The sequence below is a fragment of the Orcinus orca genome, chromosome 20 (genome assembly GCF_937001465.1).
Source record: "Orcinus orca chromosome 20, mOrcOrc1.1, whole genome shotgun sequence".
In the NCBI taxonomy this organism is placed as follows: Eukaryota; Metazoa; Chordata; class Mammalia; order Artiodactyla; family Delphinidae; genus Orcinus; species Orcinus orca.
The window spans coordinates 21038190-21326547 of record NC_064578.1 but is presented as its reverse complement, the minus strand read 5'-3'; the positions used below and the strand labels follow the sequence as shown (position 1 = coordinate 21326547).

At 41.1% G+C, this 288358-nt stretch overlaps 1 protein-coding gene and 1 non-coding gene across 7 annotated transcripts; both read right to left on the bottom strand.

Moving 5' to 3' along the window:
• Positions 1 to 31962: 31962 nt before the first annotated feature.
• On the bottom strand, positions 31963 to 32112 carry LOC117197013 (small nucleolar RNA SNORA62/SNORA6 family). The gene has a single exon (XR_004477480.1). It is a non-coding gene; the product is annotated as a small nucleolar RNA SNORA62/SNORA6 family (small nucleolar RNA).
• A 106905-nt stretch (positions 32113 to 139017) lies between these two features.
• On the bottom strand, positions 139018 to 284085 carry CDH11 (cadherin 11). Of its 6 annotated transcripts, XM_049702886.1 has the most exons (15): positions 283324 to 284085; positions 222497 to 222624; positions 195525 to 195610; positions 195348 to 195404; positions 185397 to 185794; positions 180589 to 180883; positions 177239 to 177358; positions 175217 to 175384; positions 171997 to 172184; positions 165245 to 165498; positions 158829 to 158965; positions 157857 to 157990; positions 157511 to 157628; positions 142698 to 142949; positions 139018 to 140340 (listed from the first exon to the last, which is right to left on the bottom strand). In XM_049702886.1, exons 5-15 carry the CDS (start codon positions 185622 to 185624, stop codon positions 139844 to 139846), a joined length of 2391 nt encoding a protein of 796 aa, XP_049558843.1. In that variant the 5' UTR covers positions 185625 to 185794; positions 195348 to 195404; positions 195525 to 195610; positions 222497 to 222624; positions 283324 to 284085; the 3' UTR covers positions 139018 to 139843. The 6 variants fall into 6 exon arrangements, with proteins under 6 accessions (XP_049558843.1, XP_049558844.1, XP_004280948.1 ...); XM_049702887.1 differs by lacking the exon at positions 195348 to 195404; XM_004280900.2 differs by lacking the exons at positions 195348 to 195404; positions 195525 to 195610.
• Positions 284086 to 288358: the final 4273 nt, after the last annotated feature.

The window sequence follows — 288358 nt, the reverse complement described above, 5'->3', positions numbered from 1 at the left end:
TATCAACCATCTCCCTTTGCCATTTAAATAACCTGACCCTCTAACCTTGTACTCCTCCCATGGTGTCCTAACTATATCATCTGTAAGTAGTTCTACACTGTAAAAGATCTTCACATCAATTGCTACACAGTGCTGTGCTTTTAGTGCTTTTTGACAGGAACTTGTGAGGAGTTGATAAGAATCTTGTTTGTTTAGCTTTTAGTGAAGGTCAGACCAAAATTTACTGTCCTCACGAGAGAACTGGAATTAATATTCAGATCTTCTCTCCAATATCAAAGGCTCCTTGTTAAGGGCTCTTCCACGGGCCATCAATGGCAGCTTTGTTTACTGCCTGAAGAATCTCTTCAAGAAATTTACCGATACCTACTTAATACATAAGACTCATTGGTGGCAAGTGACAGAAAACTAGTCTCAAACTGGTTTAATCAGAGAGAAGAACTATTTTTTCAAGTAAATTAAGCATAAGGAGGAGGGCTGGTTAGGTTCAGGCTGGGATCTAAATGGACACAAATGATATAATCAAGATGGGATGTCTTTCCCTTGGTGTTTCAGCTCTGGTTCTCCGGTATTGAATCCATGCAAGAAGATGATCTCCCCTATTAGTTACAAGAGAATTACCATCACATCCCATGTTAAGGCATGAGAATCTTTGATTCTCTCTGGGAATCACTGACGTTGGCTGAGTGACTGCTTATTCCTGAATCAATCACATAATCACTGTAACTATGCAACGTGATATGCGGAGTAATGGAACCCGACATAAAGACATTGGAGTGAACCAAGGGTGGATTCCCATCCTCACCTCAAAGGAATGAGTTGAAGTAGTTTCAAAGCTAAATGGATCCTAGGTATCAAAAGTTCAGGCCTTGCACCATATTTGACAAACTCACAGCCGACATCGTCCTCAATGGTGAAAAACTGAAGCCATTTCCACTAAGATCAGGAACAAGACAAGGCTGCCCACTCTCACCACTATTATTCAGCATAGTTTTGGAAGTTTTAGCCACAGCAATCAGAGAAGAAAAAGAAATAAAAGGAATCCAAATCAGAAAAGAAGAAGTGAAGCTGTCACTGTTTGCAGATGACATGATACTATACATAGAGAATCCTAAAGATGCTACCAGAAAACTACTAGAGCTAATCAATGAATTTGGTAAAGTAGCAGGATGTAAAGTTAATGCACAGAAATCTCTTGCATTCCTATACACTAATGATGAAAAATCTGAAAGAGAAATTAAAGAAACACTCCCATTTACCATTGCAACAAAAAGAATAAATAAACCTACCTAAGGAGACAAAAGACCTGTATGCAGAAAATTATAAGACACCGATGAAAGAAATTAAAGATGATACAAATAGGTGGAAAGATATACCATGTTCTTGGATTGGAAGAATCAACATTGTGAAAATGACTCTACTACCCAAAGCAATCTACAGATTCAAAGCAATCCCTATCAAACTACCACTGGCATTTTTCACAGAACTAGAACAAAGAATGTCACAATTTGTATGGAAACACAAAAGACCCCGAATAGCCAAAGCAATGTTGAGAAAGAAAAACGGAGCTGGAGGAATCAGGCTCCCTGACTTCAGACTATACTACAAAGCTACAGTAATCAAGACAGTATGGAACTGGCACAAAAACAGAAATATAGATCAATGGAACAGGATAGAAAGCCCAGAGATAAATCCACGCACATATGGTCACCTTATCTTTAATAAAGGAGGCAAGAATATACAATGGAGAAAAGACAGCCTCTTCAATAAGTGGTGCTGGGAAAACTGGACAGCTACATTTAAAAGAATGAAATTAGAACACTCCCTAACACCATCCACAAAAATAAACTCAAAATGGATTAAAGACCTAAATGTAAGGCCAGACACTATCAAATTCTTAGAGGAAAACATAGGCAGAACACTCTATGACATAAATCACAGCAAGATCCTTTTTGACCCACCTCCTAGAGTAATGGAAATAAAAACAAAAATAAACCAATGGGACCTAATGAAACGTAAAAGCTTTTGCACAGCAAAGGAAACCATAAACAAGACGAAAAGACAACTCTCAGAATGGGAGAAAATATTTGCAAATGAAGCAACTGACAAAGGATTAATCTCCAAAATATACAAGCAGCTCATGCAGCTCAATATCAAAAAAACAAACAAACAAATCGAAAAATGGGCAGAAGACCTAAATAGACATTTCTCCAGAGAAGATATACAGATTGCCAACAAACCCATGAAAGAATGCTCAACATCATTAATCATTAGAGAAATGCAAATCAAAACTACAATGAGATATCATCTCACACCGGTCAGAATGGCCATCATCAAAAAGTCTACAAACAACGAATGCTGGAGAGGGTGTGGAGAAAAGGGAACCCTCTTGCACTGTTGGTGGGAATGTAAATTGATACAGCCACTATGGAGAACAGTATGGAGGTTCCTTAAAAAACTAAAAATAGAACTACCATACGACCCAGCAATCCCACTAGTGGGCATATACCCTGAGAAAACCGTAATTCAAAATGAGTCATGTACCAAAATGTTCACTGCAGCTCTATTTACAATAGCCAGGTCATGGAAGCAACCTAAGTGTCCATCAATGGATGAATGGATAAAGAAGATGTGGCACATATATACAATGGAATATTACTCAGCCACAAAAAGAAACAAAATTGAGTTATTTGTAGTGAGGTGGATGAACCTAGAGTCTGTCATACAGAGTGAAGTAAGTCAGAAAGAGAAAAACAAATACCGTATGCTGACACATATATATGGAATCTAAAAAAAAAAAAATGGTCATGAAGAACCTAGGGGCAAGACGGGAGTAAAGACACAGACCTACTAGAGAATGGACCTGAGGACACGGGGAGGGGGAAAGGTAAGCTGGGACAAAGTGAGCGAGCGGCATGGGCATATATACACTACCAAATGTAAAATAGATAGCTAGTGGGAAGCAACTGCATAGCACAGGGAGATCAGCTCCGTGCTTTGTGACCACCTAGAGGGGTGGGATAGGGAGGGTGGGAGGGAGGGAGACACAAGAGGGAAGAGATATGGGGACATATGTATATGTATAACTGATTCACTTTGTTATAAAGCAGAAACTAACACACCATTGTAAAGCAATTATACTCCAATAAAGATGTTTAAAAAAACAAAAAAGGAAACCCTATAACCATTAGCAGCCACTCCCCATCCCGCACTTCCTTCTACCACTTGGCAAATACCCATTACTTTCTGTCAGTAAATTTGCTTATTCTGGACGTTTCCTATAAAAAAAAAAAAAAAAAAAAAAGTTCAGGTCTTTTGCTAGGAGCTCTGGAACAGGAACCTTTGCTCTTAAAGAGCTTACAGTCATGGATTCAATCATTCAGGGATGTGTGTGTGTGTCCAATGTGTACTTTCAGGTGCTGAGCAACATGATAGATCTCTGGAGAAATGGCAGGCATTCTTCATAAGAGAACTTGTAGTCTAACAAGAAAGAAAAACATGCACATCATTAATATCTTTAAGGATGAAAAATGATAAAGTATCATTCATTCTGCTATTTGAGGGAAGTGTAGAAGGCGGAACATACAAAGTTCCAGCCAAGCCATTAGCCCAGGTAGGATTTATATATTATGGGAAGACATATCTACATCAATTGAACAAGTCTGGTGAGTGGAGGGGGGAACAGGAGGCTGTGATATTTGGTACATGCAGGTAAGGAAGAAGGAAGACTGGATAAGGGAGGGGCCAGAGTACAGAATGCCAGGTTTTGTGTTTAGGTTTTGGAACCATTGTGAAGTAAGTCAAGCTTTACAAGAAGGGACACACCAGCTCTGTATTACAGAAGCCACCCTGACAGTAGTGATAATGAGGGTCTCGAGGGGAGAACATTGACAGTAGGGGGTATTATTAATTCATACTAGAGATTATATGAGCATGAATTTAATAGCTGTGACAGACATTAAAACGGGAAATGGTTACAAATGTGACAGCAGAGAAAGATGTACTAAGCACCTTGCAATCCTTTAGATCTTTTATGATGTTAAAAACTTGTCTGACTGGGTCTGAGTGGTATCCTCTCAAGGGGATGGCATTTGGGAATAAACACTTCTTGGTTTATAACCAGTTTTCCCAGTTTGCTTGAGATTGATTTCCAGTCATGGAGGAAGGCAGGAGGGAATTTCCAGGCATCACTGAAGAACTGTTATATATGCATGTCAATGCTTTGGATTGGAAAGTTTATGAAATTTAGAGCCATTGAGACCCAAGTTCAATCCTAATTCTTTTGAGCCCGTCATCTAATATCAGTTTCCTTTCTTGAAAATGGGTTTCATAAAACCAATATCCTCGTATTATTGTGAGGTTTGAATGATAAATGTGTAAGCAATTCCCACTCTTTAAATATTAGCTCAGTATTATTTAATTCTTTGAGCAATACCAAAATGAGGCATTAACAGTATCTTCATTTTGTAATACATAAGGAGACCAGTGAGAGGATGAGAAAAAGAGAATGAGACTTATTCAAAATCTTTGCAGCTGGCAAGTATCAAAACTAGGGTTCAAACAACCCATGTGGATCTGAGACAAAGTCTGAGTTCTTTCTGTTGCTCTCTCGTTTGGAGTCCTGACTTCTTAAATTTTATAGTGAAATATTTTACAAATGACTGTAAATTGTCACTTAAATATTAACATATGACATCAGTGTTATGGTCAGTGAATTATGTATTCTACATATCTCTTAGGCTGTTCACAGTTTTTTTTTTAACATGACATAGTCATTAGCAATATTACTTGATTACCTTGGTAGATGTATTATTGGAATAGCAAGTCTTTCAGTAGACGTCAATTAATGTCTTTGTTACACAGATGTTCCAGGATTGAAGAATAAATATACTGATTAATACCTCCCTCAAATCCTGGGATAGAGATGAAAGTATATTATCCACTTGCTGGCCAGCACAATAAATTAGATTAAAGAAGGAATGAGAAGCCATCCCTCTAGGCTTAATGAAATATGGGTTTAGCAGAGGAAGCTGGTTAGAGTTGAGCCTCCTCATACAGACATCTGTCACCAAAAAATGGTTTTGTTTTGTTTTGTCTTCTTCTTATTATTATTAACCTTGATGGTGACCCAGCATTTTTGCTGCTGCCTTTGGGTTCTAAAGATGTAAAACAACCAGTAAAAAGTAGATGTGATCCCAATGGCTAAACTGTGAGAAGAGAGAGGAAAAGAAGTTGAGCCAAATTGTGGATAAGGGTATGAAATAGCTGCAGTCTCTTAGTGCCGTAGGGGAGCGTGACGAGAACACCTATAACCTGGGGGACATTGGCAGTACATAGTACAACCACTCTCCTGTGAGACAGGAGGTTGGGAGGCTTCCTGCTGGCTTACAAGTGGCTGAAGATTTCTCTGCAAAGAGAGTTCACAGCCTACTAGGACTTGCAAGACATTCTTGGGTGTTGGTGTTAAAAATGCAATCTTTTATCTGCTACAAATATGTGTAATAAATGCAGTTTTAAGCATCTCCTGTGTATTTCGTCTAAAACCTGTTCTTATTTAACAGGGTAATATTATTCCCTCACTAAGTAAAATCCAATCAACAATCCTTTTTGATGGTCCATAAGGCCCTGAGTAGTCTGGCCTCAGCCTGCTTTTTTCTACTAATGTTGCCCCACTTTCTTGTTCATTTACTCTCCCTCAGCAATACTGACCTCCTTTCACTTCCTTTCACTGCAGGGCCTTTGTACAGGCTGTTCCCTGTGTCTGAAGGTTCCTTTCCCCCATTGTTTGCCTGACTCAAAGACATCTTCCTTAACCATCTTCTCTAGATCACCTTTCTCCCAGCCCCCAGCCCCCACCCCATGGACAATTATTCTCTACCACACAAGCCTGTGCATCTCCTCTGTATAATTATCACTAGGTATGCTTAACTAATCTGTTTGCTTTTAAAACTAGCTAAAATTAACCAATTATGTGTCAGCCAATTTCTATATATTTACAGTTCTCATAAACTTTGATCTTTATCACACCGACATGAAGTAGGTGGCATAATTAACCCCCCTTTCTTAGGTCAAGAAACTGAAATTTACTGAAGTTGGTTTACTTACCAATGCTTCAAAACTAAGCAGAGGGTCAGGATTTAGACCCAGAAAGCCTTGATCCAGAGTCCATGCTCTTAATTACAATCCTTTATGCCTCCCAGCCCTCCCATATCATTTATCTCTCACAATTGAAAATAAAAATTTCAGGGATTATTGTACCCGCATGCATCATTTTATTGTTTGTTTGTTTGTTTATTTATGTTGGCTGCACTGCATGGCTTGCAGGATCTTAGTTCCCTGACCAGGATCGAACCTGCGTCCTTGACAGTGAAAGCGCCAAGTCCTAACCACTGGACCACTAGGGAAGTCCCTCATTGTATCCTTATTTAAAACACATACAATGATTCACAAACTTGGCTTTTCCCAATAACTAAAATATAGCTAGCTAGCTATAGATAGATAGACACACATATACACATAACTAAATATATGTTTATATAAAACATACCTATATATCAGGCACAGTTCTGTTCACATTAATATTCATAATCTAGAACTCAAAGTTATGTTAAAAAAACAAAGAAAAGGAACAGAATTCACTAAGAAGCTACAAATGACTATAAACCCATAAGTAAATGTTCAGCCTTACTATTTATTAATGAAATAAGATACCATTTCCTACTCTCTAATTAGCAAGGATTAAAAATAAATATCCACTGTTGGCAGGAGTACAGGGAAAGGACTTTGTCATACGTTGGTGGTGGGAGGGAAGAAATGGTTTACAGCTTCAGGGCAATACAAATTTGGCAACATGTATCAAAGGACTGCAAGTTTACCTTAGACTTGGATCGAAAAAAAATCCAGTATTAGTTAATTAACTTAAAAAAAAGTAGAGTCAGACTAAGATTGGGGTTGAGAAATTTTCACTAGAGTTGTGTGTGTATATAAGCAAAAATAAAATGATGATAATGTAAATATCAACTATGTCAGTCAGCAAATGTTTACTGGGTACCTACTGTGTGCAAGAGCCTGGGTGAGGTGCTGGGGATATGATGGTGAATGAGTAGATGAGGGTGTTGTCCTTACCTTCTTAGAATGCTGTGCCTCATGGGACTGATTAAGGACATACTGTTAAATCCACACTAGGGGATGTTAATTAAATACAGTAATAACATAATAATGAGGACATCTGAAAGCATGATTTTGGAGAATATTTAAATAATGATGATTAAAGACCTGTGAACAAGAATGGTGGTAAAGTTAGATAGCAAATGAGTCTGATTTTGTATAAAGCAGATGGCTTGTAGTGTATATCGATATGTGAACAAATGTGTATAGAAGGAAAACCATAGATAAAAAAAAATCACCAGAATGTTATTGGTGGCTATTACTAGGAAGTGGAATTAAGAAATGTTTCATTATTTTCCATACAAATATTTTATTGAGGGAAATAATATTAATACCAAATGTTCCAGTATAAAAACGTGGTTACAATTCTGTAATTATGTATGGTGACAGTTGTTAACTAGACTTGTTTCTTCCCTTGCTCATTGGCTGGCCACTCATCCCTGTCTGAATGTCACAAAAAGAACCTCTTCCTAAAACCACACCAGAGCCCCACTTCCCAGATACAATGAGATCATCTCACCTGTCTGCTCCCTAGCATCACAGTATTTATAGTGTCATGTCTCGACTTGAGTCAGTTTATTCTTTTTTAAAAAAAAAATTTATTTATTTATTTTTGGCTGCGTCGGTTCTTCATTGCTGCGTGCAGGCTTTCTCTGGTTGCAGCGAGCCGGGGCTGCTCTTCGTTGTGGTGTGCGGGCTTCTCATTGTGGTGGCTTCTCTTGCTGCGGAGCTTGGGCCTTAGGCACGTGGACTTCAGTAGTTGTGGCACATGGGCTCTAGAGCGCAGATTTTTAACTTCTAAGTTGATTCTTTGGTACCATTTGATAGATTTTTTTAAGTCTGTTTCTCTGAAAGTCAGTGTTCTAGATTGACTTTCAAACTGCAAAAGAGCAAACTTGATTTCAGAAGAAGTGTGTGTGTGTGTGTGTGTGTGTGTGTGTGTGTGTAATTTCATTTGTTTATACCACAGACTTTATTGTCAAAAAATATTCGGCTGGAACCAGGCTCCTTTGTTTATAGACAAGGAAACAGAGGGAGAAGGAATAATATAGAAAATTTACTTTTAATTACAAAACAGTGTTACAGACACTCTACTAGGCACTTTACATACAGTATTTAAATTCTTGCAGCAATCTCACATGGAATGCATTGTCCTTCCTCATTTTCTGCATAAGGGAAAATCCTGAAAGCTTGGCGAGGCTCAGAAGCATGGCCAAGGTTCTGAATTAGCCAATATTAGCTGGATTCAAATTCAGGTCTGAGTCAAAAATCAATGTTGAGAGAAGTGAAGTGAGCTTTGATCTACATGTCCTAACTTACAAGCTTCTGCTGGTCCTGGGCCTCCTTTACATACCTTTGCAGCAGAGAAAAGAGTAGCCTGTGACCCCACTCTCCACCCATCTACTAACAATCCTGTTTGGAGACATCACTTCCATCTGTAACTCACTGTGAAGGCATGTCATTAATGAGACCCTGAGAACAAACGGGAACCGTGCTTCTTCTTTTGGCTCTGCCACAAGCTGCCTAATTGGGATTTATGGGTGCCCGTGATAAGATCTCTGCATAGCAAAACCCTGAGATTTCTCTTGAACTCTTAAATAATGGCCAACCAAAGCCTTAATGACTGAAGTGATAGGTCAAATATACCTCTACATTGCAGATGTCTGTGTGTGTGTGTGTGTGTGTGTGCGTGTGTGTGTGTGTGTGTGAGCTCACGCATGCATATGTGTATAGGGGGCAAGAAAGGCAGGTGGTTTACACAAATTAGGCTAATATGAAAGTCTACAGCTTCAAGCAATGTCTGCTTTTTATTAATTCAGACCTGAAGTGGATTAAGTTCGAGCTATCCTCCCAGTATCATTGAAGAGCCATTCACAGTGTGCAGAGCTTGGTGATTTGTTTCTCTAGGTGCCATCCTCATTCTGGCTGCTGAGTCCGATGTATTGCTTTCGGATCCCAGCAAAAATGGCACAATCCCAGTTGAATGCCATCACTCTCTCCTCTTTGGTGAGAATGTTCAATAACAATGATGATAGCTACAACGATGCCAGCAGCAACCCACCGTCTTTGACTAGTGCTAAATAGGTATGAAAAAGGCTTGTATTAATTAGCTCTAATATCATCCAACCACCCAATAAGGTAGCTAGAATGACCTCATTTTGTAGCTGAGAGAAGAAATGCTCAGAGAATGGGAGTTACTCACCCCAGGTCAGAGAGCTAATGCATGGCAGAGCCAGGATGTGACATGACACAGTTGTTTTCTATAACAAGTCTTTCACCATTACTTAAAGTTTTTAACCACATGCATTTATTAAGATTTTTTTAAAAATTAAATATAGACAGAAACATCATGAACTATTAAATGGAGAATCTAGAAGACCACAAAGAAAGAGAAAGCATGTGAGCATGGCCTAGATTGCCAAGGAGAATTTAAGTGGTGGTGTGGGCAATGGTGGAAGTGATGATTGAAGGCAAGAAGGTCCAGGACATAAGTAGAAAGGCCTGTGTTGATGAGCTTGTAATTATTATTGACATCCCTCTCCCCAAACCACCCTCCTTGGTCCATGAATGTCACAATACTCTACCCAGTCACTCAGACCAAAACCACAAGAGTCATGTTTAATTCCTCATTTCCTTTCCAGCCCATATCTAAGCCATCACCACCCACCACTAACACACTGGCTAGTCCACAATCATTCCTGACCTCCAAGACTACACAGCCTCCTGACCGGTCTCCCCATCTCCATGTCTGCCCTCTTGCCTCACACTCTGCCCTCCACAGGATTCCAAGGTGAGATTCCTAACAGCTAAACCAGACAAACTTATTCTCCTGCTTAAAAATCCTTCAATATATTTAATGGTATTATACAATTTTTCTTCCTTTTAGGTATAATAATGGCATTAATATTATGCCTAAAAAGGAGTTGTTGTTTTTATAATATTTAAAATAGGATGATTTAGAGATGACATTTTCTTATGCCTGGGGTTTGCTTCAAAGTAATCTGGGGGTGAAGACAGTGGCTGGAGATATTCATAGACAAGATTGGCCTTGAAAAGCTGGGTGATTAATTACATTAACACAGGGTAACTTTTAACAACTTAACTTTGAAAGTGTCACAAAAAATGTTAAAAAAAAAAAAGAAAAAAACTACCGATGGATTGCCATTGACACCAGAATTACATAACAGTACCCACCCATAGCCTACAATGTCATGTTTGATCTGACCCTGACTTGCTTCTCATGCCTCCTTATGCTCCTTTCTCCTTATTGTTCACTCTGCTCCAGATCAACTGACCTTTCTGGCCTTTGAAAACGCCAAGCCCTCCCTGTCTCAAAGGGCTTTGAACTTGCTCATCCTTCTGCTTGGGATTTTTTTTTCCTTAACCTTGAGGTGGCTACTCCCTTTCAACATTATGTCTCAACTCAGTACAACCTCCAAAGAGATGTCTTTTCTGATCCCTCCAGAAAAGGTATATACTTTACCTCTTGCCTTGCCACCATATTATCCTGTTTTTTCTTCTACAGCATTTTGAACTGCTAAACTAAAAGTGTTTTTTTATACATTCTTTTTCTTAATGTATCACATTACCATGTAACTCCCTTCAAGGCAGGTACTCTTATCCACTCAAATTGTCCAGTATTACGAGACTTCCTGGTGCTTAGTAGTTGTTCAAAACATACTGGTTGAATATTTACATATTGCTTACAGTGATGCTCTAACTTAACATTCCCTGGGGGTTTTATTTATCGTTGTCACAATAAATGGGCAATGCCACTGGTATTTAGGACCAAAGGAGTCAAGGATGTGAAAAGTCTTGCAACGCATAGGGCAATGTCCTGTCCAATGAGGAACTTCCTGCCCCAAATTGCACTGATGCTCTCATTCAAAAAGCCTGGGCTAGAGAGAGGCCATCAGAGGTGGTGATATTGGGGGAAGTTTGACATTGCAGAGAGTAGTATGGAATGAAGGGCTAGAGGAAAACCAGGACTAGACTAGGACAGGCCTAGTATTGGTTGGCCAAAAAGTTCATTTGGGTTTTTTGTAAGATGTTACTAAAAACCCAAATGAACTTTTTGGCCAGCCCAAATAATTTAAATGCTATTATATTTTTAGAAGTTGTATTAGTTTTCCATTGGAGCAATAACAAATTATCTCAAACTTAGTGGGTTAGAACAACTCACATTTATCATCCCACAGTTCTGTAGGTCAGAAGTCCATGTGGGCTCAGTTAGGTCCTCTGCTTAGGGTTTTGCATGGCCAAAACAAGGTGCCACCTGGGCTGGGTTCTTACTGGAAGGCTCTGGAGAGTGATCTATTTCCAAGCTCCTTCAGGTTATTGGCTGGATCCAATTCTTTGTGGTTGTAGTACTGAGATCCCTGTTTCCTTGGTGCTGTCAGCTGGGGGCTTGTCTCTGCTCCTCGATGATGCCAGCCTGTTTTCTCCTTCCTTCCAAGTGACCATCTCCAGCAACAGAGGGTCGAGTCCCTCCCAGACTTTGAATCACTCTGGTTTCTCCTTCAGGTACAACCCTCTAGCTCTACCTGGAGAAAGTTCTCTGCTTTTAAAGACTTATGTAATTAGGTTGGGGCCACCGGGCTAATCCAGGTTACCTCACTGTTTTAAAGTCTGTAATCTTAATTATATCAGCAAAGTCCTTTTGTAAGGGAAGTCCAAAGTAACATATTCACAGGTTCCAGAGATTAGGTCATGGACACCTTTGGTAAGCCATTCTGCCTACCACAGGAATTATTGAACATTTCTAAAGATGCAAATTAAATTACCCAAACCTGTTTAAATAAGCATTCCTTTCTCTGTGGCTATTTTTTTAGCAATAGGCTTTCTTCTCCTCCAGGAACTATGGCAGAGACACCTGCAGGGATTCTTCTGGGAAAGCCATTATAAGCCAGTAGATGCATGTCAAACTAAGTGCTGTGGCCCCAGCTCCAAACAGATAAAGCAGAGAGGAAGGGAGTGTGCCTTCTTCCACAAATGGTGAGGCTCAGCTGCATCTCCATTTCTGGGAGAATTTATGAGTGGAGCACATGCCAGGGAGCATGGAGAGCTTCTCTCCCAGAAGCAGATGCTGCTGATCCCTACACAGAAGCCACCTCACTCTCCAGCACTCCCAGACATTGCCCGCCAGATGGCCACAGCTGAATCCACAGCTGAAAAGACATTTACTGTTGGCACCAAATACACCTCTGTGGGACTGGTTAAGGACCAGAGGTGGTATAGCAGGGCATCAAATACACACAAACAGTATAAATGCTTACGATGTGCCAGGGACTGTGCTAAGCACTTGGCAGATGTTAACCTACACAACATTCTCAGGTGGATGGTGTGATTCTTATACCTATTTTATACAAGGAGAAACCAAGGCTCAGAGAGGTTGGGTAGTATGCCAAAGATAATAGAATGTGTAACCAGCAGAGATGGAATTTAAATGGAGGCAAATAGTATGTGATCACAGAGTCTATGATCTTAGACACTGCACTAGCTGTATCTGATATCCACAGCTCTTTAGCCGTCTGCCCCAGACTCCACAGCATCCAACCTCACTTTGCTCCAGCTCAGATATGCCCAAATCCTAGCAGTTTCAATCTGATGAACCACCCTCATTTATAGGTCAATGGCCCAGAATATTTGCCTCCTGTGGAATAGTGTGTAAAGCTGGGGAGAGGAAAATTGAAGCTAACACCAAAAAGGATAACTGTCGCCATAAAAGCTTAGAAAACTGGGCCTTCCCTGGTGGCGCGGTGGTTGAGAGTCCGCCTGCCAATGCAGGGGACACGGGTTCGTGCACCGGTCTGGGAAGATCCCACATGCTGCAGAGCGGCTGGGCCTGTGACCCATGGCCGCTGAGCCTGCGTGTCCGGAGCCTGTGCTCCGCAACGGGAGAGGCCACAACAGTGAGAGGCCCGCGTATTGCAAAAAAAAACAAAAAACCTTAGAAAACTGAAGCCAAGTATAGGAATAACACCAGAAGAGGGGTGAAAAATGGGAGAAAGTGATGTCTGACTCAAGACTCACCTTTGGAATACTGAGTAGCCTGTGTGAAGTTACACATGAAGTGCATCATCCTGAACATGTATTGAGTGCTTAATATAGACTAGGAATTAAATTATACGCATTGCACGATGATCTCATTTAATTCTTATACCGCCTTTATGGGAAAAGTTATTACCCATGCAAGGGATGCAAGGATTCTTCAATTTATGCAAATCAATCAATGTGATACACCATATTAACAAATTGAAGAAGAAAAACCATATGATCATCTCAATAGATGCAGAAAAAGCTTTTGACTAAATTCAACACCCGTTTATGATAAATGCTCTCCAGAAAGTGGGCATATAGGGACACTACCTCAACACAACAAAGGCCATATATGACAAACCCACAGGAAACATCATTCTCAATGGTGAAAAACTGAAAACATTTCCTCTAAGATCAGGAACAAGACAAGGATGTCCACTCTCACCACTCTTATTCAACATAGTTTTGGAAGTCCTAGCCACGGCAATCAGAGAAGGAAAAGAAATAAAAGGAATACAAATTGGAAAAGAAGAAGTAAAACTGTCACTGTTTGCAGATGACATGATACTCTACATAGAGAATCCTAAAGATGCCACCAGAAAACTACTAGAGCTAATTATGAATTAGGTAAAGTTTCAGGATGCAAAATTAATGCACAGAAATCTCTTGCATTCCTATACACTAACAACAAAAGATCAGAAGGAGAAATTAAGGAAACAGTCCCATTCACCATTGCAACAAAAAGAGTAAAATACCTAGGAATAAAAGTACCTAAGGAGGTAAAAGACCGTTACTCAGAAAACTATAAGACACTAATGAAAGAAATCGAAGATGACACAAACAGATGGAAAGATATACCATGTTCTTGGATTGGAAGAATCAGTATTGTGAAAATAATTGTACTACCCAAAGCAATCTACAGATTCAATGCAATCCCTATCAAATTACCAGTGGCATTTTTTACAGAACTAGAAAAAAAAAATCTTAAAATTTGTATGGAGACACAAAAGACCCCAAATAGCCAAAGCAATCTTAAGGGGAAGAAAATGGAGCTGAAGGAATCAGACTCCCTGTCTTCAGACTATACTACAAAGCTACAGTAATCAAGACTATGCTACTGGCACAAAACAGAAATATAGATCAATGGAACAGGATAGAAAGCCCAGAGATAAACCCACACACCTATGGTCAACTAATCTGTGACAGAGGAGGCAAGGATATACAGTGGAGAAAAGACAGTCTCTTCAATAAGTGGTGCTGGGAAAACTGGACAGCTGCACGTAAAATGATGAAATTAGAACATTCCCTAACACCATACACAAAAGTAAACTCAAAATGGATTAAAGACTAAATGTAAGACCAGACAGTATCAAACTCTTAGAGGAAAACAGGAAGAACACTCTGACATAAATCACAGCAAAATCTTTTCTGACCCACCTCCTAGAGTAATGAAAATAAAAACAAAAATAAACAAATGGGACCTAATGAATCTTAAACGCTTTTACACAGCAAAGGAGACCATAAACAAGACAAAAAGACAACCCTCAGAATGGGAGAAAATATTTGCAAATGAATCAACAGACAAAGGATTAATCTCCAAAATATATAAACAGCTCATGCAGCTCAGTATTAAAAAAAGAAACAACCCAATTCAAAACTGGGCAGAAAGCCTGAATAGACACTTCTCCAAAGAAGACATACAGACGGCCAAGAGGCACATGAAATGCTGCTCAACATCACTAATTATTAGAGAAATGCAAATCAAAATGACAATGAGGTATCACCTCACACTGGTTCGAATGGCCATCATCAGAAAATCTACAAACGACAAATGCTGGAGAGGGTGTGGAGAAAAGGGAACCCTCTTGCACTGTTGGTGGGAAGATAAATTGATACAGCCACTACAGAGAACAGTATGCAAGTTCCTTAAAAAACTAAAAATAGAATTACCATATGACCCAGCAATCCCACTACTGGGCATATACCCAGAGAAAACCATAATTCAAAAAGATACATGCACCTCAATGTTCATTGCAGCACTATTTACAATAGCCAGGTCATGGAAGCAACCTAAATGCCCATCGACAGATAAATGGATAAAGAAGATGTGGTGCATATATACAATGGAATATTAGTCAGCCATAAGAAGGAACGAAATTGGGTCATTTGTTGAGATGTGGATGGATCTAGAGACTGTTATACAGACTGAAGTAAGTCAGAAAGAGAAAAACAAATATCGTATATTAATGCATATATGTGGAATCTAGAAAAATGGTACAGATGAACTAGTTTACAAGGCAGAAATAAAGACACAGATGTAGAGAACAAACGTATGGACCCCAAGGGGGGAAAGCGGTGGGGAGTGGGGCGGGTGATGGTGGTGGGATGAATTGGGAGATTGGGATTAACACATATACACTAATATGTATAAAATAGATAAGTAATAAGAACCTGCTGTATAAGTAATTAAATAAATAAATAAAATTAAAAAGAAAAAATTCCATGTTTCCTGTTCCAACTTGTCACAGGACATTTTTAAAGTTAGTTTTTTGGGTGTTGGGTTGACTCAGTCTGTCTTAGCACCACACTGCAACTGGCATAAATCAGGTGAGCATAACCTTCACAGAATTATGCCCACAGTTTGAGATGTTCTACTTTCTACCAATGCACCAGACATAGGATGCATTTCATAAACGATTATTGAATGAATGAGTTGAGTCAAACTGAAAGAGTAAAAGTATGGGAGAGGTATTCTATTGTGGGATTGCCAAATCAGGAAGAGGAAGTCATGGTAAGCATATGGAACATAATCCAGAGGGAAAGGTGAAGTTATATATTGAGATTAAGTTTTTAATCAGATCCAAGATATTATTTGGTGGTACCATGCAGGCATGAAATATGGCTGTAACTTGGATCACTTTTTCCATGTGCTATTAAGTGTATACTGCAGATGCCAGCATGGTACCAACTCTGGCTGGACCCTATGATCATCATCTCTCAGGTTGGGTCAGGACATGTTCAGGAAGTTAAAAAGAAGAGAAACCTAGTGACTACTATAATGTGCAGATTACAGAGACACATCCGACCAGGATACGTAACAATTATTGCCAACTGAATGGGAATTTTTAAGAAATCCACCATTTGTATAAATGGCCAAGGAACATGGGCTTTCTCCTTATATATATATTGGGCACTAAACTTCTACCAAGACTGGCAAATTAAGGGCATGTGTTTAAAATTTCTTACGTGAAAAATGAAGATAATGCGCTATCTCTATAGAGTTGTGATAGTTAAATAAAATACACTTAGAAACATGCCTGACAAGAAGGAAGTAGTACATATATAATTTGAATGAGTTAATAAAGCACAGGTATCTTCAAAAGAACATGATAGGGATGCATTAAAAATTTATTTTCCTCTCTCCCTTTTCCTTTTTAAATTATCACCTGTTCTAGTTACTATGGCTACTTTGTAAAACTAAGGGGCATAAAGCAACCATTTATCATACTCATAGATAAGTGTTTCACAGACTAGGATAGGTCACAGCTGGATAGGTTGTTTCTACTAAACAACCAGAATCTCAAAGTCTAGGGCTGGAATCCTCTAAAGGCTTCATCACATATCTAGCTGATATGATATCTATATCACATATGATATCCAGGACTGTATAATGCCTATATCACATATACTAGTGATATAATGCCTATATCACATATACTAGTGATATACTAGTACTATATAACAGTACTGACTGTGGCTGAGACTTTAGATGAAACCATCAAAACAATCAGCCAGAACATCTACACATCGACTCTTCATGTGTCCTGGGCTTCCTCAGAGTATGGTGGTTGGGTTCCATGGTCAAGCACCCCGAGAGAAAGATAGGTTGAAGCTGTACTCTGCTGGTGAGAACAGTCTGTTCTCACTCAGATTCAACAGAAAAGGAAATTGTCTCAGGCTCTTCAAAGGGAATGTCAAGGCTCTATAAGAATATGCAGAACTGTAAATATTGCCATGGCCATTTTTGGAAAACATCATCTACCATGCCCTCTGACATCTACACCCCCATTGAGTGTCATCCATCTGATTTATTATAAAAAGGATTTTTAGGAAAAGAACTTTTTTATTGAAGAATAGTTGATTTACAATATTATGTTAGTTTCAGGTATACATACAAAATATTCAGTATAGTTCTCTGTGCTATACAGTAGGTCCTTGTTAGTTATCTATTTTATATATAGTAATGTGTATATGTTAAATCCCAAACTCCTAATTTATCAGGAACTTTTTTTGCATTAACCTCATGTTGACATTCCAGCACATCTAAATCTTGACAAAATTATGTTCTGAAATTCTAAAGAGAGTTTGGCTTAGGAATATGTCTTTATTGCTTTCCATTTCAATGTCATATACATGTCCAACCTTAAAAACTAAAAGCATAGAGTTTTATTAAGCAAGCACAATAAATCCTCAATGAATCAGTAATGTTTTCACATGATATGCATTTTCTCATGCTCCCATTGTTTGGATATTCACAGCTATATATTTCTTTTTAATTTAAACATAACATTTAAGGAAAATTTATAACTGGACCTTTCTTTGGTTCAATTCCCTCATCTGTCAGATGGGAAAGAATGGGGTACATAAACAGTTCACAAAGTACACTTATTGGCATTATAATTTTGACAACATTGAAAGGGTACTATAATCAAGCAGTTTAAACAGAGTGGGACGTGATATTTGTTGTAAGATTTCTCAGAGCCTTTAGTATTTTCCTCAAACCCTTTTTTGACCATGGACTTTATTTTGCAAGATCACCTTAAAGGGCCAGAGGTCCCTGGACTATACTATGAGGAATGCCGAGATGGGCCAATACTTCTTAATTTGTGTTTCCAGGGAACACAGTGTAACAGAGACAAGTAGTCTTTTCCCAAAAAAACAGAGGACAAACAAAGAATATGTTACATGTCAGTCTCCTTATTTATTTCTAACCATTTTGGCATCTATTACATCTTCCTCTTCTAAGATATATTTTGAGAAGTCATCTTCCCAGTCTTGCTTTTTAATAGTAACAATTTACCATTTATTAAGCTCATATCATGGGTTAGTCCCAGGTCAAATACTTTGCATGAATGGCTTCATTTAATTCTCTAAATGACCCTAAAAAGTCAAACTGTTACTATACCTATTTTCCAAATGATCAAACTGAGGCTCAAAATTTAAACAAACTCATCCAAAGTCATAGGTAAGGAGCAGAGGCAGGTTTTAAAACAAGGTCTTGAGAAGTCCAGTGAACTATATTAATACCCAGCAGTCTGGCATTTTTACTTCATAGCCATCTCTATAAAAATAATGCGTGAGACTTCACACCCACAGATTACTCATTAATTAATTAATGAGTGATTAATCTCATGTTCCAGCTCATCCTGCACACCAATTCCTGACCCATTTTCCACCTTCTTATTGTGGGCCTTAAAACTGGATGATGATGAAACTGATGATGTTTGTGCTGCTGCTGCTGATGATGATAATGTTGAGAGTTTATTTATTCTTTTATTGTTATTTATTTGTTCATATTATTTTATCATTGGCTATAGAACCTGACTTTTGACATTTTTTTCTAGCTTCAGTTATGGCTTTCTTCCTCATCTAAAATTCAAACTCATTCTCTTGTTCTGTGACTTTTGGCAGTTCTGGGATAATACCTCATATGATCCATCACAGCCCCAGGATATTTCCTCTCAGTGTTGGTTCTATACTGTGGTGTCATTGGTGTTCAGATACAACTTAGCATATGTGCACTGTTTTGGTTCAAGTCCCCACGGGGTGACTGCAGGGTGGTTCCACAAACAGTACCATGGCATCAAGGTACACTCCCTTGAAAACAAGGTTGAGTGTTGGTGCCAAGTGATGGACTTAACAAGTATTTATTGAGACCTCCTATGGGGTGAATGCTGTTCTGGGGGTACATTGGTGAGCAAGAACAGGACCAGTCTCTGCCCTCATGAAATTGGCCATCCAGTGGGGGAGACAGATACTAGTGCCATATTCATGCAAGTGGATTTATAAAAAGAAACTGAGGTATGTCATCTGAAGTAAAGGAACAGGGGTCCAGGAGCCAGTAAACCAAACAAACCTAATTTTCCTTAGGGAGTCACAGAAATTGCATTTGAGAGAGTGATCCTGTAGTTGATATCTGAGGGACAAGTAGGGTAAATGAGGTGGAAGTGTGAGATATCCCAAAAAAGGGAGGAGGCAGCGTGTGCAAGGACCCAGGGGGCAATGAAGCATGGACTTTGAGGTCTGACCTGTACCTCCTTTTGCATTTAGAGCCTTGTAGGCTAAGAAAAGGATTTAATTGTCAGAGCAGTGAGATGCCACTGAAATTCCCAAGCAGGAAACTGAAATTAACTTATTTGCATTTTTCCAAAATCACATTGACTGCAACCACAAGAGAGAATGGGGCGGGGTGGAGGTGGGGCATCCCGGCTGTATTTAGGGAGACCAGTGAGGAGACTGTAGTCCAACAGGTTGTTGACAGCTGATCTCTAAGGGCTTATTCTGCTCTTAAATTAGATGATTTTATGTTTATCCAGCAGAAATTATAGACATTACTGGCCTACATTTATTTGAAACAAATACTAAATTTTATTGAATTTTTACACTATTCTTTAAGCGATATATCTTATTTTAAATTGGACTGCCTACACTGTCAGATTGTCTCTACAGGTAGGGGACACTTCATTGATTATGAGTGTTAAAAAAGCAGCCTAGGGGCTTTCCCTGGTGGCACAGTGGTTGAGAGTCCTCCTGCCGATGCAGGGGACACGGGTTTGTGCCCCGGTCCGGGAAGATCCCACATGCCACGGAGTGGCTAGGCCCGTGAGCCATGGCCGCTGGGCCTGCATGTCCGGAGCCTGTGCTCCTCAATGGGAGAAGCCACAACAGTGAGAGGCCTGCGTACGTAAAAAAAAAAAAAAAAAGCAGCCTAACTAATCAAGTTTTTAAAATGTCAAACTATCTGTTGTGTGTGTGTGTGTGTGTTCTAGTTAACGAAAAGAAATGTCCTTAAGGAGAGAGATACATTTTTGGAGCCAGTGTCATCTACTCCTGCACTGAATAACTATTTATTGAAAGTATTTATTGAGCCCTTAGTATATGCTCAAAACTGTTCTATCCCCTATGATGAAGTAGAATGAAACAAACCAGAACTCTCTCTCTCTGCCTCCTTAATTCTATTTGAAAAAATGCAGGGTTTCTGACTTTTGATTGCAGCCCCACAGCTGTGTGTCTTGAACTAGTCACCTTTCTGACATTGATTTCCCTTCCCTCTAATTCAAGTAGAATAATATCGAAGGATTTTAAGAATAATATCTAAGGATTTTCTAAGGATTGAGATAATATATTTCAATCACCTAACACAGTATCTGGCACATATTTTCAAGATCAACCTAAGTTTCCCAAATTAAGATCTACCCATAACTGCTTTTGACACTCATGTTCGTGTTTGGCAATAATTTTAATGACCTTACCAAAACACTATACCTACCAGTTTGGGATGTTTTATGACTTTAAAAAGTCCCATAGCTGGGAAAATTTCAACTTATGATTCCAAGTTATGATGCAAAATGCCTTAAATTACACCAATATTGGGCACTTTCCCTCTTTGTAATCTTAAAGACTATAATCTAAAGTATATGCGTATGAATACATATGCAAACATACAGACAAATGTATATATATATATATATATATACACACACACACACACACACACACACACACACATCAGGGTGGGGGACACCTTTGATATATGCAGTGGTTTACATTTTGAATGTATTATCAAAGTACTGAAATAATTTCTGAAGTTTTGAAACAGTGGTGCTGCTGGCAGCTTAATTCCCCTTTATCTACTACTTCTGTCCCAGGTTGTGAAAACAACAGTATTGTTCATGGGTAATTTCTCACTCTTTCCTGCTGCTAACAAAATGGATACTTTCTTTAAGATAGGAAACACACAGTCTGGCATTGCTCACTTCAATTGGCCATGGGTTCCACGTGATCAAAGTCACAGCCTGTGGACAAACAGCTCCCATCTCTTTGAAAAAAGACTCAGTAGTCTCTAATTCACAGGCTTATATCTACTGAGGTTTCAATACATTTAATTTCACTAGAGTAGGGGTAGCAAATACAGTATATGCCCAAATATAAGTCGACCTTCTGTTTTCCCACAGTGCAAATCCAAAAAGATGTCAAGCATCAACCTAAGTTATTGAATTATTAATTAGGTTAAGATTACTTTATCATTCAAATGAAACCTCAAACTCTCCACATCCTTCTTCAAGGTCAGTGTCTGTGTGTCATTTAACATGGATCTTTACAGCACATAATTTTCATTTCCATCAGTCATCTAAATGTCAGAGATTTTGAGCTCCTGTAGGATGATGTCACTTGCTCCCAGTAACCACTCCTATAGTATGCTCTTGTGTTGCTTGTGCTTTTCTATTCTTCCTGTTAGCAAGAATTTCTGACCTCCATAAAGTAACTACTTACTCTATTTCTTTTTTAAAAGTCATCTTTAAGAGGCTTGTTTACAATAGCACGTAAGCTTGTAATTGTGAGGAAAGAGCTCCAGAAATAACTGCTAAATTGTGTTAAATTCCCTTGCCTTTTTTTCTAATTTTTAACTGATTCTGCCAGTGACCTCTTTAAGCAATCCAAACTAGTATTGACTGAGATCCTTTCTGGCTAGTGTGCAGTATTTTGTTCAAGCTACAGTAATTGAGAAAGTGCTCTGTGATGTGAGATGTTTTATTAGGATGCAAATATGAATCCTCCAGTGAGGTGATGGTGATGTTTCTTGAGGGGAAAGAAAACCTTGCCTCATAAGTTAACATTGTTTTCATTGCATAAATGCCAGTACACCCCCTCCCCCTTTGCCTTTGAAGAAGAAAAAAAGTTTTTGATGTTTCATGCCATTCTTTTCCTTTGAGGTTGGCCTTTATCTTTCTCAACACTCTTCTATAGACAGCTCATTTTGTAAGCCACTCTTAAGACTTACTCTACTGTGTATATTTATCTGTTTAGCATTTACTCTATGGTAAGCACTGGGATAAATGTTTTTCATTTATTTTTCAAATCTTACTATGTAGGTGCTCACAACAAACTATGAAGCAGGTATTTCTGTTCTCTCCATTTTGCAGAAGAGAAAAACTGAGGCTTAGAAAAATTAAGAAACTTGCCAAATATCACACCTAATCAGTGGCAGAGTTGAGCCTCAAATTCAAAATTTTGTGCTTGTATTGAATATAGTATACATAGGCAGTCCTATCACATGTCTACAGAAGAAGTAGTTTTAAACATCGCTAGGAAAGAGAAAGATTGTTTAGGAAAGATAGTTAGGAAAGGTATAATTTAAAGACCCCTCGTTTCTGTATTTCAAAAATCAAAGGATGACCCTGCAATTTCACTCCTAGGTATTTAAATAAGAGAAGTACAAACATACATTGACACAAAAACTTATACATAAATGCTCATAACAGCTTCATTCATAATAGCCTCAAACTGGAAATCACCCAAATATCTGCAAATATCCACTAGTGGGTGAATTATTTAGCAAATTGTGTTATAATTCAATGGAGTACTATTCAGAAATAAAAAGGAGAGAACTACTGAAACATGTAACAGCATAGATGAATCTGAGAAACATATTGAACACAAGAAGCAAAGCACAAGAGTATACAATTAATGATTGATTCCTTTTATATGAAGTTCAAGCATAGGCAAAACTCACCTATAAGAACAGAAACCAGAGCAGTCATTACCTTGGCTAGAGGTTAGGGTTGACTGCAAAGGGGCCCTAAGGGAACTTCTCAGGATGTTGGGAATATTCTATATATTTTTTGACATCTTCCTAAATTTTTTTTTTAATTGGGGTATAGTTGCTTAAGAATGCTGTGTTAGTTTCTGCTGCCCAACGAAGTGAATCAGGTATATGTATACATATATCCCCTCCCTCTTGGACCTTGCTTCCAACCCCGTCCCCCATCCCACCTATCTAGGTCACCACAGAGCTCCCTGCACTATACAGAAGCTTCCCACTAGCTGTCTGTTTTACACATGGAAGTGCACATATATCAGTCCCAATCTCCCAGTTCATCCCTCCCCCTGCCCATGTCCACACATCTATTCTCTACATCTGTGTCTCTATTCCATCCCTGCAAATAGGTTCATCTGTACCATTTTTCTAGATTCCACATATATGCATTAATATACAATATTTGTTTTTCTCTTTCTGACTTACTTCACCCTGTATGACAGTCTCTAGGTCCATCCAGACCTCTACAAATGACTCAATTTCGTTCATTTTTATAGCTGAGTAATAGTCCATTGTATATATGTACCACATCTTCTTTGTCCATTCATCTATCAATGGACATTTAAGTTGCTTCCATGTACTCGCTTGTGTAAATAGTGCTGCAATGAATATTGGAGTGCATGTGCCTTTTTGAACTATGGGTTTTCTCTGGGTATATGCCCAGTAGTGGGATTGCTAGGTCATATGGTAGTTCTATTTTTAGTTTTTTAAGGAACCTCCATACTGTTCTCCATAGTGGCTGTATCAATTTACATTCCCACCAGCAGTGCAAGAGGGTTCCCTTTTCTCCACACCCTCTCCAGCATTTATTGTTTGTAGATTTTTTGATAATGGCCATTGTGACTGGTGTGAGGTGATACCTCATTGCAGTTTTGATCTGCATTTCTCTAATAGTGATGCTGAACATCTTTTCATGTGCCTCTTGGCCATCTGTATGTCTTCTTTGGAGAAATGTCTATTTAGGTCTTCCACCCATTTTTTGATTGGTTTGTTTGTTTTTTTGATATTGAGCTGCATCAGCTGTTTGTATATTTTAGAGATTAATCCCTTGTCAGTTGCTTCATTTGCAAATATTTTCTCCCATTCTGAGAGTTGTTTTCATCTCATTTATGGTTTCCTTTGCTGTGCAAAAGCTTTTAAGTTTCATTAGGTCCCATTTGTTTATTTTTGCTAACTGTAACATACATTTAAATGAGAAACTTTTATGTAAAATATGTCTCAATAAAGTTGATTAAAAATTAAAGAAGGGGGTTTATGATTAAAACTAGGAACATTTGGTCATTAAAAAATAAAGACTGGCTAATTTGAGGACAAAAGTGTTGAGAATTGGAAGTCAATTAACAAAGGCAATAATGAAGAAATGAGAGACATTTGACCTTGAAAATAGATGATTCAAGGGAAGAGGTGGACAGCCTTCAAATATTAGTCACAAGGTTATTTGTAAGAGGCAAGAGGTTTGAACAAGCATTAAACATGGCAGGAGTTGGAGATCTTGGTTCACCATGAGGAAACCTTTGTAACAGTTATATTTGTCCAGTGAAATAGGGTGTCCTATGTGGTGGCAAATTCCAATAGAAGTGCTCAATAGAATTTGGTAAACAATTATAAACAATGATGTTCAGAGATCCTTAAAATGGATGAAAGGGCAAATTAGAAACCTTTAAATAAATATTCCACCTATAAGATGAAAACCAATTTATTTCCAGGTGTCTGAAAGTCCAGTTCAATTTAAAAAGCACATGTGAGCACAACTAATTGGGGGGCAGCTGTCCATGTGCCAACATTTGGAATGGTTCATTAAGTTAAAATGCATGGAAAATTGGCCTTAATTCTAAGAAGGCATTTGGGCCTCCTTATAAATGAAATATGTTTATTTCTTTCTCCCCCCCTTCTATGAAATGCTTCATTTCATCACATTTTATGAAGTTCCTATTAAAGGATGAGAGATGTGTTCCAAGTCATGGGAATACACATATATATACACAAGAATATCAGTGCTAACTTAATTGTAGGGGAGAGGACCACACATATTACAACTACAGCAAGTATGTACCCAAGGATGTCACACACAAATTGCTCTGGAGGGTCAAAGGCCTGCAAGAACCTAGCTATACATATACTCTGCCCATTGGCTATCTCTACCAAGATATAACAGGGGCCCCTCAAAATCAACATAGTGAACCCCAACTGAATAGCTGCTCCAATCAGCCTTCTCTTCTTGGAGATCTTTAAGGATGGCACTAATCTCTGTGATCTATCGTAGCCCCTCCTTGTCAAAAAATACTTTGATTTGATTTCATACCCTGGCTGGATCAAGTGCTATTTCAGTCTTTCACTTGAAATTCTACACTATGATAGCTCTTATCTGACAGGCTGAGGCCATGATGTGTGGGTTGCGGAAACTTGCAAGAATGTCACTCTCATTATACATTAGAGAACTGGGAAAATGACCACAGGGTGGGTCAAAAATCAATGGGCCCACTGCCTACTGTAAGCCACACTTTGGACAAGACTCCATTTGTTACTCGATCCCCAAGTGACCTCACTTTTAAAAGAAGAAGCTATGGGAGAGATTGGTTCAAGATGGCAGAGTAGAAGGACGTGCGCTCACTCCCTCTTGCAAGAGCACCGGAATCACAACCAACTGCTGAACAATCATTGACAGGAAGACACTGGAACTCACCAAAAAAGATACCCCACATCCAAAGACAAAGGAGAAGCCACAATGAGACAGTAGGAGGGGTGCAATCACAATAAAATCAAATCCCATAACTGCTGGGTGAGTGACTCACAAACTGGAGAACACTTATACCACAGAAGTCCACCCACTGGAGTGAAGGTTCTGAGCCCCACATCAGTCTTCCCAACCTGTGGGTCTGGCAACGGGAGGAGGAATTCCTAGGAAATCAGACTTTGAAGGCTAGCAGGATTTGATTGCAGGACTTTGACAGGACTAGGGGAAACAGAGACTCCACTCTTGGAGGGCACACACAAAGTAGTGTGCACATCAGGACCCAGGGGAAGGAGCAGTGACCCCATAGGAGACTGAACCAGACCTACTTGCTAGTGTTGGACGGTCTCCTGCACAGACAGAGGGTGGCTGTGGCTCACCGTGAGGACAAGGACACTGGCAGCAGAAGTTCTGGGAAGTACTCCTTGGCATGAGCCCTCCCAGAGTCTGCCATTAGCCCCATCAAAGAGCTGGGTAGGCTCCAGTGTTGGGTCGCCTCAGACCAAACAACCAACAGGGAGGGAACCCAGCCCCACACATCAGCAGAGAAGTGGATTAAAGTTTTATTGAGCTCTGCCCAGCAGAGCAACACCCAGTTCTACCCACCACCAGTCCCTCCTATCAGGAAACTTTCACAAGTCTCTTGGATAGCCTCATCCACCAGAGGGCAGATAGCGATAGCAGAAGCAAGAAAAACTACAATCCTGCAGCCTCTGAAACAAAAACCACATTCACAGAAAGATAGACAAGATGAAAAGGCAGAGGGCTATGTACAGATGAAGGAATAAGATAAAACCCCAGAAACACAACTAAACGAAGCAGAGATAAGCAACCTTCCAGAAAAAGAATTTGGAATAATGATAGTGAAGATGATCCAGGATCTCGGAAATAGAATGGAGGCAAGGATCCAGAAGATGCAAGAAATGTTTAACAAAGACCTAGAAGAATTAAAGAACAAACATCTAGAAGAATTAAAGAACAAACAAACAGAGATGAACGATACAATAACTGAAATGAAAAATACACTAGAAAGAATCAATAGCAGAATAACCGAAGCAGAAGAATGGATAAGTGACCTGGAAGACAGAATGGTGGAATTCACTGCTGTGGAACAGAATAAAGAAAAAAGAATGAAAAGAAATGAAGACAGCCTAAGAGACTTCTAGGACAACATTAAATGCAACAACATTCACATTATAGGGATCCCAGTAGGAGAAGACAGAGAGAAATGACCCGACAAAATATTTGAAGAGATTATAGTCTAAAACTTTCCTAACATGGGAAAGGAAATAGCCACCCAAGTCAAGGAAGAGCAGAGAGTCCCAGGCACGATAAACCCAAGGAGAAACACAAGAGGCATATATAATCAAACTGACAAAAATTAAAGACAAAGAAAAATTATTGAAAGCAACAAGGGGAAAACAACAAATAATATACAAGGGAACTCCCATAAGGTTAACAGCTGATTCCTCAGCAGAAACTCTACAAGCCAGGAGGGAGTGACATGATATACTTAAAGTGATGAACGGGAAGAACCTACAACCAAGATTACTCTACCTGTCAATGATCTCATTCAGAATTGATGGATAAATCAAAAGCTTTACAGACAAGCAAAAGCTAAGAGAATTCAGCACCACCAAACCATCTCTACAACAAATACTAAAGGAACTTCTCTAAGTGGGAAACACAAGACAAGAAAAGGACCTACAAAAACAAACCCATAACAATTAAGAAAATGGTAATAGGAACATACATATCGATAAGTACCTTAAATGTGAATGGATTAAATGCTTCAAGCAAAAGACACAGGCTTGCTGAATGGATAGAAAAACAAGACCCATATATATGCTGTCTACAAGAGACCCACTTCAGTCCTAGGGATGCATACAGACTGAAAGTGAAGGTATGGAAAAAGATATTCCATGCAAATGGAAATCAAAAGAAAGCTGGAGTAGCAATACTCATATCAGATAAAATAGACTTTAAAATACAGAATGTTACAAGAGACAAGGAAGAACACTATTTAATGATCAAGGGGTGAAACCAAGAAGAAGATATAACAATTATAAATATATATGCACCCAACATAGGAGCACCTCAATACATAAGGCAACTGCTAACAACTATAAAAGAGGAAATCGACAGTAACACAATAATAGTTGGGGACTTTAACACCTCACTTACACCAATGGACAGATCATCTAAACAGAAGATTAATAAGGAAATACAGCTTTAAATGGCACAATAGAGCAGATAGATTTAACTGATATTTATAGGATATTCCATCCAAAAACAGCAGATTACACCTTCTTCTCAAGTGCGCATGGAACATTCTCCAGGATAGATCACATCTTGTGTCACAAATCAACCCTCAGTAGATTTAAGAAAATTGAAATCATATCAAGCGTCTTTTCTGACCACAGCGCTATGAGATTAGAAATCAATTACAGGGAAAAAAATGTAAAAAACACAAACACATGGAGGCTAAACAATACGTTACTAAATAACAAAGAGATCACTGAAGAAATCAAAGAGGAAATCAAAAAATACCTAGAGAGAAATGACAATGAATTCAAAAATTCAAAAAAAGGGCTTCCCTGGTGGTGCAGTGGTTGAGAGTCCACCTGCCGATGCAGGGGACGCGGGTTCGTGCCCCGGTCCGGGAGGATCCCACATGCTGAGGATCGGCTGGGCCCATGAGCCATGGCCGCTGAGCCTGCATGGAGCCTGTGCTCCGCAACGGGAGAGGCCACAACAGTGAGAGGCCTGCGTACTGCAAAAAAAAAAAAAAAAAATTCAAAAAAAACCCCAACATGGCACATGAGAAGTCCTCACTAAATGATTGTTATTATTTGTATCTAGGAAAAAAAATAAAAGAAGAAGCTATGATCATTCTTTGGTCATAGGTTTCTTTGGAAAGTCTTTAGACCTAGAACCCGTTGATTGAAGAAATGACCAGGTCTCCAGAAGGAAGTACCCTGTAAGGTGACAAGTATATACTGTAATAATGTCCCCCAAAGAAGCCAATGAGCATTTACTCAAGTGACAGTAGAATGAGGGAAAGGGACTGCCCAGACATTTCAAGGACAGATGAGCAAAGGCTCTAAATTGATAATGATACCCGCTTCTATCCACTTCATGGAAAGAGATTCCTAATTCATCCCCAGTCTTCAGCACCTCCTTCTGTACTGCTTCTTCTAAAATACAAGGCAAACAAAAATGTTTCTCCTTCATCTGTGTTCAATTCTCAAACCACAATATTGAAATTACTGATATGTGAATTTTCATACTGAAAGGCAAGTTCCTCATCCCAGGGAGATCAGTTCATTCTTTCCTCATCCTGAACACCCTTCTTGAATGAATCAAATTGTGAAAAACCTGGCAGTCTCCAGAGAAAGTAGAACTGAAAAAAGGATTTTGAAACAAAAGGCAAGTAAAAATGACTTTAATTCCAACATAATATATTTTAACCAATTTTTACCCAAAATAGCAATATACTACATAGGTTATACTATATAGTTTTAAATGACAGTGCATGATCCTGCTACCCTTGATATAAGACCGTGGATAAGTAGCTTAAGTTCTCCATGAAATTGTTTCCTCATCTGCTAAAAAAAAAAGAAGAGGGGGAAGGGTAGACAGACTCAATTACATGAAAGTTCCCTCCCTCCTCCAAAACACACAACTCTATTTCTCTAAGATGTTAAAGGACTTTCTTGTGAAATGTTCAAAACTTTGTGAAGTCTCCAAAGCGGTGTGATTTTAATGAGTTTTCTTGCACATGGTGTACATCTATATACTTTATTCCCTTATACTTACATGGTGCAGTGAATTTTGTATTACTTTTGAATCTCTTCATATTTGAAACAACCTCTGTGTGAAATCTTGGCTTTTTCAAGTTATCTTGCCATGATGATTCAAAGCAAAGTAATTTTCCTGCCAAGATTTCTCTCTTTGTTATCTCATCTTTTCATCAGAGGCTCCATTCAGTCTGTTATAGAACTGGGGCAGTGCTTAGGGTTACCCCCTTGCAAGGAGTATGAAATCATTGGCCATCTTTTCCAACATATTTGCTCACAAAGGCTTGGTATAAAGGTTAAGAATCCATATTGATATTATCACTTGGGTATTCAAAGAAATAATTACAAAAATGCTCTTGGAAGACAGGCAGCATGATTCAGCCTTGGAAAAGCAATTTATTTGTCTTTCTTATTTAAAAGAAAAAAGCAGATTTGGCATGGGTCCATGATTAATTTAACATTTACTCAACATAGCAATGAAAGGGGGCCTCTTTTATTATACACAAGTTATTACAATCAAGTTGAGAAATGATTGCATATTTAAACATGTGATTATATCATAGTTCATATGCTGACTGTATGAATTACTAATTAAGAGAACTCTAATGCTTAGGGCGTAGCAAATACACTCCAGTAATATCTTTTTGTTTCAAATCCTTCAGATGACTTGCTTCCCACTAAATCATAAATCCACAAAATCATTGTACTGGAAGGAAGCACTCCAGCAATTTTCAAAGTGTGCTCTCTGGAACCGTAGGGTTCCCTAAGAATGACTCAAGGGGGCCACAGGAAGGAAAAATAAGGCCAAGTAAGTGAAGTTTCAAGGCGTTTGACCTGCTTCCACTTAAGTAGTTCCTTTTTTTAGAGTTTGAAAGCTAGGTGTGCTACTAAAGGAGCTCTATTTGTTTCATTTAGTTGTCTAAATATAAATTCTTGTGTCACATTCCTTCCACATGATTATCTCATCTCTGCATGAATCATTCAAGTGGTAGGACTCCCTCTACTTTTGAGGCTATCAATTCTATTTTCAGACAGGTCTCAGGAGGTCTTTTCTGATTTGATCAATGATATGTATCCCTACAGTGTATGTTCTGTACTTGAGTGAGTTGTTTGGAGATGTACATTGTGTGTAACAGGTTGTGTTATCTAAGGAAGTTGCTCAGAGATGGAGGTTAGTATGCAGGATGTTTATTAGGGTATGTCCTTGGAATTAACACCTATGGAAGAGTGGGAGAGAATAGGGAAGAGGGAGAAATCAAGGTGGGATGCAGGTACAAAACTCACCTTACAAAGAGCTCTGGAGCTAAGGTGAACAACCTCTTTGATCAAGCAAACTCAGAATCCAATTCTACACGTTCTACCCCAACAGTTGCTATTATTCCATGCTTGAAGTTTTTTTAGGGAATGGTCTTTTGCTTCTCTTAGCTTCAGCACATCTAAAGCTGTGCTATGATGCAACTTAACCCTAGTTACAGGTCTAGTGTCAAGGAGGAGATTGAAGAAACATCCTGAAGGACAGTTGTCTTTTGGAGGTGAGGTCTCTGAATTGCCTTCAAGGAAGGGGAATGTGCTATCTTTTAAATAGGGAGAGATGTGTCACTTTTGCAGGCTCAGATGGTTCAGGGAAATGTAGGAAGTCAAGATTTTCAGATTCTTCAACTTAGATGTCTCCATCTGATTTCTTTTTCCAACTAGGGGTCTGACCTGCACATAGCAGATTTGCCTTGTATTTTTTTCAAAGAATTTATATATTTTAGAGCAGTTTTAGTTTCACAGAAAAATTAAGAGGAAGGTACAGAGATTTTCCACATACCTCTTACCCCAAGGCATGCATATTTCCTCCCCATCAACATTTCCCACCAGAGTGGTGCATTTGTTACAACTGATGAAGCTATATTGACACATCATTATCACCCTAAGTCCATTGCTTACATTAGGGTTCATCTTGGTACTGTACATTCTATGGGTTTGGAGGTGTACAGTGACATGTATCCCTCATTATAGTATTGTACACAATAATTTCACTGTCTTAAAAATCCTCTGTGCCCTGCCTATTTATCTCTCCTTATCCCTGGCCCCTGGCAACCACTGATCTTTTTACCATCTCCATAGTTTTGCACCAACCAATTAATGAGAGTTCTGTTGCTCCACATCCCTGTCAGCATATAGTATCGACAGTGTTTGTTTTATACTATTGGCCATTCTAATAGATGTGTAGTAGTATCTCTTTGTTTTAATTTTCAATTTCTTAATATATATGATGTGGAGCATTTTTTCATATCTTCTTTGGTGAGGTATCTGTTAAGGGATCTTTGGCCCTTTTTTTTTTTTTTTTTTTTTTTTTTTTTTACATTTGTAGCAAGTATTACTATGAAACTCCACTCATTGGGCCAGAGACCCTTGTGATGTTAGTGAAAAACTTGCCCCTCATGTAGCACACTACCTACACTTGTGAGTTCATCGGCCAGTGGCCTCAACTCCAAGCTCTAACAATGTGCAGTTTGGCCCATTTTTTAATCAGGTTATTTGTTTTCTTATTGTTGAGTTTTTTGGGTATATTTTGGATAGCAGTCCTTTATCACATGTATTTTCTGCAAAAACATTTTCTCTAATCTGTGTCTTATCTTCTCATTTTCTTGACATTGGCATTTGCAGAGCAGAAAATTTTATTTTAATGAAGTTCAGCTTATCAACTCTTTCAAGGATCATGTATTTATATTGTATCTAAAAAAATCAACACCATTCCCAAGGTCATCTAGGTTTTCTCTTCTAGGAGTTTTACCATTTTGTATCTTACATTTAGGTCTATGATTCATTTTGAGTTAATTTTTATGAAGGGTGTGAGTTCTGTGTCTAAATTCTTTTTTTTTTTTTGCATGTGGATGTCCAGTTGTTCCAGCACTGTTGAAAGACTGTCTTTGCTTCATTGGGCTGATTTTAAGTAAACCTGCTGAATAAATCCTGGTCCCCTTATGTGTTGCTTAGCTCTGCTGTTTTACTATAGGAGATGAAGACCTCTTTGTACGTTGCCAAGGATGCCTTCTGGCTTCCAAACAGACTTTCAGTTACCCATTAATCACTCTCAGCCTTTGCTGTATTTGTTTACAAAGAGAAAGGATCCTACCTTCTTCTATTGTCCTTGTAGTTATTATATCCCCCATTTTAATCAAAGGGCCAACACACTGCAGGAGCTAATGCATTCTTTTCTACCAGTATACAATCCCAATTCACCATTTGTAGAAGTTTAACAATTGGTCCATCACTTTGTGCCAGGTGCTGTGTTCTGCTTACTACCAGTAAGTGCTTATTGCCAAACAGGCAGCTAAGGCTCTACATCCAAAATACCACCTTATCAACTGCTATCTCAGACCACCACTGGCACCAGCTTTGCAGGTTTGCTTCTCTGGGAAGCTGATTTGTGTTCAGGAGTGCTCTTGGCATCAACACCTGTGAAAGGGAGGGGAAGGAAACAGGATTGGGCAGAGGGAGAAGTCAAGCTGAAATGCCAGCCCAATGACAAACTTGACCAATCTTATTAGATTTTCTGTAGTTAAAATGGCCCATCAGAGGGCTTCCCTGGTGGCGCAGTGGTTGAGAGTCCGCCTGCCGATGCAGGGGACGTGGGTTCGTGCCCCGGTCCGGGAGGATCCCACATGCCGTGGAGCGGTTGGGCCCGTGAGCCATGGCCGCTGAGCCTGCGTGTGCGGAGCTCCGCAACGGGAGAGGCCACAGCAGTGAGAGGCCCACGTACCACAAAAAAAAAAAAAAGAAAGAAAATGGCCCATCAGAGTTGTCCCACATTGGTCTGAAATAGGCTAGCCTTTATAGTCCCACTTCAGTGAGTCTTTGGTTGTGAGCCACCCCAGGACCATGGGCAAAGTAGCTCTCAGTGGACATTATGTTTGTTGCTTCATCTCATTTAGTCCTCACATTAAGAGTAAAAACCAATGCTGGATGGAGCAGAGCAGAAAGGGCTTTGTATGATGTAGCAAAATGACTGGGCATTTTTCTCTTTAAAAGTAGTGGAAAGCCTTTGAAGTATTTCAAACAAGAAAGTAAAATAATTAGGAGTTTATTTGTTTTATAGTGACTGTTTCCTTTCTAAATTTTATTTATTTGTTTGTTTATTTATTTATTTATGGCTGCGTTGGGTCTTCGTTGCTGCATGCAGGCTTTCTCTAGTTGCGTCAAGCAGGGGCTACTCTTTGTTGCGGTGCATGGGCTTCTCATTGTAGTGGCTTCTCATTGTGGAGCACAGGCTCTAGGCACACGGGCTTCAGTAGTTGTGGCACATGGGCTCATTAGTTGTGGCTCATGGGCTCTAGAGCGCAGGCTCAGTAGTTGTGCCTCATAGGCTTAGTTGCTCCACGGCATGTGGGATCTTCTCGGACCAGGGATTGAACCCATGTCCCCTGCACTGGCAGGCAAATTCTTAACCACTGCACCACCAGGGAAGTCCCTAGAAGTTTGTTTTGAAAAGATAAGCTAATAGCGCATATCGAAGATGGACTAAGGGAATGAAACACAGGAGGCAAGAAGGATAGATAGAGGTGTTGCAATAACACAGCTGAGAGAAGCTAAAAACCAGAAAAAGAGGACCAGCAGCAGAGACAGGAGGAGACAATCAGAGTGCAAAGTGGTCAGAGCTTGAGAGGTACTTAGAGTGACATAATTGGACGCCCTTTAAGTAATTGAATGATTTGTATAAAAGATGAGTAAGAGGGATTTCCAGGATCCTGGATAGCACAGATGAGAGGATGTGGGCACCATTCATTAAGATAACCAATAAAGGAAAAGAAACAAATTACAGAGCAAGATGCTTTCTATTGGGGATGTATTGAGTTGAATGTACCAGCTTTTCCTGCAAGTGAGATATTTTGGAAAGAAGTTAATCAGACAGTTGAAGTTATAGAACTGAAATTCAGGAGATAGATCAAAGCTGGGCATATAGATATTGGGAGTCAGCTTAGAATGACAATTGAAATACTAAGGAGAGGCTTGGTTATGTCAATATTCAGGTAGAAGTAGCAGGTCACTTATTCAAAATTGACAAGAAGCTGTTGAAGTTTGGAGTGTAGTTGGCTCACCTTTTGACCTTTCCAGGTTATTACCAGTAGAGAAAAGATACAAGGAGCCATCTGGGGATCAACATTATTTATGTCCCAATAAAGCTCAAAACAACTTCTCCTAAGAAAAGTTGGGTTTTCCTAAACCCCTACCAGTGAATGTATCTTGCAAGCTATATTGCCCATGCTACCATGCTAATGGACTTCAGGTTGTATTTGGTCAATGGATAATACTGGTGGAAGATTGAGGGGGTGGGATGAAAGAAAGAAGCAGAATTTTCTTCCTCCTTCTCTATGCTTGGGGGAATTTTAAGATAATGCTGAGTATCCTCAATGGTCTAGCTCATGAGTAGCCCTTTTTCCATGGAGTGAAGCAGCCCTCTCTCTGATTCTAGCTCGCACCAAATAGGCACAGCTCCTGGGTTCCATTAACACTTTTCTGCTCTTCCATCACTGTGTAACCCACTAAGTCTGTATGTATTAAGCTATATTAAATTTTGAATTACCTAGAGTAGTTTTCTTAACTTGATGTGATGCTGACTCATATGTTTGAAAAACGTATCTGCAAACTAAAGACAAAAATGTAAAGGCCTCCTGCCATCCCTCTGTCTCAGACAGTAATCCCCAAATAACAAAGGGGCACATTTTGACTATCTTGCAGCCCTGATCCGTCATACGTCTCAGTAGAAAAGTGAGAAACTGGGAGAAGGCTGTGGAGAGAACAGGTCTATTTCCCACCTGAAGACTAGGGGCTTAAGTTGAGTCAATCATATCTGTGGGCAGAGAAAGAAAGACACAAACTTTCATTTTTTTGAATTTTATTTTATTTATTTATTTATACAGCAGGTTCTTATTAGTCATTAATTTTATACACATCAGTGTATACATGTCAATCCCAATCACCCATTTCATCACACCACCACCCCCACTACCCTGCGGCTTTCCCCCCTTGGTGTCCACACGTTTGTTCTCTACATCTGTGTCTCATCTTCTGCCCTGCAAATTGGTTCATCTGTACCATTTTTCTAGGTTCCACATACATGTGTTAATATACGATATTTGCTTTTCTCTTTCTGACTTACTTCACTCCGTATGACAGTCCCTAGATCCACCCACGTCTCAACAAATGACCCAATTTCGTTCCTTTTTATGGCTGAGTAATATTCCATTGTATATATGTACCACATCTTCTCTATCCATTCATCTGTCAATAGGCATTTAGGTTGCTTCCATGACCTGGCTATTGTAAATAGTGCTGCAATGAACATTGAGGTGTATGTGTCTTTTTGAATTATGGTTTTCTCAGGGTATATGCCCACTAGTGGGATTGCTGGATCATATGGTAATTCTAGTTTTAGTTTTTTAAGGAACCTCCATACTGTTCTCCGTAGTGGCTGTATCAATTTACATTCCCACCAGCAGTGCGAGAGGGTTCCCTTTTCTCCACACCCTCTCCAGCATTTGTTGTTTGTAGATTTTCTGATGATGCCCATTCTAACTGGTGTGAGGTGATACCTCACTGTCATTTTGATTTGCATTTCTCTAATAATTAGTGATGTTGAGCAGCTTTTCGTGTGCTTCTTGCCCATCTGTATGTCTTCTTTGGAGAAATCTCTATTTTAGTCTTTGGCCCATTTTGATTGGGTTGTTTGTTTTTTTAATATTGAGCTGCATGAGCTTTTATATATTTTGGAGATTCATCCTTTGTCCGCTAATTCGTTTGCAAATATTTTCTCCCATTCTGAGCGTTGTCTTTTCATCTTGTTTATGGTTTCCTTTGCTATGCAAAAGCTTTGAAGTTTCATTAGGTCACATTTGTTTATTTTTGTTTTTATTTCCATTACTCTAGGAGGTGGATCAAAAAAGATCTTGCTGTGATTTATGCCAAAGAGTGTTCTTCCTATGTTTTCCTCTAAGAGTTTCATACTGCCTGGTCTTACATTTAGGTCTCTAATCAATTTTGAGTTTATTTTGGGGTATGGTGTTAGGGAGTGTTCTAATTTCATTCTTTTACATGTAGCTGTCCAGTTTTCCCAGCACCACGTATGGAAGAGACTATCTTTTCTCCATTGTATATCCTTGCCTTCTTTCTCATAGATTAGTTGACCATAGGTGCGTGGCTTTATCTCTGGGCTTTCTATCTTGTTCCGTTGATCTATGTTTCTGTTTCTGTGCCAGTACCATATTGTCTTGATTACTATAACTTTGTATTATAGTCTGAAGTCAGGTAGTCTGATTCCTCTAACTCCATTTTTTTCCCTCAAGACTGCTTTGACTATTTGGGTTCTTTTGTGTCTCCAGACAAATTTTTTTTTTTTTTTTTTTGCGGTACGCGGGCCTCTCACTGTTGCGACCTCTCCTGTTGTGGAGCACAGGCTCCGGACGTGCAGGCTCAGTGGCCATGGCTCACGGGCCCAGCCGCTCTGCAGCATGTGGGATCTTCCCGGACCGGGGCACGAACCTGTGTCCCCTGCATCGGCAGGCGGACTCTCAACCACTGCGCCACCAGGGAAGCCCCTCCAGACAAATTTTAAGATTTTTTTGTTCTAGTTCCGTAAAAAATGCCATTGGTAATTTAATAAGTATTGCATTGAATCTGTAGATTGCTTTGGGTAGTATAGTCATTTTCATAGTATTGATTCTTCAATCCAAGAACATGTTATACCTCTCCATCTGCTGCTATCATCTTTAATTTATTTCATGAGTGTCTTATAGTTTTCTGCAAACAGGTCTTTTGGCTCCCTAGGTAGGTTTATTCCTAGGTATTTTATTCTTTTTGTTGCAATGGTGAATGGGATTGTTTCCTTAATTTCTCATTCAGATTTTTCATCATTAGTGTATAGGAATGCAAGAGATTTCTGTGCATTAATTTTGTATCCTGCAACTTTACCAAATTCATTGATTAGCTCTAGTAGTTTTCTAGTGGCATCTTTAGGATTCTCTATGTATAGTATCATGTCATCTGCAAACAGTGACAGTTTTACTTCTTCTTTTCCAAACTGAATTCCTTTTATTTCTTTTTATTCTCTGATTGCCGTGGCTAGGAATTCCAAAACTATGTTGAATAAGAGTAGTGAGAGTGGACATCCTTGTCTTGTTCTTGATCTTAGAGGAAATGCTTTCAGTTTTTCACCATGGAGAATGATGTTTGCTTGGGTTTGTCATATACGGCCTTTATTATGTTGAGGTGGGTTCCCTCTATGCCCACTTTCTGGAGATTTTTTTGTTTGTTTGTTTTGTTTTTTTGCAGTACGCGGCCTCTCACTGCTGTGGTCTCTCCCGCTGCGGAGCACAGGCTCCGGACGCGCAGGCCCAGCGGCCATGGCTCACGGGCCCAGCCGCTCCGCGGCATGTGGGATCCTCCCGGACCGGGGCACGAACACGTGTCCCCTGCATCGGCAGGCGGACTCTCAACCACGGCGCCACCAGGGAAGCCCTCTGGAGATTTTTTATCATAAATTGGTGTTGAATTTTGTCAAAAGCTTTTTCTGCATCAATTGAGATGATCATATGTTTTTTTTCCTTCAATTTGTTAATATGGTGTATCACATTGATAGATTTGCATAAATTGAAGAATCCTTGCATCCTTGGGATACATCCTACTTGATCATGGTGTATGAGCCTTTTAATGTGTTGTTGGATTCTGTTTGCTAGTATATTGTTGAGGATTTTTGCATCTATATTCATCAGTGATATTTGTCTGTAATTTTCTTTTTTTGTAATATCTTGTTCTGGTTTTGGTATCAGGGTGATGGTGGCCTCATAGAATGAGTTTGGGATGTTCCTTCCTCTGCAATTTTTTGGAAGAGTTTGAGAAGGATGGGTGTTAGCTCTTCTCTAAATGTTTGTTAGAATTCACCTGTGAAGCCATCTGCTCCTGGACTTCTGTTTGTTGGAAGATTTTTTTTTTTTTTTCCTGTACATGGGCCTCTCACTGTTGTGGCCTCTCCCGTTGTGGAGCACAGGCTCCGGAGGCGCAGGCTCAGCAGCCATGGCTCACGGGCCAAGCCGCTCCATGGCATGTGGGATCTTCCCAGACTAGGGCATGAACCTATGTCCCCTGCATTGGCAGGCGGACTCTCAACCACTGCGCCACCAGGGAATCCCCTGTTGGAAGATTTTTAATCACAGTTTCAATTTCATGATTGTTCTGTTCATATTTTCTGTTTCTTCCTGGTTCAATCTTGGAAGGTTATACCTTTGTAAGAATTTGTCCATTTCTTCCAGGTTGTCCATTTTATTGGCATAGAGTTGCTTGTAGTAGTCTCTTAGGATGCTTTGTATTTCTGCGGTGTCTGTTGTAACTTCTCCTTTTTCGTTTCTAATTTTATTGATTTGAGTCCTCTCCCTCTTTTTCTTGATGAGTCTGGCTAATGGTTTATCATTTTGTTTATCTTCTCAAAGAACCAGCTTTTAGTTTTATTAATCTTTGCTATTGTTTTCTTTGTTTCTGTTTCATTTATTTCTGCTCTGATCTTTATGATTTCTTTCCTTCTGCTAACTTTGGGTTTTGTTTGTTCTTCTTTCCCTAGTTCCTTTAGGTGTAAGTTTAGATTGTTCATTTGAGATTTTTCTTGTTTCTTGAGGTATTCTTATATAGCTATAAACTTCCCTCTTGGAACTGCTTTTGCTACATCCCATAGGTTATGGATTGTCGTGTTTTCATTGTCATTTCTCTCTAGGTATTTTTTGATTTCCTCTTTGATTTCTTCAGTGATCTCTTTGTTATTTAGTAACGTATTGTTTAGCCTCCATGTGTTTGTGTTTTTTACATTTTTTTCCCTGTAATTGATTTCTAATCTCATAGCACTGTGGTCAGAAAAGATGCTTGATATGATTTCAATTTTCTTAAATCTACTGAGGGTTGATTTGTGACCCAAGATGCGATCTATCCTGGAGAATGTTCCGTGCACACTTGAGAAAAGTGTAATCTGCTGGTTTTGGATGGAATGTCCTATAAATATCAATTAAATCTATCTGGTCTGTTGTATCATTTAAACCTTCTGTTTCCTTATTTATTTTCTGTTTAGATGATCTGTCCATTGGTGTAAGTGAGGTGTTAAAGTCCCCAACTATTATTGTGTTACTGTCAATTTCCCCTTTTATAGCTGTTAACAGTTGCCTTATGTATTGAGGTGCTCCTATGTTGGGTGCATATATATTTATAATTGTTATATCTTCTTCTTGGTTTCATCCCTTGATCATTAAGTAGTGTTCTTCCTTGTCTCTTGTAACATGCTGTATTTTAAAGTCTATTTTATCTGATATGAGTATTGCTACTCCAGCTTTCTTTTGATTTCCATTTGCATGGAATATCTTTTTCCATTCCCTCACTGTTTGCGTCCCTAGGTCTGAAGTGGGTCTCTTGTAGACAGCATATATATGAGTTTTGTTTTAGTATCCATTCAGCCAGTCTGTGTCTTTTGGTTGGAACATTAAATCCATTTACATTTAAGGTACTTATCTATGTGTATGTTCCTATTACCATTTTCTTAATTGTTTTGGGTTTGTTATTTTAGGTCTTTTCCTTCTCTTGTGTTTCCTGCCTGGAGAAGTTCCTTTAGCATTTGTTGTAAAGCTGTTTTGGTGGTGCTGAATTCTCTTAGCTTTTGCTTGTCTGTAAAGCTTTTGATTTCTCCATCGAAGCTGAATGAGATCCTTACCGGGTAGAGTAATCTTGGTTGTAGGTTCTTCCCTTTTATCACTTTAAGTATATCCTGCCACTCCCTTCTGGCTTGTAGAGTTTCTGCTGAGAAATAAGCTGTTAACCTTATGGGAGTTCCCTTGTATGTTATTTGTCGTTTCTCCCTTGCTGCTTTCAATAATTTTTCTTTGTCTTTAATTTTTGCCAATTTGATTACTGTGTGTCTCGGCGTGTTTCTCCTTGGGTTTATCCTGCCTGGGACTCACTGCACTTCCTGTACTTGGGTGGCCATTTCCTTTCCCATGTTAGGGAAGTTTTCGACTATAATCTCTTCAAATATCTTCTCGGGTACTTTCTCTCTCTCTTCTCCTTCTGGGACCCCTATAATGCAAATGTTGTTGCATTTAATATTGTCCCAGAGGTCCCTTAGGCTGTCTTCATTTCTTTTCATTCTTTTTTCTTTATTCTGTTCCACAGCAGTGAATTCCATCAATCTGTCTTCCAGGTCACTTATCTGTTCTTTTGCCTCAGTTATTCTGCTATTCATTCCTTCTAGTGTATTTTTCATTTCAGTTATTGTATTGTTCATCTCTGTTTGTTTGTTCTTTAATTCTTCTAGGTCTGTGTTAAACACTTCTTGCATCTTTTCGATTTTTGCCTCCATTTTTTTTTCGAGGTCCTGGATCATCTTCACTATCATTATTCTGAAATCTTTTTCTGGAAGGTTGCCCATCTCCACTTCATTTAGTTGTTTTTCTGGGGTTTTATATTGTTCCTTCACCTGGTACATAGCCCTTTGCCTTTTCATTTTGTCTATCTTTCTGTGAATGTGGTTTTTGTTCCACAGGCTGCAGGATTGTAGTTCTTCTTGCTTCTTCTGTCTGCCCTCTGGTGGTCCACAAAATTTTTATAGGCCGAGAAATTACCCTCTGGTAAACAAAATCCAGTGTCTCAGCCATCTCACCAATCAGATAAGGCAACCCCAATGTAAGTAGATTAGTGTGGTGGACTGAATCATAGGGAAAGGGGAGCACTTGTATGCTCACTCTCACCACACCATCTTTGAAGTAATAGAGGGGCTAACACCTTCCCTCTATTGAAAGGTGTGGTCTGGAAAATTAATTCCTTCCTGCAAGTAACCAGGGAGCCAGGAAAACTGGTGTGGTTGAGTCCAAAGAAAAAGTAAACTTCAATAAGAGGGAAAGATCAATAAGATTAAATGTTCCAGAAACCTCAAATTAAGATAGCAATTGAAAATTAATTATTAGATTCACCAACTAGGAGGGCTTTGATGAGTTTTAATGAGCAGCTTCAGCGATATAATGGAGGCATTGACCAGACTTCAGTGACTTGGGGATTGAGTAGTGAGGAAGTGATGCCAATGTGACTGGACAGTTCTTTCAAGAAGTTTAACAGGGAGGGTATACAAGGGTGAAAAAACGAATGGAAAGACGAATAGTTTTTTTTTTTTTTAATTAAAAGTACTTGTATGTGTTTATATGCTGATAAGAAAGAGCCCACAAAGAGAAAAAGACTGAAAATAGAGGAAAAAGAGAAGTTATTAATGAAGCAAGATCACTCAAGGGCCAAGAGAAAATAGATGGAAAATATAGTGGATAGATGAATCATGGAAGAAAGAAACTTCTTTCTTGTCTTGAAACGATACAATGAGAATTAGAGATAAGTATAGATGCACATAAATTTGTTGAATTCATTTAAACATCTTAATCATTTTCCTTTTAAAATTAATTCAGTACATATTATTGCTAGTCAAAGATCTTGATTAGTATACAAAATCAAAATAAAAAACTAAAAGGTACCATTAATAATGTTTTCTCACTAATTTGACATAATTACAGCCAAAGGACAAATATTCCCAATGTCCTCTGGTGGATGAAGCCATGTCCCGTTATTGCTTCCCTTACCTTGCATGTCTCCATCCTTTCTGCCAATGATGGTTGTCCTCTAACAATGTAGAACAAAGAAATTGTTTCATTGGCACATATATTAAACCAGCAATTTCCATGATATGCATATTATGGAATTACATGAAAATACTATTTCATGAGATAAACAATATTAAATATTTTACTGCAAAATACATTGCATTTCTTATTATTGATTGTTTCAGGTGCAATGTTCTCCACCACTACCACTGCACTGTAGAAGAGTCTTATTAGTGGCAATCACACAGGACAGGAAGCATGTCTCTGTAGTGAATTCATGCACATTGTCCCACTTCTACCTTCTGCAGTCTTTCTATGTGAAAACAATCCCAGTGATGTGAGCAACCCCAGCTGTATTCCACTGGGTCTTAAACTCATTTCTAGGGATGCTGTAAAAGTGCTCACATGTAATGACTCTGGTCATTTGGTCCAGTCTTGTCAACCACCAAATTGGAAGGGATGACCTGAGCATAAAGGTTCTGCACCCATTATCAGAACCCCTTCTCTTCCCTACACTCTATTTCCTGTATATCTATAAAGCTATTTATTAAATGGAAAACATCCCAAGAAGAATGACACTCTTGGAAACAGCAAACACTGAAGCTGTGACAATGTATTTTCATGCTAACTTCTTCTGTCAAAAATCTTAGTGAAGATACTGTCATAACTTTATGACTAGCTTGATCTGCTAGTTGGCCACATGGCTTTAAAATATCAACATTGAAAGACTCCTTTTTATAACATTTCTCAAAAGATGGTCCACAAACCCACTTAAGTTAGAATAACTTAGGTAATTTATTTTAAAATAAGCCCTTCCCTGGTCCTAAGAGTAATGTTCTCTGGAAATAGAGCCCTGAAATCTGTTGTTTTAGCAAAGTCCCCAGGATTATTTTTGTAATTAGTTTATTTATTAGGCTTTAGTAATTTTTTAATCAGTTTATTTTTTAGGCTTTAGTAGACTAATAAATGTTGTCTCAGAAATTCTCTACTCTGACACCCTCATTTGGTTTTTCAAATTTTATTAAGAAATAAAATATACAGAAAAGATCACAAATTCATGAATTTTTAAAAAATGAATTTTTTAAAAAGTGAATACATCTGCATAGCCAGTGTTTATATCAGGAAGCAGTAACAGAACCCCAGAACCCCAGAAGGCCCCATGTACCCCTTTCTAGCCACCCCCATAGAAGATAACCACTCTCCTAACTTGTCACATCATCAATTTGTTTCACCTATTTTTGAGCTCTATGTAAATGAAATCAAATAATGTGTATTTTGGGGTGACTGGCTTCTTTCACTCCACATTGTTTGGTGAGGTTCATTCATACTATTGTGTTTCACTGTAATTTGTTCCTGATCTTTGCTGTGCAATGTTCTATTGCATGAATATACAACTTAACTATCTTTTCTATTGTACGTAAACATTTGGGCTGGTTTGGGCTATTCCAAATACTGCTTCTATGAACATTTTCGTATATGTCTTTTAGCCCACATATGTACACATTCCTATAAGCCTAGGGATAAAAATTGATAAATCATAAGCCTTTTTTTTTTTTTAGCTTTAGAGTTATTTTTGTTGGGGTTTTTTGGTTTCTCTTTTGTTTGTTTGTTTGTTTTGCATTTCTTTCAAAATGATTGCACCAAGTTAAACACCAACCAGCAGGATACAAGTTTCCAGTTACTCCACATCCTTCAGCCCCTCACTTGGTGCCATGTGTCTTTTTCATTTTACCCATTGTTGTTGGGTGTACCAATATTACATCGTGGTTTTAACTGGACTTCCCTAATGATAGTTAAGCACTGTTTCCTATGTTCATTGGCTATTTCGATGTCCACTTTTATGAAGTGCTTGTTCAAATCTTTTACCCGTTTTTAAAATTGGGTCATCATCTGCCTTTTGCTTATGGTAACAGTGATTTCTAAATTCTGGATTCAAGTCCATTGTTGGATATATGTATCGTTAATATAGTCTCCAATCCTGTGGATTGTTTCCTCAATCTCTAAAGGGTTATTTTTTTAACAAAAATTCCTAATTTTAATGTGGACCAATTTATCACTTATCATTTTCTATGTTTTTTCTAAGAATTATTTGCCTTCCTCAAATTCATGAAGATATCCTCCTGCATTTTTTTTCCAAAAGCTGTATTGTTTAATTGTTTAGTCTTTTACATTCAGATGGGCTATCTGAATAGAAATGATTTTTTTCTTTGGTGTGGTATGCCGTAGGTATCTCCCTCTATAGATAGATAGATAGATAGATAGATAAATATAAAATGAAGCCTGAAGAAAGACGAAGATGGCCCCAAGATTGCCCATCTAGTACAAAAGCAGCCAAATATAGTGTTAAAACCCACTTTGCTACCTGCTTCCTTTTATTGGTATGATTATAGTTCTCAGCACTGATTTCTCCAAGCAAAACAGCCTCACCAACTTATGGTTTCATTTAAGGTCTTATTTCCTGACCACTGTTCTGATCTAAACCACTTCCAATTACCCTAGTCTTTAACCTTCTTATCGCATTCAGGGCAAAACAGAGATGTCAAAAGAAGCTCAGTCCCCTAACCGCAGACCACCTATCTGGTACCTGTAGTACCATTTCTCCAAGTCATGATCCCCAAATACCCTGGTTCCATGCTAGTCATTGTCATTATTTAATTATCTAGAAGTTCACCATCTGTAAAATGGAGTAGGATGACTACATTCGTTGGCTCCAAATTTCCTTTATTTCTATTAAGGAAAAAAAACAGTGATCCCATTACTTTATTTTATGTTCAAAATAGCCAGTCTCTCTGTAATTATGGCAATGTATGACACATTTTCTCCTTAATCATTCACTGCAAAATAAGAATGTCTGGATATTATTAAAACTTAAGGGCATTCTGTGAAAGCAACTCAAAGTATTTAAATTCTTGCAGTCCATAAAAAGCATCTTATCTCCTTATTGCAGTTTGCCAAAGGATTTCCATTTTAAAACACAACTTCAGTCTGACACCTTCATTAAACACGCAGATGTGTTGTTTGATGTGTTATTCCCTTCTAAAAAATCCTGGTTTCCAACCAGGCAGGAAAGACAGATTGAGAATGAGACCAAAGAATGAGTTTTATTAATGATTGCTGCCTGTTTTTGTGTACATATCTCAGTTCATATCCTGAGAAATTCTTTTTCACTCAATCCATTTCTATTACAGTCCTGCATTGTGTTACCACCTCATTATCTGTCTGAGAGACTGATTCAAAGTGAGGTTTAGCATGCTGAGCATTTGGACAGCAAAGGGCAAGAATTTTTTTTTTTTTTTTTTCTAGCAGGAAATTCCTGGGAGGTCTCTGGCCACTTTCTTTGTATCGCTGACAAGTTGGTTTTGATATTTGAGAATGTAGAGATCAATACTGACTTAGCTGTCAAAATGACTTGATAGGAAAAACTCTCTAATACTCTGCCAGGAATGATACCTCATATCTTTGAGACTCATGCTATAAACTTTGCAACAATTTCCGAGTACCTCCACAGCGGGTTCCCCTGGAGTAACTTCAAAGGAGTTAAGAAAAGTATTTTTACCTAGTTCTAGACCAGACCCACTCATAACCCTCAAACCTGAGTCTAGACGTCATTGAAGGTAGTATTAAGGATCCATGAGATACTTCCTTTATTTTAAAAGGCCTGAAGAAGACTGATACTTATGGGCAATCAGGCTGTACAAGGGAATTAAAATTCTACGTCTCTTTACTCTTGGATAATTTTTATCAAATTATTTTAATTACACTGGATCTCTCACCCAGATCAGAAGCTGTGATTGGAAGATAAGTACTAGAAATAAAATAAAATAAGGAATGAATTAAATATCACTGAACAAATAGAGTTAGTTTAAAAATGGGTCCTCACATAAATCACAGCAAGATCTTTTTTGATCCACCTCCTAGAGTAATGGAAATAAAAACAAAAATAAACAAATGGGACCTAAAAGCTTTTGTGCAGCAAAGGAAACAAGACGAAACGACAACCCTCAGAATGGGAGAAAATATTTCCAAATGAAGCAACAGACAAAGGATTAATCTCCAAATTATACAAACAGCTCATGCAGCTCAATATAAAAAAGAAAAATGAACAACCCAATCAAATAATGGGTGGAAGACCTAAATAGGCATTTCTCCAAAGAAGACATAAGATGGCCAAGAGGCACATGAAAGGATGCTCGGCATCACTAATTATTAGAGAAATGTAAATCAAAACGACTATGAGGTATCACCTCACACCAGTTAGAATGGGCATCATCAGAAAATCTACAAACAAAAAATGCTGGAGAGGATATGGAGAAAAAGGAACCCTCTTGCACTGTTGGTGGGAATGTAAATTGATACAGCCACTACGGAGAACAGTATGCAATTCCTTAAAAAACTAAAAATAGAATTACCATATGACCCACCAATCCCACTACTGAGCATATACCCTGAGAAAACCATAGTTCAAAAAGACACATGAACCCCAAAGTTCATTGCAGCACTATTTACAATAGCCAGGTCATGGAAGCAACCTAAATGCCCATCTACAGATGAATGGATAAAGAAGATGTGGTACATATATACAATGGAATATTACTCAGCCATAAAAAGGAACGAAATTGGGTCATTCATACAGATGTGAATGGACCTAGAGACTGTCATACAGAGTGAAGTAAGTCAGAAAGAGGAAAACAAATATCGTATATTAACACATGTATGTGGAATCTAGAAAAACGGTACAGATGAACCAGTTTGCAAGGCAGAAATAGAGACACAGATGTAGAGAACAAACACATGGATGCCAAGGGGGGAAAGGGGAGGTGGGATGAATTGGGAGATTGGGACTAACATATATACACTAATATATATATAAAATAGATAACTAATGAGAACCTACTGTATAACACAGGGAACTCCACTTCACTTCGCTGTATGGTGGAAACTAACACAACATTGTAAAGCAACTATACATGCCCCCCCCAAAAAAATGAGTCCTCAGTGTTCTATTCTGATGGTGATAGAAGTTACATGTATCTGTGCATTTGTAAAAGCACATTGAGCTGTACATCCAAAAGAGTCCATTTTACTATACATAAATGTAAAAATATATTTTTAAGTGAGTCCTTTCAAAACAAAGCAGGGGTAAGGAATCATTCTCTTAGATGGAAGATAGAGTGTTTTCTTCTAAGGTGACATGGTGGGGAGAGAGAATGTCTTGATTGGGACTCAGGGAGCCAAGGGCCTTGATGGAGAGAGATGCACAGATGTATTAGGGTCACCACACTGGGGAGATACATTGACCATCATCAGTCCTTGGGGAAGCCAAGGGAGACAGATAAGAAGCCAGGAAGCAGAGATGGAAACCTGAAGTGTCACAGCTGATCCTTCAAGCAAAGGGGGTGGGGTAGAGATGGCACAGGACAGCATGGGCACCAAGAACAAACAGAGTCAGGTGGAAGCAGGAGACCTAAGATGTAGAACCTAGAGCTAAGCTCATAATGGGAAGCTAGGGCAGATTTTATTTTATTCTATTTTTTTTAACAACTTATTCAAGTCAAGAAGTTTTAGCCTCCGGCTCTCCACTAATAGCAGTATGAACTAGTTCCTTCCCTCTGGACTTCAGGTTTCTCACTCACTGCCAAAATGGTAAGACTGAGATGGGTCATCCTCCTGGTCCTTTCTTCCTGAGAACATCATGTGAATGAAAAGTTTAAGTCGGGGTCTCTCTTCTGTAAGCTTTGTCTCATATGTACATGACACACAAATACTGTTAATACAGGCATAAAAGTCTCCTTTGTGATAAAAATAATAGCTCTCCACTTGGTTTTCACCCTTTGGCCCCTTTAATTTCTCTCTTTGAATCAAGTATAGAGTGTAGAAAACTAGGTAGGTTTAACACAAATCAGTTGTGATTAGTTCTCAGCCTTTCACCCACGCCATTTTACTTGGTTAATCTTGGAAGTGGTGGATAAGAATTATGGACTCAGATGAGCTTTAGATATGTTGGACCAAGCTGACTATGCATTTATTAGAATTAGGCAGTGGTGTGGTCAGCTGCACAAACAGATATATGTAGAAACCAACTAACTGAGAAGGAAGGAAGCAATTGGTTGAGCAGCTGCTTCTGTTGGTCATTGTCCCAAGGATCTTCATACACCAGCTATTTATTCAATTCTCATAGATGCTCTTTGGGGTAGGTAGCATCAGTGTGATTGTACAAACAAGGAAGTGGGAGCTCAGAGTCTTGAAGTTATTACTTCAAAATCTCTCTGTGTCCAGTACAACTAATAGTGGGTTCAGGACACGTGAGAAGGATGTAGAGGTTCTCCTCGGAAGGCCCGTAGACAGGAGGTGAGTCTAAATGGTTCAAAACAAGAATCCCCATACTGGTCCTCAAACTTTCATGTTTTTAAGAATCACAGGCGAGCTTGTGAACTATGCAAATTCAAAGGCCTCTCTCAGGATATTTGGGGAAGTAAGAATGGAGTGAAGCCCAGGTTTCTGCATAATTCTAATGTGAGATTTACTGTTTCTCATGAGAATGAAGAGGCCATTCCTCCAGGTCACTGGTAATAACTGTGGCTCATTGAAGAAAATGATAAGGTAGTCATTCAAAGTCACAGTGGATGACACCAAGAGAAAACTTTGGGTAGAAAATTCAGACTGCTACACACCTATCAAATCAGTAAAATCCAAAACACTGGTAACACCAAATACTGCGAGAATGTGCAGCAAAGGGAGCTCTCATTCATTGCTGGTGGGGATGCAAAATGGTACATAGACTTTGGAAGATAGTTTGGCAGTTTCGAATAAAACTAAACATAGCCTCACCATATGATTCAACCATCGTGCTCCCCAGTATTTACTCAAATGAGATGAAAACGTATATCAACACAAAAGCCTGTGTATGAATGTTTACAACTTCCTTCGTAATTTCCGAAATGTAGAAGCAACCAAGATGTCCTTCAATAGGTGAATGGATAAACAAACTGTGGCACAATCTGAAAGCCAGTCTGAAAAGGCTACAAACTACTTTATTTCTACTAGATGGCATTTTGGAAAAGACAAAACTAGGGCAACAGTAAAAAAAAAAAAAATCAGTGTTTGCCACGGGCTTTGGGGGAAGGAGGAAAGGATGAATACATGGAACACAGAGGATTTTTAGGGCAGTGAAACTCTTTTCTATGATACTGTAAAAGTAGATACATGTCATTAGATATGTATATATATATATCTCCAAACCCATAGAATATACAACAAAAAGAGTGAACCCTAATGTAAACTATGGACTTTAGTTAATAATATTGTATCTTTATTGGCTCATTGATACTGTGAAATGAACCACATGATGCAAGAGGTTAATAAGACGGGAAACTGGGTGGGAGGGTCTGCAGTGGTATACGGGCACTTGCTCTACTTTCCTCTGAATTTTTCTGTAAACTTAAAACTGTACTAAAAAATAAAGGCTATTAATTTAAAAACTTAAAATATGCACTTATAAAGATTACAAAGAAAAAAGTCTCAGGCTTTCTTTGAGCACTCCCTAGGCACACCCTCCTCTTCTAGGGGCCCAGCCCAGGAGTGCTATTTGATTTTGTTGGAGCAGAAGTGTTTCTCAAAGGATGTCAAATTGTTGAAGCTCTGAGATCCTCAGGTACCATGGATATGGTTGGCCCATAGATAGGGTTGCCTCACCCAGGACACTGAGCTTTCTCATTGGTTAGTGGACGTGTGCTAAATGTAATATCTCTCCAGTACCCTCTTTTTTTTTTTTTTCTTTTCTTTTTTGCGGTCCGCGGGCCTCTCACTGTTGTGGCCTCTCCCGTTGCGAGCACAGGCTCTGGATGCGCAGGCCCAGCGGCCATGGCCCACAGGCCCAGCCGCTCCGCGGCATGTGGGATCCTCCCCGACCAGGGCATGAACCCGTGTCCCCTGCATCGGCAGGCAGACTCTCAACCACTGCGCCACCAGGGAAGCCCTAGCCATATATTCTTTACTGTATCATTGCAGGGTAGAGGAAGATAAGTAGGTGGTCAGAAAATGGTATCCCCTGTTTATGGCCCTCAGTCTCATGAGGTAGATAGAATCACCCTGGGCATATTACCTCTTGAACAACTCCTACTCTTTCCCTCAAGTTGTATCCCCTTCTATATCCATGCCTACAATGAGCTCTTGCATATTCAATAAGGGATTGAAGATACACAAGAAGAAGAGGAACATACAGACTGTCCCTTCTCTGAGGAATGTAAGATCTATTGGGGAAGACAACAGTGGACAAACAATTGCAGTAGGACATAATTGTGCAAGGATGGAAGCACGATCAGGAGCTGGGGAACACAGGTGCAAGTGACTCACACTTCCTGGGGGCTTCAGGAAAGATTTCATAAAGGAAGTTCTATCTGAGATGGGCCTTGAAGACACATGGAGAAAAGGGGAACTCTTACAGACTTACAGTGTTAAAGATCTTTTTTGGTTAACCTCTCTGTGGTGGGCAACTATTTTTTTGTTTGTCCAACCTACCATATCCCTCTCTCTCTCTCTCTCTCTCTCTCTCTCTCTCTCTCTCTCTCTCTCTCTCTCTCACACACACACACACACACACACACACACACACATTCCTATTTTAATAAAAATTCCCCTTTAGAAAACCACCCCTCTTCTTCTTTCAGTCCAGAGGTTTTATTTGTCATTGACCTCTGCCTAGTAAATCAGAGTTAAGACATTGATTCATTTAGAGATTGATGCGTGACCTACATTTGACCAAGTAAGAATCACACCCATAATTTTTGCATTCATTAGTTGTCAGAACATAAGGATTTTCTCAGGGCTTGTTATTTAGGAGGGTGTAAGTCTACAGGGACCATTGCTCATGTGTACCACCATGTGGGGAGGGCTTGCCTGAGAATGAAGTCAGTTAGAGCAGACACAGAAGGAAGTGTTTTGATGACGTTTTAAGTACCCATGTCTACCTATGCCTGAAGCCAGTAACACCTCTATATGCCATAGGTAAATTACCCAATAAAATTCAAACTTGATAGATACTTCACACTAATACAGTAAATGCTACTTAAGTAACATTTGCATATTACCTGGGACCTTCTAGAGGCATCTTCTTATGCATATTAATGGTGGGAGGTTTCTACACACAGCAACCATTCAAAAAGCACTTGTAAATCAACTATACTCCAATAAAAATTTTTTTAAAGGCGCAAAAAGCATTTGTCAATCACATCATCAATCATCAGCTATGGGCCTGCTCTGTATGAAATACTGCTCTTGGCCTGGGGATATAGATAAATAACAGAGCCCTTCAAGAAGTCCAGTGGTAAAGACAGGCACAAAGCAATCAATTACAATGTCACATGATAAGATAATATGAAGTTTAGTCACAGTTTTTTTTTTTTTTCTTTAGACAAAGAAAGGAGAGATAATATTTCTGGGGGAGGAGAAGGAAAGCTTCCTGGAAGAGACCATATCTCTAACAATGGAAAATGAAGCAAGAGTTCACAAGACAGGAAAATAGTGTTAGAGCTTTCCAAAGACAGAATCAGCTTGTTCTTTAGGCAAGGCATAACTAATAGTGTGTTCAAGGAAGAGCAGGTTTTTCTGTAGTAGAAAAGCAAAGCATGGATGGCAAGATTGGTCTGAAATTCATCTGAGAACCATACTGAGATTCAATGATAAATGTGTTTAGCTGTACCAATCAGTTTTGCCCTGTGAAAAATAGGAGGCCAGAAAAAGAAAACATTTTTTAAAAAGAACCAAATTGCTCAGGTTTGAATTTTGGAAGATGCATCTGGTTGTAAGAGGGGATATTTGATATTGTTTGGGGCAGAAATAGAATAGAGATAGGGATGGAAACATGAATGTTACTATAATAGACTAAGAGAGATGGTAGGGCAGACCAAAGGCAGTTGTAGTTGGGATGAGAGGAAGGGGTAAGAGAAGGAAGAAGAGGGATAAGAAAAGATGACACAATGCTTGATGAACAACTGGGGAGACGTAATTTTACCTTCTTAACTCTCATTGCAAATGCAGATCACTGTGCTAGGAAGTAGAGGATGTCTAGGTGAACTTGACCCAGATACATCCAAGTGGTAGAAACTTCAGTGGCAGGCATTACTTTTGGAATCACCTACATTTTGGGGATCCCGCATCCATTGTAAGCAGAAGTCTTTCCAGCAAGCACTGGCCAGCTACATTTCTTTCACTGAAATAACATACCCAGAGCACATCTAGCAGCCAGACTCCACTGAGGTTTTCAGAATGCAATTAACATCATCCTCAGTCAACATACACCTGTTACGTGCAAAATACTGGATCAGACTGGCCTCCTAAGCATTTTGGAGTTCTTACAACTATCCTATGAGATGGGCAGTTATCATTATCTCCATTTTCCAAATGAGGAAAATAAGGCTTGGAATAAGTGCACATTCTGTTGTTTTTTGTTTTCTTCTGTTTAAATCATCTTGCATGTATACATTAGACTCATTTTTTAAAAATCTTGAATATGTTTCCACACCCTTATATAATATTTGTAACAGGATTATCAGGCTCAAATAATATTCAGTCAAATGTCTGTAACATCATTTATTCTGGAGATATTTAAGTCACTCCTTTTTTTTTTTTTCTGGTATTGTGAATATTGCTATGATAAACATCCTTATTTACAGAAGAACAGATCTCTGGTTATCTTCTGCAATGAATTCCTAGAATTAGATTTACTAGCATGAACATTCTTAGTCATAACGTCTTTTTCCAAATTTTGGAAAGGGTTTCTAAAAATAGTGATATTGTGGATTATCAGAGTTTTAAAACAAGGTTTGGAGGAAGAGTTGCTTGATTAATGAAGGAAAAGCTAGTAATACAGTCAATTACATTTCTTACTAATTCAATTGGCCTTTTCTCCCCATCATCACCTAATCATAATGCTGTCTTAGACAAGCGAATCCTATTCAAGAAACAGAAAAATCCAAGGCCATAAATCACTTATTACTGATTTATCACTTACTCTTTTTTTCTTATGCAGTGAATATTTATTTTAATGTATTTTACTTACTGACAATATATGTTTTAACTGTGAATGTTTGATAGATTTGTAAATCATTTTTAGCAAGAAAATCACATAGCAATAGAAACAATCTCAAAATGTTCTCTCCATAGCATAAGCTACTTTCAAAAATGTTAATTCTATTTCTTCATGAATAGATTATATACTTAGAATGAGGTATATCACAGATTTAAGGGATGATGATTTGTCTTTAAAATCATTTTCTTAAAAAGTTGAACTCACAGAAACAGAGTAAAAAAGTGGTTGCCAGGGGTTAGGGGTGGAGGAAATAGAGAGAGGTTGGTAAAAGGGTACATTTCATTTGTAAGAAGAATAAGGTCTGAGTCTGATGTATAGCATAGTGACTTTGTTTATAATACTATATTGTATAATTGACACTTGAAATTTGCTAAGAGGGTAGAGCGTAAATGTTCTCACACACACAAAATAGTAAATATGTGAGATGATGGATGTGTTAATTTGATGGGGGGAAGTTCTTTCACATTGTGTAAGTATATCAAGTCACCATGTTGTGCACTTTAAATATCTTATAAAATACAATTATAATTGTATTGGTCAACTTGATAAAGCTGGAAAAAATAAAGTAAATCTAAAGTATTTTGTCAAAGATATCTATGAGTATATAATGAAGATCTTTAACAGAAGAAAAAAATTAGTAAAAATGTACAAATTAAATAAATAAATAAAATCCTAGTCTTTTTTTTTTTTTTTTTTTTTTTTTTTTGCGGTACACGGGCCTCTCACCGCTGCGGCCCCTCCCGCTGCAGAGCACAGGCTCCGGACGCACAGGCCCAGCGGCCATGGCTCACACACCCAGCCGCTCCGCCGCATGTGGGATTCTCCCGGACCGGGGCATGAACACGCGCCCCCCGCATCGGCAGGCGGACTCCCAACCACTGCGCCACCAGGGAAGCCCCAATCCTAGTCTTTAGTTACAACTTCAAATGTCTTTATAGTTAATTGGCATTTTTTCTCATTTCCAGGCTTTTAAATTTATTTTATAATTACTCTTCATCACTTCACCTTGAGTTGTTTTAATAAGGTTTCTATTTGGAATGATTTGAATTTACAGAAAATTTGCAGAGGTAGTACAGACTCTTCATGTCATATCCTTTACCCAGTTTCTCTTAATGTTAATTGTGTGTACAACCATTTATCAAAACTAAGAAATTAACATTGATACAATACTCTTAATCAAGCTATACACTTTATTTGGATTTCACCAGTTTTTCCACTGAAATCCTTTTTTCTGTTTCAGAATTCAATTACTATAGAATCCAAATACTACATTGCATTTAGTCTATCTTTTGGTTTGTCAAATTCTTCATTGATCTGACTAGAGTGTTATTATGCTAATTTGAAATGTGGCTGATGAAGGCTTATCCTCAGAGTAGCAGTTTCTTCTCTTGTCCTAAAATCTACTTCTGGTTGTCTTATTAGTATTATCTTCAATCAATATTCTCTTTTCAGGAATTTTAAAAATCCACTTCTTTTTAAATGGGTTAATTTAGTCAAACCCAGGTTAAATAATCCATAAATCTACTTAACTCAGCCATGCTAAACTTCAGGACTTCACAACACAATGGCAGTAGAATAATTGCCAATCTTGTTAAGTTATGGAATTCTCACTCTTTCACAGGATACATTGAACATTGTTCAGGACTTGGGACCCTCTGAAAGATGGAGAAACTAATAGCACCAGCTTCAATCAATGTGTGAGTATCAGGAAAAAAATTTTTTCTCACTTTTTGATAAATGGATATAAATTCTATTTAAATACAAGCATACCTTGGAGATATTGCGGGTTCAGTTCCAGACCAGTGCAATAAAGCAAATATCACAGTAAAAGGAGGCATACAAACTCTTTTGGTTTCTCAGTATATATAAAAGTTATGTTTACACTATACTGTTATGTTTACACTATGTATAGTGTAAGTGTGCAGTAGCATTTTGTCTAAAAAATCCTAATCATCATCTGAGCAAGTTGTAGCAGGAACATCAAAGATCACTGATCACAAATCACTGTCACAAATACAATAATAATAATGAAAAATTTGAAATATTGTGAGAACTTCTAGAATGTGACACAGAGAAACGAAGTGAGCAGATGCTATTGGAAAAATGGTGCTGATGATAGACTTGCTCAATGCAAGGTTGCCACAAAACTTCAATTTGTAAAAAGCACAGTATTTGCAACACGCAATAAAGTGAAATGCAATAAAACGAGGTATGCCTGTATATGAATATTAAAATAGGTTTCAGTATTTTCTTCCCATATGGCCATAGATATGCTTGGCCCACTGAAGGGATTCTGCCCCCATAGGAGGCTTCCCAGCTTCTGCAGGCTTTAACAATGCTGGGAGGAAGTAATAGTGCCACTGGGGCTGGTACAGCCCCACCCATAGCCTTTCTTTCTAGTCCTCACTGCTCAGGAATGCATCCTTATTAAACCAGGCTCAGAAGCTCAATGTGTCTGCTCTGAGTCACTGAAAACGCTCCTGAAATATGACATCTGCAGTGTTAGGGAGAGCAGAACTTTGTTGTGTGGCATTTAAACTTTCAGCAGGATCACAGAATGTCTGTTATTTCAAGTTGGACTTGATTATTTTTTTTTAACCGCCAGACTTTCAGACCATACAATACCAGCTTTCTTCAAATGTAACTCTTAAGTTCCTTTTATGGTAAAGTTTAATACTGTGAACATATGGAAGGTTTGAACGTCTGCCAAATGTTTTAAAAGACAAGGTTATAAATACCCCGGCAGCAAGCTTTGTTCCTTAATGTATGGCTCTGTTACTCGGAGTCAACGTGGAAGATAAATCAGAACATAGAGCTGGCTTGGGCATTAACTTGATATTTCTGGCAAGTATTCATAGTATCTCATTCGAGAGAGAGAAAGAGAAGTGGTTGTTCTGAGGTAACATTAACAGAATGCAAAAAAAAAAAAGAACGGAATTACAGCTTAACTAAAACATCTAAAATGTGAATACACAGTCCAATTCTCTCACCAGAAAGTTGAAGCATGAAAAGTCATCATAAAGCCCATGGGACTGGAGATTATACTCTTTGCCTCATTCCTCTAGATTTGGAAGAGATACCTCTTAATTTCCTGGGTAATGGATCTCCCCATCCCACCTCAAGCTCAGTTCTTCACTAATCCCTAGGGCACTATTCTCAAGTGTCCCTCTGCCCAAAGTTAGGCTCGTTCCCGCCTGATTCAGCTCAGGTCACGATCATTTCTCTGATTCTGCTCTTTCCCTAGAAACAGGGATTGGCTGACCTGCCCTTGCTCTCCACAGCTTCTGACCCAGCTGGAGCCATTTGTGGCTGGGCTGATAGTCAAAAGGGACTTCCTCAACATAGGATGCACTGTTTCAAGGCTGGGCCTAACACGTCTTTGAGATGAGGCTTCTTGGCTGAATAAACCTCAGCATGGCATAAGGAAGGCTCTTTGCCTGAACTTTTCAGGTCACTAGGATAATGTTTACTGACTCATGTCCTCCTCACAGTAAGTGCACTTAGTATCCTGAATGGCTTAATGTAGCTTCCAGTGATTCCAGAAATGGCCTGGACTGAGCTCATTTATGTGGCAGGATGTGATTAAGGGCAGAAAGCTAAAAAAGATATCAAGAGAACTAAGACTAAGAACTAGGACTATTTTTTCCACTTCCTGGATAAGAATTTTTTGTTCTTTTTCACATACCATCTAAACCTGAACTTCCACATCTCTAAAATGGGAATAATAGCAAACCTGACTTACTTAGAATATTGATGAGACACATATGACATAGGGCATGAGGAAGCTCATAAGAGCCTGAAAAGTGCTTTTGCTTTTTTTATTGATGAGTTGGGGTTTGCTGGTATAACAAAGAACCTTCAACTCAAAATGGATTACAAACACAATTTGAACTCTCACACATGATACATGTTGTCTGTGGGTTTCTTGCCACTCTGCTCCACTTGGACACTTTCTGCTTCACTCCAGGATTCAGGGTAACCCCCTATCTGGGGATTGTTTTCGGTAGTGTAGGGGAAAAGCGATAGTAGAACCCTATGGTGGTTCTGGAACCTTCTGCTCCAATGTGTCATGTGTCAAACCTGCTCATATTTCATTAGCCAAAGCAAGTCATATTAATAGTCCTGACCTCAGTTGGTGGAAAAGTATACATATCTCATGGGAAAACAAAACAAAACCTGTCAAAGTTCTCTCTTCTCTGCCTTACTTGTAGCCCTTGGACAACTATTATGAAGTAGCCTAGAAAGAAGGAACTCATCTGAAATTAAATAGACAGGGAGGGAATAGAGGATGAAAGATTTTATGGAGACAGTTAGAGGGGGGAAAAAGGCAATAAGGAAGGAAAAGCGAAAAAAAAAAGAACAAAACATCATACACAACACTTCTGTCCCAGAATTTGTGAAGGAGATGTTGTAACTCATAGTGCAAGATTAGAGCTGAATTCTTAGTGAAAACCAGGGTTCACACACACTGTCACGTCAATGACAGTGACAACTTACATTAGACTCTGGGTCTCAGAGCCTTGGTTACTTGGCTATAAAATGAGAAGAATGAAGGCAAGTGCATCTCATAAGTTTCAATGAGATAAATAGATATGAAAGTGTAAGTCATAGAACTATCAGGCAGAAATAAATAAAGCAACATTTTGGGGGAGGTTGTCTATTTGCTTTTGCTTACTCTAACAATAATCATGATAGAAGGACCCAGTAACAATTAATCACTCTCTCCTTCCACCTACCTAGCCATCAGCCACCAAGTCATCCACACATATATCCAACCTATATTTCCCTACATCAACGATTTAGAAAATTTAGCCTTCCATAAAGAAAACGAAAGTGTTTGCTGAAGATAGCTGGAAAGTCCCATAGTCATATGCCTAATTACATACATCTAATTGTGAACAATATTCAATATATGCTCATTTCCATCTGCAGAGTTGATGAGAGGAGGAAAACTCAGAAAACTGGTTGCACAAAGCTTGGAGTGGTCCCTTTCCCTGAATACACTCCCTGTTTGGTATGCCCGAGGCCTTACTCAGGACTCATGTCTGTTCCCTCTGCCTGGAAAACTCCTCCTCTGTGGGTCAGCACAACCAGCTTCCCACATCCTTCAGATCTCTGCTCGGGAGTTACCTCATTAGAGATGCTTTCTTGACCATTTTTTACAAAATAACAATCCGGCAGCATGAGAGAGAGAGAGAGTCTTACAAAAGGACAGAGACATTTTGTTGTTGTTGTTCACTGATCTAACTCTTAGTGTACATAGTGTCCGGCACAGAGGAGGCACATATGAAAATGCTTTGAATGAAGCCAGTTGTGTTTTGTGCAGTCTCTGGTTCCAGTCAACCCAGATAACCAGCTCAGTTAATTAAGACTGAACCTTCAGGATCACCTTAAGCCATACAGTCATTCATCTCTACCTGGTTTCCCTTAACTTTCCACTAGGATATTGGGCAGCTATCAAAACTTTCTTTTATAGGCCATTTGGTACATGAAATCACCAAATTTACATCCGTAAAAAAATGCACTGCAGGAGTGTCCAAGCAATAAACCTGACCAAGGAGGTGAAAGACTTAGATGCTGAGAACTATAAAACATTAATAAAGGAAATTAAAGAAGATTCAAAGAAATGGAAAAATATCCCATGCTCTTGGATTGGAAGAATTATTATTGTTAAAATGGCAATACTACCCAAAGCAATTTACAGACTTAATGCAATCCCTATCAAATTACCCATGACATTTTTCACAAAACTAGAGCAAATAATCCATAAATTTATATGGAACCATAAAAGACCCAGAATTGCCAAAGCAATCCTGAGGGGGGAAAAAAAATGAAGCAGGAAGCATAACTCTCCCAGACTTCAGACAATACTACAAAGTTACAGTAATCAAAACAGTGTGGTGTGGCCTTTCCTGGTGGCGCAGTGGTTGAGAGTCCGCCTGCCGATGCAGGGGATACGGGTTTGTGCCCCGGTACGGGAAGATCCCACATGCCGCGGAGCGGTTGGGCTCGTGAGCCATCGCCGCTGAGCCTGCGTGTCCGGAGCCTGTGCTCTGCAATGGGAGAGGCCACAACAGTGAGAGGCCCGCGTACCGCAAAAAATAAACAAAAACAAAAACAGTGTGGTGTTGGTACAAAAACAGACATACAGATCAATGGAACAGAATAGAGAGCCCAGAAATAAATCCACACACCTATGGTCAATTAATCTTTAACAAAGGAGGCAAGAATATAAAGTGGGAAAAAGTCTCTTCAGCAGGTGGTGCTGGGAAAGTTGGACAGCTGCACATAAGTCAATGAAGTTAGAACACACACCATGCACAAAAATAAACTCAGAATGGCTTAAAGACTTAAACGTAAGACATGGCACCATAAAACTCCTAAAGAGAGCATAGGCAAAACGTTCTCTGACATAAATTGAACAAGGTTTTCTTAGGTCAGTGTCCCAAGTCAATAGAAATAAAAACAAAAATAAACAAATGGGGGGACTTAATCAAACTTACAAGCTTTTGCACAGCAAAGGAAACCATTAAAAAAAAAAAAAGACAACCTATGGAATGGGAGAAAATATTTGCAAACGATGTGACTGACAAGGGCTTAATCTCCAAAATATACAAACAGTTCATACAATCAACAACAAGAAAAAACAAACAACCCAATCAAAAAATGAGCAGATCTTAACAGAAATTTCTCCAAAGAAGACATACAGATGGCCAATAGGCACAAGAAAAGATTCTCAACACCACTAATTATTAGAAAAATGCAAATCGAAACTACAATGAGGTGCCACCTCACACTGGTCAGAATGGCCATCATTAAAAAGTCTACAAATGACAAATGCTGGAGAGGGTGTGGAGAAAAGGGAACTCTACTACACTGTTGATGGGAATGTAAGTTGATGCAGCCATTATAGAAAACAGTATGTAGGCTCCTCAGAAAACTAAAAATAGAATTACCATATGATCCAGCAATCCCACTCCTGGGTATATACCTGGACAAAACTATAATTCAAAAGATACATGTACCCCTATGTTCATAGCAGCACAATAGCCAAAACATGTAAACAACCTGAATGTCCATTGACAGATGACTGGATAAAGAAGATGTGCTATATATATACAATAGAATACTACTCAGCCATTAAAAAGAACTAAATAATGCCATTTGCAGCAACATGGATGCAACTAGAGATTATCATACTAAGTGAAGTAAGTCAGAAAGAGAAAGACAAATACCATATGATATCATTTATATGTGGAATCTAAAATATGACACAAATGAACCTCTCTACAGAAACAGAAACAGCCTCACAGACATAGAGATCAGACGTGTGGTTGCCAAGGGGGAGGGGAGGAGAAGGATGGGCTTACCAGTCTGGGGTTGGCAGGTGCAAACTATTGCATTCAGCATGGATAAACAACAGGTCCTACTGCATAACACAGGGAACTATATCCAATCTCCTGAAATAAACCATAATGGAAAAGAATATTTTAAAAAAAGAATGTCTCTATGTGTATAACTGAGTCACTTTGCTGTACAGCAGAGATTGGCACAGCATTGTAAATCAACTACACTTCAATAAAAAATAAAATAAGATAAAATGCGAAGCAATCCCTCCCCAAACACAAATTCTATTTGAATAAAATTCTAGCATAAGAAAACCGGAGTTTGGGAATATAAAAGTGTAGAAAATTAGAAAATTCAATGAATTTTAGCTTTGAAAGCCTCAGTGGGAGATAAAAAGGGAAAGTGATGTGATATCAGAACTCCATCAGCTGGCACATAAAGCCAGGAATGAATTAATGTTTGAATGGAGAACCATATCCCAAAATGCTTTTTAGTGGATATATTACCTGTGACAACACAAAATATATTTAGGTATATTTAATTGGGGCCAAGGAGAAAGAAGATCTTAAAAGTCTTCAATGAGCATAGGACAGAAGAAAGAAATTTATAGTATAGCATTAAATGTTATTATTAATCCAATGTTTGTAAAATGTATATATAATGTATTTATTTAAACCATTTCACCTCAACTTAGTTTATTTGGTTTTCCTATTATGTTTTAAGTTCTGAGACTTATTCTCTCAGAGTTGTGAAGAGCCTCTTGACTGGGGTGTTACTGCTATAAGTCAAAGTTGCAGGAGCACAGACCAGCACTCGGGTTTTGCTTACCCACGTGAGCTCAAGTTCTGACAATCTATTGCTTGATATCTGAATGCTTCTCAACAAGTCATTTCACCATTCTGTGCCTCTGCTTTCTCATCTACAACATGGTGATGACAGTAAATGGTTCTAATGCATGTGATAATGAAATAATTAAATGAACTAAACTTAGTTGCTTAGTACCTGGCACTGAGTTTGGTATTATTTTTTATTAATAATAGTAGTATATAGTAATGCTTTTTCTATTGAAAATCATTGAAGTCTGTATTAATTGGGATTTTTGGTTGTAAGCAATGGAAACAGAAGTTAAGCTTAAACAAGAGAGGTGGTTATTGGCTTCCATAATCGGGGAAGGTTGTAGGTATATATGAATTGAGTCACAGGAGATGCAAAGATGCTGTCATGCTCATCATGATCTTCATCACTCTCACCATCCTCTCATGGTATTTTCCTCTCCCTCCTTTTCTCTCTCTCCCACTCCTTCTTCTCCCTCTCTTCCCTCCCAATTCCCTTCCTGCATTACTTTTCTCTCTGTATCTCCACTTCTATTTACCTATCAGTCTGATTCTCTCCTGTTTCACGTATGGTTTCTTCCTAGAGCTGGGAAAGTGGTTCTTGCTAGCCATGAAACCATATCCTCAAGTTTATAATGCAGAAGGAAAAGAAACCCTTGTATCCCCATAGAGGTTCCTAATTTCATGAAAGAAGCTGCCTGAGTCCAATGTTCACCATTTGTATACAACTCTGTGGACAGGCAAATGATGTAAGACAACGGGCTTCTGAGAAGCAACATGCAAGGTAATCCCTGGACAAACAAATGGGGTGATCAGGCACAGCTCTCAATGGAACGGGACAGACACAACAACAGAAACCCCCTGAAAGCGCCTACTATATGCAGCTGTTGTTACTACTATGCTCCCTATGACCAATAAGAATGTCTACCCCTCACAATCTTTAATGACTTAGGAGCAGCAACTGTCCACCTCTCCTACACTAATCAATTAATATGAGCCTCCCACCCCAAATCCTCAGATATCTCAGGCTTTGAAGAACCCCAGATAACATTTGTCACCACAAAGTTAGGAAGAGCCTGGGATACACTTTGTACTGCTGTTTCATTGTCGGCATGACCCCTATAGAGCATTACTCCTTAAGACTAATAGAATATAGAATATCACTTCAGTTTTGATTTTTTTTTTTCATTTCCCTCTGCCTTGGCCACCACTGGAATTTCAAAAACTTAACTATTACAATTTTCTATCTACATTAAAAAATTAAATGCAAAGTAAGTTAGGTTAGAGTACAAGTGTTATGGTGAGAATGTTATTTTTAAAATGCATCAGTGGCTCCCACACAGTGGGGCCTTAATAAATGTTTAATAATGGCTATATTAGTTTGCTTCCTATAATTGTTTCTGCCATTAAAATGCACTTCTATCTTCTGGAGGAAAATGGCAAGTGAGAAGTGTTAAAACAACATACCATTAAGATGGTAAAAAGGACATTTTTTTTCTAGCCAGAACAAATAGCTCAGGGATTTGTACTTTTTATTTTCTTATTTAATCACACATAAGTTGCGTATGTAGAGACTGAAGGATTCATCCAGTGGCATCCAACACTTCTATATCTCCTAGTGTTGCGATTTTGGAATAATCCATGAGGAAATCAGTTCACCAAGCACTTTCAGAGTGCCCCCAGTGAACAAATAAAGGTGTCAGGCGATGTGGGCAACACAGAGATGAAAGTGTTGAAAGTTCCTGAGAGTCGGGAAGGAAAGATTTTTGTTGAATGTAAAGCAGGTTATAAAATTTTCTGATGTGATTATTGTGTGTGTGTGTGTGTGTGTGTGTGTTGCTTTTATAAAGACTCACATTCATACAACATACATAAACCATGTTTTTAGAGACACACTAGCAAGCATCCATTCAAATTAATTAATGCTCCATTCTAAACTTGATCACTTGATAAGAACAACAAATTCTTATACAATGTATTAGATAACCCATTAAATTCCTCATTCCAAAATATCGTGTCACTGTACGTGATACTGTACTTTTGTACTAACCTGCATAGACAAGTAGTCAGCTAGCTTCTCTTTTTCTGGTTCCTATTTTTTTAAATAGCAACATAACTGACATTCTGAAAAACAGTAAGCACTAGGAATTACGAATGACCAAAGAAACAAGGAAAACAGGACAGATCTATCACATCATATCAAGCATTATTTACTACCACCTGTTCTTGCAGGTTTGTTTGTTTCCGCCCCCCCACCCACTAATCACAGATATGTGATGTACCCTTCTGTTTCATTTTATTTTATTGCAATCCCTAGAGTAACACACTCCTCACTTTACTGGCAATTAAACTTTCTGAGATACTATGCAGAAGATATGAAAACAGACCTGATCTTCCAATAGGGAAGATCCTTTGTTTGAAATATTTCATGTGTTTGAAGAACCCTAAATAGTTCTTTGTATCTGGTCACATAGATGTATATGTAGATATCTGAGGCAAGAATGACAGATAGCAGCTGGGGTCAGGGTTTTTCCACACATCATTTCATAATGTTAGCTATAGGTAAACAATGGAAGGTTCTAAGCATTGATCTGATCCAATATGTGTCTTAGAAATATCACTCTGGTGATTAACCAGTGGACAAGATGGATTAGATAAGATTGCTTACAGGGTAGAAAGAATGAACGTAGAAAGCTCAGTATAGAGAAATTTTGCAAAAACCCACACCAGACAGTAGTAGAGAAGACAGGGGATTTGAAATTTATCAAGGAGCAAACACTATTGGGAAGCTCATTGAAACCACAGTGTTCATAGGAAACCAGGCCACCCTCATTCTTATTAATGGCAAAAGATGCGACCTGACCATAGGTTAAAAAAAAAAAAAGGAAGGGATGAAGATTCTGCCTTATTGTTCAAAAAATATTTGATTATTGGCCTAAATAGAACTACCACTTTAGGCTGGGGGTTGTGTAAGTTACCTATATATTACACTTATAGTCAAAAAGCCAGAACTTAATTTTGAGCAATAGTTATGATGCTATAGCCAAAACTTTAGGTGGTATAACTGTTATAGTGTTTTACATGGGTTTACATGTTTAATCTTTGCAACAAGTTTTTGAGGTGAATACTATTATTATCATTAATATTAGGGATAAAACCAACTAATTTCACATAAAAAATCTTGCATCAGAAAAGTAGTTGTGAAGGGATAATTTATCATTGTAAACTCAGACTTAGGGTATGACTGAAAATGAGTTTGCTAACCTTAGGAGATGTGAGAGTAGAGGGGAAAAAAAGTGAGGAAGGGTGGGTGTTAATTTTATTTCTACTTCAAACTTCCAATTTGAAAATAGTGATTCAAGAATTTGGGACCTTGGGTTTCTGATATGAGAAATTAAGAAATTATGCAAAATACTCTTTAAGATCATTTTTATTTTAACAATCCTATTCATTTTTTTCTTCCAAATAACAAGTTATTTATGGAATAGTTTCTTGTTATTAATATTTATAATAATTGATCAATGATTCTTTAGTTTATAAACACCATATAAAACATTTGGGAGGACTAAATGCTACATTTAATTGAATAAGTTTTCATGAAGAGCTGTTTTTACATATTATTTAGATCTTATATCCATAATATATGGGATCATTGAAAGCTGGTTGTTTACAAAACCATACAAAGAGCATAGCAAACTCAAGAGACAAAAGGGTGAAGACTATAATTTAACGAAATGCTATTTGCTAACACAGGCTAGTCATTTGTGAAGCTCCGCACGTCTCTATTAATTTCACACCGCCCTGATTCTGTGCAGCACTTTGTTCCACTGAACCAAAATTTAGCCTCAGGATTCTTCTCAACACAAGGCTTTAGTAGCCATTACTAACGAGGTAGAGGTTTGCCACATAAGATGAAACTTCATTTCCATCTAATGGGTACAATATCTATCCCGTTGAAAATGAAACAAACATGCTTCCATACAGGTGTCTCACTTAGGTACATCTGAAACTGTAAATGTTTCTGCAAACTTTTAAGAAGAACAGCTGCCCCACACTATGAAGAAGTGCTTAGAAAATTGAGTATTTTCTTCAATTCTCTCTCCACATATAACTCTCTTAAGAGCCTTTATCCTGACTCTGTTAAAAGATAAAAACCTGAGAAAACTCTCTGCTGAGAACATCTCATTCAGAGGCTGAATATCTATTTATAGGCTGGGGGAAATAATAATAATGTTACCTAGGCAGTAAGTGTTAGATTAAAAAAGGAAGCCAGTGTTCGCTTGTGTTAATGGGTCAACAGACAGACTTTAGGACCCACCACCTGGCACATCTGGGCCTGCTGCTTCTCACACAGGCCCCATGACGCATTGGAAAGTCAGGAAAAGAGGCATCACACCTTTATTTGTCTCTGAGCTCAGAGGAGGTGGTGTTGGGCCTGAAAAGAGCTTGGAAAGTACAGCCAAGTAAATAAGGACTCATAAATTAGTTACGATGTTTGTTACTAGCTCTTGGGGATTATATAGAGGTGCTCCCCAAGCCAGCAAATAAATTAAATGAGCTGGTGTTCTAAGAAGGAAGCTAAACATGCCTCTCTGAAGGGATCATGGTGTCCTGAAGCTCCCTGGACACCATGACTTGATAGTAAAGTTGATAGGAATAACTTATCCAGAGTCGGAATACGTCCATCCAAAAGGTGGGAGGAAGTGGTCTGCCATGGAGACCTAGTAAAGGAGAGTCACAGAAACACATGCTGGCAATGTGTAAAAATGTCTGTGTAAAGGCATCTAGATGAGGAGGAGCCTTAATTGGTGACTGTTTTTTTAAGATAGGAGAGACGGGGGGGTGGAACAGCAATTCTAGAATTCAGTGGCCTTCTTCAAATACATTCAGATAACATCTTTCAAGGAAATGGGAATGTCCCTACATCACTAAACTATCTTTTTTCTTAAAGTCCAACCTTTACATTTCAAAGCAGGAACTTTGAAACTAAAACATCTAATCATGAATAAAAGGCTACGTCTCGAAGAATTGCCCCGACTGGATTGCTCTAGCAGTAAGAACAAATTCTTTTCATCAATACTGCTGTCTAAAAGCCAGCATTTTATGCTGAGGAGGGCAGGAGCACTTTAAATCCCAGGAGAAACTTTTCTGATTTTAATTTTTAATTAAATCGTTTCTTTCCAGCAACAAAGTAGTTTAGGGAAAGGTCATCCACAAAAAAAAAAAAAAAAAAAAAAAAAATCATGATTTTAAGTGGAGCCAAGAGAATGAGAATAGAAAGTGTTTAAAATCTTCTCTAATCTCCCACAATACTTTTAGAGACTGAGGCAATGTTTAGTTGAAGGGAATCAGCATTTATCAAGTGCCTACTGTGTCCCAAACTCTGTGCCAGGGGTTTAACTGGCTACTGTCTCAGAACACCCATGAGGTTTGATGAGGTTTGATCCTAACTATCCTGATTTTTCAGGTGAGGGAACTAAATTTGGGTGGCTTTAAATAATGTGCCCCTGATTGTAGACCTGAACATGGGAAGATCTAAGACTTAAACCTCAGGTTTCAGAATTCAGTACCCACTTTCTTAGGCATAATCCTTCTCAGTGAAGGAACACACAAAAGAAACTTGAACACAAACACTTAGTAATATGCACAGCCAGAATCTGATAGAAAGAAACTCAATTCCCTAAACAATTTCCTATAAAATATAACAATCGGTCCTGCCTCTTTTCTTAAATAGGAAACTACAATCCATTGGATTAATAATATTCTTCTTTTACTGATGCTTGAGGTATCTTTTTCTCAGTAAATTTATTATGTTTGAGCATGTATGCATATGTGGGTGTATAATGTTTGCTCCTAAAACAAGAGGGCCTGATATTCTTCTTCTTAGATGCCCGTTTAAATTAGCCATGGGGGAAAAATTATGAAGTGATAAATTCATGCATTCATGCATACATTCTTTTAATGTCAATAGTAGTGTGATCAGTTAACAAGGTAACACTGGTAAAATGTTTGTTTTGATGTGAAACAGAATTACATCTCACTATTCTTTCGAAATGCAGAGAAACTTCACATTCCTATGGATGCCATTTTTAGGTTTCTAAGTACGTGACAGCCAATCATCCATTTATAAAGGAAATTATTTTTTCTCTGGGGCAGAACTTTATTGTACACTAGAAACTTATCAATGAAATTCCAAAAGAAATTAAAATACTTATGGAACTTGGTCTGGATCATACTATGATCTTACGGATCATCATTGTCTACTCCAACAGGGTGCTCTGTGTGAATGGCTCTTATAAGCCAATCAGGATCACACTTATCCTTAGGAAATAGTAGCAATGCCTGTGATGCCTATAGTGTGTTCATATTTCTAGGAGTCCACTGTTTCATTAGTCTTCACAAAAACCCCAGGAACAGTGATAATTTTTCCTCTCCAGAGAAGAAAACAGAGGACCAGAGACTTACACTGACTGCCTAATTTGACTCTGATAGTCAGTGGAAGAGCTTTGACTTATGACATGCTCATCTTCTAAGTCTAGAGCCGCAACTTCATACCACAACTACCCACAAAGAGCTCCAGCAGTTTGATCACTTGACCTACTGCTGGATGACATTGCTGTATATCGCTTATTCATTTAATGAGCAAACGCGTAAGTGTCTGCTCTGTGCCCAGGACAGTGCCGGGCACTGGGAATACTGTATTTAGCAAGCACTGTCACAATCTGAAGGGGCAGGTGAATATTAAGCAACACGAAGCCTGATTAAAGAAATATGGTCAGGTGAGAAGCTGACCAAAAGTTCGGAGAAGACATGTCTAAGGAATAAATAAATACAATTTAGTGGGAATCTGAAGAATGAATAGGCATTAACTAGACAATGTATATATACTGTGTATGGATCAGCATGTTCTAGTCCAAAGAGGCAGAAGGAGCAAAGGCTCTGTGATATGAGTAATATGAGCTAAGGATGGAGAAGTGGGTGGGGGTCAGACTATAACAGGTCCTCTAAGCCATTGGGATTTACCATATCTCTAAAAAATCAGTGGGACGTGTCTAAAGGGTTATAACAGCTTGGGCAGAGAAAGGGTGATGTAACTACATGGTAGACTGGCAACCTCAAGAAGACTTTACCTAGTTGGGATCTTCTGAAGGTAGCAAATGATATCTCCACTTTATCCTCAACTAAAATAAGCAATATCAGATCAAAAAAATCAAGCTTTTTTTTTTTTCTAACAAGGACTTAGTCTCATGTTACAAAAAGGCTGGGTAAGGCTGCAATACTTATTATCAGTCCCCAAATATTCAGGATATAAAAGATTGCATGTAATTTCAGGAGTGGAAATAATCTGAGAAAAGCTTGAGTCATAGCCCTTCCCCTTACTGGCAAGGAAACCAAGGGTCAGGGAGTGAGTTATCAGAATTCATGGAGCAAGTGAGAGTCTCTGGCTGCCTTAGCATTTTCCATTTCTAGGAAGATGTGAGCAAATTTCCAGGGGGATTAATCTCCCCTCTTCATTCTGCAGTATATGCAACCAAGATGATATGGTACCTTTAGATAACAAAGAGTAACAGCTCTCAGTTGACTGTCAAATATCCATTTCAGAAGCAGTGGATAAATTAAATGTAGGAGGCACGTACACATTTATGTATTTTCCATATCAGAAAATGACCTTGTTAACTGTCATCTTCCCATTGAGGCATCTCCCTCAGCATAACATATATTAAATTTATGGATACAAGGTATAAATATAGTCACTAGCCATTCATCCAGCCAGCATGTATTAATCACTAGTGTACACAGCACCATAATTCAATTAAATTCCGTTCATTTTTATAAGTATTTGAAAGGCAGCGAGAGGAAAGAACACCAGATGCAGTTTTGAATCATGGTTTCAGTACTTCCTGAGTGTAATGTTAGGTGAAACATATAACTTCTGCAAGTCTCAGTTTCCTCATCACGAAAAGGAGGATAATAACTAATGACCTCATTGTGTACAGAAACTAGTAAATGAAGTCATACTGCACCTAGTCCCTGGCACATAGTACTTAATACATGTTTCCTAAGTGCAGAGTGACTTAAAAACACTCTGGGATTTTTCACTTTTCTTTTGGTGATTCTCTGTTTCTGCACAGATGTTTTGGTATTTCTCTACTTGCGGACCTGCTTAAAACAGAACCCATCTATTCCTTGGGTGCAGCAAAATGAACCCATTACTATAAAACCGCCTCAAGGATTATGAAGTGGAATTGGAAGGCTGGGCTCTGTTTTGCCCGGTGTTGGAACACCATCCCAAGCAGGGAGGAAATACCACTCCTTTCTCGGGCACTGGAAGATTCTTCTAGACCCATTATATTTCCACCATAAAATGAAATTGACTAGAAGCCTTTACTGAATTCTTTCCTTCCACACTGTGGTTTGGCCCATGAGTGAACTGCTAACTGGCCGCTCAGTGCCCTGGACTGTTCTGCGAACCCAGAATTCAGCTCAGCTGGGGAAGCAGCAATTTCTAATTACGTTACTCTTGAGTGCCAAGGACAGAGTGGCAGAATTCATGAACTGCTGGGAGAACCATTTGTGTATCATATTTCTTTGACTATGTAGCTGTTTTCCCTATGTGTCAATTTCTAGTTAGAGTTTGGGATGTGCCTGACAGTGCTCACCTTCGAAATGGGGGAGATGGCTCATATTTGAAAACTGTGCTTGCCATTTGATCAAATAGACAACCTCTTTATGTGTTTAAATGTGAAGAATTCTACTGCATCGTGGTACACACACACACACAAATATAAGTGTGCTGTCTACTTATACTGCACGTTTTAAAATATACAGATGGATATAAATAAAAAGACAAGGGGTTCAGAATCAGTTGAATTTGGAATTGATCCTAAACTCAATCTGTTGCCAGCTCCATGACTTTGAGCAAGTTACTTCACCTCTCTGAGCAGGGCCAGGATGAAGGTGGTGTCAAAGAGGCACCTAGGGTGTAAAATTTAAGGAGGCACACATGACCCTGAGAATCTACTTAAATTTTGCACCCCAGGAGTCTTGCTTGTCTCACCATCATGCTGACCCTGTCTTGGAGCTTCAGAGTCTTAAGAATCAAGACATTTAAAGCACCTACTGCACTACTCAGCACAGACAGCAAGTAAATGGTGACCTTTAACCAGAAACATTCACATATATGGGAGCGAGTGTGCCAGTTGCAGCCAAAACCACATGCAGATATTACGCGTGTCTCCCTTCCACGCTGGGGCAGGGTGGGTGTCCGTGACCACCCAGGGGTCCACCAGGAAGCAGCTACTGATGACATGGCAGGGATGTCGAGATCCAGATTAAATAGCAACATGTGGGGTTTCTGGAGCAGTCCTGGTAACCCAGGCCATGCACACTCCTCAGGGAGCCACCAAACGAAAGCAAAGGAATACCAGCGTAACATTAGGAATACTTTTCCTGCTCATTTGAGTTAATTTTAGGGAACAAATAAAATAAAACAAAACCAACATTCTGCAACAGAGCCACTGTTCATTTCTGAGGTAGTTTTTTCCTCTATAATGCACACTTGTACATACTTTGGGTTGTGTTTCATATAAAGATTTCTTTTTTGTTTCACTTAAGATTGTGTCACGACTATTACTCCATGTCATTAAATGTTTTTACACTGTAATGGTTAATGCCTGAAAAGAAGGCCATTTCATAGATGTAGCATGACTAACGAATTTTATGTTGTTGGGTTTTGAACTTAGGTTTGGAATACCTAATATTTTGATGAATATCTTGTCCTTATTTATCAGTCCACTTTTGTTTATGTATTAATATTTGTCAATGGAATTACTCATCAAATGTTATGAACATTTTTAAGGCTTCTGATGCATATTGGCAAATGTCTTTCCAAGAAAGTTGTACCAATTTACATTACCCACAGCTGGTGCTACAGTGTGTCACAAGAGGACATTTTCACTGTTCCATGCTTGGCAGTTGAGGGAACAGACCAGGTCTTAAGCTGTTTAACCAGGGACAAACCTTCTCCTACCTGTGATGGCTCTTCTCCACTCAGCTACCAGCCTGTTTTCTTAGCCACTCTACTTGTGTTCCATATCCATGGCTATAATGCCCATGGATCTGACCGAAAAGCAGGGCGTTCTTCATAGCTTTGCTTCCCCACTCTTCTGTAAAAGCAAACAACGGTATCAAAGAGTGAGTAGGCTGTGCTGGGCACAAAACAAGGGGAAAAGCACTGCATAAAATTGACCTTATGTGCAAAGGTACAGCTGGATAAAAGGACAAAAAGTTTCCAGGAATTAGTTAAATACGTAAACAAACATTCAGCATCTCAAAGAGTGATGAGAAAAATGGCTGGAAAGGTTGATCTGAGTCCTTTATTTAAATTACTCTTTACTAAGCACAATGTATTTTACTTTTTAAATTCTTGTTGAAGTCTTATGGGCAAGTGTTATTATTCTCATATTAGATGAGAAAATATGTTCTAAGAAGTTTGGAGAAATTCAATTCCGGCTCCCCCAGAACAATCAACTAGTGAACCACTAAGCTTGGATTCAAACCAACCTGACCTCTATGATCATCCTCTTTGTCTCACAATGTACTTTGGCACCAGGCAAACTAATTTGGATAGTTGGACTTAGCAAGTCAATATTTTTAATCCTTCTGATCTCGACATTGTTTTGAAGTGGTTTAGCTGGTCCAACTCTCTCTGAAAACAATAACTGGTAACACAGTATTTATGCTCTTCCAGGCATTTTTCCAAGAACATTACTTCTAAGAAGTCATTTAAACCTCGAACATCCCCACAAGGTAGGTACCATTATTAGTCTCATCTTACAGTGAGGAGGCAGAGGCCCAAAAAGGTTAAGAAATTGGTCTGTAGCTGTGAAGTAATTGCATGCGGTAATTGAGTTTATCACCCAGATCTTCATAATTATGTCCTGCTTCAGAGGTGTTCCTGGCAACACCTTACATCCCGTTGCGGACACAGTGGTGGAATCCACGAGCCACCTGGACTGCACTGGTAGCATAAAAGCAATAGGTGAAACACCATAGGCCGGTTGTTTTAGACCTCGGACTTATCAAAGGTTATCAAATAAGAGTAAAAAGTCAGCTGCCTCTATATCACTTGCAACTAAAATATACTCGAAGTTACTGATCTTGGTGGTGCCTTACCATCTTTCCTGTGCTGGATTTCACAAGTCTGACCTTTAGACATATAACACTGCCTGCATCCCCATGCCCTACACCTGGCCCCTATTAGAGTGAGCACATGCTCAACATTAATTGCCTGAATAACTCCGACCGAAGAATGGCAGATGAATTTAAGCAGCGAACCATCCAACAAAGAAATTTTCATTAATATTCACAGAACTCAGAGTGCAGTAGAGCAAAGATTCAAACTGATGTTGGTTTTAACCTGGTGGTGAATACATTCCTACACTTCCTGGTGGGGTGCGGGGACAGATGGGGACAATTCTTTCATGCAACCAAAATATAGTGATTTCCCATGCTCTGGTGTGGACACAGCCAAGTTCCATCTGCAACATGACCTTCAGATTCAGGTAAAAAGGTTTTAACTCCTTTAGAGACCTGGGTATATCCACATGCTGCTGCAACATTTGAGTGGAAAGTAAAAAATATGGTGCTTGTTCCAGATATTTTTTTCCTTACTGAGCATATAGATGTTTCAATGTCTTCAAGTATTGGGCAGCAAATAGCAAAAGAAAAATCCAGGTGATAGATTACATTTTTCCCTTTACATCTACACATTTTTGTGGGGCATATGAAATGGTGTGCTGCAGGGATCTATTTCTGGTTTGAATGAATAAACTAACCCATGAGTGTTTTTCTATTTTCTCCAGCAAAATAGAAAATAGCCACACACCACACAATCTCAGGGCTTGATATTTTATCTCACCTTGCCATGAAAAAGCTAGGTATATTATTTGGCAGAAAGAATAGAGGTTATTTGTAGGGTGGGGAAGGGGAGGGACAGTGTTGTTTCTTCATGATATGTAGAAGATCTTTGGAAATATTTGAGAAAAGGAATAGATCATTTGGAAAGAACAAGGCTGAGGAGTCACACTGATCTTCCATTTACTAGCTATGTGATGTTGAGAAAATTGCAAAACCTCTCTGATCTTTGATTGGAGGTCAGAGAGAGCAAAATTCTCTCAATTGCTGTAAGGACTAATGAGATGGCATTTGTAAAGTCCCTAGGTAGCTTATATTGACACCTCATTTCATAACACTGTTCTAACCTCTTTATATAAATCAATTCGCTTTAGCCACAAAGTAACCCTATGAGATAGGAACTGTCATTTTACAAATGAGGAAACAGAGCCTCAAAGAGGTCAAGATAGTTGTTTTGTAAATGACAGAACTGGAATTTGATCCCAGGCAACTTTACCTTGAAATCAATGTTTTTAACCATTATACCGTACCACTTCTAATATATCATAAATGATTTATAAATGCCTGCCATTTTAGGATTATCTGTTGCAGAGTTAGCCAAGTTCTCTGAACAAGTTCTTCACAATCAGAATACTCATAGGCGTAATCCCTAATAGTGGCCCAAGAGGTTTCAGACTTGTGTTCCAAACATTTGATGTACCTCAAGCATGATTCACCTGAACATGAGGGAGAATACAGTATAGAAGTAGAGAACGTGGGCTTTGGAGTCTGACTGTATTTAGGTCTAAAGCCCATTTTGCCACCTAGTAGATGAGTGGCCCAAGCTAAGCTAAGTAATGTAAGACATTGGACCTTGGATACTCAACCAAGAGAGCACCACAGAGTGTGTGTTTTAATGATGATGGGGATGGTGGGGGGCAATACTGGTATTTGAATGGGTGGGGGTCAGGGATGCAACACAACTGTCCTGTACAATGAAAAATTATCGTGCATTCTATATGACTTTTGAAAGTCCACCAGGTAGTTAGGTAGATTAAAACCTCTTTATAATTATATGTACCTAGATTCAAGTCCATTTTACATATAAACATGTGGCTTTTATCTCATTGCTTTAAAATGCACTGAATTTTTCAGAAATACACCTTCTCTGTAAATTGGGGAAGACAGATTTTTAAAATCTTACCAAGTCAATTATACTTCAGTTAAAATAAAAATATTACAAAGGGTTATTAGTTACAGAAATACCCCCTACTGGTGTGTTTTTTTGTTTTTTGGGGTTTTTTTGGCTGCATTTGGTCTTCGTTGCTGCGCGCGGGCTTTCTCTAGTGTGGCGAGCGGGGGCTGCTCTTCATTGAGGTGCGCGGGCTTCTCTCATTGCGGTGGCTTCTCGTTGCGGAGCATGGGCTCTAGGCACGTGGGCTCAGTAGTTGTGTCTCTCAGGCTCCAGAGCGCAGACTCAGTAGTTGTAGCACACGGGCTTAGTTGCTCTGCAGCATGTGGGATCTTCCCAGACCAGGGGTCGTACCCATGTCTGCTGCATTGGCAGGTGGATTCTTAACCACTGTGCCACCAGGGAAGTCCCCCTACTGGTGTTTATACTGCCAGTAAAATATATCTGTTTCAGCCTGTATTTTTGGCTGTTCCATTTATGGTGATTTTATGTATGGATATAAGTATCTTACTACTTCATTATATCTTCTTGTAACGTCATGTCAGACATTATAACTTAATTATGGGGAATAGTTATTACTATTATCACAGTAGTACTTAACTTGTGCATAATAGTTATTACTTTATTGTAATCTATTATCTTTAATTTCTCTTCTGTATCACGATTAGGGCATTGCACTGATTTTATAAAAATTATGTATATAGATAATTTAGATTATTTATGAATTTCATTTCAGGATGATAAAGGGAATATTATAAAATATGTGTTATAAAAAGAGGCATTGGATCAATAGGATTTAGAATAACTACTGTCATCGGTGCTCCTGGGATTAGAAAGTCTACAGTGGATAATGGGTTGAATGTTGGACCCTAGAATTGAATCCAAGGTCACAGAGCAAGAATTAGAATGTTTGTATTGTAGAAATGTTGACTGCATTAGAACTCTGACCCTGAGCAGGGTTTCCCCACACTGTTTTTTCTGGTAACCCATGAGCACATATAAAGAGCCTTTGGGTTTGGGAAGGAAAGCTGAGGTTAACATGCAAAGTTTGAGTACCCTAATATGTCACTTCTATTGGTGGTTTTGTTTGTTCATAGCCCTAAATTAATTTCTTAAGTTTGTTCATTCAGCTTGGAGCTCTATGAAGGAAGAAGATAAAACACAGTAATTAGCTTATTGCCCTGTCATTATTGAAAGCCTGTGATGGCAGTCCCTAGAGGTATCTTCCCTTTGTGTAACACTCTTGGAAGAAAATGTTACTTTATACATAGCTTAATTTTGCTTGTTTTATGGAATGCCACATGATTCTGCCACCAAACTGTGGGTTAGGACAGGCAGCGGCACCCTCCCCTTAGCTTTAGATGAGTGAATTGAGTCTCTTAGCTTCACCACGATCCCCATGGTTCAGAAAAATATCTCAGTAAATTTAAGCCATTGATTGACAAAGCAAATTCCATCAAAATCTGCAATGATCCTCCAACACATAGATGATAAAATTCAGATTCTCTAGAATGGCGCTTGAGCCCTGTCCTATGATTCCCCCATTGATTCAGCCTCATCTCCCATCCCATCTCCTCCAGGTCCAATCCAGCCACACAAACTATAGGAGATGCATTACCCAACATGACCTCCCATCTAAACTGTTTCCAACACTGGGTTTCCTAGACTACTCAATATTAAATTTACCCTCAATATTACCCTCAATATTAAAGACCCAGCTCAAATGAGAAGCATTCCTATTTCATCACCTTTCTTACCTTTCCCCTCCATATTCCAATGTCTCCCCACCATATCACTTATTACTTTAGAGTGTCATTAGTGATGAGCCTATTTCTGTGGACCCGACCCAATCAAGTAGTTTTTCAAAGGAAAATACTTTTCATACTTATCTTGTATTTCTAGAGTCAAGAACAGAGTTTGGGACATTGCAGCTTGGTCCTATTCAGTGAAGAGAGTAACTGATGACTACCCACTACAGAGTGTTTCGCCTCCTTATATTTTAGAGTAAGGAGAGAGAAGTGATATTGAAGAACTGGGAGCAGTTAATCAGAGTTACTGGTAGAATCCTGTAGAAAGTGGTATTTCCTTTAAAAATATAGGCTGGTAAGTCAACCTGGGTTGGGGTAACAGTTTTTGAGTCTTGGGCAGAAGGCTTGAGTTGAGACTTCTGGTGAGGCCATTGGTCTTTTACCAGTGGCTATGGTGCTAGAATGGCCCTCCCTCTTCCTGCTGAAGGCAACAAGGCAGCCAGAAGCGCTAAGAGGAGAGGAACTCTCTAATGCACAGCTGGCAAGAGAAGAAGTTGGTGCAAACTTTCTAGGGAGGAACTTGTACGTCTGTGTGTAGAAAATTTTATTAATAAAGATATTAGCATATTCCTTCTAGAATTATTGATATGAGAAACTACTGAAGAAATTAAATGTTTAAAAGTAGGGACTAATTCTAGTAAATTATGTAATATCTACATGATGAAATATTGTGAACCATTAAACACTTATTCCAAATAATAATAATACCAACTGCATAGCTAGACAATTTTTCAACATTAGCTATTTTCATCCTATTATCAAGTTTAAGATATAGTCATTATCATCCCCAGTTTACAGACAGACAATCTACACTTAAAAAAAAAAAAAAAATGTAGTCTTGCTTAACATTACGTGATTAGGTAAAGCTGGGATTCAAACCAGATGTGCCAAATGAAAAAGTCCATATTCTTCCCACTTTACTGAATTGCTTGTAATACTTTCAGTGACATGGGAAAGACGTTCAGGCTACAGTGCTACATGACAAAGATGATTATAGATACAGGTGCTATGTTAAGACCATGAAGGAAAAATAGAAGAAAAAAAAAAGAGGGAAATAATAAATTTGTGGTTTGGTTACACACCTTTTCTTTTCCTTGTATTTTTGTGTTCTTCCTAGTTGTTCTATAATGAGCAGGCATTACTTACATAATGCAAATATTAAAATAATATAGGTCAAGGAAATATTCCAGTTTTATTGTAGATATCAAATAAGATGACATTCACTTATTTTCAGGCAGATCCTAGTGTTCCCACTGAGCAAAACTAGGCAAGAAAGAGACTTCACTACTGCTTGTTCCCAGCAAGTCCTGCTGCATTTATAACAGCATCACAGAACTAAATAAAGCAGCGTGGGTCAGGAGGGACAGGGTGGTCAAGGTGACAAATGATCCAATCTGGTTGAAGGTAGTAGCAACCAAGAAAAGCCATTAGGGGCTTCCCTGGTGGCACGGTGGTTGAGAGTCCGCCTGCCGATGCAGGGGACACGGGTTCGTGCCCCGGTCCGGGAAGATCCCACATGCCGCGGAGCAGCTGGGCCCGTGAGCCATGGCCGCTGAGCCTGCGCGTCCGGAGCCTGTGCTCCGCAACGGGAGAGGCCACAGAGGTGAGAGGCCCGCGTACCACACACAAAAAAGAAAAGCCATTAGATTTGGTGATTAGAAGGATATTGGCAGCACATGCCAAAGTCGGTGGGGTATCAGGTCCAGAGCCAGACCACAGGGTGTGAAATAAGACAGAGAAATGAGGACAATGTCAGCAGGTATATACCACTTTCAATCAATGGGGGAGCAATAGCATATCAATTGAAGTGTGCCCAAGTTTATATGAAGGTTGCCCATTGTGACTCAACAATCATTTTGAATTCTCAACCACAAATATTCATACACATTTGACAGGAGGTAGAAATTGGTGTCAGTTGTTTCTAAAGAAAGGTCTAAGACTGAGCCATTTTTGGATTGCCGTCTTAGTACTCTGCTAATATCTGGAATACAGTGAATTTTTCAGTCTTTCAATGACCTCATCTTGAAAATGGGGTTGTCAATGCAATAGGAGACTTGGTGTGGATCAACTACTGATTTAAATCCTTGTGAACTAAACATTCTTGCTCCATGTAGCTTTCTAAGAAAAGAATACTACAGGAAGAGCAATTGCCATTAGCTCAGCCTGCCCTGGGAGAATTTAATGAAAAGAAGGAACCTGGAGAGAAAACAGCACTTTTTAGATACAACCGGATACCTCATTTCCACGGGCTTCCCATCCTAATATGTTAAAGCAGGATCCCTTTTTCTCCTGAGCCCAGCAAGGTTTGCCAATCTGCCTTCCCTTCTTTAAGTGGCCGCCTCCAATTTAACATATTTATTGGCATCCTCAAGTGAGCCTTCAACAGAACTGAGCCATTTAAGGGTTTGCCCTCATCTTATTATAAATTAGTTTTGAATATCTCTCAGTATGCACAACATTCCTCAGCTACCCAAGTTAGAACTCCTTATTAGACTAGGAAGAATTTGCGTTTTAATTAGTTTTACCTCTGGTGTACAAAGCCCACTGAGATTACTACACTTAGTAAAATTTAATTAACTTGACAAAAGATCCTAATTGTTTTCGTACCACTGGTCCTTTGCAGGGCTAAAATTAATGCCCTCCAAATTAGGTGGCCACAACAAAGCTTCATTCTGACGGCCCTATATTGAAAAAAAAATTGCAAATTATAATTCACAGGAAGTTTTTCTTCCTCAGACACCAGGATTGGGGTGCATAGGCAGAGATTTACAAACCCCTTAGGAAGAGCTATCCAGGGGCAGGGATGGGAAGAGAGCAGGGATGAGCCCCCTACCCCCAGCACACACACTATCTCTCTCTCAACTTCATTCTTCTGGAAAGCTTTGTGGAAATGAGATGTGGAACATATTGATTTGTTCAAATCCTCAAAGACCCAAGCAGACATAATATATCATGCGAATTAATAATGAAGGTTTATAAGTAAAAATACTGAATGAATAAATATTCATTCATTCTTTCATTTATCTTTCATTTACTCCTTTAATGTGCATTTCCCAAGTACCTTTGGGGTCAGGTGTTCACAATGGAATATCTGATCTTTAAGAACCCTGAGCCTTTGCAATGTCATTCCCAATGTGCAGCTTTCCTTTTCGTCTGCTCGCTCCATCTAATATTCTGTAGCCTTCAAGACCAGCAGCATTTTTGTGCTCACTCCTTTGTGTTCCGGAAGCATTTTGTCTTCCTATTCTAGTAATGCTAACTGCGTTGGAAAGATATGTCCTGACATCGTGTGCCCCTGCTGCTGGCTTTTGTTTCTTTGTGGCAAAGTAGGTTTTAACCTGGTCACTCTTGGACCTTGTACAAGAAAATCTTTGTATTTTGGTCTTCTCTTCAGAAGTGGTAATAGCTTCTTGGTGGAAGTTCTGAAGGACTGAATGAGAGCTTCATATAAAAAGAAATGGATGAGGTTGGGCATAGAGCTGATGCTCAGTATTTTATTTTATTTTTATTTTTTTATCTTTTATTTTTATTTTAAGAACCAAGTCAGTTCCCTCACCCCTGATCCTATCAGGCCTAATTTCCATCTCCTTCCACAGACCACCATGTAGTTTGAGAATGCACAGCTCTTATGATTAAGCCCATCTGACTTATGGTATATTTTTGACCTGAGACTATCATCATCATCATCAATATTACTATTTATGTAATGAACACAAGACTATGCCTGTTGCAAAAGCTGTATCCATCCATTAAGTATGACTGAAATTTTAAAAAGAGTTAACATTGAGTATGGGCTGCAACATTTCAAAGAGGTCCTAGTTTCTTTGTTGCAGAATCAGGCCACTCTGCCACATACTGGAATATTGTGGCTATGCCCGGAGCTTTGCTTTCTTTGCTCTGTTTCTAACCAACTACCCTTACCAAACTAGTGAGGACTCTGAAAAAGTTTTTTACTTCACCAGTCAGTGCGGTCAACTGCCTAAAAAAGTCTTTCCTCCATTTCTGAAATGTCAGGTTCCTTCTCTTGTGTTTAATAACAGCCTCCCACTCCAGGCATCCCTCTTGGAACATGTTGTTCTTCTGCTTTGGCTGCCAATCACAGTATCCCATCCTCCTGAGTGTGCACATCTGACCCAGGTCTGGACACTCAGGGTGCCCCATCCCAATGGCCACAGTGACTACACGATGACGAGTCTGTTACCAGCCTGGATTGCATATAGATGAAGTAAGCTCTCCATTTCCTTCAGGTTCAGAAAACTAAGCAGGTGGAAGCCTGGAGCTGGGTTTGCCTGTGTCTCTTTTTTCCAGGATAATTGACTATGGGATGGAGGGCAACTTACTGAGAGAATTAAAGCTAAGACATGTAGAAATGGAGAGGAAAAAGGAGAAGAGACCTGGAGGGGAAGAGAGAGAGATGACAATATTCCTGCAGTCACTGGAGACATTTGGCTCCAACCTCAGACTTTCTCATTATGTGAGAAAGTAAATACTCCCCGCCCCTCCCCTCCCATCCTCCTCCTTCCCGACCCCTCACCCCTTGCCCTAGGTTAGTTTGAGTCAGATTTCTCTTATTTGCTACTGAAAAAATTTTTTTCCATTCCTTTGTACCTTCAGCCCCTTTATCATGCCTTCTTTCAAGTTCTTTTCTTCAACAAGGACATGACCAGCTCCAAAGATGGTGCTGCCACCAGTGCACAGTTTTAAGGGAATGTAGGTCAAATGCTGAGTGCCCGTGAGGGTGCCGCCCTTCACCCTGCCTCCAGGCTGTGTACCTCCTGAGCACCCCAGACGGGGTATGGGTTCAGGGGCTTGTTCCGTGCTCACTGATGAATTCTGATGGGGTCAGCCTTAGAGAATCTCAGCCTCTTTCAGCACCAGGCCTTTACAAATTTGAAGGACAGCCAGAAATAAAAGAAGACTCTTCCAAACCACTGCGCTTCAAACCACACATCAGACTTACAGCTCAGAAAGGGGCTTTTTCCTGATGAAGCAGATAGACCTTGACAATTTCCCCTCTACAATGAAAAATCGAACTTTGGACCACATTTTAAATGAAATGAAGTAATCTTTCTTTTTCAAATACTATATATTTCTAAGGTCAACAATTAGCACAATAATTTGTGAACTTTGACAAGCACACATTTTAGCACAGGAGGAGAAATGTATATGTGATTGATATCCATAGTTATATCTATATCTATATATATGATTATATATATATATAATCATATCTATATCCATTAGCCATAGCCATTACCTATATCTCCCTTCTTGCTCTAAATTTCCCAGGGATCAGATCTATAACATTTATGTTATTATAAAAAAAAATAATTGTCACCAACCGTTTTTTAGTCTATCCACAACTACTCTTACTCAACAAAACTTTTTTTTTCCAATTTATTTATTTTAAAATCTTTATTGGAGTATAATTACTTCACAATACTGTGTTTGTTTCTGTTGTACACCAAAGTGAATCAGCCATGTGCATACATATGTCCCTATATCCCTTCCCTCTTGAGCCTCCCTCCCAGCCTCCCTATCCTACCCCTGTAGGTCATCGCAAAGCACAGAGCTGATCTCCCTGTGCTATGCTGTCGCTTCCCACTAGCTAACTCTTTTATATTCCGTAATGTATATATTTCCTTTCCCATATTAGGTAAGTTTTCAACTATAATCTCTTCAAATATTTTCTCAGTCCCTTTCTTTTTCTCCTTTTCTTCTGGAACCCCTATAATTCGAATGTTGGTGCATTTAATGTTGTCCCAGAGGTCTGTGAGACTGTCCTCAGTTCTTTTCATTCTTTTTTCTTTATTCTGCTCTGCAGTAGTTACTTCCACTATTTTATCTTCCAGGTCACTTATCCGTTCTTCTGCCTCAGTTATTCTGCTATTGATCCCATCTAGAGTATTTTTAGTTTCATTTATTGTGTTGTTCATCATTGCTTGTTTCATCTTTAGTTCTTCTAGGTCCTTGTTAAATGTTTCTTCCATTTTGTCTATTCTACTTCCAAGATTTTGAATCATCTTTACTATCATTATTCTGAATTCTTTTTCAGGTAGACTGCCTATTTCCTCTTCATTTGTTAGGTCTGGTGGGTTTTTATCTTGCTCCTTCATCTGCGGTGTGTTTTTCTGCCTTCTCATTTTGCTTATCTTACTGTGTTTGGAGTCTCCTTTTTGCAGTCTGCAGGTTCGTAGTTCCCGTTGTTTTTGGTGTCTGTCCTCAGTGGCTAAGGTTGGTTCAGTGGGTTGTGTAGGCTTCCTGGTGCAGGGGACTAGTGCCTGTGTTCTGGTGGATGAGGCTGGATTTTGTCTTTCTGGTGGACAGGTCCACATCTGGTGGTGTGTTTTGGGGTGTCTGTGGACTTATTATGATTTTCAGCAGCCTCTCTGCTAATGGGTGGGGTTGTGTTCCTGTCTTGGTAGTTGTTTGGCATAGGGTGTCCAGCACTGCAGATTGCTGGTCGTTGAGTGAAGCTGGGTGCTGGTGTTAAGATGGAGGTCTCTGGGAGATTTTCGCCATTTGATATTATGTGGAGCTGGGAGGTCTCTTGTGGACCAGTGTCCTGAAGTTGGCTCTCCCACCTCAGAGGCACAGCACTGACTCCTGGCTGCAGCACCAAGAGCCTTTCATCCACACGGCTCAGAAGAAAAGGGAGAAAAAGAAGAAAGAAAGAAAGAAGGAAAGAAAGAAAGAAAGAAAGAAAAGAGGGAGGAAGGAAGGAAGGAGGGAAGGAAGGAAAGAAAGAAAGTAAGAAGATAAAATAAAAGTTATTAAAATAAAAAATAATTATTAAGAAAAAATTTTTTAAAGGAAAAACAAACCAAAAAAGGACGGATAGAACCCTAGGACAAATGGTGGAAGCAAAGCTATACAGACAAAATCTCACACAGAAGTATACACATACATACACACTCACAAAAAGAGGAAAAGGGGAAAAAATCATAAATCTTGCTCTCAAAGTCCACCTCCTCAATTTGGGATGATTCGTTGTCTATTCATGTATTCCATAGATGCAGGGTACATCAAGTTGATTGTGGAGATTTAATCCGCTGCGCCTGAGGCTGCTGGGAGAGATTTCCCTTTCTCTTCTTTGTTCTCACAGCTCCCGGGGCTCAGCTTTGGATTTGGCCCCGCCTCTGCGTGTAGGTCACCAGAGGGCGTCTGTTCTTTGCTCAGACAGGACGGGGTTAAAGGAGCCGCTGATTCGGGGGCTCTGCCTCACTCAGGCCGGGGGGGAGGGAGGGGTACGGATGCAGGGCGAGCCTGCGGCGGCAGAGGCCACCATGACGTTGCACCAGCCTGAGGCGCGCCGTGCGTTCTCCCGGGGAAGTTGTCCCTGGATCCGGGGACCCTGGCAGTGGCGGGCTGCACAGGCTTCCCGGAAGGAGGGTGTGGATAGTGACCTGTGCTCGCACACAGGCTTCTTGGTGGTGGCAGCAGCAACCTTAGCGTCTCATGCCCATCTCTGGGGTCCGCGCTTTTAGCTGCAGCTCATGCTTGTCTCTGGAGCTCCTTTAAGCAGTGCTCTTAATCCCCTCTCCTCGCGCACCAGGAAACAAAGAGGGAAGAAAAAGTCTCCTGCCTCATCGGCAGGTCCAGACTTTTCCCCGGACTCCCTCCCGGCTAGCCGTGGTGCACTAACCCCCTGCAGGCTGTGTTCACGCAGCCAACTCCAGTCCTCTCCCTGCACTCCAACCGAAGCCCGAGCCTCAGCTCCCAGCCCCCGCCCGCCCTGGCGGGTGAGCAGACAAGCCTCTCGGGCTGGTGAGTGCTGGTCGGCACCGATCCTCTGTGTGGGAATCTCCCCGCTTTGCCCTCCTTACCCCTGTTGCTGTGCTCTCCTCCGCGGCTCCGAAGCTTCTTCCCCCCTCCACCACCCACAGTTTCTGCCTGCGAAGGGGCTTCCTAGTGTGTGGAAACCTTTCCTCCTTCACAGCTCCCTCCCACTGGTTCAGGTCCCATCCCTATCCTTTTGTCTCTGTTTTTTCTTTTTTCTTTTGCCCTTCCCAGGTACCTGGGCACTTTCTTGCCTTTTGGGGGGTCTGAGGTCTTCTGCCAGCGTTCAGTAGGTGTTCTGTAGGAGTTGTTCCACGTGTAAATGTATTTCTGGTGTCTCAACAAAACTTTAATGAGCACCTACATGCTGCTGAAAGGTGCCAGGAAATGAAGATAAGGGAGAAAAGTCCCTGCTCTCAGTTTATACTGAACCTCATCTACCCACTATTTCATAGTCACATTTTGCACTTATGCTTTTTCTTCTCTCTTCAATACCTTCTGCTTCCTGATGTGCATTTGTCCATGTTCTTCCCAAACGTTACAATCTATGAAGTCGTCTCTGATATAGCCAACGTGGAAATGGTTTCTTTTGTAGATTTTCATAGTTTATTTGCTGTCTCTCCCTTTGGACATATATTTCGTCATTTAGTAGTTATTTATGTGCATGTCATCTCTGCAAATCAGAGATTCTATCATACAAGTATAGATATATATTCATACATATGTGTGCATATGCACATAATATACATAAGTGTGTATGCGTGTGTGTACATCCTAGGTAGCACCGATTATAGTTACTGTGGTTAGTACTGAGTCTGACACATCATAGGTGGTTAAAGTAATAAAAGAATGTTCAGTGACCATACAAATGACTGACTCAAATTCCCCGTTGAGTGTAGAATCCTTCCCACTAAGAAATGCTCTTTATAGAAAGTGATTCCCTGAGACTGTTGTATTTCCCAACAAAAATGCTGAGGTGTGTTTGCACTGGGCAGAATGAATTGCTTCCCTGTGACTCAAGCATCCATTTGAGGGGTGACATTACAAGTTCCTGTAATGACCACCAAAAAGGATGGTATTGATCTCTGAAATTGGCAGGTACATGTCCTGCAGATGGAATATTCATTTAAGAAAATTACAAGGATCAATAGGTCAAGGGTCATCAAGAGAGATGACAGGTTCTAATTTCAACATATGGCCTGCCACAAGCTAAGGAAAAGGGAAAGGGCCCATTTGTCACATCTGGGTGATAAATCTTCCATGTGCCTCTTTATTAAACATAAAGTCATGCAAGCTCTCGGCAGCTGTGACCTGGGCATCCTAATCTGAGAAATGGGGTAAGGTTTACTTTATCAAAAGTACTGTCCAAAGGGAAAGAAGTGAAAGCAACATTTGTTAAAAGCATGAAGCACGTGCCAAGCTTGGCAAGACACACTTTCACAAATGCAATCAAACCTCATACTCCCAAAAGCCTCATGGGGCAGACAATGTCATTTCTGCTTTTCAGATGGAAAAACTGAAGTCCCCAGGGCTGGCAGAGCTTAGCACACTCTCACATCTAATTGAGTCTGGGACCCAGAATCTTAGCGCCAAGCCTTATGGAGTGAAGACTCCTGAGGAGAGCAGTTGTCACATGGACTGAATTTCAGAAAGATCATCTTGATCCCTAGCTGGATTTACCACTTTCCTTCTGGCTGACATTTGTTCTCTCAGCCTTGGTTCCCTCATCTATGAGTGGGAATAAGATGTGTTAGAAAGGTATTTAAACACTGGAGGATTCTTGAAGCTTCTGCACATCACACTTTTAAATGTCAGAGCATTTTATTTTTTATTTGTTCAGATACGGGAATATTTTTACCATAAAGGTGAGGGTAATGCCACATATAGGAGAGAGGGCTTTTAAATTTTTTTAGTTTGTTATTCACCTATCTAATTCATTTATGATCCAGTCCATTAACTTTAACACCAGCACTGGGAATATTACCCTTCCTCCACCTCATGGAGATAGCAGAATTCATTTTGGATTCTTGGTTTCCCCCAAAATCCATGCTTAGTGTCCCTTCCCTTCCACGCATGGAATATACAGGCAAATCCCAGATCTGATTCTTGGGAAGTTTAGAACAAGAAAGAGAGATGGTATAAATATAGATATAGGCATAGTTATAGAGATAAATATGAATATTAATCACATACGCATTTCTCCCCCGTGCTAAATTGTGTGCTTGTCAAAGTTCATAAGGGCACAGAGCTACATGCCTCCTGCATCAAAACCCTTAAGATTTAGGCTAAAGAAACCAATCTCCCTCCCCAAGGGCGTGTTGATGGCACCGACAAATTGTCTGGGGCTGTAGAACATTAAAAAGTTGGCAGACAAGAGGTAAGATACTGGGAGCTGCTTTGGAGGAAGGGGAGAAGAAAGAAGTAACACACTGGGTCCTTGCTTTGTGGCAGGCGCTGTGCCAAGCATGTCGCACGCAGTGCACGTTTGATGTGTCCAGACAACATGAGGCAGGCCTATGGTTTTGCAAATGAGGCCACTGAAACACAGGGGGAGTATGGTCTTCTCCAAGTGCATGCCTGGGAGGATGGGAACCCAGGCTGTCTGACATCACCGATGTGCTTCTTGGGGCTGCAGATTCCTTCTTGGGGAGGGGATGCCCTTGAACTCCAGGACTTGGCCCAAGCAGACTGCACTGGTTTTGTTTTGTTTTGTTTTTTGGCTGCGTTGGGTCTTTGTTGCTGCACGCAGGCTTTTCTCTTGTTGCAGTGAGCAGGGGCTACTCTTCGTTGTGGTGCGCAGGCTTCTCATTGCACTGGCTTCTCTTGTTGGGGAGCATGCGCTCTAGGCAGGCAGTCTTCAGTAGTTGCAGCATGCGGGCTTAGTAGTTGCGCCACGTAGGCCCTAGAGCATTCAGGCCTCAGTAGTTGCAGCATGCAGGCTCTAGGGTGTGCGGGCTTCAGTAGTTGTGGCATACGGACTTAATTGCTCCATGGCATGTGGGATCTTCTGAGACCAGGGCTCGAACCCGTGTCCCCTGCATTGGCAGGCGGATTCTTAACCACTGTGCCACCAGGGAAGTCCTGCACTGGTTTTTAATTCCTTGGAGATTTGGGAAGTGACCAGAGACAATAACCAGCCACACTGGGTTCTGCTGATAAGACAAGATGTGGGTGTGGGGCATAGCCTGAGGTCCTTGGGTGTGCATTTCTGGGCAGAGAGCCTGGAAGGAGGAGGGGCAGTGAGAGGCTAAGGCAGCCTTGCCGCAGTCTAGGAGGGGAAATGGGCTCTGCATCAGGCCTTGCACTATAGCTCCTGCCTCCTGGGGCCAATGCCACAGACAGTGCTCTAGGAGCAGGGCAATGCCAAAAAAAGGCCTTCTCTGACCTCCTCTGTTATTTCTGGATCCTCCACCACTTTTGATCTCTCTGGCCAGACTGGGAAGTCCCTCTCCAATAGCAGCCTACGAAGGTTATTGCTCATCTTCCCTTCCCTGTCTTTGCCCTCTCTGTTAGCCCTCCTGCACTTTAAAGATATTAAAGTATTGTATGTCACAGCATTTTCTTTAAATAATAAATTTACTGCAGCAAAATTGGAACAGCTTTCGAAGCACATTCTTTGAGATGAACCTTGATGTGATGTATTACAACATTTAAAGCAGGAATTCCATACACAAAGGACTCATTGGGACCTGAAATGATTAGATACATATGAAAAAGAGCAGTAATGGGAAAGGCAGGCCCCTCTCTGACCTTAGCTTCCCACAGTCAATACTAATCGTGTTCTTTTTTAATGACACCCACAGCTCTTGCCTAATGAAAATTTTCCCACTATGAGCTTCTGTCAGGAGAAGAACGCACCAGAATGATGCACGTGTCCACATCTGGGTACATACAGGGGTGTATTAGCAAATCTGAAAGAAGGACAAGCCTTCATAATAGCACATGCTTCTTTTCAAAAAGCTGATGGTAGCTATTCCCAATTTGTGTTTATCTCAAGGGCAGTAAAAATTCTGGCAAGTTGGCATAAAGAATATGATTCTTGGGCCCTGATTTAATAATATGGGGGCAACTTCAGAGACATATTTCTAAACTTCCCTTTTAATTTATTTTAATACATTAGTCAGACATGGGAAGGGAGTGGACATAATTACCATACTTTTTAGGAGATCATACACTGTTTGCCAGCTAACACTTCAAAATACAGGTGGCCCTCTTGAGCAAATTATGGTCTCTTAATTTTGTCACCTTTGAGATTTTGTAATAACCTATAATTGATTGTTTTAGTGAATTGCATCTTAATTGAAAAGTATAATGTCTAAAAGCTGTTTTAATTAGCAGTTATACCAGCATTTTGCTGCTGTAGACCCAAAGAATATAAAGAAATGAGTAAATAAGTACATAAATGATTTGCCAGCTCTGTCTCATGGCAGTGTTCTGTTTCAGAACACAGAGCTGTGAACTGGGGATCCGAGGGTAGTTATAGAAAGACTGAAATCGGCACCTCTTAAATGACTTAAATTTCAGTCCAGGAAAAAGTAGCTGATTTTTCACCCTAGTCATCATACCCCATTGAATTTCCTTCCATCACTTACCCAACTGCTGTTTCAAAAATCAGGTCTTCTGGACAAGGCTAGTTTTAGATTTAGAATCATGGATTCTTTACAAAGAATTAAAAGAGTATGCTTCACAAGGGATTTTTCCTATATCATTCAGGGGTGGGGGGCATGAAAACCTATAAAACTAATGCCTCAAAGTATACTTTTTTCTTATTTTATTTATTTATTTTTGGCTGCATTGGGTCTTCATTGCTGCACACAGACTTTCTCTGGTTGTGGCGAGTGGGGGCTACTCTTCGTTGTGGTGCGCAGACTTCTCATTGCGGTGGCTTCTCTTGTTGTGGAGCATGGGCTCTAGGCACACAGGCTTCAGTAGTTGTCGCACATGGGTTTAGTTGCTCCGCGGCATGTGGGATATTACCAGGCCGGGCCTTGAACCCCTGTCCCCTGCATTGGCAGGCGGAGTCTTAACCACTGCACTACCAGGGAAGTCCCTCAAGTCTGCTTTTTAAAAATCTGATTTCCTTCAATATAGCAGTATTGAGTGGTCAAAAGTCACTCAGCTCTACATTAAAATGTGTGTATTTACTATATGTAAATTATGCTGCAATTTAAAATACACAAGTATTAGGAATATAAAAGCCCAGTTTACCTAGATTCCTGGCCTGCTTGGCTAATTTAATGTGGCATCTACTGATTAAGAGAGCCACTCATTGCTAGTGAGGCAACAAGACTTAAGGTTTTGTGCCACTGCATGTTCACAAAGATGATTATCATATAGTACCTTCTATATTCGTGGCGTGCATTTTTTAATGAACCAAACAAAAATGTTTCAAATTTTTAGAAAAAAATGGTAAATCTTTGCAAAGCCAAGGGACATGAAATTGTATAACTTTAAGCCTTGGCAGAACAAAAAAGAAAGAAAGTAAAAAGAGAGAGGGGTGGGAGTATAAGCTGAACCTGTTTATAATATATTTAACTGGCCAATTACACTGTTAGCCCACAATGGCAAATTTCTCTCCAAGTACTGCTTAGCTATTCCTCATTCGTGGCACTGATTTTCTTCCAATTTGCCACTGTTTCACAAAGTTTTGTCAATCATAAGCATTTTTTTAGAAGATTGAAATGGCAAGTTAATGGTTTACTCTAAAAGAGACAAAAACCGGGGGAAAAAACAGCTGCAGCATTAAACATCGATGGAGAACTTCAATGTAATGAAGGAGCTAGCATGCAATTAAAAGGAAGGAAGTGCTCGCGGAATGAAATTCTAATGTGGGGAGTTCTCTAATTTGTAAATCTATTGAGGATTGTTTAAACATGTTCCCTTTGATCAGTAAAAATCCTGGTGGCCATTTGCATTCCCTCAGAATGTCCCTAAACTGGTGTCTGCAAGCTTAGCAAAGTTGGAACACAAATGAAGTCAAGGCAAACCCAGAACATCCATGTGTGTGCCATTCCTGCAAAGTTTTGAACTCAAGAGCAAAAATGGTGTGAACCTTAATAATGGTGAATTGAAAAGATAAAAGAAAGTTAAAAGTGTCTTAGAAGTGGGCTTCCCTGGTGGCGCAGTGGTTGAGAGTACGCCTGCCGATGCAGGGGACACGGGTTCGTGCTCTGGTCCAGGAGGATCCCATATGCAGTGGAGCGGCTGGGCCCGTGAGCCATGGCTGCTGGGCCTGTGCGTCCGGAGCCTGTGCTCCGCAACGGGAGAGGCCACAACAGTAAGAAGCCCGCCTACCGCAAAAAAAAAAAAAAAAAAAAAAAAAAAGTGTCTTAGAAGGAGAATATATATGTATTTTAGAAGAATTCTAGTCCAGAATTTCCACATTGTCTTCTTTTTCTTTCTTTGAAATCTAAAGAAGGATAGAGTGGGGTATGAAAGCTGATCATCAATATTTAAGTCTCTGCATTAGGAAGCTTGTCATATCTGAAATAGATTTAGGGAGAAGGGTGTGTCTGCCACAAAGCATTTGCCACAAAAGGCTTTCCTTGCACTTAACTCTTTTTGCTTATTCCAAATGCTTTAAGTTATCAAGTCTGTCACTGACAGCATCAAATAAAAGACCTCCTCTGGTACATGCTGCATATTTTTGTTTTAAATGACTTATCTTTGCTTAACCCACACAACATTTTCAAACCTTTCTCATTCTTCCCATCATTTGATGGTGTGTGTGTGTGTGTGTGTGTGTGTGTGTGTGTGTGTGTGTGTTTTCTTACTAACAATTTTCTTCTTAAATTTGCTATATTCTGCTATGACCTCTTGCTGCACTTTTGGTCTACGATTCAAATCCCACTGAGTTCCACTGTCATTAGCTGCCCTGGGTAAAAAAAACCCTGCCCTTGTTTTGCTCCTACCTTCACACGTCTCTTTGAAGGGACTTTTCCTGGTTTTGTTAATCAGATAATAAATTTGCCCAAATACTAGTTACAATAATGTCCATTCACTTCCTCTTTGGAAGTGGGAGATGGATTAAATGAGTGGGTAAGGAAGAGCATTATCAGACAGCTAGGAAAAGGTTCAGTTGGGCAAGACCAAGACCGCTATAAATGCTGAAACTTGATGACGTGGGGCTCCAGTGACACTCTCATCACAAGTGGGAAGCAAAGGGAAAACGTGGTACCCTTTGCCCCAGAGAGCTGGGACCTCCAGCTCTGTCCTCTGTGTTGGAGCAATAGCAAAGCTTATTCTCTGTGATGGGGAGTAGATGGGAACTCAGGACTATGGATAATTTGTTTATTTGTTTTAAGAAGAAACTTCAAAAGTAAAAGATTATCAGATGCGCAAAAGTTTCCTACCAACTACAGACTAGTGAATGAAAAACTTTTATCTGGCATTTTACAGCTGGGAAAACTGAGGAGAGATGCATCTAAACTACTAGGTTTCTACTACACATAACATTGTATATGCACACATCCATTATTAACACAAACAAAACCTTTTCCTTTTGAAAATACACCCTATGCCAGTCCCTGTACTAAGTGCTGGGATAAAGTGATAGAAAGACATGACCATGGCCCTCATGGAGTTTACAGGTTAGTAGAGGAGACAGTCATTAGAAACTAATATAATGGGGAATTTGGTTTTGTTTTGGCCAGTGTGGGGAAAGGAGTTTATTTTGATTTTCAAATTTAAATAGTTAAATTATTTTTTCTGATTATGGAAAAAACGTGTGCTCATTCATAAACATGGCATCACACCATGCGTGCTGCTCCCTACACTGCTTGTATCACTCAGTAACTCAAAACATGCAGAGCACGTTTTCCAACATCAAAATAGGCTTCGTCTTTTTTTTTTGAATGGCTGCATGGTACTTCATTGCCTGAATGAACCGTTTCCCCTAGTTTTCAATTCTTTCTCTTTGAATCATAATATTCCTGTTTATATCAGACTTTAAATATGGTTCTTTGTGATTTTGCTATATGCTTTGGAAGCATGTTAGACAAAATGTTTGAAAGCATTTTATAAATAATGAGCACAATGCAAACTTATTTTTCTGTTTCTTTTCTATTTCAAGAATAGGTTAGTATTTTGCTTCACATAAATGGTGATCAAATCCCGGTTCTACCAACCAAAAGGGATTTTTGTCTTGTTTTGTTTTTTCTCTTTCTGAAACATAGACTCCTCATTTTCAAAATAGGGATACCTACATCTCAGGGTCTCCCAAGGACTAAGGGTGTCAATTCAGATAAAATGCTTGGTTCTGTACCTGGAATGTAAAACTGCCAAAACATGTTAGGCGTTTTCATTGTTGTCACTGCTCCACTCTGAACTCTCGTTACCTCTATTACAATTTACTCCTACCTGACCTCTCTGTATCCAGTCAGCCTCTTCGTACTGTAGATAGGCTTGAAATGCTCATAAGTACCTTGTGTGCATGAATTCAACTAGTCTTCCAACAACCCATAGATGGGTACCATGATCACTGCCACCTTACAGGCAAGGAGGCTCAGAGAAGTTAAGTAAATTGTCTAAGATCGTTCTGTCTATAGGTACTTCTCTAGGGTGGTATACAAACTAGGAGAAGGGAAAAGTTATAGTTGACACTGAAGAGATAGGCAAAAGCCATATGATATAAAGCACTTTGTCCATTGCAATATAGAACATGAGTTCAAAGAGCTCAGCTCCACTACAACAGCCGATAATAGGATCCAAGTAGAAGAAATCATCTCTGAGGGGCCAGCATGTAAGACAGGACTAGTATGGAGTGCCTGAGACTTGTGGTCATGTCACCAAGACATGGTCTGACAACAGTGATAGTATCACTTATAACTTATTAAACATATTATATACAAGTCATTGTTAGGATTGGAGGTAGAGTCAAGATCAAATACCAGGACTGATCAGGACTGCAAAGCTTTCTGAATTATCCCTGCATTAATAGGACCACATTTGTGATTCTATAACAGAAATGTCCAATGTGGTCTATTTGATTAGACACTCCAGCAAGAGAAGAGAAGAAACCAAACTCCTGGTCATTCCTGTTACCCACATTTGAATTCAGAGACGTTTTCCAAAAAAGAGTAAAAGTATTTCTCTTCCAAATGTATCCTTTGTCTCAGAACTCTTTAAGAAAGACAAAGGCTGATATAATGCAGTCATATGTATCTGAGTAGCTTGATATGTAGTAGAGGAAAGACTATATATTATGACAGACAGCAGCATGTGGAGGAAAATTCCATTGCCACGTGATAACTTCTGCTTCGATAATACATTAAAACTCAATAAGCAATCTCTAAGGAGTGTGGTTTGATGGGTTGGGATAGAGGAAAGCCCAGCATAAATAGCCATTTATGTATGAGATCACACATCAAAGAGCTATTTTCGCTAAGCCTGAAATAGCTAACTAGGAGCCCATCTGACAGCAGGATGGAGTAGACCCTCCATAATGCATGTGTGTGAATAGGGCTGATCTCTCAAGGGGACCCCCATAATAACGATGATGATGTAGTTTCCGAGAAGGGTGATACTACTCTATCCTGGAGAAAGCCTGAGTTACAGAAACCCAGTTTTCCCACTTCACCCACACTCATTATCATCAAGAAATGCCTTCATGTTTGATTGCTTTGAAAATGACTGGTTAGTGCTGGAATGAAAATTTTATAAATTATTCTGATTTCTTTTATGATTTATACAAGTTGGCAGAAAAGCATTCCATTAATCTGAAATTGCTTCCTTAAAAGAAGATTCTAAAACAAAACAAAAGGATCATCTCACCCTGGGGTGGAATGGTGGACCTTGTAATCCTGTTATTCTTCACCCAGTACTACCTATGCCTGACACTAAAGATCATCTTCGCTGAGACAATCCAAAAAAAAAAGTTAAAATTCAATTATAAATTCATCCATTCAACAATTTGAATACATCCTCTGTATAACAACTATGCTAAGAGCTGGGGATACAAAGATGATTGAGACCTTGTTTGTACTCTCAGGAAATGGAAAGACTCATAAATCGACAGTTACAATGCAATGTGATTAGTTCTATAGTGTGTGTGTTTGTGCACATAATCTGATAAGAATGATGAAGTCTATCTTAAAATGCAAAGGATAAAAGGAGATAAAGATCACTCACAGACTATGGAGTCACTGAGGCTTTGGCTAGAATGAACCAAACTTCAGTAGATCAAGGCAAGGATACTCAATGGAAGCATTTTAGGGCAGATAAAGCATGGCACATGTCACAAAACAGCTAGCAATTTTGAGAACATTCTTTGCTCTAAAATATGATGCTTCCTGAAAATAGAAAAAGCTTCACAAAAATAGCATCTGCTTCTCAAGTTGTGGTAAAGGTACAAGGAAACACATGTAAGACCCAAGCAGAGTGCCTAGTGTATAGTGTATGACCACTATGACTTTCTTCACCTACTTGCCCAGGATCCCTCAACCTATTAGGCCATCTGGCCACATCATGAAACTAAGCCCATAAGAGTAAATCTTTATCCAGAGAGAGCTAAGCTCTTTAGTGTCCTCAAACCCCTCTGACATTTTAAATATGTAAAAATCAAATTCTACCAGCAAGAATCCCTTTCAACCTTGTAGTTTAGACCTAATTATGTCACCAGCTCACCATGTCCACCACTGAGAATTACTGGGTTTCAAAACTGCTCTACCTAAACATGTGACTCCTTTCTACTTCTTCTCTATATATGTCAGTTCCATAAGTTCAGTTCCTATGAAATAGCTCACCCCTCTATCAAATTTATAAAACCAATGGACCGTTTAGTTGAAAAAAAAATATCATCTGTGGTTTTTGTCTTATGATAGTTATTATCTTAATAATTAATAATAAATCAGTACTTATAGTCTGCTAATAAGTTTTAATTCTGGTTTGACCTCTATAGCTCTGAATCTGAATTAATGAATACCTCATTAATAAAATGGAATTAATAATACCTATTGCTTCCAACAGGTCAATACTGATAAATACCGGTAGATCCTACAATAATTTCAATAGATCCTTGAGACAGGATCTATTGGTATTTATCTAACAGACTTCAAATCCTGCGCTCAAGCATCGTGTTGCTCCAAATCCAAAATGCTTCCCCAATAACTTGCCTGTTCTCTGATTGGCTCCTCCCATAGTATCCTGGGCTGTACAAGGTACTCACGACATCTGCACTTGTATCATATATTCAGGGGAATGGTACAGTTTAACAGAGAGAAAGAGAGATAGACAGACTGACAGAAACAGTGAGAAAAAGAGGTAGAGGATAGGGGCACCTGGGGATCTGAAGGTATCCTCACTCTCTACCAGTATACTAAGAACGCTGGCATTTCATTAGAAAAGTTCTTCTCACACTTAAGAACTCTCCAATCATAAAAAGTAGGTAACTTACTTCTCTACTTAGAACAATGCAGCTATTTAAGTTTGCAGGTAACTTTTCTAAACCACTTTAGAAGCATGAAGAATTAGGTATCTGATCCCATAGACCTATTTGGGGACTTCATCTGAGGAATGGAAGCAAAAACAAGTGTTCTACATTACGGAATAATTGTGTCCATTGGTCAAGATTCTATGAAGAAAACATGTGCCGTCATTGTAAGAGATTTGAGCCTAAAATATAGAATATTGATTCTAAAATATTATGGGGAGAAAGCTGGGAAGTGTGAAAAGTGCAGAAGAAACTCCTAGCGTCTTAGATTTTGAAGAGCCCTTCAAAGCACATGGCTCCGTACCATAACCTTGACTCCTCCACTGTTGTTAAGACAGCTGTCTAACATTTTCTGAAAACCTCCAAATACAGGAAATCCCATTACCTGCCAAGACAGTGCATTTGATTTGTTTCTGACATTGTTCGAAGTTCTTGCCCCTATTTTGATGAATCTTGCTTCTCCATTTCCAACCTCACCCAGCATGAGTGTGGCCCCTTTTGATCACGACACATACTCAATAAGACAAAGGGGATATCATCCTCCCTCCCCTAACCCCCAGAGTATTCTCTGAAGTGTGGTGGCTGGGTCTCAACTATTTCTGGGAGTAGAGATTCATTGCAGAGTTGGGGTGGGAGAAGTTGTCAGGAAACAAACTGTAAAGGATAGTACTTGAACACATCTTAAAGGAAGAGAAAGAGATCCCAGGTCTTTTGCAATTCTTTGGATGGAGAAGCAGCTCAATTTCCTAATATGATTTGACAAAGCAGGACTGATGTTACATTGGGGTGATTTTCCTTACAGGTGAGTAAACATGAGAGGAAATGGGCGTTATTCAGAGAAACCACCGTGCTGATACGGATAATGTTCCTCCAGGACGCACGTGCACTTAAACGCCTTTCTTTCTGTGCCTTTCTGGTCTTCCACACATAGGTGTTTAATTCTCCATTTTGCCATCAATCAGCTCACTGCTCTGGGAAGGGTCTGTGGATAAAAGCTGCTGGGTGAGGTCTGCCTAGACCTCCAGATGCCCTCAAGGCACCAAGAGCTTCTAAAGAGCTGATGTCAGATGGGGCCCTTGATTAATGATTCCTTGGGACATTCTGACTCCCCTCCAGGGACAGGAAAGATAAGAGCCTAGACAAGGCTGCCAGAAAGCCCTGCTTCAGAGGAGTGAGGTCAAGGTCAAGAATATCGGCAGGTCTACTGCAAAGCCCAAGGCCAGAGTTTCCTCTGGGGCAGTGTGTTTGCCTGCAAAGGCCAGAAGAGAGCAAAATATCATCCTATGGTACTCAGAGGCAAACAACAGACAAGACAGATGGAGTTAAAGGGGAGAGCAGAGACAAGAGGAAAACTCCACAGATAAGTGAGGCAGAAGGCGCCTGGGGATTTGTTCCGGAATGCATGATTCCATTTGTCAGAGGAAGGACTGTTTTGTGTCACCAGCCTTTGGGTCTTCTTACTTGGGGCAGGAGGAGGAGGGGTCATCTGCTCAATGCAGGAACACCTCAAATTCTGGGACTTTTTGATAAATTGCAGCTCTAAGTTTTCAAGAGCTGGAAACAATATTCTCCCTGGTATGTGTCCTCACCAAGGAAGGCCCTTCTGGTCTTTCACTTAAAAAGAACATCTCAGGGGGCTTCCCTGGTGGCGCAGTGGTTGAGAGTCCACCTGCCGATGCAGGGGACACGGGTTCGTGCCCTGGTCCAGGAAGATCCCACATGCCGCGGAGCAGCTGTGCCCGTGTGCCATGGCCGCTGAGCCTGCACGTCCAGAGCCTGTGCTCCGCAATGGGAGAGGCCACAGCAGTGAGAGGCCTGCGTACCGCAAAAAAAAAAAAGAACATCTCAGGCCAGGAACAGTGCTACCACAGACAAACTCAAGGCACGATCCACTCTCAGAAGAGGAGGAACAAGAATGTTGTCTCCTTGGTTTTATCTCCTGAATAGTCACCCCCTGCTGGCTGCACCCCAATCAGAGCCCTTCTCTCCATGCCGCCTGAGCCTAGGGCTTTGTCCCTGTCAGCTTGGATTATCACAATGGGCCTCTGGTTGGCTCCATGGCATCTGTCCTAGTATCTTCAAGCTAGTCTCTCAAATCAGTGATCCTCAGAAGTTTGTCAGTGTGTGTGTGTGGGGGGGGGGTGCGAGGGGTGTGGAAGGTTAGCATCCAGTGAGTATTCTTTAAAAGTGAGCCAGTTTAGGGCTTCCCTGGTGGCGCAGTGGTTAGGAATCCACCCATCAATGCAGGGGACACGGGTTTGAGCCCTGGTCCAGGAGGATCCCACATGTCGCGGAGCAGCTAAGCCCGTGTGCCACAACTACTGAGCCTGAGCTCTTGAGCCACAACTACTGAGCCTGCGTGCCGGAACTACTGAAGCCCATACACCTAGAGCCTGTGCTCCACAACAAGAGAGGCCACCACAATGAGAAGCCCAACGCACCGCAATGAGGAGTGGCCCCCGCTCGCCGCAGCTAGAGAGAGCCCGTGTGCAGCAATGAAGACCCAACACAGCCAAAAATGAAAATAAAATAAAATAAATAAATTTATTTAAAAAAAAGTGAGCCAGTTTAAAAAAATATATTTTTGTATGTGTGTGTATACATATATATATGTGCACATGAACACACAGATATGTATAAACAGGTATGTTTAGATTTATAGACATGTGTGTTGATACAGGTATATAGAGCATAGTATCTATCCATCTAGCTGCCTAACTATTGCTTGAATGCACCCTGTGACTTTAGACTATTTTTGTCATAATCTTAGACATCTAGGGAAAAACAATGTCTGGATCATAGGATTTCTTAAAGGTCCCTCCTTAGCTATAAATTTCTCCGATATTTTGTCTGAGTTTACATATTTGTCAGAGGGAGAAAAAGCTGACCCTTAACTTTATTGCTAGAGGACTGGAACTCAAAGCAATATCTAAGCATTCATTCATTCACTCATTCATCATTCAGTAATTATTTATGTACAGATTGGGCACTGCATGGGAAGCTGGAGTTACAATGATCAAAACAATTTAGTGTCTGCCGGAGAGGTTCAAAGTTTATTGGAAGAGACAGGCAAGTAGAGGGGCAGATTTTAATACAATGGGATAATTTTGGTAGCAGAAAGGAACTCAGAATACTTATTATCCACCCCCCAAAAAACAGAACATACTCTCTTGTATATGCCATATAAGATACGGAAAAGCAGAGATTGATATTAGGATGTGGTTTTGCTCAAAGAAAACAGGCACTTGACAAATTATAGTAGCAGATAGTTTAAACCAAACAACTAAATGTGTCTTGATCTTGTTTTTGAATAATTCTTTTATTTTTGGCTGAGTGGTCACCATCCCAGCTGACCCTCCCTTAGTGCTAGACAACCTTGTGAAGGTAGCAAAGTTAGCTGCATTTTGAGTGTTCTGAGCTCCCTGATCAAAGACCAAGAGACAGCAAGAAAACTTCTTAAGAAGACGCAAGGGGTGATATAAAAGCTTAAGGGAACAAGTGTATAATTTTTTACTGTACCATCAAGCCCCACTGCACAGGAAGGTAGTGAGCGTACTTCTGATACATCCTCTGGGAGAAATGGCACAGACCACAGCCAAGCCATCCTGTGATCCTGCTGCTTCTGGCTTGAGAATAACCCCTGGCTCCTGCCCCCATGGGCTGAAAGCATGGGTAGGGAGGCAGGTGCTATCTCACACACAAGAGGAAGATGCCAGTGAATTCCACATAGGACTCTAAATCTGCTAGGATTTGGAGAGAAAAGATGGTCAAAAGCCAGATGGAACCAGAATCATGATAAGAAGAAATAGCTGAAACTGAAGGCTTAGTTTCATGATCTATAATCGGTGACTATAATACACACCTCTTGCCAACCAGGTACAAAGGCAAAATGATGACATTTATAAAGCCCAGCATCACCTACTTGGTAGCCCAGCATCCTCTCTGTAAGCATGCTGTCTTAGCCCATCTGTCTTGAATGGTCTTGACGACTTTCTCCCCCATTCACCCTCGATGAGTGCTGGAGGCTCAGACTCATTCCTTCTGATGCACCTTGTCTGACCAAAGCAGAAGGCACCCCCATTCTTCCCATCCCAGCCTCTCCTCCCCTAAAAGTGGTAGCCAGCTAAGAAAGGAGGAGCCCTGATCCTTGGGGAGTTCTGCAGGGAGCTGAGCCAACACCCACACAGCTGCCAGACAGGAAGCACAGCAGACAAGCTTTCTCTTCCCAGGGGACTGCGGCTTACCAGCAAAAGGGATTCCAAGGCTGGAAATGCAAAGCCACGAATCAGACACTTGGCTACCTCAGGCATCCTTACTGCCTTGCAGTATACTTAGATACTTGTCACTCCTTCCAAAGGTACAACTGAGAGCCTTCTGCTGTTGTTGTCATTATGAATACAGAGTCTGAAGATTCTGGTGGCAACACAGCAATGGAAATGAGAAATTAAGATTTTGAAAAGCAACATGGTATGGTTAGGAGAAACACAGATACTCTGAACATAAAAGAAAAAAACACATTGTCCAATAAGCCTGTAAATTAGTCTCAGGTTCCCTGCAATCAAATGCATGAAAATTTGCGATATATAATTTGACTATCAGTTTGGCAAATATGAATGAATGAATGAATGAATAAGAGACATAATACCCAGTGCCAGTAAGAGTTTTGGAAACTGGAACCCTCATGTACTATATAGGAACAAAACCTAGCACCACCTTACTCGTTAATGACATGTTTGAAAAATTTTTAACCATGCTCTGTGCCTATCACCCTTAGGAATTTATACTAAATGAATCATTGGATAAATATCCTGAAGAAGAAAGAACTTTGTTTCTTCTTTACTCTCACATTCTACTTCCAGAACATTTCTGACCCTGCTGGTCACTAAATGTGTGTGGGATGCCCCACACCAAGTAATTCTCAGACGTCAGCAGGGTGTCCTACACTTTTACGCAAATTGGACGCTCTCTACCTAGAGGTAGCATCCGATCCCACAGGTCAAGGGCTCAGTTCCACAAGACTGACCCCACTGCAGATGCCAGTTGCAAGTCCAGGTGGTAACCTGTTCTTCTGACCCACTGGCTATTAATCCGAGTTTCCCACAACCCCCTTTTAGGGTTTGATAGTTTGCTAGCATAGCTCACAGCATTCAGGAAGACAGTTTACTTACTAAGTTATGGGTTCATTATAAAAGGATACAACTCAGGAACAGCCTGAGGATTAGATGCATAGGGCAAGGTATGTGGGAAGGATCACAGAGCTCCCATGCTGTCATCCTCCAAATACTTCCATGTGTTCACCAACCTTAAAGCTCTCTGAATCTGTACATAAGGGACTTACATGGAGGCTTCATTTTGTATTGTACATATGATTTAAGTACCATTGGCCATTGGTGATTGAATCAGTCTCCAGCCCCTCTCCCCTCTCAGAAGGTCCAGACTGGACTAAAAGTTCCAACCCTTTAATCACCTGGTTGGTTCCCCTGGCAACCAGCTCCCATCCTGTAGTTATCTAGGGGCTTTCCAAAAATCACCTTATTAACATAAACTCAGGTATAGTTGAAGGGGGATTGTTATGAATAACACAAAACACCCATTTCACCTTTCTGGATCTGAAGTTATTTTAGGAACCCAGGACTAAAACCAAATAATAGAACAAAAGATGCCCTATCACTCTAATCACCTATTTACCTGCTACTAAATGACAGAGATTATGCTAAGGAATTTACATGCTTCATCTCATTTGAGCCTCACAACTTCTCCGAGGGCAGATATGATTAAATATTGTTATTATAATTCATATGGAACCATATACAAGCCAGGCAACTTCATTATCCCTCCTCACACAATTAAATTTTTTCTAATTAAAAATATCTAGGGACTTCCCTGGTGGTCCAGTACATAAGACTCCTCGCTCCCAATGCAGAGGGCCTGGGTTCAATCCATGGTCGGAAAACTAGATCCTGCATGCATGTCGCAACTAAAAGTCTGCATGCCACAACTCAGAGGTCCGCCTGCCACAACTAAATATCCCACATGCCACAACTAAGAACCGGTGCAGCAGAAGGAAGGAAGGAAAGAAAGAAAAAAAAGAGAGAGAGAGAAAGAAAAAGAAAGAAAGAAAGAAAGAAAGAAAGAAAGAAAGAAAGAAAGAAAGAAAGAAAGAAAGAAAGAAAGAAAGAAAGAAAAAGAAAGAAAGGAAGAAAGAAAGGAAAGAAAGAAAGGAAGGAAGGAAGAAAGAAGGAAAGAAAAAGAAAATCTAGCAAGCAAATAATTAGAAACAATTCAAATGATATCCTGAGATTTTTTTATTAATATGGGAAAAACAAAAATACAGGACTTGATAGGAAAACATACCATTAAAACTTTATACATAGTATAATCTTAACTGTAAAAAATTCATACAAACTCATGCATAAGGAGAGTGGGGAAAAAAATCCAGCAAAAAACTTGTAGTTGTTTCTTTGAGCTGTAAATTAAGGTGGTATTGAGTTTTATGTTCATGTTCCTTTAAAATTTCAATATGAACCTGAATTAATTTTATAATGAGAACATTTTATAACCATAAGTCATATACTCAGATAAAATATTAATTTTAAAAGAGTGTAAACATGTAAGTATGTAAATAAATACATTAAATACATAAGTAAACAGTAGTAAATATTTTCTCTTACTCAATTTTACTGAGGCCTGAGGTAGTCTGGCTTTGTCTCTATGCTTGTTTAGGATAGAAACAGAAAAAAAAAGAAAAGGAAAGAAACAGAAAACTATGTATTCCTGGAATGCTATAAGAGAGCTGATGTTAAAATGCTTTTTTGACATAAGGATCTTAATCTTGTCTCCACATTATAATGACTTGGTGAACTTTAAAGGTAACAGAAACCTGGTCTTCAACTCCAAGAAATTCTGACTTAATTGGTGGGGTGTTGGACCCAGGAGTCAGTATTTGTTTTTTTAAACTTTCCTAGTTGCTACTGCTGTGTAGCCATGGCTGAAAATCATTAGACTGTATCCTTTAATTCCAAAGACTCTTTCCAAAAATTGTGGCAAGCATTTCAGAGTGTCGGTGATGGAAATGCTTCCCCTCACACCCTCCCCCCATACACATATACTCAGTGGCTTGACCTAAGCCTACTTCTAAACTGGACACTATTGTAAATTTTCTTCTATCGTCTCCCTCATTTTTCTTTTCAAGCTTCAGACAATGCTCCAAAGGATATCTTGAGATTTAAAAAAAGTTTTTATCCTTTACAACATACTCTTTTTTATTTTATTTTATTGAGATATAATTGACACATAACATTGTGTAAGTTTAAGGTTTGCAGTGTGTTGATTTGATACATTTATATATTGTAATATGATTAGCACAGTAGCCTTAGCTAGTTAGCTAACACCTCTGTCATGGCATAATTATCATTGCATTTTGTGTTGAAAACATTTAAGATCTAGTCTTTTAGCAACTTTGAAGTATATAATACAGTATTGTTGACCATAATCGCAATGCTCTGCATTATATCTAGAGAACTTATTCATTTCTAATGGTATTTTTATACCCTTTGGTCAACATCTCCCCAATTCCCCCACCCCCAGCCTCTGGAAACCACCATTCTACTTTCTGTTTCTGCAAGCTTAGCTTTTTTAGATTCCGAATATAAGTGATACAGTATTTGTCTTTTTCTGTCTGACTTATCTCACTTAGCATAGTGTCCTCAAGGTCTATCCATTTTGTTATAAATGGCAGGATTTCTGTCTTTCTCATGGTTGAATAATATCCTATTGCATACGTGTGTGTGTGTGTGTGTGTGTGTGTATTTCACATCTTCTTTGTTCATTCAGCCATCGACAAACATTTAGGTAGTTTCCATATCTTGGCTATTATGAATAATGCTGTAATAAACATGGGGCGAAAACAGATTTTTGATATCCTGTTTCTATTACCTTTGGGATTACTGGATTATGTAGTAATTCTACTTTTAACTTTGGGGGGAACCTCCATACTGTTTTTCATAGTGTCTGAACTGATTTACATTCCCACCAACAGTGCACAAGGGTTCTCTTTTCTTCACATCCTCAGCAGCACTACTTATTATCTCATGTCTTCTTGATGATAGCCATTCTGACAGGTGTGAGGTTATAGATCATTGGGGTTTTGACTTGCATTTCCTTGATGATTAGTGATGTTGAACATCTTTTCATATTCCTGTTGGCCATTTATATGTCTTCTTTGGAGAAATGTCTATTCAGTTTCTCTGCCCATTTTTTAATCAGATTGTTTGTTTTTTGTTATTGAGTTGTATGAGTTCTTTATATACTTTGGATATTAACCCTTTATCAGACAGATGGTTTGCCATTGAATAACTTCCCTAATATTAATTCTTTGGTTAGCGCTTTCAAATGGCTTGAATATTTTCATGATTCTGGATGTTTTTATGTTAATGTCCAAAAGGTTTCTATCAATCTTCATTGCCCCCCGACATAGCATAACAATTTGCTAGTTCACCACAAAAGTAAAATGCCAAATTAGTCCATTTTTCTGTTTTTGATTATACAGCAGATGAAAACATTCCATCTGTATCCTCATTTCTGATTACAATTTGTTCTTCCTTACTTGAGAATTTTTCTGTACTAATATATATTATAATCTGGAATTGTTTTATTATCAATATGTGTAAATTCAACAGGTATTTTAGATATCATCATCACTGCTGATGATTTTAGCCTTTTTTTCTAAATCTGACTTAAATTTGTTTGTTTTACTTTACTGTAGAGAACATTTTCATTTTATGGGAGAAAAAACTGTTGGATTTTTCCTTTAAGATTATATTACTTCAAAATGTATAAGTATTTTCTCATAAAGGGTTGATTTTATTTTCATTTTCTGTGCTTAGATTATATGTAAGTCCTTTATCCATTGGGAATTTATACTAGTATATAGGTGCAAAGGATTTGTTGAAATTTTCATTCCCTCAAAAATTAGCTAATTTTACAAACATCATTTATAAAATGGTCCCTTCTTTCCAATTATATAATGCTACAATTTTACAAGTTATATGGGTACCTACACATATAGGTTTTCCCTTCTGTCTCATTGATCCATTTGTCTGATTTTGTACAAGCACCATGCTGTGTTATTTTTGCTGCTGTATGATATAGTTTTATACCCAAAAGAGCTAGCATCTGCTAATTCATTAAGCCATTACTTGACATGTATATGCCCAAATATATTTTATAATAATTTTACTTTGTTGCAGAGAATTTCCTTTTGATGTTTTATTTCGGACTAGATTAAATATGTACATTAACTTATGGACTAAAGACATGTTAAGCAAATGGCTTTTTTGAACACTTAGTGAAATTTCCTAACACTCACAGCCGCCCATTAGGAATCAAAGAAAAAAAGGTGATTACCTTGTGTCTCTACTGAGGACGTAATTTTGATACTGCTCCTTTTAGACTGAGTTTCTTACCTCCCAGAGGTCTGGGTATGAGTGTTTTCGAGAAAAATCACGAGATTTTCATTTCCACTTTCTGACAGCGACATTAAACAAGCAGGGCAATAGCAAATCAATGAGTGGCATTGGATTTAGATTTCACCTGCAAACAAAGCGTGCAGTGCCACACTGAGCTTGGGTGCATAATCATGCCTCATAACAAGAAAAGGGTCGAGGCAATTACGCAAGGCAGTCACGTTGGGGTGCCAGCCTTTTTCCTTGCTCAGTTCAAATATTATTGCTTTTAAATGTCAGCATATCACCATTGTAAGCATGTGTACTTATTAAAACTTCTTCTTCCTGAGACATTGCAGATGGACACCTTGGAGCATGATACGTATTTAAAATGTTAATCACAACTCCAGGAACAGTGAAGCTTGGGTTGGAGCTGAATTATCTAGGAGAGAACCGAATTTAATTAAGGTCCTGCCATAGGTGTGCAGTGTTAGGCATGTTCAATTCTCATGAGCTCTCTATGAGGGTGGGATATTTCTAAATTCCCACTTTACAGGTGATAAAATGAAGTTTCAGACTCTGGGGATCAAAATGAGCCTTAAAGGACACCCAAGACACTGCCCCATCCATTCCTTGCTCACAGGCATCTTTAATATCTTGCCAACATTGCAGAGAAGTCTTTCTGAATACACATGTCTGGACACCTCTGAGGATATGAGCTCATGCCTCTTCCTCCAAAGGGAGCTCAGTCCATTCTGGTCTGACCGTTTAAAAGCAAACAAACAAAACAACACTCTTGAGATCTAACTACCTCCAGTTTCCTGACCCTTTCTGACCTTAGGCTCTATTTGTGTCTTCTAAAGTCAAGGAGGAAAGTTCTTATCTCTCTGTTCAGATATGACTCAAAGGCATCACAGGGACCAGTCTTTCCCACTGAGTGACAAACTCAGCATTTATGAGACAGAGAAACTGGCACCTGTTCTGATATCCTCATTGTTAGGAACTCAAAGTGCACTGTCTCTTTTTCAAAAGACCACATCCTTCATCCTAAGGGTATTGAGGAAAACTGGTTTCCCCCAAAATGTCAAGGCTTTCACTGAAAAATCCCTGGACCTCACCTTGAGCCCAAGGAAAACTGTGTCCTCAGCATCCTTTTCTAAGATCTCTGTCTTCCAGGAACATATCACCTTTCCTCTTCCTAGAAAGTGGAGGGAAGCCAGAATTTTACATTACTGTTCTTTTCTCCTTTGAAACCTTTCAGGTGATAGCTTTTCAATGTCTTGTTTGATCCACCCTGGAGTCCCTCGGAGAATGTATGGGTGGCTTGTCCCTTGGCCAGTCTTCCTGAAATCTCGTTTCTCTTGGCTCTGCTTCAGAGAGGAGCTGGAGACCAGACCATTCCATGTTATGCCCTCTAATGAGGGCCTAGAGTAACAGCATCAGGGTAGGGGATTTGATGTCAGGAATGATCAACATCCAATCACTGCGAAATTATTTTCTGACTCCAGCTGACCACGCACTTTTCTTTGCAGCTGCAACTTCATTAAATGGAGGAGTGAGTTTCCAGCAAGAAAAGGTCAACATTTCCATTCGGGCATTCAAACATCTCCAAGATGGGTTTGAGGCTTTAGTGTTCTATTGATTCAGCCATCCCCATGCTGAGCACAGAACTTTGCCCAGAATAGATGGGCTGTGTCAATCAAAGCTCACCAGTGGGGCTATTTATTTTCCCTTTGATTCATGGGGCTATCAAATATTGAAGTTGAAGGGAGACTGAGGTAATTCTACTTTGGTATAAATGCGCAAATGGGACTTTACTTTCACAACTGTTATATTACTGAAACTAAAATTCATAAAGAACGCTGAAATGACAAGGTTTTCTCCTGCATGCATTTAGCAAATATCCACTAAACGTGAAAACTCCAAAGTAGGGATCTCTAGAGGAGGCACTAAATCTGTCTAAAAGAAGCTATCATAATTAAGTGACATAGAAATATAAAGCACTGTTGATCAGGGAAGAGGCAGTCTTTGATTTGGAGTATAACAGAGATTGGTGGCATTTGTACATGCAGAGATGAAGGCTGCTCTCCTGATGGAAGGATTTGTAGTAGTTTACCTAAATGATGCTAATAATGATAGCAACTTCTCTAATTTTATACATTTTGTGTACGTTTATGGCATTTAGTTGCATCCTGTAATGTTTTTTATTTAAAAAAGCTATTTTTACATTACACATGTAAGTTTCTTCTCTCAATAGTGTAAACTATACGATAGATGTTGTTTATCAAAATTTTTATGAACTCTGTATTTTGGGAGCTTTGTTTTTTTCAGGTTTTCTCCTTCTAATCTCCCTAAGGTGGGATTTTCACTCTGAGTGGATAACCTCCACTCCCCACACACACACACTCACACTTAAAAGATTCAGTTTTTCTGGTACCTTGGAAATTCTTTGTTCTCCAAGTTTGCCTTTGTCTTTCCATTCCTAGCTAACCCGCTTTAATTTCAAACATATTTAAGTAGCAGTGAATGTATCAAATCAACACTAAAGAAAATGATTCAATCACTTGTAATCATATCCCCATACCCAAAGGCTATTTATAAACCTTCTAATAAAATGCCTGCCCTTTACTTTGTAAGTATGTTTGGATCTCCAGTATCTTTACATCTCCAACACCTTGGCTAACTGATTTCATAGGTTTTATGTTTTACTTTTTTTTGGTAAAGAAAAGGATCAATTTCTCCCTCTTTAACCTTTTTATTCTTTTTTCCTTTGAACTTTTCTTTATAGATGTCCAGATTCTGACTTTCCTGAACCAGAATTTAATACCTATGTTTAATATAAATTATATATATCATCTCTTGAAAAATGTATGAATAACCATTGACTATATAGGGTGACTGAGAAATTACTGAGTCTACATATGTGTAAGTTCTGTAGCAGGAGGAGAAGAAAAACCCGAGCAGAGGAAGTCATCTTGTCCCTGTTGTGTTGCTGTGTGACATGAGTTAGAATGGACATAGCTCCTTCCACCCTTTGTGTTTGGAAACTGGCTGTGCAGAATGCAATCATGAGCTCATCTTGACTGGTCCCCAAGGTGATGCTTCAGGTGTGCTTAGGATCAGGTCCTCTGATCTTTTCTGCACCTCCTCATTTAGCTGACCTCAGCTCACTCTCTGGCAGTGACCCTTAAGAAGTCCCCATTTGCCTGGGAAAAGCTGTGCATTGGATGGTGACTCTATGCATGCCGCCACTCTGTGTTCTTCTACCTTCCTGTCCTCTGGTCCTAGGATAAGCCCCTTCCCTGAAATCCACAAAGGGCTGCATAGACATGGCCAGCAAGTGCATGAAGGTTGCGTTGAAGATCTGATTATAGCAGAAAGAAGTACAGTCTATTCGTCCCCTCCTTTGGACACAGGCCACACTGAACGCCTCTACAGAAATGAGATTTTCTCACCCTGGTTCTTTCCTACTCAAGATGACTTCCTCCAAGGGCAATTGAGATAGCTGGAGTCCCCATTCCCTTTAAGAACCGCTCTCCCCACCTCCATCCCTAACACTCCCTACAGGAGACCCCCATGAGACCCTATCACAGTACACAGACATCAGCACATTTCTCAAGATATGAATTACTCAATCTCTTATATCCCCACATGTGGGATGATCTCAGTCTATACCAGTTCTCTGCTCTCCTCCCCAAAGGCTTCAGAAAATCCTGATGCCAGTAGTTTCCTCATCATGACCAAAGAGAAAGCCAACCTTGCACAATAAACTGATTCATTAACTTCATCCTGTCTCTCCATAGTTATGTGCAGCTCATCTTTCTTCTTGATTCCATTCTTTTCATATTCCCGTGGACTTTGGACATAGAAATTAAATTCAGCAAACATTTTCTGAGTCCCTGTGATGAACCTGAACTTGAGTCAGCACTGTGGTTAGGACTAATTTTAAGAAGAGAGGTCAGAGGAAAGGTTCTGAAGGAATATCTGCAAGGAGAAGAGTAACGTAGTTTGGCTGGAGTAAGTAGGAGGATGTCATGGAGGTAGTATCATAGAAATTGGCTCTTGAATAAAGGTGATTATCCAAGAACAAGCACGCACTTATTACTCAGGTATATGCCAGGAATATTCTCTATTTGTAAATGATTGATGTGATGATATTTCCTTTCATCTCTTGGGTGATACCCAGCAGCTCATTCCATTAATTCCTACCTAGAGACTCTGGCATACATACTCTCTCTGTGTCTTAATATTTATCTTTCTAAGAACTCCCATACACTGCATGGAAATGTAAATTGATGTGGAAGTCTTGTAAAGCAATTTGACATTAATGGATCAAGAGTCTTAAAAATGTTCATACATCACACCGCCAGGTTCCACATATATGCGTTAATATACGATATTTGTTTTTCTCTTTCTGACTTGCTTCACTCTGTATGACAGTCTCTAGATCCATCCACATCTCTACAAATGACCCAATTTTGTTCCTTTTTATGGCTGAGTAATATTCCATTGTATATATGTACCACATCTTCTTTATCCATTCATCTGTTGATGGGCATTTAGGTTGCTTCCATGACCTGGCTATTGTAAATAGTCCTGCAATGAACACTGGGGTGCATGTGTCTTCTGGAATTATGGTTTTCTCAGGGTATATGCCCAGTAGTGGGATTGTGGGTCATATGGTAATTCTATTTTTAGTCTTTTAAGGCACCTCCATACTGTTCTCCATAGTGGCTGTATCAATACATTCCCACCAACAGTGTGAGAGGGTTCCCTTTTCTTCACACCCTCTCCAGCATTTGTTGTTTGTAGATTTTCTGATGATGCCCATTCTAACGCATGTGAGGTGATACCTCATTGAAGTTTTGATTTGCATTTGTCTAATAATTAGTGATGTTGAGCAGCTTTTCATGTCCCTCTTGGCCATCTGTATGTCTTCTTTGGAGAAATGTCTATTTAGGTCTTCTGCCCATTTTTGGATTGGGTTTTTTGTTTCTTTAATATTGAGCTGCATGAGCTGTTTATATATTTGAGAGACTAATCCTTTGTCTGTTGATTCGTTTGCAAATATTTTCTCCCATTCTGAGGGTTCTCTTTTGGTCTTGTTTATGGTTTCCTTTGCTGTGCAAAAGCCTTTAAGTTTCATTAGGTCCCATTTGTTTATTTTTGTTTTTATTTCCATTACTCTAGGAGGTGGATCAAAAAAAGATATTGCTGTGATTTATGTCAAAAAGTGTTTTTCCTATGTTTTCCTCTAAGAGTTTAATAGTGTCCGGTCTTACATTTAGGTCTGTAATCCATTTTGAGTTTATTTTTGTGTATGGTGTTAGGGAGTGTTCTAATTTCATTCTTTTACATGTAGCTGTCCAGTTTTCCCAGCACCACTTTTTTTTTTTTTTTTTTTTTTTTGAGGTACGTGGGCCTCTCACTGCCGTGGCCTCTCCCGTTGCTGAGCACAGGCTCCGGACGCACAGGCCCAGCGGCCATGGCCCACAGGCCCAGCTGCTCCGCGGCATGTGGGATCCTCCTGGACCAGGGCACGAACCCATGTCCCCTGCATCGGCAGGCGGACTCTCAACCACTGTGCCACCAGGGAAGCCCCAGCACCACTTATTGAAGAGACTGTCTTTTCTCCATTGTATATCATTGCCTCCTTTGTCATAGATTAGTTGACCATAGGTGCGTGGGTTTGTCTCTGGGCTTTCTATCTGGTTCCACTGATCTATATTTCTATTTTTGTGCCAGTACCATATTTTCTTGATTACTGTAGCTTTGTAGAATAGTCTGAAGTCAGGGAGTCTGATTACTCCAGCTCCGTTTTTTTACCTCAAGACTGCTTTGGCTATTCAGGGTCTTTTTTGTCTCCATACAAATTTTAAGATTTTTTATTCTAGTTCTGTAACAAATGCCACTGGTAATTTGATAGTGATTGCATTGAATCTGTAGATTGCTTTGGGTAGTATAGTCATTTTCACAATATTTATTCTTCCAATCCAAGAACATGGTATACAGGCTTCTTTTTTTTAATGTGTAATATTTGCAGTCAATTTTTAAAAGGCACCTTTTTATCAAAAAGTTTTTCTTGTCCTTGCCAGGGCGATGTTTTGTGCACACACGCTGAGCCCATATGTCTCCATTTGCCTCCCTTCATTATCAGACTCGGGTGCTCATAAATTTCACATTTGAGGCTTCTCAGCCCCCACACACAACATCAGACACAGAGGCCAACTCGCTCCCTCTCTGGTCAGGGTCATTTCTACCCAGCCCACCCACAGAGCACAGAGAGTCTGGCTACTTTAATATACAATAAACATACATATTTCTGTGACTTGTCTGGTGTTCCTGAACCCTGCATTGTGCTAAAGAGAAAATTCCAACTTGTTTGATGCAAACTTTGGTCTTGATTCAGCTGTTACTCTTACACCTCTCTCATTTGGCATGAGTTTGGTGTCCCACAAATGTCAATATCAACTCCTTTTGGAAGGTCTCTGCACCTGGCACTGCCAGCCTTCTGTTATCTTAGCAAAGTTTTGCCGCAAGATTTCCATAAACACCTGGACTTCATGTTTAGCAACGCCAGTGCATTCTTCCCACATTGGATGGACTCTTTCTCACATTTTGTGATGACATGCTCATTGTTGCCCCAGGTTTTCCACTGCCTACAGCTCTCATGTACCCATGATCATCCAGCCTGAGTTTTAGTCCAGGTAAGGAAGCGAGACTGCTAGTAGCCTCCTCCACAGTTTGGTCTGCTATGAAACATACATAATCTGATTCTGGTCATTGTCTTGTCACTTTCTCTCTACCTTTCGTTTTTCCAGAAGAGCTCCAGCATGGGCAATTTTGCTGAGTATAATTAATCAATAAACAGACATGTATTGAGTGTCTGCCACTTGAAAAGTATAGTGCCAACTTCATAGGAAAGTTAGGGAAAGAAAAATGGGCATCCTTACCCTCAGAGACTGAATAGTCTAGTGAGGGAGATAAGATAGGTTTGGTCAGCATCTAAACCTAAGGCATAGCAGGTAAGTGATGCAGAGGAAGGAAGGAAGGAAGGAAGGGATGAAGGGAGGAAGGAAACTAATATTTATTAAGCCCCTTCCATATGCTAAGCACATACAAATGTGGTACAGAGAAATAAAGTCAGTGATTTGAAAGAAGTCAATAAATACTCACAATTGTATTTATTTTCATAGAAAGAACAGAAAGATAAATGAAAACTCAGTGCGTGGGGAGAGGGGTGAATTTGGAGCAGAATTTCAAAAATCCAGGCTTAAGCGATATAAGTTTGTATAGATAAAATTAAAGTGACAGGGTAAGCAAATAGAGATCATGTGTGGACAAAACATCACTCATTCTCTGGTTTGGTATACTATACACTTGTTGTGGGAAGAAAATAATTCCAAGACTTCTAAAATGGTGGAGTAAGGAGGGTGGTGGACCCTTTCCCTACCAAAAAAAATATTTTATTGGTGGAAATTATAAAAAAATAAAACAAAACAAAAAAGGATTACTTAAGGTATCTGGAAATGGTTTCAAGGACACACTCAAATGAAGAAATATGTATTCAAGAAAATTTACTAAATTTCAATATGAAAAGCAAGAATCTGTGGCATCTGAGCCAGGACCCACTCCATTTCCCTGCTAGCTCCACGTTACAAAAAACTCTACCCTGGGCACTCTACTCTGGACCCAAGAAGAGAGAGGCTCCCCCTTCCTCAGCTCACAGTGTGGGGTTACTGGTCCACCTGGGAGAGGCAGGCTGTTTGCGGGGGTTTTTATCCCCCACCCCTATGTCACAGAGTCTCTATTCTCTATTTCAGTCAATAGGCTAAAAGGTGAGGCTGTTTTCCCTTCATCCATCCCTCCCTCCTAGGGGAAGAGAATGCTTCCAGCCCCACCCCTCCATCAACTCCTCCCCATCACCTCCACCCCAGTTCATTCATAGAGAGGAGGTTCTATTCTGCAAGAGGCAAATTGAGAAGACCATGGACTTCTGCTTCCACACAATGTCCAATAATGGAGCATTGGTGTCACTCTTGGAAAACTGGGTCCCATCCCCAGTTCTATGCAGTGCCCAGGGGAAAGGCAGGTCATAAAGACAAGAGCTCCACACTCTTCTTCCTTACCTATGAGTGCTATGGTCTGAATGTTTGTGTTTCCCCCAAATTCATATGTTAAAGTTCTTACCCTCAAAGATGATGGTTTTAGTAGGTGGGGCCTTTGGGAGGTACTTGTCAGCAGGGTATAAAAGAGGCTCCAGAAAGATGCCTACCCCCTTCCACCATGTGAGAACACAGTGAGAAGGTGCTGGCTGTGAAACAGGAAGATGATCTTCATCCAACCATGCCGGCACCCAGATCTTAGACTTTCAGCCTCCAGAACTGTGAAAAATAAATGTTGTTGATAAGATAATGAGTCTGTTTTGTTATAGCTGCCCAAAAGGACTAAGACAATAGATGTTGTGGAGAATAAATGAGATCTTGGTGGAGAGCAATTAAGAGGAGGCTGGTAGGGCTGCCCTGGTGGCGCAGTGGTTGAGAGTCCGCCTGCCGATGCAGGGGACGCCGGTTCGTGCCCCGGTCCGGGAAGATCCCACATGCCGCAGAGCGGCTGGGCCCGTGAGCCATGGCCGCTGAGCCTGCGCGTCCGGAGCCTGTGCTCCGTGGCGGGAGAGGTCACAACAGTGAGAGGCCCGCGTACCGCAAAAAAAAAAAAAAAAGAGGAGGCTGGTAAATCCATTGTAGAAACAAAATGGCAGAGCCAACAGAAGTTCAATAGAGAGAACCATGTAAACAGACAGAAAAGAACATAGGTAAAACATTCTCTGACATAAATCGTGGCAGTGTTTTCTTAGGTCAGTCTCCCAAGGCAATAGAAAGAAAAGCAAAAATAAACAAATGGGACTAATCAAGCTTAGAAGCTTTTGCACAGCAAAGGAAATCATAAACGACACAAAAAAATCTACAGAATAAGGGAAAATATTTGCAAATGATGCGACCAACAGGGATTGATTTCCAAAATATACAGACAGTTCATACAGCTCAATATCAAAAAAAACAACCCAATCAAAAATGATGGGCAGAAGATCTAAATAGACGTTTCTGCAAAGAAGACATATAGATGGCCAACAGGCATGTGAAAAGATGCTCAACAGTGCTGATTATTAGAGAAATGCAAATCAAAACTGCAGTGAGGCACTACCTCACACCAGTCAGAATGGCCATCATTAAAAAGTCTACAAATAAATGCTGGAGAGGGTGTGTGGAGAAAAGGGAACCCTCCTACCCTGTTGGTGAAAATGTATATAGGTGCAGCCACTATGGAGAACGGTATGGAGTTTCCTTAAAAAACTCAGCAAAGAGTTACCATATGATCCAACGATCCCACTCCTGGGAATATATCCGGAGAAAACTCTAATTGAAAAAGATACATGCACTGCAATGTTCATAGCAGCACTGTTTACAATAGCCAAGACATGGAAGCAACCTAGGACCGAATCTATTTACCTGTGGTAATCACTTCAATTGTTTGTTTCATCACACAGGTTTTTGGACTTCAGACTTCAGCTGTATCCTCTCCCCTGGAACTATTCTGTATTGATAAGGCTCTAAAAATCCTTCTCTGGTCACAAAGTAAAGTACCCAGCCCTACCAGAAAAATTTATTTTCTTAAAGTTAAGTAAAGTAGCAACTAAGATGTGAGAGTTTAGGCACAGATTGGAAAACCTTCCTTTCTGCCCACATCAGGAATGAGCAGGACTGCTTGGGGCAGGTCTGCTAGCCTGGAGTGGAAGTGCACAAACAGATGATGGAAATGTACTCATACAGCTGTGTGAACAGATGCAGTGAACTTTCTGTACCCCCACAAATGCCAGATGGGCCTAAAAGTGATGAATATGAACGTATCAAGAAAATGTCCCTTCTCACACTCAAACTGAAGGAGGTCTCCCTAATCACCAGAGGTTGGGCAACAACATATTCAGCTGCCCAATTCCCCTATTCGAGCATTTAAGTGAATTCCTCTCCAAGAAGTGTTGGCCTATCATTGCTTAGACTACGAAGCAGATGGAGTGTAGTTTATATTTCAATCAGGAATCCAAATTAAAGTCATTGGCTTGTTCTTAATGGGATTAATGGGAGTTGATGAATACATCCTGGCAGCTTGAGAAGCTGCCTGGTTTTGGCATTAAGCCCACCCTATGTTAAGTACACATAGGTATGCCAAGTGGCTAGGTCCCCACCTTCTGGAATTTCAGATCTGGACCAGGAAGCCTTCTGGGAGGATGGCACAGGATGAAGATGCTCTTGTTTATTAAGGCCTCAAAGTTTTGTATCCTAATACTTTTTTTTTCCATTTCTTTTATTGAGATGTAAGTTATATGCAGTAAAATTCACACTTTTAAGAGCAGAGTTCTGCCAGTCTTGACAAATATAGACAGTTACATAACTACCACCATAATTAAGATATAGAAGAAAATTCCCCCATCTCTCTTTGTAGTTGACTTCCCCCCTCCCCCCAGCTCTTGGCAAACACTGGTCTGCTTACTGTTCCTGTAGTTTCCTTTTTGTAAAAGGGTCGCAGAAATGGAAGCATGCAGTATGCAGCCTTTGAAGCTGGATTCTTTCACTGAGCATAAATGCTTTTGAAACTTATCCATGGTGTTAACTGTATGAATAGTTCATTCTTTTTATTGGATGTACCACAGTTTTTCCATTCCCAGTTGTTTTTATTTCACTTGGTTAAATACCTCAGAGTAGGTACGCCTCACTTTATGAAAAATTGCTGAAAGGTTTTCCAAATCGGTTGTAATATTTTGCACACAACCAGAAACATATGAGAATTCCAGTTGGTCCATGTTCTCGCCAACACTTGGTATTTTTGTTGTTGTTTTTATTTATTTGTTTGATGTTACCGATTCTGAGAGGTGTCTAGTGGTGGTTTTCATTGTGGCTTCAATTTGCATTTCCTTAATGACTAATATGTTAACCACCTTTTCATGTGTTTATTTGCCATCCATACATCTTCTTTAGTTTTTTAAAAAAAAGCTAGATTTTCTTAAAATGGGGCTGTGTCAAAATATTCATTGTGACATTGAGAAGTATAGGTGTTTAGACCTATAATACCCACACCCAACCCTAACATTCCTGGGTTTGGTAAGAGTATTTAGAAATTGAAAAAAAATAAATAAATGAAGGACCCTTAGATTGTAGATTTAAATCCCCGACAATCAATGTATAAGCAATACCCCTGATCAGTGAATCTATAATATCTCCTTAAATACCACCAGTAATGGGGAGCTTATTATTTTCCAAAGCATAAATTCCATAGTCCTTCCTTACACTGAGAATAATTTTTTAAATTATTATTCCCACCCACTATACTACCTGGAGGAAGCCTAACCCCATCCCACAGGATAATCCTTGGGATTATTGTCAGTCCTAAACACATCCAGAAAGGTCTATTTTCTAGACTACCAGGACTGTACCTTTGGCCTTTATCCTTGTGAAGTGGTTTCAAGATCCTTTATCATTTAAATGTCAGTTTTTTAGGGCTTTTTGACAACTGGGGTTTTCATATCTAGAAACGATTCTATAGTTGTGATGTGACTAGGACAGACAGACATATATTATCTTCCCCTTTATTATGTTGAACAAATAAAGGAATGTACCTGGAAAATAAAATGATTATTTAGAGAAGGTATTAATGCCATACTGAAAGCTCTGAGCGGGTTGGCTAGGATAATGCCTGCAGTAAACTCTAGTCAGAACTTCTGTCTGCTCAAGATGGCTAACTTGTCCTCCTTCCTCTTGTATCTCTTTTCTCCAAGAAATCTATTTCATATGGTACAACTGAGGCTGCTCTCTTCCTACCCACTCCTGTGTAACAACATGTCATAAGCATTTACCATGTCACCATGTTACTTAGTCATTTTTGAATCATCACTTTTGATAACTACATATTAATCCATTGAGAGACTGTGCCATAATACCTTAGCTCACATCACATTGCTGGACATTTAATTTGCTTCTGATACCACTGACCACTCTGATGAATATACACATGCATGTATTTTTCTGTATTTGGGTGACATCCCTGGATAGATTCTCAGTAGTAGAATGACTGCTGCTGTGACATTTTGGCTTATGATACAGATTACCAAATTGATATTCCAAAGTAGTATACCAATTTACATTTCTGCCATCAGAACACTAATGTGTTTGCTTCTATGCATTCTTGCCAGGACAAGCATTATAATTTTAGCTGTTTTTATTTGTTTTTCTCTTGGTTTCATTGAAATACAGCAGTTTAAATGCTACTTTAGTTTAGTATATATTTGATTACTAGTCGGTGACGATATATACTTGATTTTTCTGGGCTGTTGCTAGTCAGTGCAGTTACTCTTCTGCAGTCTGTTCATAATCTTTACTCATCTGTCTATTAGTACTCTATTGACTTATTTGAGCTATCTAGTTTTTAAAAGATAGGATCCCTTTACCTGCTGTATTTCACATACGTATTTTCACATCTCTCTCTTTGCCTTTCTGGTTCAGTTGTCTTTGCTTTAGCTGTTCCCACTGCTTGAAATACTCTTACACCAGATGTCTGTGTGATTAGCTACTCCTCCCCTTCAGGGCTGTACTCAAATACCAGCTTCTCACTGAGGACTTCTCTGGCCAGACGATATAAAATTTGAGTAACTTCTCCTCCACTTGACAATTCTTTTCCACTTTCATTTTTTTTCTCCTTACCACTTTTCACTGTACAACTATATATAACTTCAACTTTAATTATAACTGTATATACTGTATTATCTATGACTGATTTGTTGTGCTTACTGTCTGTCCTCTCCCATCACCAGAATGAAATAGCAGAATACTTTTGCTAAATATTAATCAAACCTGATTCTTCTTATATTCTCTACCCGACTCTATTCTATTAAAAAAAAAAAAAAAGCTGCCAAAACGTTCTGAGCTTCTAGCCTCAAGGATATTTGCCCTGGAGAAAGCAGACATAGCCTGAAGTCAAATAGCTTTTCCAACTGTTTTGTAAAACATGAAACCCAATGAAGAAATAATAGCAGTGAGAGGGGAGACATTTAAGTTTCCACCTTCACCCTCAACTGAGGCAAAAAGGTGTGATGTCCATCTTACTGGGCTGCCCCACAAGACCCACAAGGTGTCTGCTGAGACTGCACTGAGGTGGAGATTAAAGGTCTTTCCTCCATTTTCCAGAAGGTTCCCGGATTCCAGTGCAACCCTGAATAGGAAATTGAGGGGCAATAAAGGCTGGGGTGCAATTCTTCCAGTTTGGCAGAATGAACATGCCCCTGGAGATTAAATAGACTTAATAAGAAAAAGGACAGTGGTATTCTTTGCAGTACAGTGTTGCTGTCTGAGGTACAAAATCTATACAATTTCGCTAGTCAGAGAGCTCTTAGTCACAGCCTGACCCACCTTGAGCTGAACTCATCAAACCAAAGCAACAGAATTTGGTACCTACTCCAGGTAGGAGGTTTTGCCCACTGACAGCTGAGCTGAGAGGGACTTTTTCATCCAAATGTGGCAGGCTTGACTGGGGACCTGAAGGACATATTTTAATGGGATATAAAGTAAGATAAGCAGCCAATGGTGATTTCCAAGAAATTGTGTTTGGGGGTTTCTTCTGGGAGAATCAAGGTCATGCCCTGGTCAACATTAATGGCTAGAGGAGTCTCAGACCTATTGCTACTTGTTTTTCAAATCTCCATTTACTTAAGGGGGAGTCCTGTGGGTTATGAAATGATTCACCTCAGATGGTTCTGTCACTGTCAGTCACATTCTGCAGCACATGGATCCCCATCCAGTCTATCTTGACTCCACGTGGACAGGGGACTGTTTGCAGTGGGATAGCATTCACTTTGGTTCCATGTACATATGAGGAATGTTTTACCTCATACCTTTCAGATTAGCTCAGAACTTTGTTCTGTAGACCAGAAGCATCAGCATCACTTAGGAACTTGTTAAAAATGTATAATCCCAGGCTCCATTCCAGACCTGCTGAGTCAGTTTTCAACAAGATCCCAAACTGGTTCACATGCACGTTCAATTTTGAGATGTGTTGGCCTAGACTAGTCACTGGAGAAGGCTTCTCAGCCCTCACTGTACATGCATTAGAATCCCAGGGAGGGGCTTCCCAGGTGGTGCAGTGGTTGAGAGTCCGCCTGCTGATGCAGGGAACACGGGTTCGTGCCCCGGTCCGGGAAGATCCCACATGCCGCGGAGCGGCTGTGCCCGTGAGCCATGGCCGCTGAGCCTGCGCGTCCAGAGCCTGTGCTCTGCAACGGGAGAGGCCACAAACCAAAAACAAAACAAAACAAAAAAAAGAATCCCAAGGGGGAGGAATTGCCCCTGAGGCACTGGCCTTGGCTGCAAAGTACAAGGGAGCTCTGAAAATTCTATTATCAAGGCAAACAAAATTTAATGCAAACTTTTTTTGAAAGTCAGAATTAATGCAAAAAATACATGATGAAGAAAATATCGACTCTTTAAATAAAGGCAGAATTAGTATTACTAATTTTTCCTTTTTTTTTCTGGCTCCAATATTTCTAGATAAGGCACTGCTTAGAAAAATACAGATGTGTTAAGTACCATCTCATTCTGAATCAATCAGTCTGGGATGAGGGCAAGACATTGTTGTGGAGGAAGAATATTTCCTTTACCCTTCTAGGTTCTTCTGGCTGGTCTGACTTAAATTGACATGAGACAAATTAACAGGAGAAAATCAAACAAAATTTAATAACATGTATATGTGGTAGAGACCCAGGAAAACTGAGTAACTTGCCAAAATGAATGAAATCCTCAACCTCAAATAGTATCTTTAGCTAAAGACAAAAGAGGATGTTGGGGCTAGTGGTGTGGTCCTTCAGTGGGGAGGATGAATATTCACATGGAGCTGGAAAACCAAATGTTTGCTGGGCCCTGCAGAGACAGTGGGGCACACAGAGGAATTTTAACAAACGGACCTTGCTAGGTTCCTCCTGTCTACACACCTGGTTCATACCTTAGTTATCTATGGTGATGGCTCCCTTCTTTTAAGTGGTTAAGAAGAAGGCCAAAGGTTCTTTCTGAGTCTTTTGGGCCTTAAAAATAATCAGCCTAAATTGATTTTTATGCCAACGAGACATATTTGGGGATGGCAAATTTTGCTCCCCTACATTATCAAGAACAGCAACAACAGTAAAGCCACTTGAACATTTTCTTTATTTTTTATTATGGAAAATGTAAAACAAAAGTAGAAAAAAGAGTAGACTGAGCCCACCTGTAGCCATCACATAGCTTCAGCAGCTACCGACACATGGACCATCTTATTTCACCCATATACCTTACTATTCCCCACCTCATCCCCAGTCCCAATTTATATGAAGTAAATTTTACACATCATAATATATGTATTCTGGTATGTATTGTAAAAAGAAAAAAACTCTTTAAAAAAATGAATCACACTAGCAATAACATAATGACAAATTATTATCAAATATTAAATAATATCAAATATCCAATCAGTGTCCCAGTGTCCAAGTTTTCTTTTTCTTTTTCTTTTTTTTTTTTTTTTTAGCATTTTGTTTGTTAGAATAAAGATCTAAGTAAGACTGAATAAGGATCCAAGATATTTTTTTGGTTGCTATATCCCCTAAGTCTTAATCTCTAGGTTTCTCCTCCATCTGAACAGCCCCAGCAGGCACTTGGTCTATTTTGCTATTGTTTTCCCTGGGCAGTGATGAGTGTCCAGCTTATAATTAGGTGTTTAATAAATATTTGCTAATTTAATGAAAACATAAGTGGGGATTCATCCACACTATATAATACTATTTAAGTAATGTAATATAATTTAAGTAAGGGTTAAAAAAAACTTTTTTGATATTGAATACTGCTCTTATGTTAAGTGAAGCATACAGAACATCAAACTGTATAAACAATATAAACCCAATATTCTTTTTTTTTTTATTTTCAGTTATTTCTGTATCCTGGGGAAGAGGATTAAGGTTGCTTTTTAAAAATCAGTCTTAAAATTTAAGCCTGCAAAGATGGGAAAATTTTATGTGAAGTATTGCTTTAAGATTAATGAGACTGAGTCTCAGGTCTCTTTCCTTTTCTTTCCTTCCTGCGGTAGGCTGATCACCTTTCTGCAGTTGTGGGAAAAGTCTCTATGAGCCACTGAAAACCTATTATGCTGTCAACATACTGTGGGATAAAATTATTGGTAGGATGACCATATAAATTATTATCCATAATGGGCCATTTTGGAGAATGAAAGGGGCACTCTTAAAAAAATTGCTCTAGAACCACAAGCAAAAACTGGGACTGTCTCAGGGAGAACTAGCATACCCATAAGAAGAACTCTGTCCCTACTTGTTTCTAATAAACAAACAAACAAACAAAAATTATGGCTATGGGATACTTGGATCTTTGGGACTTCAATCATCCTGCTGGAGAGTTAAAAAAAAAAAATCCCACACAGTGAGTGGTATCTAGAATATATTCTATTTCATTTGGAGTTTTACCCATAATGCTGAACAATTGAAAGGGAAGGACTATGAATATTAAATGGGTCTAATTTCTAGAACAGAGCAGGCTGCCATTAAATTGTCCATTTGATTTTTGAGCCTGGGAATCACGTTCATGTTGCACTCATTACAGGTAAGATGTAAGAGCAGGTGTTTAACATTAGCAGAATGACTAACAACTACTTTAGTTCCTTTTCTACCACCCTGTCTGGGTATAATAATGCATCATAGTTTAAACAAAAATGTATCTCATTAACTAGAAACTCACTTCATAGCAAAGCTTTCTACATCCTTGTGGGTCCTTAAAATGGGATTTTGAAGCTTTCTTTTTTTTTAAATTTATTTTATTTATTTATTTATTTATAGTTTTGGCTGCGTTGGGTACTTGTTGCTGAGTGTGGGCTTTCTCTAGTTGCAGCGAGCAGGGGCTACTCTTTGTTGCAGTGCTCAGGCTTCTCATTGCGGTGGTTTCTCTTGTTGTGGAGCACGGGCTCTAGGCGCATGGGCTTCATTAGTTGCGGCACTCAGGCTCAGTAGTTGTGGCACACAGGCTTAGTTGCTCCACGGCATGTGGGATCTTCCCAGACCAGGGCTCGAACCTGGGTCCCCTGCATTGGCATGCGAACTCTTAACGACTGTGCCACCAGGGAAGCCCCTTGAAGCTTTCTTTCACTTAAACATTGGGAACCCTCAAAAGAGGATCCTCAGAAGAGCTCATCTGGCCTCAAAAATGGCCAGATGAGCTCTTAGTGCACTCACGTAGGGCTGTATTCACTTCATCTAGAGTCGCTTCTTTAGCACTGGGGATGCCAAGCTGTTCAGTGCTGTAACTTTTTGGATGCTGGAAAAGCTAGAGGGAAAACCCCAATAAGGGGTTAACAATTGCTGATCAATCACTGCTCTGAGTATCTGAAATGCGTGTATTCAAGGAGTGAATGCAGTTACACTGTCTTCTCTAATCCTCAGTTGGTTGACAACATCATTGCTATTAATAATTGGAACTGAAAGAAGAAGTTGAATGAAGTCTCACTCGATTAAAACTATACATTAAAAAGCTAGGGTTGATAATGCTTATTGTTATGCATTCATTAGTTCAACAATTATTTATTGAGCTCTTTTATATGTCAGGCACTGTTCTAAATTCTGTGTGTACAGAGATGAACAACACAAAACCATTGTTTTCATGGAATTTTCATCCTGGTGGGATGGGGGACACAAATAATAAACAATACATAGATATCAATTATAATGTCAAGTAGTGCTAATTGCAGTGAAAGAAAAACTGAGATAAGGGGCTTGGAAAGGGACTCAGAGAGAAGGGATATCATTTTACATAATGTGGTCAATGGAGGCCTTTCTGAGGAGGTGACATTTAAGTGGAGCAATGGTGGATATAAGGAGAAAGTCAATGTATCTGGGCAGGAAAAAAACACCTGGCAGTAAAAAAGTGACTCAATGGCTGGTAACTCTGGAGTTCAGGTTTCTTAGAACTGAGAGTAAGGTCATAAGCAGAAGATCCATATTTTCTTTTCAGATCCTCTTCTTGGTCCTCTGATTCTTGAAGCAAGGTAACAACTTCTAGGACCTCAGTTCTTTTATCCATAAATGGACTGGTTGGACATCATCAGTGTTGCCCAAACCCTCAGGATACCGCTGAATTCAACATCACCCTTCTCCCCCGACCCTCTTCCCAGTCAACGCATTTGAATAACTGTCTAAATAATATACATTTATCTTTAAATAGCTCATTTTTTATCTAAACAGATGTATTTTTAAAGGTTTCAGCACCCAATTCCAGTGGAGGGTGGAATTTCCCCACCAACAAGCAATCACTGGACACAAACTGGATATCCTACAAGTCAATTCAATTTTGAAACTATTCTGGAGATGGTGTTGTTACCGAACCACAGGTTGAAGGCTCAGGCCTACAAGACTATTGCCCCTCACCCTGACCTATTTCAGATGCCAATCACAAGTTCAAGTTGTCACCTGTGCTTCTCACTGATTGGCTATAAATTGGTGGTTCCAACAACCCCTTTCTTGGGTTTGATTAATTTGATAGAGCAGCTCAGGGAACTCAGAGAAACATTTTACTTACTAGGTAACTGCTTAATTATAAAAGGATATAACTCAGGAACAACCATATGGAAGAGGTGCATAGGGCAAGGGAAGGGGAAGGGGCATGGAGCTTCTAAGCTCTCCAGGTACACCACTCTCCCCAAATTTAACATATTCACCGACCTGGAAGCTCTCAGAACCCTCTGCTTTTGGGTTTATGGGAGACTTCATTACATAGGTATGGTTGACTAAATCATTGGCAATTAAATCATTGGTGGTTAGATTCAAACTCCAGCCTCTCTCGCCTCCCCGGATGGTCAGCAACCAGCCCGCATATCCTTAGGTGTGTTCAAAAGGTCACCTAATTAACATAACAAAAGATACCTCTCTCTACTTAGGGAATTTTTTCTTAAATACATCCTTATTGGAGTATAATTGCTTCACAATGCTGTGTTAGTTTCTGTTGTACAACAAAGTGACTCATCCATATGCATACATATATCCCCATATCCCCTCCCTCTTGAGCCTCCCTCCCACTCTCCCTATCCCACCCCTCTATGTCGTCTCAAAGCACAGTGCTGATCTCCCTGTGCTATGCAGCTGCTTCCCACTAGCTATCTATTTTACATTCGGTAGTGTATATATGTCAATGCTACTCTCACTTTGCCCCAGCTTCCCCCTCCCCACCCCCTGTCCTCAAGTCCATTCTCTATCTCTACGTCTGTATTGCTGCCCTGCCACTAGGTTCATCAGTAGCATTTTTTTTTTTTTTAGATTTCATATATATATAAGGAATATATATATTATATTAGCATGTGTTAGCATGCGGTATTTGTTTTTCTCTTTCTGACTTACATCACTCTGTATGATAGACTCTAAGATCATCCACCTCACTACAGAGCTCTGTGCCAGAAATGGGAGGGAGACCAAATATATATTTCTTATTATAAATCACAATGTCACAATTTTAAAAGAAAATGTTGTATTATTGCTGAGTGGAAAACTCTCCATGGTATGGAAGGTAACTGCACAAATATATGCATGGAAAGAAAACCATGTTATTAAATTCTATCTTGACATTTGACACTGAGGACTTTAGGCTTGAGGTTTTATCTCCTTTTCTAAAACGGGATTTGCAGTGGTTAGACATACAGCCCCAAACTAGGCCTTACCCCGTCAGAAGGAGCAATGTAAGTTTTACCAACACACCTAAAGGGCCAACAATTGTTTATTGAACATCTACAATACAGCAGGCTCTGGTCTAGGATTGGAGATACATGGAGAAAAATATGAAGTCTTTGTTTCCCAAAAGGCTTACAGTCTAGACAGTAAATAGATTTACTGAAAATAAACAAAGCAATGAAAAGAGAAAAAAAATTAAAAAGTGATACATGTATTCTTGTTAAAGAAAAAATTATCCATGATATCTCTTAAAGACTGTAAGGCACGCTTTCTTCAAGTTGGGCTACTATGTGAGGTCTTGTAGTAGGGGAGAGAGATCAAACTCAGTTCCAGTAGGACAAGTGGAGATGTGTATCCAAGGAGCAGGTCAGTGGATAGAACATTACTAAGAGGAAACCTCAAAGGTAAGGGGGATTCTCGGTAGACCAACCCAACAGAATTCTTGCTGAGGACAGGCCATGGTGATTAAGACATGGAGGGTGGAGAATTTTCCTTCAGGAGATTTAGCAAGATTCTTGCTCAAACTGGATTCTACAAAGACAAAGAAGGCAAAGTTTGGGCCTAATCCAGCAGCTGGGTCAGAGGAGACTGATTAAAGTTCAGTCAAAGGAGAGAGTCTTTGTCATTCTGCAAAGAATGACAGGAGAGCAATAGGTAATAGGTGATAGGTAATAGGAAATAGAAGGAAACTTTAGACTGGGAAAGAACCAGCTAAGGAGGAAGTGGATTCCAATCAGAGGGAGAATTGTGTGTGTATTATCACTTTAGTAATTTAAAAGAGGACACTATTCTCTCTTTAGTATTGTTAATGCCATGTAAACCTTTTCTTCCAACCACCAGAGATGCAGAAATGCACATTCCAAACTTGGAAAACAATGGACTAGAAGGATCAAAGTTCCTCATAGCATAGACCTAAAAATCACTATAGTTGACCCTCCACATAGGTGGGTTCTATGTCCACAGATTCAACCAAACACGGATGGGAAAAATTTTTTTTTTAATTCCAGAAAGCTCCGAAAAGTAAAAGTTGAATTTGCTGCAGGCCAGCAACTATTTACATAACATTTACATTGTATTTACAACTATTTACATAACATTGACTTTGTATTGGGTATTATAAGTAATCAGGAGATGATTTTTTTTTCGAATTTTATTTTATTTTTTTATACAGCACGTTCTTATTAGTCATCAGTTTTATACACATTAGTGTATACATGTCAATCTCACTTGCCCACTTCATCACACCACCATCACCATCCCCGTTGCTTTCCCCCCTTGGTGTCCATACATTTGTTCTCTACATCTGTGTCTCAAATTCTGCCCTGCAAACTGGTTCACGTGTACCATTTTCCTAGGTTCCACATATATGCATTAATATATGATATTTGTTTTTCTCTTTCTGACTTACTTCACTCTGTATGAGTCTCTAGATCCATCCACATCTCTACAAATGACTCAATTTCGTTCCTTTTTATGGCTGAGTAATATTCCATTGTATATATGTACCATTTCTTTATCCATTTGTCTGACGATGGCCATTTAGGTTGCTTCCATGACCTGGCTATTGTAAATAGTGCTGCAATGAACACTGAGGTGCATGTGTCTTTTTGAATTATGGTTTTCTCAGGGTATATGCCCACTAGTGGGATTGCTGGATCATATGGTAATTCTATTTTTAGTTTTTTAAGGAACCTCCATACTGTTCTCCATAGTGGCTGTATCAATTTACATTCCCACCAGCAGTGCAAGAGGGTTCCCTTTTCTCCACACCCTCTCCAGCATTTGTTGTTTGTAGATTTTCTGATGATGCCCATTCTAACTCGTGTGATGTGATACCTCATTGTAGTTTTGATTTGCATTTCTCTAATAATTAGTGATGTTGAGCAGTTTTCCATGTGCCTCTTGGCCATCTGTATGTCTTCTTTGGAGAACTGTCTATTTAGGGTTTCTGCCCATTTTTGGATTGGGTTGTTTCTTTTTTTAATATTGAGCTGCATGAACTGTTTATATATTTTGGAGATTAATCCTTTATCCGTTGATTCATTTGAAAATATTTTCTCCCATACTGAGGGTTCTCTTTTCATCTTGTTTATGGTTTCCTTTGCTGTGCAAAAGTTGTGAAGTTTCATTAGGTCCCATTTGTTTATTTTTGTTTTTATTTCCATTATTCTAGGAGGTGGATCACAAAATATCTTGCTGTGATTTATGTCAAAGAGTGTTCTTCCTTTGTTTTCCTCTAAGAGTTTTATAGTGACCGGTCTTACATTTAGGTCTCTAAACCATTTTGAGTTTATTTCTGTGTATGGTGTTAGGGAGTGTTCTAATTTCATTATTTTGCATGTAGCTGTCCAGTTGTCCCAGCACCACTTGTTGAAGAGACTGTCTTTTCTCCATTGTATATCCTTGCCTCCTTTGTCATACATTAGAAGACGATAGGTGCATGGGTTTATCTTTGGGCTTTCTATCATGTTCCATTGATCTATATTTCTGTTTTTGTGCCAGTACCATATTGTCTTGATTACTGTAGCTTTGTAGTATAGTCTGAAGACAGGGAGTCTGATTCCTTCATCTCCAATTTTTTCCCCTCAAGATTGCTTTGGCTATTCGGGGTCTTTTGTGTCTCCATAAAAATTACAAGATTTTTTTTTCTAGTTCTGTAAAAAATGCCATTGGTAATTTGATAGGGATTGCATTGAATCTGTAGATTGCTTTGGGTAGTACAATTATTTTCACAATATTGATTCTTCAATCCGAGAACATGGTATAGCTCTCCATCTGTTGGTATCATCTTTAATTTCTTTCATCAGTGTCTTATAGTTTTCTGCATACAGGTCTTTTGTCTCCCTAGGTAGGTTTATTCCTAGGTATTTTATTCTTTTTGTTGCAGTGATAAATGGGAGTGTTTCCTGAATTTCTCTTTAAGATTTTTCATCATTAGTATATAGGAATGCAAGAGATTTCTGTGCATTAATTTTGTATCCTGCAACTTTACCAAATTCATTGTTTAGCTCTAGTAGTTTTCTGGTTGCATCTTTAGGATTCTCTATGTGTAGTATCATGTCATCCACAAAGAGTGACAGTTTTACTTCTTCTTTTCCAATTTGTATTCCTCTTATTTCTTTTTCTTCTCTGATTGCCGTGGCTAGGACTTCCAAAACTATGTTGAATAAGAGTGGTGAGAGTGGACATCCTTGTCTTGTTCCTGATCTTAGAGGAAATGCTTTCAGTTTTTCACCATTGAAAATGATGTTTGCTGTGGGTTTGTCATATATGGCCTTTATTATGTTGAGGTAGGTTCCCTCTATGCCCACTTTCTGGAGAGTTTTTATCATAAGTGGGTGTTGAATTTAGTCAAAGCTTTTTCTGCATCTATTGAGATGATCATATGTGTTTTCTTCTTCAATTTGTTAATATGGTGTATCACGTTGATTGATTTGCGTAAATTGAAGAATCCTTGAATCCCTGGGATAAATCCCACTTGATCATGGTGTATGATCCTTTTAATGTGTTGTTGGATTCTGTTTGCTAGTATTTTGTTGAGGATTTTTGCATCTATATTCATCAGTGATATTGGTCTGTAATTTTCTTTTTTTGTAGTATGTTTGTCTGGTTTTGATATCAGGGTGATGGTGGCCTCATAGAATGAGTTTGGGAGTGTTCCTTCCTCTGCAATTTTTTGGAAGAGTTTGGGAAGGATGGGTGTTAACTCTTCTCTAAATGTTTGATAGAATTCACCTGTGAAATCATCTGGTCCTGGACTTTTGTTTGTTGGAAGATTTTTAATCACAGTTTCAATTTCATTACATGAGATTGGTCTGTTCATATTTTCTGTTTCTTCCTGGTTCAGTCTTGGAAAGTTATACGTTTCTAAGAATTTGTCCATTTCTTCCAGGTTGTCCATCTTACTGGCATAGAGTTGCTTGTAGTAGTCTCTTAGGATGCTTTGTATTTCTGAGGTATCTGTTGTAACTTCTTTTTCATACCTAATTGTATTGATTTGAGTCCTCTCCCTCTTTTTCTTGATGAGACTGGCTAATGGTTTATCAATTTTGTTTATCTTCTCAAAGAACCAGCTTTTAGTTTTATTGATCTTTACTATTCTTTGTTTCTGTTTCATTTATTTCTGCTCTGATCTTTATGATTTCTTTCCTTCTGCTCACTTTGAGTTTTGTTTGTTCTTCTTTCTCTAGTTCCTTTAGGTGTAAGGTTAGATTGTTTATTTGAGATGTTTGTTGTTTCTTGAGGTAGGCTTGTATAGCTATAAACTTCCCTCTTGGAACTGCTTTTGCTGCATCCCATAGGTTTTGGATCGTTGTGTTTTCATTTTAATTTGTCTCTAAGTATTTTTTATTTCCTCTTTGATTTCATCAATGATCTATTTGTTATTTAGTAACATATTGTTTAGCCTCCATGTGTTTGTGTTTTTTACATTTTTTTCCCTGTAATTGATTTCTAATTTCATAGCATTGTGGTCAGAAAAGATGCTTGATATGATTTCAATTTTCTTAAATTTACTGAGGCTTGATTTGTGACCTAAGATATGATCTATACTGGAGCATGTTCTGTGTGCACTTGAGAAGAAAGTGTAATCTGCTGTTTTTGGATGGAATGTCCTATAAATATCAATTAAATCTATCTGGTCTATTGTGTCAATTAAAGCTTGTGTTTCCTTATTAATTTTCTGTCTGGATGATCTGTCCATTGGTATAAGTGAGGTGTTAAAGTCCCCCACTATTATTGTGTTACTGTTGAGTTCCACTTTTATAGCTGTTAGCAGTTGCCTTATGTATTGAGGTGATCCTATGTTGGGTGCATATATATTTATAATTGTTATATCTTCTTCTTGGATTGATCCCTTGATCATTATGTAGTGTCCTTCCTGGTCTGTTGTAGCATTCTGTATTTTAAAGTCTTTTTTTTTTTTTGCGGTATGTGGGCCTCTCACTGTTGTGGCCTCTCTTGTTGCGGAGCACAGGCTCTGGACGGGCAGGCCCAGCGGCCATGGCTCACAGGCCCAGCCGCTCCGCAGCACATGGGATCTTCCCGGACCAGGACACGAACTCGTGTCCCCTGCATTGGCAAGCGGACTCTCAACCACTGCGCCACCAGGGAAGCCCTTAAGTCTATTTTATCTGATATGAGTATTGCTACTCCAACTTTCTTTTGATTTCCATTTGCATGGAATATCTTTTTCCATCCCCTTACTTTCAGTCTGTATGTGTCCCTAGGTCTGAACTGGGTCTCTTGTAGCAGCATATATATGGGTCTCGTTTTTGTATCCATTCAGCAAGCCTGTGTCTTTTGGCTGGAGCATTTAATCCATTCATGTTTAAGGTAATTATCAATATGTATGTTCCTATGACCATTTTCTTAATCGTTTTGGGTTTGTTTTTGTAGGTCCTTTTCTTGTCTTGTGTTTCCCACTTAAAGAAGTACCTTTAGTATTTGTTGTAGAGTTGGTTTGGTGGTGCTGAATTCTCTTAGCTTTTGCTTGTCTGTAAAGCTTTTGATTTCTCCATCAAATCTGAATGAGATCTTTGACAGGTAGAGTAATCTTGGTTGTAGGTTCTTCCCTTTCATCACTTTAAGTATATCATGCCACTCCCTTCTGTCTTGTAGAGTTTCTGCTGAGAAATCAGCTGTTAACCTTATGGGAGTTCCCTTGTATGTTATTTGTCAGTTTTCCCTTGCTGCTTTCAATAATTTTTCTTTGTCTTTAATTTTTGCCAATTTGATTACTATGTGTCTCAGCATATTTCTCCTTGTGTTTATCCTGCCTGGGACTCGCTGAACTTCCTGTACTTGGATGGCTATTTCCTTTCCCATGTTAGGGAAGTTTTCTACCAGAATCTCTTTAAATATTTTCTCAGGTCCTTTCTCTTTCTCTTCTCTTTCTGGGACCCCTATAATGAGAATGTTGTTGCATTTAATGTTGTCCCAGAGGTCTCTTAGTCTGTCTTCATTTCTTTTCATTCTTTTTTCTTTATTCTGTTCTGCAGCAGTGAATTCCACCATTCTGTCTTCCAGATCACTTATCCGTTCTTTTGCCTCAGTTATTCTGCTATTGATTCCTTCTAGTGTAGTTTTCGTTTCAGTTATTGTATTGTTCATCTCTGTTTGTTTGTTCTTCTAGGTCTTTCTTAAACATTTCTTGCATCTTCTCCGTCTTTGTCTCCATTCTTTTTCCGAGTTCATGGATCATCTTCACTATCATTATTCTGATTTCTTTTTGTGGAATTTTGCCTATTTCCACTTCATTTAGTTGCTTTTCTGGGGTTGTATCTTGTTCCTTCATCTGGTACATAGCCATCTGCCTTTTCATCTTGTCTGTCTTTCTGTGAATGTGGATTTTGTTCCACAGGCTGCAGGATTGTAATTCTTCTTGCTTTAGCTGTCTGCTCTCTTGTAGATGAGGCTATCTAAGAGGCTTGTGCATATTTCCTGATGGCAGTGACGGGTGGTGGGTAGAGCTGACTGTTGCTCTGCGGAGGCAGAGCTCAGTAAAACTTTAATCCACTTGTCTGCTGATGGGTGGGGCTAGATTCCCTCCCTGTTGGTTGTTTGGCCTGAGGCAACCCAATACTGGAGCCTATCCGGGCTCTTTGCTGGGGCTAATGGCGGACTTTGGGAGGGCTCATGCCAAGGAGTACTTCCCAGAGCTTCTGCTGCCAGTGTCCTTGTCCTCATGGTGAGACAGAGCCACCCCCCACCTCTGCAGGAGACCCTCCAACACTAGCAGATAGGTTTGGTTCAGTCTCCCCTGGGGTCACTGCTCCTTCCCCTGGGTCCTGATGTGCACACTACTTTGTGTGTGCCCTCCAAGAGTGGAGTCTCGGTTTCCCCCAGCCCTGTCGAAGTCCTGCAATCAAATCCTGCTAGCCTTCAAAGTCTGATTCTCTAGGAATTCCTCCTCCCATTGCCAGACCCCCAGGTTGGGAAGCCTGATGTGGGGCTCAGAACCTTCTCTCCAGTGGGTGGACTTCTGTGGTATAAGTGTTCTCCAGTTTGTGAGTCACCCACCCAGCAGTTATTGGATTTGATTTTATTGTGATTGCACCCCTCCTACCATCTCACTGTGGCTTCTCCTTTGTCTTTGGATGTGGGGTATCTTTTTTGGTGAGTTCCAGTGTCTTCCTGTCGATGATTGTTCAGCAGTTAGTTGTGATTCTGGTGTTCTCGCAAGAGGGAGTGAGAGCACGTCCTTCTACTCCGCCATCTTGAACCAATCCCCCAGGAAATGATTTAAAGTAGACAGGAGGTTGTGCTTAGGTTATAAGCAAATACTATGCCATTTTATATAAGGGACTTGAGTATTTGCAGCAAAGTTGAGAGGCGTCTGGGAGAACCCCTGGGGCCACAGTCCTTACATGGCAAAATGCAATAGCCATCTCTTCTAAGCATTTTAAAGCCTGCTCTGACGCAATTGGATCAAAGTCTTCAAAAGAGAAGCCTAATCTCCCTTGTCTTCACTTTTGGATCTGAAGTTATCTCTTGCAGATGCTAGAAATACCTGGTTTATGGTAGGAAACAGCCCAAATAACAGCAAAAACAACAATAAAGTCATTCATTTGTGCTACAATTATACATTTAATTATTTTCCTATTCTAGGTCCATCTTTCCTAGAGTTCTTAGAGGAATGCCAGACAGAGATTAGATATCTCCACTGTATAAAGGCCATGAGACCCACAGACACTAAGTGAACTTTCCAGGGCTAGTAAGTCACATAGATTATCAGATGGCACTTCACCGATCTGCTCAGTGCATCCAGGCCCAATTTGATCTATGTGTTGGGTGAATATCCAGTCATGGCAAATCTAAATCCAAAGCGTTATAATGGTACTATCAAAACATGGGGGCGGGGAGTGAGGGAAGATACCCAGAGGAATTCTCACATATACCTTTCCAGTAGTTTTAAAATGCTATAATACCTAGACCATAAAATGAAGGATTTATTTTCCTTTACCCATTCATCCCTATATTTCTGCCCCAAATATTTACTCAGAACCTATTCTGTGCTAGTAATCCAAAGAGAAAAAAAAGAAAAGGTGGGTGCCCCACTGATCTAGTTTGCTAGGTCACCATCATCAAAGTGAACACCTCTTTACTGATTTATAAGAGAAAGTAATTTGAAAATTATGTTTCCAAGCACTACTGTTTCATTCACATCCCAGTTAGTGTTTGGGAAGAAAAAGAGGAAGAAAATTACTGTAGCATAAAATAATTTCCAATTTCCTGAGTGCTAAATGAAGTAAAAATTGTGGTTAAACTAAACTCATCAGGATGGTTATTTTTAAAAAAAGTATGCTAATGAAATTATATGTCTTCAAATCTAAATATTTTCAGAGTTATGTCTATTAAAAAGGAGTCCCATTTTTTGAACAAATGGGCAAAAATATATCAAATATGAAATTCCCCGTATTAAATGTAAGTTTGTGCAGTTCTTGACAAGCTCATCCAAATTCCATGTATCACTTGATACACAGTTTCTACCCAATTAAATATAATTCATAATCATGTGAATTTATTTATTGTCTTCTAATGGAACATTTAAAACCTATTTTACCTGGCGCTTTGCCAATATCATTGCTATCCATTGTAGTCAAACAGGCGAATTCGTTCATCAGGTAATTAGCCTTATTTAAAAAAAATTTTTTTTTTTTTTTGCTGGTAGGAAACTTAATCAGTTCTATGCCTGTCCTAAACTATGGTGTGCCAAGCTATGTTCTATTGTTGGCTCAGGACAGAGAGATGAGAGAGTGAATTGATTTTGAAGAGGAAAAGGGAGGCATAAGGAAATGAAATTCTTCCCTTACATTGTTCTGCAACCTGGGATTGGGAAAAGGATATTGACACTAATAGTATAATTACTACCTTATTTTAAGGGTTTGCCCTGTTCTAGGAACTGTTAGTGGCTCTAGAAACATGAGCTCATTTATTCTTTACCACCACTGGCCATGTTAGTTGCATTGCATGTTTGTGGAAAATGAAGTTCAGAGAGGTCAAGGTACCTGGCCAAAGTCACACAGCTAGTAAGTGTTGGAGCCAGGCTTTACACACGGTGATGCAATGAATGCCACACCCAACAAGGGGTAGTATATTGCTTTTACTCTTGAGCTGAAGATTTGAGGTTCATGAGGTTTGAGCCTTAGACTAGTGTTGCCTCTGTGAGCCTGTGACAGATGACCATGTGCCGGCGATCAGCTGATTAAAGTGGCAAGAGCTATAAAATCACATGTAAAAATGTATTAAAACACCTTGAATGAAGAAGGCCCTTTTATGAAGACAGTAGGCCCTTTTATGATCATAAAAATCATTAGCTGAGTTAGATTGCAAGATGAAAATTCAGTTCTTACTCCCAGTCTACTGGGGCCTGACAAAGTCTCCAGACTGACATTTTTCCCCTCACACAATTTTAGTGCAATGAAGAGGATGGAATATCAAACTTCTCTGTGAGACATATTATAAAGAGCTATGACATGCCTAACCAGTTTCTTTTATATTTGATTTGCAACATACTATAGAAAGACTGCAAACCCCAGCAAAAAGAATTCACAGTCCTGCCTCATCTATCACTTTGGACTTGGAAGGCAGGCTGGGCATTCAGAGGTGTGACTAGATCCTATTGTCCAGCTCTGTGGTGAATGGCAGCTTGAAGGAGCGTCCATCCCAAGTTCTTACTGCCAAGCTTGAGCTAAGTCACTGATTATGAGGAATAGTCATCGCGGTTAGCTCTTCAAGCTTAAAGGATAAAACCCTTGATCAAGGTGGGAGAAACGAGATCTATTCCCATCCAGCTTTGACAATCACCTCCTGTGTATGTGTTGGAGAGACACTTAGCCTCTCTGGTCTAGTAAGATGGGGATTGTAGCACATACTTTGTCTTCTCATAGGAATGAGGTCAGTGTCGTATCTAGTACATGTTCTCCCACACAGTACAGGCTCAAAAAAAGCCTCATTAATTGAAGAAAAGAATTAGTGCATTAATTAATACTCCCTTCTTATTTTTCAAAGCGTTTGACATATAAGGATAAGGTTTATGCTTACTAATTATCCTTATTAATAAAACTAAAGTCAGCATTACTCTTCAACACCAGAGGGACTTACTTTACCATCAAAGTACTCCTTTAAAGTTGGGAGAGAGCAGTGAAACCCAGTTAGAAATAGTCACTCCTGAGACTTCACCACCTGACGACCCTTACTCCACATGCCCAGCCCTACTTCTGTAGTGAGCTAAGTGGCAAATCCATGTTTCTGATTACTTAGTTCCACCTAGCTGCCACACAAGCATCTCTAATTTACAACTCCAACCCAAACTTAATTCAACTTCTTTCCCCCTAAACCACTTTTCCTTTTGGATTTACAATCCCAGATACCAAAAGCACAATCCACTCAATTTCTCAAGTAAGGAAGCTTAGTGTCTCACTGGCATTCTCTAATCAGTCATCAAATCTTGATCAGTCTGCCTTATCAGTGTACCGTCATTCATTCAAGTATTTTTAAAAAATATTTATTTATTTTCCTTATTTATTTTGGGTGCATTGGGTCTTAGTTGCGGCATGGGGTATCTTCGTTGAGGAACACGGGATCTTTTGTTGCAGCACGTGGGCTTCTCTCCAGTTGTAGCATGCAGCTTTTCTTTCTCTAGTTGTGGCACGCAGGCTCCACAGCTTGTGGGCTCTGTAGTTTGCGACATGCGGGCTCTCTTATAGAGGCGTGCGAGCTCAATAGTTGTGGCATGTGGGCTTAGTTGCCCTGTGGCGTGTGGGATCTTAGTTCCCTGACCAGGGATCGAACCCGCGTCCCCTGCATTGGAAGGCAGATTCTTTACCACTGGACCACCTGGGAAGCCCCTCATTCAAGTATTGACTGATATGTTTCAGACAAAATGCAAAGAACTGGGAATACAAGAAGACAAGATCCCTCCCCTCTTGGGGCTTGCATTCTGGTGGGGTGGTCAGACTCACAGATACAGGAAAAGCCAGTAAGTAAAATAAGTTTACAGAGTTGTAACTGATACAAAGGAAACCAACAGAGAGTGAGCTACTTTAGATGGAAAAGGGGGCACATTTTGTCTGTATGAGGAACTAAAAGGTGGCCAAGGTGGTTGGATCACAGTGCACTGATAGGAGAATGGAGTAAGATGAAGTTGGAGAGATTTGCAGGGTGCTGATCATGTAAAGCAATAAAGTAAGGGAACTGACATATATTTAAGATTTTGGGAAGCCAGTGAAGAGGTTTAAGTTATGGAGTCATGTGGTCTGAGTTGGGAGTTCATATCCCTCTGGCTTCTTTGTGGAGAAGTTGGGAGCAGGAGATCAGCTAAGAGGCTGTGTTCGTCCTTCAGGTCAGAGATGATGATGGGTTAGACCAGGCTGGTGGCAGTGGAGAAACAGCAAAGCCTTGCCTCTTTTCCATCACCAATTTACTGAATTATTTTTGGATACTTCTATCACATTTTGACATTCATAATAACCCTCCTGACATGCCTCTAGGTTTATATGCTCCTAATCTGTCCGCCACACTGCCTGGCAGCTAGATTTGTCCACTCTTCTGCTCAGAGGTCCCAACTCACCCCCCATTGTCCTACAGAGGCTCTCAAAAAGAGGTGAAGGATGTTGCATAATTACCCAGGAGCAATTTCAAATACTATTGACCAGGTGTCACCCTATACACAGGGTTATACTCTCTGGGCAACTTGAATGTGTACTTTTTAATGAGTTCTCCAAGTGATATAGATAATCTGCTCTCTTATTTTCTCCATCATGCCAGGAACAGTGGCATATAAAATGCAGCTTAGCTAAACACAAGATCTGTCCAGAAAAGCCATGATTGGCGTACCCTCCATTCACAGTTAACATCTCACCATATCCTATTATGTCTTTTATTTATTTTCTTCCCTCAACTCTGAAGGAGAGGAAATAGCCTGATGCATTGTCTGGGGAGGTGGGTGGGCATAGAGGTAAATAGCTGATTACAAGGCAAAAGGATAGATATTTTGGAAAGGGTTGGAAAGCCTGAAACACATCAGGAAGCAAGATTCATTCTGCAAGCTTGAGAAACTAGCACAGGGTCTACAAAATAAGATTTTGATGAGTGAATGAATGATGATTGAAACAATACCTACTACTGAAGGACAAGAATAACAAAGCAGAGTCCTTTCTTTAGCTGAATCCATGTCATAAAGCAGTGATTACTTTATATTGAAATAAGGAAGGACCACTTAAACTAAGATTGCTTTTAAGGTAATATGTTCCAAATGAAAAAAGGACTCCACTAGTTGGGAAAGACGTTTTATTCCCAAGCTTCTAAGAGGGTTCTTCTACAAACAATAGAGGCTTAAAGTAAAAAAGAGAAGATAAAAAGAAAAACAAGTATTTTTAACTATTGAAAAGTAGACAGCCTTTTTTTTTAAAAAAAAAATTAAACATAAAAAATGTGAAACTGTAGTTGTCAAATCTAATCCAAATACATTCCTAGAAAAAAGGATCATCCACGGTGACAGGTTTACTTACAGCTGTATACTTGTTTAAGTGCTATTCATTTTCTTTTTTTAATTAATTTATTTTTGGCTGCGTTGGGTCTTCGTTGCTTCATGCGGGCTTTCTCTAGCTGCGGCGAGCGGGGGCTACTCTTACTTGCGGTGTGCGGGCTTCTCATTGTGGTGGCCTCTCTTGTTGCGGAGCACGGGCTCTAGGCGCGCAGGCTTCAGTAATTGTGGCTCACAGGCTTAGTTGCTCCACAGCATGTGGGATCTTCCCGGACCAGGGCTTGAACCTGTGTCCCTTGCATTGGCAGGCAGATTCTTAGTCACTGCGCCACCAGAGAAGGCCCAGTGCTATTCATTTTCCTTTTGAGTTATTTCTTCACTTCAAATTCAACTGGAGATCTGTGCAAATCTAGCAAAATATTCTTTGGATTACAAAAAACATATAAAAAATGAACAAAACCTGCAATTACGGAAGTCTTGAGAGTGTGCAATCCTTCACTGAAATGAAAGATTCCAAGGTGACATTGTCCACAGAATTTATTCCGTTGAAGTGTTCAGACAATTTGATTTAAATGCAAAGGAATATGGAAGTGAGCACTTCATCAAAACATTTCTCTTTGTATGCATTTTGACTGAGTCATAAAAATAGGATGTAGCAGGATATCAAGAAATTGCTTGAAACAAACTCCCACAATAAAGTTAAAAAAAAAAAGAAGATAATCTAAAAATTATTTGCAATCATAGAGAAAGCGTGTGCCCTCTGTCTAAGGGAAAGAGGAAAAGCACTTACAGCATAGCATAACCTGTGTGTCCTCTCCCCGAGTATTGCTGTGTTTTGACCTTTGGCCCTACGGAGCAGGTGAAGTGTCCTTCACAGAAGTCCCAACCCCCAGGCAGCAAGATGGGACTGCAGGAGACTGCAGGCATACTCACAGATCAAATGGCATTGACCCTCAGAAGCCACCATGGTCCCTGTCCTCATTCTGAGCTTATGGCCCAAAGCATATTTTAAAACAAGGTTTGGAAATGAATTGCTCTTTCTTTGATCAAACTTTAGAATGCCACATTGTTTTAAGAGGAGTTAAAATTATAAAAGGAAAAATAAGCAGTTTCAGCTGGCAGGGTCATTATGATAGCCTGGCAAGATCAAAGTAAGGAAGAATAGAATAACATTGGAGGTCTGATCTGATAACTACACGTGGCAAATGTATATTTTTGACTCTTCACCCCGCCAACCCTCAGATGCTCGGTATGGGGCATAAAATCTCCATCTTGAACTTCAGAGTTCTGATAGTTTCATTCCCTCATGGACTCGTTTCTCATAACCATCAAATTACTGATACACAAGATAAACGCATATTATATAACAAGTATTGCAAAATCATAGACTGACCTAGATCTTTAGCATCCTTCTTTTATAGAAGATGCGTGTGAAGCGAAGTCAGGAAGCTAACACCGAGAATGTACAAAAGAGCTTTAAACAATGCTACAGAATCTTGTCTGAAAAAACATTTGTAAAACATATTTGATTTTAAATAAACAATAAAAGCAGCAGACTACAACAGATCATAAATAGAGTTATTAAAAGATCACAAATATCTTAAATTAGAATTATAAATGGGTCATTAGAAATAATTTTTTTCAATGTTAAGAATCAAACCCAGAATTAAAAAAGAATCGTTTTTTTATTTCAAAGTTGCTTCTTATATTGAAGCTCATATTAAAGCAACAGTACAATGTTCATAAAATATAAGTGTGATGCCGTAACATTTCTTACATGTCAGAATACTGATATTTGTATGTATACTAAAATAAGAACTTTAAAATTGTACAAATAGATACATTAAAAATGACATAGAAATAGGGCGCCTCTCACTGAAACAAGACAGTTATATCTGGCACGTATTAGTTTAAGATGAAAGTAGAAGCAAAAAGATTTACAAGAATCAGCAGTAACAAGATTGATACTCAAGAGACATAATTGTACATTGTATTGTACATACATTGTATGGGTTTAAGCTGGCTGAATATTATATATTTCAAGTTTAAAAATGCACTACATATAGAGTGTCCATAGTTTAAGGCGAAATTACAGCTCAGAACTGTTGTCCTTTCTAATTTTGTGGAAGCTTCTTTGACAAATTTAAAAAAAAAAGAAGAAAAAAGGACTTAGATGTTCATAACACATAAACAATTTCCCTTCATTGTGAGTTCACCGTTAGACTTCCCCTTCTCTTAAATATTTTGTATGCCAAGTGGTTTTCCTCTAGCCAAGTTGATAAACTTCAATATTTGCCTTTTTGTGAGAAAAGGTACTTCACAGTATTTACCACTTTGATGTCCTTGCAGTTTCATTAAATGTATCCTCTCTGTAAAACTTTGCTTGTTTTAAATGAGCCTTTCCTTGTTTTAAAAAAATACCTGTTTACATATCTTCTAGATTCTTCAGAACACCAGACACAGTTCTTAAGGCCAAATTTGTATCGTTTTCGTTAAGAGTCGTCATCAAAAGTGTCTTTGGAACCGTACAAGTCCGCTAGTTTCTTAAATCGAGGTCCCCAGTTCTGCAGGTAGTCATAGTCCAAGTCTGAATCTGTGGTGGCCGACTCTAAGGAACTCAGGGACCCGGCCACAGAGCCCCTGCCTTCGTAACCATAGATCTGGATGGAGTCATAAGGAGGGGCGGTTGGGTCATTATCCGCCTCCTGTATTCTCGTGTTGATGAAGTCATCCACATCCACACTGTTGGGTGCTGGCCGGAGCCCAGGTCTAGGCATGTACTGATATTCAGGTTTTATGTCTTTGCGAGGGATAAATCCATTGATACCATCAGGGTTCTGGAGGGTGGCAATATCAAAGGCTTCTGTGTCTTCTTCCCCACCCCCCTCATCATCATAGGTAATGATGTTCTCACGGACATCTTCTTCCTCGAAGACAATGAGTGGTTCTTTCTTTTGCCTTCTCAGTGTCACAAACAACACTACGATGACTACAGGGGGAAAAAAAGAAAAAGAAAGGAAGCATAGGTTAAGCCCAGTCTTCTGGGTTCTTTTCCCAGGGAAACTCTGCTTACCTTAAAGCATGGTGTACACATGCTTCAGAACTGGGACCAGTCTATGAAATGAGAGCTTTACCTGGAATCCCCAAAGATGTGCAAAGTTGCCCTACACCTGGCTCTTCATCTGCAAAATGCTTCCAGGAAAATATTATATCCAAACAAACTGGCAAGTTGGAACTATTTTGAGTTTTTACAAATGAATCCAACATTATTTAGAAGTCATCTTCAGAAGAATTAGGAAGATTCTAAATGTGTCCGTCTGCAGCCTCTTAAAAGTGGGTTATGCCTGTTTCTTTTTGCAAAGGAAGACAGCTGCCTCTCCAAAGTTTACAAATGAGGACATTCAGAGACTTGAGGTCCTAACTTTCTACAGGAGGTGCTGAGCCCCTGCCCAGAGTTCTGAGGTGGGGTCAGCATTGACCTTACTCTACCTTTATAAGAAATCTTATCATAAGCATGGCTAGACTCTCTTCAGACCACTGTATAGAAGAGGGGTAGTTTATAAAGACCCCCAAGAGACAAATGACAAATCTTCTCTATCTGAATACAGGGAAACAGCATCAGCTGAAACTCCAGATGAAACCACTGTAACTGTCTCTTCCCTGGGAGAGGGGATTCCACTAAACTCAGGGCATCTAGGATGAATAAGCAGAGTTGCTTATAAGGAAAGCTCTGACACTGTTTCATTCCCTATCAACCCCCCCACCTCCCCACAATGTTCCATTGGAACACTCGCCCACACACTCAGCAAGATTGAAGAAAGTGTTTGTGGCTGAATTTGGCAAGTGACTTGAGAGCCCCTCTGGGTCCACCATCACTCTGAGATGCAGGGATGAGGGTCTGCACTGGACCAGACTGTGAACGGCTTCCAGTGCTCAGCAGGCAGTGTCTTTCCCCTGTGCCTTCTGTAACAGCACCCTCACCAGGCTCATTCTTTTTCACTTTCTTTTCTTGGCTGACTCTTTATCTTTCATCACAAAAATCCTTCCTGATATGCCATTCTGATACCAGACAGGGCTATTGGTATCCACTCTATGTACCCACCTGGCCATCACCGTGACACGTGTCACACTGTTCACACATCTGCCTCCACCACTAGATTATGAACTTAGAGCTTTTCTGTTTTCTGCTCCCTCTGCTAGGACTATCGATCCATCCCAGCCCCTTTCCCCAGCTGGAAAGCTCTTTCAGCATCTGATAAGTATGTTACATCCTCCAGGAAGTTGTCTCTGACCTTCCCAGTCAATGTCAGGTACTTTCTACTCTTGTGCTCCCACTGCCTTAGGTTCGTGTCTCTATCATGGTGCTCACCATGTGCCTCTGCAATTTTTCTGCTCATGCCTATTTTCCTCAATAGACTATGAACTTTTTGATCACTGAGATCTTGTATGATTCTTCTCTTTATCCCCCAGGGCTGAACACAGGGCCTGGTACCCAGAAAATACTCATGAACTATTGGTTGAACTAAACTTGCTGGCTCTTCCCTATGTATCAGGGACACATTAATTCATTCAGTGAAGAACTAACCATCATGGAACAAGTATAAATTTGATGTCAGACATACTTAGATTTGAATCCTGACTTTTTTGTCATACACAAGTTCTGAGACTTTGGGACGACTGATCTAATCTTCCTGAGGCCCGGCACTGGTAGATGCTACCTGCATCAGCACATTCCTGCTGTTACAGAGTAAACCACAGGTGGGACTATGTGCAGAAGAGGGGCACCTAACTCAGCAGGCAAGTGCAGGAAAAGCTGCTCTGGGCTCCCCATGAGCTGATGCATGCACCCAGATATTACATATGACATCTAGAGGAGGAGCCCAGATCCAGCTTCAGCCAGGCCAGTCTTCATCCAGTTCCTTGAGTCCTTCATAGACCGTCTTTGACATCACGATTATTCTTTCTACCTCTAACTCTTCTCATTCCTCTTGTAAGGCTCACCATTGTTCATATACTAGGTCTTTGCCTAAATTCCTCTCCTGAAAAATCTCTGATGTTCAACCCCGTCCCCTGCTGATGCCCCCAGATGTCTTCTGTTATGCAGTCCTGTGATGCCTGGCATTTGCTCATCACAACCACCCCCAACTCGGCTCTAATGCTTGTTAAGTTGCCTGTTCCCCCACCATACCCTAAAATACATGAGCAGGCAAGCATCCCCTCTTTTTTGTCTCAAATTGCCTCCACGGCATATAGCACAATTCCCGGTAACTTGAGAAATATATGTGTTTCAAGGATGGGCATCTGGTTGAAAGGCCCTTCCTACAGGTAACCTGGGAGGTCCCTTACCCAGGAGAATGACGATGCAGGCAAGGATGGCGATCAGCGCCCCAGTGCTCAGGCCGGCGTTCAGGATGTAGGCCTCTGCGTTGCAGGACAGCAGTGCCCCGTTCACATCACACCCACAGACCTTGATGGTGAGGGTGTTGGTGCTACTCATGGGAGGGATTCCACCATCACTGATCACAATGGGCAGGAGGTACAAATCCTGCTTCTGCCGACTGAACCCTCCGCGCCGGGCGTACACCCCTGCGGTGTTATCTGTTGGAAGAGGGGAGACAAGGTGTACTCGCAGAGCAAGACCACGGAATCACAGACTTCACATCTTTGCATTCAGCTTGGCTGATCTGAATGTGCTCTTCTCACCCCAGGGCTACAATCTGAATCCTCCCCACTTGTTCTTTAATCTAGACATCTATAGAAGCCACAGTCATTTGGCATGAAAAGGATCCCTGAGTTTTGGCCCATCTCAAAATTAAACGCAGGAATCAGCTCTTTTTTATTTCGTTGATATGAATGCCTTCAGTGGCCGGGTAACCACAGCATTTTCTGTTTGGGTGTTGTCCCTTTCCTCAAATACAAGGAAGTATGGGCTTCAATTCCACACTCTATGTTAATATACGATAAAATAAAATATATAGGCGAGTGTGAGAAAAAACACACAAAACCCTTCTTTTTTCAAGTTTGTACTTTCCCTACTTCGTGACAAGCCTTTGGCCAGTTTTTGTTACTTTTTTGAGAGATTTCTAATCTACCCTCAAATTTTGCCCAAACTATGAACCCACTTATAAGTCCTAAAGGAAAATATTGTCTTTAAAGTGGAAATATTTTATAAACCCAGCAGCAGGTTTACAGTTTCTCTGAAATTCAGCCACCCAGTTAAACCTGTCATTCCTGCTTAAAAAGATGACGTTTTCTCTGCTGCTCACACAACACAGCCCACATCTACATGGTGGATCACCAGATAGTTCTCTGATCTAGATTTTACCTTGCCTTCTAGGCTCATGCCCGCCCCTTCCCACACGCCCCAGTTCAGCCTGCTGTGCAGAACTCGTGTCTGTTCCCCAGCACACTACACTCTTTGTACACCTTGGCTTTGACCCTTTGCTTTAATGCCCCCAAAAGCCGTTCCTTTGATCATTACAAGTCAGCTTCTCAAGCCTCAAAACTGAATCCAAAAGTCACTTTCTGGGAGCCGTTTCTAGACCTCTCCCCTCTTCTCCTTTGTGACCAATCCCACTGTACATTCCTACAGAAATCAGCCTCCCACTCTTCTGTCATTATTTGGTGGCATAACTACTTGGGTCTCTCCTAGACTGTGAACTTCTAGACAATAGGGGCTTTTATCTGATTCATCTCAGTCTCTCCAGTGCTGGACACACAACAGACATTCAATAAATATTTGTTGAACAAATGTCGTAACATTGTTCTGGGAAAAGTTTCACCCAAGTTCCAGATGTTGGTTTTCATGTATTTCCCAATTGTTTGTAACCTATTCCTCCAAATGCTTCCTCATCGTGTTTTCTGCATATCTCTACCAGCCATAAAGAATTTTTCTAGGCCATATGCTCTGCATTTGGAAAACATCGCTATTATAAAACTGTGGAAGTTTTGAATATACTCCATCAAATTATACACACACACATCCACACACACACATCCTCAATATGGCACACATGTTTTTGTGTGAGTTAGGAATCAGTAATTTATAGCAATAAGAATGTTATGACCAACATGATGGCCCAATAGCCAGCATGCTTTAAATGGATTGACAGGACCATGAATTAGCTCTTGTGGTAGGAAAAATTATCTTAGAATCTAAAAATTGAATTCATATATTTTAGGTTAAAGGAAATGTAATATATTCTGTGTGAGATAAAAAATACATACAAATGGCAGATTCAGTCTCATTTAGGACTGAGCAGATATTCTGAGTATTGCAGAAGGTAAGGTGTGTGTACCTGCTGGCTTTTGGCAAGACTTATTAATGACGGATCCTCTGCCCTTTGCTGCCAATCTCTCAATAAAAACAGGGCAGAACAGCTAGCCCTCATTTCTGTATTTTCTGAAGTTTGTGTGATTGGTGTATATTGCTCTTACCACTGGAGGAAAATTATATGTACTATGAAAAATCATGAAAAAATAATAATAAGCTGGTCAAATAGAATGTTAATATTCAGTTTCCTGACTGTTCTTTCCTATTCTAGGCTATAACATTGTTGTATGCTTAACAAATACAAAAAATTTACATATCTACATAATTAATTCAAATGTTATTTTTTCCATCTCATAAATTTCTTTTGAATTCAAGTAAGACTTTCACAAATGAAATGTTAAAATATCGGGGCTTCCCTGGTGGCGCAGTGGTTGAGAGTCCGCCTGCCGATGCAGGGGACACGGGCTCGTGCCCCGGTCCGGGAAGATCCCACATGCTGCAGAGCGGCTAGGCCCGTGAGCCATGGCCACTGAGCCTGCACGTCCGGAGCCTGTGCTCCGCAGCGGGAGAGGCCACAACAGTGAGAGGCCTGCGTACCGCAAAAAAAAAAAAAAAAAAGTTAAAATATCTACCACATTTTAATGCTCTGAAATGTCACAAATGCCATCGTAAATAAAAATGAATATGAAAAATTTACGAAGAAAAGCAAATTAATTGCTCAGTCAAATATACCTCTCTGATACAAATGACATCCCCAAGAGGGCATTCACTTAGTTTATCTATTGGGTTCCACCCTGTTACCCATGGTGTAGTTTGGAGGGAATGTGACCTGAGTGTTTTTATTTTTTTAAACCCGTGGAAGCCATAATTTAAAATCTATTTTTCAATGTGCCATCCATGCAAGACTGGCTTACACATGAAGGTAATTGAAAATCACACACTAATGGAAAACATGTTTCTGAACAGGACACCAGCCTGCGAATTCAAGATGTTTCACATTCTGAACAGCTGAGTCCTCTCAGACACACTAACTATGAAATGAAAGCTCATCAAAGTACCCTGCTGACTGAACCATTTACTGTCGCTGAGTGATTCATCAGTAGAATCTCGAGAACTTTTAAAAAGTGTCTTCTAGTCAAACATGTTTCACATATGGATTTTAAGATTAGTTTGAGAGGTGGAAAATAAATGGAGTGAGGGTCTCTTTCTGGGCATATTCTAAACCCATGCTTTAGAATGAGTCACTTGTCCTGTCAGAGCCTCACTTATTCATCTTTAAAATGAGGACGCTGGTTGATATGAAGCATGCCTCATGGGGTTGCTATTGGAACCAAATAATATAATAAAAGCCCATGGTTGTCCTCTGGGCTGTGCTTCCAGAGGGCTCAGGAATCATTCTACCAGAAAACCTAGCACTACTATTGAGATCCTCCAGGGATGGTGAACTGGTGAAGGGTAGATATGGTTAGACAAGAAGCATGTCTAACCAGACTAGTTTGGCACTTAGGTGGTTACTGTGGTACGTAGGTAGTTGCTGTGGCATGAATGCATAAAATATCCCCCCTCTAGATCTAAGTGGCCCCAGCACCAATGCAGGGATGAGTTTTTCTGGGGGAGGGTCATATCAGAGGAGACAGTGCCATATTCTCTGATAGTCTTTCTTGTGGTCCACTCTGATCACTGATCTTTTACTAACAAAAAGAGCCACTATGGGCAGGGACTCCATGAAAATCAACTCTAGAAAAACAAATGGAAAAAGAAACACACAGTAATTAAAAAAACCCTCTAGGAAATCAATTTTGCATCTTATGTTTGGCTACAGATTCTCTCATCTAAATTATTTTAATTAGCCAGCTACTCCCTATCTGTCTTTGAGAGGGTCCCCTTACTTTGGACATACACATTTCTGAGGTTTATCGGTGACCCAAGAAAAAAATAAGAGCTTCTGTGAGGACACGTTTTCAGGGAAGTGTCAAATTGGCTCCATGGTTAATAAGATGAGGCAGAAAACGACAAATGTTGTATGAATTTTTAAATTTCCATCAAGAGATTTCTCAGACCCTTCTCCTTTATAAAGCTTGCAAAGAGCAAATCTCTCAGTATTTGGGGTCAGACAGACCTGGTTTGAATCTCGACTCTTCTACATATCAATTGCCTGACTTTTAGACATGTTAGGTAAGTGTCTTGATTTGCTGTATTCTCATCCAGAAAGCTAATAATTTTTAGGGTTAAATTTGATTCCATTCATAAAGGTACTTAGCATAGTGCCAGGCTGTTGGAGATGCTCAGTAAATATTAATTCTATTCTGGAAGCTCTCCTCTTGGTGCAGTAGACTAATGAGGAAGAGAAACATATTGACAAAGAGAGGAAAGTGAATTCTTGGAAATGTCATCGCAGTTTTGAATGCAGTTGCCTACATAGAAGGGCTCATCATCCAGAGGTAGGAGATAGTTCATGCTCTTCAATCCTGGGTGATATATTTCCCATGGTAAGAAAATGTTTTTCTTTTTTTTTTCTTTTTTTTTTTTGCGGTACGCGGGCCTCTCACTGTTGTGGCCTCTCCCGCTGCGGAGCACAGGCTCCGGACACGCAGGCTCAGCGGCCATGGCTCACGGGCCCAGCCGCTCTGCGGCACGTGGGATCTTCCCAGACCAGGGCACGAACCCGTGTCCCCTGCATCGGCAGGCGGACTCTCAACCACTGCGCCACCAGGGAAGCCCAAGAAAATGTTTTTCAAGCACCTCGGTGTTTCATCCTGACACCCAATGTTCTCCTCCCTGGCCACAAACATGGAAGCAGTTAGCAGTTCCTTTTTCTTACCCCTACTTAGGCAAAAACTTGTAAATGAGGCTATAAATTACTAGTATATGTGATGTACAAATTGTAGTATTTCTATTAATGGAAAATAAATTCAGGTTTCAAATTTTTATGGCTACAACCTGGACTCCTAACCGTATGCTGTTTTTATCTGCACACTTTGTCATTACACTAACAAAATGTAAAAGTTCCTGATAATGATGTCTCCATGGTGCCAGTTTAGAGATGCAAATGTATGGGCTATGATGATGATGTCACCCAAGGGAGGAATATATACAACTGATATTAAAAGAGAAAATTATGATAGGGGAGCAGCCTTTGATACACAGACTGCACAGAGTGCCAACCTTGTATTAGGTAAAAAAATAATGGGAACAGGGCAAAATGGGCAGTATATGGGCATAGCCCCTGCATATTAACAACCTGAAAAGAGGAATCACTGAAGCAAAGGATTAGTACTTTCTACTCTCACCATGATGTCAGGAGAGAGGCTTGGCCTAAGGTGAGAGAATGTTGCCCCAGTAGCTTTCCTAAAGAGCATCTTAAGATGCTCTTCCTTACCACTTCTTTTCCTCTGTCCCTCTCTGTTCCAAAGCTAAAAATTCCCCCACTGATCAACTTGATCAGAGATGCTTCAGCCTGTGAAGATAGGCGCTGTCTGCATCAGACTGGAGCCCATCTCTTGAGACTGTTAAAGAAAAAAAAAAAATATATGGAGAATCTAGGCCAAGCCTTAAGCCTTGCTCTTATTTAATTCACTTCTGACCTAAATCTACCCACTCTACCCTTTCCGCTCAAACCTCAGCGACAAGGTAGATCTATCTACCACATTAAAAGCTTCCACACACTTGAAGACAGTTATGCAGTCACTAGTAGAATAATCATTATTTGATTACTTTCTTCTGGGTCCTCTCTACTTTCCTTAGAAATGTGGCAATAGCTGTATAAGAATAATGAAAAAAAATACATATATATATATACATATATACATACATATATATATATATATATATAGTGTGTCCCAAAAGTCTCAGTGGAGTTTCAAGTTTAATAATTTCAGAAGTACACATGCTATACAATTACAAAAGACATCATTGAAAAGTGTAATTATTTAGGTTTTTAATACTCATTTAGAGATGTGATTTTTGAAAAATTAATTTCAATTTTTGACGCCAGTATTTGCCACCTTGAATCTGAGGGAGGGACTGAAATAATAGAAATTTCAAATAACATTTTTAAAGTTTGTAGCATTAATTTTCTGATATGACTAATGCTTAAAGGTGAACTTAATAGCTTGCATATATATCTTTTCTTGTCTTTCTGAACACCGTACGAGCCGTCTATCTACCCATAGTCACTGCTCATATTTCATTTCACAGTCTACGGTAACTGTTTGAATGTCTGTCCTCTCCATCAGACAGTAACCTCCCTGAAGGCAAGAACCTTGCTCACTCATCACTGTTCGGTTAGCAGTATTTTGTGTGTTAGAGGAATAAACAGTTGAAGGATGTTTCTTTCACTATATCTCAGCATCCATCTGGCTTTCCCACACAGTCAGATTTTACTGATTAGCTTGCCATCAATTTCCAGACTCCATCTTCTCCCACTTTGTACGTTTCAACCCAACTCCATCAGCGCTGCTTGTATCAATATTATGGATCTTGTTCCCAGTAAATATCATCTCTTTGTCTCATTATTCTTTTCTCATTATTTAGGGTGAGTCAGATCCAACTAAGTAACATTTATCGAGCTGCTAATATGTGCAAACCTTATTCCTTGTTACTTCCGCCTACCTTATCCCAAAGAATTTTTAAATTATGTGCAGAAAGTATAATTACCTTTATTTTATATGAAAAGAAATGGAGGAAGCAATTGATCACAATAACATGGAAAATGCAAACGAAACTAGGATTCAAACTCCTCTAGGTTTCACTATATTTTTCCCAGTGCACAGCAGACCCTAGAATCCTGATATTATTGCATGCCAATTACATTGGTTCTTTTTTTTTTTTAACCAAATTTCCCCAACATGGTTAGTTAATTAGATGGACACCATCACCGCCTATAGCTAAATCCAGATAGACTCAGGTCCCAGATAAAAGAGCTGCTCTTGGAAACCTAAGATGTTTATGTCAGAGAGACCTACAAAGAATTAAGGGCACTCATTCAACACCTCTCTTCCCATAGCACTTCCAGAAACACACACATGCCTTCAGAAACAAGCCAACATGCAAGGGGCAAAAAGAAATCTATTATTTTCTCAATATTTTGGAATAAAGGAAATGCTACAATGAGGTAAATTCTATGAGACTAGCCTTAAAATATTAATGCAGAAAATTGTTTGATCCAAGACTCTGATGGCTGTAATGTTTCCCCTCTAAATCAAGGAGCTACATACTACAGAGGAAGGGGGAGGATCATGATCTTTTACTTAACACCTTTGACACTGAGGGATCGGCAAAATACAAAATGCAACAAATAACACTGTGGAATAATTGCCTATGTGCATTTGTGTATGAGGCATCTAAGTGTGCCCTGTTCGTGGTATCAATAGACTTTTCATTGTTATAAATTATCACATCCCTTAGAATCAACTCTCCCTGCACTTTTGTTAGAGGACAATTTTCTCCTTGGTGATAGGGAGGGAGAAAGGAATATATTTCTTGGTTTAAGACAAGGAAAACTACCAAGGAATTCAGCGGGATATAAACATTTAGGGTCTTTTAGTGAGTTGAGAAATCCCAAGAGTAGTTAAGTCAGTGACCAGAGGGAACCTTGAAAGAAGAATCTGTCTGATCCACCAAGAAGACCTATTTCTCTTTCTCTTGAATTGAGGAGGGGGTGGGTTTCCAGATAAATTGTATTCTGTGTTGGACAAGCTGCAGCATGAATTTCAGGCAGAAAAGAGAACATAATTATTTATACAGTGAAAATGGCAGGGCATTAAAAGCCATCTGCCATTTTGATCTGCCAACAGAGCATCTTCCATATTGAAGCAATTAAGGGGGGAAAAAGTTCCACAGAAATCTGTTTGGCTATCTTTGAATTATAAAAGTGAAAAACCAGAAGCATATTTAGATGATTTTTGGTGATGCTCATCAAAAAAAGAACTGTCCTTAGTTTAGACCAAAAAGTGGGGGTTGCGGGGGAGGGGGAAGAGGAAAGAAAGAAAGATGTTTGCCAATTGGTCTAATCAGGGTCAATCTGTCTTGGCTATCTTTCCTTACATAGCCAAGCCTGCTTTCCATACAAACTCTTCTTTGTTCTCTTTGTTTTTTGTTTTTTTTTTATTTTTTAGCAGTTCAAACTTAACTCTGAATGTATCAGGTATCAGAGCTCATTTGATCTATAACTTGGCCCATATTAGATAATACACTTGCAAAATAAATACATTTGAAAGTCACTTCTTCCTGGATCCAAACCTTAGATGTCCAATATAACTTTGTGGAATAATAAATAATGAAAGGATGGATGGATGGATGATGTGGTATTGGCTCCTACAGAACATTCCAACACCAAAAGATGGGTTGTCTTTTTCAGCCTGAAGCTTATCTCATAACATAAGCATTTTTCCACAGTAATAACTAATCCCTGAAATGTCTGAAGCACATTACATGTCTTTCCATCTACTCTTTCACTTTAATTCCTGCATTCAGTTAACCCATTTTTCTTAAGTTTTGGGGTACTGCCCCCACAGAGCTCATATTCTAATGGGAGACAGACAGGGAAATGTATGCTTAGAACGCAGAGTGATAAGAAAAATACTAGAGGTTAGTGCAGTGTTCCTGGTGCACAGAGGACGTAGCATCCAAATGGGCTAGGGATGTCCAGCAAAGCTTCCCCTAAGAGACTTCATCTATGGTGAGACTTGAAAGAGGTGGTATAATAGGCAGTGGGGGTACATTTTCCACAGACATGTGAGAGCATGGCATATTTGGGAAACTAAAGGTGGTTTGAAGTTTCTGGAGCCTACGTTTTAAGGTAGCAAGAGAAAGGAGATAATAGATGCAACGTTTATGGGAGGTAGGTCATATCATTTCTTGCTCACTAGGCTATAAAGTTTCAGTTAAATCCACCAGAAATGGAGACCCATAGAATAATTTTAAGAAGAAAGACATTATCAGTAAGGGCTGAGTTAATGGGGGGCAAGACTAGAGTCAGACAGCCTGTTTGGAGGCCATCATGATAGCTACAGCTCCTCTGCAGGTAGGTCATGAAATAGTCACTATCAAAATTAGCTGTGCTTTCACAATATAACTAACTTTGCTGCATGTGCTTTTGGGAATTTCCTGACATCTGGGACTATCTGCTAAAGCCAATATTTGATCTTTAGCTCTTGCTCTTTTCTCTATATTTTATCATTGTTTAGAATAAGAGGTTTGGAACTTTAAAATATGAGGTTCAGTATCAGGATATGTCAATTTAATTTATTGAGTCATTAGGTCAAGGGTCAAAATCATACTATCTCTTTGTTAGAATCCAAAAATCGTGATTAAAAATTGAACATCCATTTTTAAAAATAAAATGCTAATGGAAAGGAAACTTCCTAAAATACACACACACCCTAACACAAATCTTAATTTTAATCTTCTTAATTTTAATCTAACAACCAATATTATGCTTAATGATGAAACTCTAGAAGTAATATCCCCATTAAAGTAACAAGTAAAGCCATTATTATTGCTATTATTTAACATATAAAATGCAAATCTATGCAATTTGTAAAAAAACCCAAATATTAAAAAAAGAATGAAGCAAATTATTATTATTTAATTTTTATGTAGCTGTCTCCCTAGAAAACCTAAGAAAATAAGCTTAGAAGTTATATCACTTTAGAACAATGTCCAATAATAAATGAACTAACTAAAAGAGCTATAGTTTATACTAAAAATTGTCACTTAGAAAATATACATAATTTAAAAATCTACCTCATAATAGTATCTAAAATATAAAGTAGCTAGCCATAAACTTAGTAAGAAATGCATAGAACAAAAATGAAGAAAACTATAAAACATTCCTGATGGTAATAAAAAGAGAACTGAATCAGTGGAAAGTCAGATCATGCTTCTAGATAGGAAGAATATTTTAAAATTCTTAGTTGTTAAATTAATCCATAAATTTAAGGTAAACTCAATAAAATTCATGAAGATACTTATCAGGCACCTGAAAAATAATTCCAAATTATACCTGGAGGAGCAAAGAAACCAAAAGCTAAGAAAGAGTAATAAAATGAAAATAATGTAGACAAAACCCTTGTCAGATTTTAACACACATATTATACGTGTGCAACCGTTAAAGAAAAATATGATACTATCATGAGAATAAATAGAATAGGGAGAGTTGATAGTCCAAAAAAATAAAATCTAATAGTATGTGATGTAGGTGAAAATAAGGATGGCATTGCAAAGCAATTGGAAATGACCATTTCTTAAATGATATTTAGGAAATGGCCAACAAAGGGAGCCTGTGTATTTATTTCACATGGATAAATGATTGAAATGGGAAACATGATATATAAGAAGATAAGCTAGGTGAATATTGATATCACTTTTCCATGAGGAAAGTCTTGCTAAGAATAATTTTAAGCAGAAAAACTGATACAAAAAGTACAACATCTATACTTTAGAACATAGCATAATGAGGATTGAAAGGACATTGAAACATTGCAGAAATCTATGCAATAGGTATGATAAGTCACAAGTTAACAGCATTAAAAGATGAAGAGACTTTATAAATCAATTGCAAATTGATGAATATACAATTCAAAAACTGGGTAAAGGACATGAGTAGCCGATTTATAAAGCAAAAAAAAGAATCAGGGAATTCCCTGGTGGTCCAGTGGTTAGGGCTCTGGGCTTTGACTGCAAGGGGCACAGGTTCGATCCCTAGTCAGGGAACTAAAATCCCACATGCCATGTGGCCGAAAAAAAGAAAAAAAAAATTTTGTACTTCCCTGATGGCGCAGTGGTTAAGAATCTGCCTGCAAATGTGGGGACATGGGTTCAATCCTTGGTACCGGAAGATCCCACATGCCACGGAGCAACTAAGCCCATGTGCCACAGCTCCTGAGCCTGTGCTCCAGAGCCCTCGAGCCACAACTACTGAGCCCGTGTGCTGCAACTACTGAAGCCCGTGGCCTAGAGCCCATGTTCTGCAACAAGAGAGGCCACCGCAGTGAGAAGCCCACGTGCTCCAATGAAGAGTAGCCCCTGCTCACTGCAACTAGAGAAAGCCCACGCACAGCAACGAAGACCCAACGCAGCCAAAATAAATAAATAAATAAATAAAAGCAAAAAATAAAAAGAGCTTCAATTAAAAAAAAAGAATACTTATTTAAAAAATCCTAACTTTACTAGTAATGAAAGGAATTGAAAATTTTAAATGTGATATGTGATTATAATTCACTTATCAATTTGTGAATCATTTAAAAAGAATAATAGTATCTAGAGTTGGCTTGAATGTGAGGAAATGGGAGCTTACCTATTCTGCTGATGCAATTATAAATTGGTATAATATTTCTGATAGGCAATTTGTCAATTAAGTATCAAAAACTTCTGATACAGTAATTCCACTCTAGGAATCTATCCTAAAAGAATAATTAGATATTTGGCAAAGGTGTGTGAAATCAACGTACTTACACAACAATAGTCAACTGATATCATATACCCTTGTAATGAAGTTAGGAGGATATTTAGGGGAAAAAAATGTTGACATAAGTATACTGATGCTGAAAAATGCATATCATGTATTATTATGCAGGGAAAAAAGCGGACATTATTTTATGGTTGCCTTTTTTAAAGATCAAAATATATGCCGGGCTTCCCTGGTGGCGCAGTGGTTGAGAGTCTGCCTGCCGATGCAGGGGACGCGGGTTCGTGCCCTGGTCCGGGAAGATCCCACATGCCGCGGAGCGGCTGGGCCCGTGAGCCATGGCCGCTGAGCCTGCGCGTCCGGAGCCTGTGCTCCGCAACGGAGAGGCCACAACAGTGAGAGGCCTGCATACCGCAAAAAAAAAAAAAAAAAAAAAAAAATATATATATATATATATATATATATATATATATATATGCCAAGAAAAAGTCTGGAAGGCTATAAAAATTAGCAGTGATTATTTCTGGATAGTATATTAAGTTATTTTATTATTTCTAATTTTATTTCTGCTTGTTTGTATTTTATAATTTTCCTACAAGGAATATGTATTAATTATGCAGTAGAAGAAACTTATAAAATTCCTTGCAAATATATTTTACAATTACTATGGCTGTGATTAAAATTAAACTTGAAGTACAGTTTGTCCTTTTCTATTCACTTTCCCTGGAATACTAGATTGATGAATTTATTTTAGATTTTTTCTCTTCTGAAGATTGTTGTTATTTGATTATGGGGTAAACAACGATTTTTAAAGAAAATAATTAATTAGAAAAGACACAAGCTCTATATGCATAATATATAAAGTGTTACTACATGAGACAGAACCCTTCAAACACTCAAACATTTTAGTTCAATTCACTTATTGCTAGAGTGACCTTGGGCAAGTCTCTGAATCTTCTGATGTTTCATATTCTTTCCTCATCTAGGAAATGGGGATAAAAATATCCAACATGCCTACCCTCTAGGGCTGTTTATCCCTAGGGCTGTTTAGGAACTAAGTGGAACAATGGCCATTAGCAGGTTTTATAATCCAATGAAGAACTACATAAATGAGATGGGCTCTTCTCAGTATTTTTTTCTTTGCACTTTTCTTATTCATTACGTGTTCCTTATTTTTTTTAAAGATGCCATAAGTCTAATATTTTCAAAGTAAATGCATCTCAAAGCCTGGGTGGATCAGCTCTTCATTTCCCCAAACAGCACCACTCTTGATATTATTAGCCCCAGATGGACTCAAATGTTGAAGAGTTATCCAGTGTTCTACTTTCCTGCTGCCTGCTGAGTTGTCTTTGAAGCTCGGGCTGTAGAACGGAGTAAGATAAAAATGAAATAAAAGGCTTGTGTGTATTAAGATGGCTTTCCCTCATATTTTTAAAGAGGCCAAGCGCTTATGCCGAGTTTAGGCAAACACAATCCTGATTACTTACATGGCATAATGGAAGTAAGCACTCAAGGAGAGAGAAATCTGATGCTTTTACTCAGCATGCTGTAAACCATTATCTCATGTTTTCTATGGAAAACAGTCTCAGCTGGGAAATTTGGTAACTCAGTAGGCTATTAATAGGATGTAGAATGTGATTACTCTTTTTGGATCACTTCAATATGTAATTACTTTTAGGATATGGTAGAAAGAAACTCTATTAAATGATAATTATAGGACTGTATTTGCTTTAAAGTTCTGTAATAGCTCTAAACATGGGAGTTTTCATTAACTGTTTGCCATAGTTAATAAAGTCATTTTTCTTAAAAAGTAGCAATTCCCTGCAAAAGTGGTAGCTCCACAAAGGATTAGTTTCTTATAGGAAAGGGCAGGGGAAACAAATTGTGCAGTAGGTTGGCTTCTCCATGGTAATATAATCTCCTTGAAAATATAGATGGCATTCCCAAGTACTGTGACAAAGTGAAATATTTATAAGTCCCTAGAGAACAATAGGTCTTAGTATAATATTTTCAGAGGGTAAACAGCAACTAAACATTATTGCACACATAAAAAGAAGACAAGGCAGGTGATGGAGGCAAAGTTGGCAAAGAAAAGCCTAGAAACACCAGCTGTTTTAGGAGGTGTCCAGCGATAAACAGGGTTATTGCCAGGAATACATCCAGCAATTAGACCTCAAATGTAAATTGGGGATTATATGAACACATAGATATAAGGATCATAATGAAAAGCTCAAATCAGTCCAAGAAATAATAATAAAGTATGCCAGGTCATATCCCCCCAAATCCAAGGAGCATGGGGCACAGTGGTTTAGGCTGCAACCTCTAGCCTCTGAATGTCCAGGTTTAAAATCTAGGTCTCGCTCTCACATGGCTGATTTACTTAATGGCCTGTCCCTCATTTTCCTCATCTTCAAAATGGGAATGATAATAATAATCCTCACCTATGATGCTGTTGAGAGAATTAAATAAAGTATGGGAAGGATCTTGGCACGGTGTTTAGAACATAGTTACTGGTATGTGAAATATAGAAAACACTGATAATGGTGATGGGGAAAGTAACATTACTTATTAGATTAATTTAAGATCCTATAAACCTGATCTCAGTCATCAAGAAAGCAATATATCTGTAACCTCGTACATAGCTAGCACGTGTCTAATGAAAACATGTGTTCAGAAGGACCACATTTTATTCCTATGTCAAATCATGGCATTTGTCTTCCTGTTTTTATAGACCTGCATTGTCACAGGCTTATAGGAACAGGTGCAGGCCAAAAGAGTCTTGCCAGGAGTCAAGAAATTTATTTTTTGATCTTGGCTCTGCTATACACTTTGTCAAGGGACTGCATCAGTTTGGGCCTATACTACAACAACAACAAAAAACAACTACTTCGAATAATTTCCAAGTCTAGAACCTCCTTGATTAATGAAATGAGAAGTAGAAATTGCATCAAATTTTGCATGTTTACAGTGGAGAACAATGCTTTATTCATGCCCTTCAGGCAGTAATTCCATAACTACCTTTAGGTATCAACCACATTGCATTAAAACTATGCTGGGAAGGGAAGGACAGCTGAAAGATTACATTACCTTACAAGGTTGAACTGATCTCTTTTAACGCTTTACTTAATATCAATATTCATAAAGCCATGCTTCCCCCTAAGGATGTATCAACCTCTTAAAAAAAGATAAATGAAATTGTTTGCGTATTGACCCTGTAAGCCTCCCCACTTGGTTTTCGCACTGCTTCGTGAATATCAAAGCCAACAACAACAAAAAACGTAAAATAAAATTAGACTCACTTATTCCTATGCACCAAGAGAGCCCATATCTCAAAATGAAGGTGGCATTATTATTTTTTGTTTGTTCTTCAACAGAAAGGCATTATTAAGATTAGGGGAAATACTTGTGCTCTGCAATATAAAAGCCATTTATTTTCCATTTCTACTTCTCTGAATGCACAGGAACCTTGGTACGAACCTCTGTTGTCTCTGACTGTGAAATTTGGATTGTGAATGATTTCAGGGGGTAGACTGAAGATAAATCTTGGTCCATTGGCTGTGTCATCCTTGTCATCTGCACTAATTGTAACAATTGGCTGAAAGAGAAAGGTGGCCCATAAATAAATCATGCTGACATTGGCACATCATTCATTCAAAAATTCCTGGCTGGCTGAGAAGCCTGATTTTAATTAGAGAACATAGCTCCAGAGCTAAACCAGGGCTCTGAAGCCTTCTTGGGCAGTGGGAAGGATCTCCAGGTGATGCTCTCAAAACCAAACTCTGTTTCTAAATGCTTTTTCATAGCCAAGGCAGAGCAGCGTTACCTGGTTAGAAAGTGGCTTGGTCTGGTCACTCTCACAGATGAAGCCTTCATAAGGGGCAGCAAACTTGGGAGCATTGTCGTTGACATCAAGGACCCTAATGGCCACAGGGACTTTGGCTTCCTGATGCCGGTTGTCTGAAAGGAGAGAATTGAGACAGTAAACATGTGCAAGGGAGGAATCCATGTTGGTCCAAGGTTACTCTTGGGAAAAAGTGAGCTCCAGCCACTCATTCAGGCCCTGCAGGGAAAGGCACTGTTGGCACAAAAATCATCTAAAATCCAAAGTATGCCAAATCCAATGTGAGGGGGATGTCCTAGAATAAAGGTCGACATTAGACCAGTAAGAAATAAACCACTTTTCCCTTTCTGTTGAGGTTTAATTCTAAAGGCTTATAATGGAGACTGTCCCCCTCAGAGTGTAGTCCACAACAGCAGTTCTCAAAGTGGGATCCCCAGAGGAGCATCAAACAGTTTGGGAATTTGTTGGAAGTGAAAATTCTCAAACCCAACCCAAGACCTGAGTTAGAGGCTCTGAGAGTGGGATCCAGAAATCTTTGTTACAACAAGCCTTTCATGATAATCCATTGCATGATCAAGTTTGCAAACCACCGGTCTATAGGTAAAAAAGAACCCACAGATCTTGGCTCTAAGGATTCTGCTGCTCTGGGTTTAAACAAAACTGAGGATAAAGTGGGGAATCTTTCAGCGGTGGTTAAGAGTTTCAAGCTGCTACAGACTATCAGCTCATGTGCCAAGTCTGTACCCAGTTCTGCCAAAGAAAATGAAAACATCTCTATTTGCTTATATGTCTCCCTAGATAGACAACCAAAAATAAATTTTAAAGATTGAAAAATATGTTTAAGACTAAAAAAAAAAATTGTTCTATCTCAGCTGTTATTTTCCAGAATATATAGAAAGTCTCAAGGAATAATACTTGGTAAAGTAGAATCAAAACCCTTAGGATAATACTTACGGATTTCTGCTGCAAAAACTGATATGTTGAGCCAGGCAGTTTCTTCTCTATCCAAAGGTTTTGTAGTTTTAATAAAACCATCCTCTGGATTAATAGTGAAAAACCTGTCCAGGTCAGTGTGACGATCGATTGAATACCTAAGCAGAATGCAAATGAGGCAATTAGACCAAGACATTCCAAGCAGCTTAATATTTGAATATTTTCTCCATGCTATATTTAAAGCAACTTTTTCAGCTAGGTTTTTTTGAGCTAGGTTTTCTTTTTAATCAAATTAATCAAATTTACTTTTCAAACTTCTTACATGAATCTTTTATAGAAATCACTTTGCAACATTGGAATTCTTTATTCAGGACAATGAATGAAAGAGCTGTTTAGCATATTTGATTGAGAAATGGAATAATATGTTGCATATCTGATTGAAAAATGGAATTAGCATGCTGCATATTTCTTCATATTTACTACAATCACCCACCATCTGAATTTATGAACTTGCATTTGGGAAGTGGGTCTGCCTTGCTTCCAAAGTACTCAGAAAGTCACAAGTGTACGGACCACTTGCCAGATTTCTGCATATGAAATATTAAATAGTCTTAAGTTATCATCAAAGATCATTTACGGTACTGAAAAATCAGTTTTCTCCTTACTTAAGGGAAAATGGTAACTATATTTTGAGTAAATTTATTCAATTTATTTGGTTTTAGGGGTTCTCGGGTAGCTTGGTTCTGAATTCCATTGTGAAATACGCAAAGAGGGCTTGGCCATTCATTTGTAGAGCATTCTCCCCACACTTTAATGACCCCAGGCTGAGCCTAACAGCATAGTTGGAAGGTTTCAGCTACTCCTGTCCACTAAAAAATTTGCTTTTTTCTAACAAAAGACAAAAAATTTCCAGAATATTATGGGGCAAGGTGAGGTAGAAGATGGGTCAAGAGGAGTGGTGTAGTAAGGTAAAATAACTTGCCCAGGATAAAGTTCTGGAGACCTGGCTTTAATAAGTGTTGACAGTTGTCCCATGGCATCCATGGGGGATTGGATCCAGGACACCTGAGGATACCAAAACCCATGGATACTCAAGTCTCATATAAAATGGTGTAATATTTGCATATAACCTACACATATCCTCCTGTACACTTTATTTTTATCTCTATTTTTTTGCGGTACACGGGCCTCTCACTGTTGTGGCCTCTCCTGTTGTGGAGCACAGGCTCCGGACGCGCAGGCTCAGCGGCCATGGCTCACGGGCCTAGCCGCTCTGCGGCATGTGGGATCCTCCCGGACCAGGGCACGAACCCGTGTCCCCTGCATCGGCAGGCGGACTCTCAACCACTGCGCCACCAGGGAAGCCCCCTCCTGTACACTTTAAATCATCTATAGATTACTAAAATACTTAATGCAATGTAAATGCCATGTAAATAGTTGCTGGTGTGCCACAAATTCAAGTTTTGCTTTTTGGAACTTTCTGGACTTTTTTTCCCCAAATATTTTGGACATGTGGTTGGTTGAATCCATTGACATGGAACCCATCAATGCAGAATGCATGGATACAGAAGGCCAACTGTACATATGTCTGAAGGCATTCATTGAGGGCCATAAAACCAAAGAATATTAGAGAATATTAGCAAAGACCATGGATGTCACAGAGTTTAATCTCTTCAATTTACAAATGGTAGGATTTGCAAATGGTCTATTATCTCGCTTCTGGGGGAGCCAATATTAGAACCTGCATCTTCCAGTTCTAGATCATGTTCTTTCCAAGGGAGAGGAATTTAGTGCAGAGCAGCACTTCGCAATATAGAAAACATGAGCTCATCCATGATATCGATGCCTTCACAGCTCCCTATGAGAATGGAATGATGAGTCCCCTTCCCCAGTGAGGAAAGAGGAGATAAACTATCACACACCTCATAAATGTCAGTAGAGGCTCAGTGACTAAACGCTCAGCAGAGCTCTATGTGAAAATAAAGAGAAAATAATAGAATATTTTTTCCCTGCCACTAGGGAGTTTACTATCTAGTTGACATGACAAGACAGGCTCACAGGAAGAATGATAATTAACAAGTATTATTCTATAGAAGTGAAGCGTATGGATTTTAGTTTTGTAAAGTCCTAGGTACAAGTTCATGCTTAGCTACATATATGCTGAGTGATACTGGAAAAGCCACTTAAGTTCTTTGAATTTCAGCTTACTTATCACTTAAACTAGAATATTAATAGTAACCTAACTTTTAGGTTATCAGTGAGAATTACATAAAATGATAGATGTTGAAGATGCATAACCTAGTGCCTCACACATAGTAAACAGAACAACAAATATAGCTGCTCTGATTTTTGTTGTTGTCGCTGCTATTACACACTGTGGATAGATCAAATGTCAGTCTACAGAGTATGACTTTCATACTATAGCCAGTGAAAAATCATGAAAGGCTTTTGATCAGAGGAACAAATAAACTAATTCAGACTATCAGGGTGATGAATAAGATAGGGTGGGCAAGGTGGTCTGAGCTAGTGAGAGTGGAGGAAGGAACAGAGGAAACTTAAGGAGGTGATGTATTGATAGTTTTTAAGGAGTGAGGTGATGAGAGAGTGAGGTATAGAAGCGACAGAGGGAATGGAAGACTGTGATAAAGACAGAACCAGTAGGACTCAGTTGATATTTGGAGATCTGTGGGAGGCTGGGAGAGTCCTTGAGAGTTTCTAGCCTGAGTGTCGCAGAGAGGGAGACATTGGGAAATACAAAGTCAACTTACCAGGAAGGAGAGGTTGAATTTCCACTAGGGCTATGCTGCCACACCAGGAGAGCAAGATTCAACTTTATCAGAGGTTTCACAGAGTCAGGGGTATAGTCGGTCTTTATTTTTTTAAGTATGTCACAAGAAGTATAGGCTCAAAAATATGTTTTTAATGAATGAGCCGGTGAAGGAAAAAGGAAGTGGGTAAAAATGCAGAGCAGACAGCAGAACAAGTACAGAATTAGAATCAGGGAGAAAGATCAGCCTAGAGGCAGAAAATTTAGAGCATTAATTCAATTAGTAGCATGGACGGAAACTCTATAGATAAGTGGACACAGAGAAAGTCTGAAGTGAAAGGCTGAGTGTCAGGGAGCCCCCAGTGCCTGGACTGGGATCTCAGACTACTGAAGACACCAGGTATGTCTGAGGCATGAAGAGGTTACTGCCAATGAAGCTAAGAGGAAAGAATATTTCAGGAAGGCAATGGTAAACGAAAAGGTCTCTGATGCTAGAGTCTGAGAAGAAAGCTGCAAACATTTCAAAGCAGCTAAGAGTTTGGCTGACACTATAAGGCCCTCCTACCCATATGTTTAAGGACACAAATGTCCTTAAAGGTGACGATAAGCACTCAGGAAAGTAGGTAGTCTGGCTAGGAGACCCACTGAATAAAAACCTTTAAATGTTATTCTATGAATTGTTTGGCAGTTCTAAGAATGAGGACCTGAGTGGGTGAGGGGAGTTGGTTCAAGGGCCATAGTGAGCATCTTTGGATAATTATAGACATGAAAAATGGCTCCATGCACAGAATAGCTTCCAATGAAAATATGACCCAAATAACCAATCACAGATGTGGATCCTTGGAGATAACGAGGTGTCAAGGAAATGAGCAGCTGTTCCATGTGTTTTTATATCATCTCTCTTCTAAAAAGCTGCTAATGCACCTTGATATTCTAGGCTAAAGTTAACTCATTTAAAATTCACACCATGAACATTTTTGAGTAGTTTAAAGGTGTTACCAAGCTCCTCAGTCGTTACCTGATGTACCTCCTTGCACAGAGAGCACGGTACTCAAACCTTCCTGGGAAATCTTTCCGTCAGTGGCTGCCCAGCGAGAGTAAACAGCTCATAGTGGACTCAAGGCAGCTCTGGACTAAAATCCAGTCTCCAATACTGACTGTTCATGTGACTTTGGGTAATTCACATCATCTCTTTGAGCCTCAGTATTTCCATCTATTGGACCCTAATGTGATCACAGCCTCAAGGGTGTCTGAGGATTAACTTAAATAACTTAGTGCAGGGTTGTCTGGGGCCAAGAAGATGCTCAATAAAGGGTAATTTCCTTCCTTTCTCACCAAAGGGGCAATGTTCAAAGACTTAAAGGCAACTGAACAGCATTTACATTTGGGACTTCCTTCTGCTCTGTCAGCATTTTCTTTGGTATAAATAGAAAAACTCCATTGTCCATGGCAATTTTTTTCATACTCAGATCTATTTACTTTTCTTCCCAGCTTTATTGAAATATGATTGACAATAAAAAAGTCTGTATTTAATGTGTACAAGATGATGTTTTAATATAAGTATACCTTGTGTAATGATTACCGTAATCAAGCTAATTAACATAGCCACGGCCTCACACAGCAACCATTTCCTGTGTGTGTGTGTGTGTGTGTGTGTGTGTGTGTGTGTGTGTGGTGAGAACACTTAAGATCTACCCTCTTTGCAAATTTCAAGTCTACAGTACATTATTATTAACTATAGTTACCATGCTGACCAATATCTCCTCATTTTCCCCACTCCCTAGCCCCTGGCAACCAGTGTTCTACTCTCTGTTTCTATAAGTCAGACTTTTTTAGATTCCACATATGAGTGATATGCTATATTTGTCTTTCTGAGTCTGGCTTATTTCATTTAGCACAGTATCCTCCAAATTCACATATGTTATCACCAATGGCAGGATTTTCTTTTTTCAGGCTAAATAATAGTCTGTTTTATATATATAATATACACATATATATGTGTGTGTGTGTATATATATATATATATATATATCTCACTATTTCTTAATCCATTCATCTGTCGACGAACATTTAGATCGTTTCCGTATCTTGGCTATTGTGAATAATGCTGCATTGAACACGAGAGTGCAGATACGTGTTCAAGATGCAGCCATTATGGAAAGCAGTATAGAGATTCCTCAAAATGTAGATGGAGGCTGGATTTGTTCTGTGGGCTGTAGCTTATTAACCCCTGACCTAGACAGACACATCCCTGGCCCTCTTTGACTGTGCCAGGGACAACACAGTGTAAGCTGTCATTGTGATGTATGGTGAGAGCTGTGAGGTGGAAGCTGCATTTGATCCATCTTAGGGTGCCCTGGAAGAATTCCTAGAGGAGGTGACACCTAAGTGGAGGTGGGAAAAATGAGTACCATGTAGCAAGTTGGAAAGGATGAGAGTGAGATCTCCAACCAGAAGGAAGAACACACAAAGGTCAGGAATTAGAAGGGGACAGGAAGTAGCCCAGTCTAGCTGCAACTGAGAGTCTGATGAGAAGGGAGAGTAAGACAAAAAGCAGGAGACCAGCAGGACACAGCAGGAACTGGGGGGGAGGGGCTCGAAGAAGAGCCTTAAGCCAAGTAAGAGAATTGAGACTATTTTGGAGTAGGGGACAATGGGAAACAATTTGATCAGTGATTATTTTTGTCATTGTTGCTGTTTAACTGAAGTGTGATGTGATGTTTGGATGTGCATTTTAAAACAATCAGTCTGGCTACAGGATGATGGAAAGGTAGGTGGGAGATTGGGGGCAGGGGGACCATGAGGAGGCCGAGGAAGGAATCTAGGCAAGAAGGGAATTAGGGGAGTGGCCATGGAAAAATAAACACCTGCTAGAATCCAGTCCAGGGCAGGTTTCAGCCAACTTTACATTTCTGCCCTATATGGACATGCCTTGAACCTGTGACTCAAGCCTCCTTCTCAGCCTCTTTCTCATCACCCTCTCATCTTCATCGTCAATCTCATTGGTCATTAGCTCAGGTTGGGGAGCAGGGGAGGCAGGGTTCTGAATGGCTTTTCTAGCTTTCTTGTCTAAGTCACAAAAGTATATTTGTGATAATAAAAGCATCCTAAATTTGAGGGGCACTTTGTTATCTCTTCAAAGTGCTCAGCAGATAGATAGACAGGGCTTGCCTTCTGAGCCTCCTGTTCACTGTCTGTGTCTCTTTGGTTAAGTCACTTTGCCCTGCAGAGCCCCAATTTCCTCTTAATTTAAGAGATAATAATTCCTAGAAAATAACGTTGAGGGGATAAATTGGATTATATATCTGATACCCCTAGTGCAGTAACTGGAGCATAGGAAGGTGTTCAATAAATTAGAATTACTGTTATTATTTCACAATCATTATTTATACTTCACCACAGTTCTCTGAGACAGGCAAAGCTTAGGGTTACATCACCTAGTATACATTGGGAAATCTGCTCCAGAAATCCTGGAGCTTGAACAAGTCTATCCAAAGAGTTGGTGCAGAGGTGGAGTAGAACTCATGTCTTCTAAGTCTTCATCTTGTTTACACTGAATGATATCTTGGACCTTTTCTGAGACGGAAGGACCTGGTTCCTATAGGGATTTCCTAAAATCTCTTGCCTCTGGAATTCCCCATCCAGGCTTTAAAAATAAATTTCTCTGTACCTTATCGGGCTATTGGCAGCATCAGGGTCTTTGGCATGCACTCTCCCCACCACAGTGCCAGCAGCTGCATTTTCTTGGACTTCATGGATATAACTCGGGGCCAAGAACATGGGGGGCTCATCAGCATCTTCCACTGCAATCTTGACCGTCACGGTGTCTTTGAAAGGCCCGTTGCTGATGAATTTTGGGTCGATGTGCACGTTGGCTGCCTCTACCTTCAAGCTGTATGCTCTTTTGGTTTCAAAATCTACAGGCTGGCAAGAAAGAAGAGAAGATTGACAACCAATTCCTTGAAAGAATAATGGAAAAGAAAAACCTGATTGTTTTATAGGGCACCATGAATAGTTGTTCAAAGAGAGAAAATCAGTGTTTATTCAATATCCAATTACCTGAGCCATTTGGTTAGAAAATCAGACAAATCAATTGCTGAAACTTGGAATGTGCTTAATGGGTAATTCTAGGAGCATGACAGACACAGAAGGACCACATCATCAAAAGTGAACCACATTCTATGAACACACTAAGGCTGCCCAATTCAGTCACTAAAATCATTTAAGGAAAGGAATTAAGACATTACAAAAATAAATGTTATAGCCCATTCTGAAAAGTACTAAGAATCTTGGTAATAAAAATAGTCAATGAATTTCAGGCAAAGAAAAAGCAATGTCTTGTTAGATGGCTGCTCCCCTCCACACATACACACTTCTGGCTTAATCATATTGATAGTCTCATTTTTAAAGTTTCTGACCATGTAGCATTTCTCAAAGTCTGGGACCCTTACCAGCAGTGACCCATACACTGACTTAAGGTGGTTTATGGGTAATTTTGCGTGGGTGGGTTTTTTGAATGACATTATCCTAATTACTGATCCTATTATTTCTTTTCCAATTCTTCCATTCCCAAACACGTCAAGGATATCTCAGTATACTGCTAACTTTTAACATTCCTGTTATGCTTCCTGATCTCCCTTTCAAGAGACTATGATATAACTCTCTAGCTAGAATGTAATGACATCGTTTTGTTTTGACTGCATTCATTTCTAGGTTACCTCCTACTTATGGCAAGTGATATAGTACAGTGTGAATACTTCCCCATTAAAAGAATACATATATGTAAAAAAAGTCCATTTAAAGAAAAGCAATTATAAACAATATAGATTTTACACAGACGTGAAAAAATATTAAGAAGCAGCATTTGAATGGCTGTCATTATTAAGAAATTGATGGTAAGCACTCCCTAAATCTGAAGGAGACAAGGTTCTGTGAATCAATCAGTAAAGGGTGAAAAGTAAAATTATAGAAGAGAAACAAGCCTTCCTGCCTAGGAAACAGAACTTTCTAATTAGCACTCTGGATGATACTGAACTCCCAAATGTTTGGAAAGAGTTGGGTCTTTTAAGGCTAGCATCTGCCTGCCATGTTGTCATCATCTGCCTGGTATTATTTTGAATGGGCATATAATCATAGGGCTTAGTCCTAACCTAATTCTCCAGCACTCTAAACTGAGGATTATTCCAGTTTCAGGAAGGTTAAACGCATTCAACACCCTTGACACTTTTTCCATCATTTTTCCACCCCCATCTCCCCAGAGTCAGAGAACACTCCCTTTTCCTGAAGCAAAATGTGTCACCAGCTGCTCCGTCATTCCGAACTCAGCAGCATCTTTGTCCTTCACTGGGTTACTGAGCAGCAGAAAGAAATGATATTTATAGGCTGAAGGTATGAGACTGCTGCAATTCCTCAAAAATCTCTGCGATTGTTAGACAAAATTAAAACATGAATATGATATTCTGAGACCAGGTAAGAAGAAATTTTCTGATCTCAGATAGCCTGTTGATTCTCCTAGAACAGAAAGTTTTGAACTTGGTTTAGACAGATACCTAAGGACCCAGAGCATTGTTTCCACTGGAAAGCCTTGTTGTTGTTGAAGCCAGTATAGTCATGCTGCAGTTTGACTGATACTTTTTGAATCTCAAGTGAAGGTCCCCAGATCTTTGCAAGTGTTTGTCTGTTTCCTAGTTTGGTGAGATTTTACTGTCTTCTGATGCTCATCCCAGGCTTGTGAAGTCCTCCCCATCTCCCCCAGACAGATTTGTGTGGCCCCTTAGCTGCCCATCTGCAGTCCCTCATCCCCCACCCCAGCTGGGTGAGGAGCATCCCAAAGGACTCTACTGAGTCTTGTTGATCTTTGCCTCCCCAATGCCCAGTAATGACCATACCAAGTGATCACATGTACCAATCATTGCGACTGAATGGGAAGCAGAGTTGATGGATGGACAACATTTAAGCATTTGCCTACAATTTATTCCCTGCCTCCTTCCAAAAGGGATTTAAGGTAGTTTCCCGTGTGAACCTTTATATCCATGTTATGAGTAGTTGAAATAAAGCTAAATGAGGCAAAATACTACATAAGCCATAAAAATCTCAATACCCCTGAGTTTACTAATCCTACCTCTAAAAATTCTCCCTGGGGGATTAATTCAACAGAAAACCCGAAGAAACAATATTCAAAAATGCATGATGTGGGCTTCCCTGGTGGCACAGTGGTTGAGAGTCCGCCTGCTGATGCAGGGGACACGGGTTCATGCCCCGGTCCGGGAAGATCCCACATACCGCGGAGCGGCTGGGCCCGTGAGCCATGGCTGTTGAGCCTGCGCGTCCGGAGCCTGTTGCTCCGCAATGGGAGAGGTCACAGCAGTGAGAGGCCCGTGTATGGCAAAAAAAAAAAAAAAAACAGCATGATGTTTAGATATCATAGAGGGGTTATATTTAATCATGAGAAACATACACACAAAACACCAAATCCAACTGTGAGATTTTATTAAGGAAATAATGGTCCATCAATAGGATGGGATGTTATGTAGTCATTAAAAATAATTATGTATATTATATAGCAGCATGTAAAATGTTTATGATGTGCCATTAAGTTAACAAATCAGATCACCCTATGACTGCAACTGTTTTAAATGTTACATATCCACATCTATATACATGTGGACAGAGAATATAAAGAAATAATCAGGCATAAAATTGGCTTTATTAAAATTATTAATTAAAAAATATTTTAAACGCCTTCTAATGCTGTTCTCACACTGCTTTACAGTCAGTTTATTTGTTTGAAAGTAAATACCTCAGAAACTGTGCCAGGATCTCTCAGTGATAATTGGAGTCCCACTCGGTCAAAGGTGCTGCACGATTGGATTTTCCTCCCCAAGTCTACCAAGCCACCTACAAGTCTCATCTTTATTTTGCTAACCACACAGAGATTGTCTCAGTATCCTGAAGGCAGCTTCTCTCTCTCATGCACCATTATAATCCTGACACCTACTGTGTCTGACACAGAGTACTCAAGAAATATTTACTGCTTTCTAAGCTATTCAATAAATGAATGACGCTAGCTCCTAAATAACTCTTGAATTCTTCACCTTTACCTCTTCTGCCTTCTTCAGGTCTTTGTAATTCCTCCCTTGCATTCCAACAAGATTTCTTCAACTGGTCCCACTCTATCCATCTCAAAACGCTCAAGACTGAACTTATTCAAGTTTCTTAACTGTGTCCTATTTCCCTCAACACCGGTCCTTCATGAGCTCATTTTCTCTGACCTTCCTCTCCTTATCTATCTGGTAATTTCCTATTCATCTATGAAGGCTCAGCTCTAGAACTGCCCCCTGTAAGCAGTCATTCATGACCCATAGTCACAGATCTTATCATACTTTATCACAGTTGCTTCTCAGCTGGGGAGTGATTTTGCTGTACCTCACCCCAGGTATGTTAGGGAATGTCTAGAGCTATTTTTAGTATCACAACTGGTGGGGCTGGATGTGTGCTTACTGACATCTAGTGAGGAGAGGCCAGGAATGTTGCTAATCACCATACAATGCACAGCCCTGCCCCTACAGCAGAGAATTCTCTGTCCTGAAATGTTAATAGTGTCAAGGCTGGGAAAACCCCCTCTATGTTATTTGTCTTTTCGCTTTTAACTGTCCTGTTAAATTGTGATCTTCTTGTGACCAGGACTTTGTTTCTTCAGTTTTAGATGTCCAGCCTCTCACAAAGGGTGTGCCTGACAAATAATAATAACTCAATAACTCTTGGTAGAAAAAGGTTGAATGAATTAAGGAATAAGTGAAAAAACTATATTAAAAATATTTTTAAAAGACAAAAATATTTTCACGGATCTCTATCTTTTTATATTATTAAATCATATATATAATAATTTCTATAAGGATCCATCATTTTACTCTATTAAATTCACCTCTCAATATTTTTTCCTGCTGGACAGTTGGAACTTTGTGTTATAAGCTTAAGCAAACGTTCTTTTACAAATTAAAGAACATCTTACTCTGTTTTAAACCTAAACATCAGTGCTTTATAGAAGATTATTCCTTTGCCTGGAAGAAACACATTGAATTGGGGGAAAATGTGCAAATTAATCATATGCAGAGAGCTCACGTGCGATGTGTTAGTTCCATGGGGTGATTTACATGTTTCAGATTTTAGAGACACAGTGTGTGTTTATACCCTGAATACCTTGAAAACAGGTGACAACCTAAGCATAACCAACTACCCAATTACTTGAACAGCAAAGGATGGGAAGTCACTGCTCATATGTCAGTGGCAAGCAGGAGGGATAGAAATGTTAACTAACAAAGCCAGTTGACAGCTCTATGCTACACATAGTCACACAGCTACTTTTCCAAAGGAGAAACCAGAAGTGATTACCCCAGCCCCTTGTGGCTGGTGATTAGGCTTCTGTGGCTACACCACTCATCATCACTAATGTTGACTTTTCCAAGTATCCAGAGTTCACCCCGACTTCCATATTCTTCTATGACAGAGTCACTTCTACTTTCTCTTTGTTTGGGTCCCCTCATATTTCCCCCAAACCTAAAAATGCTTCCTTATGTTGTGAAAAGTCGGCTTCCTAGAACACCTCTCTCCCTGCTCTCCTTACCGAAAGATTCCTCCCAGGCATCTCCCTCTACCCCACCCTTGCCTCCTCTCCAGCTACTGGCCTCTTTATTGATTCTTCAAATTAATTTTTTTATCAGTGTTCCAGGCCAATCTTTTCCATCACACCAAGGAGCTTCATATTCATGTTACAAAACCAAGTTGAAAATGAATACTTGATTAAAACCAAGGTAATCCCATCATCCAATTCAGATTTAATACTCCATATACTTTGATGATGGAGAAGTGTTGATTTCTCAAGTGGTAAATCAGGGGTAAAACCGTTTTAGAATATACTGTAACTGTTTCTTTACCTGAAAGTGAATCAAATCTGGCTCTCTTCTATAACCCCTTTCTGGTCTGTCTATTTGCAAAATGTCTTGAGTGGGAAGATGTTCTAGAATACACCAAGTTTGAATTCCATGTCTTTAAATTACTAGCTGTGTGATTACAACCGGGTCAAATTATTTAATCTGTCTGAGCCCCAGTCTCCTCACAATTAAACTGAGGTATCATTGCTGACTGGGATAATAACATCTACTTTATATGATTTTTATCATGTAAAATAAATGAATGCTTATAAGAGGCTCAGGCTTTGGCCAATATTTAGAACTGAGTAAATGTTAGATTTTTTTTTAAACCAAACAAGAACAAGCAATAATCTCATTTTTGTAGTGAATTAATCTCAGGGACACATTTTTAGCAACAATTTAGCTGACTATGAGGGAAGGCCCATTATTATTGCTTCTCAGGTTCAATTTTGAGGGAAAATCAAGCAGAGGTTTGGTTTAAGTTTCATAGAAGGCCCAGCAATGTAATGGACCTTGGATGTTTGAGATAAGAAAAGTTCCAAAGAGCCTATATTAACAGACTCAGCTTGGCAGAGCTAAAGAGGGAACTTCCATGTATGCTCAGGGCTGTCTGTCCAAAATCTAGATTTATCTAGCTATCTTTCTTTCCATGGGGAAACTGTGCCAAGTCACTTAAGAACTAACCAGCAATCTCAGGGCAGGTATTATCACTCCCCCCTTTTTTTTTTCCAGTTTTATTGAGATATAATTTACATACAGCACTGTCTAAGTTTAAGGTGTATAGCATAACAATTGGACTTTCATACATCAGGAAATTATTACCACAATAAGTTTAGTGAACATTCATCATCTCATATAGATACAAAAGAAAAAGAATTTCCTTTTGATGAGCTCTCTAAGGATTCACTCTCTGAACAACTTTCATATATAACATACAGCAGTGTTAATTATATTAATCACAGTGTACATTGGATCCCTAGACTTATTTATCTTAAAACTGGAAGTCTGTGCCTTTTGACCCCCTTCATCCAACTTCCCCTCCCCCCACCCTCCACTCTGGCAACCACATATCTGATCTCTTTTTCCATGAGTCTATTTGTTTGCTTGTTTTTGAAGTATAATTGACCTACAATACCATCTTAGTTCCTGGTGCACAACATAGTGATTTGATATTTCTATATATTTCAAAATGGTAAGTCTAGTTGTCATCTGTCACCATACCAAGATATTACATTATTATTGACTATACTCCCCAAATCATACAAAAACTAACCATCAAACTCAGGCAGGCATCATTGGCCCCTTCTGCCAGCTTCCTCTGGAATACAGTTCTGTTATCTCCCCAAAGCTCAGAGTTTAACTGCAGAGTCAGGTCCAGCCCTCAGTTGTCCATATTCTCCTTTCTTTAGCCTTCAACTCCCTGTTTCCAGCAGCGGTGCCTTGGCAAGGCAGGCCACAGCACTGCCACATCTGATTCCTCACCCTAACTCACCTTTTTCAGTTTCACCACACCCTCCTGTGTTTCATAGTCCGTTGTGATTTCAAACAATTCCATCCCATCTCCATCAACAATATTGTATGTGACTAAGCCATTTTCTCCAATGTCTGGGTCTTTAGCCTTCACTCTTCCCACTTCCTCCCCGGGTACAGCTGCTTCTGACACAGACATCTGGTATACGCCTAGAAGAAGAAGACATCTATTTTTATTTTCCCTTTTATTTGGCAGCTGTAAGACTTTAGATTTCATTGAATCTCAATAAATTTCTCAAAGGGTTTGACATTGAACTTTCTATTGATTGAAAACATGAAAGAAGTGAATGGATGGGAGAAAGATCCCACATGGCTTGCTTGTCAAAGAAATGTTTTCTGCAAAGGATGATGAAACAATATCAGGGTCCAGGGTGGCAGGGTGGGGTCACCCGTCACATGTGAGAGAGGAAAACAATGCCCAGTTACATTTCCCATCAGGAACTGATGGAGAGCCATGTATATCTTCACACATTCAAAAAAATCAAAACTTCTTTTTACGTCTTTGGAATGGTCTGTAAGTTAATTCTAAGGCTCACATGTGGCACTGCCAGGTGCCCAGAAAAAGAACACCCTTCCCTGTTTAAAAGCCTTCCGTAGCTCCATATTTATTTTAAAATCAAATGCAAGTTGTATCCTTCATGGTCATGATCCTTCCAGCTGTATATCTGACTCTTCTTACTTTACCTCCTTCACCATTTGATTAACTGATACCTTATATGGAAAAGCTTCTCACTGGGCCAGACAAATCATGTGAATACCTGGGGATAAAAATTATAAACAAAGCAAACAGCAAATTGCAGAAACCCCTGAAGTGGGAACACAGTGAATACATACAGAACAGCAAGACCACAAGTGTGACTGCAGCCTTCTGGTAGGAGGTAAGGGTATATAGGGAGGCTGGGGCCCAACTGTGCACAAAGGGCATTGCAGGAGATGGAAAAGACTTCAGGTTTTCCTTAAACTTGGTGGGAAGCCACTGAAAGGTTTTCAGTAGAGAAGTGAGATTGGAGATAATCTTATTTGCATTATCACAATTCAGAAATACTCTCTGCGAAACAACGTAGAGAAGCAAGGGTTGGAAACCTGGCCTCTACCACTTTTAAGCCAAGTGGTCTTGGGCAAGTTACTTAAGCTCTTTAAGCTTTAGTTTCCCCTTATGTGGATTTTATCAGTTCTAATACTCTGTCTGCATTTATCTATTGGGTTGGCCAGAAAGTTTGTTTGGGTTTTTCCATAACATCTTTTAGAAAAATCTGAATGAACTTTTTGGCCAACCCAATATATTGTTTGGCTGTGAATACTTTCGGTTCAGACCCATATTTAACTTAAACACACCATGCCCTCCATGATAGAGGACAAGTAGGAGGTGGGAGTCTCTGCAGATAATTACCAATTTACATGAAGGTTTAGAAAAACCTACTCCCAGTCTTCGTCAAGTTCATAGCTGTAAACCTGGTATCTTCACAGTAGTGATGCAACTTTACTCTATGATTGTATGTGAGCAAGGGCATTAATCACTATCTGCCAATAGTCCTGCATGGCCTTTTGCATCCAGCATACCAGCCAGCTTTAGAGTGGATAACGGAGCATGCAGTTTCTTAAGGCTTTACGCTTATTGGAGATGCTGAACCTGGTGGCTGACCAGGCAAGGCAGTCTTCAACTCTTTGGTGACTTTATGAGAACTGGCTGTTGCCTTGTAATCCTCTATCTCAATGTCTCCCTTGCATAGATTGTTGTCTTTGGATTCCTTTGAGTGACCATGCATGGTGCCTTCCTGGGGCCATACTTGGTGGCCCTCCCTGTTCTCTCATTTATAAAAAGTGCCATCTCTCTGGCAATAAACTCACAGTCTCTACCAGCTACTCTCCTCATTAATGAAGAAGACACTTTCATGGTGAACCCCCCGTGACCTAGCAGCGGCAGCATCATTACGATCACACTGTACCTCTGCCTCTACTTATAATGTACACATAACCAGATTTGTGTACAAAATCTGGCTTTGCCATATCCTTCGGGCAAGTTACTGCACCCTTCATGGGACTCAGTTTTATCTGTAAAATGGAGGCTCTTGTAGAGATCTGTAATAGTAGTAACTATTCATTAAAGGATGGTAGTTGTTGTAATTATAATGATTAATAATGACCTTTCAAATCATTTTTTCTTTTATTTCCTGTTGCAAGCCTATCAGTTTTGTAGAAGGACCATAATCCCCTAGATAATACTGATAATAATGGCTAACATTTGTTGACAACTTATGCCAGATAACATTGTAAGATTTTACACTAGCTCATTTAGTTCTAACAACATCCTATTAATTGAGCCCTGTGGAAGATTGTATCTTGCAAAAATAGTCCAAACAGTATCTCCAAGCCCACATGCTTTTCTTTCAACATGACTTTAACAGTCCTTCCCTTGAAAGGTGGGGTCTACAAGAACTCCACTTACATTTGGGCAGTCTTATGACTACAGGAGAAATGATGGTATGTGATTTCTGAAGCTAGGTCACAATACGCAATACAGTTTCTGCTTGGTGTCCTTGGGGCTCTCTTCACTTTTAGAACCTATCCAAGCCACTCCTTTGAGGCTGATATGAAGGGGAACCAACAGCCAACATTAACTTGCCAGCCATGTGACTGAGCCATCTTGGAAGTAGATCTTCCAGCCCCAAACTGTGCCAGTTGATGCTATGGAAACAGAAACAAGCTGCCTCCTTCAGGTTTTGCCCAAATTGCAAACTCATGACAAAAATAAACGATTATAATTGTTTTAAACCACAAGATTTGGGGCAGTTTGTTAGGTAGCAATAGATAACTGATTCAGGTACTATTACATACCCAGGTTAGAAATGAGAACACTGAGACAGAGAAAGGTTAATTAATTACTACATCACATCATGAGCACTTAGCAAAATGGATTTTCTGTTCCCAGGGTTGTAGAACATTTTACGTCTCCACTTTCTCCCACTACCTCTCCTCCACTTAAGTTTTTTGTTGTCGTTACTCCACTTAAGTTCTTTGTTGTCCTCCACTTAAGTTTTTTGTTGTCTTGTTTTTTGCAAGAATGATATAAAGAGCCTCCATTTTTCTAGATTTCTTCTGGAAAGTTGAGTACAGCAGGAATGGGTCAGAGAAGAGTTGGCTGTGGCACCATTGGAAAGTGAAAGCCAAGCCCACCTACTTACTCTGTGGAAACTTTGGTGGGTTGTCATTGACGTCCGTCAGTGTGATCGTCACTTTGGTTGTCCCTGAGAGTCCACCCATGTGTCCACCCATGTCCTTGGCCTGGATCACCACGTGGTACTCCTCCTTAGCTTCCCTGTCCATGTTGGGAAGGGCTGTTCTAATGATACCTGGACAGGTGAGCAGGGAACATCACAGATATTCATTGATAACATTATAACAAAAACGATCTAGGCACAGGGGAAGCAAAGATGAATAGAACAGCACCTGCCCTCACAGAAGAGTCACTCAAACATGGCAATTATCATCAAAAGTAGCCATACCTGGAGCATCATATAGATATACTTTCTAGCAAATTGTCCTAATTATTAATACAGCATTAAAATTTAATGTTTCATATGTTGTACTGTAAATTCAAGTAATAACCTCACCCTTCCCAGGTGTGACACTTAAAGATCCTAAAGACTGATATATTTGAGGACGCACTGCATGAACATCAGTAACAAACCCATGCTTTTGGACTGCCAGCAGAATCTTTTGACTATCTATGCCTGCATGCAATTCTTAGAAACATTTCTATGGTCCATATTAAGTTAAAAGTAGAAGGCGATATATTAAAATGTTAATATTAATTTTTTTTAAGTGTATACCAAATGGGTTAAAAATATATACAATGCTTATACAAACACTTACTGTCTACTATCCGCTATCACTGGAAACAATGATACGTTAATAATTGAATTCTACATCATCTCTGGATATTAGCACATTATTGGTGTGGAAACCATGCTCACTTAAATCTTTTGGGAACATATTCAAGCTTTTTCTGTCTGTAGATAACGGTAACATTTATACTGGAAATATAAGAGAGTGCTGTGGAAGCTTTAAGCCCTTATCCTTTTCTGACCCTGACGTTTGTATGTTTCTCAGCAACATCCTTGAACTCACTGAGCCTCATTTTTCTTGTCTGTTAAATAATTTGGTAGGTTCAAATTGGTGGTTCTTAACTATGAGTCCCTGAGACACGAAAGTTGCAACTGGAGTCCTTCCAGCGATTTTAACATCTCAAAAATCCATATGAAATCCCACATTTATCCTTGGTTAATCTGAAAATTAATTGGCAAAATTAATTGGTAAATGCCTTTGATGAAATCATAGCAAGTAGCCCCATAAATTGTGATCTGAAGCAAAGAGGCTACAAATAAATGATTACATAGGTAAGTGGAAGTTATATTCAATAAGTGGGCAAAGTATCTGATTGGAAGGCTATATATATACATATATACATATATATATACATATAAACATATATATTTGATAAATTTTAACTATAATAATAAAAGCGGATTGTTTGTAAACATCTTTCAAACACATGGGGGTATATTGTGGAAAAAAAGAAATGACATTGGGGTATAATATCGTGGACTAGCAGGTTCACAGGACTTTAGTGTTTATTCTAATAAAAGGATCCTAGAATCAAATTTGGTACAAATGGAGTGAAACATTTTGGCGTGGGTTTTGGTTGTTTGTATTTGTTCACTCTTTCGGTTTGCTGTTTGTTTTCTGTATGGAATTTGCAGAGCCTCCTTCTTGGATGCTAACGCCGCTGGGAATCTAAGCACAGTGGAGGAGGTTGGGGATATGCCTCCTCCCAGACACACGTTAGCATCAGTTCCCACCCCCACCATCCCCAGCCCTGGCTTTGAGAGCTGCCAGTTTTCATACCAGTCTTCAAGTCCTGTGGTCTCTTAATTTGGATCCACCGTTGAATTTTATGATAAAACATACTTTAAGATAAATTCTTAAGTTGAATTTTAAGATATGATTTTAAGAGAAAAGTTGCATCTAAGATTATATTTATTACTGTGACATGGTGCAATACAGACAGTATCTAATCCTCACAATAGTCTTGTTAGGTGGCCCTTTTTATATTTTAGAAAACTAGGACTCAAATAAGTTTTAGTGAGCAGGCCTGGACTCCTTATTCACAATGTGTCGCAAATCGCAATGCCATTCCACGGTACCTGTCTGTGCTTCGACTGAAAAGTAGGGTTGTCCTTCCAGGATACTGTACACTAACTTGGCACTGTTTCCATAGGTGGGGTCGTCTGCGTCTGAAGCTGTCACCTGAATTACTGATGTTCCTTAAAAGTGAAATACAGTCATTAGCAACAGTCCCTCAGCTTTTCAAATTGTATTCTAGTTTGCAAAGTTTTATCTTAAGATTAAAAACTGAGGAGAGCCACAAAATTATTCAACATGCTTTCATTTTCCGGGGTTGAGATGCAAAAATAACCTCCTTCCCTCCCTCTCTCCCTTCCTTTTTGTTTAATTCCCATAGCTTAAAAATGAACTTTCTATATTCATAGTACATCCTGCTATACTTAGTAGTTAAAATAATAATATGAACATTATTGCAAAAACATTCTAAGACCCATGCAACTGGAATGTTCAGTATATCAAATAATTAAATAAAAATCTTCCCAAATAGTATAATAAAGGATAATTAATGATGAATTGCTTTTCATGAAAGGACAGAGTGCAGTCCTCCATCTGTAGCAGAGGAATAAATACATCATTTTATTGTTGCTTTGCGTGTAATAAAATGGCTGCTAATACTACATTTTAATTAATTGATGGCTATAAATATTGTACAGAATGTTGTTCCCTACTGGCATGAAAATTGCATCTTCCCATCTCTAACAGGTCTGGTAGTCATATAACAGAAACCACCAGTAGACATCTGGTGAGATCTAAGGCAAGCATTTTTGGGTCACAATGGAAGGAAACCAGGGAATTGAAGGAAGATGGGATTTAGTTTTTCCTAGAAAAAACCTCTGTTCCCTGATGGTCACAAGTATCTGAGGGCATGAAATGCTGGGCTTCAGAATGGGGCAGGGGAGATGCTCAAGGGAGAGAGCTGGTTATTATAGAATTCCTCTGTGCCAGGCATTGTTTGGGGCATGTTCCATGTATTCTGCCCCTCTGCTGGGTGTTTTTACATTCACTGTGCTTGTGAGGTACTTAGTATGACAGGTAGGAAGTTTTGCAACCTATTTTTCAGAGTGGGTTATTGCCAGAGTCAGGAGTCTAACCTCTACCCAGCAAACAACCAAACCCAAGTGCTTTCCGAGACAGTTTCAGCAGAGGGGCCAGGTTCTATGTGAAAGGCAAGGGAGTCCATTTACACAGCCTCTGACAACCCTTTAATTTACAAGGCTGTCAGTGATTTTCACATGGCATAAGAATAAATCTCACTTTTTTTTCTGTAATTCATTTTTTCGTACAAATAACTTTTTTCTGAGCATTTCCCACATAACTAGGCACTGTTCTAAGTAGTGGAGATTTATAAGGGAGTTAATAAGCTCTATTCTCTACCTTCATGGTAGAGCTAGGGAAAGTATTATTTTTTATGCTTAATTTGCTTCGAGGAATCCACTAAGTTCATTACAACTCGTTGTATTTTACATCTATGTTGTTTAACTTGCATTAGAGTTTACATTATCCTCATTGTATCGATGACAAAACAAAAACTGAGAAAGATGTAAGATGTTGTCTGGGTTGACCTGGCTGGTCAGAGGCACAGCCATGATTCCAACCCAGTACTGTCTGGCAGCAGACTCTACTCTCATAGGCCATGATGCGAAGTCTGATGTTACTCCTTAAGCACCAAGCTGCCCCAAGAGGTGGGATCAATGAAAGTTCCCCTAGAGCATTATGTATGATGGCTGGCCTTTGTGCCCTGGCATAGCTCCTGACACTGCTGTCCCCTACTTACTGATTTATTTGATGTCTGCTATTTCTCATTAAAGTCCCCAGGTGAATACTGAGAAACTAAAGAATTGGGCAGGGCAAAGGGAAGAGAAGAAGGCAGAAAAGGCTCAGCTGGGTTTTCATAAAGTATATGAGAAGGGTTTGACTTTAGCTGGAGGAGAAGAAGGGGACAATTTTTTTAGCATCAAAAGTTCTATATGCAGAATGGAAGGAGCTTAGAGTTGTAGAGTCATTTCTGTATCTAACACTCTTGAGCAAACTGATTCCCAATCTTGATGCTTAGTTTCCTCATCTGTAAAATGGCCCTGATGATCCTTACGTTCATGGGAACTTTATTATTTTTTTTTAAATTTATTTATTTATTTTTGGTTGCATTGGGTCTTCGTTGCTGTGCACAGGCTTTCTCTAGTTGCGGCGAGCGGGGGCTACTCTTCATTGTGGTGTGCAGGCTTCTCATTGCGGTGGCTTCTGTTGTTCTGGAGCACGGGCTCTAGGCGCACGGGCTTCAGTAGCTGTGGCATGCGGGCTCAGTAGTTGTGGCTCGCGGGCTCTGGAGCACAGGCTCAGTAGTTGTGGCGCACGGGCTTAGCTGCTCCGTGGCATGTGGGATCTTCCCTGACCAGGGCTCGAACCCGTGTCCCCTGCATTGGCAGGCGGATTCTCAACCACTGCGCCACCAGGGAAGTCCTCATGGGAACTTTAAATCTCTGATTCGCGTAAGCATACTCACTCCCTGATTAGTACAGCTCTGATCATTGTCTGAAAAACAAATCCTCCTTAATATGAGGCATGCTTCTCAAAAGACCACAACTACATGCATTCTATAAAGCCAAACAAAGGTTACTGCCAGGAGAAGGTAGCTAGTTGAATAAATCTTTCACAGAATTGTCCTCTAACAATGTGATGTGTCTTTATGCATGATAAAAGACATAGCTGCTTCTGAATTATTCTAACAGATGATGACATAGTGTCATGGTTAGATACATATTCTGGATTGACTTAATAGCTCAGATGACCTTGAATAAATTCATTAATCTGTTTCTAGCTTGGGTTTCCCATCTGCAAAATATTTTCAATAGGACCTACCTCATTGCAAAGATGAGTCACTGCCAAGATTAAATGCAATACTGCATGTAAATCATTAATTAGCATGGTGCCTACATGGCACAAATACTGCTATTACTTATTGAACACCAACATGCACTAGTGACCAGATGTATGTTATTTCTAATCCTGCATGACTAGAAACTTTTATCCCCATTTTACAGAGGAGAAACTCAGGCTAAGAGAACAGATGCAACTGATTCCCAGTCACAAGGTTAATAAGCACCAGGGCCAGGATGACATGGATTTGATTATGTCTTTCCTACTCTTCCACACCTCCTCATATTTTGTAAGCTTAGAGTTTAAAACCTCAGGGCAATTTAAAATATTTGAAACGTCAGCTACATATATGAAATTTTTTTGTTTGTTATTCTGCCATAGAAGATACAGCATAAATTCTACTTCCTGATTTGGGAGAATAGGCACCAGCCTGCCCACCCACAGAGACACCAGGCCTGCAGGTGGAGTGGGCCCGCCCTGCCCGGCCCTTACGTACCCACGTTGGACCTCTCAGGCACGTTGGCATGATAGGTCTCGTGTAAGAACTCGGGAGGGTTGTCGTTAATGTCCTGGACCTTGACGATGAATTCTGACGGCGGCTCCAGGGGCCGGTTGGTGTCCCTGTCCACCGCCTGAGCCATCAGCGTGTACTGGGCTCTCTCCTCTCGGTCCAATGTCTTGGTAGCATGAATGTTCCCTGATTTGTCATCAATCACAAAAATGGTTCCGGCTCCTTCACCTGAGAGAATGTATTTAATGTTCCCATCACCAGAGTCAATATCGGAATGAAGCTAGGAAAAGAGAAATCGAGATTTGTAATTCCTTGACAGACGCACTGGGGAGGTAGAGACACACTTACATGCTGTTGAGACAATACACTGTTTACATACACACACACACTGAGAGGGAGATGTTCTCACCCCATTTCACAAATGAAGAAATGCAATCTTAGAGAAGATAATTGTCTTGGCCAAGGTCACACAGCTGGGGAGCAGTGAAGCCAGGGTCCAAACATTTTAAAATTTTAAGATTCATGTTGTCCCTCCCACTCTCCCATTACATATGCACACATACAAAATATATATAATATACATTAGCTCAGTTACTTTGAAAGAAATATGCACATACTATAGAAAATAAAAAGCACACATCTGTGCAGTAGGTAAATCTTAGACGTTCTGATCCCCACCCTTCTTCTTCCCCGCTCAGAGACAGCTCTTATGACCAGTTTCTTGTGAATCCTCTAAGACACAGTCTATGCATACGCAAGAATATCTATACAGATACACGTATTTGGTTTATTTTTACACAATAAAGTGCATAGTGCACAAACCACCCTTCACTTCTGCTTTCCTACCACAATAAATTCAGAGGACCCTTCCACACTGGTACATATAAATCGACCTCATCAACTGTATGGATGTTATTATAATTTCAGTCCTCTTCCAAAGGACACTAAGATTCCAAAGGACACCAGGCTTTTGTTACCTCAAACAATCCATTGGTCAGACTTTCTGAAAGACCTGCTGTGTGGCGCAGGACGTATGAGGAGCTGAGGATGGAACCTGCCTGAACAAGCCCCCATTCCCATCGTAAGCATGGGGTGAGTGGGGTGGGTTGATATATATGCAGCTCTTAGACTATAGAAAGACTATATATCCTTGGGATTTCCCCCCCTGTTGACAAAGCCCAGAGAAATGATGGAACTTGCCTAAATCCACAGTTGGCAGGGCCAGGAAGTCATCCAGGTCTCCTAACTACCCACCTGTGCCTTCTGCCTTGACTCTGCTCTGTGTGTTGTAACATGGAACTCCCTCCAAAGACCACATCCAATTTTCCTGTAGCAATAAACTCTTTATTGTACCCAACCTCAATTTCTGCAGCTATCATCTTGATGAGTTCCTCTGCCCTTATTTTACCCTTTGTGGGAACAGATAAGCATTACTTTCACCATTCTCATAGGCTTCAAGAGTAACCAAGTGGATAAAAAGCCCTTGGTTCTACCTACTACGTAAGAAAACCTAGTATAAACTAAAAAGCTTTATTCAAATGACATTGAAATATAGTAATGCTTACTACTTATAATTATTATCTTATTATTATAATTCCATTTTAATATTATTAATGTGATTTTAATTATTATGAAACCAAGGCTTAGAAAGCTTGTCCAGAATCACAAAGCAGGATTGAACACATTGCTTTAAAAAACTTTTTGTATTGTTTCAGTTTCCCCCAAAATATCTAACTGATTTACAGTGCCTCAGTGAAACACCAAATATTTCAGCTCAGGGGGATACCTGTAGGTACAAATTACATGTTGATTTTAGTCTATAGTGCTTCTCAGGAAAAGAAAAAAAGCATACTTTCCTTCAGAACTTGTTATTCATAACAAGCTATGTGCTGTCATGAAATTATGACTACACATTTCTTATGAATAAGGCAGTTTGCGAGTAATATACAAAGCTATTGGAATACATGAAGCTACAAATGATGACCCAAATTGCCCCAGTCTTCATACAAGTTTCCACAGTGAGGGCAGGATCCCTGCCCCCATTCCTCTGGCTCCCCACCTAACCCCCAATAATTGTTTACATTCATTTGTTTTCCCTGCCTCAGACCTGGCAAAAGTCAGGGGCTCAGCCATGTGAATATGCAACAAGGAAATCAATGCAACACTTACTTTAATGGGAGTGTTTAGACAAGGAATGTTTCTAGGGACCTTCGTATATTACATATGAATTCGGCAAGACTCTTGGGAATTAAACGAATTTCATGATCAACCAAATAACTGAAAAACATTCAAATATACTGCTCATTATTTTTATCTTGTTTTCAGAGTTCAAAGTTGGATATAAATTCCTTTTTTTCCCTCTCCAACAAAGATGAGCATGAGCCATACAACCAGCAATGATATTTATTAGTTTCAACACAAAAAGCAGTTTGGCAAACCATTCAGTGCTATCAAGGTATCAGTTGCTGAGGTGGACACAGCCAGTTCCTAACTCCCAAGACTGATGGCATCCCCTCTGCAGAGCACAGCGTGATGCAGACTGTGCTTCCTGCAGGAAATCTAAGAGTCCATGGTTTGCCAAATTCCACTTTTTTTTTTTTTTTTTTTTGCGGTACGCGGGCCTCTCACTGTTGTGGCCTCTCCAGTTGCGGAGCACAGGCTCTGGACGCGCAGGCTCAGCGGCCATGGCTCACGGGCCCAGCCACTCCACGGCATGTGGGATCTTCCCAGACCGGGGCGTGAACCCGTGTCCCCTGCATCGGCAGGCGGACTCTCAACTACTGCACCACCAGGGAAGCCCCCCAAATTCCACTGAGAGCATCTTGTATCACTCAGCCTTGAATGTCATCAAATCAAAGGTTTTTAGGGAACAAGTCATCTAGTCTAGTCCTCCTATTCATGGGGAACTACAGATCAGCATTGTCGCAAAAGGAAGTTCCATAGGATCCAACCACTTTATTTCTTTTTACCCCCATGCAATCCAACATCAGGCTCATTTTCGTGTGTCTAGATTTTCCATCCTCTTCCATCTGCTGACTTTTAGGAGGCATGACACCTGCTTGCTCCACAGAGAGGCTGAAATGGCCCTCTAGGTCCTGTCTCTTCTGCACTCCCCACCCTAATACACACCCTGCTTCTCACTGAGAAAGTCCCCGTGGCAGATGTTCTATTTTCTCAGAACAGTTCGTGCACAGCTCTCCACATTGTTCAAGCCACACTGTTCCTGCTGTGGCTCAAGTCTCTTCTTCCTCTCTGGGCATACAGCCCATCTCCTTGATGGAAGGAATTCTATGTGCCAGTTATTTCCCTGTGCTCCATTTCTCAAGGATACTTCTACTTTGGGTGTAATCTTTCCATTTTGGATATAAATGATGAAATTGCTCTAGTACATCTCTTCAAAAAGGCACTTTTCCAACCCTTAACAATATTATTGAGATGCTAATATGAACCTCCTCCAAAGATGTCAATTCCATAAATATGGAATGCTATTCTCAAGTTAAGCAGCAACTAAGATAACTTCACTGAAATCTATGAGGCTCAGAAATGAGCACCCCACAAATCTGCTCTTGTCCCTTTCCCCCTTCACAGGATAACTTTTACTCATCCTTCAGGTCACAAGTTATTACCACTGTCTCCATGAAACTTCCCTTCATCCCTCCCAAACTTTACCATGTAGACTGAATTGCTAGTGAATTTCTTCATTATTCTACTCCTTGTTTTAGTTTTTTAACTGCTTAGGTAAGTGTCTCTTTTCCACTAGTCCCTGAACTCTTTGAGACCAAGGACTATTGTACCCTAGTTTACCATTTGCCTCACTCTGTACCTTCCCATAGCAGGCTTTATGTTCTTATGTGTGTGAACACCTATCTCCTCGCAGTTAAGGTCACTGTTCTCTAAAAGGTGGCTGTATGTTTTACCATAATTGATATAGCAGGCAGTCAGTTTTTCAAACATCTTTTGTTTGTTTGTGTTTTTTAATTTTGGCTGTGCTGTGCGGCTTGCAGGATCTCAGTTCCCCGACCAGGGATTGAACCCGGGCCTCCTCAGTGCAAGTGCTGAATCCTAACCACTAGACCACTAGGGAACTCCCTCAAACATATTTTGAACTCTCTACCCTTGCACTTTTTGGAGGGGGTACACAGAGAATGCAGGATTTCTCAGTAGTACTAAGACTCTCAAGCCTTCTGAAATGGGTTTTGCCATCCCTAAGCCAAAGTGGATAACATTCCACCCATTCTTATGACACATCCATTCATCTTGTCAAATATTCACAGAGGCGCCCCCAAAGCTGGACTTTGGTACAGGACCTGGGGATACAAAAATGACGCTGTTCCTGATGGAAAGTAGCTTAGGGTCCAGTGAGGGAGATAGATGAATACGTAGACATGTGTACTACAGAAAGGAAAGCTATGATGAAAAGAGTCCAGAGCATCAAAAGAACACAAACGATGGCATCCAAGTTTGGGTTTGGATGTGGTAGGGGAAATGTTCCCAGTTGGAGAATGGTTAAATAAATAATCATCATTTCTATTCAGTAGACTACTGTGTAACCATTAAAAAACAGAGTTTTGAGGGCATAACATCAAGTGGAAAACTGAAGTGTTAACATAGATAAGCCTATGAACTAAAAAAAAAAAAAAAAAAAAGGATAAAGGATGTATGAACAATGATTTTGTGGTTTTTACTGATGGCCAGACCATTATTATTTCCCCTCCTATATTTTTGTTTTGACCATCCCCTAGTACAGGGATGGTGGAGAGTGAGAAATAAATGTGGAGTGACAGCAGCCTTACCCTGCCCACGAGCACGGGGTCAGGCCCGGTGTACTCCTCTATCACGAAGAACTGGTTCCAGACCCAGCCTCTCTTGGAGCGCTGCAGCACCTGGCCCTCCTTGCCCTTCTCGTGGTGCCCGTGGAACGAGGGTCGCAGGTGGCTCCTGCGCTCCGTGGCGAAGGCCTGGCTGTGGCACAGCATGCCCAGGCATACCAGGGCGGCTTGTAAACAGTAGTTCTCCTTCATTTTTGGTTACGTGGTAGGCACAGGAGGATGCGGCTGTCACCCCTTCCAGCGACTGTGCTGCGGCCTGGCCACTGGTGGCCTCCCACGCGTCACGCCGAGCTCTCTCGGACTGGAATGTTTCTCCTCGCTGAGCACATCACGTCAGGGCTGCCCACTTCCCCGGTCGGCCTCTGCAGGCAGAAAGAAAGGTCAGACTAGTCGCAGGCTCCATCCGCACTTCATTTCAATTCCATTCTGTGAACACTGACCCACTTTGGACCCTGTTAGGGCTTTGCTCTGGGTACTGAGGATGCAGAAGCCAGTGAGGAATAGTCCCTGCTCTCTGGCTGTTTACCACGCGGTGGGTAAGTTAAACACATACACGAAGAAACCCCTCAAGGTCTATATGAGGATAAAACGTGTGCGCTGTGGAATCCAGCTGCCCAGGTCTGAGTGTCAGTTTTACCATTTACTAGCTCTGGGTTTGGGGTAAGCCGACACAGAGCTTAGCTTGCTCATTTATGAAATGGGCTCGCGAATCGAACTCACCGCAAGATCTACACAGGGATACACGAGTAATACCCCTAAGTCTCTTAGCACAAGGCCTGCTATACAGTAAATGCTTCATATTTATCTGTTATTATTATGATCATAACTGTGCCTGGGTATGTTTTTGTAATAGGGAAACTTAGGGCATAATGGGTGGCCAGGAGAGGAACACATAATTGATGGGGGGTGAGGATGGAGATGGCAGAGAGTGGGGACCGTTAAGGAGGACTTCCTGAAGGATGGGATGGATGGGCACAACCATCAGATGAGTTACTGTGCTAAGAAGGGAATGGACGGGATGTCCAGGTAGAAGGAACAGCATGCCCCAAAGCCCAGAGCTGGTCACAAGCATAGCACGTCCCAAGACTGTTCGGCTTACTGGACGGTATAAGAAAGGAGGAAGCCAGCAATGAATCCTTCTAGATATGGGAGGTCGGGGCAGACCCTACGATGGTCACTGATGGCCACTAAAACATCTGTCAGTGAAATAATGGGTCAAATTCTCATTGCTGGATCAATATAGTGTCAATTCAGTAAGCAAGATTTGCTCTTGTCCGGTCCAGTGTCCACCCAAGAACCTGAAGATCCTACCTTAACCTGACAGTCTTTCCAAGGATACTTTATAAGCTCTCTCCAACAAGGAAAAGCAAAATAAGACAGAATCCCCACCAGCTGGTCCAAAGGTCTTGTTCCTGGCACCCAGCCATGACTCAGCTACTCATCGATAGTAAAGATGAGCTGCTAACGCCTTTCCATGCCTCTTGTGGTTTCTCACCTACAGTCACTCCAGTCCTCTCTCCAGCACTCTGGTTCTTCTCTCTGGTCCTTAACTCCTGCCTCAGGTTTCTGGACTTCTTCACGGGACTTTGTTTTTCTGGTGCTGGAAACTTAATTCTCCCCTAAGGAACTTCCAAAGCTCATTCTCCTATCTTAGGATCCTACACCTCCTTCTGGACAGTCATCCTCTCCCCTTGGAGCACCTCTCAGAAACAAGTCGGACCCCTAGTTCCCAGAACCAGACTGTCCTCACTACCACCCCCATCCCCAACAGGAGGGACTCTCAGAAAGTTGCTGGGCATGGAGGATGACACTTCATTTCAACACCAGTGGGTCTAAATGAAATTGGTGAGGTTCTTTTTTTTTTGAGAGGTATAGTTGATTTATAATGTTGTGTTAGTTTCAGGTGTATGTCAACATGATTCAGTTATATGTGTGTATATATAGGTTTATATATATATACATATATATATATATATATATATATCCTTTTTCAGATTCTTTTCCCTTATAGGCTATTACAAAATATTGATTATCGTTCCCTATGCTATACAGTAGGTCCTTGCTGGTTATATATTTTATATATAGTAGCGTGTATATGTTAATCCCGAACTCCTAATTTACCTCCCCCACCCCATTTCCCCTTTGCTAACTCTAAGTTTGTTTTCTGTGTCTCTGGGTCTATTTCTGTTTTATAAATAAGTTCATTTGTATCATTTTTTTGTAGATTCCACATATAAGCAATATCATATGATGTTTTTCTTTCTCTGTCTGGCTTACTTCACTTAGTATGATAATCTCTAGGTCCATCCATGCTGCTGCATGTTGCTGCAAACGGCATTATTTTGTTCTTTTTTATGGCCGAGTAGTATTCCATTATATATATATATATATATATATATATATATATATACACATAAGCTGCTAATGCCTTTCCATGCCTCTTGTGGTTTCTCACCTACAGTCACTCCAGTCCTCTCTCTAGCACTCTGGTTCTTATATATATATCTCACATCTTCTTTATTTATTCCTCTGTTGATGGACATTTAGGTTGCTTCCAAGCCTTGGCTATTGTAAATAGTGCTGCAGTGAACGTTGGGGTGCATGTATCTTTTCGAATTATGGTTTTCTTGGGATATATGCCCAGTAGTGGGATTGCAGGATCATATGGTAACTATATTTTTAGTTTTTTAAGGAATTTCCATACTGTTCTCCATAGTGACTGTACCAGTGAAATTGGTGAGATTCTTGAGTGTTGTAGGAATAAAAACCATCACCTAATTCTTTGCTATATGATTTGGATGAAGTGGTTAGATGGGGGGGAGGGGAATAGGAGAGAGAGAGAATGCATCTTGGCAGAGTGGAATGTACCTAGATTTGGAGGTCAGGTAAACGTGAATTGGAACACCACTTCTACATATTTCAATCAGGGTGGCCTTCAACATGTCAGTCAGGCACTCTTAGCCCCCTCAGTCTCATGTGAACAATAGGGATGACAAGAATTGGTACACACATGCAGGGCTGAAGACAGAGAGGGAACTGGGCACACACTGGATCTCTTCCTCTCTTTCTAGAGCATCACAGTCCAAGCATGCAGCCCTCACTCAGCAGAAGGAAGTGCTCTTGCCCTGCAGGTGGAGATGCCCAGAAGACAGGGGTGAGGTGCTTTCTCTAAGAGAGGAATTGAGGAATAATAGTTACATGGAGGTACCACAGCCATCTGGCCTTAGAGGTCTCAAAAATAAGGGAACTGGTGGCATTCTAATTTGCTGGCAGAACCCCTTTTCTTCTGAGGCTCTTTGATTTCATCAACCTAAGCCTTTCTGCTCCTTTGTAATATGGCAAAAATATTATCTGGGGAGGCCACAGATGTGCATTCATTTCAGGCGTCCATCACTGTCCTCAGGACCATTTTATGATGTTTTATGCAAGTCTCTTTTCAGGGAATAGGGAGTTTAGTGTTTGTTGTAGACAGACTCTGGGATATGTAAATGGCTGTGTGGAAGAGAGAGAAAGATTCAAAAGGCAGTGTCATCACTTAACAGCTTCACCCTGAGACTCAGGCATATCAATACTACATCAAATGCTGTTTCTTACAAGGCAAACTGACTGCATGGAAAGAGCACAGGGAGGGACCAGGAGGAGTTTGATCCTACACTGAGGCAATGTGAAGCCATAGGAAGATACCTGCATTTAAGTCAAAAAGCCAAAAATATGATTAAGAATCTGCCACTTAGCTGGTAGTGGGACCTCCCTCAGCTCCGAGAGTGGTGGCTCTGCCTCATTCCCTGTAAAGTGAAGCCACTGGGTGACATTTTCTACAAGTGGTTTCCGGGTTCATGTTCTTGTTTGGAGTTGGGGTGAGATATCTTGGGGGCACTTCTGATTCATACACCATCTCCTTACTATACTGGTTTCCTCTTAATGGTTGGGATGATATCTTATTCACAATTAGATGGCCAATGCCTGAGCTCAAAGCAGGACACCAGTAAAAGCTGAATGTATGATTTGAACCCGATACTTCAAGTTCAAACTTGATATTGCCACCATAGAATCTCAAGAAGAAGAAATAGAAAAGAAAAAAAGCATATGGTGCAACAAGATCTCTGCCCATTTTACACCATGCCAATTAGTAAGTGTTCATTCACACGGTGACAAATTATCCTTGCATATAAACTGTGAAGTGTATTTTAAAGAAAGGGTTTAATTCAAGTTGATATTTCTGTACCTCTTTCTTCTGGCTGCCATTTTGCTATAAAGCACAATTATTCCTGACACTAAATGTGTTGAAACTAGACGACAACTTTCTTTTTCCTTTACAGAAGAAAAATTCTAGCATGATACTAATGAATTTAAGAGTTTCCACATGACCAATAAACAATAAATTTCACCCTTTGTTAAAAAGGTGAAATTATCTATTTTCTTCTGTTGGAGAGAATAGCAAAATCAACTTGCTTTTAAAAGTAATTCCTTGAAACCATTATTTATAAATACTTATATGGCTGTATGTACTATATAAAGTTATTTTAATGGTTAATCTCAGGTATGTTAAGACGAATTTTAAGACATTTTTTTACTTTTTTTTTTTTTTTTTTTGCGGTACGCGGGCCTCTCACTGTTGTGGCCTCTTCGGTTGCGGAGCACAGGCTCCGGACGTGCAGGCTCAGCGGCCATGGCTCATGGGCCCAGCCGCTCCGCGGCATGTGGGATCTTCCCGGACCGGGGCACGAACCCGTGTCCCCTGCATCGGCGGGCGGACTCTCAACCACTGCGCCACCAGGGAAGCCCTAAGACATTTTTAAATTCAATTTCAGAGTGAAAATTTACTTAGCAAAAGCTTTTTCTAGCTATTGCTCTAAAAACTTTACAAATAGTAACTCATCCATTAATTTCTATAACAAACTTATGAATAGGTACTGTGAATATTCTTATTTTAAAGGATGGAAACTGAGGCCCGGATAGATTAAGCAACTTCTGCAAAGTTATGCTTCAGATAAATTGTAGTGCTGAATCTGAGCCCATGACGTTTGGCTCTAGAGTCTGTGTCGTTAACCAGTGAGCAATACCAGCTATCACCACTTGTTGGTTTCTGAGATTCATAAGGAGACGATATGGACACTGTGATAAAAACAGTAACCTAGATGCCACATGCAGTAAACCAGTATGAGAACCTAGTGTATACTCATAATATGACTATGATGAAAATGTTAATAACAGTAAACATTTGTCCAGTGTTCTTGTCTGCCTAACATTCTTCTAAGTGCTTTCAATGAGTTGAGTCATACATTTTCACAATAAGTCTGCACAATAGTATTATTGTTATCCCCATTTTACAGATAAGTAGTCTGAGGCATAGCAAGATTAAGTAACTTGCTCATAGTTCCACAGCCAGCAAGTGGAGGAGCTGAGATATGAACACTGGATGCTTGGTTCCAAGACCTGCATTGTTATCCCCTATAATCCCATGTGATACTGCCTCTCTAAGAGAAGGCTGAAGATCAAATATGGACACATATCATAAGACATATCATAATAGTCTAACGATGAAAATAATTTAAGTTTTGGTGGCACTCTGGTGGGGGGTAATACTGTAACTAAAATATTAAACCAAACTAGAAAGAGGAAAGCATTTTATAGCAATGATCAAAGTGAAGAGGAACAGGAAGTGATTATATCAGTTCATCAACAACACAGTACAACCAGGTCCTTGAACAGCACTAGTACACAAAAGTAAGTCTTTGCTTTTTTATTTTTAAACACCCTGTTTCAGGATTTCTATATGTATAGGTTAAAAAAAGATGTGGTCAGAAAGATTATTATTATTTGGAAATGCTTCTAAAATCTAGAGATCTGGTTGATGTATGCAGTGGTACAGAGTCTGCAGGAATCACTCATGAAAATGAACAGGAGACCGCCTTCCTAAGAAGACCTTCATGTTGTTAACAACTAAGGAAATATATCAGTGTTCTAACTGGTTTTAATAAAGACCCCCCAAGGCAGTTCTTGAACAATCCTTCCTTTTAAGCACTTTCTAGCAGTATGCAAGAATGTCTAAGCATTGAGGTTCCACTAAAACATACAGGAGGACTTTATTTTATGATGGGAGGATATTGCTTGCAAGGAAAAATAAATGTTGTTGAAAGTCACAGGAGTAATAACATGACAGGAAAATGGATTTGCAAAACCACCAGCTCTAAGTGGAAGGCTCGCCCCTCTATCTTGAGAGCAGATGGCCCATCATAAGCTACTGAGCCTTGAGCATAAAACTCAACTGTGTTTGCTTTTGTCTCCGTTAAAGAAAATGACATACGGGTGTTTAAGTATATTTGGACTCGTGCTGGAAATTGTTATCGGGTAGAGAAAAAAAGACGAAAACGCTTAGCAAAAATCAGACGGCTTTGGTTTTTTAGCTTTCTCCTCCCCCACAGAGCTGGAAGGATCAGACAGGCTGACCTGTTCTTTTCATTTCCAGGGAGTTAATTTACAGTTAAAGACAGGTTATCATTACAGGTTATCATTACATTAAGAATATTACCGAGCCCACCACAACTCAAAACCTTATTCTGCAAGTGCAGTGTCCTCTTGTCAGGAGCTCAGGGGCTCTGGTCCCCACTGCAACAAACACAGCTTTGTGACCAATCGGATTCCATTATGCAAATTAATTCAAGCATATTTTATTCCCCGTTCAGATCTCATCATTCAGCACTGAGCTGGTCTCTAGTTTCAAATCAAATCACAGGAATTATGCCATGTCTGTGGAAATCACAGAGAATGGAGAGAGGAAGTATTACAAGAACTACTGAATCACATTTCTTCCCCGATTTCTACGCTTGGAGCAAAGCATAAGCTTGTGGTAAGTCACTTCTGCTCAGGTGCAGAATACACAGCAGAGACTGCCAAGCAGGCATTGTATATGTTACTCCACTCTCTGATACCAAATTCAAATGTTAAAGTAGGTAGCTAAGGGCTTCCCTTAGCTGGTGGCGCAGTGGTTGAGAGTCCGCCTGCCGATGCAGGGCACACGGGTTCGTGCCCCGGTCCGGGAAGATCCCACATGCCGCGGAGCGGCTGGGCCCGTGAGCCATGGCCGCTGAGCCTGCGCGTCCGGAGCCTGTGCTCCTAACAGGAGAGGCCACAACAGTGAGGGGCCCGCGTAGCGCTAAAAAAAAAAAGTAGGTAGCAAAGAGGGCTCCTTATCAATGACCATGACGTGCTTTAAGGGCAAGTGGAATGTTTAAAACTGTTCCATGTAAGTTTCATTCTCTGCTTCTAGAGAAATAGAGAACCACAGGAGTGTCAGCTTTGGAAGTGAAAAGATCAGACCATGCCTGGTATTGGGAAGGCCTGGGTCCAAATCCTAGTTCCATCACTTATGGGCTATATAAAGTTAGGTAATGATAGTTGAAATTATCCTTGACGAGGTGCTTGATTTTTCTAGTACTCGGCAGTATACTCAGGGCTTGATATACACCATTTAACTGTATTTTCACCACAACTATATGTAAATATCACCCACAATATACTCTACCAGGAAACTGAGGTTGTGAGTGATGAAGTAAATCACTCAAGGATACACTCTGAAACACGGGCAAGGCTGCAATTCAAATTCAAATTCATGTGACTGCAAAACCCAAGCTTCGGCTTTGCCTGGCTCCCAAACACCAGAGTCCATGTTCCTGATCTTCAACACAAGGACATGGTTCAGACCATCTCCAAGGATGGTCTAAACTCCATATTGTATTTGACATTGAAAAAAATCTTTGTTAGATGTGAAGTTCATTTGAGCATGTACAATCAGCGTTTCTATTCTTAGGCTTTTGTGGCCACAGACTATTCTAGAAATCCATCTTAAGTCCCCAGACCCCAAACATATAGAATCATTCACTGATTATTTATTAATCTTTTCAAGTAATTAAATCATCTTCAAATGATAAGATGACTAAACACAATCTGTGATATGAAGAACTTATTATTTTTGCTCTACTCAATCCTTAAGGTAGTCTTTTTCTCACTGTAATATTTTAAAATGTTAATCATTAAGATGAATAAAATATATCATCACATACAGTTAATAACACTGTCATCAGTATCATCTCGGGCTATGAATACACACCCTATATGAATGTGTGGAAAGAGAGAGAGCTTATTTTCCATTTTTCTTCTGCATGAGTGAAAGTACCTGAGGGAAGATTAGGGCAAAAATGGTAATGATAAACAGATGCTCGACATAATGTAACGTCATTTGTGGTATCAAAGGCCTGTACGTAAATCTCTCTTTGTCTCAGAGCAGTGAATATCTATAAAGCTTTCTTTATTTCCTGGTTCCTTCATTCAGCAGTAACTTTTCACAGTGCCAGACCTGGGTTGGACCCTGGAGGCTGCAGAGCCTCTCTGATCTGTAGACTCTACTCAAACAATGGTGAGACAGTTGTCTAAGCAGATAAATGATCGTATCATGTGGTAAGTGCAAACAGGACTGGGTAAAAGAACACAGAGGAATCAGTGACCACATCTCTGCAGATGAATTTGTAACATATCACTCCTGCCTTCTGGTACTTGCCTACTCCAGCCCCTTCCAAGCAAATACCTATATTAACAGTCTCCCACATCTGGAGTTTCCACTCTCACCCAGAGCCATGGATGACTGAACCACACATAGTCCAGTGATAACCAAACCATAAACCAACCCCTGATTTTATCAAACTGTGTAACCTCGTTCAAAATGATAACCTGGGGGGCTTCCCTGGTGGCGCAGTGGTTGAGAGTCCGCCTGCCGATGCAGGGGACACGGGTTCATGCCCTGGTCCGGAAGGATCCCACATGCTGCGGAGCGGCTGGGCCCGTGAGCCATGGCCGCTGAGCCTGCATGTCCGGAGCCTGTGCTCCGCAACGGGAGAGGCCACAACAGTGAGAGGCCCGCGTACCGCAAAAAAAAAAAAAAAAAAGATAACCTGGGTGAATCAGATTCACCGGGGAACTTTAATGAAAGAAAACAGGACCATTTGCCAGTTAGTAAGGGAGCTGAAACAGAAGGTTATGAGGCACCTGGGGGATGGAGTAGCCACAAAGTGACATCTTATGGCCAGTGTTTCAGTGAAATCAAAGTATGAGCAAGTCAGTTAGAAACCAAACAGAAACAAACATGGCCTCTGTCCCTGAGCCACGTAAATGGCAGGGCACATGGCCCTGTTATCTGAAGATCTTGGCAATCAAGGACTTCCTCCAGCTGTTGTCTCCACAGGGCCCAGCCCTACTGATATTCTGTTTCTGAATTTCTATGAGGTTGTTTGCACTGCCCTCCCTATACATCAGATGACAATTAGCCCCTTGTACATGAGCTAACTTGAGTGCTTTCTTTTATCATCAAACAGCAAACCTAGTAAACTATCAATACAATAATCAAGAGGAAAAGTTAGGTGGTTCTTCCCCTGGTCAAGGGTGAAGTACTATAGCTGTGGAGATCCTTTGTTCAGATGTAGAAAATGCCTATTTCTTCTCTAAATTTCCAAGGAATACTGGGCAATAGGGAGAGGTGTAGAACAAAAGTCAAGACACTTGTGTTGTAGCAAAGGTTCTGCCACTAAACAGTTGTGTAACCTTAGAAAAGACACTCTTCCTTTGGGACTGAGTTTCTCCTTCTATAAAATAGAAGACTGGCAACAGCCTGTTAAGGAGCTGTCTAAAGGAGCCTGTGAGTCTGTGCTGGGCTGAGACACAGCAACTTTCCCTGGATGGAGAGAGATGAAAATTCATTTAGAAGGTCTGGATCCTGCTGCACTGGCAGGGCTGCTCCATGCACAACTCCAGGAGGCCCACTTACATCAGATATAATGTGAATGGGGCCCTCTGGGACTAGGCAATGCAAGACCTGCTAATGTGACAGGTATTAAAACCCAGCATTAGGAGTCAGGACTTTACCTGATGGCCAGTGGGAATCCATTAAGTTCTCTGGTCAGGAGATTGATGGAGTCTGAGCTGTCAGGGGTATACAGGATAAACCAAAATGAGAAATGGCAGTTCTGACAAAATTGTTGAGAGCATGGGCTCAGGAGTCAGATGGGGTTAGGGGATTACAGCTCAAGAGTTACTACTCACTACGTGTGTGACTCAGCCTCTGTAGGTCTCCACACTGCAATACTGAAGATGTGAAGAACAGCAGGACCGGTCTTAACGGGGGAGTTCTAAAATGAAACAAGATGGTGCATGAAGAGAACTCCGTGTAGTACCTGACATGGGCTGGCACACAGCAGGTGATAAAGACGATAAATTAGGGGTTTTGTTCCTTCAACAAGAATACATAAATATGTACTATAAGCCCTGGATGCATGAATATGGCATATAATACACATACAACATGCAGTACGGTGCAAGCCTCACCAAGGTCTCCAGGAGGCTGTCCATTAAGGAGATACAGACAAACCGATATTTATAATAGGGATTGCTAAATGCAATGATACTAATATATGAGTCCAGGGAGACTCCTGGAGTCATTGCAGTAGTTCAGGTGAGAGATAGTATGGTTCTGAACTAGAAAAATAAGCCTTGTATGGAGGAAAGAAGGCCTTTCTAGAAATCATGCGATGTGAAGGGCCTTGGGAACTGGACAGATTGAGGATAGAGGATGCGACTGCAGTCTGGGGAGAGTGAGAAGACAGTGGTGCTGCTTCTGGCCTCAAAAGAAGAAGACACCGGTTTGGGGATAAAGAGCATGAGTTTGGTTTTAAACATATTAAGCTTGTAAAGCCAATGGATTGATGCTCAAGTGGAAAGCTCAGAGTAAGTCCAGTTCCCAACTTCTTCCAGTAGTAGGTATTGTCAATGTCAGCATTTCTGTTTCAAGTTCGGACATTTTGTTGCATTAATCAATCTTAGAATCTCAGAACTGGGGGAAATCCTAGCTTAGATTTTCCACTATTCGTCCTTCTTCAACAGACAGATGGGAAAACTGAGATACAGAAATGATAAGTAACTTGCAAAATAAAAGACAGCATGAACAAAACCTAAAGACCTCACTGTATAGAGCGAAAATATAGGGGGAGGAACAAGTATCGACAGTGAAAGATAATTTTTATAACATCTATCCTGCCCTTTCCCCTCAAAACCTGGATTAAAAGCAGTCCTCCTTTTCAAACGATTTCTATGAAACGGCCAGTCCAGGTTCAAGAAAGGAACAGACATTCAGAAATAAGGACCTGGGAGCTCTTTAAAGATGATCAGTGGAGAACTGGAAGAGGAAAAGCAATCTACATGTTCTCACTAGAATGTGACATCCTGCAGAGAACCACAAAGTCTGTTTTTTAAAGCATAAACAATAAGAGGAGGAGTTATCCCAGGGTGGCCTTAATAACTGACAAGGGCTTGATGTGGTTTTTTGAAATAATTACTAAGGCGAGGAGAGAGAGAGTGCCTCCAATCACCACCTCCGAGAGCCTTTAGAATTCTGAGAAGGCCAGCCTGTGACCTCAATCCACTGCGGTCCCCGTGCATCCGTCCAGCTTAATCAGCCGCTGAACAGGAGTGAGGAATGGAGAGTCAAGCTGCTTCCAATTATCAGAAGCTTGATTTTTACCCGAGTGTGGGTGGGCTGTTCTGGAGGTCTCTTTCTAATGGACCTCCCCAAACTATGCTATCATGCTAGGAGTAGACTAAACTCTGCCGTATTTTAAATGGCTTTTTTTGTATCTTTACATACCCCACAGAGAGTCCCTGCCCCTCCTTGTTTTCAGCAACCAGACGCCAACAATAGCTTCATAATGATCGCATTGTGGTTTCAAATAATCCAATCTTTGCAGCCCAATTCTTTCTTTTCAAATGCACTAACATCAGTTATCAAAAGTAAGAGTTTTTTTTTTTGAAAAAGTTAAGCATAAAAGAAAAGTAATGGGATACAGCAAACTAGTCAAGTGCCTTGTACGTGTGCAGAGCATTTTCTGAAGCATATGCCAAACACTCTCAGACAGGCAGGACTTTCAAAGGCAACGCTAAGTGTCTTTTGTGGCTCTCAGATGATATGGTTCACTTAATTAGATGTTCTATAATCCCAGGTTAATCCTATTGTGAATTACAGACGTGAGTTCACTTGCTTGGCAAAAACATCTACTGCTACAAATGCATTTCTGGAAAAAATGCATACCTTACTTATAATTCATTACCAGAGTCATTATCACAAAGAGACCTACTTCATCCTCTCTCTCTGCCAGGAAGAAGGACCATTTCCATTCGTTTGATCACACTGTACTTTTTTTTTTTTTTTTAGCGGTACGCGGGCCTCTCACTGTTGTGGCCTCTCCTGTTGCGGAGCACAGGCTCCCGACGCGCAGGCTCAGCGGCCATGGCTCATGGGCCCAGCCGCTCCGCGGCATGTGGGATCTTCCCGGACCGGGGCACGAACCCGTGTCCCCTGCATCGGAGGGCGGACTCTCAACCACTGCGCCACCTGGGAAGCCCACACTGTCCTTTTAAGCAATTTAATAAGGGCACTTTTAACCTTTCCTTTTTCCTAAGATTTGGGAACATAGCCAAGTTCTCACTGAATTCCTTGCCCCTGACTACAGTGATGTATATGCCGACATGGCCTCTGCCCCTCATAGGGTTTAAAATTTAGACTATAGTATCTCAAGAACTTTTCTGCATATTAGAATTAACCAGAGGGGAGCGAGGTTATTTGAAAAATCCCATTGCCAAGGCCTTACTCTAACCCACTTGAAAGCAAAGAAACCAGGATTCAGTATTTTTGAAGTTCCCCGGGTGGTTGCAGTGTACATTCAAGCTGAGAACCACTGATCTAGAGCTATACCCGCCAATATGGTAGCAACCTAGACACATGTAGCTTTTAAAATTTAAATTCATCTAAATTAAATGAAATTTAAAAGGTACTTCCTGCACATGCTAGTCCCATTTCAAGTGCTCAATGGTGATTTCAATCATCGAAAAACAACTTCTCTTATTAGTCAGCGTTGGTCTTGGGCACTAAAACATCCTCATCTTAAGCAGAAATGTCTGTTCAGGGAATGAAGGTAGACAAAGAACACTGTCTAGGCATTCAAAACCTGCCATGAACTCATTGCTTACGGCCAATCATCTAGACCTCAGTTTTCCTATCTGTGGAATAAAGGGCTGGGTAAGACAGTGACTCTCCACATGACATTAGCAGAATGGCTGGAAAAACCAAGGGATCGGACTACAATGGGTGGGGGATGGCTGAACCAGCAGGCCCATACTCCACAGCAAACATGACACACAGCTAAACTGGGCAAAATGCTTCCTTGGAAAGCAGTTCAGCTGCATTAGAAACAATAAAGGAAAAAACCGCTTCTGAGATCTCGATACCTAACAGACTTGCTGTCTCAATACAGCAACAGTAAGTAAGTTCCTGCTTCAGTGCCTATAATCTCCTGGTTTAGGGAGGAGGTCCGGGCTCAGGAAACCGTGGGACCACTGACAACCGACAGCTCACTTCACCTCTGTGAATCTGTTTTCTCTTATGAAAAGAAAGGCAAATGATGCATGACCTCCCTGGCTCCCAAGTTAAGTTGAGGGTCAAATAAGATAATGGTTTGGGAAGCTCTTTGTAAAAGCATAATGTGGGCTACACAGGTGAGGGGACGCATGATGAAATGCTGACAGCAGCGGCAACTTCCATTTCTTTGAGTAATTTTTAAAGTTTTGGCTTTTAACCTTTAGTGGTGTGGATTGTAGATAAACGTAAATGACCTGTTACTGTTACAGAAAGGAGATGTGATTTCACTCCTTTTCTCTGATAAGGTTATAAAATCTGCCAGATGCTACAAATGTACACGGGCATCCTTTTTGTTTGCCCCAGGACCAGAGGGAATTCTGTAGTGGTGACTTGTGAAGACACTGACCTCCTTGCCTAGAGGATGGTGTGTGTGCTGGGGAGAGGGGGCTGGCTGATTCCAGCAAGGACCCAGACTTGATAGGGATAAAGGCCAGAAGTTTCTCTGCAGAGACTAAGGGGTCTTTCAGTTATCCTTGATATGGGATGAGAATGGAGCAATGATAAGGAGTATGGACAAAGCTGCCAAGTACGTGTCACATGAGAGGGTGGCTCTCCTGACCGCATGAGTTGGGGAGGCCATCTCGGCAACTCACTCATTCTCCATTCAGCCTCCTTTTGAAACAGCCCAGTCCATGGGGAAGAGGGGGGTGGCATAACTGTTAGTGAGTTATCATCTACAAACTAGGTTCTGTTTTTTTGAGCACCTACTGTGTGGTAGGCACCTTGCTAGGTGCTAGATACTTTATGTAGATTCTTCATAGCCTCTCTCCCTCCAGCATCTTTGAGTTTTGCATTATTGCCTCCTTTGTCCAGATAAGGAAACAAGGGCCAGAGGAACTTCACTTTCAGAGCATTCGGTTTAGTTGGCACCTGAAATGAAATTTGAAGCCATATATGGCCCATTCGGAAGCTCTTATCTTTCCACCTTTGATGATGAACGTCTCTGTAATTGTCCTCTGAAGGTCTTAATTTTTCCTTCTGGGGATGCTCAGAGCTCAGCAGGATCTTATTCCACATCACAACCACTTAATAAATATTTGTAGGATCTCTGCAATTGTTAACTGCTACAAACTTAGGTGAAACATATTCTTTGCTCTCAAGAAACTCAGGTTACTAGCATTTTTAGAGAGTGCGTATTTCCTCCAAGAGTCTTGCAATTAATTCTCCACTTCAAACAAAACCAGTCCCTTAACATTTCCTTAGAGGAATTGCCCCAACCCTTCCCTAGGTGTTCTCCAGCCTGCCCCACTCTTCCAAACAGTCCTTGAAGGAATGAATCGTGATTTCCAAACCTCTCTCTCACAACATTTTACACTTTAGAACAAAATTTTCCTCTATATCCTTCACTGCCTCAGCCTCAGAGAAAGTGCTAATGAATAATAATATGCAAGTGGTGCAGGGAACTATAGGAAGGCAGCCAGACAATAAATGTCTTCCAACAATAGGAACCAGCCCAACATGAGATAGCTCTGTGAGATCTCATGAGCTAATCATCATTGAAAAGATTAGGTATGTAGCTCATGGAAGGAAGGATTATGCCTTCATGGAGGCAAGTCCCACACATCAACGGTTCATCTGAGGGCATCCAAAGTGAGGCCCAGAAGTATTCTCTGACAGGAAGACCACTGGTTGCTTCAATACCCACACTGCAAAGGAGATTCAATCCTGTTTTTAACAGCAAATGGAGAGGCGGTGACAATAACCTTTTTTTTTTAAACAAAATTACGTAAACAAACAAAAAATATAAAACTTTAATCAGTGTATAGAGCACCAAGGTGACAAAGTACAATGGGATATTTCCCAGGTATGCCATGATGTCTCCCCAGGAGAAGCATGTGCAGCAGGGGATGGGTTCTGCCCTTGCTCTCAAGAATCTTACATCCTTTAATCAAGTACCTCTTTCCAAAAAGATTTTATCAGAAGGGCAGACTTTTGCAATCCGTGGTACTGCTGGTAAAGTGGAATGGGCTCTCTAGCATCACCCACTAAGGGGAAGTCCCTTGGACCAGAGTTGCCCCAGTCACACAAGGGGCAGAGGAAGACTGAACAACAAAGTAGTTATTGTATAAGTCATGAACTTTATCATCAAGGACTTACTTAGCCTTCCTGGCAAGACATCCATGACAGAGATGCCCACTCTTGCATCTCAAGGATGGCTGCCCTCAGGGACATAGAAACATGACTTGGTCTCCTCATTCAGTCTCTTCCTGCTTCTGAATACAACCTCTTCACTGGGTATCCCAGGCTGGGACCCTCTGCATCCCCAAGGTCTAAATTCCCATTCTCCATCTTCTATGCATAGACATTTTAAGATCTAAACTCCAGCAACCTAGTAAATCCCACCCACAACTCACAAGGTCGGGGCGGGTTAGGGAGGGGAGATTCAGAATTTGAAAGCTAGTTGATTTGACAAATATACACATTCAGAAAATACTAACAACCCCAGATTAAGTAGCTCATTAAAATGAACAGTAAAGATGAACATTCAGAGAGGTCAAAATATACTCAGGATGGCATAGACACTTCACCCAGAAAGGAAATAGGACCTAGATCTGGAAACAGATGGGTAGAATTTTGGAATGTAGAAGTGGAAGGACAGTACTAAAGCCCCCTTCTTATTCCTCCTCAGAAGCCATGCCCTCCACATCATGAGTTGATGCCTTGTTTCTTGGGAAACCCACTACCTAATCCTCACCATGACTGCTTCTCTGGTGATAAGCCCAGTTGGACTGCCTAGGACTTTGAGGTTGTACCTAGGCCATGCCAGGTTTTTCTTCCTGGGGTCTGCCCCTGACTCTGGCATTTTTACCTACTTCTTGGGGTCTCCCTTCTATCTGGGCAGAGGAGACAGTAAATGATGCTGCCTCCTGCCTGTATCTGCTGTGTAACTCTGGCGATGACTGTACTTCTCCCTCAGATGTATACCCTTTGGACCAACCCAGAGCAAGGGCTCTGGGATTCTGGGATCTTAATATTTTCTACTGCATTAGAGTTATTCTAGCTAACCGCTCCAACCAAACACACACACGCACGTGCGCACACACACACACACATGCCTGTGTCTCACCTTCCTGCCCTTCCCACTCTGCAGCTGAGATGTCCCAACAGGCCCTATGGCAGAGTCTCTGCACCTTGCTGCTGAATCATGTTTTATCCAGCAGGGAGTGAACTGAACCCTCGGCTGCTACATAAGTTAAATTCTTATTTTATGTCAGTATTTCACCAGCTTGTACACCCTCTTCAACAGATGCCCAGCCTTCAGTTCTTGGGTAACCATTAAGATCTTCCTACAGGAGAGGAAAGATTTAAGTGTTACCCAGGATGCATCCTGGCAACAGGATGGAATGGCTTTTCTGAAAAGGGAATGGCTTTTCAGATTGTATCCAGATTGAAAAGTGACTCTTACCATAAGTGAGAATAGAGTATAGGTTTCTTGACATGAGGAGGGGATGGAGGTTTCACTTTGAGAACACTCAGAGTGAAACACCAGTGATATCTAAACCAAAATCCAAAAAATATCTTCCTGGGGTCATAAGAAAAAGCAAGTAGACATTTTGTTGAACATATTTAAAAGATGCAACATCTCCTTCAAATCATTACAAGTCACAAACTTGGCACTGAGTTTGCACTTTGAGCAGGTAGATGAGAAAAGATACATTTTTTTTTTCCTGCAGAGAGTAATGAATTGTTATACAGCAGTAACTAACACAACATTGTAAAGCAATTATACTTCAATAAAGATGTTAAAAAAAAAAAGAGTAATGAAGACCTTAAGAGAAGGATGTGATTTTTTTTTTTTTTTTTCCCCAGTGAAGCCATCTTGGAACAAGAAAGCATGATAAAGAGGAGAAATTCAGATTATAGCAGAATAGTGAAAATTCTTTTACTTATAACTGGCTAAAGAATTTTAAGTCAGTTCCTTAGTGAGCATGGAGAATCAGAGTTTATTTTGGAGACAACTAGACATCATGCATACTGGATAAATGGATGGTTTCAGAGTAAACTGTTTGCCCATATTCTATTGTATGGCTCTGGTAATCCTCAATACAGTTCCTTTTGCCGATGTCCTACACAACAGAAAACAAAAGCAATTTTTTTAGAGAGAACCTGGTGTCAATGGGCACACACCTGGCATTTGCAGTCAGGCTTGTGGTGTGCTGAACTGACAAAACTATGTTGCAATTACCCTTGATAAACCTGTTTTAATATGGCTCACTTCTCTTGAGTTGGGTTGCGTGTTGAACCAACTCTTGCTTTGCTAAGATGGGGCAGATTTCTAGGATCACAAACTTGCCAAAAGCCCTTTGTGTTACAGTAGAAAAATTTCCACTCCCAATCATATGAATTAGGAATGAATACTGGTTTGGGTCTCAGAAAGCCTGTGTGTTTCCAACCCTATCATGCCTGATGTCAAGCCTATCAAATCATAGTGGGCAGGTCATTAACTTTAGTGGAAAGCAGGGGTGCTAGACTTAGCAAATGAAAGTACAGGACATCCAAATACATCTGAGTTTCAAAGAAACAACAGTTATTTTTAGTACAAGTATGTCTTATAAAATTTGGGGGACATATTTATACTAAAACACTTTGTTGTTTATCTGAAATTCAAATTTAACTGGAAGTCCTGTATTTTGTCTGACAAAGTGGAAACATTTGTACAAATAAAGAACTGGACTAGGTAAGCCAATCTTCAAGCTTCAAATTATTTTTATCCTAATTTCCAGAATCATTTTGTCTTCAAATATCTTCTCTGTGAACTCAGAATTCTCTTGCCTATTTCTTCACAGAAGCAACATCACTGGGCAGAAGAGATCACACTTGGGTAAATGTTGACAGTTTGGGAGCTTTTAAAATCAGTGTAACTGAGGTCAGAGAAAACCACGGAAGGATTTTAGATTTCCCAGGAGAAGGTAGAATAGGCCATTGGATATTGACAGGCGACCTACAGTGTAAAAGGCCTAAGGATGAAAGAATTATCTATAGTGCTAATTGATTGAGGAATTAGGAAGAATGAATGTTCTCTTTCATCCTCTGACTTGACACCGGTTCTGAGAAAATAACCACTACCCAAATCTGAGAGTCAGGATCATTCATGTTAGGAGCAAGTACCATGCTGGATTAGCAGGCAGCTTCCAAGGTCATTTCAGAAGGCAGCATTCGTGGACCTTTATTCACACACACACACAAATTAATAAAAATGCATTTGCCGAACGTGCCCTCAGCATGAAGTGGGAACCTGGTGTTAAGCAGAGGGAATAACAAGAGGATGTTGTCATGGTCCTCAAGTCACCGAGTGTCTCATGGTGGTGGCGGCGGGCTGGGCAGCAGCCTGGAAAATTGGGAAACAATGTGGAAGGTGCTTTGATGGGGAAGTGAGAGAGCTGAGAGAACTCATAGGAGACTCACATAAATGAGGGCATGAGCACGTGGTTGGTCAGAGAAGACTTAACTTGATAAGCCAGAATTAAGTCTTGAAATATATGAATGAATCAGATGTTCAGGGTCAGACCAGCGGGAACAAACATCTAAGGCGTGGAATTAGATGCTGTGTTCGGGTAACAATGGGAATGTGGGACTGTGAAAGCACAGGAACTGCTCAAGAAGAGGAAGTGGGTGAGGCAGGAAAGGTAGGCACAAGGCAGACCACAAGCAGAAATAATAAATAATAATTATAATACTGATAGCGTTTACTCTTTGGCCAATGCAGGTGAAGGCAATGCTTGAATTCATACCTGTACTGCAGCATGGAAAGACGGAAAGTCAGCAGCAAGTCAGCTGACCGTGCAAGAATAGCCAAATGTCCATCACTGTGGTTCTCCTCTGTCAAAAATAAATGGGTGTCTGCTTCAATTAGTCATTTTTCATCGTGAGATGTGTTAAGACCTTAGAACTCAGAAGCAGCAGAGTGCCTACGACTCAGATTTAAGGTGAGTGTGTTACGGCTGTGGGGGAAAAACAAAACCCAAAACCAACCACATCTGTCCCACCTTCAAGGGTGGGTGGTTGGGGGAAGGGACAGAGAACAAAGGGAGAGGCAGATAATGTATTGTATTGCATGCCTGCAATAATTAGACCTTGAGCTAGGAGCGTGAATGGTACTTGAACTCCTTACAGTCTTGTGATGTAGGGATAATTATTCCTACTTGACAGATGAAACGGAGAATCAAAGAACTTAAGTTCCCCAAGTTCTGACACCAGATAAAATGGCATAACCTAAATTTGACCCCAGCTACAGGAAATAAGCTCAAATACACGTGCCAAGCATTCTCCAAATCCCTAACAAACTCAGCCAAAGAAAAGTGGCTCTTGGTATAACAGAGGTGGTGCCTATGCAAAGAAGGAAATTAATTTTATTCTGATTTCCCCTGATCTGTACTGTATGTACCAAATCAGAGCCCTCTTTGCAAAATTAAGGGGATTAGTTATCTTTCCATTCAGTCAGAGTGGCATTATACTTGCATGCAGACATTCCTAGCTAAGCAGAGGAATATCAAGTTTTTACAAAATCATTCAAGAGGTGAGACCTAACCCTGATTAGCGTTTCAATAAGAAGCCTAAGACTAAATAGAGACTAAGCACAGGATCACAGAGGCAATTAGGCATCTTCTAGACAGCCAAGCTTTTCCTCAGACCAATCGACTTGGAGCAAATGAGAATTTTTTTTCCTATCTCTTTCTTTTTTCCCCCTGTTGTGAAATGAACTGCCTTAAATAACTGAGGAGGTGACAGCAAGCCCGTTAAAGAAAACGTTTGCCCATTAAGTGAGGCTTAATTAAACAGAGCACAGGCTAATTGCTCTCCCATCTAATAAGTGGTACACTGGTTAAAATCATTCTATTTACAGTGTTTGGTCTGGGAGGCCTGTGATGACACCCTACCAGTAAACTAGGGGAAAAAAACACACAGAGATTTTAAGAAATCACATGCCACTTTGCAAAGCAATGGATGAACTGGAGATGTGTACATGCAAATGAAGTTGATCAAATATTAATATTTATGTCCGGTTACTCTCTCTTTAGATTTACTCAGAACGATGAAGCTACATTCACTTATCCCTTTAGATGAGGCATTTGGAATTGCTGATAAAAGGCTTAGCTGTAGTACTGTGAGGGTCTAGTGATTGAAATTCTCCAAGAGTGCATCATCAATGCTCCATGACGATGGGGCTCATATGCGTTTTGTTCATCATCTTACTTCCAGTGGGTAGCTTGATATATTGAGCACGCGGGAAGCATTCAATGAATACTTGTTGATTGAGTCTGTGGGAAAAGACTTATAGTGGACACATTTGTGTCTAAAGTGGTAATCCTAGAAATGAGCTTGGATGGTATTATAGCCTGAATTGTGTTTCCCTAAAAGATGCTGAACTCCTAACTCCCAGTACCTGTGAAGGTGACCTTATGTGCAAATAGGGTCTTTGCAGATGATCAAGTTAAGATGATGATGAAGTCATTAGGGTAGACTCTCATCCAATATGACTGTTGTCCTTATTGAAAGGGGACATTTGGTCACTGGGGAACACCATCTATAAGTCAAAAACTGCCTGAGGCCCCCAGAAGCTAGGAGGATGGCAGGGCACAGATTCTCCCTCACAGCCCTCAAGAAGAAGCCCACTCTGCCAACACCTCAATTTTGGACTTCTGGCCTCCCAAACTGTGAGACAAATTCCTGTTGTTCAAGCCACCCAGTTTGTGGTACCTGGTTACTACGGCAGCCCCAGGACACTGACACAGAAGGAGAAGGGCAGAGTGCAGGCTGAGCAAGACGGGAAAATAGCCCATTGTGATTGTCAGTTCTTCCCAGTCACCCGCCCCCAGGCCATGAGCCTACACCCCCCACCCCATAAGCCATGGGCACTGCTGTGGCCAAGAGCATGGGGTTTAAAGCCTACCTAGGCTCTTCCTCACCACATGCCTTCAGTTGAAAAGCGGGGGAATAGTATAGCACATTTCTCCTTGGGTGGCTGTGAGCATTAAATGAGATAATTCTTGTGAGGTGCTGGACACTGTATGTGGCATGTAGTAAGTGCTCAATAAATACTATTTCTTATCATTGTCAGCATTAAAGCCTCGGCCCCTAGAACTTTATAGTGTTGAGGTCAATTGTACATTTCTCTGGTTTGTCATCGAATCAGTGTGCACATGGCTGTGTCTGGACTGTCCACATGGATCTGGCTGGTAACGTACGGTGCTTGGAGTCCAGGTGGGCCCCTCACCATTGGAGGGTTGTGGCCAAGAATTCAGACTGTTCACACTGGCTTTAACAGGTGGTCTCCTGCTCTGTATCATGCCCCACCCCACTGAGCACACACACAGATTTATCAATAGGAGGCACTGGAATCTGCAAAGGCCTGGCCATACTGGAACTGACCTTGGAGGCCTGAACAACAGCAGGGCAAGCCAGGGGCTGGGCTGCTGAGTGAGCGTGGCAGTGGCCTTGGTGAGGCTGCTGGGATCCCAGGTGATAGCGAGGGCTCTAATTCTGACGCATTTCAGTGGGAATCCTCAGGTGAAAGAGAACACACCTGTCAGTCAGAAGGCAAGGGGGCTGCAATGAGGGAGGTTTCTAGGTCCTCCAGATCACCATACTGTGTAATGTGTCCAGAGCTCGATGATTATTATCTTACTTACCCCTCACAGCAACTCAGTGAGGTAAGAATTACTATCTTTACTTTACAAATTAGGAAAGTGAGGTTCAGAAGTCCTTTGGTAATTCCGGGCAAAGTCACAAAGCACATCAGTGGCTGGTATTCCAACCTGGTGGAATCACAGAGCTGCCCCAGCTAACCATTACGCTCCACTGCCTGCCGGCACTGTCCCTGCTAGAACGTTGCCCTCAGCGGGCAGTATTTAAGCCAGACTGAAGACTGCAGTATCAAGTCCTTCTGCTGATAGTTTATAGTCACACACTTAAAAAGGCATAAATGCTTCTTGAATACCAGTAGTACTCATCCTTAATTTTCCGCATTGTTTATGAGATGCCTAGAATGGAACAATCACAACAATAATTCATACTTGATAGCACTTTGTAATTTACAAAGGACTTGCCCACACATTAGCTCATGTTACACACCAGCCAACAAAAGCGAGGGTTATTATTACCCTTGTTTTATTGATGGAGAGTGAAAGAATAAGTCAGACTAATGTTCAGAGCTACTAGTGAAGGTGAAGGCTGCTATCTGAGAGTAGGGCTTAGGCTGAAAATCCTGCCCCAAGAAAGGAAAAACTTTCCTTGAGGGAGAACAGGGTTTCCAAAATCAGCTCCCATTTGGCCTTCCTCTCATCCAGGAGGACACAGCTGATTAACAGCGGCCAGTGGTAGGGGGGGCTCATGATCACGGGGTGCTTATTCCATGCTGAATACTGCACCTAGCACTCTATGTGCTTTATTTCATTAATCTGCGCACTACTGTTATCCCCATTTTATAGGTGAAAAATGGAAACTCTGAGAGGTTAAATAACTCACCAAAGGTCACACAACTAACACCACCCCTGACCATCTGATCTTAGAGGTTCTACTTTTAGCAATTTGACTTTAAGCATTGCCCAATTGGTACAGCCTTTCTCATAGAAAACAAAATACCCTATAGTATCTGTTTTCTTTCTTCCACCCCCAGAGCCTCCTGACTTTCACTGCCCCTTGCACCAGGTCAGATTCAAGGCTTGGCTTCATCTGCTCAGGACTCTTAGAGGTGCTGGATCTGATACTGCACCTGCTTGGAAGGTGCCTGCTGTGTTCCTCCTCTGTACGGACTGTGGTTTGCAATTAAAGAGATTAATTTTGTGCCAACACCTGAATCCACGCATCCAAATGTCCTGTTGGAGGCAGCTTCTAAGTCACAGAAGACATGCAGACCCATCTCATCAGAGTCACAAGTCACTGCTCACCACAACCCACGTTAAGTGGCAGGACCTCCTCACGGCCTGCAGCCATCTTGTCTCTGGGTGGCTCTGACGAACTTCCAATATTCTCCCAAGACAGTGCTCTTGCCACTTCTAAAATGATTCAAAACACAGATCCCCCGGAAGAGTCCCAAAGAGATCATCAGTGAAGACGGTGCCACAGGCAACGAGTGTCCAGCTGCCAATGGAAGGTGAAATCTGAAGGCGAGAGCGATCACTGGGGTGCTAGGGTTTCAACTTGTTTGCAAACATCCATCACTCGACTTTGCCTCAAATGACTTGGAAAAAGAGGGATTTGAGATGGGAAGACAGAGGACTGTAAAGGAGACGACAGGGCAGCTGGAGATTTTTTTCGCAAGAATTTGGGTAAAAGAGGAAATGAAATATACCGTGGCCTTGGCTTTCTGTTCACTAGAGAGGGAGAGTGGAGACATTCAGGGGGCTGACCAAGTCACTTCACAGTGGCCTGCCACGTACCAGAGAAAGCCAGATCGCCCAGACTGAGGAAGGCTCACTGCTATAGCTAAGAAGCTCCGTTTTGGATTTGAAGTATTAATTCAACTTCCTTCTTCTCGAGTCACTTACCAGCTGTGAGGCATCAGGCAAATTAGTCAATCTTTCTCACACTCTGTTTTCTCATTTGAAAAATGGAGATAAAATGCTCCCCAGCCCAGGCAAAGTGGTGGGAATTAAATGATACAAAGACAGCATCCCTACGTGTCTGACACGTAGTAGGCTTCTTCCTCTTTTTGTTTTTTCCTCTGCAGTCCTGGATCCATGAACGATGTATCTTCTAAATAGAAGAATTCAGCCCCCACCTTAATCTTGGAAACCTGAGCTCACATCTTCACTTATCTGGGATCCACACATTACAGAAAGCACCCAGTGCCAGCCTCCTGTCTACATCATCACATAGCCCAGCCCGAGCCAGAAGCACCGCAGGTAGAAACCCTGATGAAGGCTCATGGAAAGCAAGAGAAGATGATAGCCGTTTCTGTTGTTGTTGTTTTGCAATGGGCTGTTTTCCCTGAGAAGCCAGTAAGCATACCTTAATACCAACCTGCACTTTTTTTGGTTCACCTGTGATCATTTCTTATAGTTCATAGATTTTCAACAGAAGAACCACTGAACCCCGGGGCCCCAGAGTCAAGCTCCTCCCCCTAACCTCAGTTTACAAATAAGAAAGCTGAAGCTTAGAAAAGAGGCAAAACTTGGTCAGGCTAACTCTGTTGGAGGGAGCATTATTCAGACAGAAGTGTCTCTGCAGACTGGCTTCCTTACAGGGCTAAGATGAGTGGAAGCCTCCAGCCACGGCCAAACAAGGCCACTGTTCCTGCCAGCGTGCAGAGCTGGGCAATTACAACTGTGGCAATCCCTAGCTGTCTCCTGGAGGTATGCAAGCAAATGTCATTATCAGTGATTCTAAGGAGGAGAATAAACATTTATTGAGTTATTACTATGTGCTGGGAACCGTGCTAAGTACTTTACATGCATTGTCTCATTTGATCCTTGCAGCAGTCCTATGAGTACAAACAATGCCCCAGCACAAAGATGTCCATGTGTTAATTACCAGAACCTATAAAATGTAGTAAACTGTAAGGCAAAGAGGACTTTGTGAATGTGGTTTAATTAAGGGTCTTGAAATGGGCAGATCATTCTGGATTATTCAGGTGGAGTCAGTGTAATCACAGGGTCCTTATACAAGGGAGGCAGGAGGGACAGAGAGAGAGAGAGAAAATGGATGAGAGAAGCAGAGGATGAGGTGATGAACTTTGAAGGCAGAAGAAGAGGCCATGAGCTGAGGAACCCAGGAGACACCTAGAATGTGAAGAAGACAAGTAATACGATTCTCCCCTAGGACCTCCAGAAGGAACAGAGCCCTATGGATAACTGGATTTTAGCCCATGGGGCCCATTTTAGGCTGCTGATCTCCACAACTGTAAGATAATAAAGTTGTGTTGTTTTAAAGCCACTAGGTTTGTGGCAGTTCGTTACAGCAGCAACAGGAAACTAATACGCCCATTTAACAGATGAGAAAGCAGAAGCTTCACGAGGTTAAAGCACTCAGCAGAAGTCACACGTAGCGGCTCACAAGGAAGCTGAGATGAGGCACAGAGGGGGACGCCATAGCTCCTTCTCCTCTGTGCTGAGCTACATCGCGCTGGGGAAGGAGAAGGAAAGTACAGTTTCACAATTTAAAACATGCAAGTCCTTCTTCAACCCTGGGAGACAGTCAAGACGGTCACTGCTTCCTGCTCCATTAAAAACAAAAACAGACAAACACAAGCACAAGAGAGAGTTACTGTTCTGTTCAAAGTCACAGTTAGAGGAAGACCCAAAATTCCAACCCAGGTCATTGTGTGTGACGCCACTCCCGGCCCATGCGCTGCACTTCTTCTGTATTTTGTGGGGCACTTTAGTTGGCACCATCCTTCTGCAAAGAGGAGCACCCTGTTCATGGAAGCCAGCACATGGTGCCAACAGAGCCCAGTGGAGGCCGTGCCTGTTGCCACCTTCACAGGCTAACGCTCAGGCCAGCTCGAGGGGAGGCCGGCCCTCCAGGGCCAACCTGCGTGCCTGTGCTCTACAAACCTGGCTATGACCTGTGTTCCGTCATTCACTGCGAACTTCTGTCTAGGAACCTGAATTTGGAAACACCTGGATATTTGGAATTGTATAGACTCAGGCATTGCCATCACTACCACCCTAAGCCCTGTTCAGGAAGCCGTCTCTATGTGACAGGCATTGTTCTAAGTGCATTAGAGGTAATAGCTCCGTCAACTGTCACAAAATCCCTATAGAGAAGACACTAATTATTGGGCGATTACAATAATCACCCCATTGTTGAACACATTTGACAAATTATCAAAGAGGAGCACAGAGCAGTCACTTTCCAGCAAGAAACAAGATTAGAACCTGGCCATTCCCACCGCTGAGTCAGGCCACTAGTCCAGACCCTTCAATGAGGGGAAAAAAGCAAACACTCTGAAATAGGCAGGGATATATTTCAGGAAGTATTAATCTTTTATTATTATTTTTTATTCTTTTAACTTCTTTAAAAGCTAAGAAAACTGTAATGAAATTGGGAAAGAGGATGTCTGCTGCTTGAGAAAGACTCCCGTCTCCTAAATCTCAGCTCCTTTTTACTCTACAAAGATCTTTTTTTTTTTTTTTTTTTGTGATACGCGGGCCTCTCACTGTTGTGGCCTCTCCCGTTGCGGAGCACAGGCTCCGGACGCGCAGGCTCAGCGGCCATGGCTCACGGGCCCAGCGCTCTGCGGCATGTGGGATCTTCCCGGACCGGGGCACGAACCCGCGCTCCCCGCATCGGCAGGCGGACCCCCAACCACCGCGCCACCAGGAAAGCCCCGAAGATCTAGTTTTATTTACGCTTCCTGAACGCAGCCAAACAGTGGGGACTGCCGGGATTTGGGCTCTGGCGGGAGATCGCAGAGCTTCTGTTTAGATCTCACTGCTTAGGTTAATGCGTCGTGATTCCTCCACAGGCTGTTTCCCAGGATGCTGTTATTTCACTGTCTGCTGGGGAAGAAAATGTCCCCGTGAAAATAAATGAAATGCAGCAGTATTTACAAATCCTGACTCAGATTTCCATCCTGTCCAACAGGATGAGAATTTGACCCATTATTTACACTAGTAAGCTGAGAATGACATCAAAAGCTCTCTTATGAACTGCAGGGGAGATAATGATTTAAGTGACTTCAATCTAGACGTGTGCTTTACAACAGAAATGTGTATCTGCTCCTTCTACAGAGGAGAAGAGAAACAGCATTGACTTCTATATTTAACGGGCAGGACACCCAATTCCAAGCCTTGTTTCTAAATATCCGTGGATTCCACATCTCTACGGTTTCACTTAGAAATTCTGCTTGCCCTGGAGAAATAGGATGCATATAATGGTCCAGGGAGAGACAGAGCGCTAAGTGGAGGTGGAAACACCCTGAATGCCTGAAGAAGAGAATTCAGCGTTCTTTATGCTGCCTGGAAAGCAGATGTGATCTCCTTTCTCCCGGTCCTCCTTTTCTCCTAAGACACACCCCACCTCCACAGATGCAGGCACACTCATACTGATCACTCATCACAGGGGTGCTGTAAGAACAAATGAGAGAAAAGAGAGGAGAGGGTGCTCTACAGGGAACTCACTGTCATCGTTGTCATTCGTGTTATTGTTGTATTCCAGGGTCTGTTTTTTCTGGGCACCAGGAGCGTGGTATGGGAAGCATCTAAGTGCTGGAGCCAAGGAGGGCTAGAGGTGAAGTCGCAGCGCCACTATTCACTGTGGCTTCCTGGGCAAAGCAGGAGCTGGTCTGACCCTTCACTTCCTCATCGGTAAAATGGGTATGAGCTTCCTTCCTATCAATGTCAGTCTGTCCCATCCCTTTTTTCTATTGGAACTAAGCTCAACTCCGTGAACAAGATTTACTCTGAATAAGATTTACTGTAATTTAGCATTTTAAAAAAATAACAGCTTTCTTGAGATATAATTCACATAAAGTCCACCCTTTTAAAGTGTACAATTCCATGTTTTCAGTAAATCTGCAAAGTTGTATATCAATCCACTGCTATCTAATTCTAGAACATTTCACCAATTCCCAAAATCAAAATCATAGCCATTAGCAGCTACTATATTTAGAGTACAGTTTACTAATCAACATCCTGTTCTTCTTCAAGGTCTAAGAAATCTTCTCCAAAGTCCACACTGAATTACTCCTGAACTTACAGTCGGCACCAAAGTGTCAGGCATTTCATGTACACCCCTCTGGGGCTTCCAGATTGACAGCTGAAATCTCCCCAGCCTTCCCAAATAGATGGTATGCTCTTGGAGTGCAAAGGCCATACTGCCTGCATTTTCTTTCCCCCAGCACCTCAGCTCAGGGCTGAACACACAAGTCGGCGCTCAGTAAATGCCTGGCTCCTGACCGACTGGCCAATCACCACTTCTTCCAAAGACCAGCATGTTTGTCATCTGTCTGCTTCTCTGAATGCCAGTGCCTCCACAAGCTGTCATGTTCCATGATTATTCTCCCCAAAGCATGTGCTGTTAATTTTTCATCTTAATGAACTGTCCAGTTGAGTTTAGCAACGGGAATAGTGATAGAGGCACAGTAAAAATGGCTTATTCCTGCTATCGTCAGAAGCCTTCTCCCCACAACACTGGCACATAATTGGAATAAAATATCTCAATGGCTACAAACATCATTTGTCAAGAATAAAGTGGGGTAAGTGCTATTTCAAAAATTCCTACTCACGGGCTTTATAAACACGGATTATTGGAACGTTCCTCCAATTGATATCTGCTCAAGCATTTAGGTGCATGGCTATTATTCTCTCTGTTTGCTTGACTGAAACCACTTTGGATACCAAGCTACATGTCAGCCCCAATTTTCCAGAGTATTACAGATGCACATTCTTTCCTGGTGGGATTGGGGTCAGGCAAGCCAGAGCAGGCCTGAAAGGCCTGTGTTAATGTGCAGATGCACATGAGAGAAAGCCATGATGCAGCTGTTGGCATCCCCAGAGTGGAGTGCTCTGGGAACCGATGCCACTCCGATCTGAATGGTGGCCCAGGAGGAACTCAGAGCAAGAGCGAGAGCAAGAGAGAGAGAGAGGGAGGGAGAAAATGAGGAATAGAGAGACAGGCGTCTGAAAATTCTGAGCAACCCAGCAGCACGGAGGAGCTCACGCTCCAGCCCTCGGCCCCCCACAGTTTTCTAAGACAGGCAACCCACCATCATATTCCTGTCGACCCATAAGAGAAACATTCAAGAATTAGGTGTTGGTTTAGTCATTCATTCAAGAAATATTTACCGAGCTACTACTAGTGTGGACCACATTGCTCTGGACGTTGAAAATATAGGGGTGGGCAAGGCAGACCATGTCTCTGAACCTCGAGGGGTTTAGACTCTCATGGGGGAAACAACTAATAAAAAGGTAAACCATGAAAGGGAATAGACATGATATTCACACATTATGATGACTCCTGTGAAGGATAAGACAGAATAATGAAATACTGAATATCCGAGGGGTGGGTGTGCCTTTACAGGTTGTGACATCAGGAAAGGCCTTGCATAATGGAGAGCCATGCATGTGAGGGAACAGAAGGTGCCAAGCCCCTGAGGCTTCTCCATTAGGTGGAAGTATCGTGCCTGGGGTCCACAATACCTTTACGGGCTCACAGGAATGTTTCAGTTTCTTTTAAGGTCAGAAGGAAAATTGACCTTTGAGGGTAAAGATTATATTCATCTTCATACCAAAGCAGCCATAAAATATAACATTTAATTCTTTTAATAGAAAAAGGAGCTCATAAAGGCAAAGATGCCCAGGGCCCATGAAGACATATCAAGACCCCCAAGGTACCAGGGCACTCAGGAGTCAGGAACCCCACCTGGAAGAGAGGATCCTTCACAGCATCTTCAGACAAATGGAGACCGAGAAGGAAAACGGATGCAAGAGGATGGAGTGTTAAGCATCATGAAGCACAGGTACCCTCAGCAATACGGTATGGATGGAACGTTAACTGGGAGGGTGGAATAGGGGCTTCAAGAGATGAGAGGGGCTGGTGACTGGATCATGTCAGTCTTAGGAGCCAGGCGGAGGAACCTGCAATTTATCCTGTGAAAGACCACAAACTTCTGAAGCTTGGAGTTTTAGACTGAAGGAACTTGATACAATTTAGACTGTAGAAAAATCTATCCTGCTGCAGCTCGGTGGAGGAGGACTCGGGAGGAGATCAGGGAGCCGGATGTGCTCCCATGATCCTGTTCACCAGCGACCCTGGCCCCTCCCGTGTGAGCACAGGCTGCTCCCTGCCACTGTGCAGTCCAGCGCAAACCCTGGACAAGAATGCAACTACACAAGCGACAAAGGCTTTTTCTTTGCCCAAAGCATGATGCGAATGGTTTAGGGGCATTGAGTAACAATGCTCCTGGGTCCATTTTTCAAGTGGAAATTCTGAAAAGAGATTGGGAATGTTGAGAGATCCAAAATAGCATCTGTTATGGACAGAAATGTGATACTTAAGGGAACTTGCTAGCTCTTGCAGGTATGTGGCCAAACTCTTAAACATGTTTTCTTTAAAAAAAAAAAAGTATAAGAACTGTTGCTATGGAAACCTAACATCATTTCAAATGGTGCTTAGGTTCTAAAATTCAGAGCCTCTTGAAAAGATGAACTCACTGGCCCCTCCACAATTTTTCTAAAGCCTCCAAATGGAGGCATTTGCCAGGTGTCAGGCTGCAGTCTTCTAGATTCTCAGCAGACACAGTTAATTGGTGGCTGATTTTAATGTCTTGTTACCCTTCCTTCTCTGCTCTCTCCAACTGCCTTGAGCTCTGCATGCCCCACAGGGCACAGGGTAATTTGGGTTAGTAGCCTCTGGAGGAAATGGTGAGTCTCTGGCTTGGAAATCACATGGGGCTGGGAGGGCTGCTGGGCAATGGCCTGATTTTTTCCTGAAACATTCTGGGAGCAGCTGAACCTTCCTGATGGGCCCAACTGAAGAAAACAGGTAGACTTAGAAGGGGGTCAGGGGAGCCCTCTCCACTGGCATATGAGTTCCATGAGAACAGGAACTGCAGTAATCTTAGTCACAGGTGAATGTGTGGGTTTAGCACAGTGTAAGCAGTCAGTAAGTGTGTTTGATATACGAATAAATCAATTACTGAATGGCCAGGAAGTCATCCCCTGGTGATTCCACCCGACCCCTCTCAGGTTCACCTACTTTCTTCAGCCCAGATATGTTTATCACCCCACAGACACTGAGTACCCAGCCTGCAAAGAGCATGCATAGGTCTTGGCACAAAGCATGAAAGAATGTCACGGTGTCTTTCAGGAATTATTTGATGAGTGAATGAATGAATACCTGAAAACAATCCTCCTGGGCCCAGAGCACTTGACGGCAAAACCATATCACACTGTCTTCTTGGGTTACTTCCTGCCTGTCACAGTATTCAAAGTCCCTCTCACGTTGAGAACAAACTATTCCTTGCCATGTAATGCATGGAGGAAATGCACAGATAAACAAGCAGTGTTCAAGTGCTTTGATCTTTAAAAGGAGGGAACCCTACACCAGCCTTTGAGATGCCGTGTTGACTCTGACAAGCAGAACAGAAAAGTCACACTGTCTACATGGCTGGTTGCCGGAAATGAAGTGGGTAGATTTCAGCGGGACTGTCTGTTCCCATCCTGGACCACTGGGTCCAGAAGGGAAGTGTGCAGAGAGCGTGATCACCTGCCTGAGACTCCCCTACTTGACGAGACAGGGGAAGATCCTTTCCCAAAGATGAGCATCAAGTGGGTAGCAAGTGGCCCAAAGAGGGGCCCCTCCTGCCATCTCCATCCTGGGCGTACATTTGCTGCTTCTGGCATCTCAGGGAAACTGACAAAGAGAGGAACGTATTCTTGGTTTCAAGTACATCTTGGTTATCTTGCTAAGTAAGTGCTGGGGAGAGAGAAGAAGCTCACCTAAGTGTCTGGGTAACTGACCTCCAAGCTGTACCTCGATTAGGCATTACGTTCATACAGCTGTTGCATGGAACATGGGGGAAATGATTTAAAAAAATCAGTGACTCAAGATGAAGGGTCTATAAGAATTCATTTTACTATTTTTGCAGCTTTTCTGTAGGTTTGAAATGTTTTAAAACTTAAAGAAAGCTTAAAATCAGAGAACAAGCAACAAAAACAAGGGGGAAAACTTAATAAAGTTTTCTTTTTAAAATCAAGGTGTAGAACAGTGTACGCACGAGTGTTTACAGTTGGATACCACCTACGTATACAAACATGGAAGAAGCGAGTACATGGGTGTGTGGTTGTAGCGTCGTAACTGCCTGGAAACTCTCTGGAGGGTCACATAGAAAACTGAAAATAGTAGTAGCCTCCAGGGAAGGAAATTGAGAGACTAGAAGATAGGGATCGAAGGATGCTTAATTTTCTGTAGACCTTGTAACTGTCTTACCTATTGATATAAACAAACAAACAAACCACCTAGTCATGAATATTTTGCCTCAAGAACCTCTGCATTTTTCTCTTTGCATGAAAAATCCTTCCTGATTGTCTTCTGGTAAATTCTGACTCATACGTCACATCTAAACCCAAAGGTCACCTCCTCACTGAAGCCTTTCCCGATTTTCTCTTATCAGAGTCAGTCCCTCTGTGCTCCTACGAACCCATGGAGCTAAGAATCTCTAAGCCATGGTTATTTTCTGCTGACCTGGCTCCACCACAAGAAGGGGTGCTCTTTAAAGATATGACTTTGGTACAATTGTCGTGTTGATACATGTGCATCTCGTTCATTGCTGTACCGGCACCTAGTCCAAGGCCTAAAGTAGGAATGGTTCTCAGGAGATGATTGATGATTTTCCTGTCCCCATGGGTTGCCTCTCACTCAGTGCCTACATTCAGCAGCACACTGCGACATTAGCCAGCAGCACCTAGGTCTGTCTCCCTTATAACCCACGTGGAGATTTATGATATGACCGCCAAAAGAACTGTAACATAACCACCATCCAACTTGGTTAAGACCAGAAGGCAAGACACCAAAGAATTGGAAGAGACACACTGGAATCAGGACAACGGCACATACCAAAGTGTTGGTGACGTCAAACAAGACAATGAACATAGAGCACGTAGCACAGTGTCTGCACATGGGCGTTGCATTAAACATCAGCTCTCACTGTCCTGATCAGGAGGGTCTGTGCACTTTGTTCACCATTCCTTAAATAAAGCAAGATTACAGAACCATGGCTTCGGTTGAAGTTTGTCCTTTAGTACTGATTCTGGCAAAGGTGGGATATGTACATTACCTGGCACATGAGAGCTTCCTGTATCCCTTAGTTGACTGCATTAGTGACAGTCACACTGTACACACTGAGGATCTGCAAAGGAGTCAGCAAGTGAACTGAGTGTCTGTTTATGATTCTCAGGGCACCAGCTACAGACAGATACTTGGCCTCTTTCTCCACAGTGGCCTATATCCCAAAATAGGAAATGTGCCTTCACAGACAGACCCAGCAGGCAGAGGGGTTAGGAGGCAGGCTGCTGACATTTCACACTGTCAGGGACAATGCAGAGCCTGGTGGCTGCTCCAGCACAGGTGAGCTGCCCCCCCAGGGGGCTTTTTGGGATTGATTTTTATGCAAATGTTTATGCAAATGAAAGGTAATTGGGTGGCCTGTGATGATTAGCCCCTGCTGATTATCAGTCAGGAGGGTCTCAACGTGTGTATACTTTTCATGAGTATAACAACAAATACTTTCGCTTCAAGACGTTCGAATCTGTGCCCCAATGCCCTACTAAAAGCTCAGTGAGGTAGCGGGGCCAGGAAGCTCTGTCCTGTAGCTACTCAGGTCATTCCTCTCCTGCTCTGAGGAGGTGCCTAAGTAAGAAATATGTACCAGGAAAGGAGGTTCAAGTGGATTTCCCTAGAAGTCAGCCAGAGAGTTGATCCCTAAGTCCAAACCACTTCACAACCATTTGTGAAAAGTCTGTCTCTCTACCTCCCATCCCCCTCTCTTCCCTTCCCACTAGGATTCTGAGTGCTTTATACAGAGCTCCTTGACTGTAAGCTCCTTGAAGAAAGGGAAAGCCTTTCATCCCTGCCTGTATCCTGGCACATCACAGGCACTGGTTCAAGGAACACTGCCATCCTGAATGGATTGGGGATCAAGAATCTGAGTCTTGAGGCAAAGTTGTAGGTAAGTTTCATTTTGCCCTTCCAAAACCTTATAGTATGATCCAAGTCCTTTCCTGCCTCTAGGCAAAAAAAAAATTTAAAAAAAATCCTATGTCTAAAACAAGAAGATTATCCTGAAAGATCAAAGGACTGTTCCATCTGTACCATCCTGTGTTTTTTTAAGGGTGCTACAAACATTAGAATAGTTTACCTTCCTCTCCTTGGAATAAGAGCTATGCAGAACTCTTCGAAACAGGCTGTTCTTAATTTCTAAGTGGAAAAAAAAAAACACCTAAATGATTTCCTAGAAGACAAATTAAATTGAAGTACTTTCCATTTAACTTCTGACTCTGTTTCATTGATACCTCATTCTAATTGTCCCTATTACCAAGAAAAAAAGGAAATGTCAGCCGCAAGTCCTACTGAAGAATTCAAAGGTCGGAGGAAATGAAGAGACCCATCTGGCTTGGCAGAAATGAGATGATCATCATTCACAGGCATTTCCAGAGGAGGGATGCGTTCCCTCTGCTGAGCCAGGCTTCAGAGCAAATGAGTGCAAAATGTGCTAACATGAGAGGAGTCGGCCACATAATTTCCAAGTCATATTGGTGCATTTGCAGGAAAGATGGCTCCGCCTTCACTAAGAGTGTTTTCATTCATTGGTTTATTCCCATGACAAACGTTGGCCAGAACATGGGAGAAAGAGTAGGGGGGCTCCCCAAATTGAAATTTTGTCCCAGAACAAACCCACATTAAAATATGAGTGTAAAACACCTGGAAAATCACCAAAGATTTACACGCCCCAATCACAGGGGCTGACCATCTAAGTAAAAATAGCTTGTGTGGGCTGCAGGAAAAGTCTTAGCCTTACGTGGAGGAAATGTTTTTTGTCCATAATGGACCAGATTAATTCTGGGGAAGACAAAAGAAAGGAAGACAAAAGACAAAAGCAAAGATAAAAGCTCTAGCTAAAGTCAGACCTCCAAGAATAAAAACGTCCAAGGATAAAAGTATGGCAATATGGCCATAGGCAAGTTACTTTTCTAAAACTCGGTTTTCTCATTTGTAATATCTTGGATATTAATAGAATCTATCACAGTAGGTTTTTGCAAGGATTAAGGGAGGTGATACCTTTCAAGACCTTATGTGCCTGACATATCGTAAGCACTCAATACCTGTTAGCTGTCAACATTGTGACTTTTCTCTCTGTGGTAACATCAGGTCCCCTTCTTCATCTTCTATTTAAACTATACTTAAAGTCTCTATTCATACATTTAGTAAATATTTATTGAGAACCTACTTTGAACCAGATACAGTGCTTGCAACTGGGAGCCTGGTGGTTCCAAAATAAGGCCAATCCTCAAGAACCTTCAGGTCTAGCTGGGAAGACTGACAACTAAACAGGCAATTACAACCCAATGTGGGAATCACAGTAAATGGTGTAATCTCGATGACTAAAGCCTAGGAGACACCCAAAGTCCAGTCTTCAGGGATCAGAAAGAACTCCTTAGAGGTAGTGAGGTCCAAGTGAAGGTATAAAATGAGTAAAACTTAGCTTGTGAAGACAGGGAGATTACTGGGCTTTGGGGAAATAAAGGTTGTGCCTTATAGTAGATCCTAGAGTGGATGTGTACAGTGAGGGTGGGTGTGCAGAGAGCAGCTGAGAGTGACTCTGGACAACAGAACAGTGGCCCCATCAACGAAGGGTCCTAGAAGCCTGAGAAGGAGTTCAGATCTGTAACATCGAAAGCGATTAAGTAGCAAAGTAACATAATCTCTGGATTTAGGGACACTGTTCAGGGTATGTATGAAAGATGGATCATGCTGGAGCTGACAGGGGGAGAAGTAACACTGGAGGCAAAAAGATCTGTTAGGTGGCAACTGTGGCAAAATCTTGGAGAAAGGGGATCTGGCTTGCATTTGGATGGTGGCAGTGGGGATAGAGAAAAATAAAAATGTTTCAGAGATAGAGAGTAAATCAACAGGAATCAATTGCTATTGGGGTAGGGGCTGGGAGGCATGTGGGATCCCTCCTGCGTTTTTGGTGTGGGTGAATTTTGGTGCTATGGCTGAAATGTGGCACACAGGACAAGGTAAAGCTTTAGAGGAGAAAATCATGACTTGCATTTGGCCCCTGCATTTAAGGCACTTGGTGGACACACACGTGGAGATGAGCCACCGACACGTGGAAGGATGGGTGTAGGACACTAAAGTGTGGAAAGTCATGCTGGTAGAATTAATTCTTAAATTTTTATCTGAATATTTGGACATGCTATAAAATATAGCTCCAGTTACCACTGAGCAGATAAAGGAGGTAAATACATTCATAGAATCCTAAGACTTAAGGACTGTTAGAGACTCTGGATCCAACCACCGTTGTGTCCCAGAGAAGAGCTCCTTAACCTAGGGGCACACAGACAATGAACGGCAGAGTCAGGTCTTGGAGTTGAAGTCATCCTCCTGGCTTATGATCTAGTGCTCTGTCTTTTGAGATCTAAAAGGTTCAGCCTCCTAGTGATCTCTTTTCCTCGTGGGATGTAAGCCACCTTGTACATATTTAGAGAATTGTTTTCAAAAGAAGAAAATGGGATAAAAAACAACATGTTGGTTGCCTTAGTCAGTCTATCCAGCTGAGCTCTTGCTAAGGAATTATAACCCCCTTTAGTTCCTTCTTTCTCCTCTGAACCTTCTATAGTCAAAAAAAACACAAAAAACCCAAAACAAAAAACTACCATCATCCTTGTACGGGAACATAATAGATGCTCCATAGAGATAACCCAATAACCACAGTGAATAATCACATTCCTCAAAGCCCAGGCCTACTTCCCTGTCAGATTCTACTCCGGATTTGTGAAGGTTCAAACCACCGCAGGTTTATGCGATGGGCCTGGAAGCCATCGTTTCCATCTCCACAAATATAGTTACATTTGAAACACTCAGTAACGCTGGTCCATCTTACCTTCTTCACCCATTGGATACTTGCTGCCAATTTCTGTAACGCAAAACTCCACCCATCTGATTGGTCATTCAACAAATGGCAACAGGAATGATCGTCAGGAGGCCACTGAGCCGAATATACAGTGATTTCTGCAAAAAGTGAAAGGATCGTTAGTAACCTAGAGGTGACATGAATCAATAAAGTGATACACCACTAGACACTGGGGGTACACAGTTGCATAGGACACACTTTTCTCAGACAATAACGGTCCAGGTGTAGAAAGATGTAAACAAATTATCACAATTGTGTGCAAACTGGGAAAAACTTGTCATGGATTTAGAGGTACCCACAGGATGGTTTGATGAACCATTTGTGCATCTGGAACTTTGATAACAAAGATAAAAGCAGTCATACATCCAACTTCTTATAATACGCTACATACTTTACACGCATCTGCTCTAGCGCTAACGACAAACCTGTAGGGGAGACAGGAAGTCTTAGAGCCGGTTGCTGATAGAATCCACATTTTACTGGCGTCCAAAGCAAGTTCCTTCCCTCCTAAAGGGAGAAGCACTGTTCTGGTGCTGTCGAATCCTCATGGAATGACAGACTCAAGGGCAGAGAGTGACAGAGGTGGCAGTTGTGATAGGAGATGTCATCCCCATGCTGGCAAAGCAGAGCGCTGGGCTGACAGAGCTGCAATTCTTTGTCAGGATGACATTCCTCTCCGCCCCCCTCCTGCTCTGCACCACATTCTGGAGTTTCTCTGTGGGGCTGTGTTCTGCCTGGATTCGGGTCTGATTCATCTTCACGTCTCCTGAAGTGTCTAACACGTTTCCTAGCCCAGAGCAGCTGTTCAATGTATATTTGCTGAATGAATGAAGAGAGGAATATGGAGTGTCTGAACAGCTGTCGTCTTCCAAAACCGAGGCACTGAACCAAGGAAGGTGCGGCTGGCATAGCGTCCCTAACACAGCAGCATAAAGGAGTTCTTGAATGTCCTTCCTCTCCAGAACTTCTACCTTCTAGGATCAACTTGGGCTGCACTAAGGGCTTAAACACCTTCCTACTTTGACTTTATTATCTTTCATTTTTCCTAAATCCACTTTTCCTTGCCTCATCTTGGTTCCACCTAACAGCTCCTCACACACAATGCCTTCTCCAAAACAAACAAGGACAACAACAACATGTGAAAAACCCTCTGGTGAAGGGCTGAGGATGAACTGTACATCTACTGAAATCTGTTCATGGCTCCTTGATTTGGTGACTGTATCAAGAACAGGAAAACTGTCCTAATGTGTGCTATTTCCAGGATGTCAAAGATAGAGTAGCAGATGCACATGGAGTCATAAAAGATGCACATGGAGTCACAGGGGGCAGTTCATTCAGCACATAACTGATAAGGAAGGACCCAACTTGCAACCACATTGTAGCCAGTTTCCAGCAGCCCTCCCCCAATGAATCACACGCCCAGACATTCATGCCCTTATGTGGTCCCCTTCCATGTGACTCCGAGTTGCCCCTGGGTAACCAATTAAACACTGCAAAAGTGATACTATATGATTTCAGAATCTGAGTCATAAAAACCTGGTAACCTGTCTTGTGTTCTTGGAAAGCTTGCTCTGGGAGAAGTCAGCTGCCATGTCTGAAGTCTGAATGCTCTAGACCTCCATGCTGTGAGGAAGCTCCAGCTAGCCATGTGGAGAAGCTGCATAGATAGCGAGAGAGATGCCCAGCCATGCCTAGCTGTTCCAGGCATCCAAGCTGAAGAGCCAGATGGTAAGCCAAGGTGCCATCTTGGACATCCAACCCACTCAAACCTTCATGTGACTCCAGCCATCTGACTACACAGCATGAGAGCCCAAGCAACAACTGCCCAGATGATTCACTCAACTCAACTGTAAGAGGTAATGATAAATAGTTGTTATGAGACACTAAATTTGGGGGTGGTATGTTACCCAGAAATGGATGAATAGGAGACCATAAACAGGGATGGAACGGGCATTTGTTGCAGTCCTTACCAATGTATTCTCTTTAAATGCATATATCCACTCTGGGTATCATGAACTCATCAGGGTATCTCACCCGACGACTCAAAAAGGTCAAACTCTTGCCCGAGGTGTACAGCCCATAACACCCAAGGTGGGATCAGAATCCAGCAGTGCAGACTTCATAGCCTGTGTTTCTTCTCTGGTCTCCAATCAGTTCATGATACAGCCATTGTGCTTTTAAAAGTTTACTTCTCAAATCTATAAAAACAAATTGAACTCCCACTTGACCTTGCATTCTTTACCTCCCTGCAAAATGTCTCCTTTAAAACTCCTTTCACCAAAAGCTTGCACTGACAATTAAGAGCCTTGGAAGGAAAGCAAAAATAAATGGGTGAATTGTCTATGATTCTGATCACTGCAAACATTTGAGAAAGAGGGCTCTGGGTTCTGTGGACAATGTCTGTAGTATACAATTATACCATCTTTCTTAGAAAAAAAATGAACAGAAGAAATCTAAGTTGTTTTTGTGCTTTTAACAGAATTGATAGGAAAAAAGAGTTCATTAGGTTTGAGAGGGCTGGGCAGGTATAGTGCAGATGTTCTCTTTCTGCATTGGTGTTCTTGGTTGGAATGTTCATTTTCCCTCTCCCCCCAGACCTTCCCCACATCTAATGACTCCCCCGAGGCCTGGAATCATGTGGTCCCTTTTGAGACAGAAAAATACAATGCAGCCCTGCTGCACGCACTCCTACCTACTCTCAGGGCATCTTCCCTTCATTTCCCAAGGCTTGCATGCCATCAAGGGCCCTCTTCAAGTACGAGAACCACTGCTCTCTACCAGCCCCTTCCATTGCTGTGCTCGGCTACCCATAGTACTGAACCTCTTAGAGGCGAAGACACTCCATGCCATATATTAGTTCAGAGACTGAGAAATCAGGAAGAGGAACACCATGAAGCCAAGGGTGTAAAGTGGGATGGAGAAAATACTTGGCAAGCATATCAAAATCAAGGAGGAAACTCAGGGACAGATGGGGATGTGATTGTGGCAAATTTCTTTTGCTGAGCTCTGACTGTATTGAAGACTCAGTACATGCAGAGCCATATCCTTCCCTTTGACCCACGAGTCATGCTGCCATCCCTCTCTTAGGATTTCTGCTCCAAATCAAATACCCCGGCTTATAGCTCTCCATGTGTGGGTCTTCTTCCGGAATGTGGGCTCAGCCCGGGCAGGTGTGTGCCAGGATCATTGTCAACAGCACTCCAGCAACAAAAACACCAACATATAGTGCTGTGGGGGAGGATAAGGGCTGAAAGTATATGTGAATTAGATTAAAAGAGTCCCCACCCCACTTACTCCATCAGTGCATGCTTCAGGATCCTCAGGCCACTAACTGTGCATATATAGGTATGACACAGGGGTGACGGGTATAAAAGGGAAAGAATTGCCATTGAGTGGAGCAGGGTAGCCCAAGGAGAGAGTGACAGCTCCATTTTACAGGTGAAAAAAACTGAGGCTAAGTGGTAAATATCCAAATTCATAGAGCAAGGAAGCAGCAGAGACCAAATCACTAAAAACTCTACTTCTTTCCTGCCAGCTTTAAGAACCCACAACGAGACCTACTTCCCCGGGTAAATTATGCCCGTTTCTCTAGGATGTGATAACATAATTCCTACTTTTTGGTATAACAACACAACAGGGAATTTGAGATATTTTGGTATGGAGCTGAGTAATACAAACTATGATTAAATACATTACTATTAAACAATAAAATATCAGGTTTTTGAAACTTTTATTGGGCATAGAAGTCAAGCAAAGGCCATATACTTTTCTGTTGGTCTAGAAACACCAAGTTGTTTTGTTGATATTGCTGTGTGTTTTTCTTGCTCCACGGACAGGAGAAGGGGCACAGGCAGTAGAGCCTGGGTTCCCTGCAGATGCGGGCTTCTTCCTTTTATGGGTGTCACATGTTCCTGACATTGTTGAAGGGATGAATAAACCCAATTAAATACTCACCACTGGGTGTTTTTCTTTCCTGTTATTGCCCAAGTTCCAAAACCATACGGTGAAGCATATTTTGTAAGATAAATTGGTAGATTATGATTTAAAAAAAAAATGAGGGCAGAAGCTATTAAATGTGAGGGGACAGGACTTAAAATCCAGGCTTTGCCTCTTCCAAGCTAATTTGACTTTGGCAGGAACTTTTTGAGCCTCAGTTTCTTCACTATAAAATGGGGATATTAATAACTCTTTTGTAGGCTTATTGTAAAGAACAGTGATAATAAATGCAATACCTCACTTAGAGTAGGCACTCAATGATTATTAGTAGCTGTGATTATGAAGAGGTATAGATGGTGCTTTTTCAATTGTGCACGATTAAAACATTCGTTTTACCTTTTATTGTCTATTTGCTGTTCACAAAGCCCTATGGTAGACGGATAAGCTTTCATATATTGATTAATAACCGTACATTTGTATATATTAATATACATTCACGGGATATATAATTAATATTAATCTATAAGCATTTTTCCACACCATTCCTTTTCAGATGAGGAAACTGAGTTTTGAAAGAAGTTCAGGGATCCCTCAAAGTACAATGGCTCAGCTTAGACCTCTGCTCCCATAGGACTTTAAGGGCTGCCAGCTGCCCACAGCTCAGGGCTCCCTGCAAAATCTCGAAGGCCGGCTACTCACTGCTTGTACAGGGATGACGCCCAGCGTCTGGCTGTAATTACGGGAAAACATCCATAAAGAGTTCCTGGGTTACAAATGGATTTGACACAGTGGCCCTTTAAATCAAACTCTTAGCATGATTATCTTTATTTCTCTTTAGTAGTTTTTCTAAGTAAGCCGTGCCTTTAGAGGCACCTAATACAAAGTGACAACCTTTGCCGTTTTCCAAAGCACCGATGGACTGGTGTAGAGAGAGTCCATTGTCACCATGGTAATTACCGCACAATACCTGATGGCCAATGGACAGTCAGGAGGCGCAGGCAGCAGCTGAATCCGGCATTGTCCGGGCCCGATAAAAAGATTAGAAGCCCTGAAAAGCCGGGGAGCGGGATCTCACAGCTCTTTTGCTGGGCCCTGAAAGGCCCATTGTGCTGTCACCATAAATTCTGGGTTCCCCGGGCACTTGACAACTGAAGCCAGTGACAATAGAATTCTTGTGTCCAACAAAACACTCCTTGTCCAGTGTCAGTCTTATCAGCCGCATTTACAAATGTCTTTCGTTGTACCCAAATAATTCCCTATTAGAAGGGCTATTGGGAGCAGAACTAAATAAATATTCACAGCCTTTGTAATATCTTTGGGAAATGAATAAACAAACAGTCATCTAGCATATGAGCAAACCTCCTGCTACTCTACATTTTATCCCTATTTCTCGCCTAAATGATGGAGTTTCGCTTTCTCCCCTTTAACATTTTAACAATTGCAATGCTGGGAGCTCCAGTTTTATTTGTCACCCACCATATATCCCCAATATATATAGCCTTGGCGCCTGTACGTGCATTTTTCTTTTAATTAATCTTCCCAGCAGCACTGGGCGGGGCTTGTTTTATTCCGTTCCTACCTCCTAAAAGAGAAGGGAATTAAACCTCAGAGAAGTTAAATAACTTGCCCAAGATAACAAAGCTAATTAGCAGCAGAATGGGAATGCAAATCTAAATTTCCCATGCTCCCAAAGATCTGCCTTCCCACTTTGCCATGATTTCTCTACTGAATAATAAAGGAATTCAACCTCAGAAAAGGGGGAAAAGCTAAACACATCCACTATAAAAATCACACACACACTTAAGTCTATTTATATTGTTATAGAACCCGGGAACACTTAGAATCGAAGGAAAAGAAAAAGCCTTTCTCCAAGAGAGTATATTTTATTTTTGCCCTAAAATAGCAGCACTTCTGCTTTTTATTTATTTATTTTTTTGGTGGGAGGGGGGTAAGGAGGGAGTGGCAAGCAAGTAAAAATAAATATAACCCAACTTTAGGAGAATTTCTGGGATATCTACTGGGTCATTTGGAAAACTTTTAGAAAGAATTGCTGGAGTAAACAAAGCAGGTAGGGCATAAGCAATCACATCTGTTCTGGAACAGTATTTACCTCTTCCATAGTTTATTTAGCTTATTTGTCTCCTTGCTGTGAATGAACAAATAGCTCAACATTTGACAGTAATGCACAGGACAAGACAGAAACTTCCTTCTGGGTAGGAGCCACCTACTTCTTAGAAGGACAGCAATCTTTACGTAAAGAATTCGAGAATATTTAAACTCTAAATGGTTCCCTACCAGGTCAGGAAATGCACGCACTGGAGGACAGAGCTTACGCATTTCTCGCTCGTCTGTCCTGGCCTCACCTCCTGCCCAGGTGAGCCCGGCAGGCTAAGCACCTCTGCTCCTCCCTGCACGTACTGTTCCCTCAGCTGAATTCCCCTCCCCTTCACGGTTGGTATAATTGTGGTGGGACTCTACCCTGCTCCCTGTGCTGGACTCGGAGGGCTTCCAGATTCCGTCAGAACTCCGTATGACGTCTTGATTTCTCCCACGGGTAGAGTTCCTTGTTATTATGGCTGTCTGTCCCTTCCAACATTGCATCCAAGGAAGCTCTGAGCTCCCTGAAGACAGAAATCACATCTTATACTCATTTTTGTCTGGCCTGGGTCAACCTGCTAACCCTCTAAAGGGCTTGGCCTATTGGAGAAATAGAGAAATGGTAGAGGTGAAACAGAGAACCACCATAAAACTGTATTTTTAAAATTCTGAAACACTGAAAATCTATTGCCTTTTTATCTACTTGATGTCAAATGACAGATAAAATTTGTAATTTTTTCAAAGGACTATAATAATATACTCACTTGGCCCATATTATTTAGCCTTGATAAAAGTAATATGGAGCTGTCCACTTTGCTTTTTCAAATAGTTAAGATCGGTAAAATAGACTATCATTTTGTAAGCAACCGGCTATTAACAAGACTGGGTAACAACAGGTACTTCCTGAGTGACTGACAGTAAATCCATGTGTTTGTACATGTACTGAGTTTGAAAAAGTGTGATCGATATTTCCCAAATACCTCTGATGCCAAGTGAAGCATTTAATCACCTTTGAGGACTTAAGGGCATGATTATAGTCACGTACATGTGATGCTAACTCTTTCAGCTCTTCAACACCCCCAGGAGCTGCGTGTCATGTAGACACAACTTAATCCAAACAGGTGAGATGATTTCTAACATTTACTGAGAGTTTGCAATGTGCCAGGTCCTGGGCTAAGTCCTTTCCTATAATATATAATTTAATCCTATAACAATCTGATACATCAGGTACTATGATTATATTTCATAACTAGGAAATTGAGGCACAGAAATGTTGAATAAAGTTGCCCTCATTCACAAAGCCACTAAACGGCGAAGTCAGGACACAGGCAGTTTGAACCTATAGCAATTCATCCAACAGCTACACTCAACTATTTTCTCCAGACATAAATTAGGGCACTAATTTAGGGAAATAGTCCAATGATTAAAAAATATATATATATCAATGAATGCATCACTTTACCAGGCCAGAGAGAGACAGAGAGAGAGGGAGAGAGGAAGAGAGGAAGAGAGAGAGAGAGAGAGACAGAGAGAGAGCAAACATTGATGAATCACCACCCCCAAATGAAATGATAACAGCAAAGCCCTCTGACTACGGCCCAAGGCCTGAAACAGTATCTCTAATGTTTCATCAAATCTGAGCAACTTCCATACAACCAAGAAAGCCACTTATTTGCAACTCTTCATATTCACAAAGTCAGGGAAGTATTTACACACACACACACACATGCACGCACGCACACACACACTGCAGACTTTCTGCTATGTGCTAGAAATAGTCACGGCCTCCTACTATCTTCTCATAGTAAAAAGAGTAAGCTGCACTGGCTATAGCAGTGAGACTGATTTATCATATAATAGGAGAGGGTTCTCTCTGAGGCCATTACACTCAGAAAGCAACAGGCTTCTCAAAATTAAGTGGGACTGTCCTTTTGCAATGTGAAATTAAATTAAGAAGAAGAAAATGTCATGTTGTTATTTCTGTCTTCTTAGACACTTACTCTGAAGACACAAGCTGTACAAATTCAAATTGTCTACGAGCTCCACAAGGGCAAGAAGCATGAATGTTTTCTTGCTGACTGTAAATCAGGTGGAGAGAGGCATAAACTAATGCTCCCAAATAGCTTCTGAACAAATGACCCCATGTGAGTCCCTAATACCAAAGTCCCACCTGCGTACAGGTGCCAATGAAGGCCCACACTAGGTGGTGACTTGAAATTTTCTTCAACAGCAAATATGAATTTGGCCATAGAGAGGCTGATGCAAGCCAGCAAGCGAGTCTAGCAGGCGCTCTGCATCCTTATCACACCTCATTAAGTACACTGGATTCATTCAGGTTCAGCAGGGGAAGTGGGCCCTTAAAATGTTTCAGCTATAGTTTGCTGCATTTTATTGGTGGAATAGTATTCTCTACTTGTGTGCACCAATTTTGACATTCTTAAAGATCTTGGGAAAAATCACATGCCAATGTCAAGAATCTAATGTCCTCGTAGGAAGCTTTATCTAGGCTGTTCCCCCTGGACTCTCCTCCCAGGCAGATGTACACACACACACACACACACACACACACACACACACACACACCATCATCCCTTTCTTTCTTTTCATCTTTTTAAAAATTTTTCAAATGATTACAAGTGAAGTCCATTTTTACCAATTTCAATAAGAACGGAAAATGAAGAGAAAAATGGCGTTGTCCACAGTTGTGAGTTGGGTCATCTTGTTAGACTGGGTTTGGATCATTAGTGTGGAAGTGGCAGGCAAATGGTCCTATCTGTACTCAAATCAGAGGCTCCGTGAGGTCCTCCGCTGCAATACCCACTTATTAAATCTCTGTCTTAAGGCTTCAGCCAAGAAAACCAGGCTGAACTTTGAAACAGGTTTTCAAAATTCAGCCTGGGCTGGATATCTGGCTTTGATATCTGTAGCTGTGTGAAACTGTAAGTGTGTAAGTTACACACACACACACTATTAACATGTTGATCACTTATTTCTTAAAATATTTAAACCACATTCCTTATCCAGCAGCTTCTACAAAATTTTGACCCTGGGGACTGGGCTGGACTTGATGGTTAGTAAGGTCCTTTCCTATTCTGAGTCTACCAAATTCTGTAATTGAAAAAGTCAGTTCCCCAGCTAAAAGCAGCCCAACTCCTTCCAGCAGAGCTCTGACCACAGTTGGGAAAATAGTGAGCTAGAAGATCTCTGGGATCTTTCCCTCTCTAATAGTCATTAGGAGTTTGTGTTTCCATGGGGCAAACCTGGTATCATGATGAAGCCATCTTTAAGAGGACACTGCATGTGCAGGGGATCATGAGGGCAAGCACAGTCTTCCTTTAGCTCTTGGGGAGACGTGTAAACACAGCCAGGTTTCACGGTCCCTGACAAGATGGTCTGGTCACCTTGCAGAAAGCCAGATGACCCTGTCCAGGAGCCAGACCAAGTGGGCCTGTCACCAGCAAGCAGGAAGAGAGCAGGGGCCACACTGTGGATTAGACAGACGGTGGCAGGAAGCGCAGCCTCTGCTGGGGTGTGAACTCAGAGTCCTGCCTGTTCCCAATACGGGGCTTGACTCCTCACCGGCTGCATGACTTAGGACTGTTTCCTTACCTGTAACACGGGCGCTACAATACCCCACAGCGCCCCTGGTGGTGAGGACAAAGGAGATAATACATGTAAAGTATACTACTGTTTCTGGCACAAATTAATTGTTCACCAAATATTCGTCAACATCATCATGATCAAAAATTTATCACTTTTCTGTTATACAGACTCTATATAAAGACATAGAAAAAATAGTGCAATGCCTGACACCATAGGGGCCCAACAAACTACTATTATTATTATTATTATTATTGGCATTAAATGACAATGAATCAGGAAGCAGAGAAGTACCTTTTCAATGACCTTTCAATCCTGATCTCAGCAAAGGGAATGTCTCCATTTGCAGTGATTCCTGAGCAAATCTCTCTTTTAACAGAAAAGGCAGTCTCAGGCTCAGAGCAGAGTCAACTGTATTATAGTTTCCTTTAAATTTTACCTATTTGGGGGTTACCTTCTATTTATGATAAGAAGTACTAGTTTGCCATCAATGATAATGATATAATTTTCTTTAAAAATACTTAAGGGAAGCAGAATGAGTCAAAAGAACATATTAAGTAAATAACGGTGTGGGTGGTACCCAGATATTGTGAAGACAAACATGAATGACTGAAGGAGGGGACGCTGATCCGTCACGCTGCAATTATTTTCTGGAAGGAGAGACTGAGGCCCCGAGTGGCCAGTGGGTGATGAGCAGGGCCCACAGAGACCCTGCCCCAGACATCCCACAGTTTCTCTGCAGGATCCTCATCAATACCCCGTGTCAGATCATGTGTGAGGGGAATGACCTTGGTTCTCTTCCAAGGGCAGAGACAGAATGACAGGAAGAGACAAACGTCAGTCCCCACCTGGTGGTGGAGGTGAGAGCAGAGTCTAGAAATCTCCAGGAACCTAGGTCTTCCTGGAGAAGAAACTAGGTTGAAAACTCACTGGGCACAGAACCCACCCTGCCTCTCTCTACAATTCACGTCATGCATTTTACGCACATCCCATTTTATTCCAAAGGGAATTTAAGGCTGCCTGCAAAGATGCATGTAGCACAGAAAACATATAGTGCTGCTTTACATAACAAAAGTGAGAAAAGGAGAGATGACAGCATAAGATAATTTGAGCCAAGGTTCACAGGCAGAGCTCTGGCTAAGAAGTCATACACTTGCCAGGGCTGCGTCACACAAAGGGACAGGAAAACACGATCAGGTGCAAGACCACGTGCCCATGAAGGGAGAACTGGTCCTCAGTTAGATCACAGCCATTCCAGATACTGATGCCAGACAGTTATTTATCCCATTGGTTCTCACATAGATGACCCTGCCTTAGGCAACGAGCAATATCCTGAGAGTAAACGTAATGGAACTAGAATTATTTGGCAGTGACGGCACAGGGAGGACACTCAGAGTCTCTAGCAGGTAAGGGAAGGAAGGGGTTGGGGGAGGATGCAGGCAGCATCTTTCTCCCAGGAGGACTTGAGAGCCAGTCCATCCTCCACACGCTGCTACATGCTCACTCTACACCACGCGTCTGCTTGTGCCACTCCTGATTTCAAAGCATCGAATGTCTCCTTGGGTTGGCCTCTTCTGTTTTTAACAACAAGCAAGCCTGCTTTGTTCTAGGTTCTGTGCTTACAGGGATCGTCACATTAATTTGAAAATGGAGAAACATAAGACAGAGAGGCTGAGTTAATGTACCCCAGTCTCCCAGCTTATAAGGCTTCAAACCCAGGCAATCTGACTGCAGGACTTCCATACTCACCTCACCCTGACCCCCAGGGAAGGCCCTTCATGAGCGAGCTCAGCCGGCCTTCAGCCTCACCTAGGGCAGCTCCTTCCAGGAACTGATCTTTTTTTGCTCAACTTACCATATATGATCTCACTCTTCCCTACCACTGCTCCCGCTTTTGCCTTACACAGAATGCATTTTCATCTTTATAAACTTCTTGTCCTCCAAGGCCCTAACAAAATGATTACCTTCTGATAATTCACCTTCTTCCCAACTTTACATACACAGCTCATCACAGCATCATCCCTACCAACCATTCAACCTGTCCATCAATGTTTCTTGAGTATCTGCTATGTGCCAGATCCTACTCAGGACCCGAGAGTACAAACAGCACAGCCGCTATTTCTGCAGAGCTGTCATCCAGTGGCAGAGTTAGGATGTGAACAGAAAAATAAACAGCAAACCGTAGTGACGAATGACACAGAACATTTAAGATGGTTTGAATCTTAGCATCCCTTTAAATCAGCTGTGATGCTCAATCAATATCTGATGGAATGAGAGGCAATACCTACTGCTTATAATCTTTATCAACCATTTTGGCCTTAAGTCCTAGGATACCTCATTGTTTTAGGGAATAATTACATTTGTCTGCCACCCCCAATCCCTGTGAGCTTATGAAGAGCGGAAGCTCTGTTGTCTGCAGTAATTTTAGCTCCTATAGCACCCACTGCATGATTATCTGCATTTGCTACAAATCTTAAACACAGAGACGCAGACTTGAAGTTTGAGGGACATCACAAATCACGGGATGTAAGGGCAAAATGGAAACTCGGTGGTGATCTAATCCAGTGATTCTATTAATTGTGTTTAGCAGAGACTGGGTAATTCCCAGATACCCCAAAGGCTACTGCAGGCTATGGTGGGTGAGGGCAGTATGGGTGGAGGGTTCTGGGATCCCCACAGCTTCCTCCTTTCTTCTATTTAATTCACACAGGCTCTGGTTTGTCCATTTTATACATAGCAGGGTTGGGAGTAAGATTTTGTTCCCAAACATCTGTATGAAATTCACAGAATCAAGAGGGGAAAAATAGAAATAATGAATCCAGGAGTTAAATGACTCCTTGGAATTTTTATAGAACCTCATGCTGAGTGGATGTGCATGTTTAGATAGGGACAGATATACACAACAACAGACAGATGACTAGACAGACAGAACACATACGTGAACAGGTGACATATTACATAGGAAGTGGGGGTGGGCACAAGGGAGTGGAAAGAGGAGGGTATTACAACTGTAATGGGATGTACACTGAAGGGAGAGAGAGGTCTTCCTAGCCCCACTGTTCCCTCACTAGAACACTGCCTTCTCCACAGCTCTCACCATTCATTCATTTATTCTTTCCTTCACTGATTCAATAATTACATACTGAGTAGTTCTATGTGCCAGTTTCTTTGCAGAGATAAACACATAGAATTGGGGGGCCAAGTTAAGGTGAGACAGAAAGGTAGGGGGAGGGAAGGAGGATGGAAGGAGGATGGATCTGATAGCTGCAAGGTGAGCGGGGGTCCTGACATTCCCTGCCTTCCCTCTCATGCCCGACACACGGGGACAAATGGCTTATCCAAAGCAAGCGCAGAGTGACAGAGGAGGCAGGCGGGTGAGAAGAATGAAGAGAGCTCCCAAAATAAGACACGACGAAAGGAAAGGAGAGGAGAGATGACAGCACGCTTGGATCTATTAGACTGTCTATTTTTAGTGGCCTAAGGAAGATCCTCTCCAGTGACCTTGCCGAATTACGACACAAACAGAATTAATGACAGCTCTCCCAACCTTCTCTTCCAAGTCAGCTCGTCACCAGATCACTTCTGCAGCCGCATCCCCTAAAACCCCATAACTTCCTTTAAGGACTAATCCTCACAGGCTTTTGACCTGAACGTGAGCAGATGGATTTAATTCAGCTGTTTTCTGCCTTTCTGATTGTTTTTCCTGAAGAAGTTTAAAGACCAGGTCAGCTTTCCTAAGTACTCAGCTTTCAATGCTTATTGCTGTGGTGGTTTTGCCTGTCAGTTAAATGCTACCCATCTTCAGAAATGAGGAAAATGCTCCTGGCAATCAGGAAAGATGCTTGCTTTTAAAGGCATCTTAACTATCTGAATTATTAAAACTAGAAAAAGGACCAAAACAATTCTGGTATTGACCAATTCTAGGCTTCTCTATGCATGTTTCAAGTGTCCTTTTTTTTTCTTTAAGGAAACAGAGCATTTGAGCTTTAACAAGCTGATGGATATGGAATAACTGACTTGAAGTACAGGACCTTCTAGGTATTGCAAATCTTTTCTAATCCCGTTTTATTTCACCCAGATTCCCAATAAGAATTACATCTTTCTATTCACATAAAGCCAAAATTGCCTTCTTGTAATAGAACAATTTTTAAGTAAGACACAGTATACACCCTGCATGAAATAGCAGTCCTTCCCCAGAGCTGAAATTATGTGAATTGTAAAGCAATGTGGAAGAACATGTTGGGATATTTCAATGTGGTTCATTATGAAACACAGTCTTTACTCCAATTATGATGATGTAAAAATATTCCTGACTAAGTTGAGTACTGGAAGGGAGGAGAAAAATAAGGACAATTTATGAGTCAGAGTGAATGAACCATGAGTGTTTTTTTTTTTTCCTCTCCTCCTCATTTCTTTATAATTTAAAAAAATATTATCTGTCCTAGACATAAATTTGTAATTTTATAGTCTCATCATGCAACTCGAAGTGTCTCTCTCGCAAGGAAGGTATGTGAGCTGGCCACACCCAAAGTGAACTAGTGGTCTAATAACTGAGATCCCTCTATCAATTTCCGGTACAGCCAAAGAAAACCCCCCCCCAAAAAAAAACAAAAAAAAACCCTATTCTGTCAAGAGGTACCAAAAGAACCAGCCAGTTTATTCCAAAATAGAAACAGGAAAATAGTTTACGATACTAAATGACTGAATCATCGAAGTGTCAAATTAAATAAGGATACCATCAATTTGATTTTAAAGTACCCTGTGGTATGGAAGAATCCAAGAAGGGAGGTCAGCAACTACCAAAAAGATAGCACGAGAGGATTATCCCTGGAGGCCCCCCTTCATTTCATCCAGTTCATTCATCCAACACACACCTGCTGACCTCCTAGGGTAGACGTGGGAATGTGCTGGAGACTGGGGACAAAGGGGTGGACAAAATTAGACCTTGCACTTAGTGAGCTTGCATCATCATCTAATTTTGGCTGCTCTAACCTCACGCCTGGATAGAAGTACCCAGAAGATATCTTGAGATGTGCCACCTAGCTCAGAATAAATTAGCCAGTAACAAGGAAATGTGCTGTGATCAACACAACTGGCCTGCACGTCAGGGGTGCTGAGTTCAAGCTCAGACACTGACACTGTGACCACGGGCAAGCCTCTTTGCTACTCAGTTTCCCCATCTAAGCAATCAGGAGGTGAATAAGTTGAATGTCTTAGGAAACTTGAAGCTCCATTTATTCTATGAGGCAACAGACTCATTTGTTGAACAGACTCATTCAGAGACTTCAAACTAAACTATAAACAGAGACTTCAATCATGTATTATATATTTGAAAGTTGCGAAAAGAGTAGATCTTAAAAGTTCTCATCACAAGAACAAAAATTTGTAACTATGTGAGGTGATTGATGTTAATTAAGTGAGGTAATCATTTTGCAATGTATACTTATATCAAATCATTATATTGTACACCTTGGACTAGTACAATGTTATATGTCAATTATATCTCAGTAAAACTGAGGGGAAAATCCTAAACTAGAAGCAGTAGAACATGGAGAAAACATAGGGCACTCTCCTGCCCACAAAAGCAAACACCTACCCAGTAGAAAAGAAAAGGAAGGAATTCAGGGAGTTGGTGACTGAAATATCCATGGGAAAGCTTTAGAGTATTATAATCCTGAGTTCAAATCCTCTGCCTTGTAATTAAATGTGTGACCTGGAGCGAATGACTCAACTCTGTAACTCTTGTCAGTTTCCTCACGTGAAAAGTGGTGTGTCTCTAATGCCTAACTCACCGGGTCGCTCTGAGCAGGTAAAGAGGTGATACACTCGAGGACTCGGCACCACTCCAAACACACAAAGGGCGCTCAGTAAATTTTACCCAAATTAAAATGATGAGTTAACAGGAATATTATATATTGGAAACTCCCACTAAGACTCCTGCTAATCTTGTTCAATTTTCTATCCCCAGCACCTGGCATAGGTCAGCCATATAGAAGGTGCTTGGTAAATAAATAAATATTAACTCTGATTAACTCATACTGATTGGAAACTCTGATTGACAAGTATGTATATATGATTAATTAAAAATGAGAACACAGATTGGTTGTTACTTTATAAATGCAGTTTGTTAGGGGGAAAGTATCTTTCAAAATGCATGATAAAATGGTGTTGAAAAGGTCAGACACCGGGATACACCGACAAAACCAACATCCCATGTGGCTTCTGAGATCAGCAGAGGCAGAAGCCAAAAGGCATGAGTCAGGGACCAGTTGGAAGCATGTGCTGTCCCAGTAACTGTCCCGAATGAGCTCTTCATTCATTGAACAAACAGTTCAAAAGGTCCTTTGAGTAACTCCATGGTGCCCTTTGGCAGAAGAGAGGCAAACAGAGCTGACACCAAGAGCAGAAAATGTGAGCACCCGGGCTTGAGAGAAAGTGCTCCAAGTAGAAAATGAAAGGGGGTGGACGCAGGGAAAACAGCGAGCCCTTTAACTAGTCTTCGATACAAAGCAACGGGACTGCTGTCCAAAAGCAAAATCCCAACATAGCAATGGAAAGCGCCAGCCTTCATTCAGGCAGCTGCACAGCACGCACCCGCACCCGCACACCTGGATGTACGTGCATCCACACACATGAATACATGTATGTATGCACATGCAGAAATACACACCCCAAGGAGGTAGAAATGACTCTAAAATAAGAGTCCACTTTGAATCACAGTGAACCAGCCGTTATGATCCATTTATTATGATGAGTAAAGGGGAACGTGGTGGCTCCCTGTAAGTAGGTCAGGCACCAATTGGTAGTCAGCTCCACAGACCCAGGAAGATTTAATGAGGAGGAGACCAGACAAAGACAGAGATGGAAAGAATGCCCCAAGTGCATGTCCCCAGGCACCACAATCTGGCAACGGGGCCCAGCCCACGTCAGTTCTCTCACAGCTGGGCCAAAACAAACTTTCGGAAACTCCTAACATAGGATCAACAGTCCAGGCTGAGCCTCGAGCCTTGGCTTTGGCAGCTGCAACGCCCAAGCCAGAATTAAAAACAAACCCTGAATCGTATGGAGGTCAGGACATGAGTAGCAGGTATAGAAACAGTGCACAGCATACGGAGAGGTACGGAGGGGACAGCTGCAACAGCGTGGGCAAGGCATACATAAAACGGCACTGAGCTTGTGTCCACAAAAGCCAGTTCCCTTTGCTGGGATCTCTGTGCCACTATTCCTGTCCCTCATCCAGGCCGGCCAGTGTCGCTGGCATCTTCCCCCCCGGGCTGGCAGATGGAGAGGCCAGGCGCATTAAATCCAGTGCCTACTCACTCCACCACCGCGAAGGTCACCGAGCTGCAGCTGGCCACCTAGAGTCTTCCTTGAGAGGCAGGATCCGGTGGTGACAATGCCATCTCCAAGGCACCTTTCCTCCTCGATCTTAGGACACCTCCTGTGGGGACACCAAAGTCTGCAGGGCCATGAGAGGGTGCAGCCCAGCTTTGTACTGGACAGCCCAGAGAGGCAGCCTCCCAGGACAGCCAGAGAGGCGGCCCCGATCCCTGGCATTGCTGGCAGCCCTGAGAATGAGCCACTGTGGCGAGACACACACCCACTGCTAATGAGTTCCACACAGACACCATCCGGAGAGGCAAGAGCAGGGGCTGCAGCAGAAGCAAAGACGGGGCGGGGCAGGGCCACATGGGGCCCACTTGGGCTCATAGGTGCTGCCGGCATAGCAAGGAGGACCCTGAAATATTTGTCTTCCCTCCAACTAAAAAGCATCTTCTCCCCAACCCACTCCTGGCTTAATTAAAAAGAAAATGGCAGCCAAAACTTTATGGACATTTTTAAAAGGCAACTACTATCGTCTATTACTCTCATTTCATTGTTTTATTAAAGAGCATTTTAACATAAACAAATGTAAAAAGGGACATTTTCAAAATAAAAAGACACTTGGCAACCTAATACTTGCACACTGAAGGAATAAAAGCGTGCATAAATTTGCTTTATAACTTTGGATACCATATAAATTCATTTTTCACATTTTATTTGTAGATTTGTAAAGCAGTAAAGAGAGCAGTCTCTGGAGCGAGTTGCCTGGATCTGAATTCGTCCTCCTGTAGTTACTACGAACTGGACAACCTCAGACAAGCTACCTAACTTCTGTATCCCTCCATCTCCTCATCTCTAAAGTGGAGATAAAAACGGTACCTCCCTCATAGGGTTCTTGTAAAAATGAAATAAGTTCATTCATGTAACGCACTTAGCATACAGCAAGGCCTCGATAAACGTTACCTACTTACTGTGATCATTATCATCGTCATTAGTATGATCTATGTTCGGCAGTCGAACTGAACTTGGAACTTAAATGTTCAGGTTATAATGGTACATTCTTTGTGTATAATTACAGTTATGGAAAATCCAATAATATAGAGGTATGCAGACCAAAATAGAAACAACTCAATGCAATTTCTGTTGCTGAAAACTCAGACTATCTAGAGAAAACAAGAAATCAAAACTCCCAGACCTTCTCTAGCCTTTTCTCCTGCCCTCTCCCCCAAGGATCCAGAAAGGAGAATACTGCAGATGTTCAGCTACCTTTAAAACTTTTTAAAAATATTTTTAAAATATTGCATTAAATAATTGCTCATGTTGATCACTGCATTTTGGGGCACTCACATTTTAGACCCTGTTGAGTGACTCCCTCACTTCATCCTGGCCCTGGCCTTGGCTGGGAGGTACTGGGCAAGTCACCTGGGGACAGTAGTAGAATGTAGTTCTGCTCCAGCAGGTGTGGGCAAGGGGGCCGAGGCCCTGCATATCTAATAAGAGCCCAGGTGATGGATATGATGCTGCTGAGGCTTGGGTCACTTGGGAAAGGAAGTAAACACCTGAGCTTCATTTTGGTGTGTCTCTTTGATGTCATGGTCATTTTCAGACAACTTGGAAATTCTTTCATTATTCATGGGAACCTCTGTTGTTAAATCTGCTGCTAAGTCCTTGGACCCAGAGGCAGGGAACATTCGTTGTTTTGTTTTGTTCTAAATCAAACAAATAGAATAAAGCAAATACCCATTGACTTCTGGTGACTGCCCTTTGGGGAGTTCATTTAACTTCCTATTTCCCTTGTTCCTCTGCCTGGCTGTGGAAGCAGGCACAGGAATGTCACAAAGGACAGGATGGGGGTGTGCATCAGTTAGCACTGCAAAAACACCCAGGCTCCGTAGGGACTAAGTTGCTGATGACAGTAATAAAGCAGCACTCCTTCGACATGCCCGAATTAACTCTCTCACTGCCCTTCCATAAAATTCCAGGGAGGAGCAAGAACACAGGTGCTTTGGACTTAGTAACCTGGGGTCCAGGTGACGGTTCCTTCACATATTAGCTGTGTGACCTCAGGCATGTGACTTAACTGCTCTGAACCTTCTTTTTTTTAAAATTTGGAATGTGATACTAATGGAGTCTACCTTATAGGATTGTTGCTGTGAGATAATTCATATAGATTTATGTACGACGCATGAAAAATAACATTACTTTTCCTGAAGTCCAAAAAAAGCACCCAAGCAGTTAAACATCAATAAGAAGCTCCCATGGATGTACGCTGTGTGTAACTTTCACCTCTGTTTCCAAGTCCAACCCTGTCTCAGAAGGTGTGTGTTCAAAATAGTATTTTTCTGTATAAGCCTTTCCTAATTGTTATACAGAATAATCCAAAACTTATTATGGTGATATTAAAGCATCTTCCATCCTTGGGTGGAAGAAATGGTTAATATATTTTTTATTAAAATGCATGTACCTGGAAATATCCTTTCAAAAGGAAGAAAGCACCCCTAAACACACACACACACACACACACACTCACACACAAAGTTCGCCGTTCTCCTCCCTCGTATCCCACACCCTGTAGCACAGAGCACTGTGTCCTACACGTGGTGGATCCTGGCAAACACGAGCAGACTGATTTCACAGAAGGAAAAGCTTGTGTGTCTGGTGATCTGCTCATCTCTCCACCATTTGGGGGGTGTGTACTGCCAGACTGGTCTGCCAGCCTCACTAGACTAAAAGGATGGAGAAGAGAAGACTGGAAGAAATGGCTGTCAGCCACGCCTTTAATTTTCACCAAGGTCTGGGACAGAATATCAGACAAGCTTGCTTGTCTCTGAATGAGACATAGCAACTCAGGCCAAGGATTATAAGAATCCACATGTGACAGTGGCCACTCAGCAGCACTGTCCAAAAGCCCTTACCCACTCTCCTGTGGGGGGAGGGGCACTCTTCATCAAATCCTACTTATGGGGCCATCTGTGCCCCTGCCCATGTAAACAAGCCCCTTGGCTCTCATTCAAGCATTGTTGCAAATTTCCCTCTTCTGGACACTATTGCTCCAGGCTGTGGGCCACTGCAAAGAACCTTTCTTCCTTCAGGGATTTCTCTGTCTAAACAGGATTTATGATGATCCTTTGGCAAGGATCTTTGAATCACTGGCTTTCACGGTATAGCTAAAAGGGTATTTCAGGAGAATCTACCTCTAACAAGCAATACAGCCCTGCAGATTTATCTCCTTTGATGAAACGGGCACAGCCTGATGCTCCCAGGATACTGTCCCTGGACAAGGTGCTACTGCAAAGCCAGTGTAGACCACATGGCACTGAATGGACCAGCTGTGTCCCAAATAGCTGTGTGACCTTGAGGCAGCTGTTTAACCTCTCTGAACAGGCGGTCTCATCTACAAAATGTACATGATTAGGGGACTGTCATGAAGGTTAAATTGTTGCTGTGAGATAATTCATATATATGTACTTTTGTATGATACACAAACAATAACATTACCTTTCCCAAAGTCCAAAAAAACACCCAAGAAGTTGAACATTAATAAGGAGCTCCATGGATATACACTTGTTTGTAATTTTCCCCTGTTGTAGTCGAGCGCCCGGTTTGTGGTGGGGCTCAGTACACAGTACCTGATATTTTTGGTAAGGGAGGTGTGCCGGGAAAGAAGGGGCATTGACTGACTGCCTAGAGCTCTGCCTTTGAGAAAGGCTATGAGTCCCCGATCCCAGGCAGGATGAGATTAGTACTGCTGTGCCTCCGAGAATTTGCCAACAAGCTGCCTTCCCCCTGGAGGTACAGTACTTGCGTTTCAGCTAGAGGAGCACAAATCCCGCCTCACCACTCCAGCACTTGTTAAGCTCAAATTTCGTTTGTACCAATTCTAGACTATTTTCTTTGATTTATCGCCTACAAACCCCTCTTCCAATTCCTGTATCCTGGCTTGAAAGGCATGGCTGTCTTTGCTTCTTCTTTTCTCTTTTACAGGGTGATGCCGACAGACCAAAAAAGAAAACCCTCCTTCTCTGGGGCTCACTGAGCTGCTTTTCCACCTGGAGAAGCCATCAATAACCTCCATCAATGGCTCACAGACTGAAAAAACGGAGGATGGGTGGAGAAAAAAAAAAAAAAAAAGAGAGAGAGAAGAATAGCTCCCTCTGATCCAGCCCATCCTGGGAGAGTGGTATTTCTAATCCTGCAGACACATGGAAAGAGAGCTCTGGCCAACCCCATTTTTTAAGGCGCAACAAAGACTCAAGAGAGTCTAACCAATCTCCAACAGGCATCTAGGGAGAATCAGGAGTATAAGTGGGACCCAGACCTGCCTGACTGCACATTCCGTACACTTTCCATAACACCACGTTATTTCTAAGTGGAAAAAAATATCCCGTAGGCTCTTATTCCTCAGCAAACACTCTATGCAAAGGTCACGAAGAAGTAAAGCCACCGGCAGGTGTAACTTCCATTCCAACATATGAACACCTGAAAATCACTTAATCCCTTTAAATGTCAGTTTTCTTATCTGAGGAAAAAATGGGTATAAGCATCTTTATTGATGATTACACAGGGGTAAAATGAGCTAATGGAGCAAAGAGCCTGGCACGATACAGAAGCTCATTACACGTGTGTACTTCCTTTCTTGGCTCCAGAAGAAAATGTGTTTGTTTTTTTTTTTACCATAAGGCGCCTGTGGCGGAAAAGTGGAAATTTAATGTAAAGAGGATGATAACGATGAAACTGAAGCTATTGCATAGGCTGATTATACAGGTGGTACTCAAATGCAAAAACACAATGGCAACTGAGAAAAGAAAGGAAAAATAAAATTAGTAAATGCTACATCTCACCCACACAGTATCCTAACAAGCTTGCAGTCAAGACAATGAAGAAAGTGAATTATGAGGTACCTTAAAAGGAAGTGTACAGGTTTTTACAATCAACCCACACGCTTAAAGGAGGAAATCCTTTTAAATTAAATACTAAGTCATTAGACAGCTATAGAACTCAGCAATATCAAGCTTCCCACATATTTGATGGGACAGATAAAACAGCTTTAACATTATATAGTTCTCTCTTCTATTCATCTTCAAGACTTTGCAGCATCTTACCTCTTCCTATCAAGGATAAAGCCTACTCTTCTCAAATATTTTCACTTCAATTTACGTTGGCCAGAAATGCATCTGTACGTTCTCTGTGTGCTTCACACCCACGTCCACATCATTCACAGGTATGGAAACACAGAGACATTTAGTTCAAGTGTTTCTGAAGCAGGAGGTGGCAATTATGTTGATCCTCTGATTCGCGGACTTGCTTGAGAAACTTGCTTGAGAAACCCCCACCCCCAGGAGATGCATTATCACTGAAAGCAACTTACGGCGTCGTCTGTTCATTCTTCTGGAAATCGCTTCCATGTCTATCCCTAGATATAGATATATATCCTGACAATATATAAAGTCAAAGGAATCTCCCCAACACTGAGAGTGAAATCAAGGGAGCTAAATCTGCGATGGTGTTTGTCTACAAGACTTCACAGTTTCTTGCCCTCACTCTGCTGTTTCCATGTGTAGAAAAACAATGCACAGACCCCTGCTATGGAGTAAATATGAATATATTTATTGAGCTCAAAACCTCTGCCTTCTGCTTGAGACATGTGATACATCGGTGTTCCTGGTGGCAGCAGGAACACTTAATATATCAGTGGGGATAGAATACCTTCAGTATTAGCATCAGCAGAAACACTGCAGTTGTCCCTTGGTATCTGAGGGGGACTGGTTCCAGGAGCCCCACCTGCGGATACCAAAATCCATGGATGCTCAAGTCCCTTGTATAAAATGGTGCAGATTTTGCATATAATCTACAGACACCCTTCTATATGCTTTAAATCATCTCTAGGTTACTTATAATACCTAATATAATGTAAATGCTATGTAAATAGTTGTAAATACAACGTGGATGCTATGTAAATAGTTGCTAGCATGCAGCAAATTCAAGCTTTGAATTCTGGAACTTTCTGGAATTGTTTTCCAAGTACTTTTGATCTGCAGTTGTTTGAATCCATGAATGCAGTGGATACAGAGGGCTAACTGTGTTTCATATTATGCTATTACCCTAATAAAGGGATAGAGAGTCCCCAGAGGAAACCATGGACTCTCCCACTGAAGTACAGTTGTAAAAAATCCCGTCACACTGGAAGAAACAGATATTTTCTTCAAGAACTTCCCAGAAACTTTATAGGATGGTGTTATCAGTCTCAAAATGTAAAGAATTCTAATCTAACAGACTTTTTTTTTTTTTTCTTTTTTAGTACTTGGGCCCCTCACCGCTGTGGTCTCTCCTGTTGCGGAGCACAGGCTCCGGACGCGCAGGCTCCGGACGCGCAGGCTCAGCGGCCATGGCTCACGGGCCCAACCGCTCCGCAGCATGTGGGATCTTCCCAGACCGGGGCACGAACCGGCGTCCCCTGCATCGGCAGGCGGACTCCCAACCACTGCGCCACCAGGGAAGCCCTCTAACAGACATTTTGATGAACAAGCCATCAAGCATTTATCAGCTGCTGCTTCCTGCTGTACTTTGCACTAGAGATCATGAGGTAGGTAAGCAATAAATGCTCCTGTGGTGGGATGCTAGAATCAGCCACTCAGAGGAAGTTCAGAGCCTCTTAGCACAGGGGGGAAAACTGAAGGAACAAAGCAAAACTATCAATAATACCATTTGGGGAATCTGTGGCAGAGGCTAAATGAGAAGCCTCTGTGGCAGAAGCCCAGGGCTTCTGACTGCCTAACCACAAGCAAAGTGTTATCTAGCCACTCTTTGTCTCCAAGCTTAAAAACAATTTCAAAATGAACACCCATATGTGTATAAAAGGTGCTATCACCCCGTTCCAGCATGCCTGCATTTATTCCTAAACTAGGAGTGGTCTGAGTCATGAGAAGTTACAGAAGTAGCCAGCCTCATGAATGCTGATAAAGCCTTTCACATGCAGGGGCATGGTGAATTCATTCAGGTGGGCACTGTGACTGAGCATGCTGTGTTTTTGTTTTTGTTTTAAATCTCGAGAAAGATTATATTTCAAAGTTACAGTAATCAAAATAGTATTACTCTATTTTTGAGTAAATTTAAATTTAGACTTACCCTAACTGGTCACTAACCTTTCCTTTCTTAGTTCTGCGTTTTGTTTCTTTTACTTTTTTTTTTTTTTTTAACATCTTTATTGGAGTATAAGCATGCTCTGTTTACTAGGTGCTGGGGATACAATGGCATGTACCATAGGTCTCTTCACTGTCTGTATGAAGTCTACAATCTAACTAGTGATCACTAATAGATAACCAGGAGGAAGGAACAGCTGCTATGGGAAGAGTTGCTCAGGAATAGCCTCTCCAACAGATTTATTGAAGGCTGGGAAGCCTTGAAGGACAGGGAAGAGTTAACGATGGGAAAAAAACAGTATTTTTAAGTATGGTAATTCTTTTCCTACCGTGGTTTTCTTTGAATTTTATCATAGAGAAAACACTGATTTTTTTACCCCCTCCCCAAGATGTTTTCTGAAAAGCATTTGTACATATATTTATATGTATGCTTTTACTTTGATTTGTGTTATGAAATTTATCTTACTCTGTGTGTGTATGTGTGTCTTTTCCAATCAGCATTCAGCTGTGAGTCTTCCAGACTCTGTGGTTAGGTTTTGATGCTTAAACTCCTTAGCATGGCCTGAAAATGGAAACCCTTTTACAGCCTGGCATCTCTTACCTTTCTTGATTCAGCTGAGCCCTGTGCCTTGCAAAGTGCATGGTCCAGTCACACCAGATCAATTTCATCCCTTCAACATGCCAGGTGTTTATGCTTCTGTCATTTGCACAACACATGCTCCTGGAGGTCCCAAAATGAACTTCTTTCCCTTTCCCACAGGGTAAATTATGTCTCAGTCTTTAAAATCCGTCTCTTTTCTCCAGCTTTCTCTGCCTGACTTATCAAGTGGAATTAACGGATCAATCTCCTGGAAACCTTTCTTTCCTTTGTATAATTCTCAACTCACATTGCATTATGATTATCAATTCAGTTCTTAGGTTTTACTTATTGATATTTTTAAATTACCAGATAATGCATACTCAGTGTCAAAATTTTGAGAAATAAAATGTATAGATGAGAAAATAAACATTTCCTTCCGCTACTTTCCCCTATTTTTAAACACAATTGAGATCTTTCTTCTACTGCACCTGACCTCACCACTGCTAAACGTTCTTCAGGAACCCTCTTTATTTTTTTATTTTTTATTTTATTTTTTTGCGGTATGTGGGCCTCTCACTGTTGTGGCCTCTCCCGTTGAGGAGCACAGGCTCCGGACGCGCAGGCTTAGAGGCCATGGCTCACGGGCCTAGCCGCTCCGCGGCATGTGGGATCTTCTCGGACCGGGGCACGAACCCGTGTCCCCTGCATCAGCAGGTGGACCCTCAACCACTGCGCCACCAGGGAAGCCCAGGGAACCCTCTTTTAACAGTAGTGTAATTGCCTGTCAGGATGGACAACAGATTATATAACCATTCAACCTCCTACTGTTGGGCTATTCAGTAGTTTTAATTTTTTCTTAATTAAGAAAACTTAATTGTGCATTAATCTCTGTCTATATACCTGTGTATTCTCTTAGGAGGGATGCTTACAAGTAAAACTGCTGGGACAAAAGAGATGATATTTTAAAGCTCTATGTACATATTGCAGATTATTCTCCAGAAGATATGTTTTTTTCTTTTTTTTTTTGTTTTTTTGTTTTTTTGTTTTTTTTTGCGGTACGCGGGCCTCTCACTGTTGCGGCCTCTCCCATTGCGGAGCACAGGCCCCGGAAGCGCAGGCCCAGCGGCCATGGCCCACGGGCCCAGCCGCTCCGCGGCATGTGGGACCCTCCCAGACCGGGGCACAAACCCGCGTCCCCTGCATCGGCAGGCGGACTCTCCACCACTGCGCCACCAGGGAAGCCCCAGAAGATATGTTTTAATTAACACACCCACCAGTAGGGTGGAAATGGCTGTTACACTCCTCTGTCCCGTCATGGTAGCAACTGCTCCACCCATATATTATTGTAAAAGGTGTAAATGCATAGTTGCTTCAATTTCTCTTTCTTTGAAATAGCAACACAGTTGAATTTTTTTTATGTTTGTGTGTATGTGTGTGTGTGTGTGTGTGTGTGTACAGTCACACATACAATTCTGGGAACTGTATGATTAGGTCTTTCCCCTGTTTTCCATTGGGGTGATGGTATTTTTTTCTTATCCACTTGCAAGAGCTGTTTATTCAAATATTAAAATGCTTCTTTAGATCATATTAGTTTTGAGTATGTCCCAGATTTGCTCTTTAGTCATAATTTTGCTTATGATTTTTTTAAAAAATAAATTTATTTATTTTTGGCTGTGTTGGGTCTCCGTTGCTGTGCACGGGCTTTCTCTAGTTGTGGCGAGCAGGGGCTACTCTTTGTTGCCGTGCACGGGCTTCTCATTGCGGTGGCTTCTCTTGTTGCGGAGCACGGGCTCTAGGCGCGCGGGCTTCAGTAGTTGTGGCACATGGGCTCAGTAGTTGTGGCTTGCGGGCTCTAGAGCACAGGCTCAGTAGCTGTGGCGCACGGGCTTAGTTGCTTTGTGGCATGTGGGATCTTCCCGGACCAGGGCTCGAACCCGTGTCCCCTGCATTGGCAGGCGGATTCTTAACCGCTGTGCCACCAGGGAAGTCCACTTATGATATTTTTGATGTACATAAGTTGGCAGTTTAATTTGTCCATTCTTTATTTTGTGATTTTTTTTTCCTTTATGTTTGTGTCTTCACATGCCTGGCTCCCGGATGTACCATGACCTCCATTAGGACAGGTGTCCTACTTTATTCATCTTTGTATCTCCAGCACTTTATGGAATGGCAGAGCCCGGGATATAATAATTCCTCCATAAATCCTTGCCAGATAGAACTGTATTGTATTTTCTTAGTAAAACTCATCTCTCAAATGATTTGCTTCTATATATGAAAATGCACATATATATAATTTTTATATATTGAATATATTTCATATTGGATAATACTGCAAATACACGCCTCTCTTTATTCACTATTCTATTATTTCTTTTAAATACTTAAATTGATCCATCAAACTACATATCCTAAAAATTGATATGAAAATTTAATGGTATTGCAAAGATGAGTCACTCAGTATAATAGTAATGCTAGGATGGGTCACACAAGATAGGTAGGGAGAGTATCTGCTATCGATTGCAATACAATGCAGTACAATAGAGCCGATCAAAATGGTGGATGACTATCAGAGTAGAATGTTATCTGCTAGATCAAAACCCAGAACATCCCAAAGGGAGCCTGGGCACTTTTTTTTTTTTTTTTGTATTCTCCAAACCATAAAGGCATCGTATAACTCAAAAATCTTCACTCTGAATATATTCTGAAATAAAACTTGATTTCAAATAGCTGTATAGTTTACTAATGTGTTCTGAAATCAATTTGTATTGAAAACATAGATGTGACTTGTAGTGTGAACACAGAATGGGTTCCAGGAAATGTCACACGAAGTCCATGTAGCATTCCCGACAGGGAGGGGGACAAAGAAGAGAGAGGTGCCGATGACCCGCTCTGGTCCGCGCACCACACCCGGTGCTGCAGCTTCCCATTTCAGTGGGAGTTCACCTAACAGTCTCTCCCCTTCCCACTTGGATGAGGTCCCACTCAGAGGCTGTGGACAGGAGATCCCCACCCCCTGGAGGAAACCATAGGGCTGCTTGTCCACCCACATCCTTTTCAAGAAGGCTCAGCTTCCTGGGCCATGCCGGCTTAAATTCCTTCTAGTGGCACCCTGACATCTGGCCAGGTTCCCAGCTCCACTGTCTGCCCAGGTGACAACTAGGAAACTCCCCCTTTAACAGGTAATAGCTGTGTAGAAAGGAAGAGGCAGGGACATAGGCCTCACCCAGGGCACTATGCTGCCAAGAGGACTGTGTAGACCAGTGAGCCTCTCATCATAAGAGGGGGAAGAGTTGGTTAGAAAAAAGTGCTAGGCAGTGTGTGAGCACAGGTGAGAACCATGCAAACCATACCAACGGACAGTCACAGGAGCCAGACGGGACCTGACATGCTACTGTCCCCCAACATCCACACCCAAATCACGGCTCCGCTCCTTCTTGCCTCAACCCTAATGTGAAATGAAAAGCCCAGATTTAACTGAATTTCAGGAAAAAGAGGCCCTCTGGGGAGAAAGAATTATTTGATAATAAACTTCTAGCATCATCTTCTTATATCCAGTCATTTATTCATCCATCCATTCATTCAAAGCTTAACACCCAGTTAAAGGCAGGATGCACAGTGGATAACAGAATGGATTTTAGCATCAGGAAGGTCTGAGTTTAGTCTAGAGTCAACCCACCATCATCTTGGAAGTTTTGGACAGGCCACTTGACTGTGGTAAACCTCATTTTCTTCACCTACCACACAGGATAGGGGCACTGCAGGGGGATCAAATGAGAAGGCACACAAGGGGCACACGTAGTAGAGCATGGCCCATAGTAAGTGTTCCTTAAATAGGACATACTTTTTTCATAGGAAAGCACACCGTATACTTGTAGTGAATGTGTCTCCCATGAGCACTGTTCCAAATGACTTGATCCTGAAAAGCAAGTCTGTGAGATCTTACTTTTAATATTTTGACAAGTAATACACTGAAGCCCCCAAACTTTGAGTGTCTCACTTGAATTACCCAGCAGCTACTTTTCAGATTTGGAGTTTCTGTCCAGTTTTGTCTCACTGCCAAGCATGTGCTTTTTCCAAGGTACCAGGCTGCCTGGTCCAAATCTAGGCAGTGAGATGAAGGAAGAGTGAGAGACAGTCTTTCCTCACTTCCTAGTGAGAGCGGACATGGGAACCAATCACAACCAATGATTATGCCCAACATGATACGTTTCATACTGAGCCTGAGCAGCACAGGAGCACTGGCTGACCTTATGAGGTCATTGATGTCAGGGGTCACATTGGTCCCAACTCATTTGATAAATTGGGTCTTAAAAGTTGAGAGTGTGTCTAAATGGCAAGAATGGTAAAGGCTGGCTGTTAGGTGAAAGGCATTCCAGGAGAATGGAAAACCTGTATCATACCTTTCCCGTTCAGACCATACTGGCACCCAAATTGTAGCTGAGGCAGGCTTCTCTTTATACAGATGTTCTCACAAATCAATGGCTAGGGGATCATAGAATTGGCATATCAACATCCTGCAACCCCTTACAAAGGATCTAGGCACTGGCATCATTGGTGGCTAGCAACACAAAAAGAGAAATTACAGACATTATGTGCCTCCTGGGGGAAGTACACATCACCACCTAGGAAGTAGTCTTAACAATGAATAAAAGAAACACAAAAATTGAATCTGAATCTGGTTAAGACTCTCATCCAAGATCCAATTTTGAGAAGATTAAGAGGACTGAGGGAAACTCTACAGCAATGGTTCTCAGTTGGAGGCAAGTTTAGCCCCAAGGTGCATTTGGCAGTACCTGGAGATGTTTTTGGTTGTCACAACTGGCAAGGGGATGCTACTGGCATCTAGTGAGTAGAGCCCAGGGATGCTGCTAAACATCCTGTAACGCATAAGACAACCCCCACAAGAAAAATGATCCTGCTCAAAACGTCAGTCATGCTGAGGCTGAGAAACCCTGTATTATAGGATTATTCCATTTCCTCAATGACAGGGAGTGATGGAAGCACTTACAGATTAAAATAAACTGGAAAGGACTACGTAAAGATAAACAGGCAAAATTCAATTATAGTGTCTGGGGATGCTCACGTTGGCAATGAGAAGGTGATCACCAAACAAGTCAGAAAAGTGGTCAGGCTTATGCGGAGGCAATGTTCTGCCTGTTTCTCCCTCTTCACAGGGATGGTGGCTTAGAGGTGCTCACCTTGGAACAATGCACTTAGCTGTACAATTGTCTTTGTGTTTTCTGTATTATATCTAACAAGAACAGAGTTTAACATTGTATTAACAACAAAATAAAAAGCCTGTGTTTTCTCACTTTGGCTAGGAGTTAATTAGCTTATAGCTACAGACTTTAAAAAAATCACTGATTCATCCAAGTGCATTTCTATTTCTTTTACCTTGTTTCCCACAGGTACTTAAAAAGTTATTTCTAACCTTGTCCACCCCTGTTGCTTATTTCTAGAGAATACCGGCTAAAGTCGCCCAGAGTGTTAAAGCAGCAAGCGGAATAATCAGGCATAGGTGCTGAGGTCAGATAACCTAAACTGTCACTCCGTTCCACCGTAGCAGTTCACCCAAGCTCCCTGACTTGCGTTCCTTCTCTGTAAAACGAGATAAGTACCTTCTACCTTGCTCATGGGGTTGTTGGGAGTATCAGACAAAGAATTTTGCTCATACTAATAAGCATAATTATCATAAAGATTATCATAAAGATTATCATAAGCAAAATAAGATATCTAGATTCTCTTAAGAATACAGTAGATCCTGAAAGACTCTAACTAGATTCTGAAAATAGCTCCTTTTGTAAAATTTAGCTCTTGATTAATTGCACACGTGGCCATTCAGCAAGCACTGAACATGTGCTGAAACCAGTCCTGGAGGCTGGGGATGCAGACAGGTCCAGTCTCCGTCCTCTCATCTTTCATAGGAAGATCTGAGATTCTATTGCTGCGTAGATTCACTCAGTTCCGTTTTTTTATTACTGAAACTCACCACTTTTAGGCACTACAGTTACTTCCAATTTAAAATAAGGGAACTAAAGATCAGAAAACTGCAATGCATATCATGGTTACAGGTCTTCTGACATTCTTTGGGCATTTGCTGATTACCGGGCCCTCAGCAAAGCCCTTTTCACTCGCTGCCTCAAAATCGCCATGTGAAAGAGAGGAACTCTCATTATATCTGTTTCAGATATGAAAAGTAAGGCTGCCAGATAATCTTGAGCGTTCCTAAAAGCTGCACAGCCGGTACATGTCAATACTAAGATTCACCTGAACCAGCTTCAACTTAGGAGCCTGTCTTCTAATTTAAAACCCAGTGGATCTTGTCAGACTAGCTGGAGGCTGCTTTTAAGAGACCAAACTATTCCCTGTTCCTGGTCTGTTTTCAAGGCATCATCTGCCTATGACATTGATTCTAAAATCTCTTCTGGATCCTTAGGTCTGTGAGCTTCTCTAGAAAGAATTGTGGTCTGAAGGAAAGCAGTGTCTCATCCTTTACAGAAATCAGAAAGGTGAACACCTTGCATAAACGAAGGCATGCAGCTCGTGCTGGGTCATCTATACTGTAGACCAGTGGTTCTCAAACTTTATAAATCATCAGAAGCACCCGATGACCTCTTCAAACCACTCCAAGTGTTTCTGACTCAGAAAGTCCCTGCATGGACCACCTAAATGCATTTCTAACACAAGCCCAGGTGATATGAACGCTGCTGGTCCAGGGAGCACATTTTGAAAGTCAAGTCCTAGACTCATCTCTGTTGGTTCTGAGATATTAGAATGTTTATTCCCCCTTTCTGAGTATCCATGTGCCTCTGTCAAGAAAGCTGACAAGAAGTAAAGAATGGGGCAGTAGGGGTGGGCGCTTTCTGAAAATGGACAAGAGCTAACCCAGCACTTAAACTTCACAGAGCTTCCCCATCACCTGGAGACTTGTTATAAATGGAGCTTCTCAGAACCCACACCCCATCTGGCTGCACAAGGCTGGGTTTAGGGTCCTAGAAGCTTCCTTTGAAACAGGGTCCCCAGGAACATGGAAGCAGATGGTGTGCAGACCACCTCCTATAAAACCCTTGGAAAACAAAGACAAATCCCAGAGCTTGTAAGGAAATAGGTCCTAAGACCCTTTGCTCTGAAGGCCAGGGTTTGGCCTAGTGATTGGACATCCCACAGAACTGTATGCTCTTAGATGTTCCATAACAGAGAGTAACAGAAAGTGCATCTAATTTGCGTGTGTGTGTGAAAACATCTAAGTCAAATATTCGACTTTAGGACCTTCAGAATGAATTTTAAATGAGAAAAAAAATATCATTTGAGAGGAAAGGAAGCTCTAGACCAGCACACCCTGGAATCTTTCAATTTAGAGCAGGTTTCAGAGTCAGGTGTGAATTGGAAATGTCCCAGAAGATAGGTACGGGGTAGTCAGAGCTACTACATTTTGCACCTGACACAGGATTGCTCCCTCCAGTAATGACAGCAGCACAGCCTGAGCAGTTTCAGTGTCTTAATCGCTTTCCCTTTCTTTCAGAATGCAGGGAATTTAGTCTAATTCTTCATGCCTTCCCGTAGGAATTATCGAGTGTCAGCTACCATAGAGACTCTGCAAGTCGCTTTGTATAAAAACTGTTTGCAGCAATTCAGAGGACTGTGTAATTGAGTTAACAAGTTGCAGGAAATGCATTTACATCCTGGACTGGAACCGACGACCTGTCCATGAGAAGGTATCGAGCAGCGAGGGCTGGCTTATTAATGCCAATCATTCACCACACACTGCTGTAGTGAGCAAATTCTGAATTCCAGGCTCTTAACACTTTGATTACAGTTGATACAAATGATGGAAATTAAAAACCCCACTGTTGGCTAAATGTCAAAGGGAGGATTTATGTAAATTAATTGCATTAGGTGAATTGTTTGTGATGTAACATGTTCCACCTGATATCTCAAGGCTGATACACGATAACCATGATTGAGAAAGTGAAGTGATAATGGATTTTGCTAATCCTATTTAATTGGGTCCTCCTCCCAGGTAAGGACTATCTTTGGACTATAGCTGAATCTACTCTAAAATGTGCCACACGTGGTCATCCTTTGATATCATCAAGATGCCGCTAAAAGACAATGACTCACTTTAATATTTTTAAATTCCCTTCTCCTAATTTTTAACAGTAATTCATTTTCATGGAAGAACATTTTGAAAATGCAGAGGTTTAAAACAAATTCAAGTTGTTTATTTGAATAAATAAACAAATGACTGCAAAATGAACTACTGATAATCTTATCACCCAATGATAACCGTCATTAGTTACCGTCTGAGTTTATTACCTTCTAATTATTTTAACCATGCTTTTTAAAATTTATTTTTCAAAGTAGAGATTGTGGTTTACATGCAATTCTTTTTATGTATCTTCTGATAAAACTATACCACATTTTCCCATATTATTAAAAATATCTTCATAAATCTAACAAATGACTTCTCAAGTCTAAGTTGTATGAATGAACTGTTACTATTTAGAGATTTCCTCTAAGGGCTAGTCATTTAGCATGTTTTCACTTTTGACTCCAATAAAAAAAATGTGATGAGCAATTTTTAACAGCTTTATTAAAGTATGATTTATATACCATAAGAAATCACCTGGAAGAACATTTTTTTTGTGACTCAATCTTTGTGTTTCAGGTGTTTCCTAAGGCTAGATATCCAGAAGTAAAACAATTAAGACAAAGGGTCTGTATATGTTTAATCTCAAGAAAAACTTTGACAAATGCCCTCCGGTATTGATTCATACTGCCATCAGCAAAGTATTAGAGTACTCATCTTATTCCACCCTGGTCAGCTTGAGTAGTAGGAGAAGTATTTAAGGTCCTGTCACTTTTAATGAAGAAGTCAAGATGTCACCATACAGTTCAAAAATGGAAAGTGCATTTAGGAATTTTCATTTTCACTTTCGATGCACTTTGCTTTTGTCCTTCCATCCTGCTTAGTTTTAAGGTAACATGGTATTCACAGGGGCTTCCCTTATTGAACTTCTCGCTAATAATTACGGTTGAGTGACAGTATGAGTAAGTTGCATGCAAACCAAATAACAGCCTTACCTAAACAAAGAGACATAAGCTTCAACTCTGGGTTCCCAGTCATGAGCTATATTACCCTCTCTAAGGATTTAACCTTATCATTTTCCTTATCACTAGAAAAAGAGTTGACATAGAAGATGATCAAACAAAAGTTGCAGTCACTTAACCAGACAACTAATACATCTCCAGGTCACTGTTTGAGACAAGGGGCTTCATTTTTAAGAAGGTATGTTACATTTATTTAATAGATACCTAGAATTAAATTCTTTACAAAAGTCATAGTTTGCTTTCAAAGAAGGGTCTGTCTGGGCATGCCAAACAATAACACTCTGTGTTTGAAGAATACAAAATGATTTCTAAATATTCTTCCACCCTCTAGTTCCAGTAGCCCTTCTAAAAACTTGTTCTTAAAACTATCAAAGGGGCTTCCCTGGTGGCGCAGTGGTTAAGAATCTGCCTGCCAATGGAGGGGACACGGGTTCAAGCCCTGGTCCAGGAAGATCCCACATGCCGCGGAGCAACTAAGCCCATGAACCACAACTACTGAAGCCCGTGCACTTAGAGCCTGTGCTCCGCAGCAAGAAAAGCCACCACAATGAGAAGCCCGAGCACAGCAGCAAAGAGTAGCCCCCGCTAGCCGCAACTAGAGAAAGCTGTGGGCAGCAGCAAAGACCCAATGCAGCCAAAAATAAATAATAAATAAATAAATAAATTTATATTAGAAAAAAACTATCAAAGAATGGCAAAATAACTAATTATGCCTGAACTACTCTCATGACTTATTCCATTCTCTTGAGGCATGCCGTGATTTAAAAAAATGAAGGATTTGTAACTGTTAGTTATCAGCACTTCATGTAACTTTTGATTTAAGTAACAAATACCATTTCAGCTCTATGTATTCATTATGCCACTAAATTGCAAAGGAAAGAAGCCAATTCTAATGAATTGTAACCATAGTTTCTTTTGCGTATTACATATTAGAAGTGGGTAGCACTTTAAATTATGGTACACAAAACAGCATATAATTAATTTTGAATAAAAGATAATGTATTCTTGCTAAATACGAGTTATTTTAAAATCTCTTAATGAAGAACTAAGCATATGCTGTGCTGCACTGTGAAAATGTTTAGCATATGTCATTAGAGCCAACATTTTGCATTTATTATTATATTTATTTTCAATAATAATATATTATTTTAAGTGAACACAAAAAAATGTAATCACTAGCATTCCAAATGTGGAAAATATATGCAAATTACAGGAAACTTTGTGGCTTCCCAGAAGTTGTCACTAAATAACTTTTTGATGGCATGGTGCGATTGCAATTTGCAATAGAATGAGAAAAATGGGAAAGACTGTTACTTTTAAATCACAGAACATATGCACAATGAATTTTAAAATTCAGATATGGAGATAAACATTTCTATTCTGAAAATTGACATGTTCTGAGTTTTCATGGAATAGCAATGCTTAAATCTAGACCTTAAGTTCTATCTGATTTAGTATTGGCTCTCTTTCTGACATTGTGCTTCTGGTTTTAAAAGGATGTATCCTGAAGGTTCTACACTCTTAGGACGACTGCATTGAACTTCTAACTGAGCATGATCCCTAGTCTTCATTCTGCCTCTAAATACCATGATCATCATTATCACCAATACCTCTACAAACAGCACCACCATCACCACCAAAACAGCACTGAATCTTGGGCCATATCCTTCCTAGCCTTACTCTCCACATCTGTACCATGATGATGCCTAATGTCCCTATAAACTAGCTATGTGCATAGGCAAACCACCCGTCATCTTTAAGCCTTACTGCTCTTAGCTATAAAATGGCTATGCTAAGGTCCTTTTTATTTCTAATAGATCTGCCCTTTTCCTCAGCTCTTCCTGACTGCCAACAGAAACACACAATAAAACCAGATTTTCTAAACTCACATATGCTTTTTAAGAAGCATTATTGAGTTGCTTCATTTAAATTTGGAGAGAGAAAAAAAAATGTGGACAGTAGAAATGAATTGTGATATTGCAAAAGCCTAGAATTAAAAAAAAAATGTAAAGTTTATTTTTAAATTCAAGGTTCAGCTTCTCTTCCAGAGGAATAATGACTAATTCATCAGAAACAGACTGAACTAGAAGCAACCACTATTTCATTCTTCTCCAAATACCCTAGGTTTGGAGTTACGTTCAATATGTTTCTTTCTCAAGTACTAATGTGCAGTAATGAAAAATTGAAAAATGATAAAATTTTAAAAGAAAACAAAATAATTCATGATACCCTCACTGCATAATTGCCACTGGTATTTCAGAATGACTCCTTTCCATCCTCTGGTGTGTGTATGTAGAAAGTTGAAATCACACTGAACAGGTAATTCAGTGGCCTACTTTGCACCTCTTAACATTTGACTCTAAGCATATGTCCACGTAGCTACATCTTCTTTGTGAATACTTCCAGTGACAATTACAGCCCACCATAAAAATACACCATAATTTATTTAACTGATCTACTCTTGATAGATATTTAAGCATTCTTTTCTTTTTCATTTTTTTTTTGCTATGATGAATATTTTGTGCATCTGATTTTTTAACATTTCAAGCTACTTCTTTAGTCTTAATTCCCCCAAATGTGAGATGAATATTGTAAAATCTCAGCAGAAATAATATTACTTTAAAATAACTTCAGTGGTTTATTTTTTGCACTGAAACACTCATCCTTATTGTTTTCTGTGAACTGTTTTGATCATACCTCAGCAAACCAGCACTGTTACCAATGTCCCTGGGTGTCCCATATCCCTTCCCACCACCACTGTTACAGTGGGAGAGAGATATTTATTTTTATATACTGCTTCTCTCTCTAGACTAGGCTTTTCTGCAGGAAGATTCCAGATGATTAAACATCCTAGCCTCAGTTCCCTGCTTAAAGTCAGGCACATTGTAGGTGCTCAATAAACATTCTCTGAATTGATTAATGCATCTTGAAAATTATTTATGGAGCCCCATCCCTGTCCCAGAGCTATAAATGTATCTCTTGCTCAAGATGTAAAGATCTTCTCTATTTATTTTCCTTTATTTATATCCTGGCACATTCCACAAAGAATTTAGTGCAGGAGACCTCTCTGTAAATCAGTTCTGTCATCTAATGCTATTGCTGAGATGAATTTGCAAAGGACAAGGCTATTCTTTCAGATGTCATTTTAACTGTTTAGTTTGCAAGGATGAACAGGAACATCAAATTATGTCACTTCTTCAGAAACGTCTTCTTGGGTCTCCTTAGCTTGAATGAGCCATTTCAGCTCTTTCTATTACATGACTCTATTTATGCGCTTTATGACAACTACCCCAATTTGAGATGGTCCTATCAAGGACGTTCTGCCTCTTCCAACAGAAGTCTCATAGAGGGCAGGGTCTGTCTGGTTCACTAACATAGCTCCATCTTGTAGAACTGTTAATTAGTACGTGGTATACTCTCAGACCTGGAAAGGTTCTTAGAGGTTATCACGTTTAGCTCCATTATTTAAAAAGAAAATGTAAACAGATGCCCCAAGAGGGAAAGTTAATTGCCCGAGGTATAACTAAAAAATGACAGAATCTGGGTGAGAATCTGGAATTCCTGACTCCCAGGGCAGTGTTCTTCCACAGCTTCTTGGTGATGCTATCTCTAAGCCTGGAGCAGAGGAAAGAGATGCTCACTCACACTGAGTGAAGGGAAATGGAAGTCCTTTGGACCAAAGCGATAGGAATCCCAGATTTCCCTTCACTCACACTGAGTGAAGGGAAATGGAAGTCCTTTGGACCAAAGCGATAGGAATCCCAGATTTCCCTTCACTCACACTGAGTGAAGGGAAATGGAAGTCCTTTGGACCAAAGCAATAGGAATCCCAGATTTCCCTGGTGGCGCAGTGGTTAAGAATCTGCCTGCCAATGCAGGGAACACAGGTTCGGGCCCTGGTCTGGGAAGATCCCACATGCCACGGAGCAACTACGTCCGTGTGTGCGCCGCAACTACTGAAGCCCATGCTCTGCAACAAGATAAGCCACTGCAATGAGAAGCCCACACAATGCAACAAAGAGTAGCCCCCGCTCACCACAACTAGAGAAAGCCCACGTGCAGCAAAAAAGACCCAAAGCAGCCAAAAATAAATAAATAAAATAAATAAATATTTTTTTTAAAAAGTGATAGGAATCCCTTTTCTTGGTGTCTTTGGCACTATCAAATCCCTAAGTATAATTCTCTCTTTATATAGCCATTTGCACATCAACCATAATATAGATGGCAGCTGTCACTATCTTCCAGTTATTGGTAGGGACTCCTGGGACACAGAGGAGCTGTGGGACATGGCTACAGCTATGTGACCAAGCCCAGGCCAGGTGCCACGTGGCCATTTACCTGGTCCACAGACACATCTCCCCAGTTCTCTTATAACTCAGCTCAAATCATAGGCCCATTGTCGCATTCCTGCACAAAACCATGAACCATGATTCTACAGCAGACACTGTGGTTTCTCCTCATCCTGAGAGGCTTTTCCTTACAGGAAAATACAGGCATACCTTATTTTCTTGTGTTTTGCCGTATTGTGCTTTGCAGGTATTGTGTTTGTTTTCGTTTTTTGCAAACTGAAGGTCTGTGGCAACCCTGCGCTGAGCGAGCCTATTGGGGCCATTTCCCCAAAGCATTTGCTCACTTCGTGTCTCTGTGTCACATTTTGGAAATTCTCACAATATTTCAAACTTTTCCATTATTGTTATATTTGTTATGGTGATCTGTGACCAGGGATATTTGATGTGACTATTAAAAAAAGATTATGACTTGCTAAAGGCTCAGATGATGATTAGCATTTTTTATCAATAAAGTATCTTTAATTAAGGTATGTACATGTTTCTAGACATAATCCTATTGCTCACTTGACTACAATATAGACTACAGTGTAACTTTTACACACACTGGAAAACCAAAAAATTTGTGTGACTTGCTTTTTGCAGTGGTCTGGAACCAAACCTGCACTATCTCCAAGGTATGTCTGTATATAAATAAAAAGAACCCTGTGTTAATATTGTTTATGTAGTGATGTGATATACTAAACAGATTCATTAAATTTCCAGTAATGAGAAAAAAATATCTCTTTTCTCAGGAGTTCACGGGAGGCCAAAGGCTAAAACCCACCTTGGATGCTGTACCTGTTCACTATTTATTTCTGAGACCCAAAGCCTTTTAGGAGTCCAGTGACCCACTCATAGACAGGTAAACGCTGGGGCCACAAAGGGAAAAGCCTTGTATGAAGCTAGTAGAGGAGACTAGAGACAGAGATGCCCAGAACTCGGGGCTCTCAGTGGCTCAGAGCCCAGTACTCTGAAGAGTGGTGTGGTTCTAGAACAATCAGCAGCTCTGGTTTACCTGCTTATATTCCTCTGTTTCTAGTCCATGCCCTCTTGGCTCCTTCTGGGAGAAAGCTGTGGAGCAGTGTGTTAAAGGAACAAGGAGAGGACTGGGGAGATGCTGGACTGAGACAGGATCTTCTAAATTCCATGGAAGTGTCACTACCTAAGAATCTTGATTACTAAGTGGTCTAGTATGCTTGGGCCCCCACTTGAATTAAGCAACCCTAGAGATATGTGTGTACACATACATATACACACACACATCTATACATACATATACATCTCTCTATATATATATTGATATATACGTACATCTATACATCTATATGTAAATACATATGTACTATGTGTACAGTTTTCTGGGCTTATTGTTATACTGTTAGAGGCACTGGTCTCTTTATAAGGCTCTTTGAAAGAAATTCTACGGGCATCAGTGCCAAGAAATGTTTTGTCTCACCTGGAAACTAATGCATTTTTCATTTGTGGTGGTTGTCTAACTCTTGGTGTTTCTCCAGCTGCTTAGGTTACTAGGAAACAGTGCTGTACGTCATAAATTATGGTGTGCTTTTCAGTGAAGTTTCTTGCTCTACCTTACAACCTTCCTCTTGCTTCCCCCCATCTTAATTTCTTTTTAAGTTTATTTTGTTGAAATCTTAGTGCAGAGCTGGTATTTATGAAGGCCATTTCAACTTCTCTTAAGAACAGAAACAGCCACAAATAAATGGACAAGTAAATAAACCATACTGTCTAAGCTCTTCACCTGGCCAGCCTCTGGGAAGCCAACCACCTTTCTCCTGGCAGCCTGTCCAGAGATTTAGTTAACCCCTAACACATAGTAATTCCTTATTAAGGCAGAGTTGGTCCTCATGGTCGTACAAGGAGCATATACTCAAAGAACAGACTTCTAGCTAATTAATTTTGCTTTCAGTTATTCAACATCTAAGAGGCCTTTTTATGGTTCTAAATGTGTGCATTACAGCGTGGATCAGAACATACTGAAATTACCAATTTAATTACATCCTCCTCCTCCAGACTATTAGCACTTTAAGGGAAGAGACTGATAGTTTTACCTCAGTGTGCCTAGTACCTAGCACTGTGGCTATTACCTAGTAGATGCTTTGTGTATAAATGCATGCTTGCTAAAATAGCTTCTGTGTGCATGTGTGTGTGTTTGCATACATACATACACATATCTCTGCATGTATGTATCTATATTGCCTTTCACTGCGCAAGCCTCTCTCAAGTCTCAAGGAAATCTCACCAGAACTTACGAGGCAATGTTTTATTCTCTCGTGCAGTTAAGTCACAGACGCACTCGCATGGCTCTTACATAGCACAGCCAGGCTTTGAGTCCAGGTTGGCCTCACTCTTAGCTCTGTCCAGTTTGCTTCATTGCCTCTCAGTGTGACATCACAGTGAGTTTCAAGACAGAATCACAACTAATTGGTTGTATGCAAAGATGTCTCCAAACATCTTTGGAAGAGATGAGCTCTAGATAGCTGGGTATGGCCGACCATATTCTCACACTGTTAAGAGAAATACCATATCTTACGTTCCTTCATACTCATTATACCCTTTGATTACTATACTACACCATCTAAAATACAGTTTTTAGAAAGTGTAGTTACTACATGTGATGGTCAGCTTTATGTGTCAACTTGGCTAGGTTACAGTCTCCAGTTATATAGTCAAATACTAATCGAGGTGTTGCTGCAAAAGTATTTTGTTGATGTAATTAAACTCTAGACTCAATCTTCTTTAAGTAAAGAAGATTATCCTAGATAATCTGGGTGTGCTTGATTCAACCAGTTGAAAGCCCTTAAGAAGAGAATGGAAGCTTCTTTAATGAAGAGGAAATTCCACCTGAGGACTGAAGCATCAGCTCACACCCTACAGCTCCCGTCTGCCCTTCCTGCCCATCTGCCCTTTGGGTTTCAGACATGCTTCGCCAACCCGCACAATAGCTTAAGCCAATTCCTCTCAATAAATCTCTTAATATATGTATATCCTATTGATTCCGTTTCCCTCATAGAATCCTGGATGAGGCACGACGCGTACATCAATATTTACAAATGGGAAACTACAGAAAATTTCATACTCAAAAGAAATGGAAGGGGTTATACAATCTCCTGACAGCAGTCAGGGACACAATTTAACTCCCCTGAATGACAGTTGTCTCCTTACCTGCATCCAAAAGTAAAATTTCAAATTTGTTAAGAAAACCTAAGAGACAGTGAATTTAAGGAAGTTGGATTAAGGGGCCACCAGGGTATCTCCACCAGAATGGCGTTTGTTGGTGATATGAAAGATGGGTAGACAATTGCTATGTTTAATGCCCTCTGAGAAAACAATTCTCTGTTCTTCCACTAATAGTTAACATCTCTTATGAAGGCAGAAGTTCAGATTTAATGTAAATGTTTCTTCCTGATATGGACATTTAGTTGCTTTTTTTTTATACTGTCAGAAGTGAAAATCTAATAACTTTCCCTCAAAGCAATCCCTCCAATATGTGTGGGCTGTATTCTTCCAGGCATCATCTCAAAGCTTCTTTTCATTACTCAGAGGAACTATATTCTAATAAATCTATCCATTTCAACCATTTACTTACACAAACTTGTTGTACACATTCATCCACCTCTCAGAAGCCCCAAGAGATGCATACCACTACCCCAATACATCACTGCTAAGACAGACCGTCCCTGGCATAAAGGCAGTGAACACCCATGAGGAGACATGGGCATGAACACACATGCCGTGACCCAGAGGCCCAGATTCTGCCCTTGGCAGAGCCCTGACCTCACTTGTGTTGCTGGTCAAGTTCCTTTCCCTCTCTGGGGCTCTCAGAACAAATGTTGGGATTCCCTGTAATCATTTACGAAAAATGTCGGCCATGACACTGATATCCTGTCCTCCTTTTCTCCCTCCCTCCATCCCTCCCTTCCTTCTTTTTCAGTTTTCTTCTTCTTTTTTCTATTTTCCTTCTTCCTTCCTTCTTCTCCTCTACTCATCACTTTGGAGGCCCCCAATAATGGTAAATAACATCACAATCACCTTCCTCATCTTCATCAGCTGTACTCCTCAGCTGGGATGGGCAGAGAGAGTGGCTGTCATTCTCAAATGTCAGTCATTTCCTAACACATCACAGTGCCACGTTTTACTGATCACACTCATCATTACTGAAAAAATATTTTGTTCATTTGTTTATATTTTATTGGCTTTCCCCTCAAACTAAAATATAAGGTCCATAAGAGTAGAAACTATGTCTGTCTTGTCCACCCTTTTATCTCCAGCCTAACTGATTATCACTGTATCATGAAAACTTGCTAAATGTATGGATTGATGGATGACACATTTTTAATCTAATATATTTTGCTTTGTACTCAGGTAGCCCACACTGCAAGGTCTGAAGCTTGTGTCAATGTTAGCTCACTCATCCTTCTAGAAGCCAGGATTATCTCTGGGTGTAGGTAAGAATGACTCTATCTTGGCCACCCCCTTTCTGTGGATCCCTCTGTTAGACCCAGCTTTGGGGTGGAGACTTGGGAGAGCTGCAATGGAGCTAAGAAGTGTTAAAGAAGGGGGCTAAGGAAGCTGTGGTTCAAAAGGTGCCAAGACTGACATGTGGCCGTGAACCTGTCTCCTGTGCCTTCCTTGTCTCCCTCTGTCCAGGTCTTAACACAAGCATGTTCACACACGTGTGTACCCACATGGCCCAAGCACCACACTGCATCTCCCTACTGTTCAGACTTTATTCGTTCCATTGAAACTCTCTCTAACCTTCACATGAATCTGATTTCCCAGATAAATCTGGCATTGGAAGCAGCTGGGGTCACTGAGTTATCACATCTTCTTGGTTCGCTTTGGACCTTTCTATCTGCAAACTGCTCAGGGCTCATTTAGGATGTAAGTACTTATTTTAAAGGGTTGTGTATCACATGTGAATAAACACAACCTTAAGTGAGACAATGTAGGAGAAAGTGTTATAAATTCACCACTACCGGGGGTTAACAGAGTTATTATGCTAATATTACTAATGTTTCATCATCGTGGCATCACCATCATCATCGTCGTCAGGTGGTTACAGTATTGTAGGAAGAGCCCTGGAAAGGGAGACAAAATTTGTGAAATCTAAATTCTATTTTTTTTTTTTTTTTTTGGCTGTACCGCACGGCTTGCGGGATCTTAGTTCCCTGACCAGGGGCTAAACTTGTATCCCCTGCAGTGGAAATGCGGAGTCCTAACCACTGTACCGCCAGGGAATTCCCTGTGAAATCTAAATTCAAGCTCTGCATCTTGCCAGCTGCATAATGATAAGCATGTTACATAACCTGAGCCTTAAGTTTCTTTGTCTGAAAAATAAGGGTGAAAGTACAGGGTTGTTTTGAGAATAAAATTAGATAACATAATAATGTGTCTTACAGAGCATCTTCCTCACCAATAGTTTAAAAATTTTTTGTTGAATAAATTGTCCTTTGAAAAATTAAGACCTGCTCTATCTACACAGTATCTACTAGCTACAAGTGGCTACTGAGCTCTTAAAATGTGTCTAGTTCCAACTGAGACGTGCTTTATGTGTATAATACACACTAGATTTCAAAGACTTAGTATGAAAGAAAGAATGAGAAATATCACATCAGTCATTTTATATTAATTACACATCATAATATTTTGGATATATTGGCTTAAAATGCATTATTACAATTGTCACGTATTTCCTTTTTACTTTTTTACTTGTACTACTAGAAAATTTTAAATTTCATGTGTGGCTCACATTGGTAGCTTGCGTTACATGTCTATTCGACAGCACTGGCTTAGAGAGCTATCGTCCTTGTCCTGATATTTCAATTATAAACATACAAAAGCTCAAAAACAAAGGATTTAGTGGAGAAAATTGAATTCTTAACATCCTCAGAGCTATGCAAATACGAGTCATGCTGGGAAAGAGAGCATTATTTATGGCAGTTTTTTTAAAAATTACAGCATGAAACCTTCATAAGCAATGGAAAACTACCCCTCAAATCCAGATGAGAGTTTGGGGTGGAAGAGAGAAACAATAGCTGAGTCAACTTCAGTAGAGGGAACAGAAAGGAACAAATGAATTTGGAGTCCTTGAACTTGGATACAATATCCACAGTGTCACTCGCAGTATAACCCAGGGCAAGAGTGTCTAAACTCACTGCATCTCCACTGCCTCTCTGCAGAACAGAAGTAACAATACACTTCTCACTCACAGATTATTAGCTAACGTTTACTAAGTACTCAGATCTTTGTAGATGCCATTGTCATCCCAACGGTGCAGATGAGAAAACTGATACAAAAAAAGGATAAGTTATATACACATGGCCACACATGCTGAAAAATGGTGGCAGTGAAATCTCAACCTTCCTAGTCTGAACCTTCTTCACAGTGAGCTTTTAATCATTGCTCTATACTCAGATCAGACTTTCCCTGCTGTCCGCAGAACTAGAGATAATGAACTTAAAGCACGTTATCAAGATCATCAAGGAATGGTACACATTTTTACTGTTGTTATGAAGGCACAACAGAGCATTGAGAGGATATTGAATTTATATCACTCTGTGCTGCATTAGCTCAAAAGAGAAACCCCAAAAGATGAGGAGGAACCCACGCTGACTTTGGAAACTCAGAAGTATTAGCAGTGTCCTGGATCCTGCAAAAATTATTGAGTGCTTTGGGGAAATAACATTGAAAAGTTAGGCTATGGGGGGCTTCCCTGGTGGCGCAGTGGTTGAGAGTCCGCCTGCCAACGCAGGGGACACGGGTTCGTGCCCTGATCCGGGAAGATCCCATGTGCCGCGGAGCGGCTGGGCCCATGAGCCATAGCCGCTAAGCCTGCGCGTCCGGAGCCTGTGCTCCGCAACGGGAGAGGCCACAACAGAGGCCCGCGTACCACAAAAAAAAAAAAAAAAAAGTTAGCCTATGAGATATGAAGCCAAAAGACTTCTGGCCTCACAGATAATAGACTTAAAATCTGTTTCTACATGTTCAATATAATGAGTGACAGAAGTCTTTCCCAAACTACATTGCATCCCTAGGGTCACCTTTGTAGACACAGCATCAAGTCACAATGTCTTTATTTAAGGTCAAGCATAAATGTCATAGAAATCAAACTATTTACATAAAGTGTTGTTTTGTTTTGTTTTGTCTTGTTTTTGTACAAGGCCCAGCAGGGCACTGGGAATGAGGCCGAAGGGGAGCCAAATACAGTGGGAGATGAGGGAATATTCCTACCTGGGGTAAGCTTCTGCCAGGAATGGCCCCTAGGAATCCCCCAGGGGGTGTAACCGGGTCCAGCACGCTGGATGACCTCCATCTACACACCCGCCCAACACAAATGTCACCTCACAAAGTAACAGTCACATTTCAGTAACTAGCCAACCTGGCACCTCTGCAGGAGCCATGATTATTTCCAACAAACTAATTTCTTAGTTAGTTTTCTTAGTTAGTTTTGTTCAATTTGGTACAAAAATTAAAGTTATATTAGCACAATTTCTCACATTCAAGAGCATGTGAATGGCATTCTCAATGCTCTCCAGTAGCAAGCCCAACTGAGCCCTGAAAGGAGGTGCAACAAAGCAGGTAAAGTTACTGTTTCTAAAATAGCTCCCTTTTGCATCCAAATCAGCGTTGCATGGGGAGGCATGATCAGTGGGCCAAACCCATACAGTCAATGTAACTTTCTCAGAGGAAGAAAACAACCTTCAGGAAAAAATGTTGAGTCATTTCCCATGCAAATGTAAAAACAGGGGAAACAATACTAGAGATGGTATCAATTATTTTCAACATTAAGCAAAGGCAGGCAATCTTTGAGGAGTGATGCTATTTCCATGAATTTAATCAATTGACATTCTTACCCACAAAGCTTGTCTCACTTGCTTTGTTTTTATAACCGTTGCTTTAAATGAGTTAGGGAACAGGTTCTGGAGGCTCTTTGCCAGAGCTGAGGATTAAGTTCTGAGTTTCCAAGAGCCTACCACCCATTTGGTTTTCACGGTCCAAATGAAAATCTGAAGTCCAGGAGCTGGGTTAAGAGGAGAATAATACAGGTATATTCTCTGGGTCAAGCAGGTGACTGACTCTTCTTTTTGGACTTTTTTAAACAGAGCTCAGCTGTTCTTCCTGAGGGAGGCAGTTTTCCATTGGAACCTTCTTATTCTACAAAAGAGGAAACAAATCCAGACAAGGGAAGTGAGTTCCCTCTTGTCCCACGGTGAGTTGATTAACAAATTAGGGATGAGGAAATGGATGGGTCATTTTACAGATGAAAATGCTCAAAGAATATGAGAGCAGACAAAGAAATACTAAGCACAGAGACCCTGTGGACTTCATCTCTTTGAACAAGACTCTGCCAGGTTGGTGTTTGCAATTGCATTTGTTTTTGAGTCCTAGCTTGGAGTGTCAAATCTGTTGCCATGTCCTCTTCAAATCCAGTGTAGATGATTTTTTTCTCTCTCAGAAACCTGGGTCCTTATTAATATGCATCAGAGCAGCTGCGGTGTGACTCTCCCACCTTTGCTGCAGAAGGAGAGAGTGCCCACTGAAGGACAAAGAGTGGGTTTACATGTCTTCTCTCAACATCCCCTAGAAACACATTTTGAACCCTGGGTGCCACATAAATGTTCTTCTGTGACACTGTTGACGGCATCTTCCCTTCACCTATGCCAGGGCTGGACAGGAACCAAAATATCAAGAGAGAACATGGATCATGGAATCACAACTTCTATTCTGCCTAACACATCTTTTAAAATAGTTAAGTCGTATGAGCACATGACAGAAAACAATATTTGGTGTCATCCATAAATCATCGCAGGTGGGGAGAAAGCCAAGAATCTGGCAATTTGGGATGCATTAGAAGAGTCACAGGAAAAGCTTTCTGGTTCTTTCAGGTCCTGGGTTCAAATCCTTTGCAACTGTCTATCAGTGTGATATTGGGGTTTATTGGGAAGATGCAAAGAGATAATCTCTGGAAGGCTCAGTAGCAGGCACTCAGTAAGCGCTTGGCAAAATACCCATTCCCATTCCTTATTGACAATCAGTAGCAAGTCTCATGAACCTATCCTGGAAGCCTCTTGAGTCTGCCTTTCTGTAACAGAGCAGTGAAGAACATAAATTCTCTCTGTTCAAATCCCTGATTGTCCACTTACCAGAGACATAACACTGGGGAAAGTTGTTTAACTACCCTGAGTCTTGGTTTCCATGTTTTATAAATGGGGATAATTATAGCTTCCACCTCGTTAAGGTTGTAGTGAGGATGGATTGACATAATTTATGGAAAGTGCTGAGCACAGTGTGTGCACATAGTAAATGCTCAGTACACATCAGTGATTGTAATAATGTTGCCCTCTACTCCCGGCTTCCTGTCAGTTTCCCTGTTTAGAGTCTCTGCCCCTTTGTCAGTTCTTCTCAATGCCGGTCCAGAAATCATTTAATAAAGTATTGAACACATCACTCCCCTGCTCTAAACTCGCAAAGGCTCCCTAGAACCTGGGGAATGAAGTCCAAAGCCCTAAATTTGACATGCAACATACTTCACAAACAGTCCCAAACTCGCCACCCTGCATGCCTCCTCTGCCCACTATCACCAGCAGGCAAAACAAAGCTGTGCATTTACATCCTGGCGTTTTTGTCTGCATGGCTCCTTCTCCAGAATGCTGAGATGTGACGGTCAGAAGGCACCATGCCAAGTGATTTGTGGAAGAAGATTTGAGAGCCAGACCATTTTAGAGCTGGAAAGGACCCAAAAGGCCACTTTACAGATGAGGAAACTGAGGTTAATTGGCTTGCCCAAGGCCACACAGCTATTTATCAGAACACCAGGGTTTCACTAGGCTGGCCTGCCTAGAAGGAGGAAACCACAGGGCAGCCTATTAGGGAAAATCTGTCAGCAATTGGCTGCAAACTTGCTGACAGGTTATCTTTCTCCATTCATGGGAAATGAGACAGAAGAAAAGCACCCAATGAGAAAAGAACATGAGACATGCCTCTGTGTAAGTGAAAACCGGGTCCCTCTCTGGCTTGCAATGCGGGGCACGGCAGGAGGGGGTTCATGGCGAGAGCAGCTGAAATGATTCCGCAGGATCCATCCCTCACTTCAGAGACATATCCTCTCAGGCTGCATTAGTCTCCTGACTAATGCTCCCAAACGCACTGTGGAGGTTTGCTGAAGTTGAAGATTCTCTGTAAGGTTTGCAGGAGGAACAGTGATGAATAAAACACAAGAATCGCCAATGCATTACTTTGAAGGCGAGTGTGCCCAGTTCTAACTGCTAAATTGCAATTTTTACTCTAAGATAATAATACTAATAGTGATGCTTCGTTTACATAGTGCTTCTTAAGTTCCCTAGAATAACAATAAAAATGAAAACTACACCTTATACTACAGGTGTGTCTATATATGAAGTATACAGTGGAGTGAGAGTTCAAGAGCAAGCTCCCTTCGCTATTGGGATATCTTAGGGGAAAGTGTTGTGAATTGGAGTTGTTTGCATAAAGTACACTGGATTTTCAATTTGGATTTGGAATTTAAACACAGTTTTGCTGCTATTGTCAATGAACTATTTTATAAAACCTTTAAATATGTTGTTAAATATTTAAAACCTTTAAATATGCATGCTTTAAAAAGTTAGACAATGGAAAGATAACTATCGATGTAGCTGCCCGAACAGCCTCACCTATGTTTAGTTGGTCGTTCTTGGTCTATGATCTGGATTTGTGTCCACGGTGACCTGTCAGGGAGTGCCACACAGAAGCTGAAATGCATGGCTCCAAGACTTCTGTGCAGCTTGGTGACAGCTGGCTCAGGCCTGGGCAAGGGGTGCCGTCAGCCACAACGTCAGAACCGTTCAATGGCTTAACTCCCTGGCCCAGCAGACGGGCTAGCAAGTCTCAGAAGCTTGGAAACTCTGAGCTTCCCTGAAAGCTCCACTCTCTGGAAGGATGACGCTGATTCCTTTCAGCAGTGGGTTAGGCTGTCCTGGGATGATAAGGGACCAGCTGCCGAGGAAGCTTTCCTCTGTCTTTCCTTGCTGCCCTAATCTGCCCTAATTTAAGCACTGACAACTTCCACCTGATCTTCCAATCCTTGGGCCAACAAAGAGGCCAGCATGCTGGGAGGGTGTGGGAGCTGTCCCCTCCAGAAGCTGGGATGTGGTGAGGTCACTTGCCCATTCTTATGGGGGCATCCTTTGTGCTTGTATCAATGCCTAGAGAGCTCCTATGTATTCCATCCTGCCTTCTCCAAGATTTTGGCTCTGAATTCAGAATACTCCTTTCTATCTGGCTGCCCTTAGATTAGGAATACAATTTGGACTCTTGTCCCTGAATCTGGCCTTAGTTTTCTCTGGATAATATTTTTGGGAATTTTGCATTGGTTCCAGAGCCAGCATCCATGGGCCACTTTACCATACAATCTGCCCTGTTCTTTCCAAGAGACCATTTGCCATTCAGATGCCTAGCAGTTATGCTCTCCACCATGGCTGCCTATGGAAATCCTACTTCATCCTCTGAGCTCCTGAGCCTATCACTAGGCTTCTGCTTAGGTCCTGACATCCTGCCCAATTCTTGCTCAACCCAAACTGGACCATTCAATGTTTAATAAGGGCTTTCTCTGCTCTATCCTCACACCTTAACATCTAACTGTCTATCAACATTCTATTAAGCATTTGAGAGGAACTCAAAAGCCAGATACCCCACTCAGTATTGCAGGGGATAAGTTTTCTTACAACAGTCTTGCAAGGATATGCAGGGAAATGAAGGCTTTTGGGTTTCTTAGTTCAAAGCAACAGATACAGACTGTGGGTAACACAGTGCTTGCAGGAAGACTAGAGAAGCAGGGTCAGAAAATGGTCAGGAATGTAGGAGCCTGGGCAGTCAGAACCACAGACCAGATCCTGCCACAGAACCAGGTGGGTGAGGGCACTGTGGCTGTCCCCGCTGAACACGGGTAGCGATAGCTTGCTCCACCACCCTGGTTACCCTTGGAAATTGGATGATACAGCAGTCACTGCCACAATGACCAGAGGGAGTTCTTCATGACCAGTGATTGTGTGTGCGTGTATGTGCACGTGTGTGCACGTGCTCACGTGCACAAGCGTAAGTGTAAGATACTGAATCCAAATTTAAAGCACACTGGGAAGTTGAATCAGCATTTTAGCTTCCAGGAGAGCTAGGGAAGCAACTCTGTGGCCCTTCAAGGCTGTGGAGTAGAAGGAGGGCTTTCTTTCTAAAGAGTCTTATTGTGGGTTAGTCTCCAAACACAGGAAGGGGGTTTGGATGCTATGCAGTCAAACAAACAAACAAGCAAACAAAATGGCAATTATGCATTACAAGAAATGAGTAACATGAAGAATATTGTATTTCAGGGTGGAATCACTCAAAAGGAGTGTCTTCTGTAGTTTAACAAGATTCTGTCCCTGCTTCTATTCTGTTTTTTTTTTTAATTGTTTTGTTGTGTTTTGTTTGCAATAAGAAAGGTAGGTGTCTGAGTAAACCAACCTATTGCATGGGGCTAGGAGGGATGACAGATATTCTGGACAAGAGACTAAAGGTTTAAATTTAAAAAACATTTTGGAAGGCTGGATCAATGGACCCAGACTATAGATATGAAGTATAACAGAGATAATAATAACAGCAACCTCATTCCATGCACTCTTTAAACACTTTTTTATAGTTTAATATCAGAACCATCCTATAAGGTAGATATCATTAACCCAGCGTTACAGTTGAGGACCTTGAGAAATAGATATAGTGACTTGCACAGCTGGGAAGCGGCAAGCTTTGAAGCAAGGCAGCCTGACTCCCTAGCACTGCTGAAGGTGCCTTATCATGTCTTATGTGCACAGGGACAGGTGGGGAACTGTGACTTAACAGCAGCACATAAGGAAAAACAAATAAACAAATAAACTGTGGAGCATAAGTCCTCTGGGTGATGTGGCTGGCAATAAAAGCTAATGTAATGTAGCCTCGGGATGCAATAAAAGAAGTGTGTAGAAGGGAGTTGATAGTCTAGAGTCTAGCTGCCTCTAGATTTCTGTCTTCAGTCCTTCCCTCCGAGGAGGGCTGGAGCAAAAATGAATGGGGTGTTCATTCTAGAGATGTTAAGACCAGGGAGAAGGCATCCTGGAAGACAACTTAGATCCTGAATAACTGCAATGGGGAGGAAGAATTATATCTATTCTGCATGACATCAAAGGCTTGTACCAAAGAATGCAACCTCTGGGGAAACAGAGTTTGGCTCAACCTAAGGAAGTATTTCTAAAAGTGAAAGCTCCTAATGTCTCAGTGGTTTGCATCCAGGGGTAATGAGCTCCATATGACTAATGATGCTCCAGCCATCACCACATGGTAGCCAGGAATGGTGTAACGTGTTGGTCTGGGTGGCCTCTAGGGTCCCCTCCTACCATGCAGGAGTGCAATGCTGTTTTTCCTTCCCCAAACCATCCCTGGTCATTAAACTGCATGTGGCTTGTCCTCACCGTGGCCCTCTTTGTTTATACTTCCTTTGCAGCACGGACAGTATGAGGCCTTGAGATGTTACAGACAGACCTAGTGTGTTCTGCACCATTGATATTGTCAGCTCTCTGAGGGAAGGCCCTGTGATTTGACCACTTCACTGTGCCCAGCCCAGGCCTTTCAATAAAGTATGGGACAAAGAAATGAGTTTGAGATGGAGTTCAAACCAAACCCTGCCAGAGGGCCCTGTGAAAGCTTAGGGGTGGCAAGGTGAGGATGCCATTCCTACTCTGTTATCTCTGGAAACTTGGAATGGAGGTATTAGTGGTAGATGTCTTTCAGATAGGACAGAGCTGAAGGGTGAAGTCAAATGGTACATATTGCAAAATATTATCAAATGGCACTGCATTGGCTGACCCTGCCTTCCAAATAGTAGATTCATGCAAAGCCCCATATATAGATGTTATGATTTAACTGCCAAATGATGTTACAGGGTGAATACATACATATACATATATCTATCTATATATATATATATATACACATCTATATACGTGAACCAATGATCTGTTTAAATAAGAATCAGACCACAGGTATATAGACTCTAAAGAAAAAATAAAAAGCCTTCTGCTTTCAGATAGTGGTAAAAGATCCGGTTAAGAGCCGAGACCCCCGCTCCCCAGTTCCTGCTCCCCTCTGCTCCTAAATCACCCAGTGACCTCAAGCAAGCCATGGCTCTTCTCTGGGTCCCTGGACCCTCATCGCTAAAAGAAGATTGACTGGAATAGCTGATAGTTCAGTTAATGACTTCAAACATCTGATTCCTGAGAGTTCTACTTGGTAAAGTGGGATGTCCAGTCCTTGTTACAGGTAGTAGGAGGTCCAATCACCGTATGGTGGTTAGACTGCAATAGAGACTCTGATGTAAGATGTCACACGTTAATGGGGACATTGACAAAATGGAGTGGAAGTAGATGGGAGAGATGAGGACGCTGAGAGGTCTGTAAACTGTATCTCACCAGATTAGCTGAAGCACTGAATGGCAGAGCACACGGACCTAGGGGTTAAGTTCGGTGTCAGATGCCCGAGTTTGAATCCCAGCTTTGCCAGTTGCCAGCTGTGGAACACTGGGAATGTCTGGGTTTTTTCCTCTGTAAGGAGCTAGCAATAATTTTATCAGCTCGTAGGGTCACTGTGGATAAGTCTCATAGTATAGAATGTTCTTAGCACAGTGCCCGAAACTAGCTAAGTGCTCAATAAATACTCTTTATTGGATTTTAACTGTCATTGGATGCCATTTTCAAATATTTGTAGGGCTGTCAGAGAAGGAAAAAGTGATGGCGAGCAGGGGCAAAGTGACTGTTGGGAGAAAGTTACAGCAGAGGGGTATTTTAGCTCCTCATATGAGGGGGTATTCTAATGAGCAGAGGTAATGAATCACCTCTCATGTCATGGGTTTCCAGAGAGGTCGCTAGCGTGCTGTCCTCAGGACACTTAAGCAGCCGCAGGGTGAGTGGCAAGCAGAAAACCTGCTGAGAGGGAGAGTTAGACCATAAGATCTCAGAGGCTCCTTTTATGGTCAAGATTTGGGATCCTGTAGGGGCACAGGGTCAAGCCGTCAGCTCAGCTCTCTGTCCAGCTGCTCTTCTCCAGGAAGCTGAGGAGGTCCAGGGTTGCCACACACGTCACACAGAGCAGAAAACTGCTGGGCATGTGGAGTCAGACAGGCTCAGACACCCAGCTTTCCTTCCTTCAGCCTGGTGAGCTTGGACAAGTGTCTGGAATCCTCCTGGGGGTCATTTTCCCCGCTTGTAAAATGGAGCTGACAGTACCCTCCTCATGGGGTGACGGCATAGAATTAAGCAGGTAGTGGGTGCAGCACCTTTCACAGAGTAGCGTCTCATAAAGTTGGCTCTCTCCCCTGCCCTTTTCCCAGCAAACACAGGTAGAGCCTTCCTTCCATTGCACCCTGCACTCAGGAGCGAATGCACAGGGCCTGGGGTAGGAACAGATGACACAAGGAGGCCACAGATGGGACACAGCAGGACAATCTGGAAGAACCAGGAGCCTTGGAAAGCCCAGCCTGACTGTGATACTGGGTGTGAAAACAGAGCACCATCAACAGCTGCGTGGGGGTGACGGTTCCTGCTATTTTTAACGTGATGCCAAATCCCTGGGCTTCTGCTCGGGCCCGAGGAAGACGGCAGACAGGGCAAGAGCTTCTTCAAGCTGCAGTCTTTCCACAAGTCAGACCGTCACTGCTCACCCTCCTGAAAACCCCAAACTACATTTACCTGAAAAACAAACAGGCATATTCTGGAAATGGCGACAATTTATCAAGAGACTAATTATCATTTAAGCTAGTCTGGAATAGTAATGCGTCCCTTTTAAAGGGAAGCAGCCCTTGTGAGGAATATCTCAACATCACATGCTTAGCAAGCTTTCCCAGTAAGTTATTACTTCAGGGCAGCTTTTCCACAGCAACCCATATGTAAAAACAAGCGGGGAGAAAATGCAAAGGTAGGAAGGAGGCAGGCACTTTTCAAAAGCGATACTTATCTCTAAAATCTCAACTGCCTCTTGAACATTTTAAATGGAAGAGGGATGGGTCACTTAAACTTATGAAATGATTTTTTTAAAAAGGCAGGTACTAATAAACAATTCACAACTAATTCGGAGAGGCCTCAAGCCAAAGGGAAAGTTTAGTGAAGGACTTTGGCCTAAAAATTGTGAGGAAGAACTTCTACCTGCCACCATTAATCTATAAAAGTGAAGCTCAGGTCTCCTTCTGAGAGGACAACAAGGCCTGAGCAGTCACTGCGTGCTTGTTGTGAACCAGGCATTGCACCCAATCCTTATGTTACCTTACAACGGTCCTAGGACGTGGGGCTCCATTTTCACAGGTGAGGTAGCTGAGTCTTACAGAAGTAAGGTAGCTCATTTTTGGTTAGTACTTTGTAAGCAGTGGAGCTGGAATTGAGAAGAATCAAACTGCTGGGCAGGGTTGGAACTAGGGTGTCAGGTGGAGCTCTGTCCTTGGGCACAGAATACAAGGGGATGCCAAAAAACTCAGTAATCAAGATAAATAATATTTTAAGGAAATATTTAAAAAATCAAGATCACTAGAAAAAATCCACAATGAGCAAAATATCAACATTTTCAATAAAGACAGGATTGGGACTTCCCTGGCGGTCCAGTGGTTAAGACTCCACGCTTCCACTGCAGGGGGTGCGGGTTTGATCCCTGGTCGGGGAACTAAGATCCTGCATGCTGTGTGGTGTGGCCAATAAATAAATAAATACAGACAGGATCTAACTCTGCACTTGTACGTCTTAGCCTCACTCTCCTCACCCTGATCTTGGCCCTGCCGCTTGGCAATACTGCCTCTAAGTCTGAATAGGTGGTCCAGGCCTGGGGGATGATGGTAACAGGCCGGAGTGTTCAGGATGTGATCAGCAGTAACACATAACGCAGAGATCATGGTGGGGGTGAATGTACCATAATCAGAGGTTATGTCTATCCCTGCCTTCATCCATGCTTGTTCTTACTGAGAATAAAACAGCATCCATGGCAGGGATGCTGCTCTAAATTCTCAGTTTGATCTCACTGGTGGAGCCTAACAATGGCTGAAAAGAGATCTCTGTGTGTCTTAAACTAAATTCAGGTAGGGGCCTCCACTGCTATGGTTGCTATGTTAGGTGATCATCATGGTGGCCATTTTCTTCAAGAAAAGGGAACGTGGAGAAGTAATCTTAATTTGCGAAATCATGCCAGTGCAGAGGACCGTGTCAGGAGGATTTCCAGAAAATAAGGAGGTTCATGGAGTAAATGAAGGTTTTTCTTCAACTGGAATAACCAGAAAACTTCGAGAAAAAGGCAGTGCTTATTCACAACATCCTTTGATGAGTACTCAGTGCCAGGCGGCAATAGAATAAAGCTCTGGCCACTGTTTACTGTGGCCTGTAAGGCTGTGTATGCCAGCTTTCTGGATTCAGCACCTCACATGGTCTAAATGAGTAGAAAGAGAGAGGAAAGGGGAGAGAGACACCAGTCCTTGGCCTGCCATGAGAAACAGCATCATTAGTCTCTCCCACACTCTTTTTTTTCCCCCTCCTCTTTCTTCCTTTCCTCTCTTCTTCTCTCTCAGACTCCCATCTCATTTAACATCCTGTGTACTAGGTTCTCTGCCTGAGCAGAAACCCTGACCACAGAGACTCGAGAACAATGCTTTATCTCTATAAGCATCTTGGAACTCTGTGACTGTCTGACGGCTAATTAAACCAAATAACAGTGAAATTTTCCCTCCAGTTCTAATGAGCGTGCATTATTCACAAGCACTTACAATTTAAAAGTGGCTTCGTTTTAAAAGTTAAATAAACTGTCCTGAGGTAAGTGAGCTTCGGTTTACAAAACACTTTGTCTTACTTTCCACTGAGTTACTTAATGCTCCCTCCCATAATCCATTTGCATTGATCCCTCCTTCATCAACTGCCCATGCATTCCAACACACTGAGAGCTGCAAAGAACTCCACTGCTGATTCACCAGGGAGGCAACTGGACTCAGTTTTAAAAAAAAGATACAAATAAGAATCTACTTAAGACAGTACTTATTTTTTTAAAGAGAGCTTTCCTCTTAATTATAATATAGCATTAGTTTTTTGTTTCATTCTTCTGAATTTCCTAATGACACTACCAAACAGTAACAAATATAAATTTGTGCAGCCTGGAATACGCAATTTAATCATAAGCAGTAATTTCCATATCACTGAGGAGGAAAAAAAAGTCAAATGATTAAACTCCAGGGCATGAGGACCAATCTTGAATTAAATTTTACACTCTGCTAAAGTTAGGTTTTGTACAGCAATATCAAGAATGGTTTAAAGGTAGTGTAAAACATTTACTGTTTTATTAAAACTCCAGGCCCCAAAGTGTTTACCAAAGATCAAAGTGCTATTCTTTTTTGCAAATTAAAAATGTCTTGCAGACGTCTTCAAAAACCTCTTGAAAGAACAGGCAATGATATCACAGCAATCTCACTAATATTTTTCTTCTTTATTCATTCTCTTCCCCTCAGAGTCTGAAATGATGCTTTTTTGCAGGGAAGAAAAAAAAAAAAAAAGAGGCAGAAAATCCTCCCAGATCACTGACTCAGTGAGAACTGACCTTGTTTCTCATACAGCCCAGCCCCCATCCATCTCCTGCTCAGACATCTCAAGATTCAGATATTGCAACTTTCTAGTAAACTCCAAGGTGGGAAGAGAGTGAAGGTAAGGGGATCCACCGACTAGAAAGATGTTAATCCTGACAAACTGCTCAAGCGGTAGCCTGAACCACAGCTAGATTGAATTCGGTCTCTCCTGAGAGGTCCAGACAAGGCTGCTGGTAACAAAACCGCTTTTCATGGTGCCCTCAAAAGAAGATGGGCCTCACGCACAAAGTTGGAGAAGGGTGCCATTGCCCTCTAGTGGCCAAAAGTGCAATCTTCCGCGAAGGAGCCCATTTCCAGAGATGCACAAGGCTCTCAATGTCAGTGTAAAATTATAGCAGAAAGATGTTTAATTATCCTCCTCGAGTGTCTTCTTTAGTCCTTCTTTGCCCATAGAGGAGGCTGTGGATGGCTATCATAGTAATCCTGATGGAAAAGCTCATTCCCACTGGTGCACCAGAATTTGTCCAACTTTCTCCAGCTTTATTTATTTTTTTTTTACCAGACCTGTTGATGTTTTTCCCCTAGTTCCTTAAATAACACACACGCACATATCTATAAATAGAGAGACAGAGAGAGACCAAAGATATTTACATATTTCAGAGGTAATAACTTTGGACTGGAAAGGCTGACAACTACGATGTTTTGGTAAATCTAGAACAGGGGTTCTTGACAAATCAGGTAACTTTTTATGGAACAAGGACCAATTGCATAAGAGGGAAAAACATCCCAAACACATTTCAATCCCTTAAACCACTGGCTGGTGAATTTACACAATGCTGAGATTTTCTAGGGAAAATAAAAACTTTGGAATTTATAGTTATTCTGCAAATTTGACACTTCAAGAAAAAAAGATTTGCTACCTACTTTCAAACTCTATAGACCACTGTCTTATCATTACTATTTAATGATAAGGTATTCTTATGATCAAAGTGAAAAACATCAATATTGAAAATAAACTTAAACGAAATGATCATATTTCTGGAACATCTGCCTACATAAATGTGTAGAAAATGAAGGCAGACTAAAATCAGATTTGCAGATATTTAGATGGTTCTGAAAATAGCTTTGAATATCACAGATCAAAGTTTACATGAACTGTCAACTTCATAAGTCACAGACATTCACAGGCAAGGTTCTGGGACACACTATGCTTATGGGACTGTAGCTCTGGCATTGTAAATCAAGCCTTGAGGTCAAAGTCATGGCGTTTCCCATATGAGGGTCCCCAAACCAGAATCTTTACAAAGCAGCCATGTAATTCTATTCAAAGTGGAAGAAAAACCATGAATTATGAAGACAAGTGCATTAAAGGACCATGAAATTGATCTGTATTCCCCCAAATCACAGCATGGCTCTCCAACCCTGCCCCTCCTCTTCACACGAATAAACAAACAAACATACACAACCACAGCCAACACTGCAAAGAGGAAACATGAGTTCTGGGTCGTAAAAAAACAGATGTAACTTTTTAAAAAATTCTCAAATTAACAAAATATTGCATCTTAATTGAAAACAGAATTTAGGTTTCTAGTAATTTTACTGTCTGGTGTTTCGATAAGAATGCTGAACATAATGAAAGTTCTGAAGTGCTATCAAGATGGTCCAGTGCTTCAATTAGAGCTATTTCAAAAGCCTATTTTTCTAGTAAGCAATAAGCTCAGTTTGAGTAAATCTACGTGTCTGGGCCTCAACAGATTATCCTATCTCAGTCCGTTCAGTGCGGCTCTTCATTTTCCCTCCCCCAGGGGTGGGGAGGGTTATTTATTTATTTCTTTTCTGATAATGTAATAAAATGACCAGCTTATACAGACTCTGAAATAACAAGGAAAATAATGGTAATAATAATTACTACTAATAAAGTGCAGCTGCAAGACATTTTAAATGTATTAATTTGCAGTGTTTCAGAAGCAAGATGTAAAGATAATTCTCACTCAAGGAAAGTTTCCTGGCCTCTCAGATGCCTTTTCCTGGTCTGTACTTGAAAACTACTCACATTCCTTTGTACTAGGCAGGATTTCAGTCTTGCACAGAGGTTTGAATTCCAAGGCCCACTGGCCAACTCTAAAACTTTGAATTAGAGCTCATGACTAAGGAACTTTAGTGACCAGGAGCTTCAGGGTCCCTCTGGCATTGGCACCAACCCTCTGTCTCTTTGTTTTGCAACTTTTATTCCTTTCTTCTACTGGAAGAAGACCAGGCTCCCTGCAGCTGGGGTTGGGCAGTGATTACTTCTGGGTTCTGATGGCTGCATCTCTGTATTTGTAGGGAAAATAATTCCAGGATTAATGAAATGAAGGTCAGCCTCTTCTCTTCTCTCTCATGGTATTAGGCTCTAGCTCTCAGAGCCCAGCGTGGCAAATGTGCTCATGCGATGCTGGCAGATCCTCGCTCCTGAGAACACTTCTACACCTCGGTCCCCGGGAAATCCAGACACCCCGCAAAACCATCGATGTTTGCTGTAAGCCTAAGTGATAAATCGATCCATCCTCTCACCAGATTAATTATCGTGGCTTCCCTGTGATTAAATCGAAAACTTACTCTGCCTCGTATGAAACTGATAGGAATGATAGGAAGAGGAAAACCAGGAAAGATTGCAGAGCCATCCGAAAACGATTTCTTTAGAGGGAAACGGGAGGGAAGACTTTATAGGCAGATGTATACCTACATGCAGCAGGATTTTAGAAACAACCTTCCACCCCACCCCTTAGGGACGACCCGTCGTCATGCAGGGATGGCATTATTAAATAATTAAAAGATGCAATTTCTTAATAGCAGTGCTTTGGCCCGTGAAATTCCTGCTGCATTATCAGCAAAAGCAACAGGGCTTTCTTTTTCTAGCATTTCGAAACCTTTCACCCGGGAAAAGGAGGCGTGTGGACACGACCGCCCCCGAGCCCCCCCTCCGCCCAGAAAGCAAGGAGCAAGGCCTTGGCAAGAAAGGGATGAAGAAGAGCGACCCGGGGGCCTCCCTGACCCCAATTTCTCTGGGGACTCTCTTTTCTTCACAGCACCAGGCAGGCCTCCTACAGCTGTACCCGGGTGTAGGGGGAGAGGGGTGCTCTCCTCGCCGCACCCCACGTTCTGCGGGGTTCTCCAAGCTCCTCACCCCCGGCTCCCGTTCCGGGGCAAACATGAGGGAGGGAGGCCGTGCGTGCGGAGCTGGAGAGGCTCGGCGCGTTCCGGGAGGAGGCGCAGGCTGCGGGGAAGGCTCGCTTCGCAAAGTTAACGTTGACCCCGGCAAGCTCCGCCAAGCCCCAGCCAGAGCCGAGCCCGAGTCTGAGCCGCTTACGGGTCACCCCTTGAGCTGGCGGGTGCTGACAAACGGCCCCCCGAGCCCCCGAAGAGACTCCGGCTTGAGGGCTGGCGCGCGCATCGCAGTCGGCAGCCCCAGCCGCAGTCAGTGGACCCAAACCCATGCTATAAAAGTGCCGGGGGAATCGCCGACCCGAGCTGGGTTCCTTCGGTTTTCCGGCGCTTCCCCGGCGGTCTCGATGGAGGAATTGAGTCCCCGGGAGCACTCGGCGGGGATGGGGAGGAAGGGGTAAGGATCCTGCAGAGCGCGGTCATGTCGTCGCTTTTGCAGAGAGTCGCAGCGCGGGCGGGCGGGCACCGCGCTGGGGGCGACTTTCCCCGGAGACCTGACCGGGGGCAGTCGGCGTGTCCGGAGCGCAGCTCTGCAGCCTCTAGTTCCAGCCGGGTGCAAAGCCCCTGTCTCGCGGCCTCGGCGCAGACCCCATAAAAGGCCGGAGCTGGGGGAGAGGCTGGAGCGCACATCTGGCGCCTCTGCCCCCTAAGCTGCCCGCGCCCACAGCTGGCTCCCTTCTTCCTTTTCGATTTTTAAACAAATCTCTTACCTCCGCCCTCTCCCCGGTTCTGCTTTGCATTAGTGAAACCGTCTCGAGTCAGTTCTCCCCCGTCCCCAAACATTCTCATCCAGAGACACCCCCACCCCACCCGAAGAAGCCCCATCCAGGCGAGAGGAAGGCACTGGCGGCGCGCCTCACCTGGGGCCCTGGAGGGTGGGCACAAGGTGCGGGCCGTCGGTATCTGGCGCAGGGCGAGCGCAGCGGTGTCAGCCCCGGCCCTAGTCCGGGTCCCATTCACAAGTCGGCGGCGGCTGCGAGCGGCCCCCGCGGCATCTGCTCGCGACGCTCCCCTCGTCTGGCGGCGGCCGCGGAATGAGCCGCCGAGCGCGCTGGTGGCAGGAATGAGAAACCGGGGGGAGGTGGCGGGCGGGGTGGGGGGGCGGAGGAGGAGGGAGGCCGCCGCTGGGAGGGAAGGAAAGGGCGGGGGGTGGAGAAGAGCGGAGGCCGCTAGTCGCGGCGAGCTGGGCCTCGCAGAGGCTGCGGGGGCCGGCCCGTCCGCGTCCCTCCCCCCCAGGGGCCCCCGGGATGTCAGCCCCCGGGATTCGTGGCCGCCCCCCTTCCCGCCTTGGGTCGCCGCACTCCGGCTCCCCTGGGGCTCAGACGGAGTCCGGAGCGACTGAAGTTGGGCTCCAGGGACGCACAGCCAATCAGGGAGGGCGGCACAGGGATACTGGGGAGGGCTCCGGGGCCCCTCTTTCCTCCTTCGCCCAAATCCGCTCCAGCTGGTCAGGCTGGGCCCTTGGCCCAGGAGGCCTGGGTGGTGGGTAGGGGAAAAGCGTCGGCCAAATGGGGGAGGCAATCCGGCATCGTGCTTCCTCACCCCATCGCCCCACGTTCCAAAGATCCCTCCACGTCGGTGGCTTCTGCCCTACTCCCTCTCCCCATGCCTAGCAAACTCTGCTTGGGGCGCGGGTGGTGAAACCTGGGGGAGGGAGACTTTGGACTTGGGAAGAACCACGTCTCTGTTCTCTCCCAGTTCTCCCTCCCCCCCCCCATCCCCAAAGCCTAGTGTGGGGAAGGCGGGTGCCGGGATCGCTTAGCCAGGGTCGGCCCGGCCCCCGCGCCAGGCAGGTACAGTGGCCCCCGCCTGCACACAGCGTCACTTGTTGCCTCAGGCCCCTTCGCCGCACGCCCGCCCCGGCTCGGTGGAGAGTGCAGTTCTGCGGGAGACTGGGCCTGAGGGCGCAGTGCCTGCATCCTCCCTGGGTGGCCCCCGTAGCCCTCCAGGAGGACTCGTTGGAGGAGGGGGCCCCGGGCCTGCTTCCTGCCCTCGCGAGTCGCCGGGAGAAAAGGCTGGCGGGGCCTCGGCTTCGGAATCACGCCAGGGACTGGGCGGGGCGCTCGTGCTTCGGGAGCGGTGCTGGGACCCGCACACGCCGCCGTCCCTAGGGTGGAGGCGGACGTCTGTGACCTGGTGGGAACCCCTGGCCGGAACAAGTTCCTTTGGTGGGAGGCGGCGGACAAAGCAGAGACGGAGGGAAGATGAAGCAGCAAACGGATAATGGGGAAAAGGAATCCCAGGAGGGACGGGGATGAGGACGGAAAAGGAGTGATGGGCCCGCGAAGAAGGGGAAGGAGGAAGCGGAGGGAAAGCCGGGCGGGAGGGGCGGAGAGGAGTCGAGGAATTAACACTAATGAGGTCGAAGAATGAAGAGAAAGCCTCGGAGGGTGCGCGAAGGGGGAAGGGACTGTAGTAGTGGGAGGTGAGTGGGGGCGGCCAAAGCCGGCTCTCGGGCTCCTAGCCCCGTTCGCCGGAGTCCCAGCAGCCCGCAGAACCCTCACGTTTGCACGCGGCAAGGGACTGCGCTGGGCTGCGCGCGGGGGCGACGGGCGGGGCGGGGCCATCCGGCTACCACGCCCCCGCCTCTCCGTGCGCCCGCCGGCTTCTCGGCGACTCCGGGATCCCTGAGGCGTCGGCCGCCGCCCCAGCCGGCGTCCTGAGCCAAGCTGCCGCGTCCTTCGCCCTCCGTGTGGCCGTGGCCTTTAAACTGCCGTTTCCTCGGCTGGGGGCGGGGGCGCTGAGTTTCCCGCTGGGAGGTAAAGTGGGCCCCCTTTACCTCCCAAATGCCGCAAGGAGACAGGCCTCTGGGCGCTAGATACCCCCCCACCCTCGCCCTACACGTGCCGGTGCGAGGCCCTCGCGAGGCCGAGGAGGCGGAGCGCTTTCCCCGAGAGCGCAGTGAGTGGGACGCGGTGCCTGTCTCTTCTCCCTCCACAGGTTGGTCCCTTCCACACTCTGCCTACTTCCTTTATCATCCTCTCTGGTCCTGTCTTTTCATCTGCCACTTCTGTCTGCTCTAAGCCCTAAAACTTTGTATGGGCTTAGTATGTCCTACGCCACCGCCCAGGTCCCCGCACTCTAAAGGGGCAGAACATGGTGATGGGGTGCTCTGACCTCAACGCTTCCACTTATAAATGAAGTTACAGAGGAGAGGAGGGAACAGGGCCCCACTCTCCCTCAGAGATACTCGGAGTTTGCCCTTGTCTACTAATGCTTGTCTGAATTTTCTCATGCTTTCCACGTAAGTGAAAGTGGAAACAGGAAGGGAACGGGAAGTCCTCATCAGTCTAATTGCAGGTATACAGTGATGTCGGGGATTGGTGATAGTTAGGACAGCGCTTGATCCGTGAGAAAAGTTTCATTAATTCCATTTTGGAGACAGGACCAAGGATGAGCCTTGTCACATTTGACCTGACATTATCCGGAATGTGTTCTTTGCTTTTTGGTTAAGAATTCGTTAAGTGACAGCAGTTGTTTGTTGGTGGTGGTCGGTTATTTTTAGACCACCCCTTCCGTGAATGATAGCATCAGCGGATTTTCAAAAGTATGTTAAAAATTGCTTGGTAGGGCTTCCCTGGTGGCGCGGTGGTTGAGAGTCCGCCTGTCGGTACAGGGGACATGGGTTCGTGCCCCGGTCCGGGAAGATCCCACATGCCGCGGAGCGACTGGGCCCGTGAGCCATGGCCGCTGAGCCTGCGCGTCCGGAGCCTGTGCTCCGTGGCGGGAGAGGCCACAACAGTGAGAGGCCCGCGTACCGCAAAAAAAAAAAAAAAAAAAATGCTTGGTAGATTTCTACTGACATTGCACACCTGAATCAGATGGAACCCAGTGTATAGTAGCAGTCAATATTCCTTTGCACAACCCAGCAGTTTTATTCCTGGGAGTCTACTTAAGACAGCTGGAAATTTATGTCCACACAGGCACATGTGCCTGAATGTGCATAGCAGCGTTAGTCATTATAGCCCCAAACTGGAAACAGTTAACATGTGCATCAACGGGTGAGTGGATAAACAAATGTGGTATATCCATATAATGGAATAGTCTTCAGCATTAAAAAGAAAAGAAATACTGATGCATGTTACAGTATGAATGACCCTTAAAACATGCTAAAAGCCAGATGCAGAAAACAGATATTTTCTGATTCCATTTATATAAAATATTCAAAAAAGGCAAATTTATAGAGACAGGAAACAGATCAGTGGTTGTCTTGGTATGAATAGGAATTAACAGCAAATGGGCCTGAAGGCACTGTTGGGAGATGAAAATGTTCTAAAATTGGATAATGATGATGGTTGCACAAATCTATACATTTATTAAAATTCATTGAATTATAACCAAAAAGAAAGGCAAAAATTTCTTTTACACCTTTATTCCCAGAGTATCTATGACCTACAGCTGAGCTCCACGGGAAACACTTTTTGCAAGGCAGTTTTATAGAGAGATAAATGTTTAAACAAAGAAAGAAGAGTTCTAGTTCTTATGGAAAGATAACCATACTTCTATTCAGCAAGTTCTATTTTGGCGATTGCTTTGGAGAGTCTTATAAGTGTTAAAGCAAGTTAATTCCCCCCTTTCACTCTTCTAAGTGATTAATTCCTGGGAACTAGAGTTAGGCATTCCAGTTCGTGACATTTTAAACACACCTACACATAGACACAGTACAAAGTGCACATTTCCGAGGGGATTTCTGTATGACTATGTTAGGATCTGTCTTAGAAATCCATATCAAGCACTTGGGTGGAGTATTGTGTGATTACAGTTTGGATTAAAAAAGGAAAAGAGAAAAAAAAAAAAAGAACCCACTGACAGTTTAAATTAAAAGATTCAGTTCATCCAGCAGCCAAAAGTTTGGGTGTTTATCTTAACTTGCCTCACCTTTCCTTCACCTTGTTCTTCAAGGGAGGAAGCCAGGGTTCAGGGTTGCTCTGGAGGCAGGATTGAACGGTCCCTTCTGCTTCCTGACTCTTTCAGTTCAGACAGAGATGAGGCTCAAATGGGCCTTTTCTTGTCTTTGTCCTTGTCAGCAAGAGGCTGGTAATTTCCTGTTGGTTCCTTCATCAAAGTTACCAGGCTCTCGTCCCTTTGATGCCTCTGTCCTCAGACTCTGAAGATAGCCAGGCCCTGCTGAGTCAGTTCCTTGTTTTCACTTAGAAGCCCCAGGCTACCCCAGGCCTTCTCAAAGTTTCCTGCTCTAGAGGCATCCTTTGGTAAATGGTATAAAAAGTGAGGCAGGATCCAAATAGGGAGATGGTTTTATCACATTGCAGTAGGCCCGCATCATGCCTTCCCCAGGCAGGGGGAGAACACTGAGAAAGATTGAACAGGTATGCCTGTTCTGAACCGGGCTCTTCAGATAGAGATTCCCACAGCTGAGGCCACAGATAAGTGAGGAGACCACAGGCCTTTGATCTGAGTCTGATTCCTGGTTCTGCTGCTTACTAGCAAAGACTTTAATCTCTGTGAGATTCAGTTTCCAATTCTGTAAAATGGGGCTTGTTATCTGTGCCTAGATTGTTGCAGGGATTAAATGTGCCCACGTACCTAGAGCAGTAAGCACTGTGCTTAAAGCAGAGGCTCAATAAATGAAAGTTATTAATTACTGTTGTTAATTGTGAGGTCTGATTATTGTCACACCTTAAATCACCTGAGCAAGAAAGGAGTCATGTTACAGTATGAATTATAATAATGATGGAGATTAATCTTATTATAAATGATATCAGTAATAAAACTTCTGGTCAAGAATATTTTAGCAGTTCAAAATTTACTGACACTGTAAGGCCTGTCATGGGTCATATAGAATTAGATGTGCCAGCCTTGGGGGCAGGGGCCCTGGGTTTCATGTCCTAGATCTGCAAATTCACTGAATCACCTTGGGGAAGTAATTTTCTTTCT

Coding starts and splice junctions, on each gene's coding strand:
- CDH11 (XM_049702886.1), bottom strand. CDS start 185,624: ATGAAGGAGAACTACTGTTTACAAGCCGCCCTGGTATGCCTGGGCATG. Junction 180,884..185,396: donor ACCCCGTGCTCGTGGGCAGG/GTAAGGCTGCTG, acceptor CTCTTTTCCTAG/CTTCATTCCGATATTGACTC. Junction 165,499..171,996: donor GTGTGGTGAAACTGAAAAAG/GTGAGTTAGGGT, acceptor CTTTCTTGCCAG/CCTGTAGATTTTGAAACCAA.